At 43.2% G+C, this 267,927-nt stretch overlaps 3 protein-coding genes across 18 annotated transcripts; 2 read left to right on the top strand and 1 right to left on the bottom strand.

Annotated features, from left to right (window-relative positions):
- The first annotated feature begins 17,557 nt into the window (after nt 1-17,557).
- VPS26C (VPS26 endosomal protein sorting factor C) lies at nt 17,558-72,749 on the top strand. Of its 2 annotated transcripts, XM_047796454.1 has the most exons (8): nt 17,558-17,759; nt 50,439-50,582; nt 55,032-55,181; nt 62,610-62,690; nt 64,569-64,643; nt 66,727-66,877; nt 67,072-67,224; nt 71,477-72,749. In XM_047796454.1, exons 1-8 carry the CDS (start codon nt 17,703-17,705, stop codon nt 71,557-71,559), a joined length of 894 nt encoding a protein of 297 aa, XP_047652410.1. In that variant the 5' UTR covers nt 17,558-17,702; the 3' UTR covers nt 71,560-72,749. The 2 variants fall into 2 exon arrangements, with proteins under 2 accessions (XP_047652410.1, XP_047652418.1); XM_047796462.1 differs by lacking the exon at nt 50,439-50,582 and having other exon boundaries at nt 17,604-17,759.
- A 51,662-nt stretch (nt 72,750-124,411) lies between these two features.
- On the bottom strand, nt 124,412-250,228 carry TTC3 (tetratricopeptide repeat domain 3). 11 transcript variants are annotated; one of them, XM_047796344.1, is made up of 46 exons: nt 250,130-250,228; nt 237,556-237,710; nt 236,629-236,671; nt 235,077-235,227; nt 234,517-234,604; nt 233,404-233,457; nt 231,408-231,528; nt 229,316-229,401; nt 227,701-227,795; nt 226,649-226,711; nt 213,798-213,852; nt 203,045-203,207; nt 201,775-201,820; nt 199,976-200,096; nt 198,957-199,020; nt 196,757-196,817; nt 193,412-193,496; nt 189,238-189,372; nt 188,495-188,575; nt 185,850-185,962; nt 183,811-183,931; nt 181,401-181,523; nt 180,048-180,149; nt 178,595-178,687; nt 177,892-177,956; nt 176,770-176,906; nt 174,916-175,242; nt 173,334-173,585; nt 170,423-170,469; nt 169,435-169,491; nt 167,831-167,901; nt 166,088-166,252; nt 160,843-161,887; nt 159,903-159,968; nt 155,708-155,857; nt 143,156-143,295; nt 139,762-139,830; nt 138,148-138,244; nt 136,307-136,407; nt 134,449-134,539; nt 133,942-134,043; nt 131,184-131,521; nt 129,029-129,155; nt 128,734-128,868; nt 126,983-127,075; nt 124,412-125,899 (listed from the first exon to the last, which is right to left on the bottom strand). In XM_047796344.1, the coding sequence occupies exons 2-46, from the start codon at nt 237,697-237,699 to the stop codon at nt 125,828-125,830; spliced, it is 5,955 nt and encodes a 1,984-aa protein (XP_047652300.1). In that variant the 5' UTR covers nt 237,700-237,710; nt 250,130-250,228; the 3' UTR covers nt 124,412-125,827. The 11 variants fall into 11 exon arrangements, with proteins under 11 accessions (XP_047652300.1, XP_047652274.1, XP_047652291.1 ...); XM_047796318.1 differs by having other exon boundaries at nt 250,021-250,134; XM_047796335.1 differs by lacking the exon at nt 250,130-250,228 and adding an exon at nt 240,337-241,761.
- A 93-nt stretch (nt 250,229-250,321) lies between these two features.
- PIGP (phosphatidylinositol glycan anchor biosynthesis class P) lies at nt 250,322-259,495 on the top strand. Of its 5 annotated transcripts, none has more exons than XM_047796444.1 (5): nt 250,322-250,542; nt 251,007-251,110; nt 255,673-255,745; nt 257,468-257,586; nt 259,145-259,495. In XM_047796444.1, the coding sequence occupies exons 2-5, from the start codon at nt 251,029-251,031 to the stop codon at nt 259,273-259,275; spliced, it is 405 nt and encodes a 134-aa protein (XP_047652400.1). In that variant the 5' UTR covers nt 250,322-250,542; nt 251,007-251,028; the 3' UTR covers nt 259,276-259,495. The 5 variants fall into 5 exon arrangements, with proteins under 5 accessions (XP_047652400.1, XP_047652378.1, XP_047652385.1 ...); XM_047796422.1 differs by having other exon boundaries at nt 250,418-250,474; XM_047796429.1 differs by lacking the exon at nt 250,322-250,542 and adding an exon at nt 250,551-250,809.
- Nucleotides 259,496-267,927: the final 8,432 nt, after the last annotated feature.

Raw genomic sequence — 267,927 nt, 5'->3', positions numbered from 1 at the left:
GGAAGTTTGAATGAGACGTGGGACCCTGACCTCTCCTCTATAGGGAGAACCCGTCTCACTCTCCCAGCTCAGTCCCTTCAGTCGTCAACCAAAATGAGGCCAGCTCCTAGAATGTTCTCTGTTGGCCCACTTCCTTCCATCCTACCTTATCACTATGATCATTGTCCAGCTACTACTGTCTCTTGCGGAGATTACTAGAAACATCTCCTGAGATGTTTAGTGAGATATTTCTCTCCAACATAGTCTGCATGTCACATCCTTAAGGATCTTTTTTTTTGTCATTTGTCTTTGTAGGGCCGCACCCATGGCATATGGAGTTTCCCAGACTAGGGGTCTAATCAGAGCTATAGCTGCTGGCCTATGCCAGAGCCACAGCCATGTGGGATCCGAGCCTCATCTGTGACCTACACCACAGCTGACTGGCAACACTGGATCCTTAACCCACTGATCGAGGCCAGGGATCAAACCTGCAACCTCATGTTTCCTAGTCGGATTTGTTAACTACTGAGCCACGAAGGAAACTCCGGGAAGGATCTTTCTAAAGTGAACAGCTGGTCTACCTCATGTTCTAGGTGGAATGGTGTCCCTCCCAAAAAAGATATGCTAACCCCTAGTTGCTCAGAATGAGACTTTATTTGGAGGTAGGGTCTTTAGAGAAAGAATCAGGTGAGACGGGGTCATTTGAGTGAACCCTACAGTAACTCTTATTGCTCTGCTGGAATTGCTTGTTCAACCATCTCTCTTCTCTTTTAGGCTGTAAACTACATGAAGGGAAAACTCTAACGGTTTTGTTCTCTTGTGAGTCTTGTGAGATTTAGCATAATTAGCATAATTTAGCATAATTCCTAAGTGGCACCCAGTAAATCAATGGAAGAGTAATATGGGTTCTCTATTTCGATTTTCACCCGCAACTTTTTTCTTGGCTTTTTGTCTTTTCAGGGCTGCACCTGTGGCATATGGTGATTCCCAGGCTAGGGGTTGAATGGGAGCTGTAGCCTCTGGCCTACACCACAGCCACAGCAACACGGGATCGGAGCCGTGTCTGTGACCTCTACCACAGTTCGTGGCAATACTGGATCCTTAACCCACTGAGCGAGGCCAGGGATTGAACCTGCGTCCTTATGGGTCCTAGTTGGGTTTCCTAACCACTGACCCATGACAGGAACTTTTCACCCCCAACTTTATTTTAAAACTTTCAACATAGAGAGGAAGTGAAAAAATTGTACAGTAAACAGGCATATGTCTACCACCGAGATTCTGGAATGAACACTTGGCTATAACTGATTCGTCACATGTCTTTCACCAATCTTAATTTTTTTTTTTAGTTTTTTTGTTTGTTTTCATTTTTGGCATGTGGAAATTCCCCAGCCAGGAGCTCCAACCCGAGCCACAGCAGCAATCCAGTGGATAACACTAGATCCTTAACCCGCTGTGTCACTAGGGAACTCCTTTATTGTCTTTTTAATACCAAAAATGTTTATTATGTAGTACTCACCAATTTGTCTATTTGAGAGATATTCATGAGAGATATTTAAATCATCTTCCCAATAAATGGTAAGGATCTTCTGTAATGAAGAAAACCCAGTAATGAATAAATTAATCTTGTGTATAACCTAACTCCATCCTGGATTTCAGTTACCAAAGGCGATAATCTCTGTGTTTGGCTTAAGATCATTTAAACCCGTTTCTGGCTCTTGCAGTTGAAAGACCCCTGACTCTGTTCTTATCAATTTCCTTTTTTTTTTTTTAATTTAATAACTAGTTCTTTTTAAGAGTAAATACTTGAAAATTGATGGTAAATATTTTTGAAATAATGTATATTTATGAGAAGAGCTAAAAAGAACAATAGGTACCCATATCCCTAATCACCCTAGTACAGACACTGTTAATATCCCAGGAGCATTTCTTTTTTTTTTGTCTTTTTGCCATTTTTTGTCTTTTTTTTTTGTCTTGGGCCGCTCCTGCGGCATATGAAGGTTCCCAGGCTAGGGGTCGAATTGGAGCTGCAGCCTCTGGCCTAGGCCAGAGCCACAGCAACGTGGGATCCGAGCCGTGTCTGCAACCTACACCACAGCTCACGGCAAAGCCGGATCCTTAACCACTGAGCAAGGCCAGGGATCGAACCTGCAACCTTATGGTTACTAGTCAGATTCATTAATCACTGAGCCACGACGGGAACTCCCAGGAGCATTTCTTAGTCTGCCAGGCTTTCTGTGCTTTTTCGGTTTGTTCAATTAATTAATTATTTCCCTTTTGGCTGCCCTGAGGCTTATGGAGTTCCCGGCGCAGGGATCAGATCCAAGACACAGTTGCCCCGATGCATGCCACAGCTGCAGATATGCTGGATCCTTTAACCCAAGGTACCGGGCCAGGGATCGAACCTGCCTCCTGAGCGGCAGAGACGCCTCCGATCCTGTTGCACCACAGCTGGGAACTTGGCCTGTTGAATTTAGAGACTTATGTTGCGTATATCCTTTTGTTTGCCTGTTTTTCACAGCTATAATCATGTCATAGCTAAAATTCTGAATTCCTTTTTAATTTTTATTTTTATTTTAGCACAACCACTTTCTGTGTTAGAATATGATTGGCTGAACTATATTATTGAATTTTGAAGGCAATTTATGGAAATATAATTTATATAAAATAAAACACACCCACCATATGTATACACAGTTTGATGAATTTTAACAAAAGGATAATCTGCGTAACTATCTCCCATTCAAGATATAGATACTTTCCTTCTGTTTAAAAAGTACCCTCCTTTCTCTCAGAGTCCATCACCCAACCACTTCACAGGTTTCCACTAATCCATTTTATATCATTATTGATTAGTTTGCCTGCTTGGAACTTAAGTATGTGGCCTTATGGGCTTATTATTATTTTTTTTTTTCTTTTTGCGGCCACACCTGCCAGGCATATGGAAGTTCCCAGGGCCAGGGGTCGAATCAGAGCTACAGCTGCAGCCACAGCCACAGCAACACTGGATCTGACCTATGGCGCGGCTTAAGGCAACACTCCTTAACCCATTGATCGAGGCCGGGGATCAAACCCACATCCTCATGGACACTAGGTCTGGGCCTTAACTTGCTGAGCCACAACGGGAATTCCTTATGGCTGGCTTCTTCTATGCAGCCTATCTTGGGGTTCATTCATGCTGCTGTGTGTATCAGTAGCTTGTTTCTTTGTATTGATAAGTAGCGTTCTACGCTGTGGCTATACTACTCTTTGTTCACCACTTGATGAATATTTGAGTTGTTTCTAGTTTTTATCTATTATGAATAATGCTACTATGAACATACAAGTTTTTGTGTGGACATCTTTTCATTGTCTTTTTTTTTTTTGGTCTTTTTGCCTTTTCTAGGACCACTCCCACAGCATACGGAGGTTCCCAGGCTAGGCGTCTAATTGGAGCTGTAGCCGCCAGCCTACACCACAGCTACATCCACGTGAGATCCAAGCTGTGTCTGCGACCTACACCACAGCTCATGGCAAGGCCGGATCCTTAACCCACTGAGCAAGGCCAGGGAGCAAACCTGCAACCTCATGGTTCCTAGTCAGATTCATTAACCACTGAGCCATGATGGGAACTCCTATTGCATACATTTTTTAATTAGCTCGTCCATTTTTACCAAAAAGGCTACTGAGGTTGTTGAATGGGATTGCATTGAGTGGCAGAATGGACATCTTAATAATATTGTCTTGTACTCTTAAACATAGAATATTTCTCTAGGAATTTAGATCTTCTTTTATTTCTTTTAGCACAACTGTAATTTTAGTAGCTGATAATTTCTCACTGATTTGAAGGTATAGTTTTCCAAACTATGTCTGTTTTGTCAATTAGTTGTTTCCAACTTTTCATTACTAATGATACACTGTGAATAGCATGATATTTAAGTTTTTTCTTCAAATTTAGGATTTAAAAAAATTTTTTTTTTTAGGGCTGCACCCTCGGGATATGGAGGTTCCTAGGCTAAGGGTCGAATTGGAGCTGAAGTCTACGTCCTACGCCACAGCTCATGGCAACACCGGATCCTGAACCCACTGAGTGAGGCCAGGGATCAAACCCACATCTTCATGGAACCTAGTCGGGTTTGTTAACCACTGAGCCACTAAGGGAACTCCTAGGATTATTTTCTTTCAATAGACTCAGAGCAGTCAGATTACTGGGCCAACGAACATCAACATTTAAAAAACTTTGGGGAGTTTCCCTCGTGGCTCAGCGGAAACAAATCTGACTAGCATCCATGAGGATACAGGTTTGATCCCTGGCCTCGCTCGGTGGGTTAAGGACCTGGTGTTGCCATGAACTTGAATGTAGGTCACAGATGCGGCTTGGATCTGGCGTTACCACTGTGGTGTAGGCCAGCGGCTACAGCTCCAATTCAGTCCCTAGCCTGTGAACCTCCACATGCCTCAGAGGAGGCTCTAAAAAGCAAAAAAAAAAAAAAAGAAGAAAGAAAGAAAACAGACAAAACAACTTTGGTATATATTGCCAATTTTTTTCTATTTGTGCTGTACCTTTCCCATTGCCATCATAAATGAATAAAGATGTTCATTTCACCTCTTATCTGCCAATATTGAGTGTGTGCTTTTGTTTTTTCGTTTTTGCTAAATTAACCTCTGAAATGGAAGCTTCTGACTAGCATTTCTTTGGGTTTTTTAAATTGAAATTAAACATTTTTTGCATATACCTTCTTACTACTTAATTTCCTCTTTGGCAAAAGTTATTCATATCCTGTTTTAGAGTTCTTCTTACAGATTTGATAATCAGAATTCTAAGAATGACCCCAGTGACGTTCACCCTTGTATAATTTCCTCCCTTTTGAGTGTGGGTAGAAACTACGAAGATGAGGAAATATCCCTCCCAGGATAATGTCGTTTCGTGGCATGGTTAACCATAAAACACGGAGATTGTCCGGGGGGGACTTAACTGAATATCATAAGCGCTTCAAAAGCAGAAATTTTTCTTTGACTGGTAGTAGAAAGGGGTTCAAGGAGATTCAAAGCAGGAGAAAGATTCGATGCGCTGTTGCTGGCTCTGAAGATGGAGAGGTCCCCATGCAAGGCAGGAGATCTCTAAGACCAGGGGATGCTCCTTGCTCACCGTCCCACAATCACAGGACCTGAATTCTGCCAATAACCTGAATGAGCCTCGAGGGAGATGTTACAAAGCCTCTGGATAATAGCTCAGCCTAGCAGACACCTGGATTTCAACCTTGCAAGACTCTAAGCAGAGAACCCCATTGAGCCCACCCAGACTCAATGACCGAAGGAGCTGTGAGCCAGTAAATGGAGGTTGTTTCAAGTTCCTGGAACAGATAGAGAAAACTAACACATCCTGACGATACAGTCAAGATAAGATCTTTGCTTGCAATTTTTTTTTTTTTTGTCTTTTGTCATTTTAGGGCTGCACCTGCGACATATGGAATTTCCCAGCTAGGGGTCAAATCAGAGCTACAGCGGCCAGCCTACACCACATACACAGCAACGCCAGATCTGAGCCACGTCTGCGACCTACACCACAGCTCATGGCAACACCGGGTCCTTAACCCACTGAGCGAGGCCAGGGATCAAACCCACATCCTCATGGATGCTAGTCAGGTTTGTTAACCGCTGAGCCACGACGGGAACTCCCTGCTTGTAATATTTGTTGCATATCTTTTCCAATATATTCTCTCCTTTTTATTATGGTTTTCTCCAGGTATAGTAAAAATCTATATGTATTAAATTGAATCTCTTTCCCCATCGTGAAATTTCCCTATCAGTCAATTTCCAGTTAGAAAGTCTTTTCATATCTACCTTAACCCCACTGAAGTTTTTTGTTCTTCTTTTTGTTTTTTTTTTATTAGGGCTGCACCCAGGCTAGGAGTCAAATCGGAGCTGAAACTGCTGGCCTAAGCCACAGCCACAGAAATGCCAGATCTGAGCCGCATCTGCAACCTATCCTGCAGCTCCTGGCAAAGCCGATCCTTAAACCACTGAGTGGGGCCAGGGATCCAACCTGCATCCTCTTGGATACTAGTTGGGTTTGTCACAGCTGAGCCACACTGGGAACCCCCCCCCCCACTGAAATTTTAAAAATTCAATTATATTTTGTAGCTCTTCTGTGTGGTGGTTTTTTGTTTTGTTTTGTTTGTTTTTAATTAAAAATTGAGTTTTCTGATGACCTAGTGGTTAATGATTCGGTGTTATCACTGGTGTAGCTCAGGTTCAAAGCCTGGCCTGGGAACTTCCTCATGCCATGGGTGCGGTCAAAAAAATTTGTTGTTGTTGTTGTTGTTTTGTTTTTACTGAACTAAAACATTTACAGGTTCCAAGTCAATATTCTCTGGCCTTCTACGGTACATTCAGAGACGTCTAGTTTCCATCTCTGTCTCCCCCACTTTGATTCGTCTTTCCCCTTATTGAAGGTAAGCATGATTTGGTCATCCATCTATTGCTGTACCACAAGCCATCTCAAAACTTAATGGCTTAAAACTATATGGGAGTTCCCATCGTGGCACAGTGGTTAACGAATCCGACTAGGAACCATGAGGTTGCGGGTTCGGTCCCTGCCCTTGCTCAGTGGGTTAACGATCCGGCGTTGCCGTGAGCTGTGGTGTAGGTTGCGGACGCGGCTCGGATCCCGCGTTGCTGTGGCTCTGGCGTAGGCCGGTGGCTCCAGCTCCGATTCAACCCCTAGCCTGGGAACCTCCATATGCCGTGGGAGCGGCCCAAGAAATAGCAAAAAAAAAAAACAAAAAAAACAAAAAAACTATAGCCATTTTTTTTTTTTTTTTTTGGTCAAGCCCATGGCATGAGATAGTTCTCAGGCCAGGGATCAAATCCTCAACACAGCAGTGACCTGAGCCACAGCAATGACAATACAGGATCCTTGACCACTAGGCCACCAGGAACTCTGAAAACAATCATCATTGTATTATTTCTCATTCAGTTCTGTGGGTTGACGGGGGTTCAGCTAAGGGACTCTTCAGCGGGTCTGGCTTGTGTCATTCACGTGGCTGCCGTCAGATGGCAGTGGGGGTGAAACGGCTAAGGCGGCTTCATTCACCTGGGGGGCCCTGGAGGGAATGGCAGGAAGGCTGGTCTTAGAACCTGGGGGCTCTTTGTAGCCCCTCAACCTGGCTTCTCCACCAGGATCTTGGGACATCGTACATGGTTCTCAGAGCTCTCAAAACACAAAAGCAGAAGTTGCCAGGCCTTTTTAAGGCTTAGGCCCAGAACCTTCACCTCATGCTACTGGTAAAAGTAAGTTACATGTGCTAATACCCCCAAACATGGCCCGGGCCCCCTTTCCCACCTGTTCGCTTCTTCTTGGGATTTTCCTGGCTATTCTTGCTCATTTATTATTATAAATAAATGTTATATTCAATCGGCATGGCTCCAGGAATAAAAAGAAGATGGTATGTTTATTGACACGGCTTTAAACTTATAAATTAAGTAGGGGGGGATTAATATTTTGATAATGTTGAAACTTCCTATCCAAGCACACAATACACATTTCCTTCCACTCAAATTATGTTAGATTTCTTGCAAGACATTTATAGTTTGGAGTTCCTGCTGTGGCGCAACGGGGTGGGTGGTGTCTTGGGAGCCTTGGGACGCAGGTTCTATCCCTGGTCCAGCACAGTGGATTAGGGATCCAGTGTTGTTGCAGCTGTGGCTGGGATCTGGTCCCTGGCCTAGGAACTCCATATGCCATGGAGCAGCCAAAAATTTTTTAAAAAAAAAGAAAAGAAAGAAAAGGAAAAAAGACATTAATAGTTTTACTCACACAGGTTTTTCACATTTTCAAAAAGTCTATGCCTGGGAGTTCCCATTGTGGTGAAGCAGAAACAAATCTGACTAGGAACCATGAGGTTGCGGGTTTGATCCCTGGCCTTGCTCAGTGGGTTAACGATCCGGTGTTGCCGTGAGCTGTGGTGTAGGTCGCAGACGCGGCTCGGATCCTGCGTTGCTGTGGCTCTGGCATAGGCCGGGTGCTACAGCTCCGATTGGACCCCTAGCCTGGGAACCTCCATATGCCGCAGGTGCAGCCCTAAAAAAAAGAAAAAAAAAGTCTATGCCTCACTTGTTTTATTATTTTCTGAACTCTTTAATCAATCTACGTTTGGGGGGGTTGGAGGGGATAGGAGGACTTAGAGTGGGATAGCAAAATCCAGACGAATTTTTCTTCTAGATATCAAGTCATTTAGTCTATCTACATCATTTGCTGAATAATCCTCTGTTCCCTATAGATTTGTGGTAACTTTTATCATATATAAAAACCTTATACACTAATATATTGGGATCTATTCTGAGCTAGCCGGTCCAATTGATCTTATGCCAGAATGATGTGCTTTTAACTCTTATAGCTTTACTATGTTTTGTGCTAAATAGGGTTCGCTTCCCTCAATTAACTTTTTTTTTCTGGTTTTAATTATTATTGTTGTTATTCCCCAATACAATTTTTTTCCTACTGTACAGTGTGGTGACCCAGTTACACCTACATGTGCACATTCTATTTTCACACATTATCATGCTCCATCATAGTTCCCAGTGCTACACAGCAGGATCTCATTGCTTATCCATCCCAAAGGCAATAGTTTGTATCTATTAACCCCAAGCTCCCCAACCACCCCACTCCCTCTCCCTTCCCCTTGGCAACCACAAGTCTATTCTCCAAGTCCATGATTTTCTTTTCTGTGGAAAGGTTGATTTGTGCCGTATATTAGACTCCAGATAGAAGTAATATCATATGGTATTTGTCTTTCTCTTTCTGACTTACTTCACTCAGGATGAGAGTCTCCAGTTCCATCCATGTTGCTACAAATGGCATTATTTCATTCTTTTTTATGGCTGAGTAGTATTCCATTGTGCATATATACCACATCTTCCTAATCTAATCATCTGTCAATGGACATTTAGGTTGTTTCTATGTCTTGGCTATTGTAAATAGAGCTGCAATGAACACGTGGGTATATGTGTCTTTTTTAAGGAAAGTTTTGTCTAGATATATGCCCAAGAGTGGGATTGCTGGGTCATATGGTAGTTCTGTGTATAGATTTCTAAGCTGTCTCCATACTGATCTCCATAATGGTTGTACCAGCTTACACTCCCACTAACAGTGCAGGAGAGTTCCCTTTTCTCCACACCCCCTCCAGCATTTATTATTTGTGGACTTATTAATGATGGCCATTCTGACTGGTGTGAGGTGGTATCTCATGGTAGTTTTGATTTGCATTTCTCTTATAATCAGCGATGTTGAGCACTTTTTCATGTGCTTGTTGGTCATCTGTATATCTTCCTTGGAGAAATGTCTATTCAGGTCTTTTGCCCATTTTCCATTGGGTTGTTGGCTTTTTTGCTGTTGGGTTATATAAGTTGTTTGTATATTTTAGAGATTAAGCCCTTGTCCATTGCATCATTTGACACTTTATCCCATTCTGTAAGTTGTCTTTTTGTTTTCTTTTTGGTTTCCTTTGCTGTGCAAAAGCTTGTCAATTTGGTTAGGTCCCATTGGTTTATTTTTAGCTTTTATTTTTATTTTTTGGCTTTTTGCTATTTCTTTGGGCTGCTCCCGCGGCATATGGAGGTTTCCAGGCTAGGGGTCGAATTGGAGCTGTAGCCCCTGGCCTACGCCAGAGCCACAGCAACGCCGTGTCTGCAACCTACACCACAGCTCAGGGCAACGCCAGATCGTTAACCCACTGAGCAAGGGCAGGGACCGAACCCGCAACCTCATGGTTCATGGTCAGATTCGTTAACCACTGTGCCACGACGGGAACTCCCCCATTGGTTTATTTTTGCTCTTATTTCTGTTGCTTTGGGAGACTTGGCCTGAGAAAATATTCATAAGATTGATGTCAGAGAATGTTTTGCCTTTGTTCTCTTCCAGGAAGTTGATAGTGTCTTGTCTTATATTTAAGTCTTTAAGCCACCTCAATTAACTTTTTAAAAAGTTATATTATTGTTTTAGCGTTCATTATTTTTCAGAATAACTTTAACATCATTTCATTAAATTTCCTTATTAAAATTATATCAAGAGGAACTAACTAAGCCAAAAAATTAATTTTAGGAGTTCCCTGGTGGCTCAGTGGGTTAAGCATCTGGCATTGTCACTGCTGTGGCTCGGGTCAGTGCTGTGGCCCAGGTTCAGATGCTGTGGGCACAGCCAAAAAAATAATAATAATAATTAAAAATAAAAATTAATTTTATAAGACTGAGCATTTAAAAGTATTTAGATTTCCAAATCAGCAGTACTATACATCTATTTTCATAATTCATAGATCTTAATTCAGCCTTATAGTTTTATTCATGTCACTCAAATATACATTACCTTCAATTTATTCCAAGTATTTTATATTTTTATTGCTATTGAGAATACAATCCCTATGTTCATTTTATTTTCTAACTGATTATTGCTGTTAAATAGAAATGCCTATTGATTTTTGTATATGTAGCTGTTTTAAAATTCACAGGCACAACATATAAATGGCCAAAAAAGTAACAGCCTTCATTTCTCTATAAATTAACTCAGTTTAGCTCTCCAGCAATAATTTCTGCTGAGGGCAGGGGAAAAAAAAAATCAATCTTATTACTTAGTTGGAACTCAACTGATAGTTTTTCCTTCTCTCTTCCCATGCCTATTGTCCTTGCCTTCTCTCTGAAGTTTTCTACCTGGGATGGGAGAGGCACATGTTTGGAAAATGCCAGATATCTTGGCCAACGTCCCAGTTGGAGTAATTTGCAGTCCCTGTCAGCCCAGACAGCACCATGCTAGAGGGATTCTCTCCATTGCTGACTCAGCCTGCAGCTCACCGTGGCTGCATCTGCTACTTTTCTGCTCCTTCACATGCACTCAGTCTCTGAGTTTTCTATCATTTTCTACAGCTTTGTCCAACCCCAGCCCGAAGTGGGCTGTCATTTCAGAGGACAGGCAGCCAGATCTAACCCCAGGGGCTTTTTTGATTCATTCTCCTTTCATACCCCTTCTTCTAGACCAGACACATTTCATCTCTTTATCACACTTTTATTTTAATTTTTTTATTTTTTATTTGTTTTTTTAAGGGCTGCACTGGCAGCATATGGAGGTTCCCAGGCTAGGGGTCTAATCGGAGCTATTGCTGCCAGCCTACGCCACAGCCACAGCAACACCAGATCCAAGCCGTATCTGTGATCTATACCACAGCTTACGGCAATGCAGGATCCTCAACTCACTGAGTGAGGCCATGGATCGAACCCACAACCTCATGGTTCCTAGTGGGATTTGTTTCCACTGCGCCACAATGGGAACACCTTATCACACTTTTGTTGTGATTCAGAGTATACAGTTGATGAAGGGAGTGCTGGGGGGCACTTACTAGGAATTACAAGGTATAAAAAATACCGTAGCTGGAGTTCCTGCTGTGGCGCAATGGGATTGGTGGTGTCCTGGAAGTGTTAGGATTCAGTTTCAATCCCTGGCCCAGCACAGTGGGTTAAGGACTCAGCATTGCCACAACTGCAGCTAGGATCTGATCCCTGGCCCTGGGAAATCCATATGCCAGGAGGTGGACAGAAAAAAAAAATTTAGCTAATAGTTTAAAAATATTCTCCTGCTGCTTATATTCATCTTGTCTTCTTTTTCTATGGAATTCAAAGACACATAGAAATCGGAGAGAGAGTGTAATGAAACTCCATGTCCCCATCACCCAGCTTCAGTAATTATCACCATCTGTTTCAACAATCATCCTGCCCAATCACAACTCCTCCCTTCTTCCTTCTGTCCCTCCTCCTGGAGTTATTTTGTAGCAAACCCCAGATTTCATATCATTTCACTCCTGGCCAAAATCTCAAACCCTTTTTCTAATAATTTTTCAGAGGATTCTTCCTTTGGCTGTACCCCATAGGTTTTGATCTGAAGCATAGACACCTTGTTATTTTTAGTTGGTTATTTACTCTTTGACCTAATGTATTTTGGGAAAGTATGTGTTAATCTCCAAATGGTTAAAGTTTTGGTAAAGTACCAGTACTATACTTAATTGAATTTGAGAGTTTCTTTATGGCCTAGTATAAAACCAACTCTTATAAATGCATCATGGCCACTCGAAAAGGTGAATTCCCTGGGATTCCATCTTATTTGTTAATTGCTCCTATTAGTTGTTTTGTTAAAATCCTCTATGTCTTTATTTTTGTTTTTTGGGTTTTCAAATTTGTTTTGGTCTTTTTAGGGCCACATCCTTGGCATATGGAAGTTCCCAGGCTAGGGGCCGAATTGGAGCTGCAGCTGCCTGCTTATACCACAGCCACAGCAGCATGGGATCTGAGCTGCATCTGCAACCTACGCCACAGGTGCCAGCTCCTTAACCCTCCGAACGAGGCCAGGGATCAAACCTGCAACCCCATGGATACTAGTAGGGTTCGTTACCACAGAGCCACAATGGGAACTCCTATGTCTTTATTTTTTATCCACTCAATCTTTGATAAAGTGTATTTTGTTAACATCTTTTACTTATTCTACCTGTCTATCTTTATATGCTGAAATATTTTGGAGTTCCCTAGTGGCTCACCACATGAAGGATCCGGCATTGTCACTGCTGTGGCTCCGGTTGCCCCTGTGCCACGGGTTCAATCCCTGGCCCAGGAACTTCCGCAGGCCATGGGCATGGCCAAATAAATATGTAAATAAATAAATAAATAACTATATGTTACAGGTTGAATTGTGTCCCCACCACGTTCATATGTTGAGGTTCTAACCCCCAACATCTCACAATGTGACAGAGTGGAAATTGGATCTTCACAGAGGTAATTACGTCATGATGAGATCATTAGTGTGGGCCCTGATACAATACGATGTATCTTTACAAAAAGGAACAGTGTGGAGACACACACGCCAAAGGGAGAAAGACAGGTGATGATGAGGACACACAAAAACAAGACACTGTGGAGGGACCAGGAAGAATGGCCATCTGTGAGCCCAAGAGAGGCTGCAGCTGAACCCCCCTCTCCGCCCTCAGGAGGAGTCGGCTCCGCCAACACCTTGTTCTCAGCCTTCCAGCCTCCAGAAGTTGTGAAAGAACAACTTCTGCTGTTTTAAGCCACCAGTTTGTAGTATTGCATTTTATTACAGCTGTCCTGGTAAACGAATACATTATACAATTCTGCTGTGCTTCTTTTTGGAGGGGGGTACACCAGCCGCATATGGAAGTCCCTGTGCTGGGGATTGAACCCAAGCCTCCATAGCAATCTGAGTTGCTGCAGAGACAATGCTGGGTTTTGTTTTGTTTTGTTTTTGTCTTTTTTTTTTTTTTTTTTTTTTTGCCATTTCTTGGGCCACTCCCGAGGCATATGGAGGTTCCCAGGCTAGGGGTCTAATCGGAGCTGTAGCTGCCAGCCTGTGCCAGAGCCACAGCAACACGGGATCCGAGCAGTGTCTGCAACCTACACCACAGCTCACGGCAACACCGGATCATTAACCCACTGAGCAAGGCCAGGGATCGAACCCGCAACCTCATGGTTCCTAGTCGGATTCGCTAACCACTGCACCATGACAGGAATTCCAACAATGCTGGGTTTTTAACCTACTGTGCCACAGCAGGAAGTCCTGCCATGGTTTTAATATTGGGTCTTCACAGTCAGTTGATAAATGACCCCCAATTCCTTTCTTTAATATCACCTTTGACTGTGACATTGTACCCCTGCTTGATGTCCACATTTGATTGGCAGACCTTTGCTCAGTCTTTTAATTAAGATCCCGTGCCTCCTTGCTTTAACCTCAGGCTTCTGTTGTGCCCACAGACGTCGCATGGTGATTGGTAATTGCATATGTGAGCTCTGGAATCAAAATGAATGGCTGTGGAGTTTCTGTGGTGGCTCAGCAAGTTAAGAACCCGGCTACTATCCATGAAGATGCAGATTCAATCTCTGGTCTCCCGAAGTGGGTTAAAGATCCAGCATTGCTGCAAGCTGCAGTGTAAGTGTATGTCACAGATGTGGTTCAGATCTAGCATTGCAGCTCCGATTGGACCTGTAGCCTGGGAATGTCCATACGCCACAGGTGTGGCGTAAAGAGGAGAAAAAAAAAAAAGAATGGCTGCCACTTTGTTGCTATGTGGTCTTTCGGTGCCTTTGTTTTTCCCTTTAAAAGGTGAGGAAATAACTATTCTTATAGCATAATATTATTATGGAGATGAAATAGGTTAAAATATTTAAAATGCTTAGAACAGTGCCTGCCTTACATTTTGTAGATATATGACCTCTTATGAATCCTTTCAACTTCCCTGTAATGAAGGTATTATGAGATCATTTTAGAGATGAGGAAAACTGAGGCTCAGAGAAGCTAAGTCATGAAGCCAGAGGGACAGGATTGTTGCAGGCTGGGTTGTCAGATATGCAGGCTCCGAGATGGAGACTAATATATCAGAAGCATATTAGGAGGTGAACAACAGGTGTGGAGGGGGTGAGGGTGGAAAAGACTGAACACCCTCAGTTCAGTTAACTGAACCCCCCTGCAGTTACAAGTTAAGGCTCTCCATCCAGTGGGAACTCAGTGGTTTAAGACACATCCACAATTATTTAATGCTCTTTTTGGTGGGGAGGGGGGCTACATGTGCCACATATGGAAGTTCTCAGGCTAGGGGCTGAATCGGAGCTGTAGCTGCCGGCCTACGCCACAGCCATAGCAGCTACAGCCATGAGCTGCATCTTCAACTTACACCACAGCTCACGGCAACGCTGGATCCTTAGCCCGCTGAGCAAGGCCCGGGATTGAACCTGCCTCTTCATGGAAACTAGTTGAGTTCATTATTACTGAGCCACAGCGGGAACTCCCTGATGCTCCCTTTTTAAGGCAGAGCCAAATTCCCCTTCCTTCCAGTGTGGGCTGGATTTAGTGACTCTCATCTAATGAACAGAAGAAAAACGAATGTGAGGAGTCAGAGGCTAGGCCATTCAAGGCACAGCTTACTCTCCCTGTGGGAGTGTCTGTTCTGGGAGAAGTCACCTGCCCCGCTGTGAGGACTCTCAGGCAGCCTGGGGAGGGTCCCTTGAGGTCATCAGCCCCTAGCCAGGTGAAGAAGCAATCTTCCAGCCCCAGTCAAGCCTTCGGATGACTGTAGCCTTAACATCTTGACTCCAACTACCTAAGACCTTGAACCAGCACAACCGAGTGAAGCTGCTCCTAAGTTCTTGACCTACTTTAAACTACTATATGTTGGGATAGACACTAATACTCAGAGCTTTGGTGCTATACTTGTCCTTTAAGGTCGTCCCAAACTGGGGTGAGGGAAAGAGGCCTTTGTACCCTAAATTGACTAGACATTAGATATGGGCAGTCCTATCCAAAAGGGACCATGACTTCGGGCAGTTTTCTTCAGCCTAGAACAAGTTTTGAACGGTGACTTTGCTGAGAGCTGTTGAGACCATAACACTGAGCAGCTCAGGGAACATGCCCTTTAGTCCTGGAAGAAGGGTCTGGCCAGAGCATCACAGCATCCACTAAAAGATGCTTAGTAGGGCCTCTCTTCCTGACCCAGAAAGGGCGTGAAACTCACAGCGAAAAACAACATGGGACCCCCTCTTCTATCAAAAGATGCCTACAATTGCAGCTGGACACTAAAAGCTGATCTAGCCCTGCTTCCGTGAAATACCTTCTCAATCCTCTCCTTCTCAATCTCTAGAAGAAGGCAGGGGAAGGAACAGAAGGAGGTAGCGGGCCTTGTGGAGAACACAGTGTGAGAGCCAGAACCATGAATTGCACCTTTGCACCATCACTAAGGATCTAGGGTCCCACTCAAGCCATGAGACTGACACTTTGACAGAGTCTGATTTTTAGCAATGAAATTGACCAGAATGTCCCAGTACCACCTAAGGTGTGGATAAGGGCTAGAAAGGATTCAAAAGAGAAGTGCTGGAGAAAAATGGACTGTTCTTCCATTTGGAATCCATCCCATAGAGACGGCTCAACAAACTGATTACAGCGATAATAGCTTGGAAATAAAGCTCTTTGCAGTGCACCAGCATTCCATATAGATTGTGTGCAACCTACACAAATGACTGAAATACAGCACACTTGTCCCGGAAGAACAAGAAACGTTCTGTTGCAAAATAAGTATAAAGCAGGTTTGTTGAAGCAATCAAGTTTAGAATGTGGATTCTTGTAAGGTGTTTTTTTTCCTGTTTCCTGCATTGTCTACCAAGATTGGTATTTCACCGTTTTTTGTTTGTTTGTTTTTAAGAAATGATGGGTTTGATGGAGAGGGATCCACTTCTTGAATTGCAGAGTAGGCTGTGATTATTAAGACCCTAATGAATTGTTTTAGAATTGCTGAGTTTGAGTTGCCAGGAAGCTATCCCAGACTGAGAGGGAAGCCCTGAGGCCAGAGAGGAGCTGAAAACTGAGATCTGATTATTGGAAAATATCCATGTATCAACCTTCAAAAGCTACTGTAGCTATAGCACTATCACTGTTGTCCTGTAAAACAAATTCTCAAGGGACAGGCACTCGTGATACTAACTCAGGAAATTGTGGAAAAATTCTCTTGTAACCCTACAAGTAAAGCACTTTAAAAACAAATATTGTCAACTATAACAGAAAAGACAAAAATCTTAATAAAAAAGGTAAAAGTCGAAAAAAAATACCAGAATCAAAGAATTTTTAAAAAGCAAAAAGCACTTCACTATATTTAGTTATCAAAACAAAAATTTACTTCTCTTACTGGAAAAGTCCTTGTTTAAAACACTGACAAAGGATTTTATTTCAATAAACGTAGTGTGTTGCTTAGCACCGTACTGCTGCCCTGCCTGGAGGCAATCTTTCCAGAAAGCAATGTATTTCTTGTGTTTAATTTAGCCACTCTTGCTGGGAATAAAAAGACGACGACGCGCGTCTCAGGTCTGACGTTTTCATTTCCAGGCACTGCCGGGACCCAGGGCCTGCCAGCGGCGCTTCCCCACAATCTGCGCACGAATATGAATATTCAACACCCCGTTCCAGGGCGCGCGCCGGGGGAGTACCCACAAGCCCCCGCGGCTCCCGCGGGGCGGGCGAGGTCACTCGCGCTCCCCAAGACCTTGGCCCCGGGCCCGGTGGTGGGGACGGGAGAGCCGTTCCTCTCTTCTTTGCCGGCCAGGAGTGCGGGGCCGCGGAAAGGGCAGGGAGGACCACCCGGCCCGGAACGGACATGAGGCCTTCGCCCTCAGTGCCCCCGGAAGAAAGCGGGGAAGTCGAAAGTCAACGAGAAAAAGGCGATCGGAAGGGAAGGCACTCTCAGTTATCACCGCCCTAAAGCCAACTCAATAGCGCAGCGACTCCTCGCGCCGCACAGCCTCACGGGAGCTTCAGCCGCAGAACTGGCTGCCCCGGCGACACCTCCTCGGCACCGCCCCCCACCGCGGGGCACGCCGGGAGAGCCGGGTTTCCCCCTCCCTCTAGGAAGCGGGCGAGGAGCAGGGTATTTCCGGTGTTGCGACTGTCTTACGGAAAAGGAGGGGTTAGTTCGGTCCCGCCCTCACGCCCAGCGAGGGCGGGGCGAGAAGTGACAACCCCTCGGCCTGCGCTAAGGCCCGCCCCTGCACCGGAAGGAGGAAGGCCGGGGAGGCGATGCTACGTCCGGCGCGAGGTCACGTGACGCAACTGCCGGCGGACAGGAGAAAGGGGCGGGGCTCCGGGTGGAAGGGCGTGTCGGCGCTCTACCCTCTGGTCACGCGCAGCAGGAAGTGGCGCCCGAAGCGGATTATTCGAGATGGGGACCACTCTGGACATTAAGATTAAAAGAGCAAACAAGGTGTATCATGCCGGGGTAAGTGGGGTGGACGGGCCTGCAGGTTCTGTTGTCTCCGAGGTCCGGCGCATTGCTGGGCTTTCCTGGGCGGGGCAAGGCGCGCCTCCAGGTGCGTCCCGGTCAGGTGCGTCCCGGCCAGCTGCATTCCCGCCAGGTCGGTCTCGCTAGTGCGGTTGGTTGCCGTTCGAGCGGTCCACGCCGGAATTGCTGCCTCGGCTGGGAGCGGCGCAGGGCCGAGGTGCTGGCGCTAGGTCTCCAACGCTAAGCTTGCGGCCCCTTGACCGTGCAGCTCGGCTTTGGGCCCGCGGGCTAGAGCTGTTAAGTGACCACTGAGGGCGGAGGCGCTCGGAGACCAAACGCCCCGTTCCTCACTTCTAAGGGGAATGCAAAGGTCTCATGACAGGCAGAATTAATTGGAAGCAGAAATACGCAGGCCTTGGTCAGCTCTAAAAACCGTGTAAAAGTTACTCATGTCTCTGGTTTTGTTATTTTAAGAAGGAATATCGTTTTAAAATACGAGTCAAAAAAAAAATCTTATTATGCAATTAACAAGTTTTGCGCCGCTGGCTCCCTAACCTCCTCAGGCCTCTGTTATTTGCCAAATGAGGATGCAAAGTTCCTCTTCCTCTAACTTGGGGAATCTCAGCCTTAGGAGTATCAGTCACTCCGGGAATTTAAAACTACAGTGACCCGGGTCTCACCCTTCAGAGACTTGATGTGCAGGTCGAAATCCCAGCCATGTCTCACATTCTGTGGCATAAAATTGAGAGTAGACGTTAGTCACCTGAATGCAGGGAGGTCTCAGAGGGGATGTTAACACCTTTGAGTGCAAGATAATTCAGCCTGCTATTATTTACACAGGTTCAAGTGGTCATCTCCAGATTATTCATTACAAAGGGAAAAAGCTACCTTTATAATGGAGGAATCTGATAGTTATCATCCTAACCAAGACCAACAGTGAATACCACTTTACTCACCACTAACGAGACTGGCATTATGTTGGGAGGGTAATAGAGGGTCCCGGCACGAAGCACAGAGAAGGACACAACTCACCTGTGTAGTGTTCCTGCCAAAAGTGCTTCACTCAGGCCATGAGGAAACAGGTGTGTTCAAATTGAGACACATCCGAGGCAGTAATTGGCCTGGATTCTTTAAATATGTCAAAACAGTATTTTTAGATTCAAGAGAGGAAAGCTATGACAACCAAGCACAATACCTAATTTTTGATAAGTAAATTTGAATATGGGCTATGTATTAGAGTCTTGGATTGGTGTTGAATTCCCCCAGTATGATATTCATATTTTGGTTATGTGGGAGACTACTCCACACGCTGAATTGTTTAGGAGTAAAATGTCACAGTAACTAAATTTTAAGTGGTCCAGCCATAAATTGTGTGTGTGTGTGCATGTGAGGAGCAAGAAGGCAATTGTACCAAAATATTAGCAACTGATCGGAGTCCCCGGTGTGGCTCAGTGGGTTAAGCTCCAATGTCGTCTCTCTGAGGATGTAGGTTCAATCCTGGCCTCTCTCAGTGGATTAAGGATATAGCATTGCAGCAAGCTGTGGCGTAGGTTGCAGGTGTGGCTCTCATTTGACCCCTAGTCCGGGAACGTCCATATGCTGCAGGTGGGGCTGTGAAAAGAAAAAAAAAATTGGTAACTAGTTGAAAGCTATATGGATCTACCTTGTATTCTTTACGAAGAAAAAAAAACAGCTTTATTGAGATCTAATACCATAAGATTCACTCTTTTAAGACGTACAATTTAGTTTTTTGGATTTTTTTTTTTTTTTTTTGCTTTCTTAGGGTCACATCCATTGCATATGGCACTTCCCAGGCTAGGGGTCAGATTGGAGCTGCAGCTGCTGGCCTACACCACAGCCACATCAGCGAAGGATCCAAACCACGACTGTGACCTACACTGTAGCTCATGGCAACACTGGATCCTTCCCACTGAGCAGGGCCATGGATTGAACCCACATCCTCATTGATAGTAGTCAGGTTCATTACTGCCACAATGGGAACTCCTGGGGTTTTAAGTCACCACCATCTAATTTTAGAACATTTTTATCACCCCTAAAAGAAACCCTATACCATTAGCAGTCCTTCCTCATCCCCTCTCCCTCTCGGCCCCTGGCGATCGTGGAAGTACTTTCTGTCTCACTGGATTTGCCTGACTGGATATTTCACATAAATGGGAACATACAACTTGTGGCATTCTTTCACTCAGCATAGTGCTGTCAACGTCGCGTTGTAGCCTGGGTCAGTTTTTCTTTTGCGTTTATGGCTGAAAAGTTTTCCGTTGTATGGCTATGTCACATTATTCCATTCTTCTGTTGATGGACGTTTGGGTTCTTTTCACTTTTCGGTTATTATAAATACTACTTCTGTGAACATTCTAGTACAAGGTTGTTGTGGGGTTTTTTCAGCTGCACCTGCAGCATGTGGAAGTTCTCAGGCTAGGGATGGAGCCCATGCCACACCCGTGACAATGCCAGATCCTTAACCTGCTGTGCCACCAGGGAACTGCTATTACAAGTTTTTGTGTGGACACATGTTTTCATTTCTCTTGGGTATATACCTAGGAGTGGATTTTCTGGGTGATAGGGTAGCTCTGTATTTAATTTTTTGAAGACCTACCAAACTTCCAAAGCCCCTGCACAGCTCTGCATTCCACCAGCAGTGTCTAACGGTTCCAATTTCTCCTCTACTCTATGCCCTTAATTTTTCTGTAGCTTGTAAAATAGGAAAGTAAGAATTGAGATAGGCAGTGACAGGTGATATGTGCATTTAGCTTTGATAACTTATTATCTTCATTCAAAAGTTAGCACGTTCCATTCAAAGATGTTATTCCAGCTGAGATGTTTTCTGTGGCTTAAAATATGGTATAAGTCATGAAAAGTACATTTGAAAAAGATGAAAAACTGGAATGGTCGGTTTTACACATCTTACCAAGCTAAGACCACTCCTCTCAGGTGGCAGCTCTGCCCATCAGGTGCACAAGCCTTCGTGCCCGGATTAGGAACAGAATCTGCACTTGTTGGCTTTTCACCGTGTTTTGCAGTCTTCAGTCACTTTTGCATTTAGTGCATTTTACACTAAACGCATTTTAAAAGAAGATCTTCTGCAGTGGTTAGAAAGGAAACGCCAGTATAATTTCTCCTAAACAGAGGGTTGCTGTGTACAGTGACCCTTGAACTGGGCAACCTCCTGCATAGTTGAAAATCTGCATGTGACTTTCCACTGCTTCCAAACGTAACTGCTGTTTGACCCATGCTGACTTGAAGTCTTACCAATAACAGAAGCAGTTAACAAATGTTTTGTATGTTATGTGTGTTCTATACTGTATTCTGACACTAAAGTGAGCTAGAGAAAAGGAAACGTTACATAGAAAATCGTAAGGAGGAGAAAATACATTTACCGAGTACTGTACTGTATTTATCAATACTCTGTGTGGTCTGTTGAGATAAAGCATCTGTCAGCACCTACATCCATATTGTCTTACATGATACAAATACTGTAGATTCTATATGCATTACTAACAATCAGAAATCAAAAGGTAATGTAAACAGGGAGTTCCCTTCATGGTGCAGCGGTTAACGAACCCAACTAGGATCCATGAGGCTGTGAGTTCGATCCCTGGCCTTGCTCGGTGGGTTAAGGATCAGGCGTTGCCATGAGCTATGGTGTAGGTCGCAGACATGGTTCAGAGCCCCTATGGCTGCGGCTGTGGCCTGTGGTTTAGGCTGGCAGCTATAACTGTGATTCGACCCCTAGCCTGGGAACTTCCATGTGCTGAGGGTGTGTCCCCCCCCCCCAAAAAAAGATAATGTAAACAAATTCATATTTGTGTACTGTTTTTATTTTAATGGTTCATACATTGTTAATGGAGAAGTAGTAATATGATGGCTTTTTGGTAGCTTAGTGTAATCCATATGATTGCTTTGCAGTAGCCTAGCCTACACATTAAAAATGCATCATTATAAAATTGTTTTGGCACACAGTATTACATATTCACAATACAGGATTGGAAGCATTGTTATGTTAAAAAACTTACTTGTCATGGTAGGCTGATAGACTGTTTCTCCAATTACAGAGAGGCATAAGGTACAGTAATATAATTCCTTAAAATCAAAGTTGTAAAACAGTGAGAAAACTTAACACATTTATTTTGTATTAAATATCATCCACTTATGCCTATGTAAGGGTAGATTAGTATCTGGGTATATTTTATGTATCGATGACATACCTTTTTCTTACTTTTTCTGTTTCTTAGCTATGTGGTTCATCTTGCGAGTTTTTTCAAATTGTCGCAAATCTCCAGAAACGTTGGAAAAAATACACAGCAAGCCACGCAGTTCAAACCCATGTTGAAGGGTCAACTGTGTATGTATATATTATTAAAGCCAAAAAGTTAAGTTAATAAATGTAATCATTTGACAAAAATACACCCCTGGGCATACTATGTGGTGTGGCTGACTCCTGTGTTGGACTCCGTCATCTGTGATTCAGGATCAGGGGAGTGGGTGGCCAGCACTGTCAGGGCTGCTTCTGAAGCTCCAGCAGGCAGGCCTCTTGCCAGCTGGCTGCTTGATCAACTCTTGGTGCCCGCAGACAGCATGTGTGTCAAGCCTGGTTTGCCCCTTGGTTGTGCGAGGGAGGGGAGGGGTCCTCTCTTTCTCACCCTCCCCACTCTTAGCTGGCTGCCTGCGGGACTAATAAGTACAAGTTTGCACTTTTCTCTGTACATTTGATAGCGTCAGCAGGGAGTCAGTTGCTAAATATCTGACTCCTCCAGGGGCCTGCCAGACACAGCACCCCTAATTCTCCAGGTTTCCTTGAGGTGGCTGCCACCTATGTGAGCCTGACTCTTAGCTCCTGGGTGATTGTCATTCAAGTGAGAGGTGTCTTTGTCTGCGGTGACAGCCTCATGTTCCACTGGAGGGACTCGGAAAACACTGGCCTAGGGTTTTGTGAGCCTGGCAGCACCACTCCCATTTTACTAATGAGGAGGCTGCGGCCTCAACAAGTTGAAGAATTTGCTTAAGATCACCAACTATTGACAGCTGAAATCCAAGATCACCAACTAATTACCAACCTGAATTCCAGCTCAGGTCAGTCAGATTGCAAAGCATGTCCAGCCAGCACCATGATACCACCTCCCTAAAGATGCCCATTTCTGTGCAAAATGGAGGAATTTTTAATATAGGGATAGTTTTTATTAATTTCCTAGGAGTGCTATGAATAGCATTGTAATATATATATATATTTTTTTGTCTTTTTAGGGCCGCACCCACGGCATATGGAGGCTCCCAGGCTAGGGGTTGAATAGGAGCTGTAACTGCCATCCTGTGCCACAGTCACAACAATGCCAGATCTGAGCCTCGTCTGTGACCTACAGCACAGCTCAGGGCAACGCTGGATCCTTAACCCACTGAGTGAGTCCAGGGATTGAACCTGCGTCCTCCTGGTTACTGGTCAGATTCATTCCCACTGAGCCATGATGGGAACTCCAGCATTGTAACATTTCAATTAAAAAACTGCTATGGGGAGTTCCTGCTATGGTGCAGTGGGTTAAGAATCAAAATGCATGGAGTTCCTGTTGTGGCGCAACAGGAACGAATCTGACTGGGAACCATGAGGTTGTGAGTTTGATCCCTGGCCTGCTCAGTGGGTTAAGGATCTGGCGTTGCCATGAGCTATGGTTGGTGTATGCCACAGATGTGGCTCGGATCCCATGTTGCTGTGGCTGTGGTGTAGGCTGGCAGCTGTAGCTCCAGTTCAGTCCCTAGCCTGGAACCTCCATATGCTGCAGGTATGGCCCCAAAAAGCAAAAAAAAAAAAAAAAAAAAATCAAAATGCAGCAGATCAGGTCATGGGGAAGGCGTTGGTTTGATCCCTGGTGGAGCACAGTGGGTTGAAGGATCTGATGTTGCCATAGCTGTGACCTGCACCAAAGCTGCAGCTCACATTCAATCCCTGGCCCAGGAACTTCCATATCCTTGCCCCCCCCCCCAAAAAAAACCCCACCATGCACACGCAGACACACACACCTGCTATAGGAATTCCTTTGTGGCACAGAAGGTTTGGATTTGGCGTTGTCACTGCTACTTCTTGGGTCACTGCAGTGGCGTGGGTTTGATCCCTGGTCTGGTAACCTACATATGTCTATGCTCATTGATAAAACAATGGAGTTTTTTTAAATCACAGTTGACTCATTTAAAAAAAAATACAGACATAACGCATGCCAAGTTAACAACATTTTACAAAAGGCTGGAAAGTGAAAAGTCAGGTTCTTCCCCTCCCTGACCCCCTTTCCTGTCCCTGGAGGTATCCGCTGGCAGTCTCTGCCCTATTCCAGACATTTCCTATGAGTAATGGCTGCACACATTCAGACACGCACACAGACGCACACACAAAACCTGTTCCTTTCGCCTAACAGTGTAGCTTTATCTTGGATTCCATATCACCACATCTTCGTCAATCCCATTCTTTTTAGACTTACTCAAAACAAATTTATTCAGCCAACGTCCGTTGATCTCCTGGGGCTTCTAGGTCTAGAGAGCGAGGTAAAGACCTAAAACAAAAGGCGCTGATGTGCTCGAGTGGGGGCATATGCGGCATGTGAGGGGAGCACGGGGTAGGTGTGGTGGTTCCAGCGCTGGGGAGGGGCCCTCGTGGAGCCTCCCTGAGGTGGTGATGCTCCCACCTAGTTTTTTTTATTTATTTACTTATTGAGGGCTGCACCTGTGGCACATGGAAGTTCTCAGGCTAGGGGTTGAATTGGAGCTGCAGCTGCTGGCCTCCACCACAGCCACAGCCACGCCAGATCCGAGCTGCATCTGTGACCTACACCACAGCTTGTGTCAACGCCAGATCCTTAACCCATGGAGTGAGGCCAGGGATTGAACCTGCATCCTCATGGATCCTAGTTGGGTTATGAACTTGCTGACCCACAGTGCCCCCCACTCCCAGCTTTAAAAGCTGAGTCTCCCTCCCCACCTGGCACTGTCTCCATCAGAAGGAATAGACAGTGTGAACAAAGCGAGCAAAAAATGGAAGATATTTGCAAAGCGATCTTGAGTCCAGTAAATGACTTCTTTTACTCTGTTTCCCCATCTTTTACAGCCTGTCATCCTTATCTAATTTGGTCTTTTTTTTTTTTTTTTTTTTTTTTTTTAATGGCTGCACCCATGGCATGTGGAAGTTCTTGGGCCAGTGATTGAATCTGAGCCATAGCTGCAACCTACACCGAAGCTGCAGCAATGCCAGATCGTTTAACGTGCTGTGCCAGGCTGGGAATTGAACCTGTGCTTCCTCATTGACCCAAGCCACTGCCGTCAGATTCTTAACCCACTGCGCTGCAGCAGGAACCCCTTGACAGTAACTTTTTTAATTAACAGTTTTTAAATTGAGGTACAGTTGATTTATAAATGTGTTAGTTTCAGGTGTACAGTAAAAGGATACTGTTATATGTAAACATTTTTTTCAGATTATTTTCCATTGTGGGTTATTACAAGATAGTGAATATTGTTCCCTGTGCTATGCAGTAGATCCTCACTGCTTAGCTGTTTTACGTGTGGTAGTTTGTATCTGTAAATCCCGTGCTCCAAATTTATCCCACCCCATGCCCTTTCCCATTTGGTAACGAAAAGTTTTCCATATTTCTGGGTCTGTTTCTATTTTGTATATAGACTCATTTGTATTATTTCTTGGATTCCACATATAAGTGATACAATATTTGTCTTTCTCTGTTTGACTTACTTAGTATGGTAATCTCTAGGTCCATTCATGTTGCTGCAGACGAAATTATTTCATTCTTCTTTATGGCTGAGTAATATTCCGGTGTATGTAAATACTACGTCTGCCCAGGCCAGTGGTCCGTTGATGGCATTTAGTTTGCTTCCACATCTTGGCTATTGTAAAAAGTGCTGCTGTGAACATTGGGGCGCACTCTCTTTTCAAATTAAAATTTTTGTCTTTTCTGTATATGTGCCCAGGAGTGGGATCACTTGATCATATGGTTGTTCCATTTTTAGTTTTTTTAAGGAACCCCCGTACTGTTTTCCGTAGTGGCTGCACCAACTTACATTCTCACCAGCAGTGTAGGGGAGTTCCCTTTTCTCCACATTCTCTCCAGCATTTATTACTTGCAGACTTTTTGATGATGGCCATTCTGATCAATGTGAGGTGGTACCTCATTGTAGTTTTGATATGCATTTCTTTAAAAATTAGCAATGTTGAGCATCTTTTCATGTGCCTCTTGGCCATCTGTATGTCTTTGGAGAAAGTCTATTTAGGTCTTCTGCCCATTTTTTAATTCTTATTTTTTATTTTATTTTTTTTGTCTTTTTGCCTTTTCTAGGGCTGTTCCCAGGCTAGGGGTCAAATCAGAGCTGCAGCCACCGGCCTACGCCAGAGCCACAGCAACCCGGGATCCGAGCCACGTCTGCAACCTACATCACAGCTCACGGCAACACTGGATCCTTAACCCGCTGAGCAAGGCCAGGGATGGAACCCGCAACCTCATGGTTCCTAGTCGGATTTATTAACCACTGCACCACGATGGGAACTCCTTATTTTTATTTTTTAAATTGAACTGTATGAGCTGTTTGTGTATTCTGAAAATCAGTCCCTTGTCGGTTTTATTATTTGCAAGAATTATTCTCCCATTCTGTAGGTTGTCTTTTTGTTTTGTTGCTGGTTTCTTTGGCTGTTTAAAAGCTTTTAAGTTTAGGTCCCATTTTTTTTATTTCTGCTTTTATTTCTTTTGCCCTGGGATACTGATCTAAGAAAGTATTGCTGAGGTTTATGTCTGAAAATGTTTTGTGTATATTCCCTTTTAGAGTTTTATGATGTCATGTCTTACAATTAGGTCTTTATTTTTTGTCTTTTCTAGGGCTGCACCTGTGGCATATGGAGCTTCCCAGGCTAGGGGTCTAATCAGATATTTAGCCACCGGCCTACACCACAGCCACAGCAACTCGGATCTGAGCTGTGTCTGCAACCTACACCACAGCTCACGGCAACACTGGATCGTTAACCCACTGAGCAAGGCCAGGGATGGAACCCACAACCTCATGGTTCCTAGTCAGATTCGTTAACCACTGAGCTATGATGGGAACTCCAACAATTAGGTCTTTAAACAATTTGTGTTTATTTGTGTATGTGGTGTGGTTTACCTGAGACTGTTCAGTTTTTCCAGCACAACTTGATGAAGAGACTTTGGCAGTGATTTTTTTTTTTTTTTGTCTTTTTAGGGCCGCACTCGTGGCATATGGGAGCTATATCTAGTCACTTATGAAGGAGCATGATAATGTGAGAAAATGGAATGTGTATGTGTAACTGGGTCCCCATGCTGTACAGTAGAGAAAAAAAAAAGGCAATAGTTTGTATCTGTTAACCCCAACCTCCCAATCCTCCCCACTCCCTCCCCCTCCTCCTTGGCAACCACAAGTCTATTCTCCAAGTCCATGGTTTTCTATGGAAAGGTTCATTTGTGCCGTATATTAGACTCCAGATGTAAGTGATACCATATGGGTTTTTTTGTTTGTTTCTTTCTGTCTTTTTGCCTTTTCTAGGGCCACTCCTGTGGCATATGGAGGTTCCCAGGCTAGGGGTCGAATTGGAGCTGTAGCCACTGGCCTATGCCAGAGCCACAGCAACGCCGGATCCTTAACCCACTGAGTAAGGCCAGGGACTGAACCTGCAACCTCATGGTTCTTAGATTTGTTAACCACTGAGCCATGACGGGAACTCTGATATCATATGATATTTGTCTTTCTCTTTCTGACTGACTTCACTCAGGATGAGAGTCTCTAGTTCCCTCCATGTTGCTGCAAATGGCATTATGGCCAAGTAGTATTCCATTTTGAATATATACCACTTCTTCCTAATCCAATCGTCTGTCAGTGGACACTGGGTTGTTTCTATGTCTTGGCTATTGTGAATAGTGCTGCAGTGAACACATGGGTGCATGTGTCTTTTTTAAGGAAAGTTTTGTCTGGATATATGCCCAAGAGTGGGATTGCTGGGTCATATGGTAGTTCTATGTATAGGTTTCTAAGGTACCTCCATACTGTTCTTCATAATACAGTCAATATTTTGTAATAACCTATAAGAAAAAAAGATCTGAAAAAGAGACGTACAACACAGACACACACAAAACTGAATCACTGTGCTGTATACCTGAAACTAACACAACATTGTAAATTAACTCTATTTCAATAAAGTAAAAAATAAACGAATCATATGTCAAATAAAATGGCAATAGAAATTAGAAGATACTTAAGCTCACAGTTATAAAAATACCACAAATCAAATCTCGTGGGACATGGCAATAGAGCATTATTTTAGGGTCTCCCCGCATCCCCACAGAACTGCTTTGGAGCAGCGTCTTCTGTGGGATCGAGGCAGTGACTCTATTTCTTCCCATCTCTCTCTCTCTCCCTCCTTGTCCCCTGCCCGTCTCCTGAAGAACCTGGGTGGGGCTACAAGGATGTTTTGCTCATACAATAATTCACCAACCTCTTAAAAACAAAAAACTTACGGGATGCAATTAAAGCTGTATTTAAAAATGTCTGGGGATTACCCTTGTGGCACAGTAGGTTAAAGGTCCAGTGTTTCCACTGCAGCGGCTTGGGTCTCTACTGTGGTACAGGTTCAATCTCTGGTTCAGGAACCTCTATGTGCTGTAAGAGATGAATGCAACATAAGTGTCCATCAACAGATGAACAGATAAAGAAGATGTGGTATAGATACACAATGGAATATTATGCCACCATTAAAAAGAATGAAATAATGGCACTTTAAGCAAAATTCAAGACTAATAGTTTTATGAATACATTGATCAGAAAGGGAAAACCCCTATCTTATCGATATATTATAGATTTTGCTTTGTATTTATACATAGTATTCTAGGTGTAAATTCTAGGCAAATGCTGATAAGATCCTAACTTTGATATACCCCCAAAGCTACCCATGGATCCCCCCATTGTTTTTGCTTTAGGACACTCGTTCCTCAGAGAATGGTTCAAATAAATATGGGAATGGGGACTTCAGAATTCCTGTAAATATGGTTGTCTTCTCTGTCACTCAAATAGAAAATAATAGGAAAGGACCCCAGATTTGATCCCCCAGAGTGTCCTTCACAGTGTCCACAGCTCCAAGAGGAGACCTTCTGCAGGGCATGGGAGCGTCACCATGCCACCTTCTCCCTGAGACCCCCCGCCGTGAGTTTAGAAGTTTGACTTGTGTTTCCAAAGCTCCATATATGGTACCAGACAATCAGGAACGTGAAAAAAAATTCCCTAGTTCCGTATTTCCAGCAGAAGTTTTCATACCCTATGAGGATGCTTAGCTGATTAACTGTTTTATAACAACACGTGGTACTAGCATGGCCCTTTCTGACCCACACGCTGCTTCAGTCCTCACAAGTACCAAAGAGATGCATTTCCTCCCACTTTACGGTTGTGGAGACGGAGGCGCAGACCAGCGACAGGCCAAGGGCATTGATGTTAAGAGTGAATGTTTGAAATCACATCATTTTTATTCCCAAGCCCAGAACTCTGTGTGCCTTCTCCCGCTGTAGGATGGGGCTGATAACCTGCTCAGAGGTTTTGTTGTGAATTTGAAATGAGATAATGTTTTAAGGCATTTATTATAGGTTCTGACCTGAAGTAGGGGCTCAGCCGATAGATGGTGGTACTTTTCGTTTTGTTTTCACGTCATTTCAGACTCAGAATTGCTCTGTCTTGATGGTAATCACATCGCCTGTACCCTTACAAATAGCATAGTCAGTGCGTGTCACGTGCGATACAGATGGTTGGACGTCTCTCCACGGTGGGCTTGGAGGATGGAGGGCCGGTGACCCAGGAGAGCAGATGGAGGTGACAGAATTTGGGGCACTGAAAGCTGGGCGTGGTTCTGGCACTGCCGTGCCCTTTGCTTGGTGCGGTAGACATATCCCTGAACCAAAAGTTGGATTCAAGTGCATCGTAAATCACATATTTTCAGTGTGCTAGAGAAGCTTATTGGTTAAAAGAGCCCTGCAGTAAATCTTTTTGTAACGTAAATGTAGTTCATTTGTTTTTACAAGTAAAGAATGTTTTATATTCTGAAATCCTGGCACACATACTCATGAAAATGACACTGTTAAATGTTACAATTGTGAAAAACATAAATTGGAGATTGACTGTCCAGCGTAGCCAGTTATGTGGTAAGCAGTTTATGCATGCTGGGCTGATTATGGCTACTGCAAGAACTTCTGGATTTGTGTTTTGTCTTATTTGGCTTTCATGTAGTTTCTTGTTTTTTAAAAAAAGATCAAAGAGGAAAAATCCTTTACATGCCATTTCGCTATTGTGAAGAGAAATCATAAAGCTGGGACAGTACGCAAGAAAGTCTCTTCTACTTTGTTCTACTGGATTCTTGATACACGAATGGTCGATTATAGTGAATGCTGGTCCAGATAGAGTATAAAGATGTAAAACCTTGAGAAGTTCCTGCAGAGTCTCTGCAGTGCTGGGATGCAGGCTCCGTTCCTGGCCCAGCACAGTGGATTAAGGATCGAGTTGCCACAGGTGTGGCTCAAATCTGATCCCGGGCCTGGAAATTCCATATGGTGTGGGTGGCCAAAAAAGGGGGGAAAAATGTAGGAGTTTTGAGCTCAGAGGGATCTCAAGATACTTTTGTTGTTTAAGGAATGCAGTGATCTGAACGTTAAGGTCATTTTTCTCACCAGTAGTCTAATACTCCTAAAAAGACTTGTCTCCTGGTCCTAGCTCAACCCTCATAGAATGTCTGATTTTCAGAACCATCCAAGGTGGTTTTGAACCCTGGGATGCGCTGGGTGTTCATATAGTTTGGTGTTTGCTGCAGCAGGTTCTGTACTGGCCTGAGCATCAGAGACGCCTGCCTGGCCTCCGTGGGCCTCCCATTTCTAGACTCTGCAGCAGCTGGGTAGGTCTCGGCCTGTCACCGCCACCCATGACACCCTTGCCCCTCCCCTCCCCCACAGGCTGCTGTGACTCTGGCCAGGTGGCAGAGTTTTCCTCTGCCTTCCTCTTGATGCCGAGTCCGCAGTCCAGACCCCCAACCTTACAGTTCCCGGGTTCAGCCTGTGCAGCCAGCCATGTCCTCTCTGGGGGCTGAAACTGGCAGTCCTTGCCCACCACCCACTCCCACAGTGACTGTCCAGGGATTGTCCCCCAGCGCTGAATCCCCCCTGCCCATGTGCTGCCTACAGGCAGGAGCAACAGTAGCATAGGCAGGTTTGGGGGGGTGGCACCTGTCTTCTCCCATTGTTTCCCTTCCCTGGCTCCTTTGTCGCCATGTGCTCTCCAGCCCTCTTGCTTGTCACTGCTCTCTTAGCACAGGCAGGTTCCAGAAAAGTTCTAAGTTGAAGCCGGTTTTCCATTTACTTCTTGTGTTCATCTAAGCTACACTTGGGAGTTTTTAACCCCTTTGCTCTGAATATTTCTTGATTTCATTCAAAGATTTTAATCAGGTAGTTGTCCTATGTAAATGGACTTCATTTACTAGACGAGGCTGACACCTGCCCCACGCCCAGGTAGTGTTCCCAGCTTTGATTCTCTTGGGAAAACAGACATTTATCTGTAGCTGTCAGCCAGGGGGGCTGACCTGCATCCCCTCCCAGGGAGTGCACGAGGGCCAGACTGTCTCAGAAGAGTGTTATTAGCAAGTCAGCAACTGATGCCAACAAAAAGAGCACAACATACCAAAGCCAAGAAATAAACTTTGGCCTATTTGGACAGAGGGTTTAGGGAGAGGTTACTTAGTGCAGTGACTCGCTTCAGGCCCGTCCCCATCCCTGCGTGGGGCAGTAGATCCTGCCTTGTGTACGGATGCTCACAGGCCTCGAGGTCCTGGCTCTTTTCAGATACTTTTCCGTAAAGTCGCAAACAGGTAAAGATAAAATTTTTATAAAATTCCTTTGTGAAGTAAAGAATGCTTATCCGTTTCAAGTATGATCCTCCACCTGCACGTGGGACCTTCTGGGCACGTTTGTATGGTGAGCAGATCTTAAAAAGGCTGCCTTGGTGTTTTACTGTCAGCATGGCTGTGGAAGAAAATTCAGGTTCAGCGAAATGGTACCTTTCTCAGGGTGATGAAAAGTATCTCTTTTAACTCACAAGCTACAGTGAGTGGTTCCTCATAACAGCTCAATAAAATGAACAGCATTGTTTGTTTAGGATAAAGATTCTACCCCCCCCCCAATTCTAAGCAATGAGACTCTTTTACTAAATTAAATCTTATAGAGCATTCTAATATATCAGTTTTAATAAATACAATATCCGTTGAAATAGTTCATCTTATAAGCAGATAAAAACAGAGCTCTTTCGTTTTGCTCCACTCCCTGACCTCCCTGACCCTTTCTCACATCCCAGAGTGGCTGCTGAAGCCTCTGCACACACCTCGGGCCCAGTGGTCCACAGTTTGAAAAGTACTAATTGTAGGATGTAATGACCAGTAGAGCCAACAAGGTTGAAGTTTTTTCGTAGCAACCCATTTTATTTTATGCCAAAACATAGGCTCCGTTGACTTTTTTCTTTTTTAGCTGCCCTGTGGCTTATCAAGTTCCCGAGCCAGGGATTGGAATCAAGTTGCAGTTGTGACCTACACCATAGCTGCAGTGATGCTGGATCCTTTAACCCACTGTGCCAGGCCAGGGATTGAACCTGCCTCCTGGCACTGCAGAGATGCTTCCAATCCCACTGCGCCACAGCGGTGCTGTAATTCGCTTTCTAGTGGGTGTGTTAACTTTCTGATAGAATGCAGTGCATACAAACAGGCTTAAAACGTTTTGCTTTTATCTACTGGAGGATTTAAGTCAAAAAAGGTCTTGGGAATTCCCTGGTAGCTCAGCAGTTTTAAGATCCAGTGTTGTCACATCTCTGGCTCTGGGTTACTACTGTGATCCAGGTTCAGTCCTTGGCCCAGGAACTTCTGAATGCCATGGGCATGGCCAAAAAAAATAAATAAATAAAGGTATTAATTTCTCTCTTTTTTCAAAAAAAGTAGTCCATACCGATTATAGACCCACCATCCATAAATTCCAACTCTGGACTGAATGACCATCCTTGGTTAGTTTTCTGCCACTTTCCTCCTTGTAAGCTACTCACCTGGGCTCTTGGGCAGTAGACCCAGCAGAAGTTGGTGGAGTCTTGTCCACTTCCACTGTTGTTCTCCTTGATTTTTTTTTTTTCCCCTTTTTATCGCTGCACTTGCAGCATATGGAAGTTCCCAGGCTAGGGGTCTAATTGGAGCTGCAGCTGCCAGTCACAGCCCCAGCAATGCCAAATCTGAGCTGCATCTGCCACCTTGCTTGTGGCAACACTGGATCCCTAAGCCACTGAGCAAGACCAGGGATCGAACCCGCATCCTCATGAATACTAATCAGGTTCTTAACCCACTGAGCCACAGCGGGAACTCCTGTTGTTCTTCCCGATAATTGAACTCACCCTGGAAAGGGCAGTGTGAGGTGGTCAGTGCCGTTTGGCTCTTGTTGGGAGCCTGTCCCTGATTAAGTTGTTCTTACCCTGGGGTTCTGATGCGAAGAAGGAGCTTGTCCCTGAGGAACTGTGAGCATTACACTAGCTGTCTCCCAGTTGGTGGGCAGGGTCTTAGCGTATCCCCCTGGTGTATGTGCTTTCTAATGGTGGCGGGTCCATTAATCCTCACTGCCCTGTTCCCCATGATAATGTCCTTATTTATGCAGTTTATTACAGTTTCACTGCCACCTACCATGTCAACCCCAAACTGGCCTGCCCTTTGTCTTATCAGAAAAGATCATTTAAGACCATTACTCTCGGAGTTCCCGTCATGGCTCTGTGGTTAATGAATCCGACTAGAAACCATGAGGTTGCGGGTTCGATCCCTGCGCTTGCTCAGTGGGTTAAGGATCTGGTGTTGCCGTGAGCTGTGGTGTAGGTCGCAGACACGGCTCGGATCTGGCGTTGCTGTGGCTCTGGTGTAGGCCGGTGGCTACAGCTCCGATTCGACCCCTGGCCTGGGAACCTCCATATGCCGCGGGAGCGGCCCAAAGAAATAGCAAAAAGACAAAAAAAAAACCCCAAAAAAACAAAACCAAAAAACCATTACTCTCAAACACAAATCATAATCTTTGGGAAAGGACTAGAAGTCTCATCAATAGAAAAGTGAAGGGTTGATGGACAGAAATTCCCCTCTTCAGTAATAGTCTGGAAAAGAACTTTTTTTTTTTTTTTTTTTTTCACTTTTGGCCACCCTGTGGCATATGGAGTTCCCGGGGCCGGGGATGAGATCCGAGCCGTAGTTGCAACCTAAGCCACTGCTGCAGCAACACTGGCTCCTTAACCAAGTGTGCTGGGCCCGGGGTTGGAACCTGCGACCCAGTGCTCCCAAGATGCCGCCAATCCTGTTGTGCCACAGCAGGAGCTCTAGGAGAAGAACTTTTTTTAAATTATAAAAAGATAATAGTGTAATTTTTTTTTTCTTTTTGCCTTTTCTAGGGCCGCTCCTACGGTATATGGAGGTTCCCAGGCTAGGGGTCGAACCAGAGCTGTAGCCACTGGCCTACACCACAGCCACAGCAACTCGGGATCCGAGCCACATCTGCGACCTACACCACAGCTCACGACAATGCCGGATCCTTAACCCACTGAGCAAGGCCAGGGATCGAACCCCAACCTCATGGTTCCTCGTCGGATTCGTTAACCACTACAGGAACTCCCCGGAAGTTTTCCTCTTTTGACCAGTATTGACAGTCTCATTTTGCGCCCCCCCCCCTTTTTTTTGGCTGTGCCCACAGCATATGGAAATTCCCAGGCTGGGGATCGAACCCATGCCAGAGCAGTGACTAGAGCCGCTGTAGTGACAATGCCATATCCTTAACCTGCTGTGCTCCTTTCTTCTAGACTTTTTATTTGGTGGCTCAGGTTTCTTCTCCAGACTCAAGAAAATTTCAGAAATAGAAATTTCAGAGTAGCCTCATCAGACAATAGCTGTGATTTTTGTCAGCTCATTTTACTGAGCATTTAGACCTATGCTGACACTATACTAAGAAGCAGCCTGCCATATTTCTCCATAGTAGTACAGCATGAGAATGCAGTATTAAAATGTAAGCCCCCTGAGTTCCTCTTTTGTTCACTGCCCTATCCTTAGTGCCTGGAACAGTATCTGACACATGGTAGGCACGCCAAAAGTGTTTGTCAGATGAATGATTATATTGTTTCTGCTGTTTTGCCAGTAAGTGTATGTAAGCCACACAAATTATCATTGGTATTTTGTTACTATTCCACTGCTAATTTTTACTAAAGTATCAGTCTTATCAGTCTCTTTTAGAATATGACCCTGTTGTCAAGAAGGTAGAATACCTTTCTTTCTATATTTGATTATCTTTGTGAATCTCTTTCCTTTTTTTCCCCATGTTAGAAAATTTTATTGAAGTAGAGCTGATTTACAAGTTGTGATCATTTCTGTTGTACAACAGAGTGACTCGGTTACACATAGACACACATCCGTTCTTTTTCAGATTCTTTTTCCATATAGGTTATCACGGAATATTGATTGCGTAGAGTTCCCTGTGTTGACAGCATGTCCCCACTGGCCAGGCATTCAGTATACAGTGTACATGTGCCAATCTCAAATCCCCAGTTCACCCCTTCCCCCACCCCACCTGTCTCCTTTGGTAACCGTAAGTTTTTTCAAAGTCTGTGAGTCTGTTCTGCAATGAATTCATTTGTATCTTTTTTTTAGATTCCACATATAAGTGATATCATGTGATGTTTGTTTCTCACTAACTTCACTTAGTATCTCTAGGTCCCATTCATGTTGCTGCAAATGGCATTATTTTATTCCTTTTTATGGCTGAGTAATATTCCATTGTGGGTGTGCTTGTGTACCACATCTTCTTTATAAAGATGTGCTACACAAGCACACTCTTTCCCTTTATAAAGAAGATGTGGTACACAAGCACACTCTTTCCCTTTTTTTTTTTGGCTGCCCCTGTAGCATATGGAAGTTCCTAGGCCAGGGAGCAAACTCATGCCAAAGCTGTGACCAAAGCCGCAGCAGTGACAATGCTGTATCCTTAACCTGCTGAGCCACAAGAAGGGAACTCCTGTGCATTTCTTTTTTTCTTTTTTTAGGGCCGCACCTGTGGCCTATGGATGTTCCCAGGCTAGAGATCAAATCAGAGCTTCAGCCTCTGGCCTACACCACAGCTCATGGCAGTGCTGGATTCTTTAACCCACTGGATAAGATCAGAAGTCAAACCCACGTCCTCATGGATACTAGTTGGGTTCGTTACTGCTGCGCCCCCACAGGAACTCCCCCTGTGGGTTTCTTAGTTGAGGTATATCCCTTGCAGCAGATCGCTCTTTTCAGCACAGGGTTCTTCGAGACCTTAGCCACTGTCACAGTCAAGATAGGGGACAGTTCTGTCACTCTCCCAAGTTCCCTTGCATCCTTTTTACTCAGCCTCTTCTTCCCACACACCCACCCCAGCCCACAAGCAAGCAGTGATCTGGTCTTAGCCTCTGTAGTTGGCCTTTTGCAGGGGGTCCCGTATATGGCAAAATACGATTATAAGATACACAGCCTTTTGAATCTGGCCTCATCACTTAGTCTTGGACAGTCATTCAGTCTCTGCGTGTCAGTAGTTCGTTCCATTTTATTGCTGAGTTGTCTTGTCTGGGGGTGCGTCCCTGGTCGTCCATTCACCTCTTGGACACTTGGGTGATGATGAATAAAATTACAAGAAACATTTATGTACAGATTTTTTGGGTGTGAACGTAATCTTTGATTTCATTTGAGTAAATGGAAGAGTCCAATGTCTCTTAGCCTTGTGTTGGTTTTAATGAGAGATTGGAGATGATGCCTCTCTTCAGAATTCTCCAATCTACAGCCTTGGTAAACACCACACAGTATTGGCTCATTACTTCAGATGTGGAGAAATAGCTGCTGGTGGTTTATTGTGTTTTCACACAAGGGGGAAAACAGCTGTTATATGGAATGGTGTACAAGGCGGGGATGCAAGTTGAAATCTCTGATGTGTCTCATTTCCCTCTCCCAACCAAATGGGTCTCTGAGTGCCACTAGGAAGGACTGGAGTGTTTCAGCAAGCAATTCATTGTCCACTTGTGTTCCTCTACCTTGAGCTCAGTGATTTGCCTTGTGATTTCCTCAATATTAGTTAACTCCTTCACACGTTTGATGCCTGTTCATAAATGAGAGGCCGCTCACTCTCGGTGTGCTAGATCTCCAGGCCAGTGTGGTGTGAGGATCTCAGGCGGTTCTAAGAGGACTGCTGAAATGTCAGGGAGGAAGGGTTTGTTCAGAGACGCAGAGGACTCTTGGGGATAGAGATGGGTGTCGCGGCCCCGTCGCGCCCTGGAACCATCAGAAAGGAAAGATGCTGGAGGAGGATTGGCTGAGGCCTTAGCTCACAGGCTTTTACTTCCCTGACAGTTGTGTTCTAGTCCAAAGTATGGGGTAATCCAGAGAAAGAGGACTTTCTGGCTTACACTCTAGGTCTTTTCCTGGGGAAGGTCACTGTGCCCTGGGGTTATCCAAATTTAAGGGGCTTAGAACTTTGTACGTTCTGGGATTGCTCTTATTTTATTTTATTTTTTATTTATTTATTTTTTTGCTATTTCTTTGGGCCGCTTCCGCGACATGTGGAGGTTCCCAGGCTAGGGGTTGAATCGGAGCTGTAGCCGCTGGCCTACGCCAGAGCCACAGCAACGCAGGATCCGAGCCGCGTCTGCAACCTACACCACAGCTCACGGCAACGCCGGATCGTTAACCCACTGAGCAAGGGCAGGGACCGAACCCGCAACCTCATGGTTCCTAGTCGGATTCGTTAACCACTGAGCCACGACGGGAACTCCTGCTCTTATTTTAAAGTTGATTATGTTACTAGTTAATCAGTGCAGATGGTTCTTAATTCCTGAGTTTCAAGAGGGATGCAGGTACCCTCCGCTGTTCATCTAGGGCAACCAGAAGCTCTCGATTTCTTGCGATTCCTGCCAAAGATACGTATGCATGTACAAGTCAGTATGTACAGATGTTCACTTTCTCCCCTGTTCTCCACAGCAGTATGGTTTGCAACCTTAAAAAAAAGAACGTGTATGTACTAACGTGAATACTCTCTAGGACATTGTTAAAGGGGAAAACCAGCATTTTCCTATTATTGGCATTTAGGTGGTCCATATTCTTTTGTTGTTACAACCATGTTGCAGTGGGTAACGACTGTTTGTAAGTCATTTCAACATGCAGCTGTGTCTGAGGAAAATTCCTGGGAGTTCCCGTCATGGCACAGCAGAAACAAATCCAGCTAGGAACCATGAGGTTGCGGGTTCGATCCCTGGCCTCGCTCGGTGGGTCAAGGATCCGGTGTTGCCGTGAGCTGTGGTGTCGGTCACAGACGCGGCTCGGATCTGGTGTGGCTGTGGCTCTGGTGTAGGCCGGCAGCTGTAGCTCCGATTAGACCCCTAGCCTGGGAACCTCCACATGCCAAGGGCGCTGCTCTTAAAAGCAAAAAAAAAAAAAAAAAAGACAACTCGTAAGTAGACTTGCTGGGCTCAGGGTTTTGTGAAATGTTTTTGGTGTTGCTGCACAGCCCTTACAAGGTTGTGGTGCTCTCAGCTCCCCCCAGCCGTGTGTGAGAATGCCTGGTGTCCCCTCCTCGACCACTGTGTCATCACGTTGTTGATTTTTGCTAATCTGATAGGGGGAAATAGTCCTTAGGATGGTTTAATGATCCTTTCTCATGTTATCATTGAGACTGAGCCTTTTTCATGGGCTTAGGAGCCATTTGCACTTCCTTTTTTGTGAACTCCGTTCCTGTCATCCAGTTTTTCTATTAGGTTGTATACGTGGTTTCTTTTTTTTTTTTTTAAGGAGTTCTTAAAATATTAGAGAGTTAATTAGCCCCTTGCCTGTTATATTGTTTGTTTTTTGTCTTTTTAGGGCCGCACCTGCTGCACATGGGGGTTCGCAGGCTAGGGGTCCAATCAGAGCTACAGCTGCCGGCCTACGCCACAGCCTCAGCAACGCCAGATCAGAGCTGTGTCTGCAACCTGCACCACAGCTCGGGGCAACGCCACATCCTTCCTTAACTCACTGAGCGAGGCCAGGGATTGAACCTGCAACCTCATGGTTCCTAGTTGGATTTGTTTCCGCTGCGCCACTATGAGAACTCCATGCCTGTTATATTAAGTTGCATTATTTCCCTAGTTTATCATTTATTTAAGTGACGTTGCTCATAATCACTTGTGTAACAAACTTTTTAATTGTGTTTGTAGTCATATTTATTCAGAGTTTTGAAACAGTCTTAGAAAAGTATAAACAACAGGGTCCTACTGTAGAGCACAGAGAACTGTATGCAGTGGCCTAAGATAAGCCATAAAAAGAATGTTTTAAAACATGTATATATACACGTGTGTAACTGAATCATTTTGCGGGACAGCAGAAATTAACACAGCATTAGAGTTCCCATCGTGGTTCAGTGGTTAACGAATCTGACTAGGAACCATGGGGTTTCCTGTTCCATCCCTGGCCTTGCTCAGTGGGTTAGGGATTCGGTGTTGCCATGAGCTGTGGTGTAGGTTGCAGATGCGGCTCGGATCCCGAGTTGCTGCAGCTGTGGTGTAGACCGGCAGCCACAGCTCTGATTAGACCCCTAGCCTGGGAACCTCCATATGCCTCGGAGCAGCCCTAGAAAAGGCAAAAAAAGACAAAAAAAAAGAAATTAACACAACATTGTACGTCAACTATATTTCAAATAAAAATTTAAAAAAAATTTTAAATAAAAAAGATCTTCCCCACTTTGATATGATAAAAATCATTCCTGGTCATTTCTTCTAAAATTTTGGTTATTCAGTTTTTACATTTAAGTCTTTGATGCATTTAGAACTTTTTATTAACAAAGGTTTGGGGAGTTCCCGTCGTGGCTCAGTGATTAACGAATCCGACTAGGAACCATGAGGTTGCGGGTTCGGTCCCTGCCCTTGCTCAGTGGGTTAACGATCCGGCGTTGCCGTGAGCTGTGGTGTAGGCTGCAGACGCGGCTCGGATCCTGCGTTGCTGTGGCTCTGGCGTAGGCCGGTGGCTATAGCTCCGATTCAACCCCTAGCCTGGGAACCTCCATATGCCTCGGGAGCGGCCCAAGAAATAGCAACAACAACAACAAAAAAGACAAAAAAAACAAAACAAAACAAAGGTTTGGAGTATGGATCCAACTTAATTTTTTTTTTGCCGGTTCTCTGGCAGATCCCACCCCATAGCCCCCTCCAGATCTCTGACTAGTTTACCAGTATCATTTAGTGAATATTCTGCCTTTTCCCTCTGTATTTCAAATGTTTCCTTTATCATCTGTTAAATTCCCATACTACCTGGGTCTAGTTCTGGTGCTTCCATCCTGTTGCATTTATCTTTCAGCCTCTACGTGTACCGCATTTTCTGAGTTATTGTAGTGTTATAACAACCTCGTAGGGCTAGGCTAGTCCCCCCCTTCATTTCAAAGTTTCTTATTCCAGATGAACTTGAAAATCAGCTTGTCTAGTCTACCTCATCTCATCCCACCCCACCCCTGAAAAAAGAAAAACATTCCTGATGGTGTTTTCTTTGGATTATGTTGTCTTTATCTACAGATTGAGGGAAAATAGACACATTCCAGGTGTTAAAAAACTTCCTGTTCAAAACCACGGTAGTTTTTTTTTTTTGTGCCCTTCAGCTATGTTTTACGGTTTCGTCTTATGAGAGTTTTAGATTTTTCCTGTTAAGTTGCTTTATAATGCTGCTTCCAATGTGTCTTCTCACTGATTGTTGTTGTGTTCATGCTGCCTTATCAATTTCCGTGTATTTTGTGCCCAGCTATCGTCGTTCCTGAAATTCTCTTCACCTTGATGTGTTGAGTAAATTCCCTCGGGCTCTTTCAGGCACACAATCATGGCATCTATAAATAATGGTAATTTGCCTCCGTTTTTCACTTCTCAAATACGTCTCTACTTTTATTGTATTAAGTAGTATTTGTAGTGCATTAACCGTGGTGATCACAGTCGTCCTTGTTTTATTCCCGACTTAAATGCACCGTATCTCCTTTCCCATTAAGGTTGATGCTGCCTTCTGGGTAAGGAAATATCCTTCTATTCTTATTTTCCTAAGATTTTTATCAAGAATGGGTATTAAATGTTAGCAAGTGACTTTTAGCATCTGTGGAGATGACTGTGATTTTTCTCTGGAGAGCTATTAATACCGCGAATTGCGTTAGTAGTTTTCCTGGAGACTTGAGCTATCCACACATTCCTGGACTAAATTCCACAGTTATGGTGTGATCTTCCTTCCAGTTGCTCCTGGATTGTATTGCTAATATTTTTTTTAGAACTTTTACATTGACATGTATAAGTGAGAAAAATCTAGTTTTCCCTGTGTGTGTATAGATTTTTTTTCTTACTTTGGTGTTATTGTTGTAGTTGCTTTTTTTTTTTTTTAAAGAAATTCTTTTCTGTGTTTCGGAATAGTTTCAGTATTGGAATTTTCTGTAATTTACACATTTGGGAATGATCCATGAAACTCTGGGGCTGATGCTTTGGGGAGGGCTCATATATAACTTTTTGGGATTTTTTTCTATGGTGGTTGATTTGCTTAGGTTTCATGTCTCCTGTGGCGTTAGTTTGGGTAAATTATGTTTTCCTAGAAAAATGATCCATTTTACCTACTTTTCAGATTTACTTACATGCAGTTGAACAGTGTGTTCTCTTATTATTATTTTAATTACTAGTATACCTTTGATATCTTTGATTTAGCTCTTATTTCTTGATTAGATTAGTAATTTCCTTTGCTTCATTTTGTTTTTTTTTTTTCCCCTAAAGAAAGACCTGTTGGACTTCTTTGTGGGCTAATTGGTCAGTTTTTGTGAATGTACCGTGGACGTTACAAAGAGTGTTTTTTCTCTGTTTTTAGAATCAGCATGTTGTCTTTAGAGTTCAATTAGTTGTATCTTACTGGTGTGTGATTTGGGTGCTTTATATCCCCGATTCTTTTTGTCCTCTTTACTGTCCTGAGCACATTGAATTTGTTTTACTCAAGTCGTCTCCTTGTATCCCCTGTAGTTTTTGCTTTGAATGTTGATGCTGTGTCATTCCATCCAGGATCCACGCATAGCCAGCCGGTGGGTCTCTGCTGTGAGTTACCCCCTATGGAATCCTGCAGTGCTCTTCTTTGTCCTGTTTATCAGTCCTTCCTCCTCTGAACTCAGCCTTGTCTGATAGTAAGATTACAGCCCACAATTTATTTCTTCCTTCTGCTTCATATACCTTTGCTTATTCTTTCTTCTTCAGCCTTTCCAAATCCACCCTCACCCCTGCCGTTTTTAAGTGCATCTCTGTCGTACAACATAAAATTGGGTTTTACTTTGAGATATAATCTGAATGTCTTTTTTTAAATAGATACTAATTTAGCCCATTTATTAACATGACATATCTTTGGCATTAATTTTGCCATTGCTGCTTTGTTATCATTTGGGGGGATTGTTTTTTAAGTAGCTTTTAAAACACTTTACCCTCTGCATTCTTATTTTCTTTGCTTTATGTTTGTATGATTTTCTAATAATTTGGAGTTTTATTTGATATAATTGTTACCCTTACACCTTTTTTTTTTTTTTGCTTTTTGCTTTTTAGAGCTGCACTCACGACATATGGAGCTTCCCAGGTTAGGGGTCCAATCGGAGCTAGAGCTGGTGGCCTACACTACTGCCCATGGCAACGCCAGATCCTTAACCCACTGAACGAGGCCAGAGATGGAACCTGCAAGCCCATGGTTTCTAGTCAGATTTGTTTCTGATGTGCCATGACAGGAACGCCACCATTACAACTTTTTATTGTACCCTAAATCTTCTTTGTTTTGGATGTTATTTATTAATTCTCTGCTATGAACAGTGATGAAATTAATGTTTCCTCTTCTTTCCTTCTCCCATCTCTTCTCCCAACTGATCTTAGTTACTTCAAACACTACCTTTGTGGGTGTTCACCCTTGTTAACTTTATTTGTACTATGTTATTCAATTTATTAACTTTATTTTTACTTTAAGAGCTACACCTGCAGCTTATGGAAGTTCCCAGACTAGGGGTCGAATTCAAGCTGCAGCTGCCAGTCTACCTACACCGTAGCCACAGAAAAGCAGGGTCCTCAGCCCAGTGAGCAAGGCCAGGGATCAAACCCACGTCCTCAAGGATACTGGTCGGATTCGTTACCATTGAGGCACAACGGGAACTCCTCGATTTATGAACTTAAAATCAGCCAGTAGAACTTTGTGATGATATGACTATACTGTTTATCTGCTTTGTCCATTGTGATAGCCAATAGCCATAAGGTGGCTTTTAAGCATTTGAAATGTGGCTAGTGTGACTGAGGACCTGAACTTTAAATTTTATTGAATATTGCTTAATATAAATTTAAGTTAAATGGCCACGTATGGCTGCTGGCTGCCGTATTGGAGAACATGGTTTTGATGATGTATCTGAAACCCCAGCTGTCAGAGGTAAGGAGACCGTGTACGTTGTACAGCCTCTCACAGTCTTGCTCCCTCACTCTCCCAACTGCTATTTTTTAAATAGTCTACACTCTCAGGGCTTGTATTTTGCGTTCTGTCCTCTCACCACAATCATCGCATACCTCTTAGTCTTATTCTTCCAGTTCAGCGAGTCTGGTCGTAGCACTTGGTTCTTTTGACACTGTTTGCTGCCATCCCTTCAAGAGTCATAGTTAACTATTTAGTCAGCGTCTCAAGATCGCTTTTCATGTAGTGCTCCTGGGGGTTTTGTTTGTTTACTTGCTTTTGCATATTTAAAATTTCTAAAACAAAACCAAAAACAGTTCCCTTTGTGGCACAGTGGAAATGAATCCGACTAGGAACCATGAGGTGGCGGGTTCAGGATCCGGCGTTGCCGTGACCTGTGGTGTAGGTCGTAGATGCAGCTTGACTCTGGCGTTGCTCTCTCTGGGGTGTAGGCCGGCTGCTGTAGCTCCAATTCGACCCCTAGCCTGGGAACCTCCATATGCCTCAGGTGTGGCCCTGAAAAGAAAAAAATAAAAAAAACTTCTTTTATACATGAGTGACTGTTTAGGTAGGTGTGAAATTCTGGATCATGACACATGACAGCTAAGTGTAATGTGGTATCCTGGATGGAATCCTGGAACATAAAAGGAATATTAGGTGAAAATGAAGAAACTCTGAATAAAGCATGGGCTTTGATAACAAAAATTAAAAAAAATTAAAATTGTAGGATCATATTTTGTTTCCTTGAGCATTGCAGTGCGTATTGCTATACTTTTCTTCTTTTCTTCCTTCTTCTTCTTTCTTTCTTTCTTTTTTTTTTTTCATAGTCCAGGTCTTTCATTTTCTTTACACCTATCATCCCATGAATTCATGGGGAATGGATTCCAGCAGTTCAGACTCCTTTCCATTGGGTCTCACAAAGAGTCCTTCTCAGGGTGGAACAGGCTGGCACTTCACCTGAACCCAGGTTCCTTTCTCTTTGGCTTCCTTCTTTGATCATTTTCCTTCACACGTTTCAGGAAGCTGTCTTGGCTCTCAGAGGGCTTGTTGTGCTCAATATGCATATTCTTTTGGCAAGAATCTTGCCCTTCGTTTGTGTGTTTACAGCAGTGCCAACAGCATGCTGGGTTATGCTGTAGACGCCTCAGTTTTGCTGGTAACATTTGTGGGGCATTCCCTTTTGAGCCGTGCTCATCACCTTTCATGTCAATTCGCATGTATGTGGCCAGAGGAACAACCCCATGTTTTCTTTTTTTTTTTTGGTCTTTTTATCTTTTTAGGGCTGCACCCAGCGACATATGGAGGTTCCCAGGCTAGGGGTTGAATCAGAGCTATAGCCACCAGCATACTTCACAGCCACAGCAATGTAGGATCCGAGCCACGCCTGTGATCTACACCAGATCCTTAACCCACTGAACGAGGCCAGGGCTCGAACCTGAATTCTCATGGATACTAGTCGGGTTCCTTAACCGCTGAGCCACGATGGGAACTCCTAACTCCATGTTTTTCTAAAAGGCCTAGAGAACATACAGGAATGCCCCTCTTCTCTCCTTTAGTGTTGGTCATTTTGGCAAATTACTGAAACGTGGTGGTCCCCGCCGAAAGCTCTGTGCTTTCATTTTGAGTTGCATTTAGAAGGAATCTGATTTTTTTCTCCCCTCTTATAAGTGACTTTTCTTTCACCTGACTCCGAAAGGATTCTCTTTTTTCAAGTAGAATAATTTCACTAGAGTCTTTTTCTTAACCCTACCTAATTCATTTGCTCCTGCAGTTGTTAAAAATTATATCAGTAAATATTTGAAGTGTTCCATTATTTCGTTTTTCTTATTTGGGAACTTCATTATGCATGTGTTGGATGTTCCTTATGGTCAGTCATATTTATCTCTTTTTTTGGGTGATTCTTTTTAATTCTTTCTTAAATTTTTGCCCAGTTTGTTCGCATTTTCTCATTTCTGCCCTGTATTTTGAGCCCCTTTCAGTTTCACCTCCTTTTCTGTGATGGTTTTGTTTTAGTTTTTTCCCTTCCACTTCTTTTCTGAGCTGTTCTTACATTTTTGTCTCTCTGTTACCTCATCATCCCTAAGCTCGCATAGCTCTGTTTTGTGTTCATCTTTCATAGAAGCAGTTGCTTCTTTATATTTAAAAAATTCATGGTGAAATGCACATTCACAGTTTCCATCTGCTTGACGGTGTGTGTTTGTTTGTTTTTTGTTTTTTCCTGGCGGGTGGTCGTTTAATGGTTTAGTAAACACCCAGTACCTACTCTTATAACCTCTGTCCCCTTGTGGAGTTTACATTCCAGGAGTACGATAATAAGTAAGATAGCTAAGTATTTATGTTGTATTTTAGAAGGTGACAGTGCTACAGAGCAGAGTCAGGAAGGGGGATAAGGGAGTGTGGGGAGAGGGGTCGTGCAGATTCAAAGAGGAGGGGTCAGAGGAGGTGCCATGAAAATGGGGTCTTTTGAGCACCAACCTGATGGGAAGGAGGAAGAGAGTTTGAGAGGAAAAAAATTACTCATGGCACTTGTTAAAGACAGTGAGACTGTACTCAGGGGCAGCTGCTGGGACCGACGGAGGGAGTATTGCAGTGGGGGAAAGAGGTCGGGTTCAGCTGCAGTTCCCCTGGGAGCAAGTGGGCACCACAGCCGAGGAGAAGAGGCAGGGTTGGTGGATAAACCTGCTCCTCACAGGAGTCGTGCTGAAGGCAGGTGGGGCTGGTCAGACACCCTCTGCAGCGGGGGTGGGGTGGGGTGGGGGTGGAGGATGAGGAAGCTGGTAAGATATTGAGGGTGTTGGAGTCCAAGGACAGTTGATCTGACTTAGCAGAATTCTTGCTGCCATTCACGAAGCAGAGAGAGGAACATGGAAACCGAAAATTAGGGCCTAGTTGGGAAAGCGCTCAAGAGAGGCTGCATAGAGTTTGGTCAAGGAGAGAGACTGTGTCACAAGCCTTATGGGTTCTGGAGGAAGAGCCTCCAGGTGAAGAAGTGTGTGCAGATGCTCGGAGGCTGGACCAGCCTGGCCTTTTAGAGGAATAGCGGGGAGGGAGTTCCCCAGTGGCCTAGCTGTTAAGGACCTGGTGTTGTCATGGCTGTGGTGTAGGTTTGATCCCCCACCCAGGAATTTTTGCATGCCTCAGGCGCCAGCCAGGAAAGGAAAAAAAAAAAAAAAGGAAAAAGGCAAAGCCAGGGGGCTGGTGGTTGGGAGTGGAGTGGTGCAGGGGGAGGGTTTAGAGATGAGGTCGGGCAGGTCCCCCCTTGGGGGGACAGGGGGGAAATGACCGGCCTTTACCCTGGGTGAGATGAGGCGCCTCCACAGAGGAGTTAAGCCACCTGGCCTGGCTTCTATGTGTTTATTCATCATCTGCTGTTTGCATCTCCCCGGTCCCTCCTTTTTAAGGCTATTACGTGTCCTGAGCACCTCTGCTCGTTCTCGCAAAAGCTCCTTCATAGGAGATGTTTATTCCTAGACCCCGTGGGCTGAGGTTTGATGTGAGTTTCTTTAACCTTTGTCCCCCACCTCTCCGCCCAGGTTGCTGCCTCCTGCGGGGTGCAGTGCTGGGGTGGGCTGGAGGCACTGCTGGTCCCCAGCCGCTCCCAGGCCTCTGTCCGCCACCCCTCACCTTTGGGAGCGACTCGCCCCAGCCAGGGCCTCACTTGGCTCTCGGCCGCACCCCCGCCCCAGCTCCACTCCGCCTATTTCATGGCATTTGATGGTCTCCTTGCTTCGCTGGAGATGGAGTTTGTGGTTCTGCGTCTTGTTCTTTTGGGTGATTTCCAGGCGGCCGGGCGAGGAGGGGGATGCTGACTCGACGCCACCACCTTCCAACACAGAGCCCTAATTATGGGTTTGGTGCAAATTCCAGAGAACAAAGAAGAGAAGAGCCGTGGGGTTTGCTGGCTGCCTTCTACCTCCAGAGGAGGCGGGTTAGAGGCCCCAGAGGAGGCAGGGTTAGAGGCCTCAGCCTCTTCCCACCTTCAGGACAAGCTCAGGGTGGTTTCTGTGGAGAAAGCGGGGAGCCCCAGAGGCTTTGGGCGCCTCCTGTCTTGGTGTGTGTTTGAAGCCACTGCTCCAGGCCTCCCTCTGGGCTGAGCCTGGACCCACCTGCCGAGGCTGTGCAGCTTCCAGGGAATGAGTCCACCTGGGGCCTGGATCCTCACCTGCCGGCCCCCACCCCGGGACTCCCCCTTCAGGATGCTGGTGGAGCCAGGGCTGCTGGTCCCCAGCCGCTCCCAGGGCCACACAGGTGGGGGTCACGTCGGGGTCTGTTGAACCTCATGTTAGACACACACACACACACACACACACACACACACACACACACACACACACACACACACACACACACGAGTGTGGGGTGTGCATCTCCCCTTCGTGTGTTCCTTAACCCTTCTCAGGTCAGGGGCCTCCTTGGTGACTTGGCTCTTGTCTTCCCAAATCAACACACATCGTGCATCATTGGCGGGGGTCTTTGCCAGCCTTACGACCAGAAGCGGCCCCTCTGTGACGTCATGGCCCTCAGTGTGGCCCCTTCGTGCCAGTGGGGTCTCCTCTCCACCACCCAGATCTTTGCTCCCTGTCGCGCTGTCTAGACAGCTCTGAGCAGGAAGTTCTTGGTGAGCTTTTGGGTTCTTCTCAATTTCAGTAATTCACATTATTCTCTCTTCCTTTGCCAGGATTAATCAGGAATTGTCTGGTACACCTAAAACGAATACAATGCCGTGTATCCTTTATGTGTCAGTTAAAGAAAATTAAAAGGGTCACTTTTCTCCTTACCAGGGGTCTTAACTCTTTGCTGAAATACTGTGTTTCTAAAATTCTTGGCTCCTTGGGCTATACTTGGACTAATTCAGTGTCCTGCTTTTGTTGGTAGGAATTGAATGGACCTGTGTAGAATGCCTAATTTATCTGAAGATAATAATTTTGTATTCTTTCTACTCTATTTGTTAATTAAAATCAAAGAATACAAAAGAGAGGTAAAATATTTTACTCTGCTTATTTCCAAGGTATTTCACTGCTTTGTCCTTCTTATGCCGTAGGGATTAAGGAAGGAAACCGTTCTGTTGATGTCAGGTTATAATATGCCACTCAGTGGTCTCCCCAGATCCTGTTCCCATGAAATTAACTGGAAATGTTGTGATTAAATAGAAGCAGACTATCCTGAAGTGCCGTTGTGTTGTTTAATTGATAAAGTTCATGCAGTTGTTTTGTCTAATACTAATTCTGGGACATACTAGTCAAGACTGTTTTTAAAAATATACCAGTGGATTTAGGGGTTTTTTTTAGATTTTTATTTCATGTAGGTTGTATGAAAATGTAATTAATTTTAGTTAAATCAGTATTTCCGAGGAGTTTTCATTTAAATTTGCTTATGAGCTTCTTATGTCAAGGGCAAAATGAATTTCTGCATAAAATGGAGCTAATGGTTTCAATTTAGACTTCAGGGCTTTGGGATGGGAGGTGGGAAACAAAAACAAAGTAACTCAGCGTGTTTAGGGGTATAGACTATTCCCCACTTCCGAAATTTCGTGTTGTGTGAGGACTTGAAGCTTTTTTCACTAGATGACTAGAGGGGGGAAAAAAGTAAACAGATTTAAATGCCGATAGAATAGACTTCTTTTAATCCTTTGCAGGCTGTTTTCAGTTTTTGCTGCTTTCCTTTTTTTTTGTTTTTTTGGTCAACAATTTTCTGCCGTCACCTCACCATTTGACAGCGTCCTGCGCCGTTTCTGCAGGTCATTTCAGAACCACGTTTTGTATTGATTGTGGATTCTCTTCACTGTGGTTGGTGCTAGTTCATCTCCGCGACTCCTCCATGTAAACCTCCATCGCGAGTGGAGACCTTCAAGTTCCAGGGTTTCATCTCGACAGGAAAGCACTGCCGTCCAGGAGTCATCTCCAAAGAAGTGAATAGACAGTCTGTTGTGAAGTGCGATGACAACACCAGATCTTTAACCCACTAAGCCACCAGGGAACTCTGCCTTTTTTTTAAAGATGAATTTGTATTTTATATTGGGGTACAGTTGATTTACCGTGCTGAGTCAGTAGGGCAGAGGGGCTCAGCCACATGTATATGCATGTTATATCCATTCTTTTTCAGATTCCTTTCCCACACAGGTTACCACAGAACACTGAGGAGAGTTCCCAGTGCTGTACCGCCGGTCCTTGTTGATTGCAAAGTCTTCCTTAAATGATTCATCAGGGAAATCTAAGCTCGACTGTCTCCCAGCAGAAAGCAGGACATGGAGGGGCCTAGGAGGGCCTTAGTGACAGGGCTGTGTGGCTGCTGGGGGTGTTACATCCACGACATCCAGGCCCTCTCACGAGACCCTCCTGGCAAAGGACACCTGGTCAGCAGTTGTGTTCAGTTTGAACACATAGATTTGACAGGGTATAGTCATCTTAGCCAGCATAATTGAGAAAGAACCTACAAAAAAGCCTTTTTTTTTTTGGTCCACGCCTGTGGTGTGTGAAAGTTCCCAGGCCAGGGATTGAATCCGTGCCTCAATCTGTGGAAGCCTGGATCCTTAACCTGCTCCACCACCAGAGGACTCCCTATTGTGTCATACTCTTTCTGAAGAGATACCACACACACATGTACTGTGGCTCTGAATCTCCTGTTCCCCTAGGCCCTTCTCTTTGCCCCCCCCTCTTTTTTTTGCATTTTACGGCCACGCCCATGGCATATGGAGGTTCCCAGGCTAGAGGTCCAATCAGAGCTACAGCTGCTGGCCTACACCACGGCCACAGCAACACGGATCCAGGCCACATCTGCAGCCTACACCACAGCTCACGGCAACACTGGATCCTTAACCCACTGAGCGAAGTCAGGGATCGAACCCTCAGCCTCATGGTTCCTAGTCAGATTCCTTTCCACTGCGTCACGACGGGAACTCCCTTTTGAAACCAGATTCTCTAGCGGGGGTGGAGATGTGTCTGAGGGCAGCAATGGGCTGAGATTCCATCCCTGCGAAGGGCCCAGGCCTTCTCCATCCTGGCATCCAGGCATCTGTTCTCTAGTAAGCACTCAGTGAATGTCTGCACCTTTGAGTTAATTGTTCCGGAGACTGACTTTGCTCCTAAAGCAGGTGGATGAAAGAGATGCACTAATGGGGCGGTGGCGCTCTCTGTCTCCAGGAGATGCTCTCCGGCGTGGTGGTCGTATCTGGGAAGGACGCAGTCCAGCACCAGGGAGTCTCCTTGACAGTGGAAGGAACCGTGAACCTGCAGCTCAGTGCCAAGAGTGTGGGTGTGTTCGAAGCGTTCTATAATTCTGTTAAGGTAAGACTGCTTGCCTTGCGCATCGTCAGTCCATCGTGCAGAGACGTGTGGTGGCCTTCGCTTGCTGTCTGGCTGTACCGTCGTTGTCGTTACTTTGCAAGGGATGATGAGAGTCATGCTCTAGCTGCTTCCTCATCAAACTGAAAAAAACCTCAGATGTTTTGATTTTGAGTACTGCTTTGATTCCTGTTATGATTAGGGGGATTGGTTAGTCGACTAATTTCAGCCATTAAAGAGACCAGCCCTCTTCTGAGAAGTCACACCTGGGCCTCCTGGCCCTCCTCGCCTTCCTAAACAAACCTGTGCGTTTACGTGTTACTTTAACCCAGTTGCTGTTGCATCTGGCAGGCATGTAAGATGCAGGGAGAGCCATTCTCTTCTGCCGTTTAAAGTTCTGTGTTGGGAGGGACGGGATTAAGATGGCGGAATAGAAGGACTGGAGCTCAACTTCTCTCCCAAAAACAACAAAATTCACAACTAAGGACTGAGCACTCTTCACCCAAATGGACCGGAAACCTTAAAAAAGATACCCTACTCCAGAAGAAAAAGAGGAGGCCACATCAAGAGGTAGGAGGGGCGATTTCACGATATAAACCACCCCATACCTCCCGGGTGGGAAGCCCCACAGACTGGAAACTGACTGGTTCACAGAGACTCACCTACAGGAGTGAGAGTTCTGAGCCACACGTCAAACTCTCACGTGTGGGGATCCAGCACTGGGAGAAAGAGCCCTGGAGTATCTGGCATTGAAGGCCAGTGGGGCTTGTGCACAGGAGCTCCATAGGACTGGGGGAAATGGAGACCCCATTCTTAAAAGGTGCACACAGACTTTCACGTGCACTGGATCCCAGGGCAAAGCAAAGTCTCCAAGGGAATCTGGGTCAAACCTGACTGCAGTTGTTGGAGGACATCCTGGGAAGACAGGGGTGAACGTGGCTTGCTGTGAGGGAAGGACATTGAAGGCAAAGCTCTCAGGAATATTCAGCAGCACGCCTTTCTCTGGAGGTGGCCATTTTGGGAAAATATGGCCCCACCCATCAGCCAGCCTGCTGCTGAGAAGCCCCAGGACAAACAGCAACCAGGTGGGATCACAGCCCCACCCCTCAGTAAACAGGCTGCCTAAAGACCCCTCAGGCACACAGCTGCCTCTACTCCCATCCAGAGACTAAGCCCCACCCACCAGAGGGATTAGAATCAGCTCCACCTACCAGGGGGCAGGCATCAGCCCCTCCCATCAGGAAGGCTACAGCAAGCCCCCCCATATAGACTTCAGCCACAGGGGGGCAGACACCAGAAGTAAGAGAGGCTCAACTCTACTATCTGTAAAAAGGTCACCACACCAAAAACCTATAAAAATGAAAAGACAAAGGACTATAAAACTCAGATGAGGGAGAAAGGAAAAACCCCAGAAAAACAGCTAAGCCGTGAGGAGATTCTCAGCCTCCAGGAAAAAGGCTTTAGACTGTCGATGCTGAAGATGATGCAAGACATTGGAAATAAACTGGAGGCAAAGATGGATAACTTACAGGAAACACTGACCAAAGAGATACAAGATATCAAACTTAAACAAGAAGAGATGCAAAATACAATAACTGAAATAAAAAATTCACTAGAAGCAGCTAACGGCAGAATACAGAAGGCAGAAGAATGAATAAGCCAGGTGGAGGACAGATTAGTGGAAATTACAGATGCAGAACAGAAAAGAGAAAAAAGATTGAAAAGAAATGAAGAGTCTCAGAGAACTCTGGGACAACGTGAAACGCACCAACATCCGTATTATAGGGGTGCCAGAAGGAGAAGAGAGAGAGAAGGAGACAGAAAAAATATTCCAAGAGATAATAGCCGAAAATTTCCCTCACATGGGGAAGGAACCACTCACTCAAATCCAGGAAGCACAACGAGTACCATATAAAATAAACCCAAGGAAGAATACACTGAGGCACATATTAATCAAACTGACCAAAATTAAAGACAAAGAGAAAATCTTGAAAGCAGCTAGGGAAAAGAAAGAAGTAACATACAAGGGAACCCTAGTAAGGCTATCGGCAGATTTTTCAACAGAAACTCTGCAGGTCAGAAGGGAGTGGCATGAGATACTCAACGTGATGAAAGGAAAAAACCTCCAACCAAGATTACTCTCCCCAGCAAGGCTCTTGTTCAGATTTGAAGGAGAAATCAAAACTTTCACAGATAAGCAAAAGCTGAGAGAATTCAGCAACACTAAACCAGCCTTACAACAAATACTAAAGGAACTTTTATAGGCAGAAGAGAACAAGAAAAGAAGGAAAGAAAAAAGAGCAGCAAAAACAAATCCAAAGTAATTAATAAAATGGCAAGAAGAACATACATATCAATAATTACCTTAAGTGTGAATCGACTAAACGCCCCAACCAAAAGACATAGACTGGCTGAATGGATAAAAAAACAAGACCCATATATATGCTGTCTTCAAGAGACCCACTTCACTTCTAGGGACACATACACATTGAAAGTGAGAGGATGGAAGAAAATATTTCCTGCAAACGGGGATCAAAAGAAAGCTGGAGTAGCAATACTAACATCAGACAAAATAGACTTTAAAATGAAGAATATTTTCAGGGACAAAGAAGGATATTACATGATGATCAAAGGATCCATCCAAGAAGATGATAGAACAATTTTAAATATCTACGCACCCCACACAGGTTCACCACCATATATAAGGCAACTGCTAACAACCTTAAAAGGAGAAATCGAAAATAACACAGTCATAGTGGGGGACTTTAACACCCCACTGACAGCAATGGACAGATCAACCAGACAGAAAATCAATAAGGAAACACAGGCCCTGAGTGATGCATTAAACCAGATGAACTTAATAGATATTTATAGGACTTTCCATCCAAAAGCAACAGAATACACATTCTTCTCAAGTGCACATGGAACATTCTCTAAGATGGATCACATCCTGGGCTACAAATCCAACCTCAGTAACTTTAAGAAAATTGAAATCATATCAAGCATATTTTCCAACCACAACGCTATACGACTGGAAATCAACAAGAAAAAAAACTGCAAAAAACACGAACACGTGGAGACTCAACAACATGCTACTAAACAACCAATGGATCACTGAAGAGTTGTTACAGGTCAGAGGCTCTAAATTCAAAATAAATGTGAGGTTCATCATGGCTATAGATGGTGCCTTGCTGTTTGCAAGAAACATTTCTGAATCTTGCCTAGATTCTTCTGACACAAGAGAGGATTTTACACATTCAGAGCTTTGTGTGTGCATGGTGGGGAGAGAGAGGAGGAGGAGAGGGAGGTGACCTTGGGCTTAGGATTTACTGTGACCTGCTTATGTGTTGGATGATAACTGCCTTCGGGGATCCAAGGGGCCAAAGGCTTGAACAGAAAGTACTTGTGAGGAAAGCTTCAGTATCGAATTTTATGCCACACCTCTCATTTTTTCTTTTGATATCCAAGTATAAACTGTAAAATCATTCATCCCAATTCCTGTATGGTTAATAATTTGAGACTAAGTAAATAAAAGGAATGTTCCATTAAAAAAAATAATAAAAATAAAGTTCTGTGTTGGGAGTTCCCACTGTGGTGCAGAGGGTTAAGGATCCAGCGTTGTCTCTGCAGCAGCATGAGTTTGATCCCCAGTCCAACGCAGTGGATTAAGGATCCACCGTTGCCACAGCAGTGGCTTAAGTCACAGCTACAGCTTATGTGCAGTCCCCGGTCCGGGAACTTCCGTATGCTGTGGGTGCAGCCATGTGTTCCAGGATGTAAATTCTTTTTGCTATACAGCTTCCTTTTCCTGAAGGATTTGGTAACTCTGCGTTTTGAGGGGGAAAGAGGAGGAAAGAAGGGCTCAGTAGCAATACTCGGATTCAGGGCCTTCCCGGGGTTTTTCCACAATTTTCTTACTTTCCTCCCTCAGCACTTAGAGACTCACTTCCAAAGTTATGGATTTTCTCAGAAGGGTTCTAAACCCAGGCTTAGAATACCTTAACTAAGGAAGGTGTCATACCCGCCTTTAAGGCAGGTTCAAAGTGTCCCCCTCCCTGGGCTGGCCCAGGAGGCCCACCGGGCGCCCTGGGCTGCTGGAGGGTCCTGCTCCTGGCCAAGTACCTTTCGTTTGCTTCACTCGGAACATGGGGGTGCCTGCCAGGAGGGGTGTTAGGAGAGTGGACTGAGATGTTTCGGGGGACGAGGGAGAGAGACATTGGTTCACTTCTTACTGTGCACCTAACACCAAGCGTCCAGCCTGCAAACGAACCAGACTTGGGCTGACTCACCGCTGGTCTGCAGACGTGGCACCTGGCTGCCCAGGCGTCAGGATGGTGACGGCCAAGGGCTGGCGCATGTGTCTCTCAGAAGGTTATTTAATCAACCCAGTAACTTGAAAGAAAGTGCATCAAAAAGTGCGTGTTGTTGGACTAAGCTTGGTTTTCTTTACAGCCTATCCAGATCATCAACAGCACCGTCGAAATGGCGAAGCCAGGAAAATTCCCTAGTGGCAAAACCGAGATTCCTTTTGAATTTCCTCTCCACGTGAAGGGCGCCAAAGTTCTGTATGAGACTTACCACGGCGTGTTTGTCAACATCCAGGTGAGCGTCTCCTCATCCCGAGCCCTTGACTCCGTAACTTTTCTTCTGCAAAACAGCTCGGTCTTTCTTTCACTGAAAGTTCCTGTATTCTTATTTCTTTAGTTCTGTGTTTCTTGCCAAGCCCTCCCGTGAACTCTCTTGTGGAGGCGTCTCAGTTTTCCCTGCAGAACGTACTTCATGCACGACCCTTCCTTTGATGGGCGTCCGGAGGGACCCGTGCTGTAGCTTCTTTTCAGAGCTTCCGCTGTTTCTTTGGGGCTCCATTCCGGCCGCGCTGACACTGTAAGGAGCGCTTTTATGGTTGGTAATAGATAGGCCCTCCCTCCTCTCTGGCACCCGCGCTAACTTGTCTGTTTATGCGTATAAGTTTCTCTTTGTCTAGTACCCAAAGGCCGCTGCTCTGACACAGGCTTGTATTCTTTATCCAACAAACCTTGTAAAGGAGGGGGAAGTGGATTTGTGACTTCCCGCCCACCTCGGCTGTTCCGATGTCTTTCACAGTTGCTATTGTTGTCTCAGGCGCAGTCTGGAGTCATGACTCAGCGAGAGAAAGAGAGCCTTTCCTTTATTCAGCGGAAAGAAAGGTACTTCTGTGATACCAGCCTTGCGGCCCTTCCCTTGCTGGATGAGACAAAAGTATTTTGTCTTGTGTCTGTGCAAGAGAGCTGCAAGTTAGGAAAGTTTGTGATTTATTTGTTAACTTGTAGCTGATCATTTGGTCTTGGTAGAGACCGTTCCCCTACTTAAAAAAATAGCACTTTAGAAATAAGAATCCTGGGGGTTGCCATTGTGGCTCAGCAGAAACGAATCTGTTATCCATGAGGACACGGATTTGATCCCTGGCCTCGCTCAGTAGATTAAGGATTGGGCATCGCCATGAGCCTGTGCTGTAGGTCGCAGATGCGGCTCAGCTCTGGCATTGCTGTGGCCTCAGTGTAGGCCAGTGGCTACAGCTCCGATTCGACCCCTAGTCTGAGAACTTCCATTTGCCTCAGGTATGACCCTAAAAAAAGAAAAATTAAAAAATTAAATAAACAAATACATAAAAATGAAAATCCTTGCGGAGTTCCCACTGTGGCTCAGTGGTACCAAACCTGACTAGTATCCATGAGGATGTGGGTTCGATCCCTGGCCCCACTTGGTGGGTTAAGGATCCGGTGTTGCCGTGAGCTGTGGTTGTAGGTCACAGACATGGTTCAGATCTGGCATTGCTGTGGCTGTGGTGTAGGCCGGCAGCTGCAGCTCCAATTCGACCCATAGCCTGGGAACCTCCATATGCCTTGGGTGCAGCCCTAAAAAGCAAGATAAGAAATCCTTGGTGTTCCCGTCATGGCTCAGTGGTTAACGAATCCAATTTAGGAACCATGAGGTTGCAGGTTCAATCCCTGGCCTTGCTCAGTGGGTTAAGGATTCGGTGTTGCCGTGAGCTGTGGTGTAAGTTGCAGATGCAATTCGGATCCCGAGTTGCTGTGGCTGTGGTGTAGGCCGTTGGCTACAGCTCCAATTACACCCCTAGCCTAGGAACCCCCATGTGCGGAGGGAGTCGCCCTAGCAAAGACAAAAAGACAAGAAAAGAAATCCTCAAAACAGTTGTGCAGGTTGAACCCAAAGGTTTGTGTGTATGTGAGTTTTATGAATTGCCTAAAAGATGGTCAAGGAGAAACATAAGTGGTATGATGTACTCTTTTGCAATAAATACCTTCCTTTAAAGAAAACCTTTGTTATCGGTGCACCTGTTTCAGGCCATGTGTATACTGAAGGCTTTGGGCAGCTCGTGAGAAGTAGCAGTAAAGTGTTAGGGGCGAAGGAAGCTCCCAGCATAGGCATGCAGATTTCAGACACAGAGGCCCAGGTCCTCTGAGGAGTTTTCTGTACGTTGAAACTATTTTCACCATGAAAGATAATAAAACCGCCTTTTTAGCAAGACTGAAAATACCTCAAACGATGATTTTCAAAATTATTTTTATTCTCTTGCCAGAATCGGCATCCACCTGCTTTTACCCATTGTGGTTTTCTGATGCCATTTATTTAATAATAGAAGTGTATGTTCGTTAGAAACTGATTAGAGTAACATCAGGTTTTTTCTATGGTCATACTTGTTTCTTTTCCTGGGTTTATCATTCTTATTAAAAGATTACTTTGTTTCAAATAAAATTGGGAATCTCATCCTTTTCCCAATATTGCCAAGGAAAGCATACAGATATATATATACAAGATGTGTGTTCCTGTGTAGCTGGCTGTAGTTGAAAACTAGTTAAAATGCAAGAAGAGAGTTAACGTGTGGTTAACTCTCTAGTAAGGTAAATAATAACCTCAACTCCCCCCCTTTATTTTAGTCACCAGATTTTGCCACTTTGAGGGTTAACCTCAGCTTGGAATTGTGCACCTCCCCATATATCTCATACGTTTCTGAAAAGGAAGAGATGTCGTCTTAATCTCTAATTTTAAGAGCTTGTCAACCTTATACTTACCACCTAGATTCGACATTTATTAGAATTTTGCTGTCTGTTTCATCTCTTCATTTTTTCCTGTATCATTTCTTTTTTTTTTTTTGTCTTTTTGCCATTTCTTGGGCCGCTCCCACGGCATGTGGAGGTTCCCAGGCTAGGAGTTGAATCGGAGCTATAGCCACTGGCCTACACCAGAGCCACAGCAACGTGGGATCCGAGCCGTGTCCGCAACCTACACCACAGCTCACGGCAACGCCGGATCCTTAACCCACTGAGCAAGGCCAGGGACCAAACCTGCAACCTCATGGTTCCTAGTTGGATTCATTAACCACTGAGCCACGATGGGAACTCCATTTCCTGTATCATTTCAAGTTTAGTTACACAATCTTGACACACCCCCTCAAAATACCTCAATGTTTATCTCCAACAAATAGGGACATTCTTCTGCTTAACCACAGTTAACATTTAATTCCCAGTTCTTTTTTTTTTTTTTTTTTTTGGCCACACCAACAGCATGCAAAAGTTCCCAGGATTGGATCCAAGCCACAGCAGTGACACCACCAGATCCTTATCCACTAGGCCACCAGGGAACTCCTCTAATTTCCAGTTCTTACTCAAATTGGTCATTGCTTCTATTGAGAAATATAGTTCTTGAGAGAAACTAGGGTTATGCTTCTTGATTCACTTTCATTCATCAGTTCATTCTCTCAGTTTCTAAACAGGTCTTTTTCTGGCCTCCTGTTGGACAGTGACCACCACGGTCACACAGGGCATCACCTTCTTAATGCCGTTGCTTATTGCACGAAGATTCTGGGCGCGTGACTTTGGATAGAAAGTGTTGTTACTGAACCCTGATAACCTCTTTCTCAAATTATAGAGATGCTGAGACATCTTACATCACTGAAATCGTGTTGTAGTAACATCATGTAAAAACGGAAACGATCCTATGACAAAATAAAGGATTCAAAATGTAGCCAGTATCTGAGTTCCTGTGGTGGCTCAATGGTTAACGAACCCAACTAGTATCTGTGAGGATGCGGGTTCAATCTCTGGCCTTTCTCAGTGGGTTAAGGATCCAGCATTACCGAGAGCTGTGGTGTAGGTCGAAAACTCGGCTTGGATCCCGTGTTGCTGTGGCTGTGGTGTAGGCTGGCAGCTATAGCTCCAATTCGACCCTTGGCCTGGGAACCTCCATATGCTGCAGGAGTAGCCCTAAAAAGACCAAAAAAAAAAGTAGCCAGTATTAAATTGCCAACTTGCAGGGGCTGGTTTCCCTGTAACTTCTTGGATGGAGAGCTTGATGACGTTTGCTCTGATTCTTCTCGGCCACATTGCCTCCATTTCTCATCTTTGTTGTTAGTACATACAAGAAGCTGTAGTCTTTTCTAGTTGTCCTTTGTGCAATCACTTTTTCTTTCTTTCTTTTTTTTTTTGCCTTTTCTAGGGCCACACCCACGGCATATGGAGGTTCCCAGGCTAGGGGTCTAATCAGAGCTGTAGCCGCCAGCCTACCAGAGCCACAGCCGTGTGGCATCTGAGCCGCGTCTGCAACCTGCACCACAGCTCACGTAACGCCAGATCCTTAATCCACTGAGCGGGCCAGAGATCAAACTCGAAACCTCATGGTTCCTAGTCGGATTTGTTAACCACTGAGCCACGATGGGAACTCACTTTTTCTTTTAAGACTTGTTCAAATCACAGGCAAGAGTAGTCTGTTCTTCTCCTGTGGCCCACTAGCAAGATTTTATACTGCAGCACACAGTATGGCGGTACCAACATGTCTGCTGAAGTGGTATATTCAGAATTAAATGATAGAGATGCTAGTCCTCCTTGTTCACGGGGAAGATATCCTTCCTGGAAGGACACGCATCTTCTTTCCTTGTTCCGGCCCATGTACCTCCTGGGGCGCCCTGCCCGCCTCTGACCCTGCCCACCCCTCTGACTTCCTGTAGCTCTTACCACCTAGATCGTGCCGTAGTCATTGGGAAAGATCACGGTAGAGTGAAAGAGCCAGGGCTTTGCAGCAGACAGACCTGGGCTTGCCTTACAGTGTTGCATAAGGACTCAGGCCATAGGTTTTGGTGACAGGTAGGTATGAATTCACAGCCACCCCTGTGACCCCGAGTGGCCTTCACAGCCTCTCCTCCTAGAGGATTGATTCGGTCTTGGGTTGAAGTACTTGTCAGCAGAGTTCCCAGTGCTTAGAATGTGCCAAGTGAATACTTGCTGAATGACGAAATGAATGGTGACTCTCCTTGTGTTATCTTAACGATTCTTACATGCCTGTTGTCAGAATTAATGAAGAGAGTACATGGAAAAGGACTTAACGCAATTCCTAGAACGTAAATGACATCAAAGGATTGTCCTCTTTTGTGTACCTTTCCCCCCTCCCGACTCATCCCTTTCATTACCAACTATTGCTTTCGCTCTTAAAAAACATTTAGTGGCCAAAAGCTGGTGCCTGTTACACACACTCTTTGATTTGCAAGTTATAGAAACCCAGCTCAAACCGGCTTAGCCGGAAGAGGGATATTGGATCATGGAACTGTCCGTTGCAGGGGCTGGCTAGACCGGGGTGGACACCAGTCCACCTCCAGCTTGGCCTTTTTTTCTGGGGCGGGGCCTGTCCCGGGCAGGCTCTTGCTTGCCCTGGTGAAGCCGGCTGCTGACAGGTGGCTGCAGGCCTGCGGTCTCTTTCCTGGTTTGGCAACCCCAGCAGGAAGGATTCTGCCCCACAACCTGGCAGCAGTCCTGGCTTTCTGGTCACTTCCACAGCCAGGCGGGGTGGGGGGGCTTCAACCCTGCCTAAACCCTTGCAACTAAAAGGAAGTGAGGGACGTTCCCATTGGGAAGAAGATCAAGGAGACCAGTCAAGTCAGAACAGAATATATTACCTGTTCCAGACAGTGTGTGGGCTGTACGGGAGGAAGACGGCACACACACGCATAGAGGTAGGTACCACACACGTGCTGCGTGCATACGTAGTACCAGCCTTCCTGAGCTCCTCTGGTTGGGGAAACCCGACCGAAATCCCGATAGAGAATATTTTGTCTGTATATATCCATCCTTGCAGACAGGGATGGTTTTTTTTTAAATTTTAATCTCCCAGTAGTACCTTAAGTCCAAAATAGCTTCTCGTTTAATGTGGTCACATTGTTCATAATAGTTGTAGCTTCTTGACTCAACTATACATATAGTTCCAGTTCTACAAGTTATTTTTAACATAATTCTAAAGTTTTTCCTGGATGATCAAAACCACAGTAACTTTATTAAACATATGTTATGTGATTTTTTTTTTTCTTTTTAGGGCTGCACCTGCAGTATACGGAAATTCCCAGGTTAGGGGTAGAATAGGAGCTACAGCTGCCAGCCTGCACCACAGCCCCAGCAACACTGATCTGAGCTGCATTTGCAACCTGTGTACCATGCTGGATCCTTAACCCACAGAGCCAGATCAGGGATCGAACCCACATCCTCAGAGACAACTGTGGGTCCTTAACCCTCTAGGCCATAGCGGGAACTCTTACTTGATTTTTTTAACATAAGCCTTAAGATAGCCCTCATCTTGTAGAATTTTGTTACCAGTCTCTCAACCCAGTGACAGGGACGTGAGGGAACTGTCCCTGCTGAAGCCAAGCTTTCAGCTCACTGCCTAGCCCTGGGAAGATAGGTGGGCTCCACCTCGGGGGCCAGAGCCCATCTTGCAGCAGGTGCACTGGTGGTGGCCAGCTCAGAAAAATAGCACACAGACCAGAGAAATCGAATATGGTCAAGTTCAACGCAGGTGTGATAAGGAGTCTCCCTGGGGGCTTAGCGTGTTAAGGATCCTGTGCTGTCACTGCGGCATCTCCGGTCACCGCCTTAGCATGGGTTTGATACCTGACAGGGGACTGTCAACATGCTTAAGGCACAGCCCAAAAAAAAACCAGCAACAAAAAAACAAAACTCTAACAAAACAAAGGTGATGCTCCATTCCTTTCCTCTCCGTGTTATTTTGCTCAGAGGATGTATCTGTGTGGGCCTGGGGGCGCAGGGGAGAGGGGGCAGTGGGCAGGTGGGAGAAGGTTGAGGGGAAGAGAGGTTGAATGCGATGAGCCCTGAGCCAACCCTTGGGGAAGGTGGCTGGTGGATATGTGGGGCTTCCTTAGACTCCTCTTCTTACTTTTGCATACATTTGAATTTTCCAAGATAAAAATGTTGCAAAGACTTCCCCTTCTTTATTCCTCCTAAGGTTAAGATATGAAGCTAGTTTTGAGATGCCCCAGCATCCCGAACACCAGGACTTTAAGCTTGTCTCTATGCATCGTTTCTCTTCGTGACTCAGGATGTGGCTCTGCTCGGTGCCAACCAAGGTGCTGCCCACACAGAGCCCATCCAGCGAGAGGGAGGTGGGGGGTGGCCCATGTCTCCCAAGTTGGCTCTTGAAGTTCCAGATGCTGTCTGTCCAGGGGTTTCCAGCCCTTGCTGCCTGCGTTTTTCAATCCAGACAGCAAACTAGCTGCCCTTTTACCTAGCACTGCCCTGTGTTCATGGCACCTTATCCCTTGGGTCCTCACTAAGGCAGTGTTCGTTCCCCAGTTTCCAGGGCAGGCGGCTGAAGCTCAGAGATGGTGTGTTACTTGTCTGGGCTCACACAGTGAGAGGGACACCCGGGTCTGAGCTGCCTTCCGCTTCTACCTGCGTGCCCTTCCTGCTCTACCTCTCTGGTCTTCCCCTGTGCTGCAGGCAAGACTCTGCACCCCTGTTCGGTGGGTCCTGCCATGGGCGTGGCTATGGGTGTGGCTGAGGAATTACCTCAAAGTGGTTTTTTATATAGAGGCCTTTATTTTGAACAGTAGCTCTCACATTATGTATATTAATTTCATAAAAGGCATTAATTGCACAGTTTCCCTAAATTGTGTGGACTGGTGTCTTGTACACAATTCCACGATGAAAGCGAACCATCTAAAAGGACATCTTCTCCTGCCTTTCCCCACAGTACACTCTGCGCTGCGACATGAAGCGGTCCCTGCTGGCCAAGGACCTGACAAAGACCTGTGAATTCATCGTTCACTCGGCTGTAAGTGCTGCTTGGGGGTCTGCGCTCAGTGATCGGAATCTTCTGCAGGGGCTGGGACTTGACCCCCCTTAACCGCACTAAGCTAGCCTGGCGGTGTTTGCTAGATGCTGGGGAGAGACTTGGGACTCCTGGCTCAGGGACAGACACCTTATTTCTCCAAGCACAGCCAGCAGCACAAGCCTCAGTATGTCATTCCTCTGGGCCAGGGCCTCAGGGTGATGCCACAGCCCCCCCGGGGTTTGTGCCTCAGCTGAGGGGCCCCAATTGGGAAGCCCCCTTCATTACAGCAGGTGGTGAGCAGGCCTGCTCTTCGTCCTGGAAGGAGACATCCCCCACCCTTCAAGGGAGCCTCAGCAGACAGCCAGAGAAGTGGCCGGGCCTGGGGCGAGGGGGCCAGGGCCTCGCACTGTCAGCACACCAGGTGAGAACATACAGGCACGCTCGGCACCGTCTGCCGTATTTTGCAGTGACAGAGCATCCTTAAAAATTCTTTTCAGGCGCCAACTTAGAGGGTCAGGTCTCCCCCAAGTGCTGCAGGCCACACGGGGTGGCAGGTACCTGCCCACAGCCCTGGGGTCCTGTGACAGCCTCTCCCGGGCCTTATCCCAGTGGCTGCGGGGCAGGGCCTTTTACCCTCGTAGGAGATGTGCACGGGCACCTAGCGGTGATGAAGTAGAAACGTGAGCTTAGACCTTCTGGGCGTAAGTTCAGCAAAATCACTCATGTCCTTTATTTACTTGCATCATTTTTGTGACTTTTTAGAACTGCCAATATTTGTAGTTTCTCTCTTTGTTTATTTTTTATTTTGTTCATGGCCACGCCCACGGTACATGGACGTTCCCAGGCCAGAGACTGAACCCAGGCAGCAGGTACAACTTAGGCCCCTGCTGCGGCAACACCAGCTCCTTCACCCGCTGTGCCACAGTGGAAACTCCTAGTTTCCCTCTATAAATGTTTAAAATAATCATAGTGTTAAGTATTTCTTTCAGTGATACAATGTTTTTGTATAAAGTATAATGAAAATATTTTTTTCAGAAGTCACTTGATTTAATCGGGCATATTTTTCTTTTTTCCATCAAAGGTTTTCAAATTGAAGCAAAAAAAATTTTTTTTAATCTAGATTATTTTCTGGAAAAGATGCATGCCATTTTATGTCCTAAATGAAAAGAGTGTCCCAAGTTTGTGAAGAATGGGTCCAGATTCTGCCCCCCACTCAGAGCTGGGCCCCCGGCCCCTTGTGCCTAGAGGCTGCGACGTGCCGATTCGGTGTCACGCGTGTGTGTGTTTTTATTCTACGAGAGATTCAGAGTAAATATCTCCCAGTGATACTGCTGCCTCTCAAGTCAAATTTTTGAATTCTGGACCTGGAGGGACCTTAGAGACTAAGAAGCCTGTGCCCTCATTTCACAGATGAGGCAGCTGAGTCACAGAGACGAAGACATTGACAGAACACAGCCTTGTTTCTTGGCAGAGCTGTGTTTGGAACCCAGTCTTCCTGCCTCTTAGGACCAGGGTCGTCTTGGTTCACCGTGCTGCCTTGTGTTTCTTTTCTTTTTGCTTTTTAGGGCCGCACCGGTGGCATATGGAGGTTTCCAGGCGAGGGGTCGAATTGGAGCTGTAGCTGCTGGCCCACACCACAGCCTCAGCAATGGGGGATCTGAGCCATGTCTGCGACCTACACCACAGGTCACAGCAGCACTGGATCCTTAACCCACTGAGCGAGGCCAGGGATTGAACCTGCATCCTCATGGATGCTAGTCGGGTTCGTTACCCACTGAGCCATGATGGGAACTCCCTGCCTTGCATTTCTTTAGATGGGGAAAGACAGGTTTGATCCGTGGAACTCTCTGCTGATTTTGGTTGTTCCTCCTGTTTTAGCCACAGAAGGGAAAGCTGACCCCAAGTCCTGTGGACTTCACCATTACACCCGACACCTTGCAGAATGTCAAAGAGGTAACGTGCTTCCTGCAGCCAGTGCGGGGGAGGCTTTCCCAGGAACCACATCCACTGCCAGATTCCTGCCCAGTTGGTCTCTGTCTGAATATCAAGTCATCAGGAAGAGGAAGTTTTTATTTGTATAGTCCGTATTTTCAATTTTGATTTCTTTTTAATTTCTTTTCTTTTTGGCCAGGCTGCAGCATGCAGGAGTTCCCAGGCCAGAGGTCAAACCATATCATGGCAGTGATGACAGATGCTTAACCTGCTGAGCCACCAGGGAACTCCTTGATTTCTTTTTAAATTCAGTAACTCTGTGGAAGGGGGGGGGGTTGTTTTCGTTTTTGTCTTTTCTAGGGCCGCAACCGCAGCATATGGAGGTTCCCAGGCTAGGGGTTGAATCGGATCTGTAGCCACTGGCCTACACCACAGCCACAGCGACGTGGGATCCGAGTCTCGGCTACAACCTACACCACAGCTCATGGCAACGCTGGATCCTTAACCCACTGAGTGAGGCCAGGGATTGAACCCGCAACCCCATGGTTCCTAGTCGGATTCATTAACCACTGAGCCACGACAGAAACTCCTGTAAGGGTGGTTTTTAGAAGAGAGGTTATGTGTTTATCATTTTTTCCATCTTTCCTCGGTTTTATTGTGCTGTGGTCAGAGGCCTCTCTCCTGAGCCTCAGGGGCACCATTGCCTGTCTTGATGGCCACGCTCCCTTGTCTTTTGGCTTTCCCTGGTCACTGGTCTTCCCTGGACATGTCTTCTTGTCCCCACCCTAATCTGCGTGCTGCCCTCCAAACCCTCCCGACTGGAGTCGGGTTAGAAGCCAGTTTTTGAGGATTATTGGCTTTGTCCTTTGGGAGGCGCAGCTGAGGCAGGGGGTGTGTCGTGAGAGCCTTTCAGAAGGGCCTTCCATCTCTCCCGTCTCTGGTCTCTGGAGAGCCATGACCCCAGTGGGCTGGTCAGCTTTTCTTCTCAGGTAGTTAAGCCTTGATTTGAGGCAGGCGGTTGCCCAAAAGAATTTTAATGTGAACTGCTACTGTTTCTTACTTTCTAAACAAATCTCTTCTTTTGGTTATTTTTAGAATTCTGACTTTTTCAGAGTTTTCTGCCTTTAGGGGCCGCCTGCTAGGAGCACCCTTGCTCTTGACCTCCAGGCACCTGTGACCACTGACCCCAAGGTGGGGCCGGTCAGCTCAGGATGAGCTTAAGTGTGAAGTACTGAGTGGTTTCAAAGCCTCTGGATGAAAAAGAGCATGTAAACACCATTCATAGTTGTAAAATACTGGTTATATGTGGAGGTGATAATGTTTTGGTTGTATTGGTTCATTTCACCTATTCCCTTTTACTTTTTTAATGTTGCTCCTAGAAATTTCTAGAAAATTCTAAATTACACATTTGTTTCACATTTGTGGCATTCGTTAAGTTTCTGTTGGTCAGCGGTATTCTCTGAACTATCTTCAGTAACTGGGACACAGCTGGAGTAAAGACTGCTGGACCGTTGTCTGTAATCTTTAGGTCTGTTTTTCCCACAGCATCCTCGCCTGCCTATGGCCACTTTCCCCCGTTCAGAGAGAAGAGGTCCATAGGCTTTTAGTCAGACCTTGAAGACAGATCTCTTTAAATTTCCTTGAAATAAAATTCATGTCTTGTCTTTCAGAAATGTGTAACTGGGAACATTTTTAAATTGATTTATCTTTTTAAAACCTTTTTTTTTTTTTTTTTTTGGTGACTGGTTCTCCTTAAACACTCTCGGCAACTCCTCGACATTTTTATGCCGTGTTGCTCGGTGAGAGGGGGTGTTCCGGACCTGGTCCAGGCAGGATGATCCTGTGGGAGAGGTCTGGTCATCTGGACCAGCAATGTCCGGGTGCCTTATATCTGTTTAAGTAGTTGCGGAATAATTCAGTCTGTTACGTTGTCAGGATCTAAGGGCTGTTGTATCTTTTGTCCCATTTTGTAAACTAGGGTCCCAGTGGATTTTATGAAAGTCACCTGACTCTGTTGTCAGGTTTTATTTCTATCAAAGTGACTGTTGAATAATTTCCCCTGGCACCTTCCATTCCTGATGTGTTTGTTTCGGCTTTGTTTTAGAGAGCCTTGCTCCCCAAATTTCTCATCAGAGGACACCTCAACTCAACCAACTGTGTCATCACCCAGCCTCTCACAGGAGAGCTGGTGGTGGAGAGCTCGGAGGCCGCCATCAAGAGCATCGAGCTGCAGCTGGTCCGCGTGGAGACGTGCGGTAAGGCCCCCCGGCCGCAGGCCCTTGACCACGGGTTCCTGATCGATTCCACCGAACGTAGGTTTGAGGAACGTGAGATGCAGAGGCAGGGGCAGCCTCCAGCATCCTACAGAGCCAGGGGGAGGGCAGGTGACTGGGTTGATGGCAGAGGGTCGGGGGGTTCTGAGCAAGCGATGCTTTAATCCCTGCTCCAGGCTGTGCAGAAGGCTATGCCCGCGATGCCACTGAGATTCAGAACATCCAGATCGCCGATGGGGACGTGTGTCGGAGCCTCTCTGTGCCCATATACATGGTCTTCCCCCGGCTGTTCACCTGCCCGACGCTGGAGACCACCAACTTCAAAGTGGGTAGGTGCACTGCCCTCGGGCTGCTCCTGGGAAGGTCGTGGCCACCGCAGGGGCTGGACACGCTGGTCTGCTGGGGCAGGTGCAGCCCAGAGCACCCAGTCCTGTGGTCACTCAGCGAGAGCCCACGCAGAGCAGCTGTGCTGAGGGTCTGCGGTGAGCAGTCCTGCCTCTGAGGCCCTTGCGTCATCACTCAGGGAGATGGCATGGGCCCGGGCAGGTGACCGTGAACTCTGTGAAGGACACTAACACAGCCAGCGGCTGGCCAGCTGCGTGCACGGGGCATCTGGTTGGCTCTCTGATGGGGTGGCGTTTGATGGAGATGTAGCACGTGAGATAGCACAGTGTGAATGTTAGGCTTCCCGGGGACTTGAGCTCCGGCGACTGAGGGGTGTGTGTTGGTCATTTTCTGTGGTTGTACGGATGCGTGTCTTCATGAGATCTGAATCACGGCACAGACGCAGGTTTCCAGCCTGCCTTTTCTCCCTTCACTTTGTACTGTGAACATCTCCATGGCACCAAGGGTTCTTATAAAACATTTCGATGGTGCGTCCATCCTGATAAAATCATCACCCCCACTACCAGGACGCAGTAGGACAGACCTGCAGGACTGTGCCCTGGCTGACCGACCTTCTGCAGAGAGATCAAAAAGACACAGAGGTGTTCCCGGGCTCGGCGTCAGGCCCGAGGTTCACTGGTAAATAGGTGGGAGGCAGAGGTTTTGGCAAGTGGTTCTTTGATTTGACCTGCTTCATTGAGAAATGGGAACTTACTCCCTAAGCCAGTGTGTTCTATTAATGTCACATTCCCCCTAAATCTTCTGATGTGCATTATTATTAGTTCAGAAAGAACTTTCTTTTTTTTATTAGACCATGATTTTACTTTTTCTTTTTTCTCTTTTGTATTTTTTGGCTGTTTAGGGCCGTCCCTGTGGCATATGGAGGTTCCCAGGCTTGGGGTTGAATCGGAGCTACAGCTGCCAGCCTACACCACAGCCACAGCAACACCAGATCTGAGCTGTATCTGCGACCTACTCCGTAGCTCACAGCAACGCTGGATCCTTAACCACTGAGTGAGGCCAGGGATTGAACCCACAACCTCATTCCGCCTGGTAATCCAAATACTAGTCGGATTCGTTTCCACTGTGCCACAACGGGAACTCCCGTACTTTTTTTTTTTTAATTTTATTAGAGTATAGTTGACTTAAAGAGTTGTGTTAGTTTTAGGTATACAGCCCAGTGAATTACACATATGTAAACATCCATCCCTTTTCAGGTTATTTTTTTCCCCCCCGCTGTACAGCATGGGGATCAAGTTACTCTTACATGTATACATTTTTTTTTCCGTACCGTTTGTTCTGTTGCAACATGAGTATCTAGACATAGTTCTCAATGCTACTCAGCAGGATCTCTTTGTAAATCTATTCTAAGTTGTGTCTGATAATCCCAAGCTCCCGATCCCTCCCACTCCCTCCCTTTTCAGGTTCTTTTCCCGTATGCAGGGTTGAGTAAATTTCCCTGTGCTGTATGGTGGTCCTTGTTACTTACGTATTTTATTTTATATATAGTAGTGTGTATGTATCAGTCCCAATTAGGCACTTATTTTTAGATAATCTTGAGTATTTTTGATGTTATTATGGACTCTGATTTTACTTTAAATAATTCTAAGTAATGTACCTTGAAATTGAAGTCGTTTCATCCCTCAAGTTGAGTCTGTGCTCTTTGAGAAGAGGAAAAGTGGCTGCTCCTGGCATCACCAGGCACTGCTGGGACCTGTCTGTGCCCCTAGTGGAGCATGTGTCCCTGGGTGCCACCGGTCCAGCAGGTCAGAAGCACAGTCATTTGTGCAGCCCTCAAGTGCTTTATCTGTAATGTCACATTGTAGCGAGAGCATCATGGGCTCCGGACACCCTCCTCAGTAGCAAAGAGGCAGCAGACTCAGCAGGTCACCAAACATGGAAAAGCACAGCAAGGTTGGCTGAAAGACGACGTTGCGCAAACCCGACCTGAGCTAGTAAAATACCACGATTTTCTAAAAAAACCCTGTGCCGATGGTGCAGGATCCAGAGACACCAGGGCCTTGAGTGCAGGGTAAGCTCCAGCAGCCGCCGGGCCGGCCCTGTGTGTCTCACCTGGGGTGCTCCTCCGACACTGCACCCCCTCTTCTGAAGGATTCTCTCTCTCTCTCTCTTTCTTTCTCTCTTTCATCCTTTTGCCTTTTCTGGGGCCGCTTCCTGCGGCATATGGAGGTTGCCAGGCTAGGGGTCGAAATGGAGCTGTAGCCACCGGCCTACGCCAGAGCCACAGCAACACAGGATCTGAGCCACATCTGCCACCTACACTGCAGGTCACGGCAACACCGGATCCTTAACCCACTGAGCAAGGCCAGGGATCAAACTTGCAACCTCATGGTTCCTAGTCGCATTCGTTAACCACTGAGCCATGACGGGAACTCCTGAAGGGGGATTTTTTGCCTCAGGGTGCAGCTGACCGTTGTGTAATAGGATCTGAGCTTCGTGTGTCCGCTCACTTGAGGATTTCCTCAGTAGAGTATGTCGTGGTGCTACAGGAGTGAGGCTGGCTGAATCCGCAGGCACAAAACTGCGGATACGGTGGAACCCCTGAACTCGGGGCGGACCATGAATGATCCTCAGGTTTTTGCCTGCATGGACAGTCGGTGCCCCCACCTCCGTTTTGTTCAAGGGTCCCCTGTACTTTGATTTTAAGTTAAAGAGGAGCTCATCCCATGATTTCTCAACTTGGTTTTCATACATAAAGTTCAAAAAAAGGTCTGAAAATGATTTTTTTCTGCTATGCTATGTGTTAGGCATCTGTATTTTCTGCACGTTGTTTCTGTCAGGTTAGGAAAGCATCCACGTGACGTTTGATGTGCTGCCTGTGATGCCCCCCTATGAATAACTCCCTCCGTCCGTGGCCAGGATGTCAGTGGCTTTGTCTTTGTGGCTCCTGCGTGGTTCGGTGTGAGGCTTGCACCACCCCCCGCCGTCCCCCCCGCCTCACCCCCACGGAGTCCCGTAGGAAGGAGGTGACGAGGTCGTTGTTTGAGTGCCACAGCCCCTTGTGACCCGGGTTGCTGCTGTGTGGCTGGCGAGGTTGGTCTCGGGGTGGGGTGGGGGTGAGCCACCCCTCGCTGGGTGCACATCTGGCTGAGCCCCTTCCCCTCCCCGCCCCAGCGGTGCTGACCGCAGGCAGCGTCTGATGCCCAGCCAGGCCCACGGCTGCGCGGTGCCGCTGTCCTCGGGAGCTCCTTGTCGTGGGCCTTTCTCTCTGCTCTTCCAACCACATCATGCCCCCTCCAGGGAGGACAGCAAGGTGGCTGGAGGAGCGGGAAGAACGGAGCCAAGCGGCCCGAAGGCGGCCCAGTGTGTGAGGATTGTCGGAGTCACAGGACGCTGCTGCTGCTGTGCAGCTCCTGTGCTGGCCAGTGCTTAGCCCAGGCAACAGCCCCACACAGGGACCTTGTCCTCAGGATCCAGCCGCAGGTGGGGCCCCAGCCGAGCTGACACCCAGCCCCTTCCCCGATGTGCTCCCCCTCGGGCCCAGCTCGCTTCCCAGCCACACAGCGGGCCCTGCCTGCCCTCCTCCTCACACTGTGTGTGTGTGTTTGGGTGGGGGGGGGGGGGTCCCGGCTTGTCTCTCTTCAGGGGGCTCCCTCCTCACCCACACCCTTTTCACTGTCACCAGCAAGCGTAGCCTTAGCAGCTACAGAGCTGGTGGAGGAAGACTGGTGTACCTTCTGCTGGAAGGTAAAGAGGAGTGTTTGAACAGGTGCTTCAGATAAGTCAGCCGATATCTGAAGGCACCGCAGTTAAACCGCGTGCTGCTTCTGAACAGTTTCTCCCCTGGGGGCGGGAGACCTGTCCCTAAACAGCTGCTGGCCAGTTCGGAGTCTGCTATTCCATTAAGAACTGTAGGAGACGTCAGAATAACACCAAAGAGTACAGATGAGTTGATTACTAGGATTCTAGAAGATTCTAGTAAAGACAAGGACAAGGAAAGTGGGAAGCTGAGGCCCTGCAGCATGTTCCCAGGTGAGAGGACAGACTTACTCAGGCAGAAGCGTCAGTGTAGCCGTCCACACCAGTTCTCCTGGAAGCTTGGGATAAAGCTTGTGGAAACCCGCGCAGGCCCCAGGGTTCCCTCTCCGTTGAGAGTTCCAGGCGCCCCTGGTGGGGCTGGTGTTTGGCTTCCCCACTTGGGGCCAGTGAACATAAAGCCTGTCCTTTCTTCCCCAGAGTTCGAGGTCAACGTTGTCGTGCTGCTTCACCCCGACCACCTCATCACGGAGAACTTCCCGCTGAAGCTCTGCAGGATGTAGGCCGGGAATGGCCCGAGCGGCCAGGCGGACCTGCAGCCGTGGCCGACTGTGGGAGCCCGAGGCGGCAGTGTTGAACTCGTCTTCTTGATGGCTCTGGATCAGGAACGAGGCGGACCCTTCTTCCTCTTTCCTCGGGGCCCCTGCTCCCAGCGGCACCTCTAATCAGAGCCTCCTCGGAAACGCATCAGGATCTCTTAGCGGAGCCGGCAGGGTCGTCGCCCGGAGCACCTTTCCCGGGACTCCCGACTAACCTGCTCCTTCTTAGGTTCAGGAAGCAGTTGTCCCAGAGTCTGACCTTTGCTGGAAAGTGAGCCCAGGGACAAAGGAAACCTGTGTGGCTGATGGGTGTGGCCTGGGCTGTCCATGGCACAGCGGCGTGGCAGGGCGGCGACGGGTGTGCGGGTGCTTGTGACCTCTGCACATCCACTAGGAGGGTGCCGTGGCGTGGGGACATGGGGCGTGTTTTCCACTCTCTTCTCTTAACATGTTTCGTGGTAACGTCAGAGCCCTTAGGGGCCTGGGAAAGTGTGCCTTGCTCTCACGGGGGCAGGGGGTGATGGCTGGCACTACATTGCTGACATCTCAGGAACCGCTGCCCTGCTCCCAGAAGATGCGAGGTTGTGTAAGGGGATAAAAATGTGTGTCTGCGCCTACAGTTGTCAGCTGGGCTCTGAATGGTAAGAAGCTGGCCCAGGCCGGTAGTCAAGGCCCGTCTACGCTGAGTAGGGCCAGAAAAACGCCCTGGACCGGCCGAACTTGGCCCGCCTCCACCCCACCTGCGGGGCCTGTGTTGGAGCCAAGGGGGATTGGCACGAAGCCTTTTTCTCCCGCGCCTGCCCTTGTGACTGGTGGTGTGAGGTGGGCCTGTAAGGGCGCGTTTCTTCGTCACATCCTGCCGTTGTCTCTGTGGTCTGCAGTTAGCGAGGCCTCAGAAACAAGCCCTCTGCAGCTGCCTGGCCGTCCCCGACACCCCTCTGCCTGGCACGCTTGGGCAGGGCGGCTCCTGCCGATGGTCCCCTGGCGGTACTGTCGTTGTCCCAGGACAGGTCCAGTGACATGTGATGCTGAGGGCAGGCAACCTGACTCGGGATCGGCTTACCTGTGCCGCTCGCCAGTGAAATGGATGCGGCTTATTCACTGAGTCCTTGAGAAGATGGTTCCCAGAGAATACATTTCTGGTTTATAATCACCTTTCATGTGCACGTGACATTACTAATGATCTGAGGATGTGTTTAGACAAGCCGAAGGCAAGGCGTTCATACTTTTCTGGGAAACTTCAAAGGTAGAAATCATTGGGAATGCTAAATGAGAATTTTGAGAAAAGTTTGGAGACGTATATAGCTATGTAATGTCTTAAGCGAACTGATCTTATGGCTATAAATGTGGTGGGTACTCTCCTTAGAGAATAATCCCCGGAAGAGCTGCCAGGAGCCAGGTCACCTTTAGTGTTTCATTCATCCCCTTCTTGGACCGACACCTCCACTGTCGATTAGCAAGGAAAACCATGGATGTTTGGGTATCTTGGCAGCAGCCGTCACGCTGCTGCCCTGGGTGGAGCTGGCCTGTCCATTGCCGAGGTCTCCCATCAAAGCAGGTGGAGAGGAAGGGGGTGAAGGAAAGGATCTGTGACCCCTGAGCCTCTAACAGCCCGTTTTTGGGGAAATGCCCATTTCAGCAGGAACTCCTTTTGGCTCTGGGAGCTCCAGCAGAAATGGAGCCCAGCTGCCGTTCTCTGCCGCCTTGCAAGTTCCATAGTAAAGACGGTGAATTGGAAAGAAAACTTAAAAAAAAAAAAGCTGGAGCTCCTGTTGTGGCTCAGCTGGTTAGGAACCCGACTCGTCTCCATGAGGATGCGGGTTCGATCCTGCGCCACACTCAGAGGGTTAAGGATCCGCCGTTGCTGTGAGCTGAGGTGTAGGTCGTAGATGGGGCTTGGATTCAGTGTGGCTGTGGCGTGGGCCTCCGTTGTAGCCCTGATTCAAGCCCTAGCCTGGGAACTTCATATGCTGCAGATGCAGCCCTAAAAAGGATACACACACAAAAAGAGCTGAAGCATTGTGCCTGACTTCTCCCGTAGTTTTTCCTGAGCTTCCTGGGGGCAGGCGGGGGTGGAGCGCTGATGCCGGTTCCGCCTTTGCATTGGCGTCTCATAATTCCTGAGTCTGATTTACCTTGAAGACCTTTGGGGCGAGATTACCTCCTTGTGCTGGTGGCGACTGGGCTGTGGTGGATCGCCAGTGCTCTCCTCAGCCTCCCATGATTCTCCTTCTGGTTCAGAAGTACGCTTGCATTTCCATGGAGCCATGCCCACCCGGCTGGAGACTCGTTTCCGACTCCTTTGCAGTTGGTGTGGGCCCCTTCCCACGCCTGGGCCAGGAGTAGGCCTGCATCCTCCCGGCCTATGCTGGGGCACAGGGAATGTGGGAGCAGAGCAGCTTGCCTCTCCCTCCCCTCCCCCCGCCTGTGTCATGAGCCCAGGAGGGAGAAGCAGTGGGTCATCTCCAGCGTCCTGGCTGCAGGAGCCCTGGGCTTGCTTTGGGAGGGTAGGGCTTCACAGACTGGGTCTAGTCCCACCCACTGCCGCTTGTTAAGGCCGGAGGTCCACACGCGTGGGGGATAAAAACCACTCCTTTCTCTTGTCTTCAAGCCCACCCTCTGCCTCAAGACTCAGGGATCCAGAACCTCTCCTGGACAAGGGTCAAATGCTGGGGAGGACCCCGCCGACCCAGGAGAACAGCCCTGACCAGAGTGGTTTTCACAGTCGCTAACTGGTCAGTTGATTTAAAAGATTGGGTATGGTTTTCTGAGAGGTGCTGACACCAAGATAATTTCCGTGGTTGTAGCCATGATGCAGCCCTTCCCTCCTGTGCTCTGGGAGCAGAACTGCTGTGGTCCAGCACCGCCTCCCACCTGACCTTGAAACCTGCCAGAGGTGCCCCTCAGGTGAGGCCAACCCCCACCCCCCTACCCCCGAGGGCTGGGCCTCTGCTCCCATCCAGGGCTCCACTCTGCGCCTGCAGGAGGGTTAGACACCGGCTGTGTGTCTACATCGCTGTTACTCTGGATCAGACCCTGTGCTGAGTGCTGTCAGGTGTTTTCTTAGTTCTGTAGCTGCCCATGAGGAGGGAAGTCTTCTCCCCACTTAGAGGCAAGGGGACGGAAGGCCCCCCATCCGGGTTTCCACACACCTCCCCTCCACCTGCGGGAGCGTCTGCTGAATGTGTTTGATTTTACCTGCACCAAGCCCTGGTGCCCCATCACCTTGCTTCATTTCAGCTCCACTTGGCCAGGTCAGTGATGTGCCTTTCTGCTCGTTTCCCCATCACACGTCATTTGTGTCATCACTGCAGCTCTGAGCAGCTGAGTCAAATGACTAGGAAATCATTTGCAGCTGGATGCAGTTTAGGAGTGAAGCCAGTGATTGCAGACCCAAAAGTCCAAAGTAAATCAGACCCTAGTCTTGCCTTTACGTGGAGTGAAAATATCAGGGGTTGTTCTAGACCCATTCAGAGTGCCAGTAAATGAGGTCGTTCCTCTAGTAAATGACCTCACAGGAGCCTTCTCGGGGGATATTCTGTGCAGCTGAGCTCTCAGAAGATGTGACCTGCCCAGGCCACTCTGCTCTGCTGACTCCTGCCTTAACATCACCCCCACAGGGAATTAGGCACTCAGCCGACGTCAAAGTACACGTGTGATTTCGTTCCGGGGGCTGTGATCATGAACTACCGCTGTGGATGACTCTTCATAATTCCCAGCTGTCTTTCAAAAAGGTAGAAGAGGAGTTCCTATTGTGGCTTGCCCAGTTAAGAACCTGACTGGTATCCATGAGGATGCGGGTTCAATCCCTGGCCTCAGTGGGTTAAGGATCCGGCATTGCCAGGAGCTGTGGTGTAGATCACAGATGTGACTCAGATCCCACGTTGCTGTGGCTCTGGCGTAGGCTGGCAATTACAGCTCCAATTCAACCCCTAGCCTGGGAACTTCCATATGCCACAGGTGTGGACCTAAAAAGCAAAAAAAAAGAAGAGTAGAAGAAAGTTTTCTAGGGAGAAATCTGTTTTCATGGTAAGGCTTATCCAAGCTAACTTATGCTGGGAGCCTGCATAAGAGTAGAGATGAAAAATTATACAGGAGAACTTTTGCCTAAGAAAATGTTCTGTGAAGGGAAAGCCTTCTTTTGAATATAAGTAGTTCTGGAACCCCATGACTGTCAAAACTAGCCACTTGGGTAGAAAAAAATGCATATATGTGGGTCTAAGAGGTGGAGGTGAGAGTAAGGCCTCCAGTTGTTATCTTCTCCACTCTGACCACTGAAAGCTACTTATATTTGAGTCAGTCTAAGGGTTAGAATATATAGAGCCTTTTTTTTTTTTTTTTTGTCTTTTTAGAACCACACCCCAGGCAAATGGTAGTTCCCAGCCTAGGGATCAAATCAGAGCTGTAGCTGTTGGCATACATCACAGCCACAGCTATGCCAGATCCAAGCCACATCTGCAGCCTACACCACAGCTCACAGCAACGGTGGATCCTTGGCACTGAGCAAGGCCAGGGATTGAACCTACATCTCTATGGATACTAGTCAGTTTCGTTACCACTGAGCCACAATGGGAACTCCAGAGAGCCTTTTAGGTTAATGAAAATGAATATACTGTATAGCAAGAGCTTTGCACTATGGTCAGTGCTGCAGTTAGAGGAGAATTCATAGCCTTAAATGTTTTTGTTACACCACTTAATAATGAAAACTATTGATTTCATCATTCAAATTAAAAATCTAGGAAAACAGGAGTTCCCGTCATGGCTCAACAGGTTAAAAATCTGACTAGTATCCATGAGGACGTGGATTTGATCCTTGGCCTTGCTCAGTGGCTTCAGGATCCACGTTGCCATGAGCTGTGGTGCAGGTTGCAGACACGGCTCAGATCCCACGTTGCGATGGCTGTGGTGTAGGCTGGCAGCTGCAGCTCCAATTCGACCCGTAGCCTGGGAACTTCCGCATGCCACAGGTGTAGCCCTGGAAAAAAAAAAAAAAACTAGGAAAACAATAAATCGAAAACAGTTATAACAACTGTAATTAATTGATATGAAATTTAAAAGACTGGAAATTTATAAATAAATAATCCACGATTTATACTTTGAAATGACTAACTGGGTGTTCTCTTGTGGCACAGTGGATCTGGCATTGTCACTGCAGTCTTGGGTCACTGCTGTGGTGCAGGTTTGATCCCTAGCCTGGAAACTTCCACACGCTGAGGAGTGGCGAAAAACAGACTAATTCAAAGTGGCCGATCTTTTAATAGAACAAAATAAAGGGAGAAGAAGAAATATGTAACACTAGGAAAAATTTCACGTTATAAGGAGACTAATAAGAATTATAGTATATCCTTTTTCTGCTAATAAACTTGCAATGTCAATAAAATAAGGAGTGACTCTAGAAAAGGCAGGCTGTCTGAGTAAAATGATAACCTACGGAAGAAATTGAAGAAAAAATTGCCAAAGAAATATCACTGAGGAGTTCCCATTGTGGTGCAGCTGAAACGAATCCAACTAATATTCATGAGGATGCAGGTTCAATCCTTGGCCTGGCTCAGTGGGTCGGGGATCGGGTGTTGCCATGACTTGTGTAGGTTGCAGACGCAGCTTGGACCTGGAGTTGCTGTGGCTGTGGCATAGCCTGACAGCTGCAGCTCCGATTCAACCCCTAGCCTGAGAACTTCCATATGACGCGGGTGCAGCCCTAAAAAGCGTCCCTCCCACCCCCTCAAATATCACTGAGGAGGTGCCAGACCCAAATGATTTTACAGGAGGTTTCTATCAAAGCTTTGAAAAGTAGATAACTCCTCGGCTGTTTAAACTGTTGTAGGCTATAGAGAAGGATAAAAAAAGCCTCCTAATTATTTTATGAAACTAACCTAGCTCTAATGTAAAATGGGATATTGTCAGTTAGGATTAGGTTTAGCTGTGAGTAAGGGAAGCCCAAAGTTAGACTGGCTTAAACAGGCCTCATAAATGTCCATAGGTAGGTAGTCTGGAGTTCACACAGCAGCTTAGAGCCAAGCTAGATCCAGGCTACTTCCAGCTCACTGTGATTGATAGCTCGTCTAGGAAGTGGTCCTTGTCTTTGGGGTCTAAGGCAGTAGCAGCTAGTTCCAGCCATCACATCGGCATTCTGGGTAGCAGGATGGGAGAAGGGATAAAAGTGGGGAAAGGTCAAAGGTCAGGTGCCAGTTCTCTTAAGGATCATCTTGACGGATACCCCAAGGTACGTGTTCCCTTATTTTAACCTTTTATTTTGGAGATCTCAGAGAAGAGGACAGAGCCATATTATGTCATACTCAAAGATGTGTGTTGACATCTTTACTGAGAGATAATTCAGAGACCATAAAATTTAAAGTATGCAATTCAGTAGTTTTTAGTATACTCTCAGTGATGTGGAACCACCACCCAAAATTGAAATTTAGAACATTTTCTAATCCTGAAGCCATTAGCAGTCACTCCCTTGCTCTGGTCAGCCCTAAGCAACCACTGAGTTACTTTGTATAGCTTTACCTATTCTGGATGTTTCCTATAAATGGAATCATACATTGTATGGTCTTTCATGACTGTCTTCTCTCACTTAGCAAAGTGCATTTAAGGTTCATCTGCATTGCAATGTGCATCAGTACCTCATAACATTTTTACATTTTTCATTTTTTATTTTTTGTTTTTTAGGGCAGCACCCACAGCATATGGAAGTTCCCAGGCTAGGGGTCAATTCAGAGCTACAGCTGCTGGCATATGCCACAGCCACGGCAACGCCAGATCCTTAACCCACTGAGCAAGGCCAGAGATTGAACCTGCGTCCCTATGGATATTAGTCAGATTCATTACCGCTGAGCCACAATCAGAACTCCCATTTTTTACATTAAAAAAAAATTTATCGTGGAGTTCCCATTGTGGCGCAGTGGTTAACGAATCCGACTAGGAACCATGAGGTTGCGGGTTCGGTCCCTGCCCTTTCTCAGTGGGTTAACGATCCGGCGTTGCCGTGAGCTGTGGTGTAGGTTGCAGATGCGGCTCGGATCCTGCATTGCTGTGGCTCTGGCATAGGCTGGTGGCTACGGCTCCGATTCAACCCCTAGCCTGGGAACCTCCATATGCGGAGGGAGCGGCCCTAGAAATAGCAAAAAGACAAAAAAAAATTTATCGTAACAGTCATTAATTCCACGATTATTCATTATTAGTTTTGTATGTGAAGCAGGTACTAAGAAACAGGGCACTGAGTCATTTATTTCTTGCGTAACCCTCATCAAGATAACTAAATTCCATAAGCCACAGTTTCCTCATTTCTGAAATAGGACCAGTGAGGAGTTCCCATCGTGGCTCAGTGGTTAACGAATCCGACTAGGAACCATGAGGTTGCGGGTATATAAAATGATTGTGTTAAAAATACAGTCTTGTCACTCAGTAGGTTGTATTAAATGTTCAAACGTTTTTAAATTGCAGTATGGTTGACATACAATATTGTATAAGGTACAGGTGTATAATAGTGGTTCATAACTTTAAAGGTTATACTCCACTTACAGTTATTATAAAATATTGGTTTAGTCCCTGTATTATACAATATATCCTTGTAGCTTATTTCATACCTAAGAGTTTAGATTTACTTTTAATTAGTGGGTAATAACCATATTTTATGAGTATTCCAAGTAAGTAATTCATCCATGCATTTTCTCTGTAGAGTAAAAAGCTGGAGATAAGGGGTTGTAGTCTACAAATAGAACATTCTTAAAATTCATGCCGTTCCTTTCAGGTACCAGAGCCCGATGTTTTGGTTTGGACTATCAGAATTGGACTGCTTACATTCCTGGGCGTGCAGACCTAATAAATCCATTCTAGAATATGGATATAAATATACTCCATGGCAGCTTGTATTTGTATTTGCATAAACTACACAGTAGTTAGGAAAATCTTCGGAGTTCCCGTCGTGGTGCAGTGGTTAAGGAATCTGACTTGGGAACCATGGGGTTTCGGGTTCGATCCCTGGCCTTGCTCAGTGGGTTAAGGATCCAGCGTTGCCGTGAGCTGTGGTGTAGGTCGAAGACGCGGCTCGGATCCCTCGTTGCTGTGGCTCTGGTGTAGGCCGGTGGCTACAGTTCTGATTAGACCCCTAGTCTGGGAATCTCCATATGCCACGAGAGCGGCCCTAGAAAAGGCAAAAAGACAAAAAAAAAATCTTCGACAACAATAATAACCTTACTGAGTGCTTATTATGTGCCAGGTGTATTGTGCTATAAATTTGACATAGCTTATTTCATGTAATCATCACAAGCTTGTAAAGTAGATATTTTTCATTAGTCATTTTTATTTTATAAGTTGGCTCTTTTTTATTGAAGTATGGTTGATTTACAGTATTATATAAAGTTTCAGATGTACAGCACAGAGAATCACAATTTTTTCAAGTTTACTCCATTCATAGTTATTATATTGGCTCTGTTCCCTGTGCCGTATAATACATCCCTCTAGCTTATTTATTTCAGACATAGTGGTTTGTACCTCCTAATCCCCTACCCTTCTTTTTCCCCTACCCACTTCCCTCTCACCACTGGTAACCACTGATTTGTTCTTTAGTTCTGTGCATCTTTTCCTATTCACGAGTTTTACTTTTTAGATTGCACATATAAATGATTAACTTATAGTACTTGTGTTTCTCTGACTTATTTAACTAAGTAAGCATAATACCCTCCAAACCTGTCCGTGTTGTCACAGATGGTAAGGTTTCATTCCTTTTCATGGCTGATTAATATTCTTTTGTATATACATACAGAACATATACAACACATCTTCTTTATTCATTTAAGTATAGATAGTCACCTAGTTTGCTTCTGTATCTTGGGTCTTGTAATGCTGCAGTGAACATAGGGGTGTACATATCTTTTTGAGTTAGTCTTTTTGTTTACCTCAGATAAACACCCAGGAGAGGGGTGTTGCTAGATTGTTGGTAGTTCCATTTTTAATTTTTTGAGGAACCTCCATACTGTTTTCCATTTTGGCTACCCCAATTTACATTCCCACCAAAAGCGTAGGAGTGTTCCCTAATTCTCCATATCCTCTCCAGAATTTTTCATTTGTAGACATTTTTTTTCCTTTGCTTTTTGGAGCCACATCTGTGGAATATGGAAGTTCCCAGGGGGAACCATGGGACCACATCAGAGCTATAGCTGCTGGCCTACACCACAGCCACAGCAATGCTGGATCTGAGCCACATGTGTGACCTTCACCACAGCTCACGGCAATGCTGGATCCTTTACCCACTGAGCGAGGCCAGGGATTGAACTCCCGTCCTCATGGATACTAATCAGTTTCATTACCGCTGAGCCACGACAGGAACTCCTATTCGTAGACTCTTTGATGATGGCCATTCTGACTGGTGGGAGGTGACAACCTCATTGCTTTCTCCATATCCTCACCTATACTGGTTATTTGTTGTCGTTTTGATAATAACCATTCTGACAGGTGTAAGGTAATATATCTCATTGTGGTTTTGATTTGCTTTTGTCTGATGATTAACAACAGTGCACATCTTTTCTTATGCCTGTTAGCCATCTGTATGTCTTCCATGCAAAAATGTCTATTCATTTTTAATCATATTTTGTTCATATTTGAATTGTACGAACTATTTATATTAGATATTAACTCCTTATTTGTCATATCATTTGCAGACTTTTCACACATTCACTAGATTATTTTTTCATTTTGTTGTTGGTTCTCTTTGCTATGAAACAGATCTTAAGTTTAATTAGGTCCCATTTCTTGATTTTGCTTTTGTTTCCTTTGCCTTAGGGGAAGGATAAAAAAATATTGCTATGATTTATGTCGAAGAATGTTCTGCCTATGTTTTCTTCTAGGAGTTTTATGGTTTGAGGATTTACGTTTAGGTTTTTAATCCATTTTGAGTTTGTTTTTTTATGATATCAGAAAATTTCTCATTTCATGCTTTAGCATGTAAGTGTCCAGTTTTCCCAGCACAACTTTTGAAGGTATTTTCTTTTTTCCACTGTATCTTCTTTCCTCCTATGTTATAAGTTAATTGACCATAAGTGAATAGGGTATTTCTTGGCCTTCTATTCTGTTCCATTGATCTATGTTCCTTTTTGTTGTTGGTACCATACTATTTTGAATACTGTAGATTTGTAGTATAGTCTTAAGTCAGGAAGCATATTTCTGTTCTTCTTTCTCAAGATTATTTTGGCTATCCAAGGTTTTTTGTGTTTCTATACAAATTAAAAATTTTTTCTTCTAGTTCTGAGAAAAATGCCATTGGTATATTGATAGAAATTACATTGAATCGCTAGGTTGCCTTGGGTAGTATGGTCATTTTAACAGTATTAGTTTTTCCAATCCATGAACATGGTATATCTTTCCATCTATTTGTGTCATCTTCAGTTTCTTTCATCAGTGTCTTAAAGGTTTGGGGTTTGTTTTTTTGTGGGGTTTGGTTTTTTGGTTTTTTTGTTTGTTTTTTTTTTTTTTTTGGTCTTTTGTCCTTTTAGGACTGTACCCACGGCATATGGAGGTTCCCAGGCTAGGGGTCTAATCGGAGCTACAGCTGCCAGCCTATGCCAGAACCACAGCAGTACCAGATCTGAGCCACATCTGCAACCTACACCACAGCTCATGGCAACACCAGATCCTTAATCCACTGTGTGAGGCCAGAGATCGAACCTGCAACCTTATGGTTCCTAGTTGTATTTGTTTCCGCTGCACCACGATGGGAACTCTTCAAAGTTTTCTGAGTACAGATCTTTTACCTCAGTAGGTAGGCTTAGTCCTACATTATTTCTTCTGTTTAACGCAATTATAAATGTAATTGCTTCCTTAATTTCTCTTTCTGATAGTTCATTGTTACTGTATAGAAAAACAACAGATTCCTCTTTTTTCTTTTTATGTCCACACCTGCAGCATATGGAAGTTCCCAGGCTAGGGGTCAAATCAGAGCTGCAGCCGCTGGCCTACACCACAGCCACAGCCATGGTAACATCAGATCCTAGCCACATCTGCAACATAAACTGCAGCTTGTGACAGTGCCAGATCCTTAACCCACTGAGGGAGGCCAGGGAGCAAACCCACATCCTCGTGGAGACTGTGTTAGCTTCTTAATCTGCCGAGCCACAACAGAAACTCTGCAATAGATTTCTTTACATTAATTTTGTATACAGCAACTTTAGTGAATTCATTGAAAAGCTCTAGTAGTTTTTGGTTGTGTCTTGAGTTTTTTGTTCTGGTTTTTTTTTTTTTGGTTGTGCCTATAGCAACCAGAGGTTCCCAGGCCAAGGATCAAACCCATGCCACAGCAGTGACCACTCTGGACCCTTAACCCACTGAGCCACTAGGGAACTTCGGCATTTTCTTTTTTAAATAATTTTTAAGTTGAAATGTAGTTATAGTGTTGTTTTAAGTGCACAGCAAAGTGATTCAGTTATATATACATGTTCTCTTTCAGAGAGATTCTCTTCCACTGTTCCTGTTGTGATTCAGTGGTAATGAACCCAGCTAGTATCCATGAGGATGCAGGTTCAATCCCTGGCCTCACTCAGTGGGTTAAGGATCCAGCGTTGCTGTGAGCTGTGGTGTAAGTTGCAGATGTGCCTCACATCTGACGTTGCTATGGCTGTGGTGTAGGCTGGCAGCTATAGCTCCAGTTTGACCCCTAGGCTGGAAACTTCCATGTGCCTTGGGTGTGGCCCTAAAAAGACAAAAAAAGATAATTTTCCATTATAGGTTATTACATGATATTGAGTATAGTTTTCCTGTGCTATACAATAGGTCCTTGTTGTTTACCTAGTTTATATATTACAGTATATATGTTAATCCCCTATACTATCTCCTTTGGTAACCAAGCATTTGTCTTCTATGTCTGTGAGTCTTCTTCTGTTTCGTAAGTTCATTCATATCATTTTTTAAAGATTCCACAAATAAATGCTATTGTATATTTGTCTTACTCTGTCTTATGTCACTTAAGATGATATCTCTAGGTCCACCATGTTACTGCAAATGATATTGTTTTCTTTCCTTTCTATGGCTTAGTAATATTCCCTTGTGCTTGTGTGTCTGTGTACCACATCTTCTTTATCCATTTATCTATCGATGGACATTTGATTTGTTTCCATGTCTTAGTAGTTGTAAATAATGCTGCTATAAACATTTTTTTTCTGTCTTTTTAGGGCCACACCCACAGCACGTGGAGGTTCCCAGGCTAGGGGTTGAATCAGAGCTGTAGCCTCCAGCCTATGCCAAAGCCACAGCAATGCCAGATCCGAGCCACATCTTCGACCTACACCACAGCTCACTGGCAACGCTGGATCCTTAACCCACTGATTGAGGCCAGGGATCGAAACCTCATCCTCATGGTTCCTAGTTGGATTCATTTCCGCTGTGCCACAACGGGAACTCCTGTTTTTCATATGTCTTTTTTTTTTTTTTTCCTTTTCTAGGGCTGCTTCCGGCAGCATATGGAGGTTCCCATGATAGGGGTCTAATCGGAGCTGTAGCCACCGGCCTGTGGCAGAGCCACAGCAATCCGGGATCCGAGCCTCGTCTGCAACCTACACCACAGCTCACGGCAGCGCCGGATCCTTAACCCACTGAGCAAGGCCAGGGATTGAACCTGCAACCTCATGGTTCCTAGTTGGATTCATTAACCACTGTGCCATGACGGGAACTCCAGGAACTCCTATTTTTTAATTATAGTTTTTTTCTGATACATGCCCAGGCCTGGGATTGCTGGATCATGTGGCAACTCTATTTTTAGTTTTGTGAGAAGCCATACTGTTCTCCATAGTGGCTGTACCCATTTTTTTCTCTTTTTGGCCATGCCTATGGCAGGTGGTGGTTCCTGGGCCAGGGGTTGTACCTATAGCACAGCAGCAACCTGAGCTGCAGCAGTGATAACACTGGGTCTTTAACCTGCCGAGTCACAGAGGAACTCCATGGCTGCACCCATTTACATTCCCACCAACAGCTTACGAGGGTTCATTTTTCTTCATACCCTCTCCAGCGTTTATCATTTGTAAGTTCTGCATTTAGTTTTCTGAGGTACCTCTGTTTTTAGTGACGGCCATTATGACTACTATGAAGTGATACCTCCTTGCAGTTTTGATTTGAATTTCTCTAGTAATTAGTGGTACTGAGCATCTTTTTCATGTGCCTGTTGGCTATCTGCATATCGTCTCTGTAGAAACGTTTATTTAGGACTTCTCACTTTTTGATTGGGTTGTTTACTTTTTTGATATTAAGTTCAATGAGCTGTTTGTATATTTTGGAATTTAATTCCTCGTCATTTGCATCATTTGCAAATATTTTCCCCCAGTTTGTAAGTTGCCTTTTCATTTCATTGTTGATTTCCTTTGCTGTGCATCAGCATTAAAGTTTAATCAGGCTCCATTTATTTATTTTTATTTTTATTTGCATTACTCTAGGAGATAGAACCTAAAAATATTGCTGTGATTTATGTCAAAGAGTGTTCTGCCTATGTTTTCCTTTAGGAGTTTTCCAGTATGCAGTCTTGCATTTAGAGTTTTAACCCATTTTAAGTTTGTTTTTTTTTTTAATTTTTTTATTATAGTTGATTTACAATGTTCTGTCAATTTCTGCTGTACAGCAAAGTGACCCTGTTATACATTTGTATACATTCTTCTTTTCACATTATCCTCCATCATGTTCCATCACAGGTGATTAGATATAGTTCCCTGAGCTATACAGCAGGAGCTCATTACTTATTGATTCCAAATGCAATAGTTTGCAACCACTAACCCTAAACTTGCAGTTCCTCCTCCTCCCTCTTGGCAACCATAAGTCTCTTGTCCATGTCCGTGAATTTGTTTTGTTTGTTTGTTTGTTTGTTTGCAGATAGGTTCATTTGTGCCCTATATTATGTTCCAGATATAAGTGATATCCTGTGGTATTTGTCTTTCTCTTTCTGACTTACTTCACTTAGTATGAGAGTCTCTAGTTCCATCCATGTTGCTGCAAATCACATTATTTTGTTCTTTTTATGGCTGAGTAGTATTCCATTGTGTATATGTACCACATCTTAATCCATTCATCTGTCAGTGGACATTTAGGTTGTTTCCATGTCTTGGCTATAGTGAATAGTGCTGTATTGAACACAGGGGTGCATGTATCTTTTTCAAGGAAAGTTTTGTCTGGGTATATGCCCAGGAGTGGGATTGATAGATCATATGGTAGTTCTAGATTTAGTTTTCTGAGGTACCTCCAACCTGTTTTCCATAGTGGTTCTACCAATATACATCCCCACCAATAGTGTAGGAGGGTTCCCTTTTCTCTACACCCTCTCCAGCATTTGTTGTTCATTGAATTGTTAATGATAGTCATTCTGACTGGTGTGAGATGGCACCTCATTGTGTTTTGATTTGCATTTCTCTGATAATTAGTGATGTTGAGCATTTTCATGTACCTGTTGGCCATCTGTATGTATTCTTTTTTTGTTGTTGTTGTTGTTGTTGTCTTTTTGCTATTTCTTGGGCCACTCCTGCGGCATATGGAGATTCCCAGGCTAGGGGTCGAGTCGGAGCTGTAGCCACCGGCCTATGCCAGAGCCACAGCAATCCGGGATCCGAGCCACGTCTGAAACCTACACCACAGCTCACAGCAAAGCCGGATCGTTAACCCACTGAGCAAGGGCAGGGACCGAACCTGCAACCTCATGGTTCCTCGCGGATTCGTTAACCGCTGCGCCATGACGGGAACTCCCTGTATGTATTCTTTAGAGAAATGTCTATTCAGGTCTTGTTCCCATTTTATATTCTTCCCATTTTATATTTTGTCAGATTAATTGACCATAAATGTCTGGGTTTATTTCTGGATTCTGTGTTCTGTTCCATTGGTCTCTATATCTGTTTTTATACCAGTACCACACTGTCTTGATTACTGGAGCTTTGTAATATTGTCCGAAGTCTAGGAGAGTTATGCCTCCTACTTGGTTTTTTTTCCTCAGGATTGCTTTGGCAGTTCTGGGTTTTTTATGGTTCAATATAAATTTTTGGGCTATTTGTCAGATTCATTACTGCTGAGCTACAACAGAAACTCTGTTTATGAGAGTTTTCATCATAAACAGATACTGATTTCTATCAAAAGCTTTTTCTGTATCTACTGAGATGATCTTATGATTTTTATTCTTCATTTTGTTAATGTGATGAATTACATTTATTGATTTGCAGCTATTGAAAAATCTTTATAACCCTGGGATAAATCACACTAATATAAGTATTGCTTCCCTGGCTTTCTTTGGATCTCCACTTGCATGGAATATCTTTTTCCATCCCTTCACTTTCAGTCTGTGTATGTCTTTAGATCTGAAGTGAGACTCTTATAAGCAGCACAGATACAGTTCTTGTTTTTATATTCATTCATCCACTCTGTGTCTTGTGATTGTGGTATTTAGTCTATCTACTTTTAAAGCAATTATTGATATGTATTTTCCTACTGCCCTTTTGTTCACTCTTTTGGGGTTGTTTTATAGGTCTTTTTTGTTGTTATTACTGTCTTCTTTTGTTCTTTTGTGATTTGGTAACTATCTTTAAATTTATGTTTGGATTCTTTTTTGTGTGTGCATATCTATTATAGATTTTTGTTTTGTGGTTACCATTATATATATATATATATATATATATATATATATATATATATATATATATATATATATATATATATATATATATATGGTTGTTTTAAGTTGCTGGTCTTTTAATTTAACACATTTTTACAACCTTACACTTGTATTCTACTCCCCTCATGAATATTGTCTGTTTTTTCCTTTTTCAGCCACACCCACAACATATGGAAGTTCCCAGGCTAGAAATCAAATCTGAGCCACATATGCAACCTGTGCCATAGCTGTGGCCACACCAGACCCTTAACTGCTACATTGGGCCTGGGTTCGAACCAGCAACACCAGAGACAAGCCAGATCATTAACCCATTTTGCCACAGCAGGAACTCCTGATTGTTGTTTTTGATGTCATATATTACAGTTGGTATCATCTAATTCTTTTTTGTATCCCTTAACTTCTTATTGTGGATATAGTTGATTTTACTAGTTTTGTCTTTAAAGCATCCCACTAGCTCTGTGCATGGATGAGTATTACTACCTTTATATTTGCCTTTACCAATGAGATTTTCCCTTTTGTAATGTTTACATTTATCACGGTTATGACCTTTTCTTTTTTTGCTTAGAGATGTCCTGTTAATAATTCTTGTAAAGTTGGTTTGATGTTGCTGAACTCTTTTAGCTTTTGCTTATCTGTAAAACTTTTGGTCTCTCCAAATCTTAATTAACTCCTTGCTGGGTATTCTTGGTTTTAGGTTGTTCTTTTTTATCACTTTAAACATATTGTGCCACTACATTCTGGTCTAGAGGTTTGGTTGAAAAGTCAACCGATAGCCTTATGGGAGCTCCCTTGTATGTAACTGTTGCTTTTTGTTGCTGCTTTTAATATTCTCTCTTTATCTTTAATTTTTGCCATTTTAATTACATCCTAATGTGTTCCTCTTTGGATTAATACATTTTGGAACTCTCTGCACTTCTTTCATTGGGATATCTATTACATTTCTAGGTTTTCTAGGATGTTTTCAGCCATTATATCTTCAAATATGTTCTCTCACTCTATTCTCCTTCTGCAGGTATTAGTATGCTTGATGTTGTCCCAGTAGTCTCTTAAGCTGTCCTCATTTCTTCCATTCTTTTTTTTTCTGTTCAGCAGCATTGATTTCCATTTCTCTGTCTTCCAGCTCATTGATCTGTTCCTCTATCGTTTAATCTGCTGTTGATTCCTTCTAGTGTATTTTTCATTTCATTTTTTGTATTCATCTCTGTGTTTGCTTGATCTTTGTATTTTCCAGCTGTTAAAAACTTAAGACTTCTTGCTCTGTGTATTTGTTCTTTTCCTGATTATTATTCCATAATTATTTTTATGATCATTACTCTGAACACTTTCTTAGGCAGATTACCTTTCTCCACATCACTTTAATTCTTCTGGAGTTTTATCATGTTTCCTCATTTGGAATATGTTCATCTGTTGCCTAATTTTGCCTAACTTGCTGTTTTTATTTCTATATATTTGGTAGTTTGGTTATGTTTCCAGACCTTCTAGAAGTGGCCTTTTGTAGGAGATGCCCTATGCATCCCAGCAGAGCACTCCCCTCTGGTCACCAAAGCTATATGCTCTAGGAGTTCCCCTGCTGCATGAGTTCTGTTGGAGCAGGCTGACTACTGTGGGTGGTCTGGTAGGCTTGGTTGGCCCCTGGTCTGCTTGGTTTCCAGGCCCTACCTTGTGCAGAGGCTGACGGCCACTACTTAACAGGGCAGTGTCACAAAGCAGCTGACTGTGGAAGCCTGGGGGGGTCCCAGGGCTAGTATGGTATCATTGTTGGGTAGAGTAGGGGTCTAGGAGACCCCAGGGCTAGTTCCTGCCCACTGGAGGGTAAAGCAAGCCCCTGGGGTCTGGTTGCAGTGCCCAAGGATTCCAGAACTTATGTTGGACTGCTGGTGTGTGGGGCCAGTTCCTAATATGGCTGGATGCAGGGTCCAGGGTGTCCTGAAGTTTGTGTTGACCTGCTAGTCAGTGGGGCCAGGACCTATCTGTTCCCAGGATTGGTGCTAGCCTGCTGGTGGGTGGGCTGGGTCTGCAGACTGTGGGTCTGTGTTTGTCCTGGACTGATGTCTGCCCATTGATGGATGAGGGTTTTGGTTGTTATTGTTTTGTTGGGTTTTGTGTTTTTGGTTTTTTTGTTTGTTTGTTGGTAGATTCTTTATAATTCTCTATGTACAAGATCACATTATCTGCAAATACAGATGGGTTTACTTTTTGCTTTCCTATCTGAAAACCTCTTAATTATTATTATTTTTTAAACCAATTGCCCTGGCTAGATCCCCTAGTATTGAATAGAAGTGCCAAGGATAGATATCCTTGTCTTACTCTTTTTTTTTTTTTTAGGGCCACACACATGGCACATGGAAGTTCCCAGGATAGGAGTCAAATCAGAGCTACATCTGCCGGCCTGCACCACAGCCACAGCAACATGTGGTCCTAGTCAAGTCTGCAACCTACACCACAGTTCATGACAACACCAGATCCCTGACCCACTGAGCAAGGCCAGGGATTGAACCTGCATCCTTATGGATACTAGTCAGATTAGTTTTCACTGAGCCACAACAGGAACTCCCCTTATCTTATTCCTGATCTTGGGGGAAACCTTTCAATCTTTCATCATTAAGAATGATGTTAGATAGGGGTTTTTCATAGATACTCTTATCAGGTTGAGGAAGTTCCATCTGTCCCTAGTTTATTGGATGTCTTTACCAGGAAAGGATATTGTATTTTTTAAATTGTTTATTCTCTATCTTTTGTTTTAATCTTGTGGTTGTTTCCCTTTATTCTGTTAATATGGTGTATTCCATTAATTGATTTTCAAATATGAAGTCAACCTTGCATTCCTGGAATAAATTGACAATGTGGCCAGTGGCCGTCTGTATCCAAGGTTTCCATAGCCACAGAATCAACCAACTGCAGATAGAGTTTGCCCTTTTTGTTTTTCTTTTTATGGCTGCACCTGCTTTTATGGAAGTTCCTGGGATAGGGCTTGAATGAGAGCTGCAGCTGCTGGCCTATGCACAGCCATGGCAACAATGGATCCGAGCCATATCTGCGACTTATGCTGCAGATCCTTAACCCACTGAGTGAGGCCGGGGATCAAACTCTCGAGGATGCTATGTTGGATTCTTGACCCACTTGAGCCACAATGGGAACTCCTCAAATTTGCCATTGTATATAAAGGATTTTAGCATCCATGGATTTTGGCATCCATGGGATGGAGGGACATGAGTTCTGGAATCAATGTCCTACAGATGCTGAGGAACAGCTGTATAATGCTCTTCATATGTTGCTGCTTTGGGTTTGCTAGTATTTTCTTCAGGATTTTTCAGTTGTGGTTTTCTCTTTTCTATATCTTCTTTCTCCTTTTTTATTTAGAGAAGATCTTTCAATAGCTTCTTCCTTTTCTATTTAGAGAAGATCTTTCAATATTTCTTTTAGGACAGGAATTCCCTTCATGGCACAGCAGAAACAAATCCAACTAGGAACCATGAGGTTGCAGGTTTGATCCCTCGCCTTGCTCAGTGGGTTAAGGGTCCAGCATTGCTGTGAGATGTGGTGTAGGTCATAGATGCGGCTCGGATCTGGCATTGCTGTGGTCCTGGCATAGGTGGGCGGCAACAGCTCCAATTAGACCCCTACCCTGGGAACCTCCATGTGCCATGGGTGCAGCCCTTAAAAAAAAAGACAGACAAAAAAAAATTTATTTTAGGATAGATTTAGTATTGCTGTATTCTTTTAGTATTTGCTTGTCTGAGTAATTCTCTCTCTTTCTATTCAAAGTGATAACCTTGCTAAGTAGAGTATTCTAGGTTGTAGATTTTTCTCTTTCAGGAATTTGAATATATCTTGCCTTCTGAACTGCAGTGTTTCTGTAGAGAAAGCAGCCAGTAGCCTTATGCATATTCTCTTGTAATTAACTCTTTGTTTTTCTCTTTCTGCTTTTAGAATGCTCTCTTTATCATTAATTTTTACCATTTAAATTATAACATGTCTTGGTGAAAGTCTGTTAGGGTTCATCTTGTTTGGGACTTTTTGTGCTTCCTATACTTGGATGTCTGTTTCCTTCTTTAGGTTTGGGAAGTTTTCAGCTATAATTTCTTCAAATTCTTTTTAGACTCCTTTTATCTTCCTTCTTCTTCTGGAGTCTATTATATATACATAGATTCGCATGCTTTATATTATACCATAGGTCTCTTATTTTTATTTTTTCCACTTTGCTTTCTTCTTGCTCTACTAATTGGGTGATTTCCATTATTGTATTTTCAAGATCATGTATTTGTTCTTTTGCATTATTCATTTTGCTGTTCATTGCCCTTCCCTCAGCTTTTGTTTCAGCAAATGAATTTTCTAATTTTTCTTGGTTCCTCTTTATAGTTTCTAATTCCTTTTTACAATAATGCACATTTCTGTCTATAGCCTTTCTTAATTCCTTCAGTACTTTCATTATCTCCTTTTTTTTTTTTGCCATTTCTTGGGCCGCTCCCACGGCATATGGAGGTTCCCAGGCTAGGGGTCGAATTGGAGCTGGAGCTGCCAGCCTACGCCAGAGCCACAGCAATGCAGGATCCGAGCCGTGTCTGCAACCTACACCACAGCTCACGGCAACGCCGGATCGTTAACCCACTGAGCAAGGGCAGGGATGGAACCCGCAACCTCATGGTTCCTAGTCAGATTCATTAACCACTGCGCCACGATGGGAACTCCTGTCTTTTTTTTTTTAATCTCCTTTTTGAACTTGATATCTATTAGACTGAAGAGGTCCGTTTCATTGTTCTTTCAAAGGAATTCTCTTGGGTTAACTATGAGTGGTTCCTCTATTTCTTCATTTGACTTAACGCTTCTCTTACTCTGTGAGAGAAACAATTATCTGCTGTGGTTTTGGAAGGCTATTTTATGTGAGAGTGTCCCTGTATTTCCTACATGGGTTTAATGTTTTTGGTGCAAGGGCTGTTTTCAGTATGGATGCATGCCACCTCTTTCCTTGGTATGTGTCTGGCTGTTATTGCCTTGAGAGGGGGTATGTAGGTAAGGCAGCCATGGAACCCATGAGAGTGTTGGTGGCAGCACCTGTTGCTTGCCCACAGGGCCAGTGGAGGCAGTGCCCTGTTGGCTGATTTCACACTCAGAGAAAGACATTGTTGTGGCAGCCTTGCCCTCTCCCTCCTTGCAGACTCTGACAGTGGCATCTCACCTCCATGGCAGCTCCAGGCCCTGTCCATGTATACCCTTGGTTGTGGGTGCACCACACTCCAGTCCCTTCAGGCTGTCTCCATGCAGCCAACTCTCGTCCTGTCCCCATCTGACCTCCTAAGCCTGAGCTTTAGCACCCAGCCCCCTCCTGCACTGGGGAATGCATGTCCGTTTGGGGAGTACAGTGTGGCAGCACAGACTGTCTGTGCAGGTTTGTTGTGCAAACCATTTGTTGCACTATCCTCCAAGGCTTTGAGGCTCCCCCTCCATCTTAAATGGTCTTTCTGCCTCTGAGGGGGCTGCCCAGGGTGGGGGAGCCTTTCCTCTTTCATAGCTCCCTCCCAGGGGTGCAGATCCCATCTAGATTCCTTTCTCTCTTTTTCTTTTCTTTTGCCCTGTCTGGTTATGAGGAAATTCTTGTCCTTTCAGAAGACAAGGTCTTCTGCCAGTGTTCAGTAGGTATTCTTTAAGAATCGTTCCACATATAGAGGTTTTTTTTTTTTTAGGTTGCTCCCACGGCATGTAGAGTTTCACAAGCTGGGGCTCAAATCTGAGCCACAGCAGCAACCTGAGCCACTGCAGTGATCATGACAGATTCTCTATGACAAGGGAACTCCTATAGATGCATATTTTGATGTATTTGTGGGAGGAGGTGAGCTTTATGACCTCCTACTCCACTATCTTGATAGCCCCCTCATGTTAATTTTTTTTTTTTAAGGGCTGCACTTGTGGCATGTGGAGGTTCCCAGGCTAGGGGTCTAATCAGAGCTGTTGCTGCCGGCCTACACCAGAGCCACAGCATTGCCAGGTCCAAGCTGCATCTGCAGCCTACACCACAGCTCACAGCAATGCCAGATCCTTAACCCACTGGGCGAGGCCAGGGATCAGACCCACAACTTCATGGTTCCTGGTCAGATTCATTTCCACTGTGCCACAGTGGGAACTCCCTCAAAATAATTTTTAAATTTTAACATTTAACTTTGTTCTATGCAGTTTTTTTGTTTTTTTGTTTTTGCTTTTTAGGGCCACACCTGGGGCAAATGGAGGTTCCCAGGGTAGGGGTTGAATCGGAACTACAGCTGCTGGCCTACACTACAGCCATAGCCATGCCAGATATGAGCCACATTTGAGTCTGTGACCTACACCACAGCTTACAGCACTGCCAGATTCTTAACCCACTGAGCAAGGCCAGGGAATGAACCTGCAACCTTGTGGTTCCTAGTCACATTCATTTCTGCTGCACCAGGACAGGAACTCCTGTTCTATGCAGAATTTTTTTTTTTCTGGTCTTTTTTTTTTTTCTTTTAGGGCCACATCTGCAGTATATGGAGGTTCCCAGGCTAGGGGTCCAATTGGAGCTACAGCTGCTGGCCTACACCACAGCCATGGCCACGCCAGATCTGAGCTGTGTCTGTGACCTACACTGCAGCTCATGGCAATGCTGGATCCTTAACCCACTGAACGAGGCCAGGGATCAAATCTGCAGCCTCATGGTTCCTAGTCGGATTTGTTTCCGCTGTGCCATGACGGGAACTCCTCTATGCAGGTTTTAATGTAATATTTTCTTTGGGTCTGAAGTTCATATGGAAGAATAAATATTTTAGAATAGTAACATTTTGAAAAGGAAGAAAAAAGGTAATAAAACCTGATGTTCAATAGTATTAAGAAGATATGAGAATTAAAACCATGTGGTAATGGTGCCAAAAGAAATAGGTCGATCAAATATAAAATTCCTAGTTGCACTTATATGTATATTTAAGAATTAAATGTGAGACAGGCAAGGAATACTATGTAAAAAGTCAATGACATCATAATACCCTAAGAAGATAAATATATAACTTGGATGGTGAAACTTTTAAAACATGACACTAAGGACAGAAATCATGAAACATATTGATGAAAAAAGTAAAAATCAATACATATTGTAAGTCAACTATAATAAAATTTTTTCAATAAAATAAATTTTTAAAAAATTAAAAAACCTTCAATAAATAAAAAAAATTCATAAGTTAAATTTAAAAAGACAGATTAGGAAAAATATGTAGTGACACACTGTATATATGAGTATTCTTATAGGTAAAAAACACCTTAAGCGAAAAATAGGTCAAAATATGAATAGATAATTCACAATACAAAAGAAAGCCTTTGGCCAATAAACTCGTGGAAAAAAGGCCTCATTAATTTCTACATGTATGCAAATACATTTATTAAATATTTATAAGCCACTGTTCTGGAATACCTAATGATGGGGTAAAAAGCATGGCTTCTCTGACATTGAAACGTACATTAGTTCTCTGTATTACGAGAAATGTGGAAATAAAATTAAGCCAGAACTTACTTTGATTCAAAAATATATGAAATCAGAAAAGTGAGGATCTTTTAAAAAAAATTTTTTAAGAGAAAAATTGTAATGGCAGTTACATGACCTATAAACCTGTTCTTGTTCAGGTTCTCTGTTAACACATTTCTGTTCTTTTCTCACAACAGAAACAGGATACAAAGTATTTATGACTCTGGGAGATAAAGAACTTATTACCAATGAAGTAGATTAAAACAAGAAACACTACTTAAGGAGTTCCTGTTGTGGCTTAGCAGTTAATGAATCCAACTAGGAACCATGAGGTTGTGAGTTCGATCCCTGGCCTCCCTCAGTAGGTTGGGGATCTGGCGTTGCCATGAGCTGTGGTGTAGGTCACAGATGCGGCTCAAATCTGGCATTGCTGTGGCTCTGGCGCAGAATGGCAGCTACAGCTCCGATTTGACCCCTAGCCTGGGAACCTCCATATGCTGCAGGAGCGGCCCTAGAAAATGCAAAAAGACCGAAAAAAAAAAAGAAAAGAAACACTACTTAGGTCTAAAATCTGGCTCTGCTCCATGATAATCAAATTCTCTGTGGTTTTACTCTTTGCTAAATAAGTATTACAAATCAGTCAATTAATTTATAGATTAATTAGGAAAAAGAAAAAGATACATACTCTCATCACATATTTTAAATCTGAATAGTCTTTAACACCCTCAACATATTATTTAACTTCTAGGTTTAAAGAAATTGCTGGATATAACAAGATTGAAATTTTAAATAAAAATTTCTAGACGAGTTCCCTTCATGGCTCAGCAGTTAATGAACCCAACTAAGATCCATGAGGATGTGGTTTAATCCCTGGCCTCACTTGGTGGGTTAAGTATCTGGTGTTGCCATGAGCTGTGGTGTAGGTTGAAGACTTGGCTAGGATCCCGAGTGGCTGTGGCTGTGGCATAGGCCAGTGGCTACAGCTCCAATTCGACCCTAGCCTGGGAACCTCCATATGCCTTGGGTGCAGCCCTAAAAAAAAAAAAATTTAGATGAAATAGTGTTTATTCATTAATTATGATTGTTATTTCCACTGAAATTACAAAATCCTATCTTTTGCTTTCTTCTCTGTTAAACTTCTATTTATTTTACCTAATTTTATGTATTTTTGGCCACACTCACAGCATGAGAAGTTCCCAGGGCAGGGATAAAATCTGTACCACAGCAGTGACAATGCTGGATCCTTAATTGCTGAACCACCAGAGAACTCCAAGTTTCTAATTTTTGAGATAGGTTCCATGATTTATTACCTCCCTTTCGCAAACATTTAATAGACATAAACTAAAATGGGAGTTCCTGTCATGGCTCAGTGGTTACCGAATCCAACTAGGAACCATGAGGTTGCGGGCTCGATCCCTGGCCTTTCTCAGTGGGTTAAGGATCCAGCGTTGCCGTGAGCTGTGGTGTAGGTTGCAGACGTGGCTCAGATCTCGCGTTGCTGTGGCTCTGGCGTAGACTGCTGGCTACAGCTCCGATTGGACCCCTAGCCTTGGGACCGGCCCTAGAAATGTCAAAAAGACAAAAAAAAAAGTAACTAAAATGTTTAACACACATTCTAAGCCTACACATAACCCCAATCTTTTTTTACAGATCAACATTTATGCCATTATGGGGTTTAAAATTGTACATAATAAAAGATACAAATTTTAAAAATTGTGCTTAGGAACTTAGATCTATGAAAGAGTATCTGGTACCAGACTTGCTTTCTAGTCATAAACAACTAGAAAACTCAATACATGAAATACCTACGTTTAGACTTTTGAACAGCCAGTGCAGAACCGAGCTCCCTGAGAAAAGGAAAAAAGGTGAGTTGTAGTGGTACCCAGGCTTTGCCCATGGGCCATGCACACAGTGGAAACCGATCCAAGTCCATCACTGAGTTGAGGAGTGAGCAGTTGGAGTTTGGGTAGACTGGGATGGTTGGAATTTAGGAACTAGAATATTGGAGAGGAGAAATACATATAAAGAGACCCAGAAGTTTGAAAAAAGTCCTCTTGAATCTCTTGCTAAAAACTTATGTGTAGAGTGAAACTTCAAAAAGCAATACATACTGGGTATCCGTAAGCTGAATAGTTACCAGAGCTGACATAGTACTGGGAGTTATTTAAATCCAAACAAACAGCTTGTAGATTCTGTAAAGTTAATGTGTAAGTAGTAGGGCTAATCTTAAACCCATCCTAACAAAACAAATTCTGAAGGGGTCAAGCTGATCTGCAAAAAGTTTAACTGACGGCCCCCAAAATGACAACAACAACAAAAAACGACACTCTTTAAAAGAAGCAACAATTCTAATCACTCTATAATATACAATATCTAGCATCCATTCCAAGAGGAAGAATGTGGTCCATACATAGTAGAAAAATCCATTTTTAAAAAATCCAGAAATGGCAGAGGTAGTCAAATTAGCAGATAATGAATTTTAAATGGCTATTAAAATATACTCAAGGATTTGTGGGAAAACATGAGAAAAGGAATTGAAGATATAAAGAAAATACTTATAGGGCATTCTCACTATTACACAGTAGGTTAAGGATCTGGTGTTGCTGCAGCTGTGGCTCGGATTTGATCCCTGACCTGGGAACTTCCATATGCCATAGGTGTCGCAAAAAAAAAAAATTTCCAGAGATGAAAAATCTGAAATAAAAATTCACAGTGTTAGGTTAATAATAGTTGGGCTATATAGAATACAAATACAGTGAATTTGAAAAGAGCAAAAATATCCAAACTGATGCAAAGAGAAAATGAAAATTAATCAATGTGATACACTGCCTTAACAAAAGACAATACATGATCATCTCAATAAATGCAGAAAAAGCATTGGACAAAGTTCAACATCCATTCATGACTTAAAAAAAAAACCCTCTCATCAAAGTGGGTATAGATGGAACATAATATAATAAAGGCCATTAATGACAAACCCACCACCAGCATCATACTCAATGGATTAAATTTGAAAGCCTCCCCACTAAATTCAGGAAGAAGACAAGGATGATCACTCTTGGCCATTTCTACTTGACCTAGTGTTGGCAATACTAGCCATAGCAATCAGACAAGAATAAGAAAGTACATTTAAGTTAGAAGAAACAAAATTCACTATTTGCAGAGGACATGAAGTCCCACCCCAAAATTATTCTAATTAACTCAACAATGTTGCAATATACAAGGTCAATAAACAGAAATATGTTGCATTTCTTCTCTTTTTTTTTTTGTCTTTTTGTCTTTTTGCCATTTTTTGGGCCACTCCCACAGCATATGGAGGTTCCCAGGCTAGGGGTCCAATTGGAGCTGTAGCTGGCGGCCTATGCCAGAGCCACAGCAATGCAGAATCCGAGCTGCGTCTGCAAACTGCACCACAGCTCACAGCAGTGCTGGATCCTTAACCCACAGAGAAAGGCCAGGGATCGAACCCACAACCTCATGGTTCCTAGTAGGATTCGTTAACCACTGAGCCATGACAGGAACTCCCATTATGTTGCATTTCTATATACTAATATTGATAGAGAATGTAGAAAAAAAAAACTAATCTCCTTTAAAATTACACCAAAAAGAATAAAATCCTTAGGAATAAATTTAACCAAGGATGTGAAAAACCTATATTCTGAAAACTATAAAATACTGAAGAAGGAATTAAAGATTATTCAAAGAAATGGAAAGATATCCCATGCTCTTGGATTGGAAGAATTACTATTACTAAATGGTCATACTACTCAAAGCAATCTACAGATTTCATGCAATTTCTTTCAAAATACCCAGGACATTTTTCACAGAATTGAAGCAAATAATCCTAAAATGTATATGGAACCACAAAGACCCCAAGTTGCCAGAGCAATACTTAGATAAAAGAATAAAGCTGGAGATCTAATGGTCCCAGACTTCAGGCTATACAACGAAGATACAGTAATCAAAACTGCATGGTACAAGTTGCCTTTGTGATTCAGGGGATTAAGAAGCCAACATAGTGTCTTTGAAGATATGCGTTCACACCCTGGCCTCATTCAGTGGGTTAAGGATTTGGCATTGCCACAAGCTGCAGTGTAGGCTGCAGGTGAAGCGCAGATCCAGTGTGGCTGTGACATAGGCCTCACCCACAGCTCCAATTCGCCCCCCTAACCTGGGAATGTCCACATGCTGCAGGTGCAGCTGGAAAAAAAGGGGAAAATAAAACCAGCATGGTATTGGCACAAAAAAAAAGACAAATCAATGGAAGAGAGTGGAGGAGAGCCCAGAAATCAACCCATGTACCTGTGGTCAATTAACATACAACAAAGGAGGCAAGAATATACATTGGAGAAAAGACAGTCACTTCAACAAGGGGTGCAGGGAAAACTGGACAGCTCCATGTAAAACAATGAGGTTAGAACATTCCCTCACACCATATACAAAAATAAACTCAAAATGGTTTAAAAACCTAAATGTAAGATATGAAACCACAAAGCTCCTAGAGGAGCACAGGCAAAACACTCTGATATAAATTGTAGCAATATTCTCTCGGATCAGTCTCCCAAGGCAAAAGGAAGTAAGACAAAAATAAATGGGACCTCATTAAACTTCGAAGCTTTTGCACAGCCAAGGAAACGATCAACCTACAGAATGGGAGAAAATATCTGCAAGCGATGGCAACCAACAAGGGGTTAATATCCAAACTACAAAACCACTCACTTCAATATCAAAACCAAACAATCCAATCAAAAAATGGGCAGAAGACTTGACATTCTTCTAAAGAAGATGTATAGATAGCTAGTAAGTACATGAAAAGATGCTCAGCATTACTAATCAACAGAGAAATGTAAATAAAAGTCACATTGAAGCATTACCTCACCCTGGTCAGAAGGCTATCATTAAAAGTCTATAACGTTGGAGAGAGTGTGGGAAAAAGGGAGCCCTCACACCCTGTTGGTGGGAATGTGATGTAAACGAGTGCAGCCACTAAAACAGTATAGAGGTTCCTCAAAAAGTTAAAATAGAACTACCGTATGATCCAGCAATTCAGTCCCAGGTAAATAGCTGGAAAAACATGAAAACACTAATTTGAAAAGATATATGCACCCCAACATTCATAGAAGCACTATTTACAATAGCCAAGACATGAAACAGCCAAGTGCCCATTAACAGATGATTGGATTAAGGAGATATGGTATGTAAGAGTTCTCTTGTGGTACAGCGGGTGAAGGATCCATCACTGTCACTGCAATGGCTTGAGTCAATACTGCTGTGGCACGGGTTGAGTCACTGGCCCAGGAACTTCCATATGCCTTAGGTGTAGCCAAAAAAAAGAAAAGATGTGCTTTATCTATGTGTGTGTGTATATATGTGTGTATGTGTGTATATGTATTTATAATGGAATAATATTCATCCATAAAGAAGAATGAAAGCACCATTTGCAGGAATTCCCATTGTTGCACAGCAGAAAGAAATCCAACTAGTATCCATGAGGATGCAGGTTCAATCCCTGGCCTCACTCAGTGGGTTGGGGATCGGCGTTGCCGTGAGCTGTGGTGCAGTTCACAGACGTGGCTCAGATCCCACACAGCTGTGGCACAGGTCAGCAGCTGTAGCTCCAATTTCAACCCCTAGCCTGGGAACTTACATGTGCCACAAGTGCGGCCCCGGAAATAAAGAAGGAAGGAAGAAAGAGCCATATGCAGCAATGTGAATGGACCTAGAGAATATTATGCTTAATAAATTAAGTCTAAGTCAGAGAAAGACAAATATTGTGTGATATCACATATGTGAAATCTAAAATATAATACAAATGAATGTATATGCAAGATAGAAACAGACTCACACACACAGTTATCAGATGAGAGAGGGAAGAGGGGAAGACAAATTAGAAGTTTGGAATTAACAGACACAAACCACTATATATAAAATAGATCAACAACAAGGATAACACCACACAGGAGACGGGATTCAGATGGTGGAATAGAAGGACTGGAGCTCACCCACTCTCAGAAAAGCAAGATTACAACCAAATGCTGAGCAACCTTCAACCAAATGGACCGGAAACTTGCAAAGAGATATCCTACTCTGGAAGAGAAGAGGAGGCCACATCAAGAGGTAGGAGGGGTGATTATGCGATGTAAGTAACCCCATACCTCCAGGGTGGGGAGCCCCACAGACTGGAAAGTAGTGTGTCAAGGATATACCATACGGCACAGGAATCATACCCCTTGTCCTATAATTACCTACGACGGAGTGTAATCTGCAAGAATAATCGCTATGCTGTACACTTGAAACATGATATTTTAAATCAACTACACCTCAAAAAAAAGAGAAAAAATTTGATTAAAATTGTTCTAAGGCATTGCTGATGAGATTGTAAATTGACATAAAGAAATTATGTATACACATGCAAATACATTATGGTACAAATCAAGGGAAAAATAAATCTCTACAAGATATTCTTTTAAAGTGAAGAAAGTGTGCTATAATTTTCACACTACATGTGACATTATTATTATTTTTTTTTTTGCTTTTTGTTTTTAGGGCACCACCTGTGGTATGTGGAAGTTCCCAGGCTAGGGGTCCAATCAGAGCTACAGCTGCTGGCCTACACTACAGCCACAGCAATATGGGATCTGAGTCTTGTCTGCACCCTACACCACAGCTCATGGTAACCCCAGATCCTTAACCCACTGAGCGAGGCCAGGCCCTGCGTCTTCAAGGATACTAGAGGATTCATTTCCACTGAATGAATGTAGGGGAGCTCCTACATGTGACATTAAATCTTTGCCAATGTACATATTTCATCCTGAGATTTATACAAACCTGAAACAAACAAGCCAAAAAAAAAAAAAAGAGTAAAGACTCAGAAAGTGCTGAAAAGGCAGAGAGCTAGAAAAATGAGTGAGACCTGTGCAGACGAGATTGCGTAATTCAAGGGGTCCTTTGTGGGGCTCCACGATGGTCCTTATTGGTTAGGCCTTGGCCAGGATTCCTACGTCCATGACCGCAGGTTCCATCCACACCGGGCAGCACTGTCTGTCCAGAGGAGGCCTCTCAGCCTAGCAGAGAGTAAGAAAGGCTGAGGTTTCCTTCCTTGCTGTGCTTGAGTGTCTGGAGATAGGAGAGGCAGAACCTGATAAGCAGCTTCTAACAACAGCTACATCCATCTAGCACTGACCAGGCGCCAGGTGATTTTATTGGTGCCTCATATGTATGAACTCCTCATTCTCACAACAGGCTTGTAAAGAGAGTACTCTTATGTTCCCATCTTACAGATGAGGAAACGGAGGCATTGCAAGGTCAGTGTAGCTTGCCCACGGTCACCCAGAAGTGAGTGCTGGAGCTTGCCGTCCCAACCACTGCTTGTCCCCACACAGGTCCCTGACTGCGGGGAGGAAGGTAACCTGGGCGCTTCTCAAGGAAAGCCCTTCCTGGCCTGGTTCGCATGTGATCGATTCAGTTGCCCAAGTGGCCGACGTCTACAGGTAACTGGGTCCTCAACCTTGGCGCGTGTGGCAAGTGTCTAGGCCGCAACTTGCCTGATTCCTCTACCCACCGAGGAGAAAGCCCAGGCCTGGGCGCTGGCGATTCCAATGCGTAAGTAGCCAGAGGACCTTGGCCTTCACTGGAGCTTGGCTCATTGAGACCCCTGCTTTCTGGCAGTTCCATAACTTGGCCCTCGGATACGGAGCAGTACTTTGGGGGAACAGGGTTTCCCACCTCACACCCCAGGCCCAGCTCACATCACCCAGGACGAGAGGCTTTGATTAGCCTCCCAGGTCCTGCCTGGGGCAGGTGCTGGACAAAGTTTGTCGAGTCAGGGCCCGGAAAGGAGATGGTGAGATCACCATCCTGTGGTTAGGACAGCTGAATTGGCCATTGTTTTGAAAAACAGATGAGCCTAAAACCTAAATTAGCTCAACCACATTTAGTTAGTGACGGCATGTAATCCTCAGGCCTGCATTTGCAGCAGAAAGATTCATCTTTCCTCATCCATAAAATATGGGCAGTAACTCTCACCTTGAAGGATTCAAACAGTTGGCCCAGGGCCTGGCCCATAAGAAGTGCCACCGGGTCAATGGGGGCCATTACTAGTCCCTCGAGACGTGCAACCAAGCGACAGACACACAGGTCAACTTAATCAATAAACACCCACTGCTCACTCACCGTGGGCAGGCGTGATGGTGGGGACAGGCCCTGTGCTCAAGCAGAGGTCCCCTGTCTTCACTGGCCTCTCACTTCAGGGTAAAACAAACTAGAAAATAAGAGCTAAAAGTTCTGAGAAATTTGGAATTTATAATATCCTGGCAATAAATGTTTCTTTTGTTTTAGTTACTACACCTAAAGATCAGTGTTCTTTTATTTTTATTGCCATGGAGAAAAATGTAAAAGCCTAAAACGTATTTTCCTCTGTAGCCCATTGCTGCGTTAACAAGGGACCAGGTGATTGCATCGAATAATAGTCTAAATCTTTGGATGAACCATTAACTGCTGCACCCAACTGTAAGAGGGAAATTCTCAGAGCCGGGAACTTGAAAGATGCTGGTGGATGGAATTAGATTGAGACCCGGAAATGGATTCCGAGATGAGAGGATGAAAGGAGGTCCTGATAGTTGAAATATCTGGTTTAGTAAGGGGGGGAAATGGCATTTATAAAGTCATTTTACATGGTAGGAGATTTTGCTGGGAAGGGCTTTACCTTAGAGGATAATCTGAAGGCATCACCAAGTTTTCTACAATCAGGGATATTTTGGAGTGGCTTTCATATAAAAAAGCAAATAAAGTAAATTATCTGTCCCTTTTCTCCATGCCAACAGTTGAGACCAGTTCTGATTTCTGTTCTGCTTCCAGACAGGGTGGGACAAAACCAAATCAGGGCCCCTCCTCGGCTGTACGGCCTGCGGGTATTTCCTCTGCCCCCCCCACCAGGCCGATATTCCTCTTAATAACTAGTACTTCTTATATCTTTACTTATAACCAATATTTACATGATTTTTACATTTAATATTAGTTGGATATATTTAAATATCTCTTATAGTCACCTGAGAAGAAATTTACACATACTATAAGCCACCTATACTGCATAATTTAAAAGAATCAATTTCAGAATTCCCTTGGTGGGTTCAGGATCTGGCATTGTCACTGCTGTGGCTCGAGTCACGCCTGTGGCAAAGGTTTGATTCCCGGCCCAGGAACTTCCTCATGCTGTGTGTGCGGCCAAAAAGGGAACAATAAATCAATATAATGGTCAACCATAATACAAGAAGAAATAAAAGGAACGTGCTACAAAATAATATGTATTTCAGTAAGTAGATGCTCAGGCACAGATAAACTAGACCTCGAGACAGAGGAGTGAAGCACTCAGACCATGAGCATGACAGCTACAAACGGGGCTGATCTGGGTGTGTGGTGGTGCGATTCAGACATGGTGAATCAGGGTGCTGTTGGATATTTTCCAAATGTTAAACAGCTCTTCATGATGTTCAGAAAAAACAACAGCAACCAAGTACAGCCAAAGTACGGTCTACTGTATGGTCTACCATACAGTCTATTTGTATGGTAACGTATTCCTAGAAAATTCAAGTAAAATTCAAAAGATACTTGTTATTCATACATAAAAGGAAGGTAGGGTCTCAACCGGTACTGTCCAATTCCACAGCCTGAGCCACTGACCACATGTGGCTACTGGGCTTTGAAATGTGGATGCTTTGCATGTTGTTGGCTAGATTTAGCATTTGTTTATTTGTCTTTTTTTTTTTTTTTAGGGCCGCACCCATGGCATATGGACATTCCCAGGCCAGGGGTCACGTCGGAGGTGCAGCTGCCAGCCTACACCACAGCCACAGCACCACGGGATCCGAGCCCTGTCTGTGACCTATGCCGCAGCTCACAGCAACGCTGGAATCTTAACCCACTGAGCAAGGCCAGGGATTGAACCCGCCTCTTCACGGTGCTAGTCAGATTCGTTACCGCTGAGCCATGACAGGTACTCCTTTAGCATTTTTTTTTTTTTAAAGGATGGAATATATCTCAATAGTGTTTCTGCTAATCATATGTTGACGTATTATTTTTGATATGCTGGGTTAAATAAAATATATTGCCAAAATTAATTTCACTAGTTTCAGCCTCCTCCTCCCCTCAGCCGCACACTCCGTGCTGCAGCCCTCACCGCCTTGGCCGCCCTTTGCCCCTGGATTCATCTTTGATGTTTCAAATCCTCCTCTGGCAGCACAGACTCAAGTATATTCACCAACATGGCTCATAAACTAGGCCATAAAACAAATCTCAATACATTTAGAAGGATTCAGATCATACAAAGTAGGTTCTCAGATCACCATTGAATTACATTAGGTCACAACAGTTCAATATAATTGAATTATATCACAAAAAGATTTAGAAAAACTTCAAATATTGGGGTAAATACACTTCTAAATAATCCATGGATCAAAGAAGATCTCATAAGGGAATTTAAAACATATTTTGAACTGAATGAAAATGAAAACATAACACATCAAAATTTGTAAGATGTAACTAGAGCAGGCCTTAGAGGGAAATTTATCATTTAAATGCATGTAATAGGAAAGACAATAAGTTTAAAACCAATGATCTAGAAAACTAGAAGAAGAAGAGCAATAAACAATAGAAAAAATTAACGAAGCCAAAAGTTGGTTCCCTGAGAAGATTAGTAAAACTGATAAATTGCCAAAACTAATGAAGAAAAAGAAAATACAAATAACCAATAGTAGGAATGAAGAAGTATCTATTGGTCCTTTACATATTAAAAGGATAATAAGGAAATATTTAAACAACTTTGAAAGTTCTCTTGTGGCACACCAGGTTAAGGATCCAGCATTGCGGCATCTGTGGCATAAGTCACAACGGCAGCGCAGGATCGATCCCTGGCCTGGGAGTTTCCACATGCTGCAGGTATGGCTGAAAAAAAAAAAGGAGAGAGAGAGAAGTATCAGAAAGGGAAAGTTAAAAAAAAAAAAAAACTTTATCCCAACAAATTTGACAATTTTGATGAACTGCCTTGATAGACACAAAATACCATAACTGACTCAAAAAGAAATTGAAAATGGAAATAGTCCTATATATTTTAAATATATTCATTATAAAAAAACTTTTTCACAGAGATAAATCCAACTTGGCAAACATTTAACAAAGAAATAATACCAACATTGCACAAACTCTTTTACAAAAGGGAACGCCTTGCAATTCATTTTAACAAGGTCAACAAAACCCTAATACCACATCCTGAAAAAAGACATTCCAACAAATAAATCCCTAGACTGGGCTCCCTCATGAACACAGATGCAAATGTCTTCCATAGATTATTATCAAATATAATCCAGCAATATATAAATATATACATCTTGAATAAATAGGGTTTATTGGAGGTTCAACACTTGAAAATCAATGCGCCTTATCACATTAACATAATAAAAGAGAAAAATCATACGATCATGAAAACTCTGACAATCTATTCAACATCTATTGATGATTAAAAAAACCCCATGAAACTCTCTCAACAAACTAGGAATATGAAGGAAAACTTCCCTAACTGGATAAAGGGCATCGAATGGAAAACTAACTGCTAAGGAGTTCCTGTCCTGGCACAGCGAAAATGAATCCAACTAGTAACCCTGAAGTTGTGGGTTCGATCCCTAGCCTCGCTCGGTGGGTTAAGGATCTGGCATTGCTGTGAGCTGTGGTGTGGGTCGCAGATGCAGCTCGGATCTGGCGATGCTGTGGCTCTGGAATAGGCCGGCAGCACCAGCTCTGATTAGACTTCTAGCCTGGGAACTTCCATGTGCCGTGGGTGCGGCCCTAAAAAGACAAAAAGACCAAAAAAAAAAAAAAAAAAAAAACCAAACCTTACTGCAACATCATACTAATGGTGAAAGCCTAAATTCTCTTCCCCTGAAACTAGGAACAAGGTTACAATGTCTTTTATAGGAGTCCTAGCCAGTGTGTTAAGTAAAAAACGAAAGGCATAAGATTAATCAGAGGGGGAAAAGTAAAAAAAATTCTCTCTATTTGCAGACATGGTTGTCTACATAGAAGATTCTAAAAATAAAAAAAAAATACTATGAGATTAGTAACATTTATCAAGGTTACAGGATACAGAGTCAATATACAAAGGTTATATTTGTATGCCAGCAAAAACTGGATTTTTTAGAAAATGAAGTCTAAAAATAGCATTTCCAGTAGTGTTAGAATACATAGAATATTTAGGGACCCATGTAATGAAAGCTATGAAAGACCAGACTGAAAACTATAAAACATTGATGAGAGAAATTAAAGATGACCTAAATTAATGACGATATATCACATTTAGGAATTGGAAGAATCAACATTGTTCAGGTGTTTATTCTTCCAAAGCTGATCCATAGATTCAGTGCAGTCCTGCAACCCCCAGCAGGGTTTGTGTAGAAGATGACAAATCTGTTTCTAAATTGAAAATGCAAAAAACTTAGAATAGCCAAAGTTATTTTGAAAAAGGAAAAATGCTGACGCTGGATTTTCAAGGACTGCCATAGCAAAATATCACACACTGGCCAATTTAAATAAGAAATTTATTCTCGGAGTTCCCATCATGGCTCAGTGGAAACGAATCTGACTAGCCTCCATGAGGATGCAGGTTCGATCCCTGGTCTTGCTCAGTGGGTCAGGGATCCGTCACATGAGCTGTGGTGTAGGTCGCAGATGCTGCTCGGATCTGGTGTTGCTGTAGCTGTGGTGTAGGCTGGCAGCTACAGCTCCCATCTGACCCCTAGCCTGGGAACCTCCATATGTCACAGGTGAGGCCCTAAAAAGACAAAAAAAAAAAAAAATTCTCTACAGTTCCGGGAGCTGGCTGTTGCAGATCCTGGCTGGAGGTGTCTGCACATTTGGTTTCTCCTGCAGCCTCTCTCCTTGGCTTGCAAACAGCTGCCTTCTCACTACATCCTCACAGGAGCTTTTCTCTATGCACTATGTGTGTCTCTGTGTCTCTTCCTTTTCTTTTTTTCTTTTTGGCTGTGCCTTTGACATATGAAATTTCCCCGGCCAGGGATCAAACCCACGCCATGGCAGTGACAACGCTGGGTCCTTAACCCTCTGCACCACAAGGGAACTCGATCTCTTCCTTATCTTGTAAGGACACCATCCCTTGGATCAGTGTTCTGCCTCCTTAAAGGCTCTACTTCCAAATACAGTCACATAGGGTTTAGGACCTCAGAATTTGAGTCTATAGTGTGGATCTCACCTCTCAAGAGTCTGATTGAGTAGGTCTGGGGGTGCTGGTCATAGGATGCCAAAATACATCCAGGGATTCTGAGTAGGACACAGTTGAGACCCTCTGAGCGAGGACTAAGCTCTCAGCCTGTGGATGAGCAGCGTCCGCAGGTTCTCCTGGGCCCCACAGACTCCGGCTAAGTGATGACATCAACTGGACACCCTAAGGACAGGAGCCTGCGACAGGGAAGTGTTCTATTTCAGACACATTCTCCCCTTGCAGTCCTGGATCAGCTGGGCAATATGCAGCCAGAGCGATGCTCACTCAAGACAAGCCATCAGCCAGGCATTAAAGTCACAGCCGCTCCACTCCAAGACCCTAAACCCTGGCCATGTTCAGGCTGTGAGGAAACATGGCAGCAAAAATGGGAGCAGCGCTACATTCGTTAGGCCCAATGGGTTTATTCATTTTAGGCTCCTGTGTCTATCTGCTGCCCTCTTTTGGGGGGGGGCGGGCACAAGCTGCCAGTTGTTTCCTTTGCTCCAGCGCCCACCAGAGGGTGTGACAGCCAGAACCTCAGAGTGTCCTACAGCCACTCTAACAGTTAAAGATTTAAAAATAAGCCAGTCCTGATAGGCAATGAGATGCTGCTGTATAGCACAGGAACTATATCTAAGCACTTGCGGTGGAACATGATGGAGGATAATGTGAGAAAAAGAATATATAATATACATATTATATATATAAACACACACACACATATATATAAAAAATCGGGTCACTTTCCTGTACAGCAGAAATTGACACAACGCTGTAAATCAACTATAATAAAAATTTAAATAAAATATATTTGAAAAAAAAAAGTGGATTTCTCCTCTAGTTGCTTCCTGGGGTTTAGAGACTATTTTTAGGATCAGTGTGGTAACAACTGGCAAGAAGGCAGAAGGAGTTTCCAGCATCTCCTGCATCTGAGCTCCAGGCTTGCCTCCCCGTCGTCCCCTTCCCAGTTTCTTATCTGCGGGGACCGCGCTCTGCAGGCTCCGTCCTCCCCGCCCCCCACCCCCAACTCAGCGCCAGGAGGACGTGGCTCTGCGGCCGCCGCGGACTCAGGAACTTGGGGCCGGGGCACAGCTCTGGTGCTGCCGGCCCAGGAAGGGAGGGAGGGAGTTGCTGACAAGGCAAAAGTGAGAAGGGCAGCGAGAAGGCACGAAAGCAGGGCGGCCCGGGGCCCCAGGGCCCGCCCCCCAAGCCCAGGTTCCCCGCTCCCCGCTGTCTGCTGGGCCGGAGATGGCACTGCCATATTAGGCGCTCTCTGGGCTCCACATTCACCGGCTTGGTCCCCCGCTGGCAGAGCCTGCCGGGCTTTGGTTCAGAGCAGCCGACACTTGGAGACACGTCGTAGACTCCATTCGGTACAGTCATGGTCCTTTCCTCTCCTCCCCTCCCCCACCCCCAGGCCCTTTTCCGCCACCTGCCCCGCCGAGGAAGCGCAGGCTCGGGTCCCCGGTCCCCGCCGGGCTGCCGCTCCAGACCGCCAGGGACCTGCTCGGGGCGGTGGGGCCGCCCTGACACGCAGAGGCTTTTTGAGACGGAAAAAGCCACCCTCCTTTAGAGTGTGGCACAGGGGTGGGGGGAGGGAGCGTTAGGATGTAAGAGAGTTTGACAGCAGAACTTAAATCCAAAATCCTTTGACCGCTTGAGAAAAAAAAATTACGGAAACACAGAGGTCACTACCCTCTTTTGCCTCCGAAGTGAGAACATAATCTCATTTCATGCATTTTTTCGTTGTGTTCCTGTGATAACGTCTTACTCTTTTCTAAGTGTCAGGTGCGATACGGGGAATATAAAGGTAACTGAGGTGTCAGCAGGCTTTCTTGGATCTCTGCCTCACACAAGTTTAAGTTGAATCTTTTTTTTTTTTTTGCCTTGCCCTGTCAAAATCCGAATTTCCCCTAAACATACTAGCAAGTTCCACGGGGTTTCTGTCCTTAGATCAACTCTTGCTCCAGGTGTCTGCTGCTCTGCTCCGCAGCTCACCGAGTCCTGAAACTCCTCCCCAACCTTGTCCACGTGCAGGACCTCAGCTCACACAGATTAACCGCGATAGACGCTGTCACGGAGAAGTGGGAGGGTTGGGAAGGGGTGATTTGTATTTTACGGAAACACAAACAACTTCAAATGGCCTGTTAGACATCCCGCTTTTGTGGGGTTTGTTTGTTTGTTTGTTTTTGGCTTTTTGCCATTTCTTGGGCCGCTCCTGTGGCACATGGAGGGTCCCAGGCTAGGGGTCTAATCAGAGCTGGAGGTGCCAGCCACAGCCACAGCCACAGCAATGTGGGATCCGAGCCACGTCTGCGACCTACACCACAGCTCACGGCAACGCCGGATCCTTAACCCACTGAGCAAGGCCAGGGATTGAACCCGCAGTCTCATGGTTCCTTGTCGGATTCGTTAACCTCTGAGCCACGACGGGAACTCCTAGACATCCTGCTTTTGAAATGCCCCCCAGGACTTTCAGGTCTGATCAGAATGGAAGAACAGGTATGGGACTTCTTCCCTCATAATGAAATAACATAAAACTGGACAAATATGAAGCAACTGCTTCCAGACCTTGGATAAGAACCATCACAGGACTACAGTCCTCAAGGAAAGTGAGATGTGAGGTGAGTGCAGACTCGCCATAGCTTTGTGCCTGGGGACACTTTCCATCCTGGGGCTTAGGGGAGTGGTCCCACAAGCAGGGAGGTTCTCAATGGGGACAAATAAGAGAGACTGACTGGCATGCTGAGGTGGCTGGCACCCATGAGGCAGGGTAAAGAGAGGAGGACTCCCCCATGAGAAGGGGCTCCAGAAATGGGCATAGAAGCTCCCCCCGGCTCAGCCCAGTACTCTGCTGTGGGTGAGCGGGACTGGACCTGGCAGAGACCTGCTCCCGAGGGGCTGTGAGATGAGTGAAGAGTTTGGACATCTGGAATGCTGGAAGCGCCTGAGGTTCTGACCAGCCAGACCAGAGAGACCTTAACATCCTGGTCATTTAATTGCAGAAAAAGGTAGTGCTTGTTAGTAGGACTCTGCCAGCATCAGGGCAAAGGCCATCGAAACTTACACACGGAGTTCCTGTCGTGACTCAGTGGTAATGAACCTGACTAGTTTCCATGAGGACATGGGCTCGATCCCTAGCCTTGCTCAGTGGGTTAAGGATCTGGCGTTGCTGTGAGCTGTGGTGTAGGTCACAGATGTGGCTCGGATCTGGCGTTGCTGTGGCTGTGGTGTAGGCCGGTGGCTGCAGTTCTAATTAGACCCCTAGCCTGGGAACTTCCGTATGCCACAGAAGTGGCCCTAAAATGCAAAAACAACAAATCAAACAAAAAACCCTATATGCACAAAGCCTATTAACAAGCCTGGGAGGAGTAGGAGTGCTCAGCAAATTAAGTGCCTTTCAGAATAAAGCTACACATTATCTACACATTATTTAAAGGATGACCACCAAACACAGCCTCTCAACAGTGGAGTATCCAAGATATCCAGTATGTAATCCGAGGGAGTTAGTGTTTAATGGGTACAGAGTTTCAGTTTGAGAAGATGAAAAAGCTGTGCAGGTGGATGGTGGTGATGATGGTACAAGGAGAATGTATAGGTGACCCTTGAACAACGTGGGTTTGAACTGCAGGGGTCCACGTGGACTTTTTCCATAAATACTACAGCACTGCATGATCCACAGTGGGTAGGAGCCCCAGACACGGAGGGCCAGCTGTAAAGCTATACGTGGATTTTCCACTGAGGGGAGGGGGGTGGTGTCCGTTGTTCAAGGGTAAGCCATACTTAATGTCGCTGAACCGTACACTTAGTTAAAATGGTAAAGTTTTTTTTTTGTTTTTTTTTTGTTTTTTGTTTTTGGTCTTTTTAGGGCCGCACCCATGACACATGGAGGTTCCCAGGCTAGGGCTCAAATGGGAGCTGTAGCTGCCAGCTTACACCACAGCCACAGGAAGAGGGATCCAAGCCACATCTGCAACCTACACCACAGCTCATGGCAACACCAGATCCTTGACCAGACCCTACACCACAGCGCATGGCAACACTGAGGGAGGACAGGGATCAAACCCACATCCTCATGGATACTAGTTGGGTACGTTAACCACTGTGCCACAATGGGAACTCCCTAAAATGGTAAATTTTATGTTATGTATGTTTTACCCCAAGTTTTAAGAAACACTTTCTAAGACAACTGCTTCCAGGAACAACAAGGACGAGAGGTAGCTCCTGCTTCAAACACTAAAACACCAGAAAAAATAGACGAAACAATGATACGCAGACACTGGCATCAGGCAGCACAGACTAATCCTTCAGAAAGGGGAAAAATGAGACGAGACAATAATGTCCCAACGTACTGCAGGGACCGAGTTCCCAGACCACAGCGCAAGGAGGGGAGACCCCAGTGGAGACCAGTGGTCTCCCTGAATGGAGCTGCGAGTGAGAAGGGCCAAGGCAGCCAGAGGGGGAGACAGAGTACCCAGAGGGAAGGTGTCAACAGAGCGGCCTGGGGATGCGCAAGCGCGCCCCCTTGCGTCTTGAGCTGAGTACTGCTCAGCACACTCGAATAAGACGCTAACAGACTGGGCAAAGAATCCCCAGCGGAATGACGGGGTAATCTCTGTGCTTCACTTAGAACCAGGAATGGTTCCAGCGAATTCCAGTAACTTACAAGGCATCAGACAGAAGACTTGGAAGGTACTGCTACAGACGTGAAGAGAAAATTAGCCCCAGATTAAAATCTACTATAGTCTCAACTATGTTTAAAACTAACAATAAAAGTATCAAACTAGAGTTCCCGCCATGGCTCAGAGGAAGCGAGTCTGACTAGCATCCGTGAGGACACAGGTTTGATCCCTGGCCTTGCCCAGTGGGTGAGGGATCCGGCATTGTCATGAGCTGTGGTGTAGGTCGCAGACACGGCTCCAATCTGGCATTGTTGTGGCTGTGGTGTAGGCCGGCAGTTACAGCTCGGATTCGACCCCTAGCCTGGGAACCTCCATATGTTGTGGGTGTGGCCCTAAAAAGCCAAAAAAAAGGAAAAGAAAAAAGTATCAAACTATTTCCAAGTAACTTAACTACACTGCAGAACAAAGCTCTAAAATATTTATAGGTACAGAAAAATATCTGCCATACAATGTATTGTCTAGTATTTAATAAAAAATTACCAGGCACACAAAGAAGCAGGGAAATATGATCCATAATGATGAGAAAAATCAATCAAGAGAAACAGACCAAAAAAGGGCATAGATGATAGAATTAGACAAGGACATTACATATTAACATTAAGACAGTTATTATAACCATATTTTCTATGTTCAGGAAGGCAGAGCAAATGTTAAACACATTAAGTAGAGACCCAGAACTACTAACAAGACCTAGAAGGAACTTCTAGACTTGAAAATTATGTCTGAGATGAAAAATACTTTTGGTGGGATTAACAACAGATCAAACACTGTAGTTAAAAAAAAAAAAAAAGGAAACTTAAAGATATACCACTACTACCCATAATAAAACACAGAGGGGAAAAAAAGACTGAAAAAAAAAAAAGGGAACATCCTATCATTGAGCTGTAAGACAACTTCAAGTAGCCTAATGCCAGGGTCACACCCAAGACATAGGGAAGTTCCTGGGCCAGGGAATCAAACTGTGCCACAGTAGCGACCCAAGCCACTGCAGGGACAACACCAGATCTTTAACCCATTGCATCGCAAGAGAGATAAAGAGAACATCTTAAAAAGCAGCCAAAGGGAAAAAAAAAAAGCACATTACATGCAGAGAAACCAAGATAAGAATGACATCAGACTTCATACTGGGACCAGAGTGAGACAATGAAGTAAATATACTCAGAGCACAGAAAATAAAAAGTTATAAACTCGGACTTCTATATGTATTAAAACATATTTCACAAAAAGGTAAAATAAAGAAGGGTTTTTCAGACATTCGAAAGCTGAATGATTTCATCACTAGGGGACTTGATTTGCAAAAAATGCTAAAGGAAATCCTCCAAGCAGAATAAAAGTAATTCCAGAACGCAATCTGTACCTACATATAAGACAGTACTAGAAATCTACACACATGGAAATAAAAGACTATTTCACCTATTTAAAAAGACCCCTTAAGAGATCACTGCTAGATATTTAAAGTTCCCAACACACACACACACACACACACACACACACACACACACACACACGTACATGCAAACTCATGTGTGCTGTCATGGTGATGGATATGCTAACTAACATTATTACGATAATCACTCTGCAACAAAAAGCCAGGTTGGTGGTACAGATGCACATCCTTAGCCATTAAAAAAATACAAATCAGAGTTCCCTGTGGCATAGTGGGTTAAGGATCCTGCACTGTCACTGCAGCAGCCAGGGTCACTGCTATGGTGTGGCTTCAGTTCCTGGCCTGGGAACCTCCATTTGCCACAAGGGTGGCCAAAAAAAATAAATAAAAATAAAAATAAATAAAACCACATGAGTTGGCACTTCACACCCACTAGGAGGCTATGTGAAAAAGACAAGCAACAGCAAGTGCCAGTGAGACTGTGCAGCTGGACCACTCATATTTGCTGGTGGGGATGTAAAAATGGTACAGCCAACCACTTTGGAAAACAGTCTGGCAGCTTCTCAAAAAGTTAATTACAGAGTTACCACATGACCCAGCAATTCCACTGCTAGGTATATGCCCAGGAGAAATGAAAACATATGTCCAGGCAAAAACGTGAACATGAATGTTCATCCCAGCATTATGCATAAAAGTCAAAAGGTGAAAGCAGACAAAATGTCCATCAACTGAAAAACGGATAAATAAAATGTAGCACATTCATACAAGAGAATGTTATTCTGCAATAAAAAGAAACAAAGTACTGAAACATGCTATACAATAGGTGAACTCTGCAAACACTATGCTAATGAAAGAAGGCGATCACGAAAGACCACATATTGTATAATTCTGTTCATATCATTTGTCCAGAAGAGACAAATCTATAGAGACAGAAAGTGGATTGGTGGTCATCTAGAATTCAGCAGGATGGAAGAAAGAGGCATGACTGTTAAAAGATACAAAGTTTCATTTTGAAGGATAAAAATATTCTAAATTGGTGATGGTTGCACAACTCTGCATGTATTAATAACCTTGAGTTAGACACTTTCAAGGAATGAATTGTATAGTATGTGAATTATAGTTCGATAAAATTGTTTCCAAACACCATAACTGACTGTTCACAACAAAAGCAACTACAATGTGCTGAGCTTATAATTTATCAGGTTTAAAATGTATAGCAATTATAACACAAAGGCCTGGAGGGGGAAATGGAAGACTACTGCTGGAAGGTTTTTGTAAGAAAGCTAGGGAGTTCCCGTCGTGGCGCAGTGGTTAACGAATCCGACTAGGAACCATGAGGTTGCGGGTTCCATCCCTGCCCTTGCTCAGTGGGTTAACGATCCGGCATTGCCGTGAGCTGTGGTGTAGGTTGCAGACGCGGCTCGGATCCTGCGTTGCTGTGGCTCTGGCGTAGGCCGGTGGCTACAGCTCTGATTCAACCCCTCGCCTGGGAACCTCCATATGCCGCGGGAGCGGCCCAAGAAATAGCAACAACAACAACAACAAAAAAGACAAAAGACAAAAAAAAAAAAGAAAGCTAGCATAATATTTTAAGGAAGTTAAAGGAGAGTTCCTATTATAGCTCAGTGGGTTAAGAACCCAACTAGTATCTGTGAGGATGCAGGTTCAATCCCTGGCCTCACTCAGTGGGTTAAGGATGTGGTGTTGCCACAAGCTGTGGTGTAGGTCATAGATGCGGCTCGGATCTGGCATGGCTGTGACTGTGGCATTGACTGGCGGCTGCAGCTCTGATTTGACCCCTAGCCTGGGAACTTCCATATGCTGCAGGTGCAGCCCTAAAAAAGAAAAAAAATTAAAATGTGTATTATAAATCATAAATCAAAAACCAAAACTCAAATAGATAGCTAATAAATCAAAAAATTAATAAACGATTCCTCAAAAACATGGTAAAAATAGGAAAATGGGGATGAAAAGATACTGCAAGTAGAAAACAAATAGCAAGATACTAAATTTAAACACAACATATTGATAATTACATTAAATGTAAATAATTAAAAAGCATAAATTGTCAGGTTGGCTAAAAACATAATACCTAACTATATCCTGCTTACAAAATGCCTAATTTAAATATAAAGACATAAATAGAGTAAAGGTAAAGGGATGGGAAAATATATACTGTTCCAACACTAACCAACAACAATAAAACAAAACTGGAGTAGCTATACTAATATCGGGCAAAGTAGATTTCAAACCTAAGAATATTACTAGAAATAAAAAATGGTCATTTCATAATGATAAGGAGGCAATTCACCAAGAGGACATACACTAAATATTTACGTACCTAATAACAAAGCTTCAAAATACACAAACTAAAATCTGCTAGAACTCCAAGAAGAGAGAAATCCATAATTGCCAGTCAGAAGTGTCACACTCTAATTGGGAGCATGAATTGTCAGAAAATCAGAAAGTACATACAAGTTTTTTTGTTTTGTTTTGTTTTTTTGTCTTGTTGCCTTTTCTAGGGGCTGCTCCTGCAGCATATGGAGGTTCCCAGGCTAGGGGTCCAATCGGAGCTGTAGCCGCCGGCCTACGCCAGAGCCACAGCAACGCGGGATCCGAGCCGCGTCTGCGACCTACACCACAGCTCATGGCAACACCAGATCCTTAACCCACTGAGCGAGGCCAGGGATCGAACCCACAACCTCATGGTTCCTAGTCGGATCCGTTAACCTCTGAGCCACAATGGGAACTCCAGTACATAGAAGTCTTAAAGAACATAACCAGCTGATTTCACTGGTTGACATTATAGAACACTTGACCTACCAAAAGCAGAACACACATTCTTTTTGAGTGCACATGAACTATTTGCCAAGTTTGGCGATAATTGTGGGCCATAAAACAACTTGATAACTTTAAAAGGATTCAAATCATACAAAGCGTGTTCTATGACACATGAAATTAGAAATCACTAACAAAACTATACATGAAAAAAAAACCCAGATATTTGGAAGGTAAATAATATACTTTTAAACAACCCATGGATGGCTCAAAGAGAAAATCAAAATTAAAAAGTATTTTGAACTGAATCAAAATGAAAACACAACAATACAGGCCCAGACAGGTTTAATGATAAATTCTACCAAACATTTATGAAAGAAATAGTACCAATTCCATGCAAACTCTTTCAGAAAGTCAAAAAGGAGGAATATTTTGAACTCATTATATTCTGAACTCACCCTATTATCAAAACCAGAGGACTTAACAGAGAAAAGATAATATAGACTAATATTCCTCATGGGCATATATGCAAAAGTTCTAAAACAAATGAGAAAATCAAATTCAAAAGGACAAATAGGATGGCTCAGTGGAGTTTATTTAGCCCAGGAAAGTAAGATTGCCTTGATATTTGAAAAGAAATCAAGGTAACTTCTCATATTAACAGATGGAAAAAGGAAAACTGTACGATGATCCAACATGATGCAGAAAAGGAATTGCTCCACACTGTAAATCAACTCTACCTTGATTAAAAAAAATTTTTTAAAGAAAAGGCATTTGGCAAATCCAGCGTCAAGTCCTGATTTTAAAAAACTCTCAGCGGCATTCCCGTCATGGCGCAGTGGTTAATGAATCCGACTAGGAACCATGAGATTGCGGGTTCAATCCCTGGCCTTGCTCAGTGGGTTAAGGATCTGGCGTTGCTGTGAGCTGTGGTGTAGGTCGCAGACGCGGCTCGGATCTGGTGCTGCTATGCCTCTGGGAACCTCCATATGCCAAAGGAAGCAGCCCTAGAAAAGGCAAAAAAAAAAAAACCAAAAAAAAAAAACCCTCAGCAAATTAGGAATGTAAAAATCTTCAATCTGATAAAGGGCGTCTATGAAAAACCTACAGCGAACATCATCCTTAGTGGCAAGATGCTGAGCGCTTTCAGCCTCTGTGGTGGTTGGAGAAATTTCTGTTGCCACATGAGGACCTGAGCTGTGTGGGCTGAAGGGGAAGGAGCAGCCAGCAGGTGAACTGCTGGAGCAGCAAGCTGGCCGAGTGGGGCAAATGCTAACTCTGGTATTTCCCAGCTATGTGACCTCGGGGAAGTTACGTGACCTTTGGGTTTGTTTCCTCACCTGTAAAATGGGGGTAAGAGGTAGTTCTATTTTGCAGGCCTCTTGGAGAAATTAAGTGCTGAGATGTTTGCAATCACTCAGTGCAGTACCCAGAACATTCTACTACACCCGAGAAATGGCTGTTTGTAGACAGCACGTGGGAGACAGGGACGGGCAGAAGCTGTGTCTGGGGCTTGTGAGGCAGGTTGGATGGGGTGGGAGGCACCAGATTCAGAGATTACCCTGGCCAGGTTGCAGTGGTGGCTCTGAGCCTGAGCTGGGGTATTTTTTAAGTGCTCACTGCGCAGCTACTACATGCAAGCACACTCATTGAATCCTTCTTGTATGAAGGTGGAAACTGAAGCTGCAAGAGGTGGAATAATTTGCCAAAGGCACACTACCAAAGGGATGCGGGCAGCATGGGGCAGGAGAGAGGTGTGGGTGTCAGCCTGTGGGGGGCACTGAAAGGGTGCCGGCTGCTGCAGGCCGGGGCTGAGGTGAGGGCTACACAGTCTAGGTGGGGGAAGGGAAGTAGGAGGAGGCTGAGGACCTGGGGTGGAGGGTGGCAGGGAGGGAAGGGGCTCCGGTCCAGGATACGTGGGCCCGCCAGTGTCCCCGCCACCCTGCAAGGTGGATCCAGTGAAGGTAGGTGATTAGAGGGGAATGGGGGTGGGGTCACTTAGGAGGCTGATGAATGCAGCTGAAATGGTATCCGAAATGCTCTCTGCCTGGCTCGGGGCTGTCCCCTGTGACTCCAAGCATATGGAACAAGGGTCAGCCACAGACTGCACTGCCTGGCAGCTGCTGAAATACCTCACCATCTGCTGCTCTCAGGTCCGAGCCCCAACCCCCAGGCCCCTGGCCCAGAGAACTTCCCACCTCTGCACCGGCCACCAGAGCAAAGGCTGACCTTGGCCTCCTGCTCCTTCCACACCAGCAGATGGAAAGCTCTGCTCCTGCCTTTCCTCTTTCTGGGTGCTGCCCTTCCTTTCCGCCACAGCTCCTCCCCGCCTTCTTCTAGGGGGCCTCCATGCAAATGTCACCCCTGGCCTGGGCTAAAGTCGTGACCCTCCTCCCCTCCCAGGCACACGGCTTCATCCCCTTCTGGCTCCATTTTTCTCCAGATTTGCAGAGACATACCAAACACCTGCCATTAGTGTTGAACTCACCAGGTTCTCCCACTGGAACGCCAAGGACCCGAGGACAAGCCTCTCGTTTCTTCTGTCCCCTGTCACATTGCCAGCACTTAGAACAGTGCCCTCATGTGCTGGACAGAATAGAGATTTGGTGACTGAATGGAGAGCCCATCAAAAGCTCAAGGCCATGTGGCTCACTCCCGAGGCACAGCCGGGATGCACAGAGGCTCCCTTGGAGAAGGGAAGGGGTGACGAGGTCCCTGCCCCCCAGGAGAGGCCACAGTGGGGACAAGGAGATGTAGGCATGGCTGTCTCATACAGGCCCAGGAAATAGGGCCTGATGGCCACATCTGTCACAGGGAAGGGCTGCAGCAAGGGCAAAGCCTCCGCTTTCAAAGGCCTGACCAAGTTAGAGGTGGTGGTAGTTTTAAACCTGGAAGCAAAAGCAATGTGGCCTCCGGTGAGGCCCCAGTGAGAGCCGGAGTCCCGCTGGCTCTGGAAGCATGTGGTCGATCCATTCAGTTGCTTTCTTTCTTCAGAGGCTGGCTCACCCCGCTGGGATAGGGTGGCACTTCAGGACACGGAGCTTGGAGCCAACAGCAGATTTCTTGAAACTGGTAGCGGGGAGATCTAAATTAAGTAGACCTTTCTATCACACCAAATGAACAGAAGCTGAAAGAGAGGGCTGAAGGAATTAGGCAAAATGCCTTTATACACAATGTTGAAAAGTGGAGGGAAAAATGTTAGAAAACAGAATGGTATTTATTCACTGGGAAGCCAAGGTATTTGCTGAGAACAATGACACCTCTGTTTGATGCAAAAACACCTTAGAAAGCGCGAGCCCTCTCTTTGACGTGTCCTGCACAGCAGCTGGGAATAAACACCAGCTGCTCTGCTGTAGCGGCTCCTGGCTGAGCGTTGGCCCCGCTTCGTGCCCCATCCTCCCTCCCTCGGGAAGCTGATGAGTCAGCAGCCGCTGGCCTGGGCCATCCTCACGTTCCTTTCTTGTTGGGCAACCCTGAAGCTCATGGGCTTTGGATTTACCAGCATGCTCCTAAGGCAGGGCCTGGCCGGAGGCAAGGAAGGAGCCTTCCTTGGTTTTTAGCAGAGGAGGAGCCACAGCAGAGCTGGGCGTGACGGGGGAGCATGGGGGGCCTCGGGAGGGGCTACTTAACTCACTGAGTGAGGGCCAGGGATCGAACCCGCATCCTCACGGATACTAGTTGGGTTGATTACCACTGAGCCACGATGGGAACACCAATTCAATTTTTAATAGTTGTTGCGTTTAACAGCTGGCAAAAGTCCTGAAAATTTAACAACTAGCTCATTCCTGGGGCTGGTTCAATGTGTGCACTTTTCTGTGGTTACTGTTTTCAATAAAACTAAAAATTTTTAAAAAGACAATAAACCTGGGCCCCGTGTTTCCTGCAGAAGCTTCATCATTTTATCTTTCACATTTAGGGCATTAGGAAACATGAACTGACGTTTCTGTGTGGTGTGAGATCAATGTTTTTTTTCCCAAATGTATACTCCAAATTATTGTATTTAATGCAGCTAAAAACTTTTCTTCAGATTATTGATGGTTGTCTCATTAGGATTTTGTAGCTTTCTAGTGCTGTTTAATTTCTGGATTTTTGCTAAACATTTTCTTTTTTTCCCCTTCCTTCCCCTTTAAAGGGTAAACAGGAAGAGACGATATAAACTGGAGGTGAAGAGAACAGTTCTCACCTCAAACTCCCAGGGGAGTTGGGATCGCAGCCTCCTCCGCTGCGGTCAGCCTGCGCCTGCCTCCCCCAGGCATGCAGCACTGGTTCTAAACCCAAACTGAACAGAAAAGCTCCCTCAGAAGTGCTCATCCAGGTAATCTGAGAAAGCCACAGGTAAGAGGATCCTTTACTATAGAATCACGATGCCATCAAAGTCAACCCGGAGATTTCAGGAACACAACTGTTATTTTTCAGAATAACTTTGAGGTGACTTGACTTCTTCTTGACCTTTTGTCCATCTGACTACGTTCCACAGTCAGGCTTCACTGAGGAAATCTAAGTCTTGACCTAATAAAGCTTTTCCTCTGCAGGCCCAGCAAGCTCTCCCCCTGTGCCAATCCTGACCTCAGCAATGATCACTAGCTTCCTGTAATGTGCTGGGCAATATGCAGACACTTTACAGAAATTTTATTTATATATTTTTAGGGCCGCACCTGCAGCACATGCAAGTCCCCGAGCTAGGGGCTGAACTGGAGCTACAGCTACCGGCTTATACCACAGCCACACCGGATCGGAGCCACCATCTGTGATCTACACCACAGCTCACAGCAACGCTGGATCCTTAACTCACTGAGCAAGGCCAGAAATCGAAGCCACATCTTCATGGATACCAGTCAGGTTCTTAACCCACCGAGCCACAATGGGAACTCCTTATTATTAATCTAGACACTTCCCTTGATACTTCTTTAAGGGCCCTTCTCACCACCTGAAATTACATTCTGAATTTGCTTTTTGTCTATCACTGAAAGGCAAGTTCCACAGAGTCCTTGCCCCACCTTCACTGCCGCATCAGGATGTGAGCACCCTCTCCCCTGCAAAAAAGGAGTTCTCGTTGCCGTGCAGCAGAAACGAATCCAACCAGGAACAATGAGGTTGCAGGTCTGATCCATGTCCTTGCTCAGTGGGTTAGGAATCCAGCGTTGTCGTGAGCTGTGGGGTAGGTCGCAGATGCGGCTCGGATCTGGTGTTGCTGTGGCTCTGGTGTAGGCCGGCGGCAACAGTTCCGATTAGACCCCTAGCCTGGGAACCTCCATGTACCGCAGGTGCGGCCCTATAAAGGGGGGGGGGGAGATGTGAGCTCAGGGCCTGGTGCACAGTAGGTACTCCACACACATTTGTTTTCACTGGTCTGAGGCTGCCCATCCTTCCCAGCAAAGCACTGAAGGCACATGGCTATGTGAAGGCGGACATGTCCTCTGAACAGATGTCAGAATGAAGAGGGGAAGGGGGATTAGATACGACTGATGATCCATTCTTCTTACGATTATTCTTTTAACAAATTTTGATGATTAACATCTATTAATCACATTTGATTAAAGATAAAACACCTGAAATGTATTTATCTTTTATGTCTTTCTAGGGCTGCACCTGCAGCATATGGACGTTCCTAGGCTACAGGTCGAATTGGAGCTGTAGCTGCCCGCCTACACCACAGCCCCACCGCCACAGCATCCTTAACCCACCGAGCGAGGCCAGGGATCAAACCCCCGTCCTCATGGATACTAGCTGGGTACGTGAACCACTGAGCCACGACGGGAACTCCTGGAATGGATTTCTTCCTCCTTTTCAGGACGGGTCATACTGGAGATGTTTCGGTCCTCCTTCTGACAAGTCATCCAATCCACATCCGGATCTTTGCGTTTCATCAGCATCATCAGCAAGTACCTCATGTTGTCTTTTACCTGTTTCCTTTAATCTCTTTCTCCAGAGAGGGTCATCCGGTGGAAAAACTACCTGAAAGAGTTCCATTCCTTCCGTTTTGCGGTGTGATCTCTTTGCCTACCTGCTTCCGCTGTACAGTCTTTGAAATTACCTTTAAAATGTAGAAACATTTTGCTGGGGTACCATTTCAATGTTACACTGGGTTATGCATTATTTATAGCATAAACTTTTCACCAAGGGAAATATACTCTTAGGAATAGTCACTGCTTTAAGTTAGACACTATTTTGGATTAAACACTATCAGATTAAAGACAGAGACTGATAATACTGGCTTTTTTTTTCTTTTCTGGTCAGCCCATGGCATTAGGAGATCTTTGGCCGGGGGTCAGATCTGAGCTGCAGCTGCCGCAGATTCAACCTGTGTCATACCAGGTCCTGTCTATAATCCACTGTTCCAGGCCGAGGATCGAACCTGCACTCCAGCACTCCAGAGAGGTCGCCGATCCTGTTGTGCCACAGTGGGGACTTCAGTACCTGCTTTCTCCAATCATCTCTTAGTGCTCTTAAGTGCTCAACACACCCAGAAGGTCCTCTAAGAGGGACACCCTTCAGATTAGCCTCAGCAGTCCAGGAGCCCACAGGATCAAAAGCTCTTGAAATCTGGTCTGATATGAAACATCCATGTGGAGTTCCTATTGTGGCTCAGTGGAAATGAACCTGACTGGTATCCATTAGAATGCAGGTTCAATTCCTGGCCCCCCTGAGTGGGTGAAGGATCCCGCGTCACCATGAGTTGAGGTGTAGATTACAGACTTGGCTCGGATCTGGCACTGCTGTGGCTATGCTGTAGGCTGGCAGCTGCAGCTCCAGTATGACCCCTGGCCTGGGAACTTCCATATGCCATGGGTGCAGACCTAAAAAGCAATAACTAACTAACTAAATAAATAAAAACAAAACCAAACAAAACCCAAAAAACAACAGCAACAAAAAAATCCATGAGCATATTTAGTTCATGTCAAACGGCTCCAGACGGGTCCAAATATCAAGGACATTTTGCTTTGGACCAAACATCTGCTAACCATCACAAGTGCTCTCAAAAACTCAATACTGAGGAATGCAATCCGATTAACGTTCTTACATGTTGTCACATGAAAAAAAATCTCTTACCGTAGCCTACAACAGGGACCTCTATCATCTCCGTAAAAAACTGAGTTTGCCAACCTCTATTCAGGCACAAAGGGTGTTTTGATCCAGGCTCTAAAGAGCCCTAAGACTGCTTTGTTAGACGCAGATGTACCACAGCTCTTTCAGAATGAAGTCACCTTTTAAAACGCTGGTGTAGTGTATGTCGTGTCCTGAATTTTCAAGAACACATTTTTTTTTTTTGGTCTTTTGTTGTTGTTGTTATTGTTGTTGTTGTTGTTGTTGTTGCTATTTCTTGGGCCGCTCCCGTGGCTTATGGAGGTTCCCAGGCTAGGGGTTGAATCAGAGCTGTAGCCACCGGCCTACGCCAGAGCCACAGCAACGCGGGATCCGAGCCGCGTCTGCAACCCACACCACAGCTCACGGCAACGCCGGATCGTTAACCCACTGAGCAAGGGCAGGGACCGAACCCGCAACGTCATGGTTCCTAGTCGGATTCGTTAACCACTGCACCACGACGGAAACTCCCAAGAACACATTTTAAACATCATTTGATAAAGAATGGATAAGCACGACAGGAAACAGATCATTTTAGAATGCTCTTTATTTTGACACTTAGAGGACACGGGTAAGGCATGTTCACAACTACGCTTGAAGTCACGTACAAAACACCTCGCACTGTCCAGCCGCTCCTCCCTCCCTTGTACCTGCTGCTACAAACTCGTCCCTATGCATCTTCAGACCCACGGTCCTTGGTTACTGTGAACATGCAGACAGTGTTTTAAGGATCTGCTTCAAGATACAGGGTGAGCTTCTAGGCACTACGTCACTAGGACATCAAAACTCACAGGGAACCGAGGCAGAGGGAGGCGATCGAGTCAGCTCACGAGCCTGGGACTCTGAGCTTCCAGAGGGGAACAAAGAACACACGGGGAAGTGTTTTTTGATCCTTCCCATTTGGGAGAAATGGAATGTGTCCAGGATTCATGTTTCTATGTTTACTACTGTCTCTAAGTCACTATAGATAACTAGTTTTCTAACAGCTTCTACCGCAGTTATAGTTTTGTTCTCAGGCCACAGGACAGGAGTGCATGCATTACTTCACACACACGTCAGGCACAGAACGAACGTCTGACAGGGACACCTCAGGACTAACTACACAAGTGTCCCTTCTGGTGGGGGGGGTAAGGAAAGGGGCTGATGGGCCCGTTTCCACACAGCGCCCACTGCGTGCGAGACAGAGATATGCAAACACCTGCTGTCTGACCCGAGGAGGGACGAACGTCACCAACGAGTATAGTAAGGTATTCAGAGAGTAAGCTCCAGATGCGGGGTTCGGATGATGAATAAACAGTAGCCTTGATTACGGGGGTAAAAAAAAGTCTTAGCTGATACTAGTGTTTTGTAATTTTCAAAAATCATTATGTCTTCAGAAGATGGAAAACAAGCACGTAACAATTCTACTGGGGAGAAATACAATAATGAAATGAAAAATCAAAATCAATGAACGGGAGAGCTGAATCTTTTGGTCTAAATCAGCCAATATTTTAACATTAACTACAACTTATTAAAATGTGGTTTGCTTAAGCCCGGTTTTTAAAATGCAGAATCTCAGAGGAAAACTGCAGGCATGTGTTCAGGAACACTGATCTCATAAAGACTTTGATGTGGGGCACATTAATAGGTCAGGAATACTTAGAATTCGGGTCCTGCTTTGAGGCACTCACCTCAGAGAGCCCCTCCGCAGCAGCCCCAACAGTGAAAGGTGCTGGTACACCAGCTCAACCAGCCGCCTTCTGGCTGTTATCAAGGTGTTTCAGCAGAGCTGGGGAATGACTTACTCTCAACTATATTAAAGATTTCCATTTAGTAGCATTGCGACAGTGCAAAGAATCTTCATGTGTCTGCTTTTTGCATCAAGGGTAGTACATCAACAAAGAGTAGAGACTTGTTAGTGGCTGTAACTACCTAGAACAGCAGGCGGGCCTCTGCGGAGGGCAGGCTACTCTTCTGACAGGTCACAGTCCAGGCAGGCTGGGCAAGCGCCCTGCCCCTTAGGCCACTGCTTGAAGCACTGAAAGGAGAAAACATAGTCAGTTGATGCCCTTGGCAGCACGTGGAACCTCAGCTCTCCTGGGCCCGCTCCTCAAGACACGGCCCAGGGCGGATGGGGCCCAGAGGCCCAACACGCAGGGACTCCAGGTCCTGCTCAGGTCAGGAGTGTGGCCCAAACCCCCGGAACAAAGAATCCCACCTCAGACTGTGGTCACAGACACTTGGGGCCTGACCCTGGGCATGGCCTTGCCCTCCCCTCCCCCACACTCTGCTCCAGGCTTGTGCCTCGGCTGCCCTGACTCCTGGAGGCTGGCGTTTTCTGGGCCCCTGGACTCACCCCCGTCTGCCCGGTCTTGCTCCTTGCCCACCCCACCAGCCTGCACACCACCCAGCCTTCCTGGAGCCTCTCTCCACGGCATGCTCCCAAGCTGCTCCTGGCTGGCCCACTGCTGCTACAGAGCTGAGGGCATTTAAGTTCAAAAGCCCAGGCAGTTCACCCCTCCCTGAAGGAGGCAGGCCAGTCGAGAGTCGCAAGCTGTCCCATTACCACGTGCATCCCTTCTCTCAGGGAGTCATAAGCTGGCAGGGCAGAGATCTGGTCTGCTCTAACCCAGAAGCAGGGATATAGGACTCATGCTTAGAGCACCCCAAACTCCAAAACAATGAACACCAATCTTGGAAGGGTACAGCCAGCATCTTCTAGGATCCGGCACAACAGACCCAGTCTGTTTAGTGTTTCTCCTCTACAATGGAAACTTCACACACTGCCCTAAACTGACAAATGCTGCACCGTGGATCTCTTCAACCACATGTATAAGAAATCAACTTTGAGTTTCAGCCACTGACGGCGCCAGTGGGCCTTTCTGCCCACGACAGGGCAGTGAGGACTGTGTGCAGAGTGTGCCCTGCAGGGCCCAGGCACCTGCTCCCTTGTCACAGCACCAGCCTCTGGGAGGGGAGACAAGGACCTCGGACACAGGGAGGCTTACAAAGAAAATGCTCTGAAAACCCAACGAGTAAAGCCTAGGAAAAAAGTCCCCTTTTACTGTCCAAACTCTCTGCAGTCAAAATGCCTGACATGAAGATGGCAGAGAATTCTTACCCCTTTGTGGAACTTGTGCCCACATTTCAGCACACGCACATTTTTGGATCTGAACGCTTCGTGGCATATTTCACAGGACTGTGCATCAGACACCTGTGGAGACACATGCATTTCCGTGATAAAGGAGAACAAACTTTTCACTGCATGAGCTCTTCTTACAAGTGACTTCCAACACTTCTGCAGCCAAGGAGGCAAATTATGCCTAATTACAGCTAAGCAGACTGAGGGAACAACTTATTTTTATTTTTGCCTTTTTTTACGGTTACACCTGAGGCATATGGAAGTTCCCAGGCTAGGGGTCAAACTGGAGCTGTAGACGCTGGCCTACACCACAGCCACAGCAACTCGAGATCTGAGCCACATCTGCAACCTACACCACAGCTCACAGCAACGCCAGATCCCTGACCCACTGAGCAGGGCCAGGGATGGAACCTGCATCCTCATGGATACTAGCTGGATTCCTTTCCATTGAGCCACAACAGGAACTCCAGGAACAACCTATTTTTAAATAACATTTCTTAGGAAAAAAAGCTTTAATTTTTTTCAGAAAAAAAATGTTTTATATGGTTAACTCATTCTCAGTTATACTTACATACATACCCTCTTCTATCCCATACCTAAAGTCCTAGCTGAATTATTCAGCTAATTATCTACTGGTTGGAAACAATAACACAATTTATGACACATCTACACTACAGATTTACCATTAAATCTGATGGAACTCTGTAAGCCCTGACACAAAAACTCTCTGAATAAAAGGAGACCACAAAGCAGTATGTATCATATGACTATGTAATTCAGTTTTTTAAAAGAGAATGTGTGCATACAGAAATGCCCAGCAAAGAGTCTGGAAAGATAAAATGTTAACAGTGGTGGACAGATTTAACTTTTTTCTTTGATGTTGGTAAGGTTTCTATGAACATGGATTACCAAGTGACCAGCTCTCCTTCACCCACACGCTTGGCCCCTACCATACAGTCCCCAGCACGAGCTGGTCAGGGACGTGAGGACAGGAACCGCCCCCAAGCCAAAGGAAGGCGCCTCGCGAGATGCACGAGTCATCCAGCCCCGTGTCCTCAGTCAGAAGATAGAGGGAGGTGTGATGCCTTATGGACCGAGACCACAGACACAGTATTTCATAAAAAGGTCTCTGAAACTGTAACATTCCCATTGTTTAGAAGGAGGACAAACAATTTACATCCATACATCAAATTAAAGGCAGGTTTAGCCCACTTGGTGTGCCCCCATCCCCCGGCACCGGAGGGGAGAGTGGGGGAAGCAACCAGCCTTTCCAGACGCAGCAGAGCACTTGATGCTGCTAACTGTGCTGCAGCTCTTCCTGCAGACACCAACCCCAACAGGCACATGTGATCTGAGACCGCAGCGTTACTAAGTGATTGCAAAGCCCATGGTCACGTGGAAGAAAATTATCTAAAAATCAATTTTCCTACTTACACCTGAAATGAATGTATCTGTCTACAGGCTCGGTTTCCACAGGGCGGTCACAGCTGTCCTTGTCTCTGTGCACAGGGGCCCCAAGGCCCCTGTGAAGGTGGACAGACACCCTCAGCCTTCACTGGCCATTGTAACAACACATTCAAGTACATCTAAACTTGGTTTCTAATTTTAAGATCAAATAAATCTGACCTAGAAATGAAAAGAATGGGGCTAAACCATGCATTAGCAGTTTTGTTTCCTTCCTGATCTGCATCAGAACGGGACTGACTTAGGGTCACACACACAACACTCACAAGGATGTCCTCGGTCTTCTGCCCCTTGGTTCTGGGTGACGATCCAGCAACCACAGACGGCAGGTCCTGCGTGGCCCCGGTCACAGAAGCGGCACAGCTGGGCTCTGGAGGCCTCTGGTCCTTTCCTGGATTTGGCTGCAGTGAGAAGGTGGAGGAGGGAAGCAGGCTCGGTTACCCAGACTGACCATCTGCAGTCCACTGAGCTGCTCTCCACCTCTGGGCTCACGACTCTCACACTCAATGAATAAATAAGAATAAAGTAGAACATTTTATCGGACCTGAATGAAACACTGACCTTTTTCTTCTTCTCTTCATCTAGAATGTGTTCTGTCACTCTTTGGACAATTTCGTCAATACTTAATCCAGAGAGCGAATTCTTGTTTTTGTTTCTCACTTTTTTAATAAAACCAGCAAGTTCGGTGCTAAAGGGAAAATGAGGATAATGAAAGAGAAAGCCAAAAGTTTTCTATTGCAAAGAAATAGTATGTGCCACTATTAACCCAACAGCTAGAAGAAGTGAAATGGGAGTTCCTGTTGTGGCTCAGGAGAAATGAACCCGACTACTCTCCATGAGGATTGGGGTTTGATCCCTGGCCCTGTTCAGTGGGTTAAGGATCCAGTGTTGCCACGAGCTGTTGGTGTAGGTTGCAGTTGAGTCTTAGATCCTGCGTTGCTGTGGCTATGGTGTAGGCCAGCAGCTGTAGGTAGCTCTGACTCGACCCCTAGCCTGGGAACTTCCATATGCTGCCAGCGAGGCCCTAAAAAGACAAAATAAATAAATATTCATTTGCAAACAGTAACTGTACATAAAAGCAGCAAAATCACTCTTTCAGAGCATTATGAAAATTCCATTACCATTTCTAAATTTTCATTTTAATAGACTTTCAAAGCAAGAGCGTATCTGTGAGGCCCATTTGAGATCACCATCTCCACTGAGAAACCTGACTTTGTACAGCTTGGACATACTGTGACTTTAAGCAAAATCAAGGATCAGACACCAACGGATCTGACTTGAAATCAGTAAAATCTCTTGTCTAAGAAGAAACTAGTTTTGTTGACTTTCTCCCTTTAAAAACCTAACCAACAGGAATTCCGGTTGTGGCTCAGTGGAAACAAACCCGACTAGCATCCATGAGGGTGCGGATTGGAACCCTGGCCTCGCTCAGTGGGTTAAGAATCCAGAGCCGTGGCGTAGGTCGCAGACACAGCTCGGATCTGGTGTTGCTGTGACTGTGGCATAGGCGGGCAGCTACAGCTCGGATCCAACCCCTAGCCTGGGAACCTCCATATGCCGCAGGTACGGCCATAAAAAGACAAAAAAAAAATCTAACCAATAACAGAATTTTCAAAGCCTAAATTTTTCATAAGTATCAGTAGATGTGATTTATTTCATTAATCAATAGGAACTTCATATTTGTAGGACTACCTCAAGAGTTTTAACTTGCAGAAAACTAGGATGCATATCTGTTGATGGTTTATATTCTGCAAAATTCAGTCAGAATTACAAACCACTTTATTTGAAGGTACTTTTGGTAATTATAATTTGACTCTTTTTACTAACCTGCATGGTTATTACTATTGAGAGAACTTACAATGTTTCTCAAACTTAAGCCAGACTAAGTATGAACACACCCATGTGCAGACCAGATAGGGTAGGGCCCAAGGGACAAATGCAAACCATTAATTCTGGCCAATCATAATTTAACCAGTAGGTTGTTTCAAAAGTAGAATTCCAAAGCCTGTGGCTAATACCATATCAAAGACAGAAATAACAAGGGACGTGCAGAGGGTCCCTCGTGGATGCGGACCTCTCTTCCGAGCTGGATGCCAGAGACACTCCCTCCACTCCACCCCGTCTCCCGGCCGAGACAAGAAGCCCGCTGCGCCCTCACACCAACCTGGAGAGGGAGGTCAGAGGTCCATGCAGAAGCCCCCTGAAGTGCCTGATGACAACTCTAGCTCAGTTAAGAGCAGCTCTCCCCCCTCTAATAAGGACCCCTTGGTAAGGTGCTCACACACTTGATTCGCTATCGAATTGCATCTGGTCTTTTCAACCTCACGCCTCAAACAAATCAGACGTGCCATCTGACAGGGTATAAGCTGCTGCTGCCTTCTTTGCCATATGTGGTATTTTTCCCCAAAATGATTAAAAAACCAATGTTTTGCAGTTCAGTCAGTGATTCCACAACTAGCGCTGGAGTGTGTTACTGAGTTCATCCAAATCTTAGCAAACTGCCATGGGTTCTTAACCAGTGCTCAGTGTTTTCAATCTCTTTGAAAATGCTCGTGTTTATGTTTACAGAGAGAAAAAAAATGTAGCACTTGTCTTTCTGAGGAAAGCAATTATGTAGTTCCTTCCATTTCAGCCCCTAAGTGCCCGTAATGTTATCTGATTAAGAAACCTCAGTTCACTATGGCATTTAACAGTCACCGACAGTTTAGATTCGTACCTGTTGTAACATGGGAACACCACTGACAGGTGCTCGATGATACTATTGAACGGCTTTTTTGGAGACTGGCTTGAACGGGTGGCACGTCCCACAGCAACGGGTGACTTCTGATCAGCGGCAAGGCTTGGCTCTGACTCAGCCGCCTGGCCAGGGCTCTGAGGCTCGGGCAGAGGGGCGACTTCCAGCTCGCAGGAGGGAGACTCCTCCAGGCCATCGGTGGCAGGGACCAGGCTCGAATCCTCGAGAACTGCTGTTGGGTCTCCGGTCTCATGACTTATAGAAGAGGAGGGATCTTGATCATCACGGCCTGGCAGCTCAGGAAGTAACTCAGGCTGAATCTGTGAGGAGCACATCAGAGTAACCGGATCACTCCAGAGTTACAGCCATAAACAAAGACGAACAAGTAAGCACAGCTACATTAAAACCTGGCTGCTCAAATGCTCGGGAAACTTGAATACAAGAAATTCAATGTTTCTGTCCTACAGGGCTGCTGGTCACCTTCTCTCGCCAGGACGGGCTCTCCGTGACTCCACACGGCTGACGGCCCGCCCCTGCTCTGCGCCTGGCCTAGCTCTCCCTGAGGCTCCTGCGCATCCTGCCGCTGTCAGAGGCTCACATGCCCACTGCACGCCACAGCCTCTCACACCTCGGGGCCTGTGTGCTTGCGGCCAGTAACGTCCACTTTTAAAAAGATTCAGGTCCAGAGCTTTTCCCTCGAGATCCAAATCTGCAAACCCAAACTTCCGTGTGGGCAGGTCCACCTGGGTTATTCCAGAGGCACTCAAACTCACGTCTTCACACCGGCCTCGGCACGGTCTCCTCACCCGCTCGTCCTCTGGTGCCCACCTCACTGACCGGAAGACGACTCGGCTCAATTTCCCAGCACATGCACACCGCGCCTCATCTCAGGAGCAGCACGGTTCTCTCAGGTGACCTCCTCAACCCCTCAGATCTGCTCTCCTCCCCCTGATCCAGGACACAGCTGGGCACGGTGAGCTGGAACTGGTCAACCGGAAGTCACTCGGGCCCCTCGCCCACCACCTCGGCACGCTGCAGCCAAGGGCAAGCTGATGTCGCTCCCGGACCGGAAACCTACCCTGGCTTCCTAGTGACCCGAGGCCAGGTCCACCCTGTGAACACGCCTCCCTGCTGGACAAGGCTCCCTCCTTCCTGGCCTGTGGGCACAACACAACACAACACAACACAACCTTTCTCCCTGCAGCCCCCTCTGTCAAAGCCAACTACTTTTTCGGCTGTGAAAGGAGTGTTCTTTTTGTTTAGCCTCCAAATACGCTGTTTCTTCCATTTGGAGCATCCTGACCCTGCAAACACCATGCACCCCTCTGCAAAAACACGGCCACTTCCCGCTCCTGCCTGGTTAATTCCTATTCCAGATCTCTGACTCACTAAGACCCCCAGGAGGTAATCTTTGCCCAGTCTGGGCCTCTACATTAGGTTAGCGCCTCTAATTTATGCTGCCATAGCATTCTAGGCGCCTATGAAAAACCTTGGCACACTCTGCTTGTAATTATGGGTTTAAAGTCTCTCTTTCCCAAACCCAATATGTACTCTGAGGTCACAGACCACATCTAATCTTGATCACCACTAAGTACTCAAGAATAAATAGGGGAGAAATGACACAAAAAGGGAATCACTGTTAGGGATAGTTATTACTCAAGTTTCTGGCACACTAAGAGGTCCCAAGGTTCTGAATATTAAAATTCTTTTGAGTATTTACAAAGTCACATAAGCTAGAATTAAAAATTAATAATAAAATATCCTATTGCTCTCTAATGCTTTTTTTCCCCTCCATGTCTGCTGGAAGAACTTGGAAACACTATAAATAGGTGATCTTTAATTCTAAATAAAACTGTATTTCTTACTTCACTAGAAAGAAGAAACTTTCTCTATGAAGAGAAAAAATGGTGGCACTCAATAGAATATTTTACCCAGTTCAAGGTGGCTAAACTTTTTTAATGTTACAATTCGTTTCTTTTTTTTGCTTTTTAGGGCTGTACCCACCGCACATGGAGGTTCCCAGGCTACGGGCTGAATCGGAGCTGTAGCTGCCGGCTTTACGTCACAATCACAGCAACGCAGGATCTGAGCTGCATCTGTGACCAACACTACAACTCACAGCAACACCAGATCCTTAACCCACTGAATGAGGCCAGGGATTGAACCTGCGTCCTCATGGATGCCAGTCAGGTTCGTCAACCTCTGAGCCACGATGGGAACTCCACAATTCATTTCTTTCTTTTTTTTTTTTTTTTTGCACATGAATCCATAATAAGTTTGAATGCTTAGTGTGCAAGGTATGGGGGGAAAAAAAGACGTTCAAGATCAGCTTCTCTCTTATTTTGGTTGGTTGTTTTTTGGCTGCACCTGTGGCATGTGGACGTTCAAACTCATGCCACAGCCATGACAATGCTGGATCCTTAATCCACTGACCCACTAGGGAACTCCTAAGATCAGGCTTCAGCCTGCAGCTCCAGAGCCCGTTTTCTAAGTTAAGAAACCAAATGCATAGGATAGAAGGGTCACAGGGTGAGGGGCAAACAGGGTACCCCTAACAGGGGCTCACCCTAATGCTTACTGAAAACATTAAGATAACTATTAATCCATCTCATGGGCACTCCCAAAACAATAACAACAAAAGACTACTTTTGGTAGTTAAGAAAGAAAAGGTGCTTCACTAGTTTTCTATTCTCTTTCCTTAAAAAAAGAAAAAGAAAGAAAAAGATGTGGACAGACTTACTGTGTTACAAGCAGGAAATGAAAGCTCAGAAATCTGCACTTTAGAAAGGTCACTGAGCCGAGAACCATTTTTAATCGCTTGAATTTGTTCTTCAAACTGAGACTGTGGGTAGAAGGAAAAGTGTTAAGTTTTTCTAACAAATTCCAAGGGAAACCCACAACTGTCAATATTTTTTTCTCCTTACTATACATTACAAATGGCCAACCATCTTCGAAGAAATATAACTGAAATGAAAGGTTACTTCTTGTAAGGAAAGTAGTTCAAAATAAGTCCTTATTAATCACAATTAACTTTATTGAACACAACTCCTCTAATCTCATCAACCAAGATTGAGAGAGTTAAGAAAACAGCATTTCTTTCATGAAAAAGTCTTCATTCCAAAAAAAAAAAAAATTGCCTTTAATAGCTCAAAAAACAGTTTCGACATGACACTTACCTCTTTACAATTACAACCATCAGACAGATTTTGATGGTTTTAAGAGAATTATAAAATACTTTCTAACTTACCTCTGCTTTCTCAATTTCTTTTCTAACATCAGAAAGAAATGATTCCCATGAATGTATGTCAGACTCAGTGTCAGGATATGTTTCAGAATCACTGAAAAAAGCAGAAAAAATATGAAACTGCTAATGTCCACTTAGAAATATTTTTAATTGAAAGCATTAAAGTACAAATGAAAATAAACATTTAAGCATGAGAGAAACATGATCACACACAAAAAACCCCCAACTACTTTTAAAAAACTGCATTTATCTCATCAAGTCACCACCAGAGACACTTTACTAAGTTTAAATTACGGATCTAACCGAAACCCCAAAACTGGTGGGCAGAGAGCAAATATTCTCTGGAATTTCCTTCCCGGGATCTGAAGATCTGACCATTCTTCATTAGACATCTTCATGTTTAACACCAGAGGCTACCTCTGCATTGAGAAACAACAACAACAAAAGGCAGCCTGGAAATACTCCAATAAAACCCCTCACTCCCACCTGATCGTAACATAAAGGGTGGGGTCTGACAGGCTTTGTTAATCCTCTCAGAACCTCATGAATCTGGCCTAAGGAAGGTGACAGACAAGCGTTCTGCTCCTAATGACAATGACACCACCAATCCGTGATTGTGTCCATTCTCATCACACATCTTCAGGAAAACTGAGAACACTGCTTTAACAGCTGTTCTCTTTTGCTGTCCTTTGGTCCAACAGGCAGATTTAGCAGAGACTCCTTAACAAAGAAGCTACATGTAGTCTGAAGCTCAATAACAAGCCAATCAACACCACCAGGAAAGAGGAGGCCTGAGACATCTCCGTCTCCCAGATGGACAATGCAGAGCCTAGGGCTGTGCTGAATCCTGGCACCTGACCACCACCCGATCTCAGCCTCAGCTGTACTAGTCCTGCAATTTGAATCAGCGTGTCAATTTATCTTTTATCAGAATGATTTTTTTCCTGTGAAAGAAACTTAATCCTGAAAAATGAAGAAATAAAAAACTGTATATGAAAACTGTTTCTCCATAACCCATAGACTCTCCGGTCCAACACTGAGAGTTTGAAATTTAAATCAAAAAGCACTAGGAATTAAAAAGTCAAAGCCTGTGTGTGGAATATGATCAAAGGACCAGATGAAATGCAATCCCATGTGCAAGAATTCACACAGACAAGTGCTAAATGCTAGACTGAAGGAGACCTTCCAGGTAGACCTTCTTCTAAAACCAAAGCAAAACAAATAAAAACAAGTAAAGATTACAAAGGATTGGGAAAAAAATGACCGTATGTGAAAGCCTTTTGAAGCAATATTCGTATACGCTACCATTAAGACTGTTTAGTAACTGTTCTTTAGGAAGGCAACTGTTAAGAAAACCTTAGAAATGTGATCTTCTTTCTAGAAATCTGTTGCGTGGAAATGACTAATAATGTGCATAAAAATTAAGCTACAAGGATACTTGCTATAGTGCAGCTTTTATTAACAAAATGTACAAACAACCTAATTCTCCCATTACAGTGGTATTTAAAAAATCACGACATGTTTGTAAAACTGGACTACTGTTCAACCTTCAACCTTCTCCTAGGTTGGCGAAATGTAATTACTGATATGAAAGGAAGATTCCTATATACTAGTGAAAAATTGTATTTTCTTTTATTAATATTCAGTGGATTTAAGGCAAAATATTAACTAATTAGAGCTCAAACTGGAATTATGAGTACTTTGTTTTTGTTTATATGTTTTGATTTTTCTATAAACAAATATATTAATTGTATTAACTATTAAAAATAAAAGTGGTCTTAATACAATTTCTTTTTTTCAAAATCAGCCCTCTTTATAGACCCAACAACATGCTAAAGAGACACCTGTGATACCACAGTACCTGCTCATTAGCTTCAGGTTCTTAAGAAACCCTTCAGCTTGTGACTCCATGGTTTGTAATTTATACACTTCCGTCTCCTTCCAGTTTTCAAGCACAGATACCTACCGTTAAATCAGAGAACGTAAGGGTTTTAAAACTGAAGAGATGAAACTATTTTAAGGTTGTTAAAACAAACATTCTAAACCACATTCAAGTTTCCCCACACAGGATAACAGAATCACCAAAACCTAATTATGTTGTAATTTCTCTCAGGTGAGTATGAATTAAAACTTGAGATCTGAAAACACGGTAACAAAATGACAGTGAACTTATGTACGTAAAATGATTCTTTTCTCAGATATGAACCCTTCCCCACAGCTGCCTGCCTAGGCTGTACACAGGCACGCAGCCAGGCTACCTGGATGAAGATACCAGGTGTGCATCATCCATGGTCCTGTCCACGGCGAGCAGAGGGCCAGGGGCCTGCAGAATAACCCCCAGGCCTCAGAGAAGCTGTTCTCAGCAAGGACACCAAAAGACTCTAGGGCATGTTTTTAAAACTTTAGACACTCTGGCTTCCCCACAAACCAACTGGCCATTTTTATAAGAGTCACTGGAGGAAACGTAGACCTGCCTTGTTTTAATCCAGGTGTCAGTGACCTTGACAGTGACCTGATTGCCAAATGGTGGTAAATAGGAAAGGAGCCACTCGGGAATACAGATGCAGGCTAGGATCCAAAAGTAGAAGTACTCTGACTTTTCCTTAGAAACAGCTGCATAGTTGATACTTAACTGAAAGACTCATGTCTGCAGACTGCATAAGCTAAGTTTTTAATTTTCCTAGAATAATTATCGACACATATGCTAATAAAAATAATATTTACTTCTCGGAGTTCCTGTCGTGGTGCAGCGGAAACAAATCCAACTAGGAACCATGAGGTTGCGGGCTCGATCCCTGGCCTTGCTCAGTGGGTTAAGGATCCGGCGTTACCCTGAGCTGTGGTGTAGGTAGCAGACGCGGCTCGCTGGTGTAGGCCTGCAGCTACAGCTCTGATTAGACCCCTAGATTGGGAACCTCCATATGCCACAAGTGCAGCCCTCAGAAGACAAAAAGCGCCCCCCCCCAAAAAAAAAATTTACTTCTCAATTAGAAAAATAAAGACAACCATGCTTCAGGAACTGCATAAAATAAAGTCAGAGGTCATTATCTTTATTTTTGTCTCAGTAGTTTTCTCAAATAGTATACAGACATTGGTATATATTCTTCTGAGAGGAGGACAGAGTGTATTCTTAAAAATAGATTGTTTTCAAGTTCCTTTTCTAGCACTGACATATGTATAGAGAGAGCTATACATGTAACTGCAGCTGCTGGCCTACACCACAGCCACCACACCACTGGGTCCGAGCTGCATCTGTGACCTAGGCCACAGTTTGCAGCAACACTGGATCCTTAACCCACTGAGTGAGGTCAGGGATTGAACCTGCATTCTCACAGAGACTCTGTCAGGTTCTTAACAGGGAACTCCAGCAAATATATGGAGTTTTGGTTAGCTACTTCATGGTACATCACTTGATCAACTATGACAAAGTCATTCAAAGTGTAGAGAATGGAAAATGACTGACTCATGTTAAATAAGGGTACAAAACGGTGCACAATGGGTAACTCCCTCAGCATAAGGGGAAAACCTCCAAAAGCGATAGACAAGGAAGGAGTTGTCATCTCAGGGAGGGAGAATTACAGGTGAAAGGATGCCCCTCAGCCTCCACCGGCTTCAGTAACCCCATCGTGCCGCATGTGTATTTAAACACAAAGTAAACAAATGACATCCTGCCACATTGGTCACCAAGTGTCCCAGACTCACCTCTGCATCGACAGCCCTTTGACGACTCTCTTCATAGTGCTCTCTGTGATTCTTTATACACTCTTCTATCTTCATTTTCTCCTCTGTGAATGTGTTACTGCAAATAACAACGGAAAAACCTCAGTGCAGAAGACCAGTGAGATCGTGAAGGCTGAAGCCAGGTTATTTCTGAAGTCGTGCCTCAAAGAGACCTTCATCACGTCTTCTGGAGTAAATTCTTGCCTCGTATTTGACCTTATAACGAGTACAAGACTCACATGTGCTCTCTGTACTTTACAATGGTCAAAGGAAGATGGGAAATTAAAAGCATTTGGCGGGAATGCTGAGAAACTGGCTTACCGCTTTTATGTGGTTAGGTGAAGTATAATGGGATATATTAATAAACTTGATAGCACACACTCATCCTTTAAGTCAGAAATTCTATTTGGACACATACTACAAGGTAATAACCCAATTGAAAAAAGTGATCTGTACAAAGCTGTTCGTGGCATTGTTTACAACTGCTTAAAAGAATATGGGGGGCTGTGGACCACGTTGTGAATGGAAACATGTATACGGAACCATATTAAATGAGAAAAGCAGAATACGACTGCTTACTATCTGAATATATCGGTTACCAGTATATGCAAACAGTATTTCCATGGATCAAGATTAAAACTTTAGGGATTCATAATAAAAATTCTTCAACAAATCTATAATCGCAGAACACACTACCATAATACAGTTAAGACTGTTCATTCAAGTAACAACAACAACAAAAATGTTTATTGATTTTTTTTGGGGGGGGGCACTGTACCCATGGAAGTTTCCAGGCCAGAGACTGAACCTGTGCCACAGCAACAAGCCAGACCGCTGCAGTGACAGCGTCCAATCCTTAACCCACTGCACCACAGGGGAACCCCCAAAAAAGTTTTAAAAACGCACTTTTAGTTCCAAGCTAATTAAAAGGGAAAGAAATCAACAAGTTCACGAGTTCCGGCTGTGATGCAGTGGGCTAAGGATAGAGTTTTCTCTGCAGTGGCACAGGTTTGATTCCCTGTCCAGCACAGTGGGTTAAGGATCTGGTGCTGCCCACAGCTGTGGCCCAGATTTTGTCCCTGGCCTGGGAACTTCCATATGCCACGAGTGGGGCCAAAAAAGAAAAAAAAAAAAAGTTCAGGACTTTTTACAACAACATGAAATCAAAGTAGAAACAACGTCTAAAATACAAATATTTAAAGGATAAATTTATTTAAACATTAAGGAATAAAATAAAAACAGGAGTTCCCACTGTGGCTCGGTGGTAATGAACCCAGCTAGTAACCATGAGGACGCAGGTACGATCCCTGGCCTCGCTCAGTGGGTTAAGGATCCGGCGTTGCCGTGAGCTGTGGCTCAGGCTGGCAGCTGCAGCTCTGATTCGACCCCTGGCCTAGGAACTTTCATATGCCATGGGTATGGCCCTAAAAAGATAAGTAAGTAAGTAAGCAAATAAATAAAATAGAAACAGAAAATTTTAAAAAGAGGAACATAATTATTTAAAAGAAACAGGCAAAAATATATTTGGATGTCTAAATATATTTAGATTTGTGCCTCTGTAAATAAGACATTAAAGTAAATTTAAGCTGAATTTGCCTGATTTCAATGGACTGATCCAGAAGTAATTCATGTTCCTTCTCCTTTCCATCATTTTCCTGGGCATACCTATGAAAGCATAACCACAACATTTTAATTAATTTTCAAACAGTTTAAAAAGCATGACCCCACACAGTAAATTCTACCTACATCCATGCAAACATTTCTTGAAATCTTTACATTTCTTTTTTTCTTTTTCTTTCTTTTTTTTTGTCTTTTTATTGTTGTTGTTGTTGTTGTTGCTATCTCTTGGGCCGCTCCCGCGGCACATGGAGGTTCCCAGGCTAGGGGTTGAATCGGAGCTGTAGCCACCGGCCTACGCCAGAGCCACAGCAACGCGGGATCCGAGCCGCATCTGCGACCTACACCACAGCCCACGGCAACGCCAGATCGCCAACCCACTGAGCAAGGGCAGGGACCGAACCCGCAACCTCATGGTTCCTAGTCGGATTCGTTAACCACTGCGCCACAACGGGAACTCCCTGGTTTCATTTCTAATATTTTCTAAATATGCAAAGAATTTGGGTCATTTTCTTTGGGGGAAGTTTTCCTTCCACACCTGGAGGGCAGACCCCTTGTTTCTTTCTTTACTCTAGGCCATATGCCTGCAGCACAGACCGCCTATTTCAGTCTTCTCTGTCCGCAGACGGAGTACGTCTAGGGGGTTCAGCACAGGGGGTGTCACTGGATCATCTCTGTGACCCGTGGCTTCCACTCAAAACCAAAACAGTTTTCTACTCTTAAAAACAGACCTTCAAGTCCAATTACACACACACACACACACACACACTTTCTCTGACTCATGCACGTGCATGAGTTGGATAATTGGATAATTCTTCAAAACAAAGTGTCAATCTTTGATTCTTAAGCAATGTCCTACGAGACAGGTTTTGCCTCTTCTTTCACACTTTCCTACACACTTTTTTAGCCTTCTCGTCCTGCTAAAAATTCCAAGTTTCCACTAAGAACCAGTTTGTTTATTTATTTATTTATTTATTGGGTCTTTTTGTCTTTTTAGGGCTACATTCATGGCATACAGAGGTTCCCAGGCTAGGAATCTAATCGGAGCTGTTGCTGCCAGCCTACGCCAGAGCCTCAGCAACACCAGATCCGAGCCGCGTCTGTGACCTACACTTCAGCTCATGGCAATGCTGGATCCTTAACCCACTGAGCGAGGCTAAGGATCGAACCTGCAACTTCATGAAATCCACTTTTTTTCCCCCTTTTTTTTAGGGTCACTAGGCCACGGATTGAACCTGTGTCCTCACGGATGCTAGTCAGATTCATTAACCACTGAGCCACGACAAGAACTCCACTAAGAACCAGTTTCACTGCCACTTCACTTCTTTTGAAAGAGAGATCCTCCGAGTACTCAATCCTGGGTAGCTCTCATGGACTGTCTTCTTTCATAATTCCCTCTGGTCTGCATCACCGCACCAACCAGGAGCTCCTCATGACCACTAGTTTCTTAATGAATACTGAGTGTGAACTAAAGTGTAGAAAAATCAATGCCATCATTCCCCACATCCCTGTGGCTCTCCATCAGACCCAAAAAGTTATAAGATTTTACTATAAGATTTAAATATAAGTATTTAGCTTTGAGGCATTTACCTGGAAAGTACAAAAAGCATAAAGCATAGCGAAGCCTATAGCTTATCTTTAAGTTGTGGCAGGAAAAAGCAAAGAAACAGGCTAATAAGGTAAAAAAATAAATAAATAAAAAATAAAAAATTTATTCCTCAGCAGAAATGGTTAATTTTTATGCTAGAGCAGAAAAAGTTTATCAACAGCTTCACATATTTCTGTTTAGTTTGATAGTTTGTCTGAACTGAGCATATAAAAACATGTATTAAAATGTAAATATCCCAGAATATCTGAAATACCTTAACAATTTAGACTAGACCTGCTCAAACAGTAAGAGAGAGAAAGCTTCACAGACATTATTACTTCCATAAACGTCCTTCTAAAGAAACAACTTTTGAGTATAATCAAAATTACCTGACATAAGCAGTGTTTTATATTTCATCATTCTTTAAAGAGCTTCCTAAAAGCAGCCCAAATGCAGTGTTATCAGGACTCATGATAAAGCCATTTGATCACATGGCATAGCAAAGGGAAAAAGAAGCCCTGAAGAGTGAGCGTGGGCAGTGGTGCAGCCCCCAGTGAACATGCCTCACACATTCACGCCCTTCAGTGTGGATCAGGCCTGCCCCTTGCTTGAAACAACAAAACGGGGCAGAAGTGATGCTCTGACAGTCCAGGACCTGAGCCTTCAGCAGGCCTGCACTTCTTCCACCTCTGTACTCTCTGAAGCTCTCAGCCACCACGTAAGAGGTCTGGCTACCATGCTGGAGGCCACGTGGAAATCATGGAGATCAAGTCATAGGAGGAAGCCACGTGGGGAGGGGAGCATCCCCAAAACTGCATGGAGAGCAAGAGGCCAACACACCCCAGCATCCCCACTGAGCGCAGCCCCAGCCAACTCCCAGCCACATGAGGCCACATGAGGAACCACTGACAAGACCAGTCAAAGAATGGCCCAGCCAAACGCAGTCCATAGTGCAAGACCAGGATCAAATAAAAATTAATTTAAGCCACTGAGTCTTGGGTGTTTTGCTCTACAGCAGTAGGTAACACTTAAGCTGAGGAACCAGATGACATACCGCTGTTTAGGGAAAGAGGGGTTAGGAATGGATCACAGAAAATCAAAAGAAACCTGGCCTTCACACTACAGGACCAAGATTCAAGGTGGAAGGTACTATAAATAAAAGGATCATCACAGAATCTTAGTGCTGGAAAGAAGCTTAGATCTAGACAAGCCCCCTGGAGTTCCTGTCGTGGCACATCAGAAACGAATCCGACTAGGAACCATGAGGTTGCGGGTTCAATCCCTGGCCTCGATCAGAGGGTTAAGGATCTGGCTTTGCCGTGAGCTGTGGTGTAGGTTACAGACACGGCTCAGATCCTGCGTTGCTGTGGCTGTGGTGTAGGCTGGCAGCAACAGCTCCGATTAGACAGCTAGCCTGGGAACCTCCATATGCCGCAGGTGTGGCCCTAAAAGGACTAAAGACAAAAAAAAAAAAAAAAAAGGACAAGCCCCTTCATTTTATAATGAGGAAAAGGGGTCAAAGGTAAAGCTCAGAGATGGTGTTCAGACTGAAAGGAAGTCAGTTCTTTGTTGATCTGTAGTCCGACCTTTATTTACCTGCAAACATGGCAAGTTTAGAAAAAAATTTTAGGTGAGATAATTCCCCAAAGGATTGGTCTTGAAAATGAAAACAGTATCCAAAATTTTCACTTTACTTGATATAGCTTAAATAACTCAAAATATACCCCAACTGGGAAAAAAAAAAACCAAAACAATGAAAATCACTGCTTTTCAAGTGTTACTTACGTTTCATTGGTATTTAAAACCTTTTTCATTTTCTTCTTCAGTGCCTTTAGTCTTTCTTGGATTTCTTTTTTCTCCTGTTGCCATTTATTAATTTCCTTTTCCAAGTCTTTGAGGAACCAATCTAATTCTGTCTTTGAGATCTAAAAACATTTTAGAAAGTACCTAAATCAATGAAAATGATTTATTAAAAAAAAAAAGAAGAAGAGCCTGAAAGACCAGAATTGCGGCAGTGGAACAGCTTAACGGAAGCCTCCAGTTCCGCAGAACACACACCCAGGACCTGGCTGCAGCAGGCTGTGCTACCCTGGCCCAACCTGGAACACAAAGTCGCACAACACACAGCCTTGGCCTCACGTGGCCTCCGAGAATCAGGGCTAGAGGGGAGGCCGTTAAACAAGAATGGAAAGAGACATGACAGACTATGTGGTACTTGGGAAGAGCTTCTCAAAATCAGCGCTATCTGACCTGTCACATGGAGAACGGATTCCCAGCAGTGAGAGCAGCGAGGCAGAGGTTAAGAGGAAGGCACACCTGTACAAAAAAGCAAGAGGTGCCACATGGCTGGAGTGTGAGGGGGACGTATACAAGTCAGGGCAGAGAAGAGCACTCGAGGCACCTTGGGTTACAACCACGAAGGGCCTTGTAAGCCATGCTAAGGAGCGTGGGCTTTAACCTGCAGACAACAGGGAGCCAACGAAGGCTCTTCAGCAGGACAGTGAGATGAGGAGATTCTTATTTTAGAAAAATAACTCAAAGACACAGAGGTGGATGAGCGGTGGGTGAGAGGGTACATGAAAGCTAGACCAGAACAGTAGCTTTCACATTTTCTTGACTGGGATGTGTGTGTATAGCAAACACATTTAAATAATGATGCACGGCATATGTGTATACACAGGTATGCATGTATACACATAAAAAACTAAAAAAAAAAAAATTGTCCTCACTCTTTGAGATGGCTTCTGATATTTCTATTCTTTTTTTTTTTTTGTCTTTATAGTTATTTCTTGGGCTGCTCCCGCGGCATATGGAGGTTCCCAGGCTAGGGGTTGAATCGGAGCTGTAGCCACCAGCCTACGCCAGAGCCACAGCAACGCGGGATCCGAGCCGCGTCTGCAACCTACACCACAGCTCACGGCAACGCCGGATCGTTAACCCACTGAGCAAGGGCAGGGACCGAACCCGCAACCTCATGGTTCCTAGTCGGATTCGTTAACCACTGCGCCACGACGGGAACTCCTATTTCTATTCTTAAATACTCTATTATTAAAAACAATTTTTGTCACCGTCATTAAACTGACTTCATGCCCCATCATGAATTATAACCTTTAATGTTAAAGAGTCTCTGTCAGAAGAAGGTAAAATCTAAAATCTCACTGCAGTAGCCCAGGTGAGCGACAACGAGGATGGTGGTGGTAACTGTAGGGATGGCGAAAGGAAACAAAGTAACCTGAGAAAGCGAGAACCCGGAGGACCACGTGTCCTGCGGGATGTAAGATGTAAAGCAGACAGTGACAGAGTTAAGGGAAGTTTCTACCTTGGATGAATTAGTACACAAAATTCTATGAACAAAAAAAGAGAACTGGGAAATATGTACTAGGAGGTACAGGAAAGAGGGAAATGAACCAAGCATGTCCAAATAAATTTATGAGTAAACAATAAAATATACCGGGAGTTCCCGTTGTGGCACAGTGGTTAATGAACCCGACTAGGAACCATGAGGTTACGGATTCGGTCCCTGCCCTTGCTCAGTGGGTTAACGATCCGGCGTTGCCGTGAGCTGTGGTGTAGGTTGCAGACGCGGCTCGGATCCTGCGTTGCTGTAGCTCTGGCATAGGCCGGTGGCTACAGCTCCAATTCGACCCCTAGCCTGGGAACCTCCACATGCCGAGGGAGCGGCCCAAGAAATAACTAAAAAAAAAAAAAAAGACCAAAAAAAAATAAATAAAAATAAAATATACCGAAGAACTCAGTCATCTTGACCTTGCAATCATTTTGATGGGACAGAGTAGAAATTCATAAGTGCTTGACAAAGTTTACAAATCAATGAAATAAAATACTGAATTCAAACGGTCTTTCAAAATAATCACCCAGAAAGGAATAGTGCATTTCTAAGTCTTGTTTATTCACACATCTTCTAAGAGGCTGTTCTAGCTAAGTTATTTAGCACATCATCAAATCAGGTGTGTTTGGCTCCCCAAAACCACCTTTTCCAATATGGCAAGCCCCCATCCTATTAATATTCTACAATCCAAAAGTCCAGTCACCAGTTAATTGGTTCTAACTTGGAAAGCATTTCCTCCTAAAAAGCCATGTGAGAAGTATCAGTTAAACATCCAACACTTTCGAAGCTTATGGTTTCAGTGGTAAGCTGAATACAATGAGGTCTTTGGTGCCAAAGAGGACACGTTCCCAGGCCAGGGGAGTCTCTGTGACTGAGGAAGAAACAGTCTCAACCTGGATTCTGGGAGCAGAGACATGTGGTGCAGGAAAGACAAGGAGGAAAGTTAAGAGGTTTCAGAGGTGGTTTCAGAGCCTCCCATCTTGCTCTTGGTACTGGGTTCCAACCTCTAGCCTCCCTCCCTCAAAACCTTCAAGCTTCTCTAGAGCCCTGACATAAGCACCCCAATCGAGGGCCTGCCCGACTCCCAGGCAGACTCTTCCTAAATGCCTTTCTGCTCCTGCCTTTCCAGTCCCTCGCCGCCAGAGCGCCTGACTGTGGCAAGGTGCTCTGAGGAGCCACTTCAACTCACCCGAAGTATTCAGACCTCACTCTTCATCTATAGGAAGTCTGCATATGGCAAGTCCAATAGTTCTTTGTGTGCTCTTTAAAATATAATTGTGTTGTCTCTGCCTAGTCATAGAGGACTTTGGTTTGCAGTACCTACCACGATTTCAGGCGGTGTGACCCAAGGAAAGGAAAAGCTGTAGCCTGAGGCTCTGGACAGTTACGGACACCACCACCTCACACACAGAGAAGTCAGCTTTCTTACATCAGTGTTGCCCTGTGAAACAAATGTCTTCTGAATCTACAAATTCTCTTAAAGTTTTATGTCATTTTCGAAGTGTCATCTTCCTAACGCTAGCAGGTATGTGCCTTGTCAATGCCAGTCATTTAAAAATAAAATACTCTCTGGGAGTTCCCGTCGTGGCTCAGTGGTTAACGAATCCGACTAGGAACCATGAGGTTGCGGGTTCGGTCCCTGGCCTTGCTCAGTGGGTTAACGATCCGGCGCTGCTGTGAGCTGTGGTGTAGGTCGCAGACGCGGCTCGGGTCCCGCGTTGCTGTGGCTCTGACGTACGCTGGTGGCTACAGCTCCAATTGGACCCCTAGCCTGGGAACCTCCACATGCCGAAGGAGCGGCCCAAGAAATGGCAAAAAGACAAAAAATTTTTTTTAAATAATTAAAAAAAAATACTCTCTGTATTTGTCTTTCCTTCTTTTTTTTTTTTCTTTTTGTCTTTTTCTAGGGCCGCACCTGAGGCATATGGAGGTTCCCAGGCTATAGGTCGAATCGGAGCTGTAGCCACCGGCCTATGCCAGAGCCACAGCAACTCGGGATCTGAGTTGCGTCTGCGACCTACACCACAGCTCACGGCAACGCCGGTTCCTTAACCCACTGAGCAAGGCCAGGGATCGAACCCGCAACCTCATGGTTCCTAGCTGGATTCGTTAACCACTGAGCCACGTCGGGAACTCCTGTATGAGTATTTCTAACAATCACTATATGAATCAGAATGGAGTCATATTTGGAAGAAACTAAAAGAAACAAGTTTATATTTAGTATCTTCCAGTTTGAAATTCTACTAATACTAACTGCTTAATAAAATCCCAGCTTCGCTTCTGCTTTTGGGAGCCTTTCATGTCCCACCTCCTGTGAGGTTCCCTGCTGCCTGAACTTCCTGCTTAAATGAGGCTTAGGATGTGACAAGGTCACAGAGGACGAGAACTCAGTTACAGAAACTCGGCGCCTCCTCCCTCAGAGAGGACAGAGTACCTGAGGCCAAGCTGCACAGACTCCACTCTCTAGTCAAAAGCAGCATCAAGGAGGGACACTTCTCAGCGGCCTTAGATGTCAAGGTTTCTAATGTTCCTGGAAGGCGGGCTTGCCAGGCAGTCCTGGTCCTTAAGGACGTTCAAGTCCTACCTCGGAAGCAGGGTTGACTCCAGCGGCCTTGAAACGCTCAGGCCAACTGTTTTTAGGCAGCAGAGGTTCAGCAGCGCAGTGACACTCCCTCTAGGATGGGGACAGCTCAACTCCCCTTTTCCCTGCTGCAACCTGGCTGATCCTGAATTTGCTGAATCGTTACTGTGACAGAGGTGGTGACCACCATGCTTCCCCACCTAGAGTCTATTTACCTGGCTCACTTCTACTACCATGACCAATGTGCATGCCCACGGCCATTCGCATGCCTTGCTGCTGGTGGCTACGCCAAACTTGTTTCTCGCCTATCCTGTGCTCTATTTTGAGCCAGTGATTTCACCTCGGATTCAGCCCCTTGGCCAGGAGATGATGTGCAACCTCAAGGTTATGCTGGGGCACAAGAACCTACTTGGCAACAAGTATCTAAAGGAGTTCAGGTATCAAAAGGCACAAAGTATTATAAACACACACACACACACAGCTCAGCCATGGAAAATGCTACCTGAGTTCATCTGTCATTTGCACTAACCACCCTTTGATGACAAGCTGGCCTAGCGCCGCTATCATGAGCTTGTCTCTGGCTACATGAAAGGGAATCCTTTTCTGTGAAACATGAGAATAAAAGAAATAACAGGCTATATACAACTGCATCCTGTATATGCACAGTTTATTGACATGATTATAAATACCTCGGAAGGTCTTTTACTCAGAAAACGTTTGCTTTCCATACCTTTTTTCAAAATCTGAAACTGTGTTCTAAAATAAATACTGGAGGTGTTTATTTTAAGGACGTTCAAGTCCTACCTCGGAAGCAGGGTTGACTCCTTAATACAAAAAAGAATGCTAGGTAAAGAAAACACAAGACAGAAAAGATAGTATAAAACCAAAAGTGAGAATTATATAAAAATGAATGGCACGAGGTCCTAACTATTCTTCAGAAATCGTATTCAAACTTTCTGGCAAACAAAAGTCAAATAAAAAACAAGCTCACTGCACCAAGAAACCCAAGTAGTGAAAGAGAGAAACAACTTCTCAGGGCTTCATAAAGAGGATGATACTGCATAAAAATCCTGGAAGATCAGCACACTTAAGGAGCATCCAATAAATACTGGTCAAATGAAAGAATGAGTAACACCCTCAACAACATGCTGGCCTTTCACGTAGGCTAACTTATGACATATGAAGACACAATTCACTAAACCCAGTTCTTCAGGAGCCCAAGTACACGATGAACAACATCGGCAGAGCTAGTGTCTGTAGGCTGAGCTCCAAAGACGGCTAAGAAACAGTCCTTACTCTCAGGGAGACCACAGTTTGGTACGAAAAATGTGCATAAAAGATCATTACTACACCATAAACAAAAGTTGACTCAAAAAGGACCACAGACCTAAATGGAGGAGCTACACCTATAAAACTCTAGAATATAGGGGGAAATCTTGGTGACCTCTGATTTGACACTGATTTCTCAGCTATGACACTAAAAGCATATACAATGAAAGGAAGAAAAAAAAAATAGAGAAACTGGACTACAATGACATTTGAAACTTGTGTGCTGCAAACAATACCATCAAGAAAGTGAAAAGATAACGCACAAAATGAGAGTAGGAGAAATATATTTGCAAATTTGAAAGATGGGAGAAAACATTTCTAAATCATATATGTGGATTAGCAACTTGTACCTAGAATACATGATATATATGAAACTTAATTCAGAAATAAAAAGACAAATAACCCAATTAATAAATGGGCAAAGGACTGGAAAAGACACCTCTCCAAATTCTCCAAAGATAAAAATGGACATTAAGCACATGACAAGATGCTCAACACCATTAGCTTTAAGGGAAATGCAAATTGAAACCACAATGAGGAAAAAAAAATCCGCAATAAGACACCCACTTCACACCCACTAGAATAGCTAAAATCAAAAAGACAGATGATAGTTAAAGTGTTGATGAGAATGTGGAGAGACTGGATCACTCACACACTGCTGGTGGAAACGTAAAATGGTACGGCTGTTCTGGAACAGTCTGGTAGCTTCTCAATCTCTTAAACGTGGAGTTAGCATATGATCCAGCAATTTCACTCCGAGGTATATACCCAGAAGAAATGAAAACCTATCTCTGCAGAAAAATTGTACTCAGATGTTCACTGCAGTGTTATTCATAATACTCAAAAAGTGGAAAGAACCGAAATGTCCATGGACTGATGAATGGATAAATGAAATGTAACATAGCAAACAATGGAATATTACTCAGCAATAAAAAGGAATGAAGTACTGAAACACATTACACAGATAAACGGATGTACATGGATGGACTTTGAAAACATTATGCCAAAGGAAAGAAGGCACTCACAGAAGACCACATAGAGTATGATTCCATTTACATAAAATGCCCAGAAGAGACATATCCACAGAATAAATCACGGGCTGCCTAGGGCTTGGGGAGGGAGAATAGGGAGTGACTGGGAGTGGTTGTGAGATTTCTTTTTGGGGTGATAAAAATGTCTTAAACTTAGACTGTGGTGATGGCTACACAACTCTGTGCGTGTACTAAGAACACTTTCAGTGGGGGAATTTTAATCTGAATCGTATCTCAATAAAGGGTAATTGCTGTATAATACGGTGAGGTACTGGTTATCACCACTGCATTAACAAGGGCCTTTAACCAAGCCTCAGGTTGCCGTCGGTGACCACTTCCTCAAGAAAGTGTCTGAGGCCAAAGGAGCAGTGCTGGGGAAAGGTCCAGAAGAGAGGAAATCACATGGAGTGTGGAAGACAAGGCAGAGAACTGGTCAGGGAGATGGCTGAAGACGGAGGGAGGTACCAACGACAGAAGGGTTTTAAGCTCTTGGTAATCACTGCGGCAATGGGACGGCATCCTCCCCTCCCTCACCCCTCCTGTTACCTATACCTGTTGTCGTGTGGGGACCACGGGGCTGCCGTCACTAAAGAGGCAGTCTCTTTCCCACCCCTTGAATCCGGGCTGGCTCTGTGACGTGCTTTGCCTAATGGGACAGTAGCAGACCTGATTCTGAAGAGACTTGAACTGTGCTTGTGGGATGGTCCTTGTTTGCCCTTTTACTTACTGGAAGATGCAAGACACGTGAAACAGACCCAGTTGTCCCCACTGTCCCAGCTGAGGCCATTCTAGATCAATCCATAGCCAGCTGACCCCAGACACGTGAGCAGGCACAGCCAAGAGCAGCTGAGCCCTAGCTGACCCAAAGGTGAAAGCCAAGCCCAATCAGGATCAGCTAACGCACAGACTCACACATTTAATATTTATTGGTACATGTCACTGAGGTTTTTGTGGGGAGTTGTTACCTGGCATCACACTACTCATGAAGTGCTGAGGAATGTTTTTCAACTGGTTGTGAAACTGACATTCTCCCAGGGGAGGACAAACGCAAAGGATGTGGAGCCTGACACTTAGCACCTGTTCCACTTCGCACTGCTGTGACTTGGCGCAAGAGGTATTAGCGATTCCTGCCTCTTATTTCCTTATCAGGAGAATGGAGATAATATTACATGCTCTAACACGAGTATATTAAGACTGCTTGAAATTAAATAATACACGTAAGAAATGTACAACTGCGTACAGCACATAACGTGAGCTCCACAAATGTTAGATTAAAAAAGGTGGAACTTGGCAAGGACCGTAAGTGAACAGGAGAACCCATCTCTCTGCAGATGTGGGCTGAGGAAGCTCTGGCAGGCAGGGGCCTCAGATTCGGTTGAAACAGGACAGAATTCCAAATTCTACTCCATAAATTATTCTGGGCCAAAATGATACTGACATTTAAGTATCAATGTCAACTAAATACCCATCTTAGGTAGAAGAAACCTCATTAAAGCACCTTAAGGGAGTTCCCGTCGTGGCGCAGTGGTTAACGAATCCGACTAGGAACCATGAGGTTTCGGGTTCGGTCCCTGCCCTTGCTCAGTGGGTTAACAATCCGGCGTTGCCGTGAGCTGTGGTGTAGGTTGCAGACGTGGCTCGGATCCCGCATTGCTGTGGCTCTGGCGTAGGCCGGTGGCTACAGCTCCGATTTGACCCCTAGCCTGGGAACCTCCATATGCCGCGGGAGCGGCCCAAGAAATAGCAACAACAACAACAACAAAAGACAAAAGACAAAAAAAAAAAAAGCACCTTAACATACGACCTAGGAGAGATGGGGAGTGGCTACTTAATGGTCCAGGGCTTCTTTCTGAGCAATGAAAATGGCTCTGGAATTAGACTGTGGTAATTGACTACACAACACTGTGACTATACTGAAAACCACTGAACTGTGTACTTTATAATGGTTAAATGTGAATTTTATCTTAATAAAACAAAAAAGAACATATTCCTTTGAGCAATACAGCAACCAGCTATCCAGAACCTGCTGGCTGCAGGTCAGAGGTACATTAAAAACAACAGGAGACTCCGGCTTTAGAGTCGCTATTTTACTTTGGCAGGGAACAGGCCTAAGTATCTATTAGGGCCATCTCCAGCTTATGATAATCAAACACTATCAGCTTTAAGTTAATAGCTAGCTCAGATTTGTATTGATGCTTTGTAAATGCTAAACATTCCTCAAGTACTTTGTAAACAAGTGATTTTTTTCAACAAGGGCATGATGGCATTCTGAGGGGACAATTCTTCCTTATTATACTTATCTCTGGCTATTCCCTACCCATTTCCAACCACCCCTGTGAGTCCTTACAAAACTATGAAGTAGAGATGATATTATTATCTCTATTTCAAAGAGGTTGAGTAAGTTATCTTAGGTCACAAAGCCATTATAGGTGGTGGTGCTGGAGTTACCAGGTAGGGAGTCAGACTTGATTGCCCGAATTCCTTTGTTGTTGCTTCTTATTGTTGTTGTTTTACCGTGCCCACAGCATGGAGAAGTGCTTGGGCCAGGGACTGAACCTGAGCCACAGCAGTGACAACACCAGATCCTTAACCCGCTGAGCCACCAGGGAACTCCCCAAATTCTTAAACATGAGTTGTTACTGCTTACCTCTTACTTCTCTGTAAAGGGAAAGGGATGCTGTATCCAATACATCCAAATGTGCTATCAAGTATTAGCTCATAACCTCAGTGGTCTAGAGTCAAAGGCCAAGGGAAAGATCAATAAAACACAATTTTTTTTATATTTATAAAAGATTTTTCCACAAGCAAATTATAGGCATAATCATGATAAATAAAGAAATGGCTATAGCTAAGGAGTTCCCTTGTGGTGCAGTGGGTTAAGGACCTGGCGTTGTCACTGCAGCAGCCTAGGTCTCTGCTGTGGCACAGGTTCAGTCTTCCCTGGCCTGGGAACTTCCACATGCCAGGAGCACAGCATGCCCGCCCCCCCCCCAAAAAAAAGAAAAGAAAAACAGAAAAAAGAAATGGCCACAGCTAAATCTCATCTGCTCTTATACAGACAACAAGCTAAAGAACTGAGATGAGCAATTTATCCTGATAGGAAATGAGTATACACTTTACATGGGAAGTCTAATAACCTAACGGGCCTTGTAATTTGGGCAACTAAAGAATGGCTCTTTAAAAAAAATTTTTTTTTTTTTTTTTTGCTGCACCCATGGCATCCTAAGTTCCTGGGCCAGGGACTGAATCCATGCCATAGCAGAGACCCAAGCTGCGCTGCAATAACACCAGATCCTTAAGCTGCTGCACCATACGAGAACTCCAAGAATGGTTCTTTAAAAGAAAATGGACTGACTCCTCAAGTACAACCACATGCAACCAGAACCAGAGCCTTAGAAAAGTTAAAAAGCAGGTCAAAAGCCCAAGCCGACCAGTCAAAGCCACTGCTCCCTCAGAGCCCTCCTCCCTAGGTGATAATTTACTATACATTTCTTGTGTATAAAGAAGTCTTGATGAATTCACAAATACAGGACTCAGTCAGACCAGCAGTTAATAAAACTGGACAGGCCTCTGTCAGAAAGACATAAACCTCACTCACTGGATGCCCACTGTAAATTAAGTGGCTGTGCCCGCAAATCTGCCCTCGTTACTTATGGGGGTGGACACGGGCACTCTCATCCAACATGATAGGTGGCTGCAGGATGTACACAGACGAAAATACAAGGAACAAAAGAGAGTACCACTACTGTGAAGTGTGAAACACATGTAGAGATGGTTTATTAAAATGAAAAGGGAATTTCCCTGGGGCAACACAAAGTTCACAAAAATATTTCATTTTGTTAAGCCCTGCCCAAGCAGCTTATCCAAATTAGTGCTCTCTGACTGTGCAGGTTTTATTTTTGCTCATTTTCTCCTCTTCTCAATCAAAAAGACTTCATTCAACTCAGCAACTGAGCAGCAAGGCTGGCCCCTTCTCATTCCTCCTATCTCCCAAGTCTCATCCCAAGTAAAAACATATCCTAAGGAATGCTGTTAACAGTTACCTTTGTGAACAAACCCTTTTCTTCTGGGTATACTTAAATCTCAATAAATGAGCCTGTTAAGGTCCCACTAAGCTAATTTTCTTCCATGTAATATGTGACCTCAGCTACTGGTTCAGACTTCTGGAACAAATTTTTCCTTTCTTAAATGGACTACCATCCCTTTGTAACCTCCATACAAAAGACCTCAGTTTTTACAACCCAATTAAAAATGGGCAGAAGACCTGAATAGATATTTCCCCAAAGAAAACAAATAGATGGCTAACAGGCACATTAAAAGATGCTCAATATCACTAATCATTAGAGAAATGCAAATCAAAAACACAATGAGCTATCACCTCACACCTGTCAGGATGGCTATTATCAAAAAGACCACAAATGACAAATGTTGGCAAGGATACAGAGAAAAGGGAACCCTTGTACACTGTAAATTGGTGCAGCCACTGTGGAAAATAGTATGGAGGGGCCTCGAAAAACTAAAACTACCACATGATCCAGCAATCCCACTCCTAGGTATGTATCCAAAGAACACAAAGTCACTCCTTTGAAAAGATACACATATCCCAATATTCACAGCAACAGCCATGATATGGAAGCAAACTAAGCAACCATCAATAGATGGAGGGATAAAGGAGATGTGGTGTAGATATACAGTGGAACATTACTCAGCCACGAAAAAGAATGAAGACCACGGAGGGACCTACAGAGTATTATGCTTAATGCAATAAGTCAGAGAAATACTTTATCACTTATACATAGAATCGAAAGTATAAAACAAATGAGAGAATATAAAACAGAACCAGACTCACAGATATAGAAAACAAACTAGTGGCTACCCATAGGGAGAGGTAGAGATGATGGGCAAGATAGGAGTAGAAGATTAAAAAGTACAAACTCCTACGTATAAAATAAATAATCAACAAAAGATACTATTCAGCACAGGGAAATATAGGCATTATTTTGTAATAACTTTAAATGGAGAAATAATCTAATAAAATACGTATGTGTATCATTACACTCTACATATGAAACTAATATTATAAATCGACTATACTTCAATTTTTTAAAAAAAAGTCCTTGTTTTAAAAAAGAAATACACCATGTTTCCCTTACATCTTTAACTCCATTTTCCCACTAACTCAACTGGGCCTTGCCACTAATCAGTGTTACTCCAACAGCCAATTACAAGTAAATGAAAGTGAATCTTAGCGGATGGAATCCAAGAGCAGCAGACTCGACCAGGAGACGCTGGGTGACTTTACAGTTCTAGTGTGCCAAACCTCCACGGTCATTCCTGCATTTCCTGAGGAGTACGATGATGATAATAGTAGTAGCAGTAATAGCAGTGCCAGGCAACATTTACAAGCTCCTATTATGCACCAGGCAACTGTAAGTACAACTGGCCTTCTGTGTTCTCAGATGCGGAACCCTACCGCTGTATACAAGGTGGATACAATCTGTGGATTCTGGTGTCTGTGAGGGGGTCCTGAAACCAATCCCCTGAGAATAGCAAGGGACGACTGTACCTTACAAGTATTAATCTAACAATCTAAAATGGGAGCTTATTATAATTATCCAAATTCTCCAGATAAGGAACCAAAGCACAGAAATGTTCAATAAGTTGCCCAAGAACAGAATTAGGGCAGAACCAAGTCTGGATCTGAAGCCAGTCAGCCTGACTCCAAGCATCATACTCTGAACCACTGATGCTATACTGCCTCTTTCACTAAAAACAAGAATCTAACTTGGAACTTAGTCACCAGAAATTAGTTTTAGTTAATCACGCAAACTGAATTACAGATAAATGAAAATTCAAATTCCCAGCCTTTTTCTTACACAGCAACTTAAAAGGTTCTAAAACAATGCAAAAAACACTGTCACTTTAATATGTCACAGAGAAATATGAAAGCGACAACGCTGAGAAAGAATCCTTTGGCCAACACTGCAGCTCAGCTGAGGCTGCACAAGCACAATGTGGGTTGCACTGCATGAGCTTTCAGACAGGAATACCTTATTTTCTTCTATGTTCCTTTTCAACTTTTCTTCCAAGTCCTTGGTCTCTTCTGAGCCCTCGATGTTTCTCTGCTCGTAGTTTTCACAGGCTTCCTTAAGCTGCTCTTGTAAAACTTGGTACTCCTTTTCAATCTGTGAAATATCTCCCTGAAAGTACAAAACAAAATTATCTATTAAAAGTAGTTTAAAAAGCCTATTTCTGATCTTGTTCTGAACCGCCTCAAAATAAACAGAGGAGAATATAAGGCAGATGAAAATTTATAAGGAAATATCACAATAATCCAGGAATTAAAAACAAACTGTTCGGCAAAGCCAGCTCTTTAAAAAAAAAAATTATTCGTATCACTGGAATTCACAAGGAAACTGTTCAGTGTGTGCTAGCTCTGAATATTTGCTTTAGAAGGCTTGGTGTTAAATTAACAGTCATCCTCCAAGACTGACATCACCACTTACTAAATTTAAAAACTATAAGTATCATGCATATTTTAGATATGAACAGAACACATCAACTTTGGCCCTACTTTTAGAAAGTTTTCAACTGGATAGCTGCTGATTATTTCAAAAAGACAAGTTAAAATATTATCAATGGATTATTCTCAGTTATGTAACTGTCTGCCTAGATAGCTACAACAAAAGCAAACAGAAGTCATACTGTAATGTGAAATGCTGGCGGACAATAAGCACCATTTATTCACCTATTTTTTTTAAGCCTTTCACACCGCTAAAGCTTTCAGCAATCACACATCTGTGTCTGAAAGAAGCACCTGTGTGATGCTGGCAACTCCTCCCAACTGCAGGTGACTGCGCTGCCTAGACACGCAGGGACCTTGGCAGCCAGTCTTCAAAAATCTACCCCAGCATCGTCCACCTTCCCCGCCTCCTGCCCCTTTCCCAGCATCTCAGCTTCTTCCAAGTGTAAAAAAGGCAGGGAATCAAGCCTTTGGGATTCTGTGAATTACCAGTTAGAGAACTGTGAACTACGGCTAAGATGACCACACATGCCAGTTTGCTGGGGAGAGCACTAGTTTGTTTGTCTGTCCAGACTCAAAGCTCAGCACTAGTCATACTGTCTATGTTTACATAATTGAATAAATCATGAACCTTACTATGACCCATGAATAAGCCTTCATGGTTTCAGACCTTAGTTATTTCTGTTTTCATTCTCAATTCAGCTAAAGGATCTCAATGTAACTTGGTATTATAAATTAATTCATATGCCCCCAAATCGCCAACAGAGACGGGCGGCAAGTTATATGCCATCTCTATGTTATTATACTTAAACTTCACCATAATTCTACAAGAAATATGTTGTTTTCAGTTTTATAGACCAGAAAACCAAGGTTTAGAGGAGTCAGGCCACCTCCCAAAGTCCCAGAAGAAAGAAGCCGCTCTGGGAACAACTGCCTCACTGGTTGAGAAGCTATCGACGATACCAACATCACAGTCTTGAATTTAAGAAAGCATGAGTGCGTTTCCCCAACACTCAAGAAAATATTTATTTACGGGGCAAAACCACTGAGGCTCAAACAACAGAGCATAACTGAGGAAAAGCTAGGTACCAAATAAGAATTCAACGCTACTCATTCTACTTGGTAAATATTCGTATTCAGGAAAAATGTTCACCACGGCCCTGTAAGCATGAAAAGCTGACACGATCCCAAGGTTCGACAATAAGAAACTGGTCAAAAAAATTATCATGCATTCATGTAATGGAATACCAAGTAGGCATAAAAAATGATGGCAAAAAAAATCTATATTTACTGACATAGAAAAACTCTAATATATTAAGACTGATAATCTGAAATACAACATATATGGTAAGATCCCATCTTTTAAAAAGCATCACTTTTTTTCGGGGGGGGGGCGCACATCTGTGGCACATGGAGGTTCCCAGGCTAGGGGACAAACTGGAGCTTCAGCTGTGGACCTTCACTACAGCCACAGCAACGCCAGATCCAAGCAGCGTCTGCGACCTACACTGCAGCTAACAGCAATGCCAGATCCTTTAACCCAATGAGTGATGCCAGGTAGCAAACCTGCATCCTCATGCATAGTCAAGTTCTTAACCCACTGAGCCACGACGGGAACTCCAGCATTGCTTATTTAAAAGCAAATGTTAAAGCCTGGAAGGTTGCACATCAAAATATTAACATGAGTGATGGGGCTGCAGATGACTTATAATTTCTCTTCCATAATTTTCAGTACTGTTCATTAAAAAAATTTAAGGGCTCATTATATTTTATAATTGGCTAAAACTGTACCACTATTTGCACAAATAGCAGCAGATAACACAAAGTTCTAAACTTTTTTTCTAAAGAATTGCTTCTTTTTTTTTTTTTTGTCTTTTTAGGGCCACACTCACGGCAAAAGGAGGTTCCCAGACTAGGGGACGAATACGAGCTGCAGCTGCTGGCCTACACCACAGCCACAGCAGTGCCAGATCTGAGCCACATCTGCGATCTACACCACAGGTCACAGCAACTCCACAGATCCTTAGCCCACTGAGCAAGGCCAGGGATTGAAACTGTGTCCTCATGTATACTAGTCAGATTCGTTTCCGCTGAACCACGATGGGAAATCCACAAATTGCTTCATTTTTAAATGACAGAGTAATATTCATTATATGGGTGTACTACAAATTATTATAACTAGTCTAATATTAATTTAACTAGTCTAACACTGGATATTCAAGTTGTATTCCATTTTTCGTTGACATAAATACAGATTAAACAAATATACAAATACCCTGTCACTGGTCTCTGTACACATATATGAGTACAGATAAATTCCAAATTGCCTTTCCCAGAAACTTACTTTTTTATGTTCTTTCAGTAGCATATAAATAACTGTTTTTCTTACTTTAAGTGGGGTTGGCCCCCCCCCCCTTTTTTTTTTTTGGTCTCTCTGTCTTTTCTAGAGCTGCACGTGAGGCATAAGGAGTTTCCCAGGCTAGGGGTTTAATTGGAGCTGTAGCCGCCAGTCTACACCAGAGCCACAGCAACGCAGGATCCGAGCCGCGTCTGCAACGTACACCACAGCTCACGGCAGCGCTGGATTGTTAACCCACTGAGCAAGGGGCAGGGATGGAACCCGCAACCTCATGGTTCCTAGTCAGATTCATTAACCACAGAGCCACAACGGGAACTCTTTTTTTTTTTTCTGAAGAAATTTACATATTTTATCTTTTTCTTTTTTGGTGGCCCCAAGGCATATGGAGTTCCCGGGCCAGGGATCAGATCCAAGCTGTGAACTAAGCCTCATCAGCTGTGGCAACATCAGATCCTTAACCCACTGTGAGGCTGAGGACTGAATCTGAGTCCCAGTGCTCCCAAGACACCCCAGATCCCACTATGTCACAGTGGGAACTCTCCACGTGTTTTATCTTTCTGTTTCTACTGAAAATGGAATCTTTTAATATACTTTGCAATGGGTTGTTTATATATGGAAAAATATTTTATTCAAACATTTTTCTGAATTCTCTAACATTCTGTCATTAGGTTTTCAGTTATCATTTTGGATTTTCCAGGGACAGTCCTACCCTCTGTAAATAATGATACTTACATCTCCACCTTTAAAATCTTATTTTCTCTTACCTAATTTTGTCAGCTAATATCTCCAGGATAATAAACACTAAGATGATATATAACTTTGAAGCAAGATGATGGTGTTTTGCTTAAGAGAGAAAGATATAATACACATATTGAAAAGTACTCAACTATTCTCATTTTATTATGAGTTTTAGTCAAGGAAAAAACCCTGAATTTTATCTAATATCTTTTCAGCAACTACAGAGTTGATTAAACAACTTTTCCCTTAAGATACACTAAGAGTTTTATTCACAGATTTTCTCAGCGAATCGTTCTTAAAGTGGTGAAGGTCTTCACACTACTTTATTATTCATGTGAACAAGCTCTTATTGATAAATCAATTTGGATCATATTACCAGTTAAAACAACAAAAACATTATACTTCAAAATAAATAAGCCAGATTAAAAACTTATCTTTTCCTCTGCCTCCCCTTCCCAAATTTCAATAACAAAAGCAACAATTTCCTGTTAAGTTTCTAAAGCTTATTCTATAATAATGTTTTGTATGAATAACTGGCTCCAAAATAGCTCTAAATTTGTTATTCCCATCTAGTTAAATTAATGACAATTAAACCTTTAAACGGTTTAATACAATTTTGACTAACCTGTTGTGCCTCAAAAGGATTATATGGCTCAGTATTGACTTCTTGATGTGTTATATTCCAAGACACCTTTGGGGAAAAACAAACACTTTAAATTCAATCTATCTCAATTGCACTAGTGAAATAAATCCATCACGTAATAACATTTTCAAACATGCCCATAATTTTTTTTCAAGTTTTTTTTTTCCTCAGTTTAGATGCTTTCTACAGACATTCGAATTATTAAAAAGAAAATGATTTTGACTCATTTCTCTTCACATATTTTTTCAAAGCCTACCAGAAAACAAAAAACTTAATGAGTAGGAGAATAATCCAGTGGGGGTTTAAGGAACTCGTGTCTGCTAAAGCTAACCACAGAGAAACCTTAAGCTACTTTCACGCTTGTTAGAAGGAACTTTAATTCAAATCCCTCCTGTCTCTCCGCCTCACCGTCTCTTTTAACTCCTCACTCCTCCCCTGATGTGTGTAGCCCTCACTGGCCCCTCTTCCTTCCTCTCGCAGCTGCCCATGCAGAACGCACACTCCCTTCCTTCTCCAAGCGGTCTGTCTTCAGGGCAGGCACCTGAGTGGGGGGGCCTCCTAGCCCAGGGCTGCTGTAACCAGGCGGGGAAGCCAGAATGTCACGGGCCTCACTGTTAGGACATGCTCTCGCTACAGAAACAGCCACACCTTCCACCACACTTTTATTAATTATTAAGGTGATGTTTTGGCTCCATCTGCTGATTCCACTCTCTTAAATTTTTCAACTAGTGCAAAACTTGGACAGGAAAAAGAGTTATTACTTAAAACCCCCAAATTCCTTCTGAAATGACCTGTCACACTCTACAAAAGGGTTCACAAACTCCATCATTTTAAACAATTTCAGTAGATATAATGGCAATGAAAAATGAAGAGGAAAATTTAACTTCAGTATTAAGAAGACTTTTTTCTTTTTTAGTCTTACCTGTATGGCAACCATTTGTGTACGTGGAGCATCTGTTACTTCATCAGTATTTTCTGGATTTTCTTCCCACTTGGCAGAATTTCCACAGTGACCATCGTTTCTGTTAGACTCACTGGGAGCTGTATCAGCCCCATCTGCGAGGCACTGTGGCTTTACTGGTATTTCCGAAGAGTCCTGAAGGATCTGTGCTTCAGGGACAATCTGGTGACCAGGGGCGTTCTCGGCAATGAAATGGTGACCCTCAAAACGCACGTCTGTTATGTCGCTGGCTACAAAAGATGGCACCACTGGTATTGATCTTTGCAGCTGATATTCAGAAGAAACGGTGGCCAGAGGTGTGTAAATGCTATACTGGGGCATGGTCGGTAACACGTTTATAAACGCAGGTGGCGTCTGGGTAATGTCAAATCCCCGAAAGGGAAGATACGTACAGTATCCTGTGACCAAATGCGGCTGAGGCCAATAGGTCGGTTTCACATCCTCAAGAATTGGTTTGGGACAGTTGGAGACTTGCTTGTGACCTGCCTCCTCAGAGACTGGTTTGGGGGGATCAGAAGAGACCCCTTTGGGCTTCGCATCCTCAGAAACTGATCTGGAAGAATTATCGGAAATTGGTTTTGGCTTCACAGCTTCACAAGCTGGTTGGGCAGAATTAGTACATGTAGGTTGGGGCTTCAGATCCTCAGAAGCTGGTGCTGAAGATAAATCAGATACGGGTTTGGATTTCACATCTGGTTTAAATTCCCTAGCAGCTGGATTCAGCGGTAGTTTAACTCGTAAGTACTCTCCTGTTTTTGAAATTTCTTCGACTTTTGTCTTAATGTTTTTCTTCTTTCTCTTTTTCTTGAGCCGTAATGCAACTTTCTTCAGTGCAATACAGTTGTCAATCACAACAAAACGAGGACATCCTAAGAGAAAAGATTTCAAACCTCCTGCTTTTTCTAGTATCTGTCGAGTCTCTTCTGGGAAGAATTCATATTCTTCGGAAAACATCTTGTTACTCATGTCCAAGGGGCCATGTTCCTCCAACAACTGGGAGAAATAACTTGAGAAAAAATTCACATTTGCATAAGTTATAAGGACGTTCTTGATTATTTGAAAAAAGTATTTCCCCAAAATTTTCCCAAGGCAAAATACTTCATTTCTAACTGATCTCAACACCTCCCCAACAAATTACACTCATATTAAATCTGGGAAAGGTTAACTGCACTCTATGACACTATAAACAAAATTCGTTTGCCCCTCAGGAAATAGTCTTTTAAAAATTTTTTAGGGAAAAAAAAGGAGATTTAAAAATTGTAAGTTTCAATTAAATAATTATTCAATCTATTTAAAAAGCAATGAAGAGCAAGAAAACTTTTTCGAGAAAAAATAACAAGGCTATCAATAACAAGAATGTCACATGAGAAGTGGGATATCAATTGAGATTTCAAAAAAACCCTATTGGAATTTGTATACAGTAAATCTATTAACATTTTTCTGCTTAGGAATACGCAGTGATTCAGAAATACTGAAATCAGTTGGGTCTGATCAATAAACCAACACAGTGCAGGATCCACAGATAGGGGCCAACCCCCTAACCTGCCTCCATCTGGGTGCTGTGTTTAATGCTGACCAAAAAGATAACTTATTTAGGAGGACGGTAAAAACGATACTTCTTTGAAGCAAAAGGAAACCACCTTATGTGCAGATGCTGCTGCAGAGAAATGCACAGGACAACTATAAGTGATTAACCCCTATTCAAAGCAACCACCACACTGAAACATAAAGACCAAAGGCCACTTCTCTTTGCACTGCTGGTCTAAATACTTCAAAGATATCTGTCTCTCTCTCTCTGGAGGTTCCCAGGCTAGGGGTCGAATTGGAGCTACAGCCACCGGCCTATACCACAGCCATAGCAACACCAGATCCGAGCGCGCGTCTGCCACCTACACCATGGCTCATGGCAACGCCAGATCCTTAAGCCAATGAGTGAGGCAGGGATCGAACCCAAACCCTCATGGATATTAGTTGGGTTCATTACCACTTAGCCATGATGGGAACTCCAAGATTTCATCTTTAATGAAAATTTCTAAAGGCAGAAAGGGCTGAGGGAGGGTGAGGCAAAAAGAAATCACTGTAGTCTCAGGAACAATAACCCTTGTTGAGGATTTTGGCTGACTGGTAAAAATAACACTGGCCCCACCATCTATTCTGAGAGAGACCTTTCTAGTTGGTGCTGAGCTGCTATCAAGCAAGAGCAGAATAATTCATTAATGGTCTATGTGTATTTACATTTTGCTCTTCATGATGAATACTGAACAGAATCACTGAAAAATAAAGCTTTTCTACCTGGATTGAAATACTTATCCAAAACGGAATAATTAAAGGAGTTCTTGTTGTGGCTCAGCGGTTAACGAACCCAACTAGCATCTATGGGGCCAGGTTTGATCCCTGGCCTCGTTCAGTGGGTTAAGGATCTGCCATTGCCATGAGCTGTGGTGTAGGTTGCAGATGTGGCTCAGATCCTGCGTTGCTGTGACTGTGGTGTAGGCCAGTGGCTACAGCTCTGATTAGATCCCAGCCAGGGAACCTCCATATGCCACGGGAGTGGCCCTCAAAAGGCAAAAACACAAAACAAACAAACAAAATGTAATAATTAAAGAAAAGAGACCACAGGAAAGGAAATCATTATCAGTAACTGAGCAATGAGTTTTTCAATAGCTAGCAACATAACTGATGAGGCAGATCTGGTGACGATTACTAAGTGACTAATAAAAAGCAGATTCCTTACTACTCAGCCATAAAAAAGAATGACAATGCCATTTACAGCAACATGGATGGAATTAGAGACTCTCATACTGAGTGAAATAAGTCAGAAAGACAAATACCATATGACATCACTTATAACTGGAATCTAATACACAGCACAAATGAACCTTTCCACAGAAAAGACAATCATGGACTTGGAGAATAGACTTGCGGCTGCCCGGGGGGAGAGGGAGGGAGTGAGAGGGATCGGGAGCTTGGGGTTATTGGATACAACTTGGAATGGATTTACAAGGAGATCCTGCTGAGTAGCATTGAGAACTATGTCTAAATACTTATATTGCAACAGAACAAAGGGTGGAAAAAAAAAAAGTATACATGTAAGTGTAACTTGGTCTCCATGCTGTACAGTGGGGGGAAAAAAAAAAATTAAAAAAAAAAAAAAAAAAGGCAGATTCTTAAAGAGCAGTTAAGGATACAAAAAAATGCCCACCATGCATTTTTATGTGACAGGGCAAATGACAATGATGAGTGCATAGAAAAAAAATCACAGTTTATAGATTTTTAAAAATATATTTTATGTTTTACAAGTTCTAAAAGCCTGAGGAAGAAAAAAAAAAAAAGTCTGAAAAAATACACACCAAAAGGTAGCTGTAGTGATATCTGAGAGAAATTACTCATAATTTTTAGTTTTTCCTTTAAATTTTTTTGTTTTAAAAATTTCCATAATAATTTGCATTACTTTTATAATCATAAAAGTTTTTTCAAAGAAACAGAGCCTCCATGTTTTTTCCACTGGCTAAATAGCAATGAATTTTTCATAAATTCGAACAACACAATTTAATTCAAAAAGGTCACTAAGCCCAAAGAGAAATGGTAGTCATAACCACATGATGAATAAAATTTTTATACTGATTGTTATTTGAAATGCAACATAAAGTGAACTTTAATTCTATTTATATACTTTTCTAACCTTGTAAAACAGTCTCTGTGAGATAAACATGGGGCCCAAAATAACACAAATCTTATTTCTTCATAACCCGGTGTTTTACAGGGCTTAGAATCCATTTATCAACACCCTGAACAGTGGTGCGGGAGTGGCTGTTTAGTAGATATGAAAGAGGCTAAAGCTTTTCATTTTTTTTTTTCTGGCCGAGGCATACGGAAGTTCCCTGGCCAGGAATCGAACCCAAGGCAGAGCAGCAACCCAAGCTGCTGCAGTGACAACACACCACATTTGTAGCCTGCTAGGCCACAAGGGAACTCCAAAGAGCTAAGATGCTAAATGCAAGTGAGGTGGGAAGGTTGACACGATCATTTCAACTTCTGTCAAGTGACAAAATTCTTCTCCTCTTTTATCATTTGTCCCCCTCCAAAATCTCAGCCTCTAATAAGGACAGTGTTCTTGCGCTTTAGAACCACAGGCAAAGACTGGGCACACTGTGCTTGACAAGAGAAACAATAATAATGATAAAGTTTATTCTACTGGAGACGCTAGTGGTTGCCATGGACATGTGTTCATCTTTAAGGGAACTCCATATTGTTCTCCACAGTAGTGTACAATTTACCTTCCCACCAACAGCACACAAGGGCTCCCTTCTCTCCACATCCTTTCTGGTCTTTTTGAGAAAAGCCATTCTAACAGTTGCGAGATGTTATCTTACCGTGTTTCTTTTATTTTTTCTTTTTTTTGTTGCTTTTTTTTAAGGGTCGCAATTATGGCATATGGAAACTCCCAGGCTAGGGGTAAGATCCGAGCTGCAGATGTCAACCTAGTACCACAGCAACACCAGATCCAAGTCATGTCTGCGACCTGCACCACTGCTTACGGCAATGCCAGATCCTTAACCTAAGGAGCGAGGCCAGGGATCAAATCCTCAACCTCACCTATACTAGCTGGGTTTGTTCCCACAATGGGAACTCCTTGAGTTTCTTTTTAAAAGTGAAGTATAGGAAGTTCGCTCGTGGTGCTTTGGGTGGCGCAATCCAAAAGTATTTCAGCCCAAAGTTACTTAAAAAGGAAAGTATGTTTCTCTTTTATTTGATCAACATCAGGAAGTCAAGTTTTCAATACAATACAGATTCCAGGCTCTATGCCTAAACTATCATACCAGCTAAATGATTATCTCAAAAGAACTAATAATGAGATCTTGGATCCTTTTCCCAGTAGAAGGGGAACATTTCACCAAGCTATGTTACCTGCCCCTGGGCTTACGAGACACCAAACAACTGCATCATCAACATACGGACAATGAGATCAAATAATCCACCACCTGGAAACTCTGTTTATCATCCTATCAGAACATACCCAGGCAGTAGAACATACTCTGGGAAGTAGGAGGTATCCACATTAGCAGCTTAAACTGACAAAACCAATAATCATTAGGAGCCAATTAAGATTCTTTAATAAACATAAGGAACACAGATGGAACAATTTAAGACTCTGACTGGCAGCATCAGTATAAAATAACAGTTGTTGTAACGTTAAACGACTTACTCATAAAGAGTTGAACACTTTTGTTTTGGGTTAATGTCCCACAGCTTCTTATTCCGGACAACATATTCATTACTGTGCTGTTCATACAGAGCTTCGAATTCTTCCACATCTTGGCGAAGGTGGTCAGGCACTACAAATGGGCCTGCAGAATTTGAATTGCGTTTGCTAATAAAAAGAAAAAAAATTGTGAATAACTTTTAGGAGACTCAGAATAACATTTAAATGGAGAAAAATACAGTAACATATTACTCAGCTTTAGGATGCAAAAAACACTACCAGAGAATTTAATGCAGAAAACTTGCCTTTCCACAAGTACAGTCAAGAGATATATATACACCTGAATACTGAGTAAGCACTTTTAATTACTCTTGCTACCAAGGGCAAATTTTTTTAAACTCCTGATTTAAAAAAAAAAAAAAGAAGAAGAAGAAGAAGAAGAAAATCAATGCTGCATGAATTGTAACTTAAGAGAAAAATGACAGATTTTACCGTAACTGCTGTCAATTTACAGTGAGATTAAGACTGGTAAAAGGTATAAAAAGACATTTTTAAAGAATGTAAGATTCCAGCACTCTGAGAAGTTGCAGTAGTTTGAGTGTGGGCTCTGAACCAGACTGCTGTGGGTTTAAATTCTGGCTCTGCTATGGAGAGGCTTTGAGTCCTTGAGCACAACACTCAACTGCACTGTGCCTGAGTTTCCTCATCTACAGAATGGACATATTAATAGCACTGATCTCCCAGAAAGGCAGGAGGATTAAATAAGTTTATACATGCAAAGCTCATAGAATAATGCCTGGAGAGTAAGTATTATCAAAGTATAGGCTATTATTTTTTTTATTTTCATTTTTATTATTCAAGTGAGAATTGCAATGATTTTTAATTTTAATTATTTATTTATTTACTTATTTATTTTACTTTTTAGGGCCACACCCGCTGCATATGGAGGTTACCAGGCTAGGGGTCAAACTGAAGCTACAGCTGCCTGTCTATGCCACAGCAACAAGGGATCCAGCTCACGACAACGCTAGATCCTTAACCCACTGAGCGAGGCCAGGGATGGAACCCGAAACCTCATGGTTCCTAGTTAGATTTGCTTCTGCTGCACCATGACAGGAACTCCTAGGCTATTATTATTTTAATTTAAAACAATTCTTCCATTTAAAGAATCCATGGAAATGCTCAAAACAACTGTTATTACAACTCATTTAAGAAATGTGGGGGAAATTTGTGAGTTTTTGGTCCATAAAGGAGTATGATATAAGAAGGTCACTGCTATTCAGTAGTTTTACTTTTTTTATGTCTATTTATCTCTTGAAAACTCAGTTTCAACAACCAGTTACCACTGGCTATCAATAACATCTAAGAGTAAACCATAACATCATACGTAGCCTTCAAAACATCTTCCTAGTAATTATCAATAGGACACTCTCTTCATTAAACATTTTAAAAAATACTTTCTAGGATTTTCCCATAGTATCTTGCATGTAGTAGGTTATCGAACTTATCAAATGAATGTCGTCAGCCCTGTGATTTTAACGCAGTTTATGTGAATCCTTAACAGTGATGAGCCACGCTATAAATTCAACCATGATGGGTCACATAGGCTGTCAGAGTAGGTGTACAACTCTGGACAGAGGAGTTAGGGGAAATAAAACACAAGTTTAAAGCACACTGAATTAGCACCACTTTTTAAGTTTAAACACTTGAGTTAAAATAAAGCAAAACATTTTAAACTGTACTTACATATCTTCACCTGAAGTGATGGTCTCATTATTTGGTGTTACTGAGCTTGTTCCAGACCCAACTAACATAGGCTGGTTTAAAAGACAGAAAAATGACAATGATTTTCCATCTTAAAACCAATGAATGCTTAAATAAATACACATGCAAACTGTCAATACATATGACTTACCTAAGTTTTCTTGTGAACAGGAACATACAGTAATAAAAATTTCAACAGTCATAAATAGGCCCAAATGAATGTTTACATTTAGGTAGCTTTCAATGTTCTAAATTTTTTTTTTGTCTTTTCTGTTGTTGTTGTTGCTATTTCTTGGGCCGATCCCGCGGCTTATGGAGGTTCCCAGGCTAGGGGTCGAATTGGAGCTATAGCCACCGGCCTACACCAGAGCCACAGCAACGCTGGATCTGAGCCGCGTCTGCAACCTACACCACAGCTCACGGCAACGCCGGATCGTCAACCCACTGAGCAAGGGCAGGGACCGAACCCGCAACCTCACGGTTCCTAGTCGGATTCGTTAACCACTGTGCCACAACGGGAACTCCTCAATGTTCTAAAATTTTTTAAATTATCACTCAGTGTAAACTCCCATTTTCTTTATTTTTTTGTCTTTTTAGGGCCGTATCTGCGGTATGTGGAAGTTCGTGGGCTAGGGGTTGAATCGTAGCTGTAGCTGCTGGCCTATGCCACGGCCACAACAACACAGGATCCGAACCACATCTGCACCCTACACCAGAGCTCACAGGAATGGCAGATCCTTAACCCACTGAGCAAGGCAGGGATCAAACCTGAGTCCTCATGGATACTACTCGGATTTGTTAACCACTGAGCCACAGTGGGAACTCCAAACTCTCATTTTAGATAAACTAAAGACACATACTCAACAATAACAAGAACAGTGCTACTGGAACTTACAAGCTGTTTTCATTCTCCCTTAATATTTGTTCACCTTCTCAACCCCTGCCCTCTATCTGATTCTGCCAAATACATGAGAGCCCCTGTATGACTTAAAAATAATGCCCTACTTATCTATGGGCCTGAAGCAGAGCCTTAGGTGAGATGAAAGAAGAGATCCTATCAATTCTGAGGCTGTCATGATGATTAGTATTTATCATCTTTGAGTAGTTTAGATAATTATCAGTGATTAATCATAGAGATGTGTCTTGTCATACAGATGATGTCACTAGGGCACAGAGAAGTCAAATAACTTGCCCAAGAGGTTAAAAAAAATAATTAGTAGAACTAAGATGAGATAATAAAAATAATAATTAGTAGAAGCAAGACAAGAACCCGGGTCTGCCTGATCCCAAAACAGCCCTGGCCACGCTGCTCCATGACCAGCCACACAAAGTCCTATATTATGACAATGATTTCACTAGAAAATACCTGGAAAATAAAAAGGACCATAAAGAGTCCTTTTGAAAAATTACTCATATGCAATATGAACCTTAAACTTCCTCAAAATGTAGAAGATGGTCAAAATACCTTTAGACTAAAAACCTAGTCTTTCTCTACAAAATGCTTCAGAATATCCCAAGAATTGGTTAATTCTTATTTATATATTTAATTATTTTAGATAAGAATCATTACAGAAAATACTCCATACCTTTGAATCTTTTGGCTTCTTTTTCTTGCCTTTGTTTTTTATCTTGGTAGAATTAAACTGAAACACAAAAAAAAATTACTGAATATTCAAATAACAACATTATAAAGCTGCCATTTATTATAAAGATGCCATAGTGATTTTTATAGACTAGTGCTAAGTTTAATTACATAAAATGTTTAACAAAAATAACACTATAGTGTTAGCCCTAGTGTTTTAACCTATAATAGAAAATAAAAAATGGTGCCTAATGTTATAATTAAAATTAAATTATTCCAACATCTTAAACTCATTTTCAACAAGGTTTATTGTGATTTCAAGTAATTTATCAGACTAATAAAGTAATTTTAAGTTATATGCTTATCATATTTTAATGACTTTCCTTTTACTAAGCCAAACTAGACATTCTGCACTTGGCCAGACACTAGAGCACAGTGAATTTAGAAGAAGTATTTAACTTCCTAGGGGCGATGTTAGCTGTTCCTTATTTAGCCAGGCAATGTCTAATAAAGTGAATTGAGGCAAAATTTCAAATACAGATGACCTGATCCTAAAAATCAGTAAACAAAAGCATTTCTTCTGTTTGAACACTACCACAAACTACTAAGGAAGACAAATCTGGATTTTAACTGAAACTCAATTAGAAAGGCAAAACATTATAATTTTAATCACTACAGATAACACTTCATTTTTATTTCAGGAGATGACACAAGAACTCCTTTCCTGTTTCTACGATTAACATTTATTTATTAGCTGCAAAACTGCACGGACATTATCTAATCTAAGCTTCAGAGTCTGCTGGTTGTCGCTCCAATCCCAAGAGGAAGACTGGCATGAACTTTCTAGTGAAACGGTATGTGGCATCCACAAGTCCTCCGGGCTTGGTCTTGGTGCGCCTGCCGTGATGTAAGTCAACACGGGCCTGGTCCTCCTCTCTCCCTTCGGCTGACACAAATTAGAACGTGACGCTGAAAGTGATCAAGTAACTTACTGGCACATCACCGCTGTCCTGTTTCCTTAACACAGTGCAGCGGCTGTCTGTAGGAAGATGCAGATGGTTTCATGAGGAAACAAAATATTTATATTGCCATATGATACACAAAAGACTTAAGAAAACCACCCCAGATACTACTAACATCCACTATTTTACTTTTTATTTGGCTCTGACCCAGGTTAGTTCAGAAACCAAGAGCAAAATGGCTAACTCAGTGGAAAACCAACTACAAAGAACCACAGAATTTCAGTGCAATTCAGCATATTTGAGCGCTTTCAAGGCACCAAACTCTATGCCAGGTGCTAGGAATACAGAAATGTATGGAAAAGTCCCTGCCATCGATAAACTCATGTTCTGCAAACTACACAGAGGCAAACACCTGAATCCCGGTGTGCTAAATGCCACAGTTACTACCGTGAAAACAAAGCTTCAAGAGGAGCCGCTCAAGAAGGGGTCAGGGGAAGCTTGGGGAAGAGGGGACTTGAACAAGCAAAGGAGTAGGATATGAGCAATAGCAGGAGGCAGGAAAGCACAAAGCAAGTTTGGGCACAGTAAGAAGTGGGGCTTGTATTCGGAGGGCAGCCGGGCAGAGTGATAATGAGCCGGGACAGATAATGTGAATTCAATCTGTAGGCAAAACTAAGCAAGTGTTTGTCAAACAACAACAGTCAACAGGACCAGACAGATGTTCTAGAAGAGTCAACAGCAGCAATATAAACGAAAGAGTTGGAGTGGGAGGGTCAGAGGCACGGAAACCAGTTTGGGGGCTGCTGCGATCACGGAAAGCTTATTAAGATCCTGGCCTAAGGAAGTGGAGATGGACAGGGAAGAACAGATCAAGAACAAAGCTTATTTGTCCTGCTGCATATAGGTCAGGGAACTATATCTCGTCACTTAGGATGGAGGATAATGTGAGAAAAAGAATGGATACACATATGTGTGACTGGGTCACTCCGCCGTACAGTAGAAAACTGATGACACTGTAAACCAACTATAATGGAAAAAATAAAAATCATTAAAAAAAAGAATAAAGCTTATTTGAATTGGCAACAAACTAGATATGTGGTAACAGGGAAAGGAAAAAGTCAAGACCAATTCCAGAGTCCCTGCTTAAAAGCAGTATACACAGCATCATTATCTGAGATAAATTTAGGAAAGCAGGTTTCTGGAGTTACAAGTGGGTAAAGCCACACTGCTCCTAAAGGGCTTCGTGGCCGTCTACACAGAAACTCCAACAGGGAAATATGCACGCAGAGTCCAGGAGAGAATCCCGGTCTCCTGATTATCAGGGCATGGGTAATATTGTTGAGTATCCTTACTTACGAGATCAGTGGATTTTGAAAAGTTCTAAGAAATACAATCATTTCTTTAAATGAAAGGAGATAAAGCTGAAAATGTCTGGGATGAAGATGAGAGGCAGAGGTATTGGCTTGAAAATGTGCTGGCTAGTCATTTGGTTGGTGGCTTCCATATATATGACTAAAAGCAGAGAAACAGTCACAGCTGGATGGACTGCGTATTTTAGGTCTAGAACACAAGAATCAGGGAAAATGCACAACAACAGGGGACTGTGTCCTTTTAGTTGTCTTGCGTGATCCAAACATGCACTGAGGTTTGAAAGCTCAGTCCCAGAAAAGCATTTTATTACCAGCAGCAGGAAACTGATGGCAATAAATTCAGTCTATCAAGAAGCATGTCACTTCCAGTCATGAAGCAGTGTCCTGGAAAAATAAAGCTGTCTGTATCTGAGAGCACTCTCTCCTAAGAACCAAAACAAAAGTAAGCTTTTCTGTTCCTTATACTGCATTTGAACTTTGTAACATGCTAACATTTTTGTACAAAGTCAGATCTTTTCATGTACCTATAAAACAAACAGTATGAAATCTGAAGGTCTTGACTCCTGACAACATACAAAGCAGATTTCTGATGCTGAGGAAAAAAGTGAGGACAGGGGGCAGGCATTACCCTAAGATATACATACAGTACCAAAGATGAGAAGTGTAATTTAGAATCTAAGAATATTAGAATTTTGAGCTAAACAGAATCACACACATCACTGGTTCCAAATCCTCTCATTTTCATGATGAAGAAACCAATAACCAAGAGAAGCTAAGGAATTAACCACCAGTTACCCTATTCTGCCAAAATGGACTCCAGGCTGTTATCCAAACAGCCCCCCCATTCCCCTCCACCCTGTCCAATTCCACCTGGACGTTTACAGCCAGGCTGGGACTCGACCCCCAGGAGGACCCTCAGCACTTCTTCTGAGCCTCTCTTATTGTGCTTACTCCCAAATCACAGTATATCTGTATATTCATCTTATTCCCTTTTCTAGAACACAAGGTCCTCGAGGGCAGGGACTAATGTACGTATTTCTGAATTCCTTGTAAACACCTAGCACAGGGCCTTGAAACAGCAGTAAGAAGGTTTTCAAAGAATTTTGAGTTAGGGAAGAAGCTGGGCCATAGCCCACTTTTCCTGCCTCCCTGTTCTAGGTTCTTCCCACTGCAACAGGTATGCTCTCTGCTCTAGGTTCTGCAAACATCACCTACCTCTGCAGGCCAATGCTTTCTTGAATGCTACAAAGCAAACCACCTCCTAATAAATTCCATCCCCTTTAACATGCAGTCTTTGCCATGACACTGTCAAAATGCCTGTCATGAAAACTGAGTCATGTGTAGTCTGTGTAATGGACCCATGTGCGTATCTCTACAACACTTCGCTTCGGAGAGTAAAAACGTTTTATGACAATAAAAAAAAAAAAGTCACCATTCTGAATGCTAACTTCCCCCAAATAATCCCGCTGTACCATCATAAATCTCACTATTTTCTTTGCTAAGTTTTTAAGCTAGATCCTTCACAGATCTTCTCCTGAAAATAGATATAAACTGAAACTCAGTCCACATACCCATTATATCAAAGAATTCGTCCAAGGCATTGTGCAGTGCTGGGAACTTGTCTCTGTGCTCTTCCAGCAGCCATATTAAACATCGCGCTTCCTTCAAGGACGTTGGCTCATAGAAATAATCAAGCTTCTTTCCTTCTATAGAACCTAGCTTATGACCATATTTCTCATTCCAGAGAAAAGTCATGATGCTGAAATCAAGCTCCTTCAGAGAGGCCCCATAACGAGAAAAAAAAGGTCCAGTGGCATCTAAGCCTATAATAAAACAAAAATCAAGTCCGAAGAAGGGAAAAATTATTTGCTATAAAAATCACATTGTTTCATATCTCTGAAACTGGTTCTATTATAGCTTGCTTACATTTTCAGTGAAAACATTTAAATACTTGAGAACAAAGTTATTCAAGCTATTACACACTTTAGAAATACCATTTCACATTATTATGCTAATTATAGTAGGTTTTTTTTTTTTTTTGGTCCTTTTGCCATTTCCTGGGCCGCTCCTGTGGCATATGGAGGTTCCCCGGCTAGGGGTCGAATCAGAGCCATAGCCACCGGCCTAGGCCACAGCCACAGCAAAGCGGGATCCAAGCCGAGTCTGCAACCTACACCACAGCTCACGACAACGCAGGATCCTTAACCCAATGAGCAAGGCCAGGGACCGAACCTGCAACCTCATGGTTCCTAGTCGGATTCATTAACCACTGAGCCACGATGGGAACTCCTAATTATAGTAGTTTTTATCTATTAGTTGAATGAGGTGGGCCAAAGGCTTCTATTAGTATAGTCGTTTTTATTAGACTTACGAGATAAAAGGAATCAAATCTCTTTAAAGGGCCCTTTCTAAAGCATTACGCTCCTTTAAAATATAACGATAACTTTTTCACTAATTTGTAATATTTTTATTCCAATTAGTACAAGCTAGAAAGACTTTACAATGCTTTTCTATGTATAGCCCATAATAACAAGACATAATATATATACTGAGCTTCCAAAATACCTTTAAAGCGGAAAATGGGTAAAATCCTCCCCCAGCACCTCCAAGAACTGCACCTCATCCCTGCAAACATCACGGCTCCGCACAAGAATCAAGGCAGTCACTGCTTCCGCTTTTACTCCCCCTTCTCCACACAGAAAAAGAGGCGGCTGCATCCTCACATGCTACTCCTGAGAGGATGGAGAACCCTCTCCTACTTCCTATCAGCTCCGTGTTTAAACACTCAGGCAGGCTGGGTAGGCTCTCTCACACTTACAAACAGTTTAGTAGGACTGGATATATATAGTTTTTGGCTGAGGCATGCAGTGACAAAAGCACCGAATCCTAACTACTAGACCACCAGGGAACTCTCTGGATTTTCTTATTGACTCTACTTTCCTGTGATTATTACAACTTTTGAAAAAGTATGCTGTAACCCATCCATAAAGTAACCTAAAATTTTTAAGTTGGTGGGAAATAGTATTTTTAACCATATAAATCTATAGTCCTACACTTAAAAAAGCATAAATAATCCCAGGAAAATGAAAAAGCCTTCAGAGACCCACATTTATCCTTCCTACTAAACCACATCTTTAGAATTTAATGACGTACCAAAGCTATTAAGCTTCTGGATCCAGGCAGCTAATTTTGGCTCCACGTCTTTAAGCTCACTCAAAACATGCAGAAAAACCCTTGTCTTTACTCTGTTCTTTTCTTGAATCAAATGGCGTATAACATAGTCCACTGCTTCATTCAGAAAATTTCTGCTAGAAAAGCAGGTTGTGTAGTCTTCTGTGGTTAAAACCTTCCAGGAAAGCAACTCTTTGAGAAGCTTGGAAGTATTGAGTATACCAGACTTAATTTTGTCAGCATACTGTTTTATGCACTGCAGGATTCTGTCATCAAGGAACTGGCAACTCTGAACACTGCCTATGGTTTCTAAGGATAAAGAACAGTGGTCAGTGAAAAAAGACGACCTTGCAAAAACATACGCTCAAAAAATTAATGTAACATCATATAAACAATATAAAACATGACCCAAATGTAGTCTTCATGTTGACGTAAATAAACCCGAACATTTTAAATGAGGAAATAAATAAAACATTGAACAACACCTATGAAAAGGTGGGACGGTTCACATGAAATCAAACATATCAGGTGCCCTTTTTTTCTTCCCTTGTACAACACAGGTTAACATCTAAAAACTTAGTTCCTCCAAAATAAGGTGCTTTCCTCAACAATCCTAACTGAACCCCATCAACTACCCAAACCTTATATTCAGGTATAAATGTAAAGGGTTATGTTTCTTTTTTTTCTTTCTGGAGTCGAAAGGATCATTTCCTCAGGTATGAATTCAATTAATATTTGGTAGTTTTTGTTACTGATATTCATCTTATTGCGGATCCTAAATTGGAGACCTGTGGACTTGCTGATCCCAAGTTGGAAAGTATCTCAGAAGCTCATCTTCCCCTAAAAATGGCCATTTAGCCTCTTGACGCTAATATAAAACAAAATACTAATAAAATACAAAAAATATCACAAATGTTCACTGAAAACTCTTTGGTAGGAAAGATAACTTTGACTAATATGTGAAACATTAATGGAATAGTAAGTGAAAAATAAAGACTCTGGAAATATTTCATTTGGGGGAACAGCAATCATAGTGGAAAGTGAGAATAATGCACTTTAACTTAAAACTGGAGGTCGTCCTGGGAATGCAATGTACTGCATGGTGACTATAGTTCACAATTCTGTTTTGTGTATTTGCATGTGGGTCTTGAAGTGCTCAGGAAAAAAATTCTGTAACTATGTATGGAGACAGATGTCAACTGGACGTACTGTAGTCATCATTTTGCAATACATACAAACATCAAATCATTACACTGAACACCTGAAACTAATTACACTTCAATTTAAAAACTCAAATAACCTCCAAAGCCTGCAAGTAAGTAAGTTCCCAGCAACAGTAAAATTACCGAGACAGCTCTCACGTGGATCAGGGAGGGGTGACAAGATGAGCAGACAACATAAGACTGGACTAGGAAATCTCTCTGGCACCTTTTAGGAACTGCTTCTTTATTTGAACTTGGCATATCTCAGATAATCTACAGTTCAGTGCTTCAAAGTTAAATCTGTAGAGTCGAGTCTACAGACCGCTGTCAGACATGTAACCTGCATTTCAGGTTATTATTCTCGCTTTCCCTTTGGAGATAAGGAAACTGACACAGGGTTCGCCCTGAGTCAGCGGTGAGGTGGCATTTTCAATCCCTGTGTGCAGCTTCCAAATCCAGTGTCCCTCACACCAGACACCTCCCCAGCTCAGGGTAATCAGGAGATGGTGATAATATCAAAATACTAACTAAAAATCTAAATTTCAATTCAGTAACAATTAACATAAGATGAACATTTATCATTGTACTTTGAAGCAAGAACAGAGTGTTCTCACGCCCTGACTCCCAGGCATACCTTTCTGCTCCTCAGTTTTGGGTGGATTGCTTTCCCTTAGGTCCTCTTCCATTCTTTCTTGTGCTAACTTTTTTGCTTCCTTTTTTTGGATCTTGCGCTTCATTTTTTTGTCTTCTTTCAGCCTTAGCTTCTCTAGGCTGATAAATACTTACAATTAGTGATAAGTCACCTTTGTTATAAACTCAGTTAACTATGTCCCTTTGCCTATTGTAGAAACCATTCTCCATATAAATTAGAAGTTCCCTTTTTTAGTTAAGAACTTGGCCTGAAACTTTGGAACATTATCAAAAATTTTAACATGTGGTCAATTCAGTCAAAACAAGAACACTTGTTTCATGCAAACAAGAACTTCAATGATTGAGTGACTTCTGATTGAGGGTGGCATGTATAGATCACACAGATGTAATTTCCATGTATGTAAATTACTGCCCAGGTAAACAGGAATAGTAAAAATCACTCGGTAAGACAATACATGCGAACAACTCATTTCAAAGAAAAATCCCACAGCAGAATCTAATTTTCACACCCGGTAATGGCCCACAACATTAAAATCTGGAGATGTGATCACAGTGAATTCTCTTCAACAAATAACTGTCCCATCTTTTGATTTTTCTTAGTCACCAATGACGAAAAAAATAACTTCTTAAAATGGAAAACAAGAAGCAGAACCAAAAAGAAAAGAAAAAAGGATTGGAGTTATTTGATCTGAACAATAAGATACAAAGAAGTGAATAATTCTGACAGATCACTGAGTATTTAGGAGTGAGAACTAGTCACTGATTCACAATGTTTGCTGAAAAGAGTAAAAGGAAAGATGCTTTTGGAATTAAAGTTTAAACAACTGAGATAAGTATGTAATTTTCATCCAAACATCAAATTTATTAAATATGTCATGTCATAGTTCAAATGTCATAATTTTACTTGTAAATTTTTTAGCATGTAACCATTCTAGGCTAGTACTCTTGAGTTATAAAATCCATTTTTTTAAAAATTCACTTAAAAATACTTATTTGAATTTGTGTGCAGAGCCAATTTTAAAAACTACATAATTTAGAAATCTGCATTTAACAGAATTATATTCTAATAGACATTAAGGTGATTGATTATTAAAAAAAATCTTACCTAGAACATTTCTGTTTCAGAATAGGTCTTGGAGGAACCTTTTCTTTAATGACCTTGTGTTCAAACTTTAAATAAAACAAAGACATCCAAAATTTGTTTCATGCTCCCATGACATAAAGCACAAAACCACAAGTAACGAGCATTTCAGAAGCATACAGTCAATGTTCAATTTGATAGAGAACAGTGATGATGTTCTGACCCAAAGAAAAGCCCAGAGAACTTTAGCATAAACAATTTACTGAAAGGAGGAACAAGAAAAATAGACACGCTTTAAGAAGTTAAAAAAAAAATTAAGAGTAAGCAGAAGATAAAATAAACTACACACGTCATCACAATAATCCACTGCTACAACTCTCACGTAGTGAAGCTGAAAATAATCCCTCAAGACACTCTTCTCCCTCCTTTAGGCCCTCACCTCACCAGTACCCAAAAGTTTTACTGGGGAATAAAAAAGCAAGGTTATCAAAAAGAGTAAGATGTAAAAAAGCATCCTTTCCCTTTAGGAGATAAAAGAACATGAGAATCCCTCACTGCAAAGAAGTATTCTCACATCCTATTATTTCCTATAACTTCTTGTATGAAGGAACTGTCTCCTGGAAAACACATGATCCAAATCGTACAACTTCCACTTAAATCGTATTGTTTAAGGCATAAGCACTTTGGGTATCAAGTCAGTAAGAGTTCCCCTTTGTTAGGTACTTACTTCACATTTAACTTGACCACCACTGCTGAAGATGATAATCTTTGAAATGATTCCTTCACAGTCAGGAGTAAGACAAATTCCTTGTAGAAAATCCTATTTAATAATAATAATAATTTCAAAAAAAGGAAGCTACATCTCTCTCTGCAGAAAGCTATACACGTATATACCACCTTACATCAGAACAGTCAAAATATGATGGAAAACCTCCCTTCAGGGAGGCACTGCGAAGCCCCAGCTCACTGCCTTCTGACTTCCGGCGCCTTTGGAATTTGGAATGGAGTCTACTTCTCCTTTCCCCTCTGCCACGAGAACATGTTCTAGTCACTCCTCAACCTCAAGTCAGAAACAACACAACACAGACCAGAGCTGCTACAACCCGACCCGGAACAACAACTGCGAAACTTCAGGACAAGTAACATAAGCAAGAAATGAATCTTTCTTATTGAAGGTTATGAGATATCTTGGCTACATTTTCAATAGATCCTGGTGAAAGCTAATTAACAGAGGGTATTTCAATCCATGGGAATGATTGAGATCACGAAGTGCACCTATAGCTAGAGAATCTCAATTAAAGGAAGAAGACAGAGACAGAGAGGAAGTGACTCCATGGCAACAGTTATTTGATCAATTCATGTACATTAACTACATGAATGTGTGAAATGTGAGAATTTATTTCTACTAAACTTAATTCCTAGTGGTAACATACACCTAACACAACCACCTTATTTTCTGTCCTCAATAAGGACAGGGGTTTATATGTAGCTAAGCAGTACAGTAAATGGTTTGGGGGTTTTTTGTTTTTTTTTTTTAAGTCCATAGTTTATATGGATCAGAAACTAATTCTACGAATACAAGTAAGATTATAAAATTATGACTTCTCTCAAAGTATAATGGTAATAAACACCATTACCTCGCTAATTAAGGGAAACCGCAGGGAGAAGTGGCAGTACAAAATTTGATTTTCTAGTTCAAATTATGTCATCAAATTTTATTAGAAAATAAAAAATCCAAAGCCCCAATATACATCATAACAATAAAATCAGACATTTAAAATTCTTTTTTTTTTTGGCTGCACCCATGGCATGCAGAAGTTCCTGGGCCAGGGATCAAACCCATACCACAGCAGTGACAATACCAGATCCTTAACCCACTGAGCTACCAGGGAACTCCTTAAATTGTTATTTTCGATCTTAACATTCCCAATGTAAAAGGTAGTCCAACAATTTCCTAAAAGCCTCTATGGTTACTGGCTTCACACTTGTATAAAAATAAAAGCAAAAAGTGATTTTCTACCTTACCATTAAATTTTTAATTGAATACTTTCTAATTATTTTTCATGCACAGGGAGGAGGTCACAGTCTCTTACGACTATCCCTGAAGATTCTCAGGTTAAAAAAAAAAATCAACATGCAATAAGCATACTAGAAAATCCAAACAATCTTGTTAGCTTTACCTTGTCAATTTTATCATTAAAGGTTGTTGTTTTTAACTTCTTCCAACAGTTCATGTGAAATTCTATTTTACAGAACTGGCAACAGCTGATTCGTATAAAACCCTGGGGGTTTAAAACAATTTGAAATTCACATTTAAAAGATGTCTACAGAGACAGAAATACACACATCCCCACTCTCTTCCTCTCGCACACACAAACTCACAACACACACATATTAAGGTAAAGAGCGAGCCGTCTGCATTCACCTGGCAGACATAGCTGGATATCACATTTCCTCGTGGGGGAATATAATACCTCTATATGCCAGAATGCCTAGTGTTGGAAACACACATTTGACTGACATATTCATTTCCATAGCTTATAATTGTATTATCCTTTACAATATCAAATATTCTATAAGCTTTATTTCATCTGATCTACTAACTAGGGACAGTGGGCAGCTTTTTTTTTTTTTTCTTTTTGGGGCTACACCTATGGCATATGGAGGTTCCCAGGCTAGGGGTCGAATCAGAGTTGCACCTGCTGGCCTATGCCACAGCCATAGCAATGAAGGATCCAAGCTGCGTCTGTGACCTATGCTGCAGCTCACGGCAACGCTAGATGATTAACCCACTGAGCAAGGCCAGGGATCGAACCTGCATGGATACTAGTTAGGTTTGTTACCACTAAGCCACAATGGGAACTCCTATCCTCTTTTTTTTTTTTTTATGGCCACACCTGTGCCATATGGAAGTTTCCAGGACAGGGGCTGAATCAGAGCTGCAAGCTGTGCATTACAACAAAGCCACAGCAACACTGGATCCTTAACCCAATCATTGAGGCCAGGGATTGAACCTGCATCCTCACAGACACTATGTGCCACTAACCCACTGAGCCACAACGGGAACTGCAACTTCTATCCTCTTGAATAAACCAAGCCCAACTCAGTATGTTGCCAGACTTCGTCTCAGTCTTAAGTCTCCAGGAGTCACTTAATTCAGTGATCACAATGGCCTTCAAGTTCTTGGAGTCAAATTTTACAAGAAATTAGAACTGCAACAAATCAGAGGCAACAACCTCACTTTGTTTCCTGTGCTCCTAAGGAACAGTGGCTAGAACGGGGAAATGGAATTAGCTAGCCTGTCTTCTCAGGTCACTACCCCTGCCCTCGTGTTTATTTCAATGGCTCTGGGTCCCCGGGAGAGATGATGCAGACGCCCAGGGGATGGGGTGGACAAGAGGACATTTAAAAAAAAAAAAAAAACCTGCTGACAAGCCAGAGAACTTGGGTGCCTCCAATTACCAAATCTGTTCTGAATCCATTTTAAGGCAGAATTCCACAAGTTAATGTCCTACTCTACACTCATTAAGTACCTTAAAGTCTGGATCAGTTATGTATATCTGGATTTTGGAATATCCACGGCACTTCTGATAGCAACAGATGGCATCCGGCACTGGAGGGAACCTGCATTCTTCAATAAATTTCTCTAACAGCATCTACAACAAACGTATACAAAAATGACATTATCATAGCACTAACTCATCGATAAAATGCTTGTGATTTCAATAAGCTCTTGCCGTCAAAATATTTCCAGCATAGGAATGACTAAATGCCTTTTAGCCAAGAACGACACACAACGTTTAAAGTTCTTCCTTCTAGGAGGCTGACAGAGAGACAGGTCTAGAGAGGAAGATGGGAAGAAAGAACTGAAAATTCTTTCAGAATTTCAGACTCTGAATCAAATTCTTATCCTGTGTTCTAATTCTCAAACCTTGCTCGACAACATGCAGCTCTCAGAAATCTCCTTTAAGCATTGAAAGGGAGTCAAATGAGGCAGAATAACCCTTACGACTCTCTACTGTTCTCCTTGTTCCCAGTGTCATTTCACCTAGGATCCTAGCACTCTGACGGCTGTCTCCCCGAATCCCTCCACCTGTGGTTCTTTCCCTGGAGAATTCTCCCACTGCCCAGAGGCCCCCAAGACCCCTTCCTGTTATCAACAGATCCCATGCCTCCATGCCAACAATCCCTATGTTTTATCTTTTATAATAACTTTGTTGAGACATAATTCACATCCCATACAATTCACACCTTTAAAGCATATAGTTCAGCGCTTTTTAGTACATTGATAGGGTTGTACAACTACCACCATACCTAAATTTAGAACATCTTCGCCCCCTAGCCAGAAACCCCACACCCATCAGCAATCCCTCCCCATCGTCCCTCAATCTCCCCTGAAAACCACGAATCTACTGACTGTCATTACACATATATTTTCCTGTTCTGGAGATTTTAGATAAACAGAAGCACACAACATGTGGTCGTTTGTGTCTGGCTTCTTTCACTCAGCATAATGTTTTCGAGGTTCATCTATGTTGTAACATGTGTCAGTACTTCATTCCTTTTGACGGCCAAATGATATTCAATTATAGACATACTGCATTTATTTAACCATTCGTCAGGTGATAGACACGTCAAGGTGTTCCCACTTTTTGAATGTTATGAATAATGTTGCTCTGAACACTCATGTTATAAAATTTTGTGAGAATGTATGTTTTCCTGTCTCTGTATATACCTAGGAGTGAAACTGCTGGGTCATGTGGGAATTCTTATCTTTAATCTATGAGGAACTGCCAGATTGTTTTCCAAAGCAATTTATCATTTTACAAGCCTATCAGCAATGTATGGGGGGGTACTGATTTCTCCACCTCCTTGCCAACACTTGCAATTGTCTGCCTTCTTGATTATAGCCACCCTAGTGGGTGTGTAGCATCTTGTTTTAATTTCCATTTCTCTGATGGCTGTTGTTGAACACACTTTACATGTCTATAATTTATACAACTTATTAGCATATATGCCTATTCAGATCTTTTGCCTACTTTTATTTTTTGTGTCTTTTTTAGGGCCACAACTGTGGCAATATGGAGGTTCCCAGGCCAGGGGTCCAATCGGAGCTGTTGCTGCCAGCCTACACCACAGCCTCAGCAACACCAGATCCAAGCCGCACCTGTGACCTACACCACAGCTCACGGCAACGCCAGATCCTTAACCCACTGAGCAAGGCCAGGGATCAAACCCGCAACCTCATTGTTCCTAGTCGGATTTGTTTCCACTGCGCCATGACGGGAACTCCTCTTTTGGCTACTTTTAATCAGAGTGTCTTTTTATTCTTTATTTGTAAAAGCTGTTTCCTGTGTTTTTAAAAGCTTCGGCCAAAAGGAGTTCAGAATACATTCCCAGTTCACCACAAGTAAAGGCCTATCCCAGTCAATTCACATCATGTAGTCTTTCCAGAATGGTGAAGAATTCTAGGCTTTTGGATATGGGACTGAATTTATACTTTCAGTCTCCAAATTCCAGCTCCATATCCATGATGAAACAATGACACTTCTAAGTATAACTGGTATATCGCACTGATTAACAACCCGTGCTCTGAAGTCAGGATGCCTAGATTCAAGTTCCAGCTCCACTGTTTCCTAGCTACTGAACCTTGAGCTCATCACTCAGCCTCTCTGAAAGTGATCCTCTGCATCCGTAAAACGGGAACCGTCGTCACGGAGGCTGCCATAAAGGTTAAAGGTGAGGATAAATGGAAGGTGTGGGACTGGCACACGGGGAACAGGCAATAAACGCTGGTGATTCTCACCAGTCTTCAGAGGGGCAGTGCACGTGGAGGATCTGAGGACAGAGTACTTCGACCTCCCTGTCTTCTGATCCCTGAGTCCGAGTGCAGACGGTTTTATGGCTCGAAAGAAGCTCTCTACAGAAATAAATGGTGGTTACCTTTATTTTCCCTGGCTGAGTCTCTTCAATAACCACATTGCTTGTGGGCCAAGTTAACACTCCAGGAAGACGGCAAATCAGGGTCTTTGCTTTTTCGAAATGGTTAAGAGCTTCTAGAAATCTAAAGTCATAGTTACGAAGAAGACGGCATTAAAGGCGTGATGCGAATTTTCATTCCCCACAACAAGGCACAGATTTCAAGATTAAGAGGCAAGAGTACATCTGATAAATCACCACACAGAAGACAATGTCGGGTCCTTAACTGCTGAGCCACAATAGGAACTCCTAAAGTAGATTATTGTAGAGCAACAATTATGCTCTACTTCAGCTAAACAATCATAAATAGAAAAATTGCTCTTAAACTTGACTCAATTAGGACATCTACAGTAAAATCTCTCTGCTGAAAAATTTTTAGAGATCATGTATTCAAGACATCTTTCTTCAACTAAAAAGCAGCGCATTATTTTAACAGAACAAATATGTATGTAAACTCTTTTAACTATAAACATGAAATGTTCTAGTTCATGATTCATGGCTTTAAAAAAAATGTCAACAGATTCGCACAGTCCATTCAGTAAAAGATTACCAAAATATTGGATCATTAAGTTATCCTAGTGTGCCTCTGCTTCCAACTGGAGAAAAAAGAGAGGTCCCTGCTCTCTCATCGTGCAACGACCTCCCCACTTAAGAACTCGTTTTTGCCTTTGGGTAGAGAAGGCCTCACCTACAGAAAAGCTAGACCACCACCCACCTTAAGACAGTCATAAACAGCAGGACACTAAACCAGAAACTGCACATTACAACGGCAAAAAACAGCTTATTAGACGCTGAACCCCAAAACTGTATTATTTTGAAATTAAAATTTAAACGCCTTCCAAAACGACAAATACTTCTTCATTTACCGTAACACCCACGATGTTACACATTTATGTTATTTTCCCAGATCTTGTGAATATCTGCATGGGACCACTGCATTAAACAGGTATGTCCTAAATAACTTATAGCTAAACTCTGAAATTAATTTCATTTGTTATTATTATGAAAGTAACTAAACCCTCACTTCCCCTGTTTCTTAATAGAGCTGAGCTGCTCAGACAGTAGCTTTAGGAAGTAAGAGAACTTTCTTCGACATTTAAAGGTGTTCTTGGCTTCCTCCAAGACTGGATTCCCAAAATATACTCTAAACAATTAGATGAAAATTTAAGGATAATTAAGTTACTAATGATATTCAAACAGTCAACAATTCTTTCTTTTGGGGGGGGGGTGTGGGGGCCACACCTACAGCATATAAAACTTCCCAGGTCAGGGACTGAATCTGTGTCACAACAGTGACCCAAGCCACTGCAGTGACAACACAGGATCCTTAACCTGCTGTGCCACAAGGGAACTCCCAACAATTATTTCTTTATAAAAGTAATCTACCACTGTATGGGGTACGAGTGGCAGGAACAGGAAGGTTTCCGTTTGTTTTTAAAGCTCAATTCATAATCCTGTCCCCTAATGGTCATACAGCCATTTATTGAGCTAAGACATGAAACAATTAGAGAACAACTACATAGTAAACTTGGCGTAAGGATTTCAACTATAGGTTTAGCAAAGAGATTTTTATTCCTAACTCATGATGTCTTTAAACATATATAAACTTCACAGTAAAACCATCCTCAAACAAGTTTTGAGGGGAAATAGGTATTTAACCAAAAAATTATACAATCAGACCTGTAAAGCACTACTTTTTTTTAATCAATTCAGTCAGCATTTATAAATAACATATACTAAAGGATAAAATATAAAGTCATTTGTGTCCAATTACTGTTATTGACTTCCTTCTTAGATTCAAAATTAGAAAGCACTCGGAACTGAGCTGACTGGCTTCACTTTAATAATTAATACTGAAAGGCCTGTCTTAAAAATAAGCACAATTATAATAGCGTGCCACAGGGAAGATACCAAAATAACTCGTGAAAGGAATCAACATCTCGGTGGACTTTGCGGGAGTTAACCGACCGGGTGGAGCATAGCATAATGAGGTTTCCACCGACCTGTTTTTCTTCAAGTACACTTTTCCGATCCCACAGTAGGCCAGGCAGTCCAGGCCCTCGTTAGGATAGTGCTCAATCATCCTCTTGAACTGGTTTTCAGCCTCAGATAATTCCTTCAGGAACAAGGAGGACAGTGATCACTTACACAAAAAGAGCGATTCTCAACAGCCTTCACCTGAAGGTTCTTTTTTTTTGTCTGTTTTTTTCTTTTTCACCTGCAGCATATGGAAGTTCCCAGGCTAGGGGTCGAATCAGAGCTGCAGGTGCCAGCCCATACCAGAGCCACAGCAACCCCAGACCAGAGCTGCGTCTGTGACCTACACTGCAGCTCATGGCAACATCAGATCCTTAACCCATGGAGCGAGGCCAGGGATCAAACCCGCATCCTCATGGATACTAGTCGGGTTCGTTATCACTGAAACACAACGGGAACTCCATGACGGCTGATTCTTTTTGCGTAACATTAAAAACAATCATATATCCACAAATTTCTACAGCAAAATTACAACTTCTGCATTTCATTTTCTTAGCAATTATATAAATTTGGACCATATGGATACTAAGAGACACAACCAAAATGATGTGGCTCCAGAATGAAAAGCTGGCACCAAACACAGACAACCAACCAAATGAGCATTCACCAACCCACGGGAAGGGCCCAGTGTGGGCTGGCTAACACTAAGAGGTGTGAATTCATGGTAAAAAGACTGATCTGGATACAAACACACCCTAACACACATCCTAGTACATACTGCTCCCTTGGGATCATAGGAATTCCAATGATGTTGGCACAATGTTTGGTGACATAAGACAAATGTTATGTCTTAAAAATAACTCGTTAGTAAAAGCTTTACAGAACCTACATTTTCTTTCTTTCTTTTTTTTTTTTTTGCTTCTTAGGGCCCAACCCACGGCATATTGAGGTTCCCAGGCTAGCTGTCAAATTGGAACTGCAGCTGCCAGCCTACACCAGAGCCACAGCAACATCAGATCCGAGCCACATCTTCAACCTACACCACAGCTCACGGCAACACCGGATCCTTAACCCACTGAGCGAGGCCAGGGATCAAACCCACAACCTCATGGTTCCTAGTTGTATTCGTTTCCTGAGTCACAGCGGGGACTCCAGATTCTTTTGAATCTTCTCAACAGTGGAAACGTTCATGCTGAGGACAAACTCTGTTTTGGAAAAAATCCAAGACACTCAGCTCAAAGCAATATTAGTAATTCCACTGAGGGTAAAAAAGGAAATATTGATATAAAATGAAGTGTACAGACGCTTTGAGGAGTTCCTGTCGTGGCGCAGTGGAAACGAATCCGACTAGGAACCATGAGGTTGCAGGTTCGATCCCTAGCCTTGCTCTGTGGATTAAGGATCTGGTGTTGCCGTGAGCTGTGGTGTAGCTTGCAGATGTGGCTTGGATCTGGCGTTGCTGTGGCTGTGGTGCAGGCCGGCAGCTACAGCTCCAATTAGACCCCTAGGCCTGGGAACCTCCATATGCCTCGGCTGCAGCCCTAAAAAGACAAAAACCAAAAAAAAAGAAGCTTTGAGGCTGGTTCCAAAGCAGGCATTCCAAAAATGTTTCAACAGGTGCTGTTCTGGAGTAAATACACTGCTTCAGGGGATACTCTGAATAAATGAAATTCTTTTAAATATGTCTAAGTTCTGTCACACCCATTTGATTTTTTTTTTAATCAGTCTCACTACTTCAAAGTAAATAAAAAATGTAATAAACTATGTCTTCAATTCTGATAAGGCACAACAGAGTAAAGTATTATTCCTCTGTCAAGAACAGAATTGAGATCATTCAGGCCCGTCTCCAACAATCTATGAGAAAAGAGAATCAGAGGGGCCCTAAAGAAAGACATTCATCTGTCACATCAAGTCCAAGGAAAGCAGGATGTCACAAGAAAAATGAACCACAGGTACTGTATGGAGCACTGAGAGAGGGGACATGAAAGACGATTAATTCTTTACCAGGTGGCAATTAGGGTTACACCTTCACACAGCCTAGGAAGCTTGAAGCTCAAGCTGGTAGAAAGGAGATATTGTTTATTCCTGAGGTAATTCTAGAACCATTTCAGTTTTTATCAAAAATGCAAAACCATGGAAAGCAAAGTATAAATCTGAGCAGTGCAGGTACATAAGCTTTCCAGGAGAGCCCTGAAGGACCCTGAGTAACGGAAACCACGTGTGCTCACACCCATATGTGTGTTATAAGAAGCCCACACTCCGGGAAATAATAAAATACCCAGGTACTTACTATCCAGAACTAAGAGATAATAACTTTAGCACTTTTACTTTTTTCTAATGTAAACATAAACCAAATTTTCTTTTCAAAAAAAAAAATAACATAAATTAAATTTAGGCATTTCAGAAAAAAAAATTATCAGGAAAGAATACAGATAGTGCTCACTAAGCTAACTGCAATAATCATTTCATGACATACCTAAGTCAAATCATGCTGTACACTTTAAACCCATGTACTTAAGAGTGTTATATGGCAATTACATTTCATTTCAATAAAATTGGAAGAGGAGAAAAAAAGTACCCAGAAGGAAATAAGCCAAAATGGGAAAACTATTTCAACAGGTCTTCTAAAATTAACGGTATATTTTAATGGTTTATTATCTACACATCTTACCTCAGGCTGTCCTATTCCAAGGAGTGAAATGGCAAGTCCATAGACTACTAAGACGTAGTTAATCATGGCCAGGTTCAATTGCTGTCAATAAAAGCACTCCAATTAAACATCTGAACATGATTCTGCCCAATCTGCCTCATGCCGACCCGTTAACCACAACAGTAAAAGAAGTATAATAAAATCTAATAATCACTAGGACTGGGATAAAGGCCAAAGAGAATTAGAAAATACACTTTGCAAAGACAGGTAATTATACTGCCATCAAGTATTTAAAGCACAGAATCACTGTCTCAAGAGTTCCTCGAAGGCATGGTTGATGACAGATGAGAAAACTGAGGTCAGATTCTTTTGTGTATAATGGATATTAGTAATAGACTAAGTTATTTGCCCTCTTGCAACCTTGCATAAACCACTAACCTAGTTAATTACCTTCTTTTTAGATAAGAAGATGTGACTAAAGTGAGTCCAAATCCTCGATTTAGTACTCTAATAAGAGAAGAAGCCAGGAGTTCTAATGAACACCAAACTCTAATGCGAGGAGAGCCCACACCTGGGTTGTATACTACATGCAACCACAAAGGCTGAGTCAGAGCCTTATCTGCTTCTCACAACCTGGAGCAGATTCAGTCCATCTTCACAGGGTCTAAAATATACTCATACAATGAATCAAAGCCCTGGTTCTCTCTACACTCATCTGAAAGGCATTAGCATTGACTGACAAGGTACAGGAGGGGCAATTTAACCTTTATTTTTTGAGGATCTAAGCCATTGAGCAATTCTGTGAAGGCCTGTGCGGCACTGCGGCAGCGCTGCTCCAACAAAGCCGTGTAGCCATCCTGGATTAAGCTTCTCAGCATTTTCATTATATTAGCAAAATCCTGCAAAAAAGAAATTCTATTTCAGTAATCCAGAGTTATACATGTTTAGTCGAAAACTTATGATGCCAAAGTATAACTGGCCATAAAACATGTAAATACCCAAAGCTGCCCTCCATGCACTTTGCTCCTTCCTCAGCACAGCACCCTTAAAGTGGAAAATAAAAGGTACTGCTTCACCATCCGAATCCCAACACTTCCAGTGCTGCCCATGACAAGAAAGGGTGGTTCATTTTATACTACATGGTGTGAAGCCTTGCTCACTTTTCCAGACAAAATAGACAGTATCTGCAAGTTTTAAAAGCAGAGACAAAGAACACTAGCCATCATTTAAATGAGTGAATTATTTGGCTGAGACCAAAACAATCAAATAAGAACAAGCAATCAATTTGTTGGTCACTATCAGATTTTAACAACTGCCTCATGCCATGGATCAAACCTTAACTCTCTGCAAGAAATGGGTATTTCAATCTAATCCTGCCTAACATGTACTTGAATATAACTAGATAAAATTACTGGGAAAGATATTATTAGGTTAAATGCAAAGCAAAGAGCATAAAGGAAAAAAAAGTGCTATAATGTACCCTGAAATAAAGTGAGAAAAAACTTCTGGCTTGAATATACATGTGCATACATTATTACGTGAAATTAAATTTTAGTTACATGGCAATAACTGTAAGACACAAAACGTTTCATAAAGACTGGCACGGCAAGCCTAGAGGTTACGCCTGATCTCCTCCCACCCTGCCATACACAGGTACACACTCAAGGGAACAGGAAATGCAAGTAAGTGACACATCTCACTGTTCCTAAGGATCAGTGAGGATCCGAAAGCAGAACCCACTGCACAAAGCACACAGGGAAAGCAGGCTGGCCACACAGTAACAAAAGTGCCTGTCGCTTCTTGTCCAATGAATCAAAGTTTAAGGGAACCTTCCCCCAGAATACACATGGCAAAGAGCAGCTCTCACATAAACTTGGTCTTTACTACACAGTGTTTAAAAAGCTCCGTGACAGTGGGAAAATTTAAAAAAAAAAAAAAAAAAAAAGCTCCGTGACGGCCATATTTATGTTAAGACAGGAATTTTAACAGCTACAGAAATGATGGGCTAGTGCCTGCAACTACTAGTTTAATTGGCCTTGAAGGAACTGATTCCATTCTAATCTCTTTCATTCTAGAAAACAGATCACCTGTCTCAAGATCTGCATTGAAAGCTGCAGGAAAGCGGGCTGACTGGCACCACACATACCCTTTCAGTCTTCAGCATGCGCAAGGGCCAACTAAACATGTGCTGAATGAACAAACCAAGGTTCAAAAATAACAGATCATTTTGACTTTTTTTTTTTTTTTTTTTTTCATTTCTTGGGCCACTCCCGTGGCATATGGAGGTTCCCAGGCTAGGGGTCGAATCGGAGCTGTAGCCACCGGCCTACGCCAGAGCCACAGCAACTCGGGATCTGAGCCGCGTCTGCGACCTACACCACAGCTCAGGGCAACGCCAGATCGTTAACCCACTGAGCAAGGGCAGGGACCGAACCCGCAACCTCATGGTTCCTAGTCGGATCTGTTAACCACTGCACCACAACAGGAACTCCCTTTATTTTATTTTTTTTTCATTTTTTTTTTCATTTTGATTTAAATGATCTTCTCATCTCTTTAAGTTCTTCATGGTTTTTAGAATCAGTCAGGTCAATAAAAATGACAATTTAAAAATCTCCAACCACTAGAAATTCTAAAAATGCTTTTATGCAACTAACTAGAAAGCTGTAGGAAAACAATTAAAAATGCTTGAAACATGCTATATTCCAGCAGCCCTTAGTAAGATTATCTGTCATACATACCTAAAGTAATTACTGAATTTTAAAATGACCTACATAAGCCTATTACATAAGCATTGTGTTCCATGTGAATACACACTTTGAGGGGTTAAATTTAAATCCAACATTTTATTTTAGAAGAAACAGAACTGTATTTACATAAAGCACTGAACTGTCAAAGCAGACTTATGAAACCCATTTAACCAAGAGAGATCTTTCACTGGGAACACATCGTCTACAGGTATTCAATGATGGGAATGGTGACTGGTTATCATTCTAGAGTCCATCAAGATCTAGTTCTTGCAGCTCTCTTGCGGCACACAGCAGGTTAAGGTTTCCAGTGTTGTCACTGTTGTGGCTCAGGTTGCTGCAATGGTGCAGGTTTGATCCCTGGCCCGGGAACTTTCAGGTGCTGTAGGGCGGCCAAAAATTCTATTTCCTCTTGACTTTTTTTTTTTTTTTTTTTTTGCTTTTTAGGGCCACACTTGCAGCATATGGAGGTTCCCAGGCTAGGGGTCCAATCGGAGCTGTAGTCACTGGCCTACGCCACAGCCACAGTAACGCCAGATCCGAGCCGTGTCTGCAACCTACACCACAGCTCATGGCAACACGAGATCCTTAACGCACTGACCACAGCCAGGGATCGAACTTGCAACCTCATGGTTCCTAGTCGGATTCGTTTCCACTGCGCCACGATGGGAACTCCCTTGACTCCGTTCTTATAAGCTGGATTTTTCTAAGCGTTTGTCCATTTTGTGTGTATTTTCAGCTTTCTTGGTATAATGTTGTTCATAATAGTATTTTGCTATGGTATTTGTAATACTCAAGGGTCTATAGTAGGGCACCCTTCTTCATCCTTGTAATTGTTTTATTGTGTCTTTTCTTCCCCCTTTCTTAATCAGTTTCTGTCCTGGTGTGTAAATTTTACTTACATTGCCAAAGAATCAACTTTTAGTTTTGTGGAGCCTTCATTATATGCTGTTTCATTTCATTATTTTCTATTTTGTTATCTCCTTCTCCTTTGGGGTTTCTTCCTAGCTCTGGGGATGAATGCTTCTTTAATTTAAATGTCTTTTGTTCTTTTAATACGCGCATTTAGTTTGATAAATTTCCTTTAATCTTTTAGATGTACTCTTTTGCATTAAGATGTTTTCTTTTAGATTTACAACAAAACAGAGAGGGAGATACAGAGATTTCCATCTACCCTCCTCCCTCACTTTCTTCTCAGAATTCGGTGTGTGTGTGTGTGCATGTATGCATGTGTGTAGGCAAATATGTGTGTAGGTGTGTACATACGTGTGTCTATGTGTATGTGTGGGTGGGTGTGTGGCTTTGTATGTATGCGTCTGTGTGGGTAAGTGTGTATGTGTATGTATATGTGTGTGAATGCTTTTTTAAACCAAGGACGAACCTACACTGACACACCGTCATCACCCAAAGTCCATAATTTACCATATGATCCACTCTTTGTTTTCTACATTCCATATGTCTGGACAAATATATGACTGTATCTATCATTTATATTATCACACAGAGGATTTTCAGAGCCCTAAAAATCTTCTGTGCTCTGCCTATTCCTCTCTTCCCCCTTAATGTAGATTTTTTCCTTAATTACTAAATACCACAGAAAAATTTTATAAAGCATTATCTGGTAAGTCAAAGAATAAAAAGTTTGTTCTTTAATGGCTTACAGTAAGTGTAATAAAACCACAAGTGTTTAAACTTTTAAAAATTATTTAAATCTTAAAATAGTTAATAGTTAAAACTCTGGGAAGCAAAGGTTCCCAAATATTTACATCTTTAGGAAGATTTGCTTCTTCCTGCTAAATCTTTGCGAAGCAAACAATTCTGCAGGGTCAACCATTAGTTACATCTCTGGTTCACACAATTATCAAGTTAAAATTGAAATCAGTGATAGTTTGGAAGTTCTCTTGTGGCATAGCAGGTAAATGATCCAGCATGACCACAGGTATGGCACAGGCAGCAACTGTGGCGCAGGTTCGATCCCTGGCCTGGGAACTTCCCCATGCCATGGGTGGGGCAAAAATAAAAAAAGAATTAAATCAGTGACAGTTTGGTTTCTTAGCAATCATCTACTAAATTATATGTCTATAACTAAAATTATTTTTAAAATAGTAGAGATGTAAATGATTAGACATAATCCTTGTGAAAAATGCTACGTCCAAAGACTTTGCTTTTCCATCAGCAAAACCTTTGCCTTTACCTGGTGTGCAGCTCTGGAAGATTTCGAAAACTGTTTCTCCAAGATGTTTTTCAAATCTACTGGTAAACTCCCTTGTGAATCAGAACTAAAAGAGAAAAGCACTGTTTTCAATTATTTGAAAATAAAGCAATCCTGCTTGTATTAAAAAATTTATTATTTACTGAAGGTCATTTTAAACACTAAGTCAATGGAGACTCACAAGTTCCTAAATAGGAATATTACCAAGATGCCAATTATCTTTAAATTACTCTCTAAATCCAATAAGAATCCCTGTGATAGTGGGGGAGAATAGATGAACGGATTTATAAAGACGACACGGAAGAAGAGCTCTTGAGAAAAACAGAAGAGACTGGGGGGTTCATGCTGATTCCCCAACACTGTTATTATACACCTACAGTCACCAGTAACAACAAAGTCCTGAAACAAGAAAGGTGCCCAGTAAACACTGTAACGATGCTCCAGCTCCTGTGAAAATCGAATCATAATATATAGCTGTTTCAAAAGGTCTGACCTCCGATGCTGGTGAAGGTTAGAAAGACTCAGGTACTCCAGGTGGTGTTTTCTGACACCACTTCTGACGCTAAAGGTGTAGGTTTTTGACACCAAGTACCAGTTACTTTTCCACACCAATTCTCCAACACCGAGCAGCCAACAATTCAATTCAATTTTGACACCAACTCTGGAGTTAATAATTCAGGCCCCATGGGTTAAAGGCTCAGTCTCACAAGACTGCCCTCACCTGGGCAACAATGTGGCCCCCAGACTACACACCTCTGCCCTGCCAACTACAAATTCAGGGATTCCCGTGACCAACCCTTAGGTTCCCGAGCTCCCCAGGACGACGCAGAGAACCCAGGAAAGCTCTTTACTTACTGTCACGAGTTAGGATAAAGGAGGTAACTCGGGAGCTGCCCAACAGAAAAGAGGCACGGGAAGACGTGGGGAGGGGGGGGGGCCCCCCCGCCGGCTTTCACGCTGTCCCAGAGTGCACCACCTCCCCAGCACTTCGATGTATTCACCAACCCAGAAGGTTCCCGAGCCCCTGTGTTTAGAGGTTCTTATCGAGGTTTCATTACACAGGCATGAGTGATTAAATTACTGGATTTAATTTAACTTAACTCAATTTCCAGTTTCCTTCCCTTCCCCAGAGATCGGGGGTAGGGGGCTGAAAGTTCCAACCCATCACACCCTTGGTCTTTCTGGGGAGCAGTTTCAACCCCAAAAGGAGGAGCCCAGCCTAGAGCCACTCTATCAGTATAAACTCAAGCAGGGAGGAAGGGGCTTGTTACGAATAACAAAGATGCTCTCCTCTCTCAGGAAATCCCAAAGGTCTTAGGAGCTCTGTGCCAGGAACTGGGCACAGAGGCCAAATACATATACATTTTTATTATACCACACTCTCTCACAGCTTAGTAGGACTGTGAACACGGCTCACTTTCCCAGGAAAATCTGGCACTATCTACTGAAGTTAAAATCACACATCCGGGGAGTTCCCGTCATGGCACAGCAGAAACAAATCCAACTAGGAACCATGAGGTTTCGGGTTTGATCCTTGGCCTCCATCTGTGGGCTAAGGATCCGGCATTACCGTGAGCTGCGGTGTAGGTCACAGGCACAGCTTGGATCCTGCGTTGTTGTGGCGTGGCACAGACCGGCAGCTGTAGCTCCAATTTGACTCCTAGCCTTGGAACCTCCATATGCTGCAGAGTTGGCCCTCAAAAGCAAAAAAAAACAAACAAACAAACAAACAAAAAAAACCACATGTCCCCTCTTACCCCTCTGACAGCAAGGGCACTCTAGAAATCTCTCCTTCACATAGATCTATACTATGAAATACCTTGCAGCCGTGAAAATGAGGGCTGTAGACCTCCACGGTCTGATATGGGAAAGTACTCAAGGCATTTGGAAAGAGAGAAAAGCAAGCTGAAGGACAGAATGGTTCTAACAACAATGAAGACGATAGTGCTGACAATAATGATAGGTCAAGTGTACTGAGCATTCACTCTGTTCCAGGGCGCTCAGTGTTTTACGGAGTTACCCCATTTAATCATTAAGTAACTCATAAAGTAGACATAATCAAGAAGAGCATTCCGTTTGAAAACAAAGTATCAATAAATTTATCTTTAACAAAACAAGTTAAAATTTTAACTATGTATTCCAGAATGAGCATTTGATTTGGCTTCTTTTTGTGGTGAGGGGAGGGGGCTAAGAGGAAGACTCAGGACTTTTCTAACAAGTAACAGAGCAACATAAAGTCTTGCTTTATATTTAGCTTTCGTAGCAACATCAAAAACAGCACCCAACAAGGAATCAGCCTCAAGAAATGAAGAGAAAGCTAAACACCAGTTTAACTGTGGCAAAATTGGCTTTGCAGTTTCTCCAGCATTACTTTCACTGATTTCATGAATTTCTGTATCTGTGCTAAAATTTATAATTTCTCTTTGCAATCAATCTTTGTAGGTAATGGGGGATTAACTACAGTGGCAAGAGTTCCTAGTGGGGGGAATGTTTGATAGAACAGATTCTATTTTATTTTATTATTATTATTTTTTGTCTTTTTAGGGCCATACCCACAGCAGCATATGGAGGTTCCCAGGCTAGGGCTCAAGTTGGAGCTGCAGCTGCCAGCCTATACCACAGCCACAGCGACGCAGGATCTGGGCCAAGTCTGTGACCTACACCACAGCTCAAGGCAATGCCAGGTCCTTAACCTACTGAGTGAGGCCAGGGATCGAACCTGGGTCCTCATGGATGCTAGTCAGATTCGTTTGCTGAGCCATAATGGAAACTCCTAGAACTAATTTTATAAGTGGTCAGTTCATCAGTAAATCCTTTCCTCTAATGGGATAATTACTCAATAGGGCTTCTGAATATACACATCTATGTATTCGGTATATGCAGAGTAAGTTTCTAGGTGGTCAAGAAGCTGCTAACAGCAAGTTTCTAAAGGAAGGCACTACAGAAGGAATTGAGAGAGGTAAAATAAAGTGAACAGGGAGGATACTAAATTTTCACTTTATACTTCTCTGAATATTTTTTCTCTTATGAGCATGTATTTTAGATTTAATTTAAAAAATTAATACTATTATAGCTCATACTACATGACTTTCAGAAATCAGTATTAACATCCCAGGATTAATAATATTTTAGCCAAAAATGACCCTTTCCTGAAGATATTCCCTTTCCTGAAGATATGTTTTCAAATATATAGATATTTTAGTACCTTGTCATAGGACACATAATTAAAGGTAGCTATTACTTAAAAGAGATTTATTTTTCCTTTTTCTTTTTTCTTGGGAGGAAGACATTACAGAAACAACAAGAAACATAGATAAAAAAACATACCTGAACTTCTCCAATTCATTGTTTCGGGATTTTTGTTTTCCTTTATATTTTGGAGGCTGACCTGTGAATACAGAAGTATTTGTTCCTGAAATGTGTACATAAAAATCTACAAGCTTGAAAGTGAAACAATTTTTTTTTAAAAAAGCAAACTGGAATAAGAAAGCAGTATTGTATGTGTGTCTAACTATAAACAAGTAAGCCAAAAAGGACGCTAGGGATGATGTTTTTCTACGTATGCTAGAAAATTACTGCAAAGATAAATGATAATGATGATTATCACCTCGGCTTAGAGTGGACACAGAAGATACAGGCTGGAGTTGCTGTTCTCAGGTAGTTAACCAGATGGGAAGCAAAGACAGGTCCTTCAATAATTAAACAACAATCCTCACTAAGAGGAAAAGAAGGTACCATGTTGACATAGCCACATTAATTCCACAGTAACTGCTCTTAAAACTCCTAGGAGGGAAAAATCTCTTAAATCTGGAGTGGTTGGGGAAAGCGTTAGTGGGAATGCAGCATTTGTGTTCAGTTTTAAGAAACAAGTAGGATTTGCACAGAATGGGCCAAATGAAGTTCATGATAAGAAAACCAAGTACACCTGTGTGATTTGGTGAGTTAAGTGAGGACAGACTGGAGAGGGGCTGCAAAGGCAGGTGGGGTGAGTGTCACAGGTCCAGTGCTTCCGACTCTCCAGCTGGGAAAGCTCGCCTTCATCCCTCTGGAAGGAGAAGAGAGGCGCTGCACGCTTCTGGGCAGGGGGTGACCTGCACAAAGCTGTGTGGCACAGAGCACAGCAAGGGGTTGGGAGTATCTGCTGGAAGCTTTGGGAGAGTCGGCAAAGGCAAGTCAGAGCCTGTGTATTAGGGAGGGGATAAGAGCCTGAGCTGCTTTGGGTGGCCTCAGAAAACGACAGCAGTTTCTAGAAAGAAACAAGTTTTTAGTGTGATTCCTTCTATGAAACCTAGGACAAAGCTATTTAACTCTGGGACCTTAATTTCTTCAACTGAATGTAGATATGGAAGTGTGAAGGGTATTTAAATTACTTCAATGTGCTGTTTGATAATAACGGCTTAAGACATGCCATAAATTAAAAGCTGTTTTGCAAAAATGGTTTTATTCTCAAAGACTTTTCACGTGCTATTAGACTCCTCTCAGGTAAGACAAACACCTGCGTCTCCCCCTCTTTGTAGCTGTGCTGAAGTGCTAATCAGCAGTAATGGGTGGGTACAAGGCACTGGAGCCCCAAAGAAGACAAAACTGTGGGAAGTAAAAGACAGAAATGGCTGCCAGCAGTAAAAGCACTGAAAAAACAAATGAACCAAAAAATAAGTGAAAGGAAAAGAGGGTTACAGGATCGGTAACTAGAGGTCAACAATCTCACCACAATAACCCTAGAAGGAACACACAAAAGCGTGAGATGCTTGTGTGTAACAACAACCTTGAGTGGTCAAGAAAATCTGAATTCTCTCCATTTTTAAAAGGCAGAGAAGAGTGTAATCCACCATAGAATGATTTCCTTCAAGCAAAAGTAGCACAAACGGACAATGAGAAATGAGGCATGAGTATCTGCTTTTCTGGAGCCTTTCATTTCCCAAAGGTGCCAAGGTGTGTATGAGGTCTTGCTGTGTGTGTCTGCGTACTTCCTAGATATAGAAATAAACAAATGCACTAAGCACATACAATTTAAACAAACTAGTATTAGACTAAAGCATTCATTCTCAACACAGGTACATCACCCACAAAAAGGTAGTAACTGGTTACTGGACGATGAAGGAGACCTAGCTCCTCATGTATAAAGCACACACGTGTATGCAACATATACAGAAATAAACAGATGGTGTTACAGTTCCAGGAGGGCAAGGTAACTAGGGGGAAAGATGTCTAAAAAGGCTCTGGGGGCAGGGAGCAGACGATGAAATAAAAGGAGAGTGACACTGGCCTAGTGGAAATCAGCAGACCAAGAAGCGCTTCATCTTTCCTTTCCATTCCTTTTCTTTGGAGTCCAAAATTAAATGTATTAAACAATATAAGACTGAGCACTGATTTCAAAAAAATGTTCAGTGTTTTCTTGACACTGAAGCATCGTAAAGTAAAAGGAGACTGATAACAAACATGAGTGAAGCTTCTGCAGATTTTAGGGCGCAAGAGTTTAGGCAGCACTATACTCATTTAACACCAATTTACATAAGGAAAAACTCACTTGATGGTGGCAGAAACTCAGGATGACAGTCGCAATCATCTACCTTCGAAGCTTCATCCACCGCCTGCCATGAAAATAAAACGAGTCAGACTTTCAAAGAGATACAGCCATGAAGAATTCAAGAGCTAAATAATAAAACAGAGTAGAACAGAATTTATCCAAGTGCCTAAAACACCCAGCTTTACCAGATGACTAAATAAAATGATAAATACTGAACAACAGTTACTGGATGAATACTAGCACAACTGTCCTCATGCTCCTCTCCCTGAGTACAGCTTCTCTGACACATTCGTTATCAACAACAAAAGGACTAGACTGCGGGTTGGAAAAGTTCCCTTCAATGCCTACCACCCACCTAACCCCAGGGCATCGCTTTGCTTTTTCCCCCTCAAGCCCTAGAAGGAAGTATCACTGTGAACTTGGTTAAACCTGCTGAGCTTTGAGTATGCTACAGTTGAGAGAAAAACGCAGATACACATCCTCCGGGACACTGATCACAGAGCCAGGTTACAGGCTTAGAGATGCCCTAAGAAACGAGCAGATAGGTTCTGAGTGCAGTAATGAACCAAGGGCTGGGGATCCCTGCTGTTAAGAACAAGAGACGGGAGAAATACCTTGGGCAGAGAAAGGAACAGGGTGCCTCCCAGGCCCAGCACAGCACAAACAGGGTGGCTGGGCTGGTGCACTGCCAAGCAGCCAAGCAGTCACTTGTCACTCATTTCCAAGTGGCTACTGGACTAAGACATGTAAAGGGGAAAAAGAGAACTATCGAAATGCCAAAAAGAAATTTAGAAAAAACATTGGGAAAATCCACAAATGTGATTTCAAAAAAAATTTTGTAACACTGAGATAGTAGTTGTAGGAGGGAACCAGATTAATTAAAAGAATCATTCTCTTGATGTCAATAGGCAAAAATGGGTTCATATTATCAAAACATTTAGTTTCCATTACCATAAAAATACTGTAAAAATGTGAGACCATCTATACTTGAAATAATTTTAATTTTTAACCGAGCTTACCTTTAGATTCTGATTACCACCGTTTGCCATTTCGTGGTTAGTTTTTCTGGAATTTCTTTCAGTCTCCACAAAGTTAAGTGAAGTACTAAATGCAGGTGCTGATAAATTAGGTATATAGGCTCTGAATGAATTTAAAAAAAAAAAAAAAGGAAAGAAAGGAAGAACTACTTTATTTCCATTAATATTTTTTAAAAGTTAAACTTCAAACAAAGAACAAGCATAGCCTTTTTTCCTTGAAAGCAAGGTCATATAGCTTCAAAAAGAATCTCAACCTCTGCGATTGGGTTTTATACATAAGTATTACTTTAAATTTGTGGTTAGAAACTCAAAATAGGAGTTCTCCTGTGGCACAGAGGATGAAGAATCCAGTGCTGTCACTGTTGTGGCACAGGTAAGATCCCTGACCTGGGAACTTTCACCTGCCTGGGGAGCAGCACTCCCCCCACAAAAAAAACCTTCAAAATAGACTATGAACAGTTAAACGTTTTCTGGCTTCTAATATTAAAATAAGTAAGTCTGCTTTAATTTAACAGCTTCAATATCTTAGGTATTTAAGCATGTGGGAAAAGCTTTATCTATTTTAATTGCCAAGTAAAAAGATGTAGAATCCTGGCAGCTATTTGTTTTCTTAAGAACATACTCATGTCTATCTGCTGCCTGTTTCTAGCAGGAGTGTTAGCTTGTGCAAAGCTGTCCGCAGGCTGCAGGCAGATGTTTCCAGGACAGAGGTGAGCCTTGCTGGTGTTCTAGGCTGCCAGGACCCTCGGGGCCAAAACTGGGGCCAATCAACCACGGTGGTGTCCAATTAACACTTCACCCCACAGGCTTGGATCTCCAATATATACATATGCAAATGGTTCCGCAAAACAAATGAAACAAGTCACGAGTCGCTTGATCTTACAAACACTTTATTTTTTTTTTTTTTGCTTTTTAGGGTCTCACCTGCGGCATAGGGAAGTTCCCAGGCTAGAGGCTGAATTGGAGCTACAACTGCCAGCCTACACCACAGCCACAGCAATGCAGGATCCAAGCCGTGTCTGAAAACCCACACCACAGCTCATGGCAAGGCCGGATCCTTAACCTACTGAGGGAGGCCAGGGATCGAACTCACATCTTTATGGATCCTAGTCGGATTTGTTAACCGCTGAGCCATGAAGGCGAACTCCAAAACTTTATTACATAGTTGATTTACAATGTTGTGTCAATTTCCGTACAGCAAAGTAACCCAGTCACACACATGTATACATTCTCTTTTTTTCTTTTTTTTCTTTTTACAGCCACACCCACAGCATATGGAGGTTCCCAGGCTAGGGGTCCAATTGGAGCTGTAGCCACCGGCCTACGCCAGAGCCACAGCAACACGGGATCCGAGCCGTGTCTGCGACCTACACCACAGCTCACAGCAACGCTGGATCCTTAACCCACTGAGCAAGGCCAGGGATCGAACCCACAACCTCATGGTTCCTAGGTGGATTCATTTCCGCTGAGCCATGCTGGGAACTCCATATACATTCTTTTTCTCATATTATTTTCCATCATGTTCTATCCCAAGAGACTAGATATATAGTTCCCCCTGCAGGACCTCAATGCTTGTCCATTCTCAATGTAATAGTTTACACCTACTAACCCCAAATTCCCAGTCCATCCCACTCTCTCCCCAAACCAACACTTAAAAAACCTCCTCTAGTCCTTCCAACCCCAACTTTATTGTAATGGTTGCTATTATCTACCACAGCGTAAAATAGCAACTCCGAAACTCACAGAGCAAAATCGTTCCAAGTAACAGCTAGTTAACTCACCTGCTTTCATAAAAGGCCTTAATTGGATTCCTAGTTGGTGTTAGACCTGTAAAAATGAATCACACACATAGTAATCAGTGGATTGAAAACATATTTTAAAAGATTTTCACATTTCCTTTAAGCTGACAGTAAGAGTATCGAACTTAGAAAACCAAAAACTAAACCTAAACAACTTTATACTTCTGGACATTTTTAGTTTTAGGATGGTGTCAACAAAAATGTTACACAAACCTCATGTGACCTCCGGTATTACCTGATTTCGTTGACTAGATGCAGCAATCTATAAATCTGAATCAGAGATGGTACCTGTCTTCAAGGAGCTCACAATCTTATCCTCATATTCTGCTGGATGACAGCATCTGCTAGAGAACTAGAACTACTCAAGTCAGCTTCCTAAGACACGAACCACCCCAAGAAGAAAGAGCAGGAAAGAGCTGTATGCTCACAGCAGAGTAAGGTGATTTCAGGCACTGGAGAAAGCAAAAGGACTCAGGAGAGAGAATAAGGACCGAATAAAAATTGGGAATTCCTAGCCTGCACACCAATTTCTGATGTATATGTGTATATATGTACATTCAGCAGGCTACAGGATTAGCCACAAACTTGGTGCAAAAACATCAAACCACGCTACTGAGGGGCCTTTTCTTTAGGAAATAACTGTAAATAATGAAAGAAAAATTTACAACCAATTTGTTTTCTATTTTTTTATTTTTTTGGTCTTTTTGTCTTTCCTAGGGCCGCACCTGCGGCACATGGAAGTTCCCAGGCTAGGGGTCTAATCCGAGCTGTAGCCGGCCTACTCCAGAGCCACAGCAATGCAGGATCTGGGCCGCATCTGTGACCTACACCACAGCTCACAGCAACGCCAGATCCCCAACCCACTGAGAAAGGCCAGGGATCGAACCCGCAACCCCATGGTTCCTAGTCGGATTTGTCAACCACTGAGCCATGACGGGAACTCCCAATTCGTTTTTTAAAAGGCTTTACTTCATTCAAAATTTCAAGAAGGCACATTTTTCTATAGAAGAATAATTTGTTGCTATCTATTTCAAATAAAAAATACAAATCATTTATAATTACCTACTGGAATATAACACTAACATATTTCCACATGAATAGAAATTAAAAACTTAAGTGAGTTGACCAAGATAACATAACAAAATCAGTACAAATCATCTTGATTTATGGTCCTCCATTAATCCAAGAAACCCATCTTCCAAAGTTTTAAAGGGAATTCAACTGTTAACCAAAAGAATCTTATGTGAAATACCTTGCAGGTCTTCTATTTGTTTTTGTAACTTTACATGCTGCTGAATTAGATCCTTGATGCCCTCAGGGTCATTTTTACAGAGTTTTTGAGCTTTTATGTTTGCTTGCAGGGCCCAGTCATATTCCCCCAGCATAGAAAGGGCAGCACAATAACGATAATGACCCTGTTCCAAAAAGATAAATTTAATTTTTTTCTCAAAAATAGGCTTAAGTTAAAGAAAATAGATAAAGAAAAAAATATTTTGCTTGCAAACTGATTACTTAAAATGTTAGATTAGGATCCTATCAATAAAAACTAAATAAAAATGTTAATAACCTCTCAGGAAATAAAATTATCTAAATGAGCTAAGTGAAAAGCTACGAACAGTATTCATAATAATTTTTAACAATTGACTAGTAGTCAGTTTTTCCACTTGAGATTTTTTTGTACTCCTCCAAAGAAAATGATTAACTTTTATTGTACATATTTTACTAATAAAGAAATAATATTATTTTGTCCTAAAGTATAAAAAAATGATTCATTATGTCACTTAATTTTTAAAAAAATACTTTCAGCAGTAAATAAGTCTCTTAGTCATTACATTCCCTACACCTTTGAAATCAAAAGAACTCTAGAGCTAGAATCAGCTTGTGCAGTAGTTTTCCAATCCCTCTGAAAAGCATGGGCACAGATAAGGGGTATATCCAGGCTAGATATTCCAAATACCTCTTTTTTTTTTGGTCTTTTGTCATTTTTTTAGGGCCACACCCTCAGCATATGGAGGTTCCCAGGCTAGGGGTTGAATCAGAGCTGCAGCTGCCGGCCTACACCACAGCCACAGCAATGCCAGATCCAAGCCACGTCTTCGACCTATACCACAGCTCACAGCAATGCTGGATCCTTAACCGACTGAGCAAGGCCAGGGATCGAACTTACAACCTCACGGTTCCTAGTCGGATTCGTTTCTTCTGCGCCATGACGGGAACTCCCAATTACATCTTTCTCAATCAGCTTTTAATTATTTTATCTCTCAGTATAGTTCTTGGTTTTAGGATCCAAAAACCACTGATTTACTCTTAACTCTATAAAGATCAGGCTGTTTTATTTTGTTGCAGCTGGCCTCATTTATGCACTCTGGGAAGTCTACATAAAGCCTTAAGATTTTAGTCTAGAAAACTAATATTACCAAACCCGGGGCTAACTGAGCCAAGCCCTCTTCTAACTATTCCCAAACCAAACTCGTTTTAGGCACAGTATCTCCACTGAAGAAGTGATTTACAAGTGCAAAGGGCTACAACCTGGCCTAACGCCACACTGATTTAGAGACAAACCAAAGAACTTAGGACTCCAGGTCCAAAGCTCTTCTCTCTTTGCTGCACATTTTACAAAGAACATTCTGACTCTATGAGAAAATATGAAATCAGAAATAAGTGATCCTTTTAAGAAAGATGAGCCTTTCACTAAAAGGAGGCAGAAACAAGCAGAGGACCTCCGTGCACGCAGGTTCAGTGCCTTTATAACCTGCCCTGGCGCACCGGCCCAGACTGTGAGTCCCGGAGCACTTCTTGGCCAGATTGTTCAGGCTCAGGTTGATTCACATTCAGATAGCATGTGGTTAAACTCTGCTTTTCCTCCAAAGGCATAAGCAAATAAAGAGATCTCACAGATAGGCTACAAGATCAAAATTCTATCCACTAAACAGTTATCAACGTCAAAGTTTAGATAACTGCATTTAAAAAAATCACAGCATAGGCAATTCAGAGAAATTATAAACCTTACCTGCTAAATGTGTAGGGAACACTTTATTTTTCTCTCTTTTCCACCCACCTTTCTCATCTTTTACTGGGTCCTTTCCCCTAAACTCTGTAAAATTCTATCAGTTAAGAAAGGGGTTTTTTCAGATCTTTCTGAGTGATGCTTTCTGAGATCTTTCTGAGTGATGCTAAAATTAAAGGCATCTCACAAAGTTTCTTGAGCCCAATTACAATAGAAAATTTTGCTCTTCTCTGACATTCTCATTCTCTACCACATACATTGTCCATCTGCCTAACATCCACTCCTTTTGTGTGCCATCATGTCCCTACTCCACACAGTAATGGCAGGACTGTCAACTCCAGTGCCCCCATCCCAACAATGACTGGTAAAGGAGAAGCATAGTGGTGTCCCACAAAACTGGCCAAGTGAAATGCACCACTTACCGGGACATAGTAATTGATCCACAGGTAGGAACATGGCTCAACCGGGAAAAGTCTGAGGCATCCCATAGGTATACTATATAAATACTAAAAGAGGTTCTCTTTCCACTAGAATTAATTAGGGTATCAGTCAGTTTGGGACTCCTACTTTTTCAAAATGAAGCCAAGGGAGCCTTGTGTTCTAACTACCACTTCTGGTCAAGATGGAGTTACAGGAATTGGATATACCCTCTTGCCTAAAACAAAGAAACAAGGACAAAATACACCAAACAAAGGTTTGCAAGACACTGCTTATCAGCCAACAAGAGAGTGATCCCTGAGAGATGAGAAACACAGAAATCAAGTCCTATGATTGCTCTGGCTTAGTGAAGAAGTTTCTAAGCCACGGCACAGGAAGAAGGAGCCCAAGGAGAGATAAAATCTCAGTTAAGTCCAGGAAAGCCAAGGTAGCTCAAGTTCACAGGGTAGAGGACCAGAGAAGAAAGAGCTGGACAGGGAACTCCAGAGATCTTCAGAGAGTCCCCTTTGAGTCTTCAGCTCAGTATCCATCAGTGCATCCATGTGGGACAACTACCCAAGCTAGGGAGAGAACCACTATGAAAGATGAGAAGCAAACAACAGTCAGAACTCACACAGGGCCAGGAATAATTTCTATTCCCATGGACCAGAAGGGAAAACATATTCACAGAATATTAAGTTGTAGGTATTAAATAGGGTACTCAAAAGAAAAAATTAGTCCTAGACAAATACCACTATGGTAGTACCCAACAACACCCCAAAGGATCTGTTTCCAACTAACTTCCTACATCTCAAAACAAAACTCAGAAGTATTTACAGAAATACAGAAATACCAGTATAACACAAGGTAAAATTCACAATATCCAATATCCAATCAAAAATTACTAGGTATGCAAAGAAGGAAAATGTGATCTATAATGAAGAGAAAAATCAAGCAGCCAAAAACAATCCAGAAATGATAGAGGTGATAGAATTAGCAGATAAGGACATTAAAACAGTTATAAATACATTTCACATGTTCAAGAGCTAAGAGGAAACTGAACATATGAAAGACATGAAATATATAAGAAACACTCAAACTGAAATTCTATAGATGAATGCTATGGAAATAAGGCAGATTAGACGTAGCAGAAGAAAAGATCAGTGAACTTGAGGACAGAGCAACAGAACCCAGGTAAAACGGAACAGAGAAAGCAAAGTGAGAAAAAACACTGAAAATGATGCTAACAAAGAGGGAAGCACCACTGAGAAACAGAAAGAAAAATGTGTACAGATCTGGATCCAATCATGCCTGAAGCAGACCCCGAGACTTTTCAATTACATGAACCAAGAAATTCCCTCTTCTACTTATGCCATATCCGAGTTAGGTTTTGTAAATTAAAAGGTTCTTGAGGACGTTTTGTGAGGCTATTGGTCTGTATCCTATACAGAATCACCTAAAGACAATGCGCATGGGGACAACACTGTTAATCAACTGTACTTCAATTAGGGAAAAAAAAAAAAAAAGACAATGCACATGGAAGTATAAATAGCTGTTGACTATACCATAAAAACTCACTCCTGGAGTTCTCTTGTGGCACAGCAGGTTAAGGATCCAGCATTGTCGCTGCTGTGACATGGGTTTGATCCCTGGCGTAGGAGCTTCCATTTCCACATGCCACGAGTGGGCCAAAAAAAAAAAAAAAAAAAAACCTCACTCTTTAGGATACAATAACTCACTCTCTCTTAAGCCTAAAAGTATGTGTTAGGACTTATATAGTATTATAAATCAACACAATAACAAATAATAACAAATAATAAATAAAAGTATATCTAAGATAACTAACGCTGTACCAGTCTTACCTGAATGGAAAAAAGAAGAAAAAAATAGCCCACCCACACATGGAAACCTACAGAGTACCTTCCTATGGAGACTTATATCCTACAGGCTTGACTCAAAAGACTCAGGTTCAATACCCTCAGGCCATGCACAAAAATAAACTCAAAGTGGCTGAAAGACTTAAATATAAGACAAGACACCATCAAACTCCAAGAAGAGAACATAGACAAAACACTTTCTGACATTAACCTCATGAATATTTTCTCAGGTCAGTCTCCCAAAGCAACAGAAATAAGAGCAAAAATAAACCAATGGGACCTAATCAAACTGAAAAGCTTTTGCACAGCAAAGGAAACCCAAAAGAAAACAAAAAGACAGCTTACAGAATGGGACAAAAGAGTTTCAAACAATGCAACTGACAAGGGCTTAATCGCTAGAATATATAAGCAACTTATACAACTCAACAGCAAAAAAGCCAAGAACCCAATGGAAAAATGGGCAAAAGACCTGAATAGACTGTTCTCCAAGGAAGATATACAGATGGCCAACAAGCACATGAAAAAATGCTCAACATCGCTGGTTATAAGAGAAATGCAAATCAAAACTACCATGAGATACCACTCACACCAGTCAGAATGACCATCATTAATAAGTCCACAAATAACAAGTGCTGGAGGGGCTGTGGAGAAAAGGGAACCCTCTCCTGCACTGTTGGTGCGAATGTAAACTGGTACAGCCACTATGGATAACAGTTTGGAGATACCTTAGAAATCTATACGTAGAACTTCCATACGGCCCTGCAATCCCACTCTTGGGCATATATCCAGACAAACCTCTACTTAAAAGAGACACATGTACCTGCATGTTCATTGCAGCACTATTCACAACAGCCAGGACATTGGAAACAACCCAAATGTCCATTGACAGACGATTGGATTAGGAAGATGTGGTATATATACACAATGGAATACTACTCAGCCATAAAAAAGAATGACGTAATGCCATTTGCAGCAACATGGATGGAACTAGAGACTCTCATACTGAGTGAAATGAGTCAGAAAGACAAAGACAAATACTATATGATATCACTTATAACTAGAATCTAATATACAGCACAAATGAACCTTTCCATAGAAAAGAAAATCATGGACTTGGACAACAGACTTGTGACCGCCCGGGGGGAAGAGGGAGGAAGTGGGAGGGATCGGGAGCTTGGGGTTATTGGATACAACTTGGAATGGATTTACAAGGAGATCCTGAGTAGCATCGAGAACTATGTCTAGATACCTATATTGCAACAGAACAAAGGGTGGGGGAAAAAACGTATACATGTAAGAGTAACCTGGTCCCCATGCTGTACAGTGGAAAAAAATTAAAATAATAAAACAAACAAACAAAAAAGACTCAGGTTCATAATTAATTCTAAAGTAAAAGGACTCTTATAAAAGTAAAGAATGCACCTTACTCAGTCTTATTTTGTTTTCCAAGTTTAAACTATGCTTTAATGAACATGCCTTTCTGGTAAAATAAAATAATAAATGACTTCAATACATAGTTACCAATTTTTTTGAATACTTACACTAAGAGTTGTGTTTTTCATCTACATAAATACTTTTGCAGTCATCAAAAAATTCCCAAGTTAAAAAAATGAGTGAACCCAAATAAATGCAGTCAACTAATCTTTGATCAAAGGCATTGCAATGGAGCAAAGACAGTCTTTCCAACAAATGACACTGGAACTGGAAATCTACATGCAAAAAAAATGAATCCTAATCTTACACACTCCACAAAAACTGACTTGAAATAGATACTGACCTAAAGCTCCTAAAGGATAACACAGAAACCTTGAATACGATGATGACTTTTTAGACACAACACCAAAGGCATGACCCATGAAAGAAATAACTGATAAGATGAATTTGATGAAAATTAAAACTTATGCTCTGTAAAAGAAAACATCAAGAAAATGAGAAAATATTTGCAAAAAAATAATTTATAAAACTGTATTTCTTATGTATTTTATCCACAAGAACTCTTAAAACTCAACAATAAAACTATCAAATAAAGAATGGGCCAAAGACCTGAACAAACACCTCATCAAAGAAGACATAAAATGGCAAATAAACACATGAAAAGATGCTCCACGTGTCATCAGGGAAATGCAAACTGAAACGACAAGATGTCACCACATCCATCAGAACAGCCAAAATTCAGGACACTGGTAATGTCAAGTGCTGGGAGGGTATGGAGCAACAGGGACTCTCATTCACGGCTGCTGGAAGTGCAAAATGGTACAGCCACCTTAGAAGCAAGTTTGGCGTTTCTTAAAAAATTAAACCTATTCTTATCATGTGATCCAGGAACTGCACTCCTTGGTATTTATCCAAAGGAGTTGAAAGCATATGTCCACACAAAAACTTGCACACAGATTTTTTTTTTTTTAGCAGTTTTATTTCTAATTGCCAAGCATTGGAAACAATCAAAATGCCCTTCAATTAATGAATGAATAAACAAAGTGGGGTATATCCAGACAATGTAACATTATTCAGTGATAAAAAGAAAGAGCTTATCAAGCCATCAAAAGACAAAGAAGAAATTTAAATGCCTGTTACTAAGTGAAAGAAGCCAATCTGAGAATCCTATACATCTTACAATTCCAACTATATGACATTCTGGAAAAGGTAAAACTTACGCAGAGAGTAAAAAGATCCATGATTGCCAGGAGTTTGGGGGCGGGGGGGAAGGATGGAAAAGCAGATTAGAGGATTTCAGGGCAGGGAAAATACTCTGGATGAACCGTAATGGTGGAATAAATATCACTGTACATTTGTCCAAACCTGCAGAACGCACAGCACTTATGGATGATTATGAAGCGCCCGCACAGGTTCATCAGTTTTTATAAATGGTTCACTCTGTTGGGGGATGCTGATAATGGGGGAGACTGGGCATGCGTGGGGGCAGGGAACTTACTGGAATCTCTGGACCTGCCTAATTTTTCTTGAACCTAAACAACTCTTAGGAAAGTCTTTAAGAAAAAAAAGGGCAAATATTTTATGTTTGGTAAATTAAGCCAGGAATAAACATTCCACATAAAATCCTCAAAGTAATTTTAAAAGTTCTGGTATTCTTTTTCTTTTCCTAAATTGGTAATATATTGAATTAGCATCTCTGGAAAACCAGCATCATGGTGTAGGTTTCAGCATTAAGTCTATCATCCATTCATTCTGTAAATGAATTTATAGAGGACCTGCCAAATGCCAGATTCAGTGATCAGCAAAGATTCTATTTCAAGTACAATGGCAACTCATTAACAAAAATGGAAACAACCTGACTGCCTTCAAATACAAAACATTTCCAATGCTGGAGTCTCAATTCGATTTTGTCTTTTACTTGCAACGACACCTTGCAAACATACTTCACACCTTACTGGGACTCAATTTCTTCATCTATAAAATGAGGCATTTAAAAAGTGACCCCAGGAGTTCCCGTTGCGGCTCAGCAGAAATGACCCAACTAGTATGCATGAGGATGTGTGTTTGATCCATGACCTTGCTCAGGATAGGGCGTTGCCGTGAGCTGTGTGCAAGCCAGCAGCTGTAGCTCCAATATGACCTCTAGCTTGGGAACTTCCATAGGCCACAGGTGTGGCACTAAAAAGCAAAAAATTAAAAAATTTACAATGACCCCAAAATTTGGATACAGAAGTTCATCCAGAGAATTTTATAATCCCCAGACTCTTCTAAGCCAAGTGAGTCACAGCTGGCCCTAATTTGGGGGCCCTAAAATTCTAGGATTCTGTTCACTCTGATTTAAAAACAAATATATAAATACTTTTTAAAATTGATAAATGTTGGTAAGACAGTTAACTAATTTCAACTCATTTATTTAATTGCCATTAAGTCAACAAATATTTACTGAGTCCTTGTATGTGCCAAGCAGCTCGTCAGGCAGGCCAGAATGAGAAGTGAACCAAACAAACAAAAAAATGTCCTCAGAGAGCTGACACTGTACTGGAGAACACAAAAAAACCCCACAGCTTAAAAAACAATATATATCACCTGTTCAATAACAGTAAATATAAAGAGGTAAAAAAGTAGAGAAGGACAGCAAATGTCTGGAAGGGGCAGCTTTGGCATGTTAGCAAAGTGGTCAGGGAAGGTTCTACTCAGAAGAGAACTTTGAGCGAATAATGAAAGGAAATAAGGAAGCTCGCGTGTCATGCCCTGGGGAAAGGCATTCACTTTCTAGGCAGAAGGATGAGCCTGCCACGTCTGAGGAGTGAGGAGGCCAGCTGGGGGACAGGGAGAGAGCAGGAGGAGTGAGGTCAGCATTAAGACTGCGGATCGATCAGACAGACAGATCATAAGAACAACTTTGATTATGTGAAAACACCTCTGCCTTATTAATGGATACTCAGGTGTGCGTGGTTCTGCGCCATTACTGCAAGGCTGCAATGGCCAGTCTTACACATCTCACCATGGGCACACATGTCACCACAGGACTGTCTGTGGATCGCACATCCTGGAATCGGTCACGACACCCCAGCATCACACTGCTCTCCAGGGTGAGCATAACCAATGCACACCCACTGGCCTTCAGAGAGCTCCTGCTCCTACACACACTACCAACCGTGGGACTACGGGTCTCTGAACTTTTGCCCATCTGATGGGCCCAAACACCACCTCGTTGTTTCTTCCACCTGTGGGTATACTTGTGTGCATGTGGGTCTGTCTCTACTGGGCTCTCTTGATTGCTATTTCTTTATAATTTTAATGACGAGGAAATACAGTTTATTTCCATTGCCCATTTTCTACTGGGTTTCCTACTTATTTTACTTCTTTGCCTATTCTGAGTACAAATCCTATCAGCCATGTGTGTTGTTTCTATGACATACTACCTCCTCCCAGATTACGACTTCCTTCATGGAGTCCGGACATATAGAAATTTTTAACTTTGACATAGTCAAATTTATCAGTTTTTCTCTTCACTGATCTATGCATGCACTGTACATTATTTGAGAAATCTTTTCCCATCTGAAAGTTACAGCCTTCTCAAGAATATACAATGAAGAAAAGACAGCCTGTTGAGTAAGTGGTGCTGATTAGAACACTCCCTAACACCATACACAAAAATAAACTCCAAATGGATGAAAGACCTAGATATAAGACCAGTCACTATAAAACTCTTAGAGGAAAACACAGGCCAAACACTCTCCAACATAAATGACAGCAACATCTTCTCAGATCCACCTCCTAGAGTATTGACAATAAAAACAATAATAAACAAATGGGACCTAATTAAACCTAAAAGTTTCTGCACAGCAAAGAAAACCCTATACAAAACGAAAAGACAACCCACAGAATGGGAGAAAATCTTTGCAAATGAATCAACTGACAAGGGATTCATCTCCAAAATTCATAAACACCTTCTGCAGCTCCATACCAAAAAAACAAACAACCCCATCAAAAAATGGGCAGAAGATCCAAACAGGCAATTCTCCAAAGACGACATACTGATGGCCAAAAAACACATGAAAAGATGTTCAACAGCACTCATTCTTAGAGAAATGCAAATCAAAACCACTCTGAGGTACCACCTGACACCAGCCAGAATGGCTGTCATCCAAAAGTCTACAGACAATAAGTGCTGGAGAGGGTGTGGAGAAAAAGGAACCCTAGTACACTGTTGGTGGGAATGTAAATGGGTGCAACCACTGTGGAAGGCAGTATGGACATGCCTCAGAAAACTAAACATAGAACTACCATTTGATCCAGTGATCCCACTCCTGGGCATCTATCCAGAGAAAACCACAGCTTGCAAAAACACATGTACTCCAGTGTTCATTGCAGCACTATTTACAATAGCCAAGACATGGAAACATCCTAAATGTCTATCGACAGAGGAGTGGACCCAGAAGATGTGGAACATATACACGATGGAATATTACTCAGCCATTAAAATGAACGAAATAGCAGCATTTTTAGCAACAAGGATGGACCTAGAAATTATCATGCTAAGTGAAGTCAGCCATACAATGAAACACCAACATCCAATGCTTTCACTGACATGTGGAATCTGAACAAAGGACAGAATGAACTTCTTTGCAGAACAGATACTGACTCACAGACTCTGAAAAACTTATGGTTTCCAAAAGAGACCGTTTGGGGGGTGGGTGGATACCATGGGGTTGTGAGATGGAAATCCTATAAAATTGGATTGTGATGATCATCGTAAAACTATAAATGTAATAAATTAATTAAGTAACACACACACAAAAAAAGAAAGTTACAGTCTCCTATAGTTCCTTCTAAGTTTCAAGTTTCATTTTCCGAAGCCAGGTCTCTAATCCATCCAGAATGCGCAGATGTTAACATCTCAACCACTGAGGGGTCCTGAGGATTCCTGTGGGCAACTTGTCCTCCTCAGACTGGGGGGCCCCTCACTGCTGTGCTGCACCTTTTCTTTCTTTCTTTCTTTTTTGTGGCCATACCCACACCATTCGGAAGTTCCCAGACCAGGGATCAAACCCAGGCTGCTACAGTGACAAAGCAGATACTTAACCCGCTGTGCCACAAGGGAACTCCACCGCTCCCTCTGATTACAGAGCTGACCATTCCCCAGCCACATCCTGAGCTGTGCATAATTTTCTCCAGCATTCTGACACAGATTTACTTTCTATAAATAGATGTTCGCAAAGTTATACGGCACTATTTGCCTGATGTAAAATATAAAAGGAACCTACCTTTGTCCAATTGTTCTTCAGAATAATAGCTCTCTTTCCATCACCAAGTGCATTTCTAAAAACAAAATAAAATAAAATACTCAAACTTTTAAAAAACAAAAGCATTATAAATTGCATATCTATTTGTACTTTAATTTTCCATATATAATCTAGTTTTTAATTTTTTAATCTATGTGATATATATATCCATTATAGGAAATTTGGAAAATACAGAAAAGTAAAACAAAGGGAAAAAGTCACCCAGAGTCACAATCACAACTCCCCAGGAATAATTACTTTTAATATTTCTGGAGTATTCCTCACACACAATAATCTACATCTAATTTATGTCTAACTTTTTGTTACTATTTGTATGGTTTGGTAGGGGATGGGGTTGCTATTTTTGCATGTTGGCAAGACTTTTGATCTCCAAAAATAAAACTCCCAATCTTTGACACAACACACTGGCTACGCTATACTGGACAGATCATGAATACTGGGAGATGAGACAGGGATTAAGTCCAATTCAATCACTAACTCTCACTGGGGCTGTTAAGAAGTTAGTAACTTCTCTGGGCCCTCGTTCTCATCTGTAAAATGAGGATGATAATTCTCTTCTTCCTGTTTTCAGAGACTATGCCACAGCACAGTACTCTGTAAGGTGTCAAGCACTTTGGTCTAATAGCTAGTCTCTTGTTTCCTGGCTTCCTTATATTCAGGGACCTGCTGCTCCTCCACCCCAGCCCTGCCCTCCCAGGGAACTTCATCACCACTTTAAAACTGTTCAAACCCTAAAATCACTAATTCAGGCATCCTGCTCTCTCCCCATAACCTAGCTCCTCTCTTGCTTCAACTCTTCCTACTGCCTCCTCAGGGTGCCCAACTCACTGACTGACTGACTCTTTTTTAACTTACTGATCTAGCCTAAGAGTCACTGGTTCATCACTTCATATTCACATGCATACGAATCCCTTATACTTCTTTGTCCCCATGTCTACACCCTGCTCCATGGCAAACCCAAGGCTGGATCAACCCTGCTTTCTGCTTTGCCCATGACTACATCTGGGGAGCCAAGTACTGCTGGAGAAACATCACACAGCAGAGCACGAGGCAGCACTACTATTCGGGATTCCAACAACCCAAAGGGCCTGCAACAGTTACCAACCATCCTAGATCAGATCCTCCACTTTTGTAAACTGATTTTGCCAAACCTTGTGTCCTTTCCTCAAACTTCCAACTCCTCTTTCTCTCAGCAGATGGCCTCTGCTCCTATTTCAATGAGTAAACCAGAGACATCAGAGAGAATGCTCTCAATTTCCTACCCGAAAACCTAAGGACAAACCCACATCAGGCCTTACCTTTTCTCCAGCAGCCTTACAATAACTGTCTACCTCATGTGGCCAGTCTCTCCACAGGTGCCATATAACTTAAGCATCCTTCCAATATCAACTAGCTCTCACCTGTAAAACTAGCCATTCCTTCTCAAAAATCTACACCATCAACTTTTATTGTGGTAAAAATAGATATAACATACGATTTACCACTGGAACCATTTCAAGTGTGAAGTGGCATTAAGTAATTCAACGTTATGCAATTTCCTATCAACTTTTAATATGCTCAGATCTCTCTTATCTCTAAAAACACACATTTAGAAAAATGCCTTACGCCCTAAGGAAACACTGTTGGTGCTCTACCCCACAGCTAGCCCCTCCTCTAAGCTGGCTACAAGACCTGTGCTGTGAGGGCCCACCTCACTACTAGAAGATTTAGAAATAGAGCTCCCTTGGGACACAGCTAGTTAAGGATCTGGCATTGTCACTGCAGCAGCTCGGGTGGCTGCTGTGGTGTGGATTTAATCCCTGGCCTGGGAACTTCCACCTTCCACATGCCATAGGCATGGCCAAAAAAAAAAAAAAAAAAAAAAGAAAGAAAGAGAAGAAAAAGATTTAAAAATAATTCCCAATTAGTTTTAGCCAATCACGGCAATCCCATGCTCCTCCCCACTGACTGGTTTAGGGCTAGTCATGAAGACCTGATGGGACTTCTCACTCTTAAAGAGATTACCCCCCCAAAGATTACACAGGTTACAAAGAAGAACACTACATACCTTATTCTACCAGACAGCAATAACTACTAAAAGGCCATCTATATTTTAAATAAAAATAAAAAGCTATCTAAAGATAGACAACCTGGCCAACAGAACAGGATACAGAAATCAGAACAGCTCCTTACATCTAATCAATGATCTATGTGGCAGGTAGCAGTGCAATGCACGGAGAACACACTCGCTTAGAAGACAGGGCTGGTTGGCTGAGGGGCTCTTCCATACCTCAGCTAGTGCAGAGCATGCTGCACAGAGATGCTTGTTGGTTTTATGTTGAAAGATAAGTGAATGAGTGAATGAATGTGCCTCCACACACACACACCACAGGCAGAGCAAAGGCAGCAGCACAAAGAGGCTGGGGGTCTGCGAGCAAGTGGAGAAGCCACGAAGGCCCCCTCCTGCAACCGCCCCCTTCTTGGGCATCTTCTACATGCTGGGTGCTGTACCACAGACACCCTGTGGACAAGCCAGACACAGCCTGGGTCTCTTGGGGCTGACATTCTAGTGGGGAGACAGATAATAGGGGAACAAATACCTACGTGATTTCCAAGCCATAAGAGGGCTACTAAGACAGAGGGTGAATGGAGAGGAGGATCAGGGCAGACTTCTAGGCGACACTTGTGCTGAAACTCAAACAGAGACGGGGGAGAGCCCCGTGATTTCAGGGAAAAGTGTCCCAAGTAGGAGTGACAGTGACTGCACGGAGTCTGCGGCAGGGGGTGGGGAAGTGAGCACAGGCCACAGAGGTGAAGAGAGGGCAGTGATGGGCTGGCCCCAGGGTGGGGGCCTGAGGGCCTGTGAGGGTTGGAGGTAAGGGCAGAGACCTGACGGTGTCCAAGGGCAAAGAAGTAAAGGGCCCCCCAGCAGAGCTGGGTTTGGATGCCTCAGGGCAGAGGGAGTGCTTGAGGAGGTGGGTTCCCTGGGTGGGCGCTCAGAGCACGGGATTCTAGGAAACGGGCTGAGCGGCAGGTAAGGCCAGGAAAGGGGTGACCTCAGCAGGAGCAGGATTGAGGGGTGGTGAGAGGTGGACAGATCCCCATTCACAGGCTGCCTGAGGAGCACAGGGGTGGGGGGTAGGGGCAGGGGCCCTATTCTGGCTTGTCCCTCAGAGACAGGGCTGGGGCAGTGGGAGCCCCTCTCTCTTGTCCTGGGACTGCAGCCCCACCAAGGCAGGCCCTGGCGAGGAGGGGGGTCCCGGGCCCAAGGAAAAAAAGCAAAGAATAATGAGGCTGGGTCAATTTAACATTCATATGAACCTTGAACCCTACCTCATACTAAGTACAAAACTGCCTCCAGATGAATGATAGATGTAAATATCAAAGTTAAACCATCAAACTTTGAGAAGAAATGAAGAACATTTTGTAGAGTAGGAAAAGATTATAATCAGAACATAAAAAGTGCTTATCATCATGGAAAAAAATTTGATGAACTGTACTATATTAAAATTACTAACTTCCATCTGTGAAAAGAAAACATAAAGAGTGAAAAGGCAAGCCAAAGAGTGTGACAAGGTATTTATAATACATATACTTGACCAGTGACTTATATCCAGAATTTAAAAAAAAAAAAAAAACAATCTCCTACAAATGAATATGACAGTCAATGAAAAAAAAAAAAAAAAGCAGAAGATTCAAACAGGCACTTCACAAGAGAGAGTCTCTGAATAGTGAATAAGCATATGAAAAATGTTCAACTTAAATCTCCTTACTCAACTTAAGGAAATGCAAATTAAAATCACAGCACTGTATACTGCAGACCCACCAGAATGTCTAAATGAAATGACACAAAATAATAAGTGTTAGTGAGGACGTGGAACTGAAACTCTCATGTGGTGCTGGCAGGAGTGTAAAATGATATACAACCACACTGGAAAGTACGTGCTGGAGCTGGATAGAAGCACACCCTCCTGTCCCAGCAACTCCACTGCTTGATTATATACTTAACAGAAATGAAGACGTATGTTCACAATGACACCACCTGTAAAAGTGCTAGAAAGTACCAAATGCCCATCAACAATAGAATGGATAAAATGTGGTATATTCATGCAATAGATGAACACTTTACAACTACATGCAACAATATGGATCTCAAACACAGTGCTGAAAACCATACATACAAGAACACATACCATCTGGTTCTGTTTATATTGCACAAAAACTGGCAAAACTAACCTATGGCGCTGTGAGTCAGGACAGCAGTTATCGTGGGGGAGGAGATGGGTAGTGACTGGAAGAAGGAACAAGGGGGACTTCAGGGGCGCTGGGGCTGTGACCTGGGTGCTAGTTATGTCGTTTGGTTGCTGAAAACTCAATCTATCCACTTATGGACTGTACTCTCCTCAGTATGTGTATCAAGTTTTTTTTTAAGATTTTTATTTAAGATACCTCTGCTGGAGATGGTTAACATCCAGTAACCATCCTGCCGTCTGAGAGGGAAGCCTGAGATTTGGGTCACAAAGTGGGGCTGGAAAAAAAAACAAACACCTAGGTCTTTGAAGACACGGTTAAACCACTAAACACACAACCCTAGAACTGCCTCCCTCTGGAACTCCTGACAAGGTTAAGTCTTCTTCCTCATTTAAACCAGCTGAATAAGAGATGCATTCCGCAGCCCAAAACATCTGAATACAATGGCAACCTCTTCCGCTCCTCACTGCCTCTCCCCGACCCCCGAATATCTTCAACAGCCACCTACGCTGTCTCCACTTCCTCACCCTCATTTCTCAACCCACTCCACGCTGGCCCCTGCGCCAAGCTTCCCACCACAGCTCTCCCTCTGGCAACTAAAAGATGTCCATGTAACCAAGGCCAAATTTCAACTGGCTTCTCAGCAACAACCACCGACTGCTGGCCACTCTTTCACGATCCCACACTTACTCTGGCCACCTCCTAATAATCTCCCAGGCAGGTCCACCTCTCTCTAATTGGCCACTGTTTGTCCTCTCAAAGCTCAGTCCTAGATCCTCTTCTCATCTCAGCTCATACTCTCTCTAGACCAGCGGGGCTCAACCTTGGCTGCACATGAGTACTATCCAGGGGTCTTCTGAAAGCCCAAATAATGAAATCAGAATTTCTGGGGGAAGGGGCAGGAACTCCTTCAGAGCTCAGGTGATTCCAGTGTGTAGTAAGAGCTGAGAATCACTTCCCTAAGCAATCTCATCCACACCCACAACTTCAAATTACCTAGGTTAACTACCCTAAATTGCTGCCTCCTGCCCAAACCTGCCCTTGGAGACCAGACTCCCATCACTCACTGCCTACATGATATTCCACTTTGGACCCTTCAAGAGCACTTTAACTCAGTATGTCCAAGGGTGAAGTCAAGTTACACTCCCACAACTCCACCACTTCCAGTGAGTGATGCCAGTGTCAGGGAGTGGGCCCATCATCCATGAAGATGAAGGTAGAAACCTCACAGCAGCTCCAAACACAGCCTTCTCCCTTGCTTCCCAACCCCAAACCGCACGCAAGTTCTGTCAATTGTATCTCCCAATATCCCAGATCCTTCTACTCCACTGCTACCGCCACTCCCCTGCTCCAAGCCACCATCACCTCTGGCTGCACTGCAACAACCTCCTAACCCGCACTCATGCTACATCCCCCCAAACCCACTCTCCTCACTGCAACTAGGCTGCTCTTTAAAGATATGAATCATGCTATTCTCCCCTGCCACGGTGCAGTGAGTTAAGAACCCAACTGCAGTGGCTCAGGCTGCGGCAGAGGTATGGGTTCAAGCCCCGGCCTGGCACAGAGGTTAAAGGATCCAGCGTTGCTGTAGGTCACAGCTGTGGCTCAGATTCAATCCCTGGCCCAAAACCTTCCATATGCCGTGCATGCACCCATAAAATAAAATTAATAAAACAAAGTCCTTTACTCTCTTCTTGATGCTCTTAAAGGCCGGCAGCCTTAGCGTAGCCTTCGAGAACCTCCTGATCTAGCCCCTGACCACCCCTCTCCCCTCCTCCTCTGTATTCAGGCGTGCTGTTAATTCCATTAACGCAACACACTGTGCTCACTTCAGCAGTACACACACTGAAATGGGAATGTACCATGCTCCTTCCCGCACTGCTGGTCCACTGTCTAGAACACGGGGACTAGGTGTGTATGTCTGATAATATACAATATTATCTATAATGTATGGTACTATATGGCCATAATTTTAATCCCATGTACTATAAAAATCATAATATATGTGTATATTGATAACATTAATACTAATGTTTTCACATGTACCACCCTTTGACCATATTAATCTACTCAAGCAAAGTGGACAGAGTAAATTACATGGTGTTCCTGCTCATCCTAATCGCTGAGGCCCAGGGTCATTCCTGCTCCATGGAGAGCAGCGATGACTTTAGCAGCAGCAACACCTGTGCAATACATCTAGGAAAACAGGGAAATCCAAGATGTACATGGCTATTCACTCTTGAAGACTGTGTAACACAGCAGTGAGCGTACTGAACAGAGGGTAAGAAACAGTTCTAGCCTAGATGCTCCAATGTATTCCTTTACAGGGGAAAGTGTGTTTCTGCAATTCCCGCCCCCATCCATTTCCTCATATACAATCTGCTACATTCTGCCCTAAAATAAGTTAGGCAAGAACACTTACCTCCCCCTCCTCTAGCTTCCATGTGGATTTAGCTACAATCTTCACTCCTAGGCTCTCTCCTCTCCCCAAGCCTGACTTTTCCCCAAGAGAATAATGACAACTTATCCAAAGGTGGGGGAGAGGCATTCATCACATGTGGCTTAACCTCTTCTCTTACTTACTCTTTGGGACTCTATCTATCCATTATCTACCTACCTACCTATCTTTTCAGGGCCACCCCTACGGCATAAAGAAGTTCCCAGGCTAGGGGATGAATTGGAGCCGCAGCTCCCAGCCTATGCCACAGCCACAGCAACACCGGATCTGAGCCGCATCTGTGACCTACACCGCAGCTAACGGTAACCCACTAATCGAGGCCAGGGATGAAACCCAAACCCACATCCTCATCTAATCCGATTCATTACCAGTGAACCACAATGGGAGCTCTTTTTCTCTTTCTGTGAGGGGAGGGGGGACTTTATTTTAAACATCAACATAACACCAGAGTTCCCCCTCCTCCAAGCTTCAAGTTCACAAGGGCCCCTGGTTGCCCGATTCTGCCTGTGATGTGGGTGAACTAACATCAAGTCATGTGCTATCAGAAAAGGTCCTGCTCTCCAACAACTGCATTAGTAACAGAGGCAAGACTGGATTATCACTTGTCTGCCTGCTGCTTCCATCTCCTAATTAACTCTAGGCTGGGGACAGGAAGGAGATGCTATTACCTGACCCTCTGAAACCACAACACGTAAGTATGTAAGAATTTCTAAGCCACAAAAGCGTTATTTTTGCCCCCTAATGTAACTCATCACTTTGAGGGCCTAACCAAACTAACAAAGAAATAACAATACTACTCCAAGTTTCTAAAACTTACAGCGAAGCAACAAAAGCAGGATTTAGATGTAATGGCCTGTTACCGTCAAATATGTAGACAATTAACCACTGACTGAATAAACACATTTTAAGCCTAAAGTTAATGTCTGGAATTGAAATTACATATACTCTTCAACCAAGCAAAATAAATTTTTATCAGAAATTTATCCTACACATATATAGAATATATTATATATGTATATGCATCTGAACAGAGAACATAAGTAAGAGGATTTTACAGAGTTGTATGTGATTTTTTAAACTGGAAATCATCTATCTTCCAATGCAAACTAATCCACTGAGTAAAAGACTATGCAGCCATGAATAAGAATTGGGGTAGATGTCTATATACACTGATATGCAACAACTCCAAGATTTAAATATTAAAAGCAAGATGTACAACAGTGTGTACAATATACTCTTACCCATGTTTTTTTTTTTTTAAAAAAGGCATATACATGACATTGAACCAAACAAAACTGCCTTATTCCGACTTTTAAAAGCAGCAACTTGATTTGGCTCAACATAAGTGTTAGGATAGGCATAAAATATGGAAATACACAAGCATCTGAAGGAAGGAATTAGGGCAGGGGTCTCAGCCAGGCAAGGGTTTTCAGTTTCTCCTTTTGTACTCAATTTTTTTACGATGTGCATTTGTTATTACTTTTTAAAAAGGGGTTGCACCCTGAAGAATTAAAAAAAATAACTGTTTAATTCAAAAGCAAATTCAGCAGCTTTTAAGCAAAAATAAAGAGACGATACAAGAGAAGAACATGAGGAATAACACCAACCAACACACACACTTAAAGCTTCCCCCCAACACACTAAGATTTTTGAAATTCGCACAGAAACATACAATTGACTTGATTACACCCCAAGCCTCAGGGAAATTCAGAAACACACACATACACACCCCATTTAAAGTCTATCCACATGCTGTTAACCACAAGTTGGGATCTGACAGAAGGGAATATCATATAATCAGCAGACAGTTGAATACCAAAACATCAAAGTAAATATCGAAGTTTAAAATTCCATAACCTTCCAAAATGAATTAAGAAATATCCAAGGCTAAGCTTTCCCTTTTTTTCCAATTGCATTTCCCATTACACAGGTTATCCCATCCCACCAAAGATTTCAAATTTCCATCCATATGCAAGTTCAAGAATGAAGTAAAACAGTAAGCCTAACTGCATACCTTGCGTAACTGTTTTAACGACAAAAGCTACAGATACACCTGTATCTTTTCTAGATTCTCCTCTACTCTGAAAATTTCTAATTACTTCAATTAAAACGATCACTCTGAAATGCCCTCTATCCCAAATGATATTTAAAAGTGAACGTATAGAAGACCAGAATAAAAAGCACAGCCTCATCCAAGCCAGGCGTTCTGGGATACTTCCACTGGAAGGCTTCAGGGGGAGAAGCTGGGGCTGGAGGGAGCGTATTTCACCCATCCCCAACCCCCACCCCGCAACCCCATTCGGCGTACTTCCCAGTGCAGAGCTGCATGCAGATCTGGAGGTGCACACCTCCGGCGAACGATAAGAGTTCTGAGTGGCTCTTGGCCTGACCCGTATCCACCCAAAGGTGGTCAGGTGACTGTTTGGCATCAAAACCTCCGACGCCACTTTGACCATTTCTGAACGAATCATCTTTCCCACATGCTTCACCTCAGGCTCCCAACCATTGGTCTTAAGATATTTATATTTCTCTTTCAAGATTATTTTTTGCTTATTGCATCCTTAATATTTAGTGGTTTTTTTTTCATCTTATGTGCATTTTTAATTACTTTGTGTAACTTTATATCAAATATTTCAAGCATACATAAAAGTACAGAAAATAACATTAACATAACAACCATGTACCAGCTTAGCAAGATCTTAACATTTTGCCACATTTACTTCAGATCTTTTTGCAGAGTTGTGTTACAGTTGACGCCCACTGTGAACCATTTTTCCCATCTCCAATCCTTCCCCCTTCCTCCCTCCCCAGAGACAGCCACTCCCCTGGTGTTTAACATGCCATGCACTTTGAAAACATTGTTAATACACTCTATGTATTAATTATGGGTATGCATATCATTTTGCACATTTTAAAACATCATATAAATGGCATCATACCGTACAAATCATTCTGCAACTTGCTTTTTCACTCAATTGCATTCATTTTAACTGCTGCACAGAATTCCATTGTATGAATATACCATAATTCATTTTATCCATCCCCTACTGATGGACCTTTAGGTTGTTTCCATTTCTTTACTCTTACAAACAACGCTATAATGAAGGCTTGTACATCTCTTCTTGGGTAGCCCAGAAGTGGGCTGCAGAGTATACACATCTTCACCTTGCCAAATTGCTCTCCAAAGTGATTGCACCAATTTACACTTTCTCCAGCCGAGCATGAAAGTTTCCTTTGTTCCACATCCTCTCAAACACTTGGCATTATGAAGTTTTTTTTACTTTGTGCCAATCTGATGGGTACGAAAGACTCAGTTTTTAATCTGCATGTCCTGTAAGGATAATCATGTTTATTGACTAAATATTTATAGACGATTTGTTTCAATTTTTTTCAATTTTCACATTGCCCTTTGGTCCTATCATCACCTTTCCATGGTGATTTAATAGAAGAGACTCTAGATCTAGGCTACCTGGGTTCAAATTCTGGCTCCATCACACCCACTTAGTTAGTGTCCAAGGACACTGCCTGACCTCCCCAGGCCTCAGACTCCTCATCTATAGACACGGCAGCACCTACCTCACAGGGTTGTGAGGATTTTATGAGTTAATACGGGCAAAGTGCTCAGCACAGTGCCAGGGAGGTTGACACTTTACCCTCAGCCAGTCCCCATAACAGATCTACTGACCCTCAGCTGTGAGGGCTTCGAACATCTTAATCTTGGTAACTCAGCTAAATGGTATGGGTTCTTCTGGGTCAATGGCATGTCTGAGTCACCAGCAGTGTGTTCTTTTCTGAACACATTATCTACTCACTTGCTCAGGAGTTATGTGCGTTGCAGATTCAGAAAAGATTTTCCCTACATTACTGAGCAAGTCATATAAACGATGAACGAGGTAGGAAACACCAGTAAAACCAATGTGGCACAGAGTTTCTGACATTAAATAAGCATCCAGTACATACTGGTGATTGCCTAAGAAGGAAATGCTGACCTGCCTCTAGAGAAAACGCCACTGGTGTTGAACCATAAAGCTAGACCGTGAGGAAGGAGGTACAAGGATGGATGCACAACCCTGCTCTTGACCTGGACCTTACCAGGCTACCTGGCTTCTGCATTTCTATTTTGATGCACCTCCTTTACAGCAGGGTTTCAGCAGGATCCTGCTTGAGTGTCTAGCTGTTAAACTCTCAGGAAAGAGGGCTGCAACCCCCTGGTTTGCCTCTCGGCTCCCGGCGATCCCCTTTGCAAAGGGGATGACCTCCCACCCAATCAAGGTTTCAGAGAGGTGCCTTGATTTTCACAAGAGGCTAGCCAAGTTGCCAACCTAGTCACCTTGAAAGCATACAGATTCACCTTCAAACAGCACAGGTTACGTGCAATTCTGGACCTAGCCAGAGGCAATAACCTAAAGACATTTGCGGCTCATCTCTTGTCAGAACCAGTTGAGGACAGTGGTATTGATGGAAGACTGTGTCAAGCCCATCCATTCCTCTAGACTAGAAAGCCTCGGTTTATCCACGGCTTAAGCCATCTAAAAGCTGCATAACGTTAATACAGCGGTATTCTCCGAGGTGGTGATTTTTATTTTCTTCTTTTTAAACTCTTGTATTTTCCAAATTTTCTACCATGAGAAAGTGTTCTGTTTATAATAAAAGAAAAACATAAATGTTACTTTTGAAAGCTACATACTTGGAATATACTATATTCCCCACTCCCACCCTCCCGCATCCCAACCCAACTGCTTTCACTGAAAAACAACTGCTACCAGATTCCTCCTTCGAGAGACAACTTCTCTACAAAAGGAATCTGTGAAACCCAAAGCTGCCTTCTCAGGGAGGCTTCTGCTTTGAACAGGACTGCTGCTGAGGTTCTCCTCTACTCCACCGCGCCATCCACATGACTTCTAAGCAATGTAAGACATGCCTTCCAGAAACAAACAGCAGGAAAAGAGTTTCACCTGAGCAACCAGTGTCCTCTTTCTTCATGGGCAGTGAGAATTATGTAACTTTTCAGGTATTCTCTTTTTATTTGGGGCAACAGAAAAGTCAGACGCAAATATCAATTATAACTAAGCAGGATCTCATGCCTATGCAGCTTTATTCTGAGGATCTGAGGCTCTAATTTGGTTTTTTAGTTTGTTTTGTTTTTACTATTTTTCTACTGAGTGGATGTCTTCTTGAAACAACCCTAAACCCTTCTTACAATAAGGTAGAATGTGGCTAAACCTAACAGTCTACACTGCTCAATATTAATGCTTATAGTGAGAAACAATAAAATCATGGTGCAGTGTCAACAATCTCAACTAATACAGTTCAATTAAACATTAGGACTAAGAATTAATTCACGCCCATATCTAAAACATTAAATATCTCTTACAAAGGACAGGTAGTTAATTTTTTGATATCAAGACAGAGGAAACAAAAAGAGCAAAAATTCTTCCAGAACTATATAGAGCAAAACAAGGTTATAGAGGGAATTCCCACTGTGGCAGTGCTAGGGATCTGGCATTGTCTCTGCAGCGGCACGAGTTTGATTCCTGGCTGGCGCAGCAGGTTAAGAACCTGGAGATGCCACACCTGGGGCACAGGTCACAGCTATAGCCTGGATTCAGTCCCTGGCCCAGAAACGTTCATATGCCACAGATGTGGCCAAAAATAAATTAATAAGAAAATATAGGTGTTATAAACACAGACTTTGACATCATTAGATAAGATCTGTGTTCAAATCTTGGCATCGCTACATCAGAGCTCAAAAAAGAGAGAGAGAGAAAAAAAAGAGGGGAGCAGGGTAGAACCAAATTCACAATTATGAATTATTAATGGTATGAGTCTGTCCAAATGCACATGTGGAGATTAACACCACCTACACAGTCAATGTGCTGTGAGAATTAAATACACTATGCGAAGTGCTTAAAATAATGCAGAGCATATGTGACCGACTCAGAATAGCTGTCTGTCACTTGTTGTTGTTATATATAACGCCTACAGAGTTCTCTTTCAACCATTTAACTACTTCTGCCAAAGAAATAATGAAGGATTTTTCTTTGCCTAACTGTAAAACAAATTATTTCTCAAAAATAGGTATTTAGCATAATAGTGCAGAGATCAGGCACTCTAACCAACTTACCTGAACTGTCCAGTGCGAAGAAAACAAAGAGCTCGGTTACCATAAAGAAGGTGATTTTCAGGTCTTTAAAAGAAATAATGTTTCATCAGTAAAGCACATTACATACAGAACAAACATAACACAGAAATCGTAAGGCATGAAATTGTTTTCAAAAATTGTTTATCTGTGTATTGGGGCAGAAAGAATATAGGATTTAGAGTCCTAACTGGCTAAGACCTGGTTCCTTCGCCTCTCACCCAGGTAACTAGTTATACTACTTATAATACTTATATAAGTCAGGACTATACCACGCTGACAAAGAACTCAGACAAAGAAATCTGTAAATTTCCAGTGTTATCCTTATTAGTTTTACCTCAGTGTGTGTGGCTGAATTTATCTCCCCTTTCCTCTACCTCTTCCTAGGAAGAACGGGGCAGCAGGTGTGGGGTGCCACTCAGAGTCACACACTCCCTACGGAGACAGAGGAGGCAGGAAAGAGAGGAGCTGTCTACAGAGCACCCTCCTAAGGCTGCTACAATATTAGGTGGCCCCGCTGAAATGCCAAGCTCGGGGCACTCTTGCAGGAATGCTACAAAATTCTAGCAGCTGAGCATACAGAAGACAAGGCAGAGAGAACAGGTTCATTCTCTCAATAATTCCAACTATTATTCCCCCCTAGAAAGCACAAATCCCTGAATAGATAACACCTTAAGTATTAGTAATGAACCCTTTCTGATCAGTTAATAATCTGAATAATCTGGAAGGAATCAGTTGAAGGGAAAGCAAGAATAAGAAAAAACAGATGACTCTGTATTGGAAAGCTTGGCAACAAACTGTAGCAGGATAAACTAAATGCACAATTTCTCCCCAATTGCTTGAGTTATACTGCTTCATTTAAGTTCATCTATTCAGGTCATTTCTCATGCTTCTAATACCTACGGTGAGAAAATATATCCTGCATAACAAACAGAAAATATTCTCCAATTTCCTCATCGTGTATTTCTTTCTACTGACTAGCATTCTACCTTGATTTGCCACATAAAAAAGGTCTCATTTTTCTATTTTGCTCTTACCTACATTCAATGGCTCTGGTGTAATAGATAATAGCTATATCAAATCTTTCTTTGGAAAACTCTTCATTTCCTTTCATTTTCATTAGTTCTCCTTGCTGAGAAATCAAGGCAAAAGAAGAGCCATCAATTAACTGCAAAGACAATCAGGAACCCCAATATCTAGGAAAAATGGTTCTGGGTTTCCATGTTGGGTATCAGAAATAACCTAGGGAATTATTTATGAAGAAAATGAGAATTCAATACTCAGTATTTTGCTATGTACATTTAAAGAAACCTGTCCCTGATAACTCAATGCTAACTTTGATAAAAGAATATTAAGAAGTCTACAAAACCATCACATTATGAGTAATACTAATCACCTTGTGTACAGTATTTGGTAGGTCTACTTTTAAACACACCTTATTAAGCCTGCATATGCAGAAAAAATAGATTCAAGGCAAAATTCTAATTTTAGTTCAGAAAATATTATTATTCAAGAAATCTCAGTGCTTAAAAAACAGTATCTAGATCAATAACATATAGGCAATGTTGACTACACTCATTGCCCCTCAAAAAATTAGGTGACAAAGTTAGCAAGAGTGAAACAAAACCCAAAACAAACCACAAACAAAAAAAAAGAATGAAATCAAAGAAGCTACAGAATAACTGAAACTTTTCACTTCAAACATTTCAATTTTTAAAATACACAAACTAACTAAAATAAGCTGGATTATGTCAATGGCTTTAGCTAGAAAATTAAATAGAATATTACATATTTTCCAAAATTCCTTTTAAAAAACTCACTTAAAACCATATTTACTATGAGTGAATGGTATGGTGTGTGAATTACATATCAATAAAGCTGTTCCCAAAGAAAATCATATTCCCTCAAGTAATTAAAAACTTAATTAGGAGTTCCCGTCATGAGCTGTGAGCTGTGGTGTAGGTCGCAGGTGCGGCTCGGATCCCGCATTGCTGTGGCTCTGGTGTAGGCTGGCAGCTACAGCTCCAATTCAACCCCTAGCCTGGGAACCTCTATATGCCGCAGGAGCGGCCCAAGAAATGGCAAAAAGACAAAAAAAATAAATAAAAACTCAATTAAAAAAATCCATTTTCAATGAACTCTTTTAAAATCTGTAGCATTAGAAAACTCTGATCAAGATGTCAAAAAAAAAAAAAAAGACTCCAATCAAAATATATAAAAATTGGAGATCCCATGTGGCTCAGTGGTAATGAACCCAAATAGCATCCATGAGGATTTGAGTTCGATCCCTGGTCCCACTTAATGGGTTAAGGATCTGGTGCTGCCATGAGCTGTGGTGTAGGTTGTAGGCACAGCTCAGATTTGGCATTGCTGTGGCTGTGGTGTACGCCAACAGCTGTAGCTCCAATTAGACTCCTAGCCTGGGAATTTCCATATGCCAAGGGTACAGGCTAAAAAAGCAAAAAATAAAAAATAAAATGAAATAAACATTTAAACAAAGTATTAAAAGTTTCCCTCAAACATGTTACTAAATTTTGTAGTAGTTTCTTGTGTATTGTCACACAGCAGTTTTACTAAACTTCCTCTGAGTGTTAATCAAAGTTCTAATAAGCAAATCTTAAAATATACTTACAAGTAAATATTTATTCTCACCTCTATACACTCCGCACAATTTTGAGTTTTAAATTCTTCAAGCAAATTGCAGTTTTCTGTTACAACTTTAGTTATGTGATACTTGTCTAAATTTTATTTTTAGGAGAGAGAGAACATTTTGTTTAAAAAAAAAAACAAACTGGTATTATTAATGTTCTAATTCTTAGGCAGGTGAGTCTGTAAAGTTCATTACATTACTATACCTTCTAAATAACATGTTTTTTAAAATCCTTGATATGTATCAATAATATATTTTAAATAAACAACTGATAAAATGTTTCAGAAAACATTAGATTGGTTGCTTGCTATGAATCTAATCTGTTCTATTTCTAGCATTAAAAAGCACTTGTTTATTGGACCTCTAGTTCTAACTGCAGTTAACAATGCTCTGTTGTTAACACATTTCACGTAGGACTTATAATTACTCAACTCAAGAAATATTACTGACCGCCTATGGGGTACTTGCCACAAAGTTCGACTACAATTTCTGCAAACAAAACCCAAGGAAACTATGTTCTAAAATGTATCTATTATAAAAAGTGAAGAATTTTAAAGGTCTTAATTCAACATATTGACTGTCATGAATGTTAAAATGAGACATTTGAAGCATTATTTCTTCTAAAAATTTAATAAACTAATTAAAATGCAATAGGTAATAACTAAAGTTTATGTTAAAAGTTTACCAGACCTGGAGTTCCCATCCCGGCTCGGCAGAAACAAATCTGACTAGTATCCATGAGGACGTAAGTTCAACCCCTGGCCTCGCTCAGTGGGTTAAGGACCCAGCGTTGCCGTGAACTGTGGTAGAGGTTGCAGACTCGGCTCAGTTCTGGCATTGCCGAGGCTCTGACGCAGGCCATCGGCTATAGCTCCGATTCAACCCCTAGACTGGGAAGCTCCATATGCCGTGGGTGGAGCCCTTAAAAAAAAAAAAAAAAAAAAAAGTTTACCAGACCTCATTTTCTGTATTTTAGGCTGTTTTATAAAAAAGATTTTTAAGTGGTAAGTAACCATTTTATTGGAGCAAAACTAGAGTTATGCCTCTAGCCAAATACATTTCATCTCCAAGGCAAAACTATTATCTAAAATTTAAGACTGCAGAAAGGATTTTGGAAGGTGACCAAATAAAGTAAACTAAGACTAAGAGGACAAAATAAGAATACAGAACAAAAATCTAGGCCATGAGATCAGAGAGACCTGACTTTCCATCTGGGTTCTACTACTTACTGAAGAAATATCACTTAACCTCTCAAAGCTTTGTCTGGTCATTTCTAAAACAGGATCACAACAACTACCTTGCAGGGCTATTATAAAGAAGAGTCAGAAACAAGCCCATATGGGGCCCAGTACATGACACTGGTCCTTTAGTTCCACCATAAAATCTAGCCTATAATAAAGGTTTCCAAAATAACAAAGAGAACCACCTCTATCCATAGCCCACTGTTTAAAAAAACATCAGAGAAACCTGTCTTCATGTTTAAGCTTAATTTCTACCACTTAGGTCAAGCAGACAGGGCAAATTACCAGTCATTATCAACTAAAGAGCCAAATAAACACCTCCTGTTTCAAGATTCCTATAACTATACTAACAGTCAACTACTAACTTATGTAGTGTCATCATACATAAGAGTAACATTCACTATAGAAACGAAAATTATAATCTTAGCTCAGTTACACACTTCTCTTATAAATGAAGAAACATGAGCCCCATTGGGGTCTCTTTCTCTGGATATTATATATAGTAACTTAAGGCGTCCATTCGGTAGGATGTTTAAGAAGTATAATGTCACAGAAATCAAGACAGGAAATATAAAATAAACTATAAGGTTAAAGTCTCTTATTTAGGCTTTTCTCAACAAGTGAAAACCATTTTTAAAAATCCTAAGATAAACAAGAAATCATTCAGCTACACATTCTAGTTTTCGAAAGAGCACCTTTATAAAACTGAGTTAAATAATAATTTTTTTAATGTTTTTATTATACTTGATTTATAACATTCTGTCAATTTTTGCTGTACAGCAAAGTAACCCAGTTATATATCTATATATACATTCTTTTGAGTTAAGTAACAATTTAAAGCATTTATACTTACATTCAGTAAAGAAAATACTTAACATAGGCCAACAATTATCCACTGCTCCTAATTTAGGTAGAATAGTTACATCGCCTGTGTATTTCACCCAATTCAAAGCTTCTTCCATTGCCAAGATTTTCTGTTTCAAAAAGAGGGTTGAAGAATGTGATTTGAGTATTAATTATAAGTTTACCTATGGCATTATCGATTTATCTTACACAGTATTTCAGATTTTTTTTTCTTTTGTCCTTTTAGGGCTGCACCCGCAGCACATGGAGTTTCCCAGCCTAGGGGTCTTATCAGAGCTATGGCTTCCGGCCTGATAGCAATGCCAGATCCGAGCCACTTCTGCGCCCTACACCCCAGCTCATGGCAACGCCGGATCCTTAACCCACTGAGTGAGGCCAGGGATCGAACCCAAAACCTCATGGTTCCTAGTCGGATTCATTTCTGCTGTGCCACAATGGAAGCTCCAGATTCTTAATACAAAACTTGTACAACCTCGTATTTTCCATTAGTCTAGCATGCAAATGAGAACAGCTAGACCCCCAAAACACAAGTTAAAAGACACTGGAGACTCATACATGTTACATTTTCAGGCAATCTCAGGCCACCCTCAGAGTTCGGGATGCTGCTACAATGATTACAGACCTGGAAGTTGAGGTCTACAACCTGGCCAGACACTGCCCTGGCTAGCAGGAGAGTACCATAACACAAGGTGACCAGTGGTTTGGGTCTCAACTAAACTAGGACTTCCATCCTTATCTCAAGATTAAAGATATAAATTAAGGTTCATGAAAGGGACTATGTGATTTAATTTTTTTATGGCTGCACCAGCAACATGTGGAAATCCCCAGGGAGGGACCAGCACCACAGCAGTGCCTAAAGCACTGCAGGGACAAGGCTGGATCTTTAACCCACTGGACCACAAGAGAACTCTGGGACTGTGTATTTTATTTTATTTTTTTTATTTATTTACTTTTGTCTTTTTGCTATTTCTTTGGGCCGCTCCCGCAGCATATGGAGGTTCCCAGGCTAGGGGTCGAATCGGAGCCGTAGCCACTGGCCTACACCAGAGCCACAGCAACGCTGGATCCGAGCCGCGTCTGCAACCTACACCACAGCTCACGGCAACGCCGGATCGTCAACCCACTGAGCAAGGGCAGGGACCGAACCCGCAACCTCATGGTTCCTAGTCGGATTCGTTAACCACTGCGCCACGACGGGAACTCTGGGACTGTGTGTTTTAAATGATGTGTGGCAGAGAGAAGAATAAGGATACAGACAAGAGGAGGGTGTGGCTGGGCAAATCAGCACCGAGTGCAAAAATGACCTTCATGAAGGATCAAGCGTTCACCAAAATGTTATTCATGCTTCTAGTGTCTGAAATGACTTCAGGAGTTAAATAGTGGAGTTACCAATGTTGGTGTCAGACTTAAGGGGAACACGTACATGTTTATGCCGCCAGTGGCATTAAAATTGGTTTATCATTGTATGTGGAGATTGTCTAGCAATTGTATCAAAAATATTTAAAGTTCCTGCTGTGGCACAATGGGATGCATGGCATCTCTGTAGCACCAGGACACAGGATAGATCCCTGGCCCAGCACAGTGGGTTAAAGGATCCAGCATTGCCACAGCTGTGGTGTAGGTCTGATGCCTGGCCTCAGAACTCAATATGCCTCAGGGCAGCAAAAGGAAAAAGAAAGTTTATCCTAGGGACTTAATAATTTCATTTGGGAGAACATATGCCAGGTAAATAATCTAGAAGACAAAAAACAATCAACTTGTTAAAGAAGCTCAAAACTACACTACACACATATGAAAAAAAAGAAAATGATGCAAACCCCTACCCACAACAAGGAGACCGCTTAGGTAAAATGTAGAAATCAGTACTCCCAAATGCTAACTTCAAAAGGCTGACTCTGTGGACCTAGCGCAAGGAGCAAGGAGCAGTGAGACAAGCGCCACTTGTCACCAGCGGTTGTGCTGGATTTTCCCCTGTGAGTACTTACATTTTCTATCTTATAACCAATTCTCAACAAGCCTCCAATAAAGAATGAATCATTCTGCAAAAAAGAAAAATCGACAAAGCATTTTTTCCCTTTATTCACCCAATTATACTTTCTTTATCCAAAGGACAAAAACCCCAACATTTTAGGACTACTACTGCGTGTACAGAGTAGTCCACTTCCCACAGCACTTTTACACCCAATTTGCCTTAAGACCCTAAAACAAGAAGTCAGAAATAGTCTGACACAGGGTTCTAATAATAAAATGATTTAGTGCAACTCTTATATGTATGAATTTTAAAGTTCATCACACCTAAATTTTTTCTATAAAATTACACTGGCTGATATAAGTTACTACAAAGAATTATCTGCAGGAAATAAATCAGAATGCCCTTTCTAAATTTAAGTGTGCAGAGTCATTAAGAAAAACGCTTGGCTCCATAACCAACTGAAATAAGAAAAATTAGTAAATGGCCTTCAAGGAAAAAACAAAACAAAACCCTCAGTGGAATACAAGGATACCTCCCCAAATCTGACACAATAAAGTTTACCCCAAAGAAAAAATATTTGTTGCAGTGCTGGTAACAGTGGCATGATTTTACGTTACAAGATAGAACCTATGTATAATTTTCAGAACCTACTGCAAAGGTTTTTGTGAACCAGGAACACACTTTGATTTGTGACAAATTCCAACTTCTATTCCTTAATGACAAAGAAGTCCTCAACACATCATGTCAGCATTATCTACCTGGTCTCTCAGACAGCAGAAACTCATGGCAGTAGAGCAAGTTCAAGTTAACGAAAACTAAAATCATTACGTGTTACCGACTATCAACCAGGAACATGGGCCTGACACCATATAAATATACATATATATATATATGTATATTTATTTTTGCTTTTTAGGGAAGTTCCCAGGCTAGGGTTTGAATTGGAGCTATAGCTGTGGGCCTACGCCACATCCATAGCAACAAAGGATCCATAACCACTGAGCGAGGCCAGGAATCAAACCCGCAATCTCAAGGTTCCTAGTCGGATTTGTTTCCTCTGCGCCATGACAGGAACTCCAATATCTATATTCTTGACATAAAGGGGGAAAAACATTCTATCACTTACCACCACTTTCTTTGCCAAATCGACAATATCTTCCATTAACTCAAGATGTTGTAATTTCTTCAAACTTATCTCAGAAGCATGAGAACTGCTTAAAAATAAATTTATTTTTTAACAGATTAGGTTCTCATATATAAAAATTCACCAAATTTTACACTTAACTATATGTGATACCTAATTTAAACTACCTGAAAAAAAAAATAAGATCTCCTTTTCTTCATTCCAGGTAATAATAAGCTGTTTATTAAGTAGACAAAATTCTACACCTTTTTCTTTCTTCTGTACTATAATGCTGGCATTTATAAATAAGCACATTAACTTTTCCTTACTCAGCTTCAAATCTACCATCTAATGTTCTTAGGGGTTTCACTCATTATAACATTACTGTGATTATTCATTCATATCCAAATCCCAAGCACTAACTTTTTCCATTCTACTAAACAAAAGTAGAGCTCAAGAGTATACAAGAATGAGACTTATCCTTCCACTGTTCTTGGCATACCTCCATAGTGGGCAACAGGCTCACCACTGACCATACAAAATAGGTGTATGTAGGAACTTACTTGGCCTCCACACAGGGGTGCAAGCGTGATAGTACAGAACTGTGTTGACGTTGAAACAGAAGTGGCCAGAAGACGTGTATTTTAATGGCATCACAATAATCTTGCAGGACAGAAATAGGCTTACTACACCACATTGTGCAGATGTCGAATTCTTAATTAAAAAACAATTTTAAATTAATATTGTGTGCCTCATTTTGGAATGAATCAACAATGTTAAGGGTAAAGGCTAAGAAATGAACGGATGAAATTTTTTTTGTCTTTCTCCAGGGTCGCACCCTCAGCATGTGGAGGTTCCCAGGCTAGGGGTCTAATCAGAGCTGTAGCCGCCAGCCTACACCACAGCCTCAGCAACACAGGATTCAAGCTGTGTCTGCGACCTATACCACAGCAACACCGGGTCCTTAACTCACTGAGCAAGGCCAGGGATCGAACCCGCCACCTCATGGTTCCTAGTCAGATGACGGGAACTGCCTGGATGAAGCATTTTAATCTGTCAAATGTTAAGTATATTTAAGTATTAACTAAAACTATTTTAACAAAGAAACCTTTTTTATTTGCTAGTGGAAAAAATAGTAAGAATGATTTTTTTTTTAAGATTAAATAACTTTATCAGACTTACCCTCTCCCCTCAACATATATACTGTAAGACTTGTTCCCCTCTGGAACTTCCCTTCTATCTCTCCATACTGAAAGGTGTACAAAGAGGTTCATTTTTCTCACCTATCATTATCTGCCGAGTACCTGGTACAAAGAATGTACTCAGGAAAGATTTAAAAATTATTTTAATAGATAAACATAGTCTCCTCTATTGGTCTTTCAGATGGGAGCTGATAGAACTTCAGTCAGTTCATGTTTAGTTCACACAGGTAAGAAAATAAAAGCCCACGTGTCTGTGTCCAGTCCCCCAGAAATGCACCATCCATTGCTGTTATCCTGCAGACTACTCGGGACTGCCCTTCAAAAAACTGAAGAGCCAGAACAGCAGATTTGAAAGAGGTCTAATCTGGTGGTAAAGCCTTTACAGCTGGTGAGTGAGGTTTAACAACTGTGTGCACCGGAGATTCACTCTTATGGAAAGTAACTGATTGAATGGTTCTTAAAATAAAATTGTTTAAAAAAGTCTTTCTTCTAGATCTATGATTTCTTTAAAGAGACCATAACTTTGATCTGAAGTCACCTTATGCAGCATTTATTCCAGTTTTCAATCTTTTCTATAACTAGCTTTCCTTGAGTCTCATTTCAAAGTGTTCAGATGGCTTTAAAGACGGGACAGCTGGCTCAGGATGACACTGCTCTGTCGTGTTTCAGTGGGCTTGAAAACCCTCCAGGGCTTCAGAGGGAAGAACTGAGGAGCTCTGTTGTAGCTGGATGCCTCAGCACTGCTGCAGGTTGCCCCCGTACCTAGCCTTGGTTACACGGTGATTTGTTTTCTCCTTCATTATAGTAAGAATAATTTTTTTAAGCTATCTAAGTCTGTTTTGCTGAAGTGAATGCATGAACCTCCCTTGATCGCTGTTTCAACAAATTAAAATTAAAATACCAATGTACTCACCTAAGTTTCTCTCACTTTGGGTATAATCTTTGTATTGCCTACCCTAAAAAAAGAAAAAAATCCTTTTGATTTGTATCTGATAAAAAGCAAAAAGTACAATTCTTATTTATTTTTGCTCTTTTAGAGCTGCACCCACGACATATGGAGGTTCCCAGGCTAGAGGTCTAATCGGAGTTGTAGCTGCCGGTCTACGCCACAGCCACAGCAACACAGGAGCCAAGTCTGCAACCTACAGAACAGCTCACGCCAACCCTGGATCCTTAACCCAATGAGCAAAGCCAGGGATCAATTCACAACCTCATGGTTACTAGTTGCATTCATTTCCGCTGTGCCACAATGGGAACTCCCTTCTTTTTTTTTTTTTTGCCTTTTAGGGCCGCATCCTCAGCATATGGAGGTTCCCAGGCTAGGGGGTCCAATGGGAGCTACAGCTGCCGGCCTATACCACAACATCAGATCTGAGCCTTGTCTTCAACCTACACCACAGCTCATGGCAACGCTAGATCCTTAACCCACTGACCGAGGCCAGGGATTGAACCTGCAACCTTATGGTTCCTAGTTGGATTTGTTTCCATTGCACCATGACGGGAACTCCCCAGTTCTTAATTTTTAATGGAAGAGTTATCAATACTAAACTAAAAAATTTCTATGCATTTACTTATACACTTTGAATACATCTTCAACCAAGGAATCTGTAGGCCTTTTTCAGTTCTTTAAAAGTTCTTTTAAGAAGAAAAAAAAGTGTAACTGTATGCGGTGATGGATATCAACTTGACTTATTGTGCTGATTTCACTATATGTATATATATTGAATCATTGTGCTGTACATCTGAACTAATGTCATATGCCAATTACATCTCAATTTAAAAAAAAAACCCTTTTAAGATGTCACAATGTTAAAAACAAAAAGTTAGGAAATCTACTTACCACCCCATCACAGTAAAGTTGAGTCACACGAACATAGTCACTGGACATAAAGTCAGGAGCAAAGACACAATCATCCACATAAGGGCAATCTTCTAACAAGGCATAATCTGCTACAGTGACATTTCCCAGAGCAAAATCATCCATAGTACACCATCCTAAGGACACAACACAAATCCTCATCAATGGTTAAAGCACTTGAGAGGCTATGAGACGCAGTTTCCTAGCTTCTATGGTGTATTAGAAAAAAACTTGGAACTTATACCCCAAGGAAAGAACCCCATTAAGAACACTCAGCTCTGGAAGATTCTCATCCTGGCATTTGCTACTCTTTCCCCTTGATGCCCTTCAAAGACCAGTTTAATCTATTTCTTCTTAGGTTCAAAGAGTCACCATCTCTCTTCTGCATTTAATTGCTTACATGTCTTCCTTAGATAGAGGACAACTAAGGGCATCTTGTTCACCTATGTGCCAGGCACCTGCTAAGCCCTCAAATAAGTGTCTGCTGAATGAGCAAAAGACATCGTTCCACTGCTGCCCTTTTACCCCATCTGCTGTGACTGTGTCTGTGAAATAGGCTATTTCATCACACACAAACTTGGCCACATGCTCAACCTCCTGGCTGGGACTAAATCCTGATGCCACTGAGAAAATAGTTTCCTATCAGCTGTTCCTATTCTCCTATCCACGCCTCAGTTGTGTTTCTGTCTTAGGCAAAAGGGCAGAGCTGAAGAGTTATGTCAACCCCTAACTCCTCAGAGCCGCATCCAGACCTTCCATCCTCCTCGCAAGCACTTCTAGTGCTCTCACAACTACTACAACACAGTCAGCACTGCTAGACTGCAGCAGTGGACAAAACCCTCACATTAACAACCACATTTTAAAAACAGTTATGTCGATGGAGAGAAAGGGAAATTAGAGCTGGAGTTTCAGACTAAGGCCTTTTTCCTGAAGAAAGTTCAATAATAAAAATGGATAGCTATCAGAGAATAGCTACAAAACCTACATATCAATGAAAAAAAATGCAGCATTACTTCTACTTCTTGCCCAAGTAATGGCTTTCTTTCCCTGTCATTGCCAGCACCGTCATTAACACCGTTTTTTAGTATCTTTTCATATCACCACCATTATCCACTCTTGTTAGAATAAACCAAGTTTCTTTTTTCTTAAGCAAGACCACCATCAGTCCTTGAAAAACACAACTGTTTCTTTAATCCATCCTTATTATGTCCAATTTGCTGTAAAACAATCTCACAACATCAGAAGTGAAGAGCAGTAACAGTCTTCCTAGCAAACATGTTGTACCAAGCATTTTACATGCGCCATCGCATTAATCCTCACAGCAATTCTTCGCAGGTCCAATTAGCATCATCTCCACTGTACACATGGGAAACATTCACAGCAAATTTAAGTAATTTGCTCAAGGTCACCAAGCTAGGGAGGTTTCAAACCTAGGTCTTCTGATTCCATGGTCTCTCCTCTCAAACACGTTTCACTCAATCTACGTTTCCTCATCATTGCCACTTAGTTACCTCTTGGTTGCTGTCATGTTAAAGAACACTGGTAACTGGTTCACAGTGCCCCCTCTCTCCTCCAAACGCTACCATCATCCCAGCCACATCAAGGTCCACGTGAATGACTCCTTCAAGACCCTCGCCTTGCAGTGTAACCACATCCTCACCTAAAATGAACGTCACTGTCCACCTCACCTAGGCTCTTCCTTGACAAGGCCACACCTTGGATGAGTGCCCACGTCTAAACTAGTTTTTTAAGTTTTTTACTCTGCTTAGCTTCTCTCTGACCACGGCCAAGAGTCATTATGGGTCCTGTCTCCCTACCCACTACCACATTCTTCACCCTCATCAAGAATTCTTCCAATTTCTCCCAATCAAATCCTCCATTCTCATTCATTTTCAGTTTCCTAACATTGGATTTCCACTTCCATCACTCTAGGGAAGCTGTTTCAATAAAGTCATTAGTGAGCTTTTACAGTAGACTGGAGATCTCCGATGCCCTGAACCTGACCTATTCTGGATGAACAGTATTTCCAGGGTTTAGAGAATTTAACTCCAAAAGTAAACAATGACTAGAAAAAATAAAAAGACATTTCAGCACCTAAAGTATGGCACGTAATATGGGATATATGCTGTTCTGGGGAATATATACACTTTTAAGCTCATTTGTCTTACAAATGATTTTTGTGCATAAATACAGAAAGAGCCAAGAACTGTCTGTCACAGCCCACAAATCAGCATCATGGCATCGGTTACAAAACAGTTAATGTGCTCATACCTGGCAGACTGAGCCACTGTGACATCATGCTGGTCATTCATAGCCTGGCATATCTCATCAACACCATGCCCTACACCAACTGTACCATGCTTATGACACAGGTATTACCTTTATTATCTATTTTTTTTTAACCAGAGAGGCGATGTGGCATAGTGGTTAAGAGCATGGACTCTGGAACCAGACTGCCTGGGCATGAATCCTGGCTCTTGCATTTCCTGAGTGTGTGATCTTGGGCAAGTTACTCAACCTCTCTAGGCTTCAGTTTCCTCAACTATCAAATGAGGTCAGTAATACTACCCACCTGATTAATGAGGTCACACATTTAAAGTGCTGTGAAGAGCACATGGCACATAGGAAATGCTGAAAGTATCAGCTATCGTTAACATTAATGTTAGACAACTATGGTTTTAATCTACTTCCTGGATGCTTCCAACTAAATGGTCTCCCTTAATTTTGCTAAGTCCAAAGAGCACTTTTCAGCTTACAACTTACTTGACGCTGTTGACCACTTCCTCCTTCTCAGAACTCTTCATTTGGACTCCAAAGACCATCTTCTCCTGGTTCTCCTCCTATTCTTCTGGCTGCTCTTCCTCAGTCTCCATGGGCTCTTCTTCTCCATTCCCCGCCACCCAAATGTCAACTCTCTCTTCTTCTCATGCTTACTCTCTCCACCACACCCACGGCTTAAAACAGCACTTTCTGAACTTCCCCATCATTTGCATAGCTTCATCACAGTTTTTGCCATTTCCACAGACCATATGTATTTTAGGTACTTAATATTCTTCTTTCATTGGGCTCACTTGGCCTAAGTGATTAATATTCATGACATTATAGATTTGAAGTACAGCTTATGTTCTTCAGACATATTAAACTCCTAACTATCGAAAAATGGTTGAGTGTTCATCTATGCACCACTTTAAATTATCTTATACTCCCTGTAGCAAATAATGGCTGAAATGTCCAAATGTTGAAAACGCTCAAATTCTCTCCAGGCTGGATTGCATCTCATTACTTCTAGAAACTCCCTGTCAACTGCTAATGGATCTTAACCAAGATGTCCCACAAGCCTCTCAGATGCACTAAGTTCAAAAACACACTTATCTTTTCTTCTCAAGAATAAATGGAACCAAGTTCTTTCCTCTTTCTGTATGTTACCAGTTAACTGCTCTACATGCCACCTGCTTACCCAAACCAGAAATCTGGAGGTCAAGCTGGACTCCTCAGTCTCCTTCAACATTCCTACCCAATGTCATTCTGACTCCTCCAAGTCCACACACACACACACACACACACCTCTTCATGCCCATGCCTTAGCTGTAGCTTCATCTTAACCTCCTCTGAACTACTTTAGCAAGCAGTCTCCTAACTGGGGACTTACCGTCAATCTCAGCATCTTCTAAAACCCTGACAATAACATTTTACTGCTTAAAATAATTCGGCAGCTTTTCTTCATCTTCAGAATGAAGTGCCAACTCCCTACTATACAGCGCAAAAGACCTCTGTAATCCTGTTCCTGAGTTCTCTAGCCACTCCAAGACATGCCATGCAGAAGCCAGACAGACTCAACTGCTAGTCATTCCTAAACACACCTTACTCTGCAGTCAGAATGCCTACCAGTCCTCAATGCTTGATTCTAAGAAGCATTTCCTGAACTTCCCACTACCACCAAGTTGATTTCTGAACCTCTTCTCTGTAAGCCCAGAACACCCTGCTCATTATCCTTTTGGCAGCAGCTCTCACACGGGTCATTATAGGTGTCTCTCTGTAGGTTCACTATGGGTCTAGAGGGTACATGGTGCCCTACTCATCTTGATTCCCTACTTCGGTGTTCCCCAAATTTTTTATTCACATTCCCCAAAGTATGAACACTTTGTCAAATCCACCTGCCAACTGTGCTATTAGTCACTTAATATTTTCATTTAGAATAACTCAACTTTTAACCCAGATGTAAACTTTTTTCAGTAGAAAATTTGATATCGCCAAGAAATCTCAAGTTTAGTAGGACAGAATTTTTTTCTAATACAAACTAAAATGAATACATTATAAAAACTAAATACTAATGTAAAGGACCTCTGGTCCTAATAGGAAAACAAAGAAGATGCTAGATTTTTTTAATTTTGAAACTCTGCTGAGCTCATAAAAATATGCAACATTTAAAGCCACCCCCTCGCCAAAAAAAACAATGAAACTCTAGCTAAAAACTCAACCTGATAATTAAGAACAAATCTTTATGCCAATGGCAGTAGTGGGGTCAGGACACTGAGCCACAGGCCATAAGCAAAGTGAGGGAACCAAAAAGTGGTCCCACGTGAAGCTCCCCGCCAAAGCTGATACGAATCCTTTCAGACGCTCAAGATTCCCACAGGGGAAGATTAATCAAATAAGAGTCCATAACTGAAAATCACTAGGCACAGGAGATGACACCACCATGAGGAAGGCAAAAACAACACAAAACAAGCAATGAGCTTAGACCCCTAAGGACAGGAGATGCTGGGATTGCCAGATACAGTCTACAGAATATCTATAGGTGAAAAAAAGTGAGCAAGCAACATGAGATTATTTTAAAAAATGACTGGGTATAACTAAAAAAAAGCACTTTGAGAAATTAAAAATATAATTGTTAAAAGTAAAAGAAAATAAAACAGATGGCTCAAAGAGAAGATTAGGCACAGCTGAAGAGAAAACTGATGAATAAGAAGATGTGCCTGATAAAATTATCCAGCACTGTAAGTCCTGGTAAAGATACAAGGAAATGAAAAATATGAAAGATGAAAGTAAGTGATCTGGAAATGGTGTTATATACATTAAATTCCTGGAAAAAGTTAAATTTCTGGGTGGAGAAAAATAGGTAAAAGAATATTTAAAGAACAAATGGCTCAGAATCTTGTAGACCTCATGAAAAATAAAATTCAGAATCAGGAAACACTTATATCCCAAACGGGATAAATAAAAATTAATCACTATCTAGACTCAAAAGTGAAGATATAACACCAAAGACAGAAAATCCAATGCAGCTGGAAAAAAAAGAATATTTTCTTCAAATTACCATAATTAAAACTGGTAGCAAACTTCACATGTAAAATAATATACTCGCCAGATAAGCAGAAAATAAAGTATCAACCTAGATCTGTATACCCATCAAAATTACCTCTGAAGAAAAAGATAAAATAATTTTAGATAAAAAATGAGTTGACCACAACGAGACTTGAACTAACTTCTTTTTTTTTTTTTGTCTTTTGTTGTTGTTGCTATTTCTTGCGCCGCTCCCGCGGCATATGGAGGTTCCCAGGCTAGGGGTTGAATCAGAGCTGTAGCCACCGGCCTACGCCAGAGCCACAGCAACGCGGGATCCGAGCCGCGTCTGCAACCTACACCACAGCTCACGGCAACGCCGGATCGTTAACCCACTGAGCAAGGGCAGGGACCGAACCCGCAACCTCATGGTTCCTAGTCAGATTCGTTAACCACTGCGCCACGACGGGAACTCCTTGAACTAACTTCTAAAAATACCAATTAAACACAAATTATCTGAATGGATTAAAATAAAAACCGGCTATATAGTCTTCAACAGAAAATCTAAGGACATGAGAAAAGTGACAGTAAAATAAAGGAAAATGTTATTCTAGGAAAATTACTACCAAAAGAAAGGTAGGATAGGCAAAACAGACCCTGAGACAGGAAACAAAATTAGGCAGAGAGAGAATCACAACATAACAGAAAAGGTTCAACCCACGAGGAAAACGTTTAGCCTGCATGTACCTAATCCATCTCAAAATACAAAAAAGAAAAATTCTAAGAGCTACAGGAAATCTGTTAGAAGGTAACAGTAGAAGACTGCAACACATTTCTCTTATAACAAGTCAAACAAATGAAAATTAGTAAAGACAGTCTCAACAATACAAATTGCAAGCCTGATCTAATAGACACACATAGAATGGCTATTCTGACTCCCTATGCACAAGGCCAAAAAGCAAGGGCAGACAAATGTTTTTAGAAAGATAAAATACATACCACATTCTCTGACAACACAATTTAAGAAATGAATGACAAAAAGGAAAAATATTATACAGAAACATTTGGGAATTTTAAAATACATAAAACGTAAGTCAAAGAAGAAATCAAAATAGAAATTTTAATAACACTTAAATTTCAAAGTTAATGAAAATACCGTACACTAAACCATTTTACATAAAGCAAAAATGAACTTTAAGGAAGTGTATAGCTCTACATGCTTATAGAAGGAAACAGGAATGGCTGAAAATAAGTTAATCATGCAAGTTAGAAAAATAAAAAAACTCATAGAGGAAAAGGAAGGGAATCATAAAGGGGGGGGGGATCAATGAACTAAAAACCAAAAACGAAATTGAGATAATTAAGCCAAAAATTCATCCTTTGCCAAGATTAATAGACAAACTTTTGGCAAGATTAATGAAGAAAAAAGCCACACAAACAATATTCTGAGAAAAGAGATCATAATTATAAATAAAATCTCATTAACAAAGGAATTAAGATAATACCATGAATTTGATGTCAATAAACCTAAAAACTGTGTTGAAATAACAAATTTCTACCACTTACCAAAAATAAAGAAATGGAAAACCTAAAACCGTATCATTATTCAACTGATAATTAGTACTATTTTTCTTAAATCACTGCTAAATTATTAACAACTTATACACATGGAAAATTAGATCCAAATGATCTCACAGATAAATGCCACCAACACCTTTAAAAAACAAAACACTCCAATCCAAACTGTCCTAGGGGAGAGAAAAAGAGGAACTACTCTCTAATCAGCATAAAGCCAGTGTAACCTGAATAGCAAAATCAGACAAGATTCAAAAACGTCAATAAAGACAAATGACAGGTGATTTCATTCATAAACAGAAACAAAAACCTAAATAAAATATTAGAAAACTCCATCCAGTAGTTCCTAACAATCCATCAAGGTCAATTTGGGTTTGTCTTAAAAATGAATGTAAGAATTAAGAATTTTAAAATATGTAAATTAGAATCCATCACACCTTAACAAATTAAGAGGAGAAAAACTACAAGGTATTCTCAATGGATGCAGAAAAGCTTGTGATTAAATTGCAAGTAAAGATTTCCCTAACTTAATAAAGAGTATTTAAAGGAACTTGCAACAACCATTTTTAATGGGGAAACATTCACTTTAAAATCCAGAATAAGACATGTATGCCCACTGCAATCACTCCTAATGAACAACCCCAATCACACCCACTGGGCATAATCTAAAAGTGTGCCAGCATATTAAGAAAAAAAAATTAAAAGAGAAAATAATTGGAAAGGAAGAATCAAAAGTGTCATTATTTACAAGTGATATAATTATCCACCTAGAAAACCCAAAAGAATTACAGAAAATATCAGAATAGTAGTTTATCAAGTGGATGACTAAAGATGAATGTAAAAAAATCCATTAAATTTCTACTAATAAACAGAAAATAGAACCTAAAAAACATCATTTGTACTAGCAATAAAATTACTAGAAACATCAGAATAAACACTTTAATGTTAGATATGTAAGGAAAAACTTACAAAGCTATATTAAAAGACATTACAAACCCAAATGAATGGAAATACATACCTCAAAATCTTAAAGATTTCAAGTCCCCCAAATTGATTTCAATCATTCCAATTAATTCTGAAAGTGTTTTTCACGTCATATAACAAGCTGATGCTTCCAAGAACAAAGGTCTAAGAACAAATGAGACTCAAGTGCCCCGCAGATCTCAAGATTTCAGATACTTGAAATACATACCCAGATACTACAGCTTTACCTAGAGTATCAGTAACAATGAAAGTGTGGTATCAACACAGAGACAGACAAGTGGACAAGTGGCATTAAAAGGCAAGCCAGAAACAGACCCATGCTAATAGAAACTAAATATGTAAAAAAGGTGGTTTCAGCAGATCACTGCTGAATAGAGGGCCACTTCAACATACATGGTATGAGGTCAACTGTAGCCACATGGGGAAAATGAATGTGGATCATTACCTCACACCATACACAAATATCAGTACCAGATGGCTTAGGAACTTAAGTGTGAGAGGCATCACTTTAAAACTTCTAAAAAGAAACACAGGAGGATGTATTTATAATCCCAGGGCAGGGAAAACTTCCGATTAGATTACATTAAGAATTTCTGTTCACCAAAATACACTGTAAAGAGTGAAAAGACAGACCATGAACTGGAAGAAGCTATTCACAATGCATATACTCAAAAAAAGATTGGTGTTACCAGCTTTTTTAATTTTAAAAGACCACCCAATAGAAAGATGGGCAAAAGATACGAACAGGTATTTCACAAAAGGGAAACAGATGGTTCACAGACAAATGAAAAAAGGCTCAAACTCACTAGCAATCAAAGAAATGCAAATTAAAACCACAATGCACATCATTTCGTATCCATTTGACAGGCAAATATGAAGTCTAAGAGTAACAAGTGTTGAAGAGGATACAGATCAACTATAACTCTTTCACAGGGCTAATCAAAGTATATAAATTGACAAAACCGTTTGCAACGTACAAGCTGGTACAACCACTTCAGAAAACAATTTGGTATCATTTTGTCAAGCTGAACATTCATACCCCTTAACCCAGCAATTCCACTTCTAGTAAATAGCTTACTGCAGTGGTATTCCAACATTCTTTTAGTCATAAACCACGAAAAACAAATCACACTCTTCACAGCTAAGATTTCAGCCCTAAGTATAAATAATTGCAATGGATGAATTTCTAGAGTCTCATAGTGACATTTTAAAATAAAACTAACATATCATTGGTTTAAAACGTCATAACTATTACAGCATAGAGTTGATCAAAAATAACTAGTATATATGCTGATAATTAAACATAAAAGTTACATTTTATTGGAAAAGCAGCTTTTGTGGAGCTGGGAGGTGCCTAAATTAAAAGAGGCATTCCCTAACCCTATACGGCTGCATGTACTTTAAATTATCCCTTTATTTTCCACGGACAGTTTTTCGCTTGGGACATCACCCCGGTAAGATTCCTTCTGGGTGAGCAGAAGTACTACTGAAAAGGGAAGGTGGGAAAGCATAAACCAGAAGACATGTCTATGGCACACCTCAGGCATCACCAATTTTAGGATAAGGTACACATGAAATTTAATGATCTACAAATTGATTCATTAATATCACTTGTGCCCATGTACTCCTTGGAAACTCTTCATTACTCCCCCAACCCCAGCCCGGGAAGTCATTATGCCCCATTGCGAAAATGAGAGAAATTCTTGCAACTGTGTACTGGAAGATATGTACAAGGATCTTCAAAATAGCAAAACCGAGAAACAATCAAAATGTTCAACAGAAGAATGCAAACACTGTGTTATATTCACCCATGGAATATGACACAGCTGTGAAAACTAATGACTTACAACTGTACTGAATGTCAGTGACTCTTAGAAACATAACCTTGAGTGAAATAAGCCCCAGAAAGCTGTATACAGTATTTCTTTCTTAAACTCAAAAGAATAGAAACCATACAATACATTATTGAAGGATATATACATATCTGATCAAATTAATTTTAAAAAACCAAGGAATGACACACAATTCAGGATAGTAGTCACTCTGGAGGTAAGTACATTCAATGTCAGTCATTCTGATTCGTGGATTGGTGGGTTGAAAGGTGTTCATTTTATTGTTTTGCTTCACAACTTGCATATATGTTACATATTTTTTAAAGTATCAAATATTACATTAAAAAGGAAAAAAGATTTTAAAAAGCCATTTATCATATGCAAACAAGTAATTAAATCACCTCACCTGCCACTAGAAGTATACATAACATACCATGGAAATTGTCTTTACATCGACCATAAGAACTGATACATTAGGTACAAAATCAATATTTACTGAAATTAACCTTATGAGAACCAAATGAGATAAAGACTGAGCCAGTTAGCTGTGAGAAATGAACCCATGGGCTGACACAGGACTAGAGCAGAAGCCAAGGTGGCTGCAAGCAAATTTAGCCGCAAGCTAAGGTTGTAAAGAGGCTGGTCAGTAAAGAGAAGGCAATAATGTACAAGCCGGGTACCACAAAGTGTCAGCAAGGATGTGAGGAACTGGGTGTCCTCACTCAATACCAGTGATTAGAGTGAAAATTAGTGCAACCACTTTGACAGCTTTTGTGCTATTTGATTAAGTTGAAGATGCACATATCCAACTACCCAACAAATCCACTAAGAGGTGTATTTTCTGGAGAAACTTCCAAACGTGTGCACAAGCAGACAAGTACAAAGGTGTGTATTGCAGGATTTTGAGAGTCAAAAACCGGAAACTTCAAAGTCCATCAATAGGAAAATGGATAAAGTAAATTATGGTATATTCATACAATGGAATTCTATACCAGCAATTAAATTGAGTGAACCAAGCATAATTATTCAACTTATTCATATATTAATCTGAAAATGTGATGCTGATCAAAAAAAGCAAGTTGCAAAAAGATACATACCGTTTAATACCATTAAAGTGTAAAACACATAACACTACATACTGTTCATGGATTCACCGTGATCCAAGTATAAAATATGCAAAGAAATAATATACACAAACCCAAACCCTAGGGTGACTATCCCTAGGCAAGGAGGGGGAGGAACCTAAGAGCACCTCCAATATCTGCAATTTTAGATCCTTTAATAATAATAAAAAAAAATCTGAAGTAAATTTGGCAAAATAATTACATCTGTAAATCCTAGTCATGGATTGGTTAGATTCCTGCTGTTATTTCATAGGTGAAATATCCAGAAGTTAATTAGTCAAGGGTAAGAAAATTAGGCAAGAGTAAGAAAACTCAGCAAATGAATAGCGAGAAACAGACACCAAAACGCAGCCCTTGAGCGCAGAGCACAAACCTTTGAGCAAAAGCAGTTGGGTCTCATAGGTTCGATGTTTCCTTCCCTGTGTATCCTTGTAATAAATTCCATTTGCCTTAGGATAAAATGCAAATTTCTTCCAAGACGAAATGTCCTAACTAGAGTTGTAACTACCAGAAAACTGTCCCCAAGGGAGGAGTACAATATGTAACATGTCTCTACCTTGTTTCCCCAGCCAGGACACTGGGCAGAACCAAGAGAGGTAATTTATGTGAACGCCATAAACACTACATGAACCGTTAGGTATTATCAAGAAAGCCCAGGATCGGCTAGAATGTATTTACCCAGTTGTCGTGTACATATGTTTTGGAAGGAGTCTGCAATTGAAGGGCTTTGAGCGTCCAGGGCTCCTCTGAATCAAGGTACGTCACACTGGTACCTGCCAATATTCACCTACGCCTTGGCTCCATTTTTGGCCCTCGGCCTCCTTATTCCGTCCCAAAAGGCTGGCTTGACTAGCCCTACTTGACATCTTAAACACTCTGGAACAGCTGGCCAGACCCGCTGCGGTCCCCCCTCCTTATTAGCGTCGGGGGGAGGTAGGATGCTCCGAAAAGGCGAGGGGAGGAGAGAGGGTTGGGTTTTCTCCCCCCCCCCCAATTCCCCTCCACGGACTCGGCAGCCATTCTCACGAAAACAGGTGGCGCAGATAGAAAGAACACAAAACACAGAGAACAGGGCGTGCAAGAACGTTCACGAACACTCGCGAACGAACACCCGAAAACAGATCACGCACTTGACAGGTCCAGGAGCAACAGGCGCGCGGGGACACACGAGGACGCATTCCCCCAGCGGACGATGCTGCAGCTAGGGTCACGACTGCAGGAGGCACGGCCACGCGCGCGTGGGGCGCGCACCCCCCCGGAGAGGGGCAGTGACACAAAAGGGGGGGCCACCCACACTCCCGGGGGCGCCCACGCCATCGACGAGAAAAACCTGCGCAGACACAAAGGGGCCGAGAGGGGACCCACGGGCGCGTGCCCACGCGCTCGGGCCGGTGCACGCCCCCGCACAGAGCGGACCGAGGGTGTGCAAGCGGCCGGGAGTGCGCACACAAAGGGGCTACTCCCACCCCCGCACAGAAGCCCAGAGGTGACCACATTTGCAGAAAAGGGACACGAGACAAAGGGGACACACCCGCTAGGGCCTACAAAGGCTGCCACACACACACCCCTAAGGCACCGGCACTCAACCCACGCACACTGCGGGCACCACAGCCAACGACGCGGGGCGACGCGCACACACCCACACTCACCACACACCCACGGAGGGGGTGTGGAGGGCCCCTCTCCCCGGGCATCTCCGCTGCAGCGCGACAAGGTGACACATCCGGGAGCCCTGCCGCGCGCCAGGTGTGCACTCACCGGGGCCGGCAGCCCGCGAGCCTCGGACGCGGGCCGCCGCCGCCGCCGCCTCGGGCCCTCCACGTCAGCCAGCTGGCGGCGGAGAGCGGGCGGCTGTGCAGGCGGCAGACGCGTCACGTGGGCTGCAACGCACATGCGCCGTCGCACCGCCCGGCCCCCACCTCCGCGGCGACCAGCCCAGCGATCCCGCCGGCCCCCGCGCTCGCGCGCTTCTGCCCAACGAGGGTCGCGGTGCGCCTGCGCGCGGGCGGGGGTTGCGTGGTGACTCGGCCTTTCTCGGTTTTTCTGTGCTCTCGCACCCTGAGGCTCCCTGGTCAGCGCCTGCGCAGCGGACTCAGTGCGGAGGTGGCGGAACTGTTGGGAGTGGCCGCGTGGGCCCAAGGTCTAGGGCCACCCGCGCCTCTCATCCCCAGGTTGAAATGAGAACGAAAACCCCGCGAGAGGGCAGGGCACGTTCCTGGGCACCCAAAGCCCCGGCCTGGAGAGACGGGGCACGCCTCCTATCCTGCCCTGCCTTTCCCTTCCCTTTTCGCACCAAGGCGAAGCCTGCAGAGCTGGAGCGGAATCAGTCCCTCCCCTGCTCCCCCGCTTCCCCGATCCTCCACTGCAGGCTATGCGCGCTCTGATGCGTGTGCTTGTGTGCGCGTGCGGTTTGGGGGCTGGTTGCGCGTGCAGGCGAGGTATGGGTGCTCGTGTACACCACTGTGCGGGCAGTCTTGTGTTGGAGGTGTGTGTGCGCAGGGTGGTTGTTTGCAGTGGTTTAGGCTGGGAAATAAACTGCAGAGGCTGCGCCTGTAGCAAAGCGATGAGGTTATAATAGACCAATGGTGAAGAGGAGTGAATCACTGACAGATGATTGTGTTTTTTTTCCCCACAGATTTCCAAAAGCCACAGGGAAAATGGTGGAAAATTCACCGTCGCCATTGCCAGAAAGAGCGATTTATGGCTTTGTTCTTTTCTTAAGCTCCCAATTTGGCTTCAGTAAGTACTTTCCTGATGGAAGGCCAGGTCCATTCTCTGGAGTTCAAGGACAAGGAAATGATTGCGTTTGTTTATAGAATATGCACACGTGAACTGTGACTCTTTCTACCTTTGTCTCTTCTTGAGAAAACCTGAAGGGAGCTCTTGTTTGTTCAGAGTGTTCTATATGCCAGACATTAGCGTAAAATATTTAATCTCAAATATTTATGTAGCACCAGACAGGATTGCCAGGTGAATGAAACCTGGTCCCTGCCCTTCAGGAGGTGACGGTTTTGTAGACAAGACATGAGTAAATCTGCAGTTAACACTGTGTTAAGTGCTGTGGGGACCCAGCAGAGAGACGAGACATTAAACTAGAAAATCAGAGTTAGCTTTCTCCCAGGGAATTTGTCTTCAGCATTAAGAAGGAAGAAGCTGGAAGGCCTTGAGCAAAGGCATGGTGGGGCTTGGAAATAAGTAATGGTTTGGCCCTTGTGGGAGCTAGAGAGCGACAGGAATCAGGTTAAAGAAGGCAGCTGTGCTTTACATTCCCAGATCTCAGGAGTTCCTGATGTGGCGCAGCGGAAAGAAATCCGACTAGTATCCATGAGGATTTGGGTTAGATCCCCGACCTTGCTCAGTGGGTCAGGAATCCGGTGTTGCCATGAGCTGTGGTGGAGGTCGAAGACGAAGGTCTGATTCAACCCCTAGCCTGGGAACTTCCCTATACCACAGATGCAGCCCTAAAAAGCAAAATAAAATAAACATTCCCGGATCTCAGTTGGTCCCCATAAGGATCCAAGCCTCGTCGGTGACGACAGCTCACCACTTTTGACTGGATCCTGACCCATTGAATGAGGCCAGGGATCAAACCCGAATCTTCATGGATACTAGTCCGATTCGATTCCAGTGCAGCACAACGGGAACTCCAACAGTGTTCTTCAGGTTTATTTTGGTTAGCAAAAAGAGATACTAATGTAGTCTTTCACAAACTCGAAATGGCTTAAAGCAAACTTTTGAAAAACGGGAGATAACTTGTGCTTATTAAATGTTAGCTGCTGCTGCTGCTGTTATCAGCGTCATCGTTTTTATAAATCCATGTTCTAAGAGAGTTTGAAAGATTAGAAGCTGTACAAATAAGTAGGTGACTTTAAGACCTAAATCCAATAGTACCCACAACCAGCAAATAATTCAGCAAATTTTTCTTGCATACTTACCATGTGCCAGGCACTGTTCCAGTCAAGGGAGGAGCAAAACAGCCCAAAATTTTCTGCTTTCATAGACTTTTCATTCTGCTGAGGGGAGAAAGCCAGTGGACAGATTAAATAAGTAAAACATGGAGTTCCCAACATGGCTCATCAGAAGCGAATCTGACTAGCATCCATAAGGATGCAGGCTCAATCCCTGGCCCCACTCAGTGCATTAAGGATCTGGCACTGCCAGGAGCTGTGGTGTGGGCCGAAAATGCGGCGTGGGGCCCGAGGTTGCTGTAGCTGTGGTGTGAGCCAGCAGCTACAGCTCCAGTTCCACCCCTAGCCTGGGAACCTCCATATGCTGTGGGTGCAGCCCTCAAAAGACAAAAAAAGACCAAAAAACATGTAGAATGTCAGATGGTGATGGAAGAAAGAAGGATAAGGCGTGGGAGGAAATAAGGCGTTGCTGTTGTAAATACAGCAGTCAGGAAATGCCTCGGTCAGACGACTTTTTTTAAGCACAAAAATGAAAAGTGACAGTTAGCCATGTGGAGAAAGAGCCTCCCAGACAGAGACTAGCCAGTGGTTTCAGGGAACAGGTAGAGGTCGGTGAGGTTGAAACCTGCGGCAGTGAGGCAGAAAGTAATAGGATAGAGGAGGTCAGAGGCCAGTACCCAGCAGCTATGATGAAACTAGGTGGTGGGTATGGGGGCGGGGATGTTACATGACTATCTCAGTGCATTATGAGTTCCCGCCATGGCTCAGTGGGTTGAGAACCTGACCAGTATGAGGATGTAGGTGAGATCCCTGGCCTCACTCGGTGGGTTAAGGATCCGGCATTGCCATGAGCTGCAGTGTAGGTCACAGACATGGCCCAAGTTGCTGGGGCTGTGGTGTAGGCCGGCAGCTGCAGCCCCTTTTTGACACCTTATGCTGCAGGTGTGGCCATTAAAAAAAAAAAGCTGATTGTCTTAATCTGCTCAGGCTGCTGTCGACCATTTGGCTGAAACCATAAATGTTTATTTCTCAGAGCTCTGGAGGCAGGGGATTAGCCCTGGGGATTAGGGTTCCAGCATATTAACTGGGGGTGGGGAGACATAAACACGCAGTCCCTACCAGTAGTTGCAGATTGTGATAATGGCTTTGAAGGAAGTAAAGTGAAATGACAAGCAGTAATGAGGGTGTCACACAGCTGGAATCGCAGGTGATTTGGGGAAAGCCACTCTTAAGTGACATTTGAGCTGAGACATGAAGAAAGTGAAGGAAGCATCCCCACTGCAAGAGCCAGAGGAAGAGCTTTCCAGGCAGAAAAGGGTTAGGGTTAGGGTGCCCTGACCCTGGGTCTGCGAGGTTGTTGAAGCCCAGGAATGAGACACTGTCTGGAGCTGAAGCATAGTGCATTAAGGCTGGACACAGAGAGGTGGGCAGGAGCCGGACCGTGTGAGTTCCTGCAAGCCTAGGACGGAGTTTGGATTTTATTCTAAGGGCATCGAAAGATTCGAACTGACAAGTGATGTGGTCAGATTTGTGTTTTTGGAAAATCTCTCAATGCTGTGTGGAGAGTGACTGCTCTGGTATCTCTTTCGTCCAGGTAGAAGTTTCCAGACACCCACTCGGAGAGCCTGGGAGTCCTTCTCATTTGTGCTTTTCCCTCTCCCCCTGACTCCTTCATCTCTTCCTGCCACTGAGGCTGCTGGGGCCTCCGACTGCCTCTCTTCCACAGACACATCCTCACGCAGCAGTCACGGTGACGCACTTGAGGTCCAGACCTAAACGCCCCTGATGAAAACCTCTCTCTTGGTAGTTTGCTGTAACTTTAAATTGCAAACAGAATATCCAGTTGCACCCCTTGCCCGGAGCATAAAGTCCGTACTCCCCACTCAAAACTGTTCATGGTTTGGAACCTGTTCGCTTTTCCAGCTTGACCTCTCACAGCTTTGTACTCTATGCCCTGTCACTCCAAAACCACTTAGGGGTCCCCCAAAGATGTCGCCTCCCCCTTTTCTTTCTTTTCTTTTTTTTTTTTTTTTTGCTTTTTAGGGCTGCACCTGCAGCATATGGAAATTCCCAGGCTAGGAGTTGAATCGGAGCTGTGGCTGCCGGTCTACACCACAGCAGTGCAGGATCTGAGCCGCATCTGTAACCTACATAGGCCGCAGAGGCTACCTCTTTTGGGTTCACCAATGTATTACACACCCCTGACATACAGAATTCCATAGTACATATTTGTTGAGATGTTCATCCTCTATCATTGATGCAGGTAGTTTGCAATTTGTCTCTGCCACTTACCTTGGACAGATGATGTAACTACTAAGATCTGAGTTCATCCTCTATAAAAAAAAAATCATATAATACCTCATAGGGTTGTCTTGAGGATTAAATGAAATAATGCATAGAAAGTGCTTAGCAGCGTGCTTAGCCCACAGTAAGTACTCAGAGGTTAGCTGTTGTTTTTTGGGTTTTTTTGTGTGTTTTTTTTCTGTTGTTGTTGTTGTTGTTGTTGCTATTTCTTGGGCCGCTCCCGTGGCTTATGGAGGTTCCCAGGCTAGGGGTTGAATCAGAGCTGTAGCCACCGGCCTACGCCAGAGCCACAGCAACGCGGGATCCGAGCCGCGTCTGCAACCTACACCACAGCTCATGGCAAAGCCGGATCGTTAACCCACTGAGCAAGGGCAGGGACCGAACCCGCAACCTCATGGTTCCTAGTCGGATTCGTTAACCACTGCGCCACGACGGGAACTCCAGCTGTTGTTTTTATATAGAGACACAGTACAGGGTGCCAGAGACTTAGACTGTGGGAAGTCAGAATGTATTCCGGGAAGTGAGGGATGTTGTAGACCAGAGCAAGAGCAGATACCTTCACCTTTATGCAATTAAACTGTAATGATTTCAACGCCAGAGGGAGGAAGTCTTACGTATAAATCAAATTGCTAGGTGCTCTAGGATTCTAACAGTGGCTAAGGCATGATTTCTGCCCTTAAATTGCTTACCATGTAGTACGAGTAATGTGAGGTAAGACAGTTTTTAAATGACTTAGAGGAGGTGTTTAATGGGTATAGCGTTTTAGATTCACAGGATGAAAAAGCTCCAGAAATCTATTTCATGGCAATGCAAGTACACTTAACACCACTGAACTTTACGCTGAAAAATGGTTAAGATGGTAAATTTTGGAGTTTTTTTAACCTCAATTCTTAAGAATGACCAGCAGAAGGTGATTGTGATGTTATATGTTATAGGAATGGCACAGATAGGGATCTAGAACTAAAAGGAGAGGAAATTTCTGAGTTAATCAGGGAAGCTTCAAAGGAGCTTTTTTATCTGAACCTTGATAGATTGGATGCATGCCTTTACTAACCTTTTGTCCTTTTTTTTTTTTCCCCTCTTCTGTAGTGCTGTATCTTGTGTGGGCTTTTATTCCTGAATCTTGGCTAAACTCTCTAGGCTTAACCTATTGGCCTCAAAAGTAAGTTTAATATATTTCCTCAATAAAATAAAATTATCGTAATGCTGTTTTGAAGAATCAGATTTTTCTTTAAGAGAATGCAATTCTTAAATATTTATTCTTTTAAGGGAGTTCCCTGGTGGCTCAGCAGGTTAAGGATCCTGCATTGTCAGTGCTGTGACTGGTTACTGCTGTGATGCAGGTTTGATCCCTAGCCTGGGAACTTCCCCATGCTGTGGGCACTGCAAAAAAAAAAAAAAAAGCCTCCAAAATGAAACACACACGCAAAAAAGGAAGAAAATGGAGCTAATGCAAAGAACAGAGGAAGTTTTTAAAATAATGAAATCCTCAAAAATAATAAAAGATGGTAACTGTGAAACATCAGGATGCTATAAAATAGTGAATACTCAGAGAATTACTGCATTCAGAAATTATAACTGATGGCAAAATTAAAGTTTTAATTGAAGGGTTAGAAGAAAAACCAAAAGTAATCTCCACAAAGCAGAACAGAATAAAGCCAAATAGAAAGTAGAGAAAAGACGAGGAAATATAACAGTAAAAAAATCTCTTAGAAGTTACAGAAAGGAGTTCCCATCATGACTCAGCGGAAACGAATCTGACTGGTATCCACAAGGACACAGGTTCGATCCCTGGCCTTGCTCAGTGGGTTGAGGATCCAGCATTGCCATCAGCTGTCGTGTGGGTCACAGCCTTGGCTCGCATCTGGTCTTGTTGTGGCTGTGGTGTAGGCTGGCAATTATAGCTCCAATTCTGCCCCATATGCCGTGGGTGGAGTCCTAAAGAGAGAAAAGAAAAAAAAAGAAATTCCAGAAAGAGAAAACAGGGAGGAAGTTATTAAATAACATACCCAATAAAACATGTGAGACAGAGCACTTGATATATTGAGAGGCACAGTAGAATCCTGTCGTAGAATTTGAGGATTGAGTATTGATAGGGAACTGTATGGGAAACCAGGCAGACAAAAAGTAATAATTATTTGATTTCAGGAAAAACATGAAATTGCACAAGAAAACTTAATAACCGTTCATGAAGGTGCTCACTGCAAACATTATTTACATAGTTAACAATAATTTTTAAAAATTGCTGATAATGACCAGAGATTGTGATTTAAGTACAGTAAAAGGCTAAGAGTAAGGCGTGAAAGGAGCTCCCGTTGTGGCGCAGTGGTTAATGAATCCGACCAGGAACCATGAGGTTGTGGGTTCGATCCCTGGCCTTGCTCAGTGGGTTAAGGATCTGGCGTTGCTGTGGCTGTGGCGTAGGCCAGCAGCTACAGCTCCGATTCGACCCCTAGCCTAGGAACCTCCATGTGCCGCAGGAGCAGCCCTAGAAAAGGCAAAAAGACCAAAAAAAAAAAAAAAGAGTAAGGCGTGAAAGAGCTAAATTCTTCATCTCCGTATTAGGAAGTTCAGCGAAAATGTCTGAAATTGGAAAAAAAAATTCAAGAAATGAGTATGTTGTATAGAAACATGGGGGTAAGTACCAGAAGAAACAGCTTAGGTGCTCAAAGTGTTCCCTTTGGGGAAGTAAGACGCCAGGGTCCAGACGAGGGATACAGGATGGCATCTCCATTACAGGCCTTGTAGAACTATTTGACCGTCTTTCATGTAACATGTATTATTTTAATGCAAATGAAATTTAACTTTTAAAAGTATGTTGGTAATGAACCCTCGAGAACTGCAACTTTTCAGGACGTCTGTTACGTGATACTCCCTTCCGCAGATACTGGGCAGTTGCGTTGCCTGTGTACCTGCTCATCACGATAGTCATCGGTTACGTGCTCTTGTTTGGGATCAACATGATGAGTACCTCTCCGCTCAACTCCATTCATACAATCACAGGTAAATTTATAGCCAGGGAAGGTGCTGGGGGGAGGAGTGCGGTATTAACACTCTGTCAAGCAACCACGGAGCTCCTGCTGTGGTGCCCTGGGATCTGTGACGACTTGCAAGCACTGAGACTCAGGTTCAGTTCCCCGCCCGGCACAGTGGGTTAAGGATCCGGTGTTGGCTTAGGTCACAACTGCAGCATGGATCTTATTTCTGGCCTGGGAGCTCTATATGCCACAGAGCAGCCAAAATTGGGGGGCGGGGGGGGGCAGAGAAAGGAAAAAAGAAAAGCAACCAAAGCGTTCTCTAGTGGCTCAGCAGATTAAGGATCTGGGGTTGTCACTGCTGTGGCTCTGGTTGCTGCTGTGGTGCGGGTTTGAATCCTTTCAGCACAGCCGAAAGAAAAAAAAAAGAAACTAGGAGAAATAGATACGGTTTGCCAGAGGAAATGTTTACATGGCAGAAGTAAGCTCTCCTGCACATGCTGTTTATAGAACTAGTTAACAGGTGTATCTTCCCATAAAAACCGCAAGTATATAATAAGTTCCTTGGCAACTTTGCCTGAGAGAAACTTCTTTTATCCTGAGCAGGCCCTGTTGATCAAGGGGTACAAAGAGGTCCGTGCACACTTTGTCTGGGAGGAGGAATCTGGGGGTTTGCATCCTCGGAATCACAGTGTATACCTGCCCCAACTAAGTTGGTAGAAGAGCCATAGCATATTTTTGCAGTTTTTTGTGTTTTTTTAAGTTCTTTTATTTCGACTCCAAAGATTAAAATAAATGCAAGCTTACTTGGATTCTAGGAAGCAAACTATTTTTTAATTCCTGGTATGATGTTTTTACCTTTTCGGTATTTCTTTTATGATAATCTACTGTGTTCCCAGCATACTTGGCTGGAATTACCGCAAATAGACAATCTGTGCAAAGACAGGAGATTGTTAGGTTTGTGCAAATGATTGTACCAAATGCTTTAATGGTTTGGGGTGCTGATTTAAATATATTTACCAAGCCTGGGTGTAATCCTGTTCCTATGGGAAATATCCAGATGGGAATTGAATCATCACTGTAGAGTGGAATAATTTTTTTTTTTTTTTTTGGCTTTTCTAGGGCTGTACGCGAGGCATATGGAGGATCCCAGACTATGGGTCTAATTGGAGCTGTAGCTGCCGGCCTATGCCAGAGCCACAGCAGTGACAGAGCCAAGCCGCGTCTGTGACCTACACCACAGCTCAGGGCAACGCCAGATCCTCAACCCACTGAGCGAGGCCAGGAATCGAACCCGCAACCTCATGGTTCCTCGCCGGGTTCGTTGACCACTGCGCCACGAAGGGAACTCTGTATTATTAATTTCTTATCCAAGTTAAAGACTGCAAAAAGGTTGCTGGTTTTTATTCTCACGGGGCTGTTTCTTGTAGAGAGAGAATTTAAGTAGCCTTTTCATTATGTTCAACATGGTATTTGCTTTTTGACCCAAACATTAGCCTAGTGAACGATGCGGGTCACCCCACAAACCAGAGATACTGTAGATGAAATTGCCTGAGTGAACAGAGCCTTTTGTCCTCTTCTTACAGACAACTATGCTAAAAATCAGCAGCAGAAGAAATACCAAGAGGAGGCCATCCCAGCACTAAGAGACATTCCTATTAGCGAAGTAAACCAAATGTTCTTTCTCACAGCCAAAAAACTGTACACCAACAACTGAACCACTTGTGGACTAAGACTGGACATCGATTCTAAGGTTTTGATGTAAAAATTCAACCATAGTAATTTTGATTGTCTTTCTGATTAATATCCCGTATTGAAATGTTAAAAAAAATGTAACTTGAACTTTTCTTAGATTAAATTCTATTAATATTATAAATGTTCTCAAATAGTGGTCCCTAATGGACAGAATAATTAAAATACTGCATTACCATATGGCAGACTTTTGTTGTTGTTGTTGTTTGTTTTTTGTTTTGTTTTGTTTGTCTTTTTGTTATTTCTTGGGCCGCTCCCGCAGCATATGGAGGTTCCCAGGCTAGGGGTCGAATTGGAGCTGTAGCCGCCAGCCTACGCCAGAGCCACAGCAACGCGGGATCCGAGCCGCGTCTGCAACCTACACCACAGCTCACGGCAACGCCGGATCGTTAACCCACTGAGCAAGGGCAGGGATTGAACCCGCAACCTCATGGTTCCCAGTCGGATTCGTTAACCACTTCGCCACGACAGGAACTCCCACGTCAGACTTTTTAAAAAAGAAGCATCAGTAGAAGCAAAAAGCCCCTCCAGAAAGGCATGCATTCATATGGTAATTTTCAGAAGGCAGTTGTGTTCTTCCTGCTGTTTGTTCTGAGAACACAATTCAGGAGATGCTGGTGTGCCTCAGTGGGTTAAGAATCTGACTAGTATCCAAGCGGTTGCAGGTTCAATTCCTGGCCTCACTCTGGGTTAAGGATCCAGTGTTGCTGTGGCTGTGGTGTAGGCCAGCAACTACAGTTCCAATGTGACCCCTAGCCTGGGAACTTCCATACGCTGCTGCACCTAAAAAGAAAAAAAAAGAGGAGGAAGCCCACAATTCAGACCCTTAGATTTGGGAGAAGGACACATCCAGTGTGTGTCCTTGCCATCAGATTCACGGGTGGTCAGAGAAGACTGCTCAGAGAGAGGCAGTGGGGTCGAGGGGTTTTGGTTTTGGTGGGTTTTTTTGGGGTTTTGGGTTTTTTTTTTTTTTTTTGGTCTTCTGTCCTTTTAGGGCTGCACCTGCGGCATATGGAGGTTCCCAGGCTAGGGGTCGAATCGGAGCTGTAGCTGCTGGCCTACACCACAGCCACAGAAACACCAGATCTGAGCTGCGTCTGCAACCTACACCACAGCTCACAGCAACACCAGATCTTGGGGTTGAGATTTGATTAGCAAAACCAGGAGCCAGTCCTATAAAGAATAGAGGGGGAGGAGGGAGCTCTCATGGCCAGCAGCCAGGGCAGAGACCTTCCCTGGGAAGGAGCGTGGTGTGTCCTAAGGACAGAAGGCCAGCAGGGGACCTAGCACCTGCTGCGGGAGGGTGCCAGCGCTTTGTAGGCCAGTGTAAGACATCTGGATTTACACATCACTGTGATGGCTTTGAGGCGCTTTAGATACCGAGCTATTAGGAGGCTGTAAGGAAAGTATGGAGTCCCTGTTGTGGCTCAGTGAAAACAAACCCGACTTATATCCACGAAGATGTGTGTTCGAACCCTGGCCCCACTCAGTGGGTTAAGGATCTGGCGTTGCTGTGAGCTGTGGTGTAGGTTGTAGACATGGCTAGGATCTGGTGTTGCTATGGCTGTGGCGGAGACCAGCAGCTGCAACTCTGATTCAACCCCTAGCCTGGAAACTTCCATATGCCTTGGGTTTAGCCCTAAAAAGACAAAAGACAAAAACTAAACAAGCAGGAGTTCCTGTCATGGCTCAGTGGTGAACGAATCTGACTAGGAACCATGAGGTTAGAGGTTCAGTCCCTGGCCTTGCTCAGTGTGTTAAGGATCCGGTGTTGCCCTGAGCTGTGGTGTAGGTTGAAGACTCGGCTCAGATCTGGCATTGCTGTGGCTCTGGCGTAGGCCGGTGGCTACAGCTCCAGCTAGACCCCTAGCCTGGGAACCTCCACATGCCACGGATGCTGCCCCAGAAAAGACAAAAAAAGACAAAACATGCAAAAAAAAAAGAAGAGTGGAAGCAGGGAAACCAAGCAGGAGGCTACTGTATTGGTCCAGGCAGGAGATGCTTCCCACTTAGAGCAGCGTGGAGGCGCTGGAGCTGGGGAAGTGTGGGTGGCTTTGCAGCTTTGGGTAGAGCCACTGCTGACAGGGTAGATGGATCTGATTGTGCGGGGTAGGTAGGCTCCCGAGAGAATTGGGATCATAGGTCATTCCTAGGCTTTTTTTGGACTAGGGAACTGAGTAGGTGATCGAGGCTTCTACCTAATCAGATTTGGGGACCTGCAGTTGAGGGTTGGAGGGTATATGATTTACTTTGAGTAACACTGCTTGTTAATATCTGGGTCTGTCTCCTGTAAGATTAAAGTTTAGATAGAAATAAGTTTAAAAAACACACCGTATGTTACTTAGTAAGAGTATACTCATGGTTGGCCAGTGGGACCAAAACTAATTCATCTAGCATTCAAAGCCTTTTCACTTTTTTTTTTTTTGTCTTTTTGTCTTTTTAGGGCCGCACCTGGGGCATATGGAGGTTCCCAGGCTAGGGGTCCAATCGGAGCTGCAGCTGCTGGCCACAGCCATAGCCACAGCAATGCCAGATCCAACCTGCCTCTGTGACCTACACCACAGTTCAAGGCAACACCGGATCCTTAACCCACTGAGTGAGGCCAGGGATCGAACCTTCAACTTCATGGTTCCTAGTCGGATTCATTGCTGTTGTGCAACGACGGGAACTGCAAAGCCTTTTCACTTTTGACAACTGAAATCTCTACACAGGAGTGGAGCCGCACATTTTAATTTATGCAAATGTAACTATACATTCTGAATGAAAGTAAAGAAAAAGCTAATAATTTTACAGAGTTGATACACAAAATAGAATTGTTAAGATTTGTGCGCTTTTTTTTTTTTGGAGGGAGGTACTGCACCCATGGCATATGGATGTTCCCAGGCTAGGGGTTGAATCACAGCTGCAGTGGCCAGCCCACAGCCCAGCAGTACCAGATCCAAGCCAGGTCTGCAACCTACATGCAGCTCACAGCAATGCCCGATCCTTAACCCACTGAGCAGGGCCAGGAATCAAACCCATGTCCTCATGTTTACTAGTCTGGTTCATTTACCACTGAGCCATAACAGGAACTCCCAAGATTTGTTCGTTTTTTGTTTTGTTTGTTTGTTTGGGGTTTTTTTTTTGGGGGGGGGGTTGGTCTTTTTAGGGCCTCACCTGCAGCATGTGGCAGTTCCCAGGCTAGGGGTCGAATAGGAGCCATAGATGCTGGCCTTTGCCACAACCTCAGCAACATCAGATCCAAGCCGCATCTATGACCTACACCACAGCTCACAGCAATGCCGGATCTTTAACCCACTGAGCGAGGCCATGGATCGAACCCGTGTCCTCACAGATTCTGGTCAGATTCATAAGAACAGTACCAGGTCTCACCTTCAGAAAATTTGATTCATTTATCTGGAGGCCTGGAGTGGGGTCCAGGCTGGGATAATTTTTAATATTTTCTAGACACTCATGCAGCCAGGGTCAGAACCTCTGCCTTAATTGACTGACCTTAACTAAACCTGTGCTCAGCCAGGGGAATAGCTGTTCACTTCGGAGGAGAAACTGTCAGTTAATAAGCTATCCTCTTCTAGCCATATTATGGGCTGCAGTTCTTTTAAAGGCTGTGATCATTCTAGTGCAGTGATTCTTACCTTTTTTTAAAATCTCAAGACCCCCTTATACTTGTAAGAGTAAGAGCCCCAAAGAGTTTTTATGCATGTGGAGTTCCCTACGTGGCTCAGTGGTTAATGAATCCGACTAGGAACCATGAGGCTGCAGGTTCGATCCCTGGCCTTGCTCAGTGGGTTAAGGATCTGGCATTGCCGTGAGCTGTGGTGTAGGTCGCAGATGCAGCTTGGATCCCAAGTTGCTATGGCTCTGGCGTAGGCTGGTGGCTACAGCTCCGATTTGACCCCTAGCCTGGGAACCTCCATATGCTGCGGGAGCGGCCCAAGAAATGGCAAAAAAGACAAAAAAAAAAAAAAAAGCTTTTATGCATGTGAATTATATTTAGAAATTAAAGTAAAAATTTATTATTTCTTTATAAACAACCCATTACATTCTGATATATTTAGGTAACATACTTTATGAAAAATAACTATATTTTCCAGAACAAATTTAGTGAGACTGGTAGAATTGCTTTACATTTTTGCAAAATCTGTTTAACATCTGGCTTAATGAAAGACAGCTGGGCTCTCATCTCTGGGTCTGCATTCAGTTGGTTCTGATGCCATACGCCACAAAGCCTGTGGAAAACTCCACTGCATTCTCCTGCGAGAATGAGGGTGAAAAAGACAAATAGGATCTTAATGTCATTTTAAAATGGTTTTGACCTCGCAGACCTTCTGAAAAGGGTCTCCAGACAACACTTTGGGAACCACTGGATAGCGGGCCTTAACTAGTGTGTCTGTCTGTGTGTGTGTGTGTGTGTGTACACAATATCGTGTAGCAAAGTGTTGCACTTGGTAATTATCTTCTTTGAACCCCTTTTATGGCCACTTCAGGTCCTTTCCGTCCCGCTCTTATTCCAGCCATTGATGCTGCTTTGACCAGGTCCACACAGGTGCCCCTGGACTGCATCCTGGAAGCAGGACACCCTGGGCAGGCATGCAGCTCCCCAAGAGCTGGTTCTGAGCTGCTTTTCCTGAGCTCCAGGCAGGTCTTTATGAGCTTGAGCTGCGGTTGCCATGACAACGGTGACCTCTGTCACAGGCGCCTGTATTGTTTTGCTCCCTTGCTTCCCACTCCTCCCCAGCATCGCTTTCCAGATAAGCTGCCCACACAAGCCTTTGTCAACTGGCTCTGCTTTCAGGGGAGCCTGGGCTGACAGGTTTGTATTTTGTAAAAATGTTGCTTCAGTTGTAGGACCACGATATATGATGCATTTCCCTGCTGCATGTCATAATTTAAGAAAAACATTTGGAAAAAAAACAGCAACAACTAAAAGGAGTTCCTGTCGTGGCTCAGTGGTTAACAAATCCAACAAGGAACCATGAGGTTGCAGATTCGGTCCCTGGCCTCACTCAGTGGGTTAAGGATCAGGTGTTGCTGTGAGCTGTGGTGTAGGTTGCAGATGCAGCTTGTATCCCATGTTGCTGTGGCTCTGGCGTAGGCCGATGGCTACAGCTCTGATTAAACCCCTAGCCTGGGAACTTCTATATGCCAAGGGAGTGGCCCTCAAAAGGCAAAAAAAAAAAAAAAAAAAAAATTGAAAGACTATATTTTGCAGTAAGCCAAACTAATATCATAAAATACTCCAAATAAAAAAATGTCAGTGGTATAAAAATGTTCCAGTTTTAACCAGACCTCCTCCTGTAATTAGATTTTCAAGGAGAATTAAAAATCCAAAGAAATCACCTATAAAAAGCCAATAGAATTGAAATCCAAAATTCCGCTGCTTCCTTTCTTCATTTTCTTGCCCTGCCATTCTCCTCGGAAGGATCTCTCGGGTGCCTGGATTTTCTCAACAAGCTGCTGCCTCGGCTTTCGTTAGAACAGGTGTCACTGCAATGGAACCAGCCAAAAATCTTGAATATCCCACCCAAGATCACTCATGAGCCCAGGGCCTTAGAAAGCCGGAGTAAAGCAGCTGCTCCAGCAGTTAATCCCAGAACCCAGTACTTGGGACAGTACAGCCCCTCCTCGTCAGTCACGGCAGTGCAGGCTGCAGGGGATGTGGGAGAGAACTAGAGAAAGCAGCAGTTCTGGATTTGTCTTCCCGTCTTAAGGGGCAGTCTGGGGCATGTGTCAAAATGCTCACATTGTTCAGTTAAAACCCACAGCCGTCGCACCATTTACGACTCGGGAATGGGCAGAAATTTGCTTATTCCACCTTTTCTAATCAGATAATCTAAGCCAAAACATGACAAGGTTCATTTTTCAAAGATGAGCACTTTGAAATAGCCACCAAATCTGAATAGGGCCAGGGAGACAGAGACAGCCGACATCTCAAGGGTCCCCCTTAGGGACTCAGGACCAAGCCTAAATGTTCTCTCCCCGCTGTGCCTTGTCAGCACGTAAGTCCGTGAGTCCCAGTGTTGCAGAGATGGGACGGAAACCTCGGGAACCACAGTCAGAAATTATGGCATTGTAGAAAATAGTCATCATTCCTGAATGAGGACGTCTTTGGGCCAAAATTTAGATGTTTCCCATGATAGAGGAAAAACCCTCACTTCAACACCTGTCTCGGGCAGTTTCTGCAAATCCAGAGGGCCCAAGCTCTGCTTGTGTGGGTCACATCACAGAGCATCACACAGTCAGTGTCGGATGACGCCAGCCTCTCAGTGACTCACAGTCCAACTGCACCATAGCCGACCGGAATGGCCCGCTCGTGTTACTAATACGTTTATGCAGCCCCCGCACGTCAGAGGCAGCAGTGAGTCAGCCTTCGGCGGCTGCGACACCCATTCAAGAGCCCCCCCATACACACACGCAAACTTTCCCCACCTCTCTCCCATGTTCTCCATGCTCCTGGGGTGGCAAGCTCTGGGGGAAGCACATTCCCTCCTCAGCACTGTTCTGTGAAGGATAAGCACTCAACAGCAATTAAAATACAACATCCATTTTATGAACCTGAAGCCTAACCAGGCTTTGGGAAGAAAAGCTGACACGAGGGGGCTGGAACTGTAGAGCCGGCCACTTGGCCAGAGCAGCTGCAGACACTAGAGAGAGTGGTGGGCTGCAGCCTGGGAGGGTCAGGCAGAAACTCACCCTTGCCTTTTCCACCCATCAGCGCTGTCACACGTGTCCCCGGGAGGGTAAGAAGTGGGGACTGGAGAGAATGACCAGGAAGACAGAGGTGTGTCAGACACCGAGGTAGCAATGAGCAGAAAGCCCACAGTTCCCCTGCACTGGCTGCTTAGACTGTCTCCTGTTTTTCCCTATTTCATTTTATTTTTTTTTTTTTCTTTTTAGGGCCACGCCTGCAGCATATGGAAGTTCCCAGGCTACTGGATGAATGGAGGCTACAGCTGCCGGCCTACACCACAGCCACAGCCAAGCTGGATCCGAACCGCATCTGGGACCTACGCTGAAGTTTGCAGCAAATGTCAGATCCTTAACTCACTGGTGGAGACCAGGGACTGAACCCGAATCCTCGTGGACACTCTGTCGGGTTTTTAACCTGCTGAGCCACAACAGGAGCTCCTCTTAGTCTGCTGATTCAAATGCTAATCTTTCTCACAAACACCCTCACAGACACACCCAGAAATAATGTTTTGACCCCTAGCCGGGGAAGTTCCATATGCCACAAGTGTATGGCATTTACAGATACCATATGTAAAAAGAAAAAAGAAGAAGACCAAGAAGATCTTTTAAAAAAAAAAAAAAAAAAAGGAGTTCCTGCTATGGCACAGCAGGTTAAGGATCCGGTGTTGTCTCTGCAGCAGCTCAGGTCACTGCTGAGGCACAGGTTTGATCCCTGGCCCAAGAACATCCATATGCCACAGGTCTGCCCCCCCCCAAAAAAAAAGAAAAAAGAAAAAGCACTAAGATCTGCCCTCCTGGTGTGGGTGGACCTCAGACAATCCGTGGCCAGCCCCGAGAGAACAAAAAGGCAGAGCAGAGGGGAATTCTCTCCCTTCTTGAACAGGAACATTCATCTCCCGCCCTTGAACATCGGAGCCTTTGGACCAGATAAATCATACCACCTGCTCTCCTGGTTGTGCAGTTTACAGGTGGTGGATTGCGGCACAGCACACCTCAGCCTCCAGGACCACGTGAGCCGGTTCCCATAGTAACTCCCATCACAAGCCGTTATGCTTCTGTGAACACCCTCTTGCTTGTCTCTCTGGAGACCTTGACACACACAGCTGAGTGTGAGCTGTTCCCCACATTTGGAGGACATCGAAATGTCACCGTGTTCCATTTTTCCAAATCTGACTAAAGGTGTCCGTGGCTGAGAAGCATTTCAGAATCATTTACTGGGGGCCTTCCTTACCCTCCCCGGCTGTTTATGTTTATTCCATCCAAGAAAATGGGAGAAAAGACTGGCTTTTAGTCCACGGTGTGGGCCGTCCCTGCCACTGTGCCACCCTCTCCCCGGCCCCCGGATGACCCCAGGCTCACGTGGCTTATGCACATGGCCAAACACCCCCTGTAAGACACCCCACCCTGGGTGATGCACGCCCACAGGCCAGCTGACCTCAGTTGCTCTCCTCCGCTAACATATCCAGGGGTGGGGGGGGGGCTAGGCACCCACCCTGTGGCAGGAGGCTCACCAGCCCCAGCTTCCTTTGAAGTGGTTCCCACATGGTCCCCTGGAACAAAGCCCCCTCCCTCACAGCGAGACAGCGCTGCCTCGGTTTTTTCCGGGCAGGGGAAGGAGTGTAACTTCTGCAAAGTGCCTTTCAAAGGACAAGCATCCTTTCTTCATTCCTCCTCATTCCCGCTGCCCAGCATGTGGAGGCAATGACCCGAAATCCGGAAATCAAAATGTCCCCTTTTTTTTTTTTTTTTGGTCTTTTTAGGGTTGCACCATGGCATATGGAAGTTCCCAGGCCAGGAGTCGAATTGAGACAGCAGCTGCTGGCTTACACCACAGCCATAGCCACGCCAGATCTGAGCCACATCTGCAACTTATACCACAGCTTGTGGCAACACCAGATCCTTAACCCACTGAGCGAGGCCAGGGGTG

The sequence above is a fragment of the Phacochoerus africanus genome, chromosome 1 (assembly GCF_016906955.1).
Source record: "Phacochoerus africanus isolate WHEZ1 chromosome 1, ROS_Pafr_v1, whole genome shotgun sequence".
Lineage (NCBI taxonomy): Eukaryota > Metazoa > Chordata > Mammalia > Artiodactyla > Suidae > Phacochoerus > Phacochoerus africanus.
This window is presented reverse-complemented; position numbering and strand designations above follow the sequence as displayed.

What these genes read in the sequence shown, in the direction of transcription:
- VPS26C (XM_047796454.1), top strand. Translation starts at nt 17,703, where the DNA reads ATGGGGACCACTCTGGACATTAAGATTAAAAGAGCAAACAAGGTGTAT. An exon ending in ACAAGGTGTATCATGCCGGG is followed by an intron (nt 17,760 to 50,438) that starts GTAAGTGGGGTG and finishes CTCTGTCTCCAG; the next exon opens with GAGATGCTCTCCGGCGTGGT. An exon ending in CGTTCTATAATTCTGTTAAG is followed by an intron (nt 50,583 to 55,031) that starts GTAAGACTGCTT and finishes TTTTCTTTACAG; the next exon opens with CCTATCCAGATCATCAACAG.
- TTC3 (XM_047796324.1), bottom strand. Translation starts at nt 237,735, where the DNA reads ATGAGGATTTGTGTTGTGTCCTTAGGATGGTGTACTATGGATGATTTT. An exon ending in ACAAATAGAAGACCTGCAAG is followed by an intron (nt 201,821 to 203,044) that starts GTATTTCACATA and finishes TCATTTTTACAG; the next exon opens with GTCTAACACCAACTAGGAAT. An exon ending in GTGTTCCCATGTTACAACAG is followed by an intron (nt 129,156 to 131,183) that starts GTACGAATCTAA and finishes TTTTCCCTTTAG; the next exon opens with CACCGAACTTGCTGGTTTTA.
- PIGP (XM_047796413.1), top strand. Translation starts at nt 250,954, where the DNA reads ATGGTGAAGAGGAGTGAATCACTGACAGATGATTGTGTTTTTTTTCCC. An exon ending in AAGCTCCCAATTTGGCTTCA is followed by an intron (nt 251,111 to 255,672) that starts GTAAGTACTTTC and finishes CCTCTTCTGTAG; the next exon opens with TGCTGTATCTTGTGTGGGCT. An exon ending in TTAACCTATTGGCCTCAAAA is followed by an intron (nt 255,746 to 257,467) that starts GTAAGTTTAATA and finishes TCCCTTCCGCAG; the next exon opens with ATACTGGGCAGTTGCGTTGC.